This window comes from Scleropages formosus, chromosome 25 (assembly GCF_900964775.1).
Source record: "Scleropages formosus chromosome 25, fSclFor1.1, whole genome shotgun sequence".
Taxonomy (NCBI): Eukaryota; Metazoa; Chordata; class Actinopteri; order Osteoglossiformes; family Osteoglossidae; genus Scleropages; species Scleropages formosus.
This window is the reverse complement of record NC_041830.1, coordinates 11,109,399-11,397,756: the sequence shown is the minus strand read 5'-3', so window position 1 is coordinate 11,397,756 and position 288,358 is coordinate 11,109,399. Positions and strand designations below refer to the sequence as shown.

At 45.3% G+C, this 288,358-nt stretch overlaps 6 protein-coding genes and 3 long non-coding RNA genes across 16 annotated transcripts; 5 read left to right on the top strand and 4 right to left on the bottom strand.

The window, feature by feature from the left end:
• Positions 1-233: 233 nt before the first annotated feature.
• usp25 (ubiquitin specific peptidase 25) lies at positions 234-18,009 on the top strand. Of its 4 annotated transcripts, none has more exons than XM_029249307.1 (26): positions 234-481; positions 2,108-2,185; positions 2,809-2,953; positions 3,766-3,862; positions 3,969-4,131; positions 5,390-5,476; positions 6,536-6,673; positions 6,789-6,865; positions 7,604-7,677; positions 7,782-7,930; positions 8,043-8,170; positions 8,311-8,406; positions 8,799-8,963; positions 9,145-9,338; positions 9,437-9,507; positions 9,595-9,823; positions 9,934-10,140; positions 10,232-10,371; positions 11,132-11,314; positions 11,795-11,890; positions 12,719-12,897; positions 14,716-14,794; positions 14,973-15,052; positions 15,733-15,856; positions 16,327-16,522; positions 17,217-18,009. In XM_029249307.1, exons 1-26 carry the CDS (start codon positions 440-442, stop codon positions 17,387-17,389), a joined length of 3,390 nt encoding a protein of 1,129 aa, XP_029105140.1. In that variant the 5' UTR covers positions 234-439; the 3' UTR covers positions 17,390-18,009. The 4 variants fall into 4 exon arrangements, with proteins under 4 accessions (XP_029105140.1, XP_018586887.1, XP_029105139.1 ...); XM_029249306.1 differs by lacking the exon at positions 234-481 and adding an exon at positions 1,304-1,873; XM_018731371.2 differs by lacking the exons at positions 11,132-11,314; positions 11,795-11,890.
• Positions 18,010-82,635: 64,626 nt separating this feature from the next.
• Positions 82,636-94,850, top strand: LOC114909514 (uncharacterized). 2 transcript variants are annotated; one of them, XR_003797339.1, is made up of 3 exons: positions 82,636-84,958; positions 88,564-88,779; positions 94,774-94,850. It is a non-coding gene; the product is annotated as an uncharacterized LOC114909514 (long non-coding RNA). The 2 variants fall into 2 exon arrangements; XR_003797340.1 differs by having other exon boundaries at positions 88,480-88,779.
• LOC108921474 (WSC domain-containing protein 1-like) lies at positions 91,537-98,363 on the bottom strand. Its single transcript, XM_018730947.2, has 8 exons — positions 97,165-98,363; positions 96,909-97,023; positions 96,582-96,760; positions 96,310-96,431; positions 95,107-95,263; positions 94,763-94,927; positions 93,895-94,095; positions 91,537-93,756 (listed from the first exon to the last, which is right to left on the bottom strand). The coding sequence occupies exons 1-8, from the start codon at positions 97,571-97,573 to the stop codon at positions 93,395-93,397; spliced, it is 1,710 nt and encodes a 569-aa protein (XP_018586463.2). The 5' UTR covers positions 97,574-98,363; the 3' UTR covers positions 91,537-93,394.
• Positions 98,364-116,854: 18,491 nt separating this feature from the next.
• Positions 116,855-125,900, top strand: LOC108921711 (nuclear fragile X mental retardation-interacting protein 2-like). Of its 2 annotated transcripts, XM_018731345.2 has the most exons (4): positions 116,862-117,322; positions 120,045-121,526; positions 122,051-122,083; positions 122,188-125,900. In XM_018731345.2, the coding sequence occupies exons 1-4, from the start codon at positions 117,175-117,177 to the stop codon at positions 122,238-122,240; spliced, it is 1,716 nt and encodes a 571-aa protein (XP_018586861.1). In that variant the 5' UTR covers positions 116,862-117,174; the 3' UTR covers positions 122,241-125,900. The 2 variants fall into 2 exon arrangements, with proteins under 2 accessions (XP_018586860.1, XP_018586861.1); XM_018731344.2 differs by lacking the exons at positions 122,051-122,083; positions 122,188-125,900 and having other exon boundaries at positions 116,855-117,322; positions 120,045-122,036.
• Positions 123,736-128,322, bottom strand: LOC108921713 (uncharacterized). The gene is made up of 2 exons (XR_001965080.2): positions 127,961-128,322; positions 123,736-126,632 (listed from the first exon to the last, which is right to left on the bottom strand). It is a non-coding gene; the product is annotated as an uncharacterized LOC108921713 (long non-coding RNA).
• A 418-nt stretch (positions 128,323-128,740) lies between these two features.
• Positions 128,741-131,829, top strand: LOC108921557 (uncharacterized). 2 transcript variants are annotated; one of them, XR_001965056.1, is made up of 4 exons: positions 128,741-129,005; positions 129,099-129,172; positions 129,715-129,759; positions 130,848-131,829. It is a non-coding gene; the product is annotated as an uncharacterized LOC108921557 (long non-coding RNA). The 2 variants fall into 2 exon arrangements; XR_001965055.1 differs by having other exon boundaries at positions 128,741-129,172.
• Positions 131,830-131,885: 56 nt separating this feature from the next.
• Positions 131,886-135,057, top strand: LOC108921475 (serine/threonine-protein kinase pim-1-like). The gene is made up of 5 exons (XM_029248978.1): positions 131,886-132,352; positions 132,758-132,941; positions 133,131-133,612; positions 134,541-134,729; positions 134,822-135,057. Exons 1-5 carry the CDS (start codon positions 132,070-132,072, stop codon positions 134,926-134,928), a joined length of 1,245 nt encoding a protein of 414 aa, XP_029104811.1. The 5' UTR covers positions 131,886-132,069; the 3' UTR covers positions 134,929-135,057.
• Positions 135,058-163,135: 28,078 nt separating this feature from the next.
• Positions 163,136-269,351, bottom strand: LOC108921740 (RNA-binding protein Musashi homolog 2-like). 2 transcript variants are annotated; one of them, XM_029249363.1, is made up of 14 exons: positions 269,186-269,351; positions 268,963-269,003; positions 268,531-268,612; positions 268,217-268,301; positions 259,467-259,508; positions 230,155-230,247; positions 206,210-206,258; positions 189,047-189,129; positions 183,003-183,117; positions 177,696-177,770; positions 171,282-171,341; positions 166,681-166,832; positions 165,081-165,151; positions 163,137-163,481 (listed from the first exon to the last, which is right to left on the bottom strand). In XM_029249363.1, the coding sequence occupies exons 1-13, from the start codon at positions 269,245-269,247 to the stop codon at positions 165,110-165,112; spliced, it is 981 nt and encodes a 326-aa protein (XP_029105196.1). In that variant the 5' UTR covers positions 269,248-269,351; the 3' UTR covers positions 163,137-163,481; positions 165,081-165,109. The 2 variants fall into 2 exon arrangements, with proteins under 2 accessions (XP_029105197.1, XP_029105196.1); XM_029249364.1 differs by lacking the exon at positions 171,282-171,341 and having other exon boundaries at positions 163,136-163,481.
• Positions 269,352-278,047: 8,696 nt separating this feature from the next.
• On the bottom strand, positions 278,048-283,498 carry LOC108921578 (A-kinase anchor protein 1, mitochondrial-like). Its single transcript, XM_018731089.2, has 11 exons — positions 283,445-283,498; positions 281,360-282,134; positions 280,442-280,554; positions 280,120-280,240; positions 279,924-280,036; positions 279,655-279,832; positions 279,412-279,559; positions 279,256-279,323; positions 279,089-279,162; positions 278,944-279,006; positions 278,048-278,720 (listed from the first exon to the last, which is right to left on the bottom strand). Exons 2-11 carry the CDS (start codon positions 282,117-282,119, stop codon positions 278,658-278,660), a joined length of 1,701 nt encoding a protein of 566 aa, XP_018586605.1. The 5' UTR covers positions 282,120-282,134; positions 283,445-283,498; the 3' UTR covers positions 278,048-278,657.
• Positions 283,499-288,358: the final 4,860 nt, after the last annotated feature.

Genomic DNA, 288,358 nt, shown 5'->3' with positions numbered 1-288,358 from the left:
GTGAAAAGCATGCAAATACATTAGAATTAAGTTTGTGCGTATAATACTTTATATGCCATGTCGAGCGTATTATTATCAGCGCTCCATTTTCTGACCTATTTCTATCTATCCGCGCCCTGCACTCGGGCCACTGTCAACGATGAGGAAAACGCTCAGAGGGCAGAGCGGGTGCGTCATCGGGACGTCACGCACGCTGCTCGCTACGTCACGACGCCGTCTCCTGTCCGTCGAGACCCGACTAATAGATCGCGGAGGCGCCCTCCATTCGATGGCAGACATGTCTGTTCGCTTGGACGCTCGCCTTACTCATGGCGCTTGTTGTTCCGCCCATTAGGAGGGGGACCGCTTGACTCCGCCGTTTGTTTTGGTTTTAGCACGGTGTTCTGCTTTCGTTTGTTTCATTTCGTTTCCTTTGGTTTTGTTTCGCGCTCCGCCCGCCATGACCGTAGAGCAGAATGTCCTCCAGCAGCACTCTCAGAAGGTAAGGCCGCGCAGGGGTCCGAAATGACCCGGGGAAGGGGGGGCTCGTAGCCGGTTGTCGTGTCCACGCCAGTCCGAGGCTGAGGCCGAGGCCTGCTTGCTTGCAGACCCACCCGACCGACGTGCACCCGCCCGTCCGGGCACCGTGGGGCCTGCGAGCTGCGTGGCTGCACCGCGGGGTGTGCAGGAGGTTGGAGGATCATGCCTCGGCGAAGCGGGACGGAGAGAGAGCCCAGGGGCCCGCTGCCGGAGCGGGAGGGGGGGATGCGATGCGATGCGATGCGATGGGATGGGATGGGATGGGATGGGATGGGATGGGATGGGATGGGAGGTGACCGTGTTGGGCGTTGGTGTTGATCATTGATGGGTTAGACGTTAGTGACACTGACACACCGTGTGAAACAGTCTGTAAACGGCTTTGTCGGACTGGGGCTCTGCTCTGGTCTGGGCCACTGACTGGTTAATTAATGAATCATAGTTTGTGGTGGTTGGTTAGTAACTTTTTTTTACAGGCAACTTTATGGGTTAGTTAGTAAACTCTGTGGACTAACTAACTTGGCCTCTAAGGCTCTAGCGGGAAGAAGATAAATCCGTAGGAAGAAGAAGTGCGGTGTGGCTTTCATAACAGCATTATTTATTATTGTTATGATTATTATTATTATTATTAGGCTGCGGTAACCATCACAAAAAACAGCATGATTAACAGCGACATTAGTGACAATAAGCAGCTGCAACAAACTGTGTGTTTATATTCTGATTCATCTATTTGACACTTTTCTCCAAAGTGATTTACAGTGCTAGCTACTTAGTTATTTACCCATTTATACAGCTGGGTAATTTCACTGGAGCAATTAGGGTAAAGCACCTTGCTCCTTTACCTTTGGGGTAATAGCAATGATCAGGGATCGAACCTGCAACCTTCGGGTCCAAGGCAGCAGCTCTAACCGCCACACTACCGGCTGTCCCCCTTTTCTTATGTTATCATTTTCTTTTCACCTCTGCGGTTTCAGTTAAAATTGATTTAATTCTTCTCTGCGCGGTTGAAAGTGCTCGTTACATTTATGTATGGATGCAGCCCGACGTCCTGCCTCGTTTGAATCGTCCTCCTCACGTCTACAGTTACGCATTTCGTTGGCCGTCCGGCACCGCTCTTCGGCAGGGGGGCTGTAAGTGGCGTTCCGACGTAGTCCTCCGACCGGTGGGGGGCGTCCCGGCCGTCCCTCCGCCCCAGCGGGGTCTCCCTGACTTGCGCTCATTAAAGTGCCGCGGGTTTTGTTTTTCAGGAAAACTTCCCAAACTCCTGATGGAGCTCGAACTTTACAAGGACTTAAGTGCCCCACCCCTGTTCCCGTTTGCCCCGCCGGGCGGGGGAGGTGCCTGTAAACAAACGGATGTGAGTTTATAACGACGCTTAAAGTGAGCGCACCGTATGTAAAAAAACGATTAACGCCCCGCCTTTGAGAATGGTTGCCAGGGCAGGAGGGGTGACCTCGCAGGTGTGTGTCTGTTACATTGGTTTGCCGTATTGATGCGCGAATCACCGTAGGAAGTTTACCGTAGTGTATGTAACGCTGTAAATCGGACTGTGAACGCCATGTCTCCGCCTCCTCCGTCCTCTCTCCTACAGCACCAGCAGACCCTACTGAACCAGCTGAGGGAGGTCACTGGTACCACAGATGTACAGCTGCTACAGCACGCCCTGCAGGTACTGTGTTGCCCTTCCTCCCCGTTTCCTTTTGCGCAGCAGGACTTCCAGCCTCTATGCTCCCTGCACTCCTCCATGGTCCCCGAGCTGCTCCAGGGTGCCTGTACGCAGGTTCGTGAGTCATTTCGGTGGTGCACACCCAAGCCTGCAATTTTCTTTTACCACAGCCGTACTGCTGTGTCGCAGTAAAACCGTCAGTGTTTTCGGCACCTTGCGTTACGAACGGTTGAGCTGCGAACTTTGTGTCAGTGTGACCTCTGTTTACCCTCCCAGCTGGTAAAGGGCACACAAATTGAATTGAATCGTGGGGGGCCACCTTAATTCAACTCATTTCCACAGTGTTTACTGTTTCTCTGGTGTTCTCGGGGGTCGGCGATCGAAAACAGGACGAGGAGTTTTGCACAGCTTTATGAGATGACTCGCTCAGCAGTTTGCATTGAGTAGGAGTCTGTGGAAACAATGTATTTTTTAGTTTTATTGTAACTCTAATAAAATATTTTTGAAGTTTTTGCTGTATTAATTTTAGTCGTACCTGAGATTTTCACTCAGCCGGAACGTTGAATGCATGGCGTTGAGTGAGGTGTGTCTGTACTATTAAGCTTTTATTCATTGTGTTGCAACAGGTCAGCAATGGCGACCTGGCGGAGGCTGTGGCCTTCCTGACGGAGAAAAATGGGAAGGCGCCGCAGCAAGATGAGGCAGCGTACTACCAGACGGCGCAGACCGGGAATGACCGATACATGAGTGTGGGCAGCCAGGCAGACACCAGTAGGTGCACCTACCCCTGAGCTGGGGCCTTGAACGCAAGGGGGAGCGCAGCCCTGCGCTGGACTCGTCGTTACCGTGTCCCTCGGTGGGGCGCGCCGGTCCTCTTTGTAGAGAGGTGTGGAGGATGAGAAGGGTCCCGGAGTCTGTCTTGTGGCCAGCAAGTGTCGCTTGAATATACTGCTTGCAGAAGCAAAGTTAGAGTATGACAAGAAAAGTGAAAATGCGTGAATTCGTGCAAACAGTGAAAAAAGCATAGACATGTAAATATAAAATTAATAAATTAATGTTATTTGTACATTAGCATGTATTTCTACTTTTATTTCAGATTTGTTTTATCCATTGGTTTAAGGTTTACCGTATTGTTTGGTTGTCACATGGGTTATGTTTTGTGTTCCCAGTTTAGGTTTACATTTTCAATTTTTTTTTATAATAATTATGTAATAACAGATTGCATGTTTGCTTCTTTTGTGATATTGCTCATCTTCCATACATAAAATAAAAACTTCAGCCTCAAGCAGGAAAAAGAATAAGATGTAGTTTGACATTATTAGATCTCTGATCATTTGAAAGCAGATGGAACTCCATCATTTGGAATGGATTATAACTTGACATACGACTGATAAATTCACCGATTAATTCTAATCTGACCTATAAATAGTTTGATGGACAGTTGAATCCCTGCTAATGTCTGTCAGGTAAATGGGTCCCAGCTGCGCGCTGCTGAATCAGCGTGCGGCGCCTCCTGCTGGCCACCTGCTGCGTGCGTGAGAACGTGTGCCGGGATATTGTTTCAGATGTGCTCCATCTGACAGGAGATGACCTGCAGAGGGCCATTGCGCTCAGCTTGGAGGAGTCCAGCCGTGCCTTCCGGGAGACTGGCATCACAGATGAGGAACAAGCCATCAGCAGGTGGGCCGAGCTGCCAACTGGAATGGTGTGGGTCTTCCACATGTGTAGTGGTGTGAACATGTAGCAGTTCCCGCATGTTGAGTGTGCTCCCTCTGTGATGGTTCAGGGTTCTGGAAGCCAGCATAGCGGAGAACAAGGCCAGTCTGAAGCGCACACACACAGAGGTATGGAGTGACTCGCCCAACCCCCATGACAGGAAGAGGCAGGAGAACTGCCCCGTGGGCCTGAAGAATGTGGGAAACACATGCTGGTTCAGCGCCGTCATCCAGGTGAGCCTGGGGCTAGGTGCAAAGAGCAGGGCCGGGCACTGATGTTTTCAGTGCTGTGCAGGAACATCATGGAGGCTTGTTGAACACTACGTGAAGCCTGTTTGATCAACATTATCTAGTCTGTTAAAAAAAAGATCTTTAAATAGTACTACTCCAGTTCCTTAACTTGAGAACACAATTGAAACTGGGAACCTCTTAGAAACTATTTTGGTAGCTTTGTTACTTTTACCACCAAGTCATCCCAGGAAGAACGTTAATAATGCAGGCACCCTTCCAATTACTTGCTGAATCTGCCAAAATGTGAGATAGAGCTGCAGGTATACTAAATCAAATCTTTATTAACATTAAAACTGTTAAATTATTGTAAAAATGAATTCCCTGGGCAAACTCTTATTCAGTGTTGATTTACTGATTTATCCCGTAAATGTGTATCGTGTGTAATCGCTTTGGAAAAAAGATTCAGCTAAATGTACATGTAAACACTGTGGAAGTGAGTTAAATTAAGGCAAACTCAAAGTCCTGTTTGGCTGCTCTTTACAGCAGTCTATTGGATCGCCAATCGGTGCATAAACACGGGTCACACTCTTTCCTCTGCAAATAGAAATTTTAGAAAATAAACAAATCGAGAAAATAAGTATATACACGTCAAATCACCGCTGGACCATTGGCCGCTCAAGAAGCCAGTGGGTTTTTTTTTTTTTTTTTTTAAACATTTTATTTATTATTTTTTTCCCAGCTGTTAGAATGCAGTCAGCCTGTTAGCTCTGTTCCCAGCTGCACAGCATTGTGACTACATGCCACGTCTGACCTCGGTGTATTAATGGAACTTTAGTCACAGTTCATTTATGATGACTAATGTTTGTTCCTTCATCTTGGAGCAAGCACAAGATTGAAAAACGGTATCTGTGTTGGAACAGAATCGCTGCGAGTTGTTGACAAAGAAACCCTATCGTCAGGTCACATGGTGTCGGCCCGTCGACTGCAACTAGATTCCTGGCGCTGGGCCGTCACTCCACACAGCTTCCGTTTTGAACTTCAGTGGCTGGGGAGGAAGTGGCTGTGATTCCTGGCCTTGTCCATTCTGGTGTTGTCGGTGCAGCACATGCCTCCCAATACACATTGTTCATACCTGTCAAGGACACGCCATCATACGCTGTCGGAGCGATCGTCCTGTCACTCTGAGGATCTGCCGGTTAGGACATGCGAGACATGCCTCCTGCAGCTGTCGCTGACCCCATGCCCCCCTTTTGTGTTCCAGTCCCTGTTCAACCTCCTGGAGTTCCAGCGGCTCGTGTTGCATTATTCCCCGCCGGCACGCGTCCAGGACCTGCCCCGCAACCAGAAGGTGAGCTCCGCCCTGCAGAGTGTTGGGTTCATCTGTTCAGCCAGTTGAAGGAGTAGCAGGCAAGCTCCACGTGAACCCGCTTGGTCAGTGTGGAGTTTGCGTGTTCTTTCTGTGTTCATGTGGGTTTTCCCTGGGTGCTCTGGTTTCCTGCCTTACTCCAAAGACATTTTTCAGGTAAACTGGTGATTCTAAATTGCCTATTGTGTGTGTGTGTGTGTGTGTGTGTGTGTGTGTGTGTGTGTGTGTGTTACATTGTTTGGCTGTACAGTTTGATCTTTTTACTGCAGTGTATCTAGCACTCCAAGTCACCTTAGATAAAAGTTTCACTAAATACTAGTTAATCATAGCTCTAAAGTATACTAATTTAATAAATGTGCAAGAGCTGTTAGTCTTACTCCTAGCAAGGATACCTATGCAGTGACTCTTCACCCCCCCAATACACGCTGCTCTAATTGCTGTTAAGCCTTGCCCACATCCTGCACCCACTCGCTGGCCCGTTTGCTGACCCAGTGCTCCACATTTCAGCTTCACCAGGGTACTTTGGACTCATTCCCTCTGCACAGGAGCACGTGTACAAACACAAACTCCGTTTCCACTTCCAGTCTGGGGTTGAATGTTCTTCGTGTAACATTCGGAGGTGCTCTCTCTCTCCTGAGTTAGCAAGTCAGCACTTTGTCACTGTGGCTTATAACATGTGTCTACAAGAACCTGTTTCTCTGTTTTCCTCTGGGGTTTAATCCATATCTGTCGCAATGGGAGTTTCCTGTTTTGATTTTCACTGTCTTGCACCATAATGTGGTTTCTCAACTGCGGTAATATTTCAGAATGTTTTCACTCTGTAAATATTCCACATGCTTGTCTCTAAAGCCACTAATGTCGCTGTCAGCCCTGTTGAGACGGGTTTATGTGGTCCAGGTTAAGTCTTACTCAATTTACCAGCAGGTCCTTTCTACAATTTGAAAATGGAGTGTTTCTGGGAATGAGTCCCCCCTAGCTTTCAATGTATAAACATGTATAAGAAACACCCCTGTTGACCTCTTTGTATGTGCAATCCTGCAGGAGCATAGGTACCTGCCCTTCATGAGGGAACTGCGGCATCTCTTCTCACTCATGGTGGGCTCCAAGAGGAAGTACGTGGACCCGTCGCGGGCTGTGGAGATCCTCAAAGATGCCTTCAAGTCCAGTGATTCACAGCAGGTATACATCTCTGGAGTGCGATCGCCATCCGCTCCCAGCAGTCGGGTTGCGGAGGTGCAGTACGCAGTCCCGTTCTATGACTGACACGTTCCCGTTTCCTGTGTCATCCTCACAGCAGGACGTGAGCGAGTTCACGCACAAGCTGCTCGACTGGTTGGAGGATGCCTTCCAGCTGAAGGCTGAGGAGGAGAGGTGAGGCCAAGCGGAACTCTGCTTTGACACCTTCAGCAAAAGGGCCTTAGGTCGTTGTCATACAGTACAGTAAGGTCTACTCTTATATAGGACTTTGTTCTGAAGACATTTAGAGCACACTTGCAGAGTCACAGAAAAATGACAAACCATCATATAACACATATTTGCATAAGAAAAATTAAGTGCGACAGCTATGGTAACAAATACAAAAAACAGTTAAATCCTTTGTGTAACAACGTTTTTGCAATAGCCATTACTCTATAGATCCAGTAAACCTCAAAGAAACAATAATTAAAAAAACTTTAATTTCTGCATTATTTATAGTTTAGAACAAAAACTTGTTAAATATAATTGAAAATATGTACTGTTCTTACTCCAATTCCCAAGTTACTTATACAGACTAATTTAGACTCAGATTTAAAATGGTGACAAAACTTTTTAGATACAGGCTAATGTTTGCTACAAATGTGCACATAAAAGCTTTTAATTTTTTTTTTTTTTTTTAACAGCAGCAAACCACAAAAAATTTATATATACATTTATTACATGGGCAGCTTACAACAGAAGAGAGGAAAACAAAAAAAAAAAAAAAACCCTGCCCAAACCATCAAAGTGGATTAATGTGGTTAAGACTGTGAAAGAAGGTGTTTTCTAGTGTAACGCAGAGCTCTGGCACCTATTCTATGTCTATTCTTTAAGTGAAAATCAGTGAAATATTTCCATTGTTTTTCTTTGCAGGGAAGGAGAAAAGCCAAAGAATCCAATGGTGGAACTGTTCTATGGGCGCTTCCTGGCCGTGGGAGTTCTGGAAGGTGAGGGACAGGAGTTCTACCTGCTGCAGATGGCAGGTTCCTTTTTTGAAGGCAGGATGTGTTCTGGCGGTCACTGTTGCTGACGCTCGCTGTTCACTTCTCAGGGAAGAAGTTTGAGAACTCGGAGATGTTTGGACAGTATCCACTGCAGGTGAACGGCTTCAAAGACCTCCATGAGTGCCTAGAGGCAGCCATGATCGAGGGTGAGATAGAGTCACTCCACTCGGAGAACTGCGCAAAGTCCGGCCAGGAGGTCAGTGCACTGCGGGTGGATTGAGAGTCCACACCATGTCGGTGTCCAGGACGAGGACTGGACGGCTGCTCGGTGCCTTAAACAGAACCCACTGTCCTCTCTCCCCCCACAGCACTGGTTCACCGAACTTCCCCCGGTGTTGACGTTCGAGCTCTCGAGGTTTGAGTTCAACCAGGCTCTCGGGAGACCGGAGAAAATCCACAACAAGCTCGAGTTTCCCTCCCTGCTCTACATGGACCGGTGCGTCTTTAGAGCCGCTTGGCCCATGGAGTGTTTGTGCTTGGCCTTTGATGTCCACAAGGATACGGTTTGTTTTTTTTCCATCAATGATTTGCATCTGTCATCTCTCTCCGTTGCGTGCCTGTCCCTTCGTGTTCCAGCTACATGGACAGGAACAGAGACATCACCAGGATCAAGCGGGAGGAGATCCGCAGGTTGAAGGAACATTTGACACTGCTTCAGCAGCGGTTGGAGAGGTAGGACCCTCTTGCCATGTGTGACTTGGTTTACAGGATTCCGTTAGCAGTGTTGTCAGAGATTCTATACAGAATTTGTGCATAAATCTAAGGGTGTCTTTGTTAATAAGCTTTTATTTCATACTTATTGGTGAAAGTGACCTTGGAGTTAAACAAATTACGAGCAGAATTCCGGTTCCAGCTTTGCTCATAAGTGTAAGAGTCAGCGTACTCGTCAAAGATCATTCTTAAATGTATTTAACTTTAGCCCACAAACCAAGCCGTTTAGCCACTAAGAGCCTTGAATGGTGATTGTGTTCCCTTCAAGTAATCCGTATTTGTTGGCTGTAGTACTGCTTTGGGTTTTAAAAGGTGCACCAGGTCACAGACACCCCTGTTGGCCTCATCTCCAGGTATCTGAGCTACGGGTCCGGCCCAAAGAGGTTCCCTCTGGCTGACGTCCTCCAGTACGCCATGGAGTTTGCCACCAGCAAGCCTGTCTGCACGTCTCCTGTAGAGAACATCGATACCTCCGGACCACCAGGGGGCACCGCAGCACCACAGCAGCAGACACCAAGGCAAGGCTCTTGTCAAGTTGTCTGTTCTGTTTGGTGGGGCAGTCTGTTCTTATCACACGTCGTTTTGATTTTAATTTGCAAAGTTTTTTTTTTTTTTTTTTTTTTTTTTTTTTTTTTTTTTTTTTTTTTTTTTTTTAAATATATATATATAAAAAAATGTGCTTCCCCTCATCCCCCATAGTGCGGCCGATCAAGGCCCATCTAACGCCACGGAGCCCCAGCAGCGGGTGGCCGTCCACAAGCCCTTCACGCAGTCACGCCTCCCTCCAGACCTGCCCATGCACCCAGCTCCCAGGCACATCACTGAGGAGGAGTTGCGGGTGCTCGAGGGCTGTCTGCAGCGCTGGAGAACTGAGGTGGAGAACGACACGCGTGGTAAGGGGACGAGGGCGGGGCTGTCACATCTGCGGCACACGACCCTTTGCCTCGCTCACACACACGCCCTCCTGCTCACTGCATCCTCTTTGTTCCAGACCTGCAGGCAAGCATATCGAGGATCCACAGAACCATGGAGCTCATGTACTCGGACAAGAGCATGATGCAGGTGGGGTTCGGATGCGAGGCTCGGATCGCGACCCGCAGGCTGAGTGGTGCTGTGTCTAACGAGCTGTCCTTGACTATGCATGCTCAGGTGCCGTACCGGCTGCACGCCGTTCTGGTTCACGAGGGACAGGCTAATGCAGGCCACTACTGGGCCTACATACACGACCCGCATCACCGCTGCTGGATGAAGTACAACGATGTGTCGGTCACCAAGTCCAGCTGGGAGGAGCTGGTGCGTGACTCCTTTGGCGGGTACCGCAACGCCAGCGCCTACTGCCTCATGTACATCAACGGCAAGAAGCCCTTTCTCATAGAGGGTGAGCGCTGCCACCTGGCTTCTCCTGTTTGCAACAGCAACCGTCCAACACCCAACTGGCTAAAGGAGCCTGACGTATGACCTGGAGACTTCTTCCTTCCCTGTGTCCAGAGGAGTTCGACAAGGAGACGGGCCAGGCGCTGAGCGGCTTGGACAAGCTGCCTGCGGACCTGAAGGAGTACGTCATGGAGGACAACCAGCTGTTTGACAAGGAGCTTGAGGAGTGGGACGCCATGCAGGCCCGCAAAGCCCGGCAGGAGACGCCAGCCACGGTGACACCTCACACAGGCACGGAGGCCGGCAGCCTGGAGAGTCCAGGTGAGTCCTCATAGCATGGGTTCCAGCGCCTGAGCGTGGAGTCACACCACACATGAGTTCAGGGTTAACGCGGGTGTTTCCCTCCCCGCAGCCCCCCAGCAGGAGCCTGAGTATATGGAGCAGCCCTCCCCGACGGACGAATGCCGACACCTGCAGGAGGACACCCAGAGGGCCATTTGTAGGGCTGCCGCCGAGCAGGATGAGAGCACTCCAGAGGCCATCCTGAGCATGGTGAGAAGCCGCGTATCCCCAAGCAGTCCCCAGTGCGCTGCTTCCTTTATCTCTCCAAATGCTAGTGTGTTTCCCCCAGCCCCGGTTAGGTTTGTCAGGGCTGAGGCACTGAACAGGCTGCGTGCCGGAAGAAAGCTGGAAGTGCCCTGTGTGTGGCGCAGGATGGGGTCAGCGCCCTGGTGCGGAACATCGGCCGCATGGCGTCCAGTGGCTGGAACGAGACTGCTCGGGCATCAGAGGGTGTCGGCCCCTTGTTGGAGATATTAGCACTGTAGCTCTCATGGCTCGTTGTGGTTCACGTGTTCCAAATTTCACTCTTTCAGCAAGAGTTGCTTTTCAAAGCAGGACTCGAGCACATTGGCCCTTCTGAACTGAAACTCATTTATAACTGGTATTTAAAGAACTATTTGGTTCTTTTAAGTGTGGGTTTATTCAAGCCAAAAAGATTTTGGCTTTGTTGGCCTATTTAAAGTGCCCTGGAAAAGGAGGTCACAATATATTTATTGGGTTAAATGGTAACTTGTTTTCCCTTATGGGATTTGAAGCTTGTTGAAATGCGCATTCAAATGGAAACAGTGAATGTGTGGCTTAGGGAGGAGTTCAGCTGTGAAGTGGGAGAAGTTTAGCTGCAGAGTGGGAGCTCAAATACAAGATCTAGCTGAGTGGCAGTGCTGTCTGCATCTTTAGTGTGCCGCTTTTTCTTGCATCCTCTCCGGAACCCGCCTGGACCTTTTCCTCCTGTTTCTCTCTTCCCTTGCAGCCTAGCCATGAGGACACTCCCAGCACCCCTCCCCCTCTGCCCGCCCTCGCGGCCGACCGCGAGCACGCGGCAGAGGGCAGCCCCGCGTCGCCTCCCGCCCCCACTCACCGCGTGGTGGAGGTGGCCATCCCCCACGTGGGCACGTTCGTCATTGAGTCCGAGGAGGGAGGTTATGATGATGAGGTAGCGCCCCCACCCCCCAGGCCACCTTCAACTTCAGCCTCTGTCAGCATTCCGGGCCCAGTGGGCTCCACCCCTCTCAGTTTACTATTGTGGTGACGATGCAGTGTGTACTGGGGTATCCACCTGCACGTTGTTTTGGCCACCGGTAATAGCAGTTTTGATGCATCGGAACAGAAATAATATAGTACTAAGGATACAGTGTCCAACATGGGGTCATATGCATGCACACACATGCAGTGCATGCTTAATAACATTTGCTAAGGTGATTTATTAGTGCCAAGTAGCTCCAGGGTACCAGAAGTTACTGAAGGAAATATAGGCTTAATATGGACACTGTAAATACAATGTTGAGCTTGAAGCCCATGTTAAGTCAGCGTGGATGAGCTTAGGAAGCTGTGTTCCCCCAGCAGTGTTAGTTGTCTGAGGTCAGGGGTCAGGAGGTCACCCACTCTGTGGTAACACACTTCCCTCCTTGGCCAGGCAATGCTGACCCCAAACATGCAGGGTGTGATCATGGCCATTGGCAAAGCGGGCAGCGTGTACGACAAGTCCGGGCCCGAAGCGGCCTTCTTCAAGGTACCGCCTTCTCCTTGCTCCCCTTAACCACAGTGAGCACCCCCGTGCATGTGCAGGAGCTGCCCTCCCTCGCTCCGCTTCTGCATGACCTCTGACCTCACGCTCCACAGGGGGTCCTCTTTGGCCTCTGCGCTTGTTCTCTTCCTAACACCTTGGCGTCACGAACAAGACCAACTTTTTGGAACGGGACTGAGGCTGCTGGTCACGGGTTTGACCTCTGACACCTTTATCTGTGCGGTAGAAGCAACTTTCTCCGGAAGGAGCTGCCATGACATCAGAGGTGTCATGCAACTGCTCCTCTGACCTGCCGCCATTTCCGTGGAGGCATCTTGTGCCGGCTAGCAGCTCCATAACAGTAGAGCTACACATGAGGACTCGGAGCTGGTGCACCGGCTCATCCTGTCCACTAGGTGGACCCACGTCCTAGAATAGTGCTCAATGCCTTGGTGAACCGGGAGTGAACCTTCTCTGTCAGAATACCAGACTTCTCCTACTTGTGGGCTGATGGGCCTTTCTGTCAGTTGTTTTCGGGGTTTCTTAGGAGATGGCAGACCTGCTCTTCAAAGGAAGCTGCATGACTTGGATGTGTCACAAATGTAGATGATTGCAGGCACTAATTTTAAGTGTGTATGTCTGCATTGTGTGTTTTCACACCTGCATTTGGATCCTTTGCTGGACTCGTATCTTGCTGAGCGGTGGTGGATGGGCCACTAATGGTGCTTTTTCCACAATAAAGGCTCCATGAAATATTCTGTCTGCTTGTTACTGTCCCGCTGCTTCGCCTGCTGAGCATAGCACCTAACCCCTTTCTCTCTCTCTCTTGCTCAGGCTTTCAAGGTGGAGTACGCCCGCCTGCTACGGTTGGCCCAGGAGGACACGGCACCTGAGAACGACCGCCGACTGCAGCACGCTATCGTCTACTTCCTTCACAACCAGGCACCCAAGAGGATCCTGGAGCGGACTTTACTCATGCAGTTTGCTGACCGGAACCTGGGCTTTGATGAGCGGTAGGATCTCATGTCACAGTGGAGACTACTTGACACAGGCTTGCCTATATTTACAACATTGCACAGTAAAATAATGGCCATACTTACTGTACACTAGCTGCCCATCTTACAGTAAAACAGTTGGCACCAGAAGTTGATCTGTAACTCTGCAACCAGGTTGAGCACTTAGTCTCAATCAGTGAAGTTTTGTCTATATGTCTAAAAGGCTGCTAATATACCAAACATCAGTAGATCTATTAGCTGGTTAGGTCCTGTAAAAACCACAGATAAAGCTATGAGTACATACTTAACGTTTTAATGAACTATATTTATACTGAGCTACATTAAAGAAAATGGAAATGCGTTGTCCTAAAACTCCTGTCCAATAGAGATTGACCAATTCATTACATAGACATGTGCAGCCTTCCTAGTTATGGATTAGTGACACTCGGGAGCACACGCTGTAAACACTTTGGTAGTGAGTTGAATTAAGGCGGTTAGGATTTCACACTCCTATTTCAGTGCTCTTTACTGCCTTCTGTTGACTTGGTGGGTAAACACAAGTTGTATTCACTCAAATTTTAGAAAAGAGAAGTCTGTTGATGTCTTTGAAAATTGCCACCTTGACCATTTGTAACAGACGGATGCACTGTGTAAGTTCTGATGGTGGGTGGGTGGAATAGCTCCTGCCATCGTCGCAGCGAATAACAGTCAAGAGTGGGATGTTGAAGTTTGTGTGCCTGCTGGTTGACCATCGTGGCTGACGCTCCAGCACACAACACACGTTTGTCCCCTCCAGCTTTGTTTGTTTACAGGCGAAACAACACTGGCAGTCTGAGTGTAACACCCCCGTCCACCAGTCCCCTAACTGCGACTGGCACTTGCACCCTTGTACTTAGTGCTCAGATCATGCCTCCAAGACAGTAGCAGTGTTAGAATGAGTTGCATTACATTTATTCATTTAGCAGACTCTTTTCTCCAAAGCGACATATATCTCAGAGAAAATACAATTTGTGCATTACATTAGGAGAAAGAGACATAGTTGCACACGTCACTCTTAAGTAAACCTAGTTTGTTTCTTTCCACTTTATGCACCAATATTCATTGCAGGAGTAGGTGCACAAAACTCAACATAGACTAATTCTGATCACACTCCTACAGTTTTTAATTTTTTAAAATTATTTTTTTAAATTTTATTTAAAGGAAGTGGTGTCGTGGCATGTACGCATGTTACTTTCCCGTGTCCATTACCCACTTCCTAACCACCCCCAACGTCTGCTGCTTCACTTCCTGCCAGCTGCCTTCATGCACAGCGTTACTGTTAGATTTGTCCAGTTTTCTGCTGGAGGTGCAGTAATGCGGTCCTCAAGAGTGTCTTTGAAAATATCTCCATAATTGTAGGTAATGGGCAACAGGTGGTGGTGTGATTACAACCACTGACCACCTCCTGCTGTAGTAGCCTTAAGATACTTACCTTGAATTGCTACAGTAAAAATGATCCTGCTATATAAATTGGTAAGTCAGTGTAAGTACATGCACCCTAAGTCATTTGGGGAAAAGTGTCAGATATTTAACTAAATAAATGAGGCAGCTTGTAGTGTAGTGGTTAGAGTTGCAGCCTTTGGACCCAAAGGTTTGAATCCCACGTCTAGCTGTAGTACCCTTGAGCAAGGTACTTACCTATAAGTGTTCCAGTGAAATTACCCAGCTGTATGAATGGGTAAATAATTGTAATAGCTTAACATTGTAATTTGCTTTGCAGGAAAGTGTCAGCTAAATAGACAAATATAAATGTGCATGTAAAGTACACGTTAATAGTAATTTTTCTCTCCCCCCCAGATGTCGGAGTGTCATGAAAGTAGCACGAGCAAAACTAGACCTTATAAATCCTGATGAACTGAACATGGAAGAGTACGAAGTGAGTGTTTCCTGTTGGCAACGTTTCAGGTCATTTTAATGTCTCCTGGTGAATTGTTCCTGAAGTTTAGTGTAACTACAGGTACACCGTTATAGATTGGTGGTTAAAGACATGGACTTGTAACCACAAGGTTGCTGGTTTGAGTCCCCTGCCAAGCTACGGCCTCCTCTTTTTGCAGATGTGGCACCAAGATTACCGGAACTTTCGGGAAACGACCATCTTCCTGATGATCGGCTTGGAGCTGTTCCAGAAAAGAAGGTGGGACTCTTCTCAGGTCAAAAGCGCAACCCTGTTCCATTCTTTCATTCTCCACGTTGGTCTGCGGGGGGCAGCAGAGCTTCTGAAATCTCCCGATGGTTCTGATGATGTCACCCAGTGCCCTTATCATGTTAACTTTAGACACTTATTCTTTGAAAGATTAGTATACCTTTTTGCCTTGGGTAAAGCACCAGCTAAATAATGGACAATTAAAAATCAACTGGTCAATAACTAATCGGAGCAGAATGGACAAATGGAACCAGTGGTGTTCGCAATGCCACGTTGTCCATGTGACATTTGGGTCGTAACCTGTCGGGAAGAAGCTGTTTGCTGCTGCTCATCAGAAACATTACTCGTGACACCTGAGCTTTGAATAGATGTGTGTCTGTATGCACATCAGTATGTTCCTGCCTCAACTAACATTCCCCTAAACTCTGCCAAAAGGCTCTTCTTTCTACTCCATTTAAATGTAATTATTGCTAATTTTGATGCTTGGGGCATAATTTTATCTAAGGTGAGAAACAGCATTGGACTCATTTGTTCAGGATTTTCTTACTGTTTCAGTTGTGGGTAAGTAGTACCTGTGGCCTGCGGGAGGTTATGGTTTTTGCCCCTGCGGTTGCTGCGACATGACCGCTCCCCTCGGAGTTCCCCGCATGATTGCTGTGTGTTCTCCCCAGCTACGTGGAGGCCTTGAGGTACCTTGTCTACTGCTACCAGTACAACAAAGAGTTGCTGTCCAAAGGCCTGTACCGAGGACATGATGAGGAGCTCATTGCACACTACCGCCGCGAGTGTCTGCTTGTGAGTATAGCCACTGCGATTCTTTACCACTCTTATTGACCCAGAAGCTAAGAAGAACCCGTCCATGTCCAGCATTGAGCGTTTTTGAGTAGTTTCCCAGCGAGAGTCCTCAGTTCAGTGACAGCATGTGGAGCATGAATGCCTCGAACAACGGGGTGTTGAGTGTCTGTACGAGAGTGTTTATGCAAGCTGTGCACTCTGAAACCCGACACGGCCTCTGCGCTCACATGGTCTGCGCAGGGCCCGGGATGGGGAAATGGGCTGCAGTGCCAGTGTAAACACATTACTGCATGCTCTTAGTGTGTCCTCAGTTGCCCTTGGCCCTTGCAGCAGGGCTCGCTGGCTGTGTGTGTCACCAGTAATGTAGTGTCTCAGGAATCGATCTGAGAGCACACTACATCATGGCGAGAGGCCCCGTAGGTGGGGGAGGGGTCGAAGGTTTATGCTCTAAGTCAACGCTACTTTTCCAGAAACTGAATGAGCACGCGGCAAGCCTCTTCGAGTCAGGGGATGAGTCCGAGGTCAACACGGGCCTGGGCATCATGAACGAGCTGGTCGTTCCCTGCCTGCCGCTGCTGCTGGCCGATGAGGCGGAGGAAAGGGACATGGCCGCTGTGGAAGACATGCGCAACCGCTGGTGCTCCTACCTGGGCCAGGAGATGGAATGTGAGTACCGGGCCAACCGCTCGGCGCACAAAGAACGCAGGAAAACAAAAATGTTCTCATAGCAGCTTACATGTGCACTCATGAATACTCTTGGCATGTTCTTCACATGTTGGTACATTCATATGGAGTGGCTTCTTGGGTTAGTTAGGATTTTTTAAAGATAGTGTTTTTCTTCCTATATTTTCCAAAATTTCCAACTGTAGCAGAATGGTCTCAACCTGTCTTTACTCTTCGAGCTGGTTGGTGGCAGTAAAGAGCAGCCAGAGAGAAAAGGAGTGTGGGGCCACCTTAGTTTAACTCAGGGCCACAGTGTTTACACCTCATATCTGCTGTTCCTCAGTGACAGTGATCAATAACAATATGAAGAATGTTGCACATGTCAGTGGAATGAATCAACCAGCATGAAATGGGTCTTTGTGGAGAAATGTTTTTATTTTTAGTAATATTAAATATTAACATTATTTTTAATTTTTAAATTTGGTTCACTTCTGTCTGAGGTTTTTTGCAGTACCTAATCAGCAGGGCTGAAAATAGTCTTGTCGATGCGGACACATCGCTCATTATTCATGGCTCAAAGAATCGTAGACCCTCTTGGCTGCAGGACTGAAGATCAGCCGGGTGGTGACCTCTGCTCCAGCTGTGCCCTTGCTTTTTAACCCCCCCCCCTTGTTCTGCTCCTCCTCCACCCCCACAGCCCACCTCCAGGAGAAGCTCACAGACTTCCTTCCCAAGCTGCTGGACTGCTCAACGGAGGTCAGGAGTTTCCACGACCCTCCAAAGCTGCCCTCCTACTCCACCCTGGAGCTGTGCGAGCGCTTTGGCCGTGTCATGGCATCCCTGAGTCGGACACCGGCGGACGGGAGATGAGCCGCTTGCTCGCCCGCCCGCTCACTCGCTCACCCGCCCATGGACCTCTCGCGAACCTTGCCTTCCTTCAACCACGGGTTGCTCCATCTCTTACTCCTTTTTTTCTTTTACTTTGCTGCTGTAGGTTTTAATATCGTAATATTATTCCACTTTCAGTTATATCTACGGCAACTGCTACAGAGGGAGAAGTGCGGACATTCAAAAATGAAACACAAAATCTGAACTCGGTGCAAAAAAAATCCAGTTATGGCAACACTGCATTAATAGAAGCTCAGTGCATGCTGCTCCTGCTTAAATAGGTTGACCTTTTGTTTTATTTTCATGACAGTTTTTCCCCTGATTTGGTTGGCTTAACCCACCCCCATCCCATGCCCCCCAGGCCACACCCATTCAGGCCACACCCAACTCTCCCTTCTCCAGCCAATAAGAAAAAGCTGCTATTCTGCCACTTGTCTGTTACAGTATTATCATTTTTTTTCTAATGAGTGAGAAAAAAGATTTGGTGGCTTTAGGCATCCAGAGTGGGGTCTCCCTGATTCCGGGACTGCAACTGAATGAGTGCTGTGGTCAACAGCCATGGCCTGCTGTGGCTTGTTAATAAGAGAGAATAAAATTTTATTTATGGCCCTTTTAGGCCAAATAACTGTTGTTGTGTCATCTCTGTGTGTGCGTGTGTTCAGTGCTGCCCCCAGTGGTGTGGAGGTGTACATCAACTTGGCACTCTACAGGTTTCTGGTGCTTTCTACCTCTACTATGGTTACTGTACATGATTAATATGTATGTAGCAGCTGTGCATGTGATTCATACATATTTATATACTAGTTTGACCAGCTCTTCACTCTGTAGGACGCAAGAAATTGTAGAAATGAACTGCCCCTCTTTTTCCCCCACTTTGCTTGAGACGCTGTTTACTGAATGAGGGATAACAGTTCGAAAGTTTAGTGTGACAGCAATATGAGCTGCTCTCAGAAGACCTGATGTGATGTAGCGTGCGACTGGTTCATGTGATTTGGGTTTTGTTGATTTCTTTTCCCAATTTTGTCGAATCCGATCGATAAATTCTTCCATCATGTTTGAAAGCAGTAGCTCAGGATTGTCTAAATTCAGATTGTCTCCGTGACATCTCTTAAACACTATTAGCGAGTTATTAAAAGACAAATCAGAGAAGTTTCTGTAAAATATAGGAGCGAAAAAAAAAGTGAGAGGGGCGCGCGTTCATATGCTTCGCGTGTTTTACAGGAAAAAGGTGTGTTTTGTGGAATATAGTGTCGCGGGGGAAAGACGAGCCGCGCGGACTGAGGTCGAACTGTAACTTATGAAGAAGTTGAGGAAACGCGCCGCACGTTCACTGTAGAAGGGAGGGGGAAAAGGTCCCTTTGGCAAGTAAAATGCGTTTTTCAGACGAGTTCTTCGCGAGCAGGACGCAGCACAAAGGTGAGGTACTTTACTGAGCTCTTACACAGACATTTTTCTCCTGCGTTCGAGTGTGTGTGCAGTGCAGTGGCTGCGCGCGCTGCTTTTCTCCGCGGTGAGCGGCTCTTCGGTGACGAAACGACCGTTTTTAAAATATATGGAAGTCCCTGCGGATGAAATTAATGCAGGCGGATGAAATTTTACTTTTTTTTCCTTTTAGGATATTGTGTGTTGGTGAGAACGTATTACGTGGGAAATGAGAGTTTGACGAGCAGAAGGAATCACTGAGGCGATGTGAAGCGCTTCTCTCAGGTACATGATTATCGTGTTATCATCATGTGTCACCGTCTAACGTGCACTTAAGTTATATTCTGTTACACACGGTCTCATTCACTTTCTTACGTTGAATTTACTCTAGTGTGGAGTTTGACCGGTTTACCACGCATTATCATTATGTGTTCACTTAATGGTTTTTTTTTTTCTTCATTTTTAAATTTTTATTGACCGCTTGCTGCGCGCGACCGTGTGTGCGTTGAGATGACACGCATTTTCACGCCGTAAACGGCTCTGTCTTGGACGGTCAAACACAGTCAAAACATAGTAAAGGTGTCGTTAAAATTGGTAATACTAGTTACTAAGTCATGCAAAAGGAAGCGCTGGGATTCGTTCGGAACGGCACTCCGCTGCGCACGCTTAGCACTTCTCAGTATACTAGTTATTACAGATAAAAAATAAATATATATTTACCTCTTCGTTTGGAGGAGCTTAGTGTAAATTGAAAGCTGAAAGTGTTTACCGTTTTTGTTGTTTTGTACGTTAATTAACAACAACATGCAAAATTAGTTGGACGTCATATTTTTATTTAGGATTTTAAATCATCATGGTTTTTAATGTTAATTCAGCTTGTGTGTGTGTGTGTGTGTGTGTGTGTGTAGAAAGTGACCAAAAAGATAATGAATAAATCTGTCATCTACTTATGGCATTTTTTTTTTTTTTTTTTTTTTACTTAATTTTAATATTTGTTGAAGTTAATAAATAATGACAAAGCTCTTACAGGGATTTTTTAATATTTAATATATTTATGTCTGAGAACTTCACAGAATTTAGACAGTGAATAAATTATGGGGTGTATTATTACAGATATTTATTTAGTAGATGCTTTTCTCCAAAATGACTTCCAGTGAACTCTGTGTAGTGTTATCAGCCCACAGATCTTATTCACGGTGGTGACTTACACTGGGTCACTCATCTATACATCAGTGAAACACGCGCTCCTGTCACTCACACATTACGGGTGAACCTGAACAGCATGTCTTTGGACTGTGGGAGGAAACCAGAGCACCTGGAGGAAACCCATGTAGACACGGGGAGAACATGCAAACTCCATACAGACTGAGCGGGAATCGAACCCACGTCCTCTCACACCACCCAGGTACAGTGAGACAGGAGCGCTACTCACTGTGCTGCCGTGCTGCTTAGGAAGTCTTTGATTGAGTTAATGGTTAAATGGTTAAACTTACTTTGTATTTTAAGAGAAATGCAGTTATGAGCAGTCTTTTGATCCCAGTTGCATTCTTGAAAAGCCTGTGTATGGAAGGTTAAGAAATATTTATTTTTAAAACTAATTTTATTAAGATGAGGTTTGCTTCAGTTGAAATGAGCCAGGGCTTGTGAATAAATCCTTTATTCATCTAGTAAGGTAGAGTTAATGGAAGTAGAAAACAGTGCTCAGAATAGACAGTATTGGATTTGTAGTTTCAATCTGACACAAGTCTCACCTTGCCTGCAGGTTTCAGGAAGCAACAGTAAAAGACAAATTAACTTGACAGGAGTAAAAAGAGTTCCTTCTGTAAAATATTAATGCATAAAATATTAATATTGTGGTTAAAAGAATTTAAATTATAGTTATAAAAGTTTAAGTTGATATTTGTTTTCTATAATACATTCTGGGAATTAGTAAAATCAAGTTTACCATATTGTCAGGCTCAACTTCAACTTTTCTTTATTAATTTTTGAAAATTTGTGTTATTTATTTATCCTACATATATAATGTCAGTGATTAACTGCTTTATTTGCAGTCGGTGTTTTTACTGATCTTAGTAACATTCAACCATTTTTACACCATTACTTATGGAACATAGTGTATAGTATGCAGTGTATGAGAATTGATAGTAAAATACTTTTCTGCTGTAACAGAGACATGATTGAGATTTTACATTTACATTTACTGCAGTATGTTTCCCCAAACTCTGTAAGCTTAAACAAAGCTTTGTGTAGGACACAGACGACAGACCGGCTCTGCTGCTCTTTCTGACCCCCAGAAATTACATTCCCCTGACAATTAGATTAAGGCATCCTACTTGTCCGCTGCTGCCTCAAATCGCTGCCATATCTGAGCTTTTCTGACACCGGTCACCCTTTAAAGTGCACGCCGACTATATCGGTACAACACAGCTTCTCCTGCTCGGGCTGTCGCACTCCGCTGATAATGGCCAGACGTCTCCATGGTCATCGCTCATTGTTTGGGCCGTCTAGACGCCAGTGACATCTGACACCAGTCCCCCTGAGCCCCTATCCCTTCACCACCACCATGACCAGAACCTGCATGTTTGTCTGAAAATCAATGGTAAAGCTTCTGGCTGGTCTCACTGTCCATCACCCAAAGGCCCTGCTCTTGCTCTTCGTGGATCTGTGTCCTTAGACTGTTTCTTCTACCCAAAATCCACATTCAAATGACCACATGATAAGTCATTATTACGGTTAACATTTTGAAATTAACGGGCAACAGAAGATGTATGCTTCACTTAAATAGCTGGTTAGGATTTTGATTTGCAGCTTGAATAATTTTGATTTGCTGCTGGACATCAGCTGTTCTGTTCAGTACTGAACAGTAATTGTAACAAATATGAAATGTTTGCAATCATTTTATTGCAGCAATGTCTTTACTTTGGTATTTCATTCATTTTTAGGTGCAATTTTGTGGGTCTGCGAATCCAGAATTTTTTCACCATAACAAATAATAGTAATTTGATCCCTGTATAAGTCATCAACCTAATAGGGTCATTTCACAGAACTGTTGGACCTGTCTAGAAGAAATATGCATTTTATTTTTCAGATACCACCTCATGTTTTGATTGCACATTCATTGCTATTACAAACCTGCCTGATTGTTCCTTGTTTCAGAATGTGTTTATAATGTGCAGTGGCTTATTATCTACAGTATATTATTAGAAATTTGCTGTATATGTTTATAATTTAAATTCACAGGATGCTACACCATGCATTCCCAGTCAAGAAATTGGTACAGTGTCCAACGAGTGAGACCTGGACCTCAAGTTGTAATGATCATGCAGTTGAACTTTCTCCTTTGATTCCGGTAGAAAGACACTTCAGTCCAAAGCAGTTAATGTGGTTCAAAATTTTACCCCTTTTTACTGCCTTTTTTTTAAGTGCAGCAGATGTTCAGAGGTACTTGAATCTGTAGCCTTTCAGTCACTGTTGGATGCTGTGACCACATGCTATCAGAATCTAATGCACCCCCACTTCCCAACCCCTCCCTGTAGCCTTCAGCAGTTGGCAGGCCATAGGACTGCCCTGTGATTGGGCAGCAGCTGGTACTGAACCAAGTAGCGAGGAGGAAAAGTCTGGTTACATAGTAAGTTTTCATATGGTGCAACAGGTGGTGTAGTGGTTAGGGCTGTGGCCTTGCAATCTGAAGGTTCCCAGTTGGAATCCCACTTCTACTGTAGTACCTTTGCGCAAAATACTTACCCAGTATATCCTGCTGTATAAATGGGTAAATGACTGTGAAGTTGATTATCTAACATTGTAGCTAAACTTGAACATAAAAATAACAATGGTATGATGGCTGCATGTTTTCATAACAGGTCACTATAAAAGCCATTCGGTTATTATTCCTACCACATACAATGGTAACTGCAGTGCTATTTTTAAATCAAAACCATTCTTTAAAAAATGTACCCCACTTTATATTTTGGCTGCTCATCAGTGGACTGGTGGGTTCTTAATAGACTGGAGACTGATGGGAAGGAGAGTAGAACTGCTGCTACTCAGTTCACTTTACAGGGGTTCTTCTCAGCCCCTGCTCCACCTGGCTTTGGTTTCCCGGTCAAGGTGAAACTGTCCTGGCTGAGAAATGGTGTCTGGGTTACACAGAAGGGTTCAGGCAGTCGCCACATTGAACCGTACCATGCTGGAAATGGAGGAGGAGGGCTCTCCAAGGTACTACTTACATGCAGAAGCAGCTGGGACTGAACGTGATGTGCCTTAGCTCTATAAGCAAGCGGTGAGTCTCCATCTGACTCTACTGTCTCTCTAGCCACACTGTTACTGAGGTCCTCTGTCAGCCAATCCAGTCCCGGCATTCCCTTTCCCAGCCAATCAGTGACTTCATGGTCAGGTAATTTGTTTTGTGTGGTAAGTCCTTTTCCTTTTCTGCCTAGATTCACCTGTTGCATTGTTTAAATTGTAGGATCAAGATGAGGATTACTGCGTTCTTTACACTTAGGACTCCTAGCACCTTTCTCAGCTCAGAGCAAGAAACTATGTCTGTTCCATTTTTTTGCCCGTTTTTCCTAATTTCTGAACTTGGCCATTAAAATGTCCCTACCGCCTTCACTTAAGGCTTTCGGCTCGTAGGTCAACATGGACTGGGCCCAACACAGACACCTACACCCACTTCCATTTACACTGATGAATAGCGCTGAGGTCGTCACAGAACTGATCTGACCCCTCCTTCTGCCCCTTTTGTGGCCCCTGCCACCCCCCCTTCTGTCCATAAGTGCGGTTTCATCTACATCCATCTGCTGGGGTGGTGGGGGTTGCCTGCAAGAGACCACATGGCTGCTCTCCATCTTGGATGGTGTCACGCTGTACACAGACAAAACTAAAGACAGAGATTTCATCCCTTTTGGAGATGTTTGGAAGCCACCATGACACCGCTCAGGGTGTTTTTTGTACCTTGTTTTTGGGCAGTTTTTTTTTTTTTTTTTTTTTATGGACGACAGCAGCCCCCATTCTTGGTACCCAATGGGAAGTGTAAAGGATAATACAAAGGCTTTTTTCTCAGCTATTTTTAAAAAAATATGTATGACTGCAGAACAAAAGTGAGCTCAACCTTTGACAGATATCCCAGAGCTCAGCTGTCTTGAGGCTTTTCTGAATTAGTGTTGAAGTTTCTTGATGTGGACACTGCAGTCAAAATCATCACTAACAATATATATCCAGCTCTGGAGGGTGTTTAACTGTGCCATGCAGGGCCCGGTGCGCTCCTCTTGGAATGACACCTTGGCTCCATCAGCTTCTTTTAGGTATTGTTCACAGACAAAATCTGGCCTGAGTTCACATGGAGAAGAGCATCTGTACAGTGAGGTCTGTGCCAGAGATGTCAGTCTCTTGCTGAACTCATAAATTAAGATTTCTGAGAATGTGCTTGTCTTGAGCAAAGCACTTCAGTTAAACACCGCAGGCTGTTCCACAATACTGGGTACTTTCCCCCGAGGAGGCAGCCTTCTCAGAATGCACGCCAGTCAAGGCCTAATGACACATAAATCAACCTTTTCCTTTCAACTGTTTATATAGGAGGCAGTGTCACAAATGTTTTATGTGCTGCCTAAATATTGTTTGCTTTTCTTAGAGTATAAATAATGTTTGCCTTTCCCTGTGCACAAATAAATGTGGAACAGTTTTTTTTTAATAAGAAAACCTTATTTACGCCAATTTTTCAATGCATAAAGATGTTAAAGTTGCGTAGCAAGTGGCGTAGTGCCTAGTGCCGTAGCCTTGCACTGAAAGGATCCACGTTTGAATTCCACCAGCTGCTGTAGTACCTTTTAGAAAGGTACTTACCCTGAGTGACACAGTAAGAAGTACCCAGCTGTTTAAATGGCTAAATCAATGTACGTAGTAGTCGGCTTGCATAAAGACGTTAAAAGATTAGTTAAAATGTGTAAATGCTTTGAAGTGTATTACAATGTATAATGTTACATTTCACCTTTAAAGGATTACTTGATGTAGTTTTCATCACTTGGTTTTTTTATATGAATTGTGATGCAATGGTTATACTGGAGGGCCTAGTGCTGTTGCCGTGGTGCTTTTTCAGACCTTGGCCCTTGTGGCTCAGAACTGATCTCACAGGATTGTTTTGGTCTTGGAGCAATAATGTTGCTTATGTTATTTTTGAGGTAGACTAGAGCTGGGGAGAAAGTCATCCCTGGCCCTCAAGGCTGAGGATGTGACAGGGCCTTGATGTAGTCTGCATGGTACCGACTTGTTTTAAAAGACGCACAATGGGATTTGGTGCTTTGCCTTCCTGGCGGAAGCTGTGACAAAGTAGTACACCATGCAGCTTGAAGAGCGCAAGCCCATAAATTGTTATTTAAAGTTCTGGAACTTTATTCTGATTTTCCCTTCCCCCAACACATTAGAGTGAAGTTCACTGAGAGCCATTGTGTTCCTGCCAGCCTCGTTGGCGTATCCAGTTTTATGTACAACCCGTGAGCTGTTTGGCAGTACAGCGAGGTACTTGCGTTGAAGGTGTCCTCAAGAAACCCTTTTCTCCAAACAGCAAGTGATGTATAGGACATGGGTCTCAGTTCCCAGAGTGTTCCTGTAAAGTCGTCCCAAATAATAACCGCAGCAGTTCTGCAGCCAAACCACGACAAGAAGCATATTAATTATGGACATTTCAGACACACGCTTTCTATTACAGTCTGGCAGCACTTGGCAGCATCTTTCAACTCAGAAGACTGGATGTTGTGACGTAACACCAATACTGTGAATTCTCTTTTATTAAGTTCGTTTTAAACACACCCGACCTTCATCCGTAGGCCTCATCCAGCAGTAAATCCTACAGCTCCGCCCTTCAGACCACATCCATATTTCTCTCCGGTGTTATCCATCTCATGAATTTGATGTGTTACCAACATGGTGTTCACAAACAGTCTGTATTTGCACATGGTTCAGGAAATTTGTCTTCCATCACACTTTCACTCCAGCAGTTGCAGCTGCTCATGAAAAACGTCTAGTTTTGGTCAACATGGTCAGCATTTAGTCATTATTTGCGGTCGAAATGGCAGCAGGTCGACTTTTACTGCTAAAGACTTGGTATATCAACAATTTTATCCTGTGCTATTTTGTTGAAGAAACTGGAAACAACCAGGTGGAAGTTGTACATTTGATGGTTCAGTTGATTTCCTAACTGGTTCACATTGTTTAACTTTGGGACAGTTGCTGCAGTAATGTCTCTGGTTCCATGTCTGGGTTTTTGAATCAGATGGACCTCTGTTCAGAAGGTCTGTAACTGTGACGCAGTTCTTCTTCTTTTAAACTTTTCTGGAAAAGGGTATCTTTGTTGGGTGTGCAGTATTTTGTTGATATTAACTCAGTATTCTTATGAGTGTAGCTCTGTCTTGCTAGTCTTTTTTTTTTGGGTCCGTGGTATAAGCTTTGCACTCTTCGCTATGTCAGATTATTGGTAGGGAGAGGATGGAGGAATATAAAATGTTCTGTTGGATGTTGCTGAAGGTATTAAGATGAAGGAACATGATACCCCTGGTGCTGACTGCTGATGGTGACCTGTCCATCCAGAAAGGACCATGGCTGACATTTGGAGGAGCTTCCCTCTCAATGCAAGCGGAACTGCAGTCCATTTCACTCTTGTGTGAATAGTACCCCTGATTTGCTCAGGTAAAAATTACCCTGCTTCATAAATGCATGCAATTCTGTGCACTACAATACCGTAAGTCACTTTGGAGAAAAGATTCATATAAACAAAAAAATTGTAAATTTGGTTTTCTTATTGTTCCTGTCTTCTGCTCTGCAGTTTTCAGTTTCTTATATTTGGGATGAAGTGGCCAGTATCTTCTTTGTTCAATCTTGAGAGAAACTTGATAATATACACACACACACACATTTTCAGAACCGCTTGTCCCATACGGGGTCACGGGGGAACCAGAGCCTACCCGGCAACACAGGGCGTAAGGCCGAAGGGGGAGGGGACACACCCAGGACAGGACGCCAGTCTGTCGCAAGGCACCCCACGCGGGACTCGAACCCCAGACCCACCGGAGAGCAGGACTGTGGTCCAACCCACTGCGCCACCACGCCCCCCTAACTTGATAATATATTAGGGCTGATATTCAGGATAAAACAGCTTTCTCATGATTATGCTGTGCTTAGATCACTGTTAGTGCTGGTGTGTGGTTTCCCTGGTGTTTTGCTCAGCTTTAGACCTCTCGTGTGTGTGTGTGTGTGTGTGTGTGTGTGTGTGTGTGTGTGTGTGTGTGTGTGTGTGTGTGTGTGTGTGTGTGTGTGTGTGTGTGTGTGTGTGTGTGTGTGTGTTCAGCACACATGCTTCAGCCCATACATTCCAGTGTCTCTGTCACATGTGCGTGCTGAGCTCTCAGGTCCACAAACCTTGGAGGTCTGTGAGTTCCGAACTTTTCTGCACAGACATTCCAGGTGCCCATGTGTCCTGCACACTTGTCTCTTGGTTGACACTTCCTGATGATGCTTATTTTACAGTATGATTTTCCTCACCTGAACCTGGGTGTCCCCAAACCCTCCCAGGGTAAAAGGGGCCTCCTAAAGCTTCTATGTGAAGGCTTTCTGGATTCCCATACCCAGTGAAGTGGCAGCATTGCATGTGTGGGGGCAGAGAGATAGATAGAGAGAGAGAGAGAGAGAGAGTGTGAGTGAGAGAGGACAGAGGGAGGGGCAGACCGTCCATTTTGAGTGGGGGGGCCAGGGGGATTATGCACCGTTTCCTTGGCCGTGCACTCAGCCTTGGCCCCGCCCACTGCCAGAGTCGCGATTCCCCGAACCATAGCGCAAACACTGGGACACTGAACCTGCTGCTCCTCACGGCTCATGGTGTCCCAGCTGGGTTCCAGCTTTGCGCTTGTGTGCTTTGTTTATTTCTTTTGTTTGTTTACACCATATCGTGCAAGTGGACAACTTGTGCATCTGTTGGGCATGCAGTGAGGGGGGCCGGTGGGACCAGCACAGCTGCACAATGCAGGCATGGGCGAGTGGGGGGCATTGGGGGGGGGGTGCATCCAAGTTTCTGTTCCATCTGTGCAGAGATTGAGGGAAACTCAGGATGGGTCGGACCAGGCAGCCAAAACAGATGGACTTTTTTTTTTTTTTTAACCCTGTGGGCGCTCTGACTTACTCTGCTGGTGAGTGATCACGTCTCTCTGTTTCTCGCTTTGCCTCTGTCTCTCTCTCGATTTCTCTCGCTTTCACATACGTGATGGAATTAAGGGACAGATGCTGTGGGTTTTTGGTAATGCCAGTCGTACTCAGTTCCTAACATGTGCATGCGTGCGCGTGTGAATGTGTGTGTGGTTCCTCTTGGCTGGTTCACTCACTCTCCCTTGGAGAGTGGAGCCGCGGCTCTGCCGTTTTTGTTGGATGGTGGGTATACAGTGAAAGGAGAGCTTTGTGCTTTCTGAATTCCAGACAAGCTGCAGGGTCATAGCACATGGGGGGTGTTGTGGGTATGGGGGGTTCAATTCCAGCACATAAAAGCAGTGAGGCTGCTGTCTGGCCCACCAGGTTCTTCTTCCACATGTTGCCACTTTTAGGTGTGTCTGGTATTTCACGATTAGGCCATTTTAACTACACATGATGCATTTGATTCTGTCTGCCAGAAGGCTGCTTCTTGTTTTGAATCTCAGCTCCTGCTGAAGCAAATTACTTAACCTGTACTGATACACTAAAAATGATTATGATGTATGCATAGGAAAATCAGTGTAAGTAGCTTACAAATGCAATATTGTAAGTCACCGTGGACAAAAGTGATAAATCTATAAATGTGAGTGTAAAGCAATATAAAAATAAAGTAAATTGGGTCTAGCTGTGCAGTTTTCATTGTGTGTCCTATACTCAAAGTATTCATGTTGGAAAATCGGGGACAGAGTGGCATGCAATCCCTTTGTAGGCCAAAAAAAGATCACTATTAAAATTGCATTGTTTCTGTTTCTAGGACACTGAGAAAAGAGTAATCTTTGTGGCCAACAGCAGTCTTTTTAATAAAAAAAAAATCTGGTTCCATTTACGTTTTCTTCAAGAATAAACTGCATGAGTTCACTGTGCAAAGAACTTGCCCAGTGGACATACTGATGGTTCAGTTGATATATTGTATCATATATTAAGCTGTCATTTGTTACACATATTTTAAGCTTAGTGCCTAAAAAGAACCTAGGCTTACAGTTACCTAAACAGAAGATTGCTTCATTTTAAAGTGTATAGTTCCTATTTAGGTAATAATTTTCAAAGCAGTACAGCAATATTTTAAATCTGCTTTTATACAGTCTAGATCTGGTTATCACTTGTAAAAATGTGGGAAGAGACTCACAGTGGAATGGGTTTCATTCTTTGTCATGTTACTACACTATAAATGCATTTGCTAAATGGCCTCATCCAGAAGTTATATTCATCTGTACCACTGAAGTCCTGACTTGCTGATTAAAATTCTTGTCTAACTGTATACTGTCGCACACCTTATTGATGCTGCACATGAAGCTGTGTCATCATTAGGCTTAATGCACTGATGGGCCTGTCGAGTACCTGTGATTCCTTGATTCGTTGTTCGTTTGACCATGGGAACATGACCTGATCTGCCTTAATCTCTGTGTTTTATGTTTTTAGGGATAATCATTATCATATGTGTATATGTATTTTTGTCACTGAGGTATTTTCTAAAATGTGTCATTAGCTGGGAGAACTTTACCTGTGTTCACCTGCTAAACTGATACTAAAGAGGAGGGTTGAACTGCCTTAATTCAACTCTCTGCTATGGTTTTTACAGCTGGTGTCTGGTGTTGCTTTGTGATGGTGATCTATAACATGATGAGGAACATTATAAATGTTTGTAATGAAATCGATCTATAGAAGGAAATGGATAGGGGTTTATCAAGATGGTGGATTTTTATAATCATTTTAAATAAGTTGTAATTTATATGTAGCTCAAACGTAATCAGAATGTTAAATATATTTTTATATTTTAATTATACCTCTATCTGGGATTTCAGTCTATCAGTCATAAAATCAGTGGATTTTGGATGAATGGATGTTGATAATTGGTTGTGACGTAAGCCGTAAACGTTACTTTGGAGTTACAGACCAAATGAGTTATGAACAGAGTTCTTGTCCCAGTTGTGTCCATAAGCTGAGAAGCTAGAGTATTCTGCTGGAATAGAGTATCCTGGACTTTGTCAGCCAGTCTTATAGGAAGAGATGTGATCAGATTGAAGCTTGTCTGTTGTTTGGTAATGAACTTAAAGTTCACTTTTGGCAGAATAGCTGTCTTGTGTCATGGAGGCCACACTGGGCTCTTCTGCTTCTTGTTCTGAATTTGAAAACTTTCAACAAAATTAGTCATTTTACTCGCTGGTTCTTTTACAATATTTCGCATTATCCTCATCATTTTAAAGGTGCAATTTTCTGCATTATCTGCACAAAACTGGCACAGGAAGCAAAGGCCATTACATCCTGTATTTAGGATGTAAAGTTTCATGTGTAAAAGATAGAAATCTAACGGCTGCTGTGGGAAGGGAGAGGTGAACTAGCGCCTCCTGCTGATGGACAGCCATGGTTCAGTGGTTCTCATAGGCTCTGTGGCTGTAAATTAGCCTGGCTAGAATCGACAAGGGAGGGAGACGAGGAAAACCACAATTAGCTGTGATGTTTTATGGTCCAACGAGGTGGCACTGGAGAAGCAGGAACCCCGGTGCTTATTTTCTTTGTTAATACAGCTCTAACCTTGCCCAGGGGACACTTCTAGGCTGATCAATGTAATTGCAGTACATATTTTTAATATGGAAATGTATTTTTTAAACAAAATTAAAAAGCAGAGAAAAGAAAATGGTGAAATATGTTTTGATCTTATATTTTGCATGATGTTCAGCTGGATTAAATTCATGTAAATTGTTAAAAAAAAAAAAAAAAAAAAAAGGAAAAAGATTTTGCTAAATTTTTCCTTTGCATGGATATGAAATCATATAAATTGATTTGCTACATTTAGCTGATGCTTTTCTCCAAAGTGACTTACAATGTTAATGTTGCAATTCACCAATTTATACAGCTGGGTAGTTTTTACCGGAGCAATTTAGGGTAAGTACCTTGCTCAAGGGTATTGCAACTGGAGGTGGGGATCAAACCTGCAACCTTTGGATCCAAAGGCAGCAGCCCTAACTACTACACTACTGGCTGTTCCCAAGGCATTCATAAAATAAAAAATACACAAAATAATAAAAGCATGCGTGCTCTTTCAAAAACTACACTGGCTTAAATTGCTTCCTTATTCTCTTACAGGGACTGCATGGCTATTATCATAATTGTATTACATTTCCTAAATTGATGCTTAGGTAACACTTTTATCAAAACAGCATAAATTATATAATACTCACCTGCACAGATGAGCAATTTAATAGAAATGAAATCAATGAAATTTTTCTTGGTGGTACAACAGCAGAGCCCTTCCTTTTGTTAAGTGGTTCAGTAACTGAACCTCTGCACTGTGTTTAGGTGCCATTTTCAGCAGCATGGAAAGCAGGTGTAGGTGTTGCTGTGACTGTGTGATTTTTCCATATATGGTAATGATGTGTAATGCCCTACAGTGGGATGTCCATTTATTCTGTATATTGTTCTTCACAGTGTCACAGTCTGTTTTACTCAGAATTTTTTCATCAAATTTTGATTTTAAGAGTAAGGTTTTATTTAAAAAAAAAGTTTTTTTTTGGTAGGAATTTCAGACATAGGAACAGAACATACTTTGTCTTACTGAGGCATCATACCAATTTCAAAGGCACCAAATATACCTGACAAAAATACTTAACATGGTGAATAAAAGTAATGTTCCACAAGTATATTAGGTTTTTAAAATGTTTTGTTTGAACAGTGTCATTTAAACCACTTCACTTTTTGCTCTCATTTGTATCTTCTTTCAAAGCACAAAGTAAACATTTTATTATATTTGTCTTGTTTTGTGAAAGAATAAATATTTTGATAAGATCTTTTGAAAACTTTTAAAGCTTTCTCCAGAACACAGTCACGCAAAATTTCAAGTGTATTTGTCTTTGTGATGTTTTATATGCATACGAAGCATTGTTTTATGTGTTTTTTTGTGTTTATTTTTAAACTTTATTTTCATGTTTAGTTTTTTCCAGTTAGGAAATACTTAATGATGGGAAAGTGTCTTTTCCTATAAAAATTTTATCACCGTGTTTAAAAATCAGCGTAACTAATGTGAGAAACAGAATTAGAACAAAAACAGGTAAAAAATATATATATATAATCAAAGAAAATTCCCACATGATTATAAAAGTGTTTAAACCTCTTGACTTTATTCTCTTAACATTAATATTAATTTATTACATATTTCTACATGAAACTGAATATAGCCCATGATGAAACAACTTATGCGTTTGTTTTTAATGATTTTTAATGTGTCAGAATATTTAGAATCAGAGAAATGATGTGATGTTAAATTAATCACTGTACTGGCTCCCCTTGTTTAATGTACCCTTCTTTCACAAGACTCCGGACTACGAGCAAATGTAATTTTTGCATTTGCATAATGAGCTGTCAGCTCACACTTGTGAGAAAAGCCTTATGGGAACAAACATTCCTAATTTAAAATACAATTCTTGATCACATCAGTCACTACACAAGGTGAGCGCCTTCCCCCCAAGCAGGGTGCAGCTTCTCCTGTGCATTTCAGTTGTTTCCTGGCTATGTGGCCACTCACAAGTACCTGTCACAAATATCTTAACTTTTTATTAATCATAATGTAAAAGTATTATCTGTCATAATGAGTTTTAAACCAATATGGCGTGGAAAGATGCTGAAAAAGTGAAAAGTCAAAGGAAAGCCTTGCCTCTCAGTTTAAAATCTGAATTTATAAAGTGCTTACAATTCTTCTGAAATGCAAAAAAAAAAAAAAAAAAAAAAAAAGGTTATTGCAAGTGACTTTGTGACTTGACTTTATACTCATTTATTGCAAAAGATACTTCCTGATAGCTCAGCAGAGAGAATGTACAAACATTACAAGTGATTATAGCAACTGTTACAGGAATTACCTTGTAATTTCAATGTTTTTTTTATATATCACATTTAAAAACAGGTTATCAAATTGCTTTTATAATAGAAAGAAGAAAGATACATGGATTATGTCTCAAAACAAAGAATTTTACAATAATCAGAATTGTAAATTATAACAAGCACAGAATAAAACAATAAACACACACACACATTTTCAGAACCGCTTGTCCCATACGGGGTCACGGGGAACCGGAGCCTACCCGGGAACACAGGGGCGTAAGGCCAGAGGGGGAGGGAACACACCCAGGACGGGACGCCAGTCCGTCGCAAGGCACCCTAAGCGGGACTTGAACCCCAGACCCACCGGACAGCAGGACTGTGGTCCAACCCACTGCGCCACCGCACCCCCCAAAACAATAAACAATATAATAGAAATAACAGCCTTTAAAAAATTGTATCAGTAATAGAGCAACAGCATCCATCCATTATTTGTAACCACTTGTATCCCTGAAGCATGAAGGGTTCAGCATGAAGGATATATGGGTTTTAAGTTTCTATTTGCAAGTCTCCAGAGAAGTTTTGAAATTCTGGACTAGGATTTCAATTAGACTATTTCTGCTTTTAAAAGATAAGGACAAGGGCTTTGCATGTTTGTTTAATGGGTGGACTTTACGTTCAAGAATGCATTTTCTCCATTTAAATGGATGGTTTTTAATGAAGACAAAAAGTAAAAAGTTCTCACAATATTTATAGTTAAATTTCTTATTAATTAATTCTTAACAATGAATACATTAAAACTTTTGTATCATGGTGGACATTTCGTTGTTTTGACAAAAAACAAACTTGTGTATGCAGTATGTTAATTTTTATGTAATGATAATGAGCTGGTATTGTAGTGGTTGGAGCTTCTGTCTTTAGAGGGTTGTAGGTTCAAATCCCACCTCTAGCTGTAGTGTCCTTGAGCAAGGTACTTACCCTAAATTGCTCCATTAAAGGTACTCAGCTTTATAAATGGGTAAATAATTGTAAATAGCTTAACACTGTAAATTGCTTTGGAGAAAAGTGTCATCTAAATGAATAAATGTAAATTAAAGTTGAGCTGTATGAAGTATTTGATACTGCTACTCTGGTGTTGTGTGTGAATGGATTGCGTGATTTTTTTTTTTTTTTTTTTTTTAATTAAAAGATCAACAATCAAACCCAAAATGCTAAATATTTTGGAAGGTCTGCAGTGCTTGTGTCTGTACTTTTGAGTCCTGCTCAATACTGACATTTTCCAACACTTTCCTTCATTTCCTGACACTTACCAGCTATTTCAGCCAAACACCCTTTTCCTCTCTGACTCTGTTGGAGGCTCCAGAGTCATCCTGATGAATCAAGGAGTGCTGACATTGGTTTTGTTTCAGCGAAAAACTGCCCCACTCTCAGAAGTGTCAGAACCTTTTCTATTGTCTAAATGCTCCTGTGATTTATGGTGAAGCATATCCCGTGCTAGGTAATTGAACTTTAATTTATTACAAGTGCAGATTTATGCCTCATTGCAAGTGTGTCACGTTTACAGTTTAAATACTATTTGCTGTGACCCTGTCGCTGTCTGGATGGCATTTACTGCTGGTTGCATTCCGTACATTTTGTACCCGTTCATTTGTGCGGAATAGTTCATGTGTAATAAAAGCTGAAAGGCTCAAAATTTAGCAGCAGCATTTTTGCAGTGTTTGTAAGGTGTATTAGTGACTGAGAAGTTCGGAATTGAATTAAGGTTTCACTGAGATGATGCTAATAGTGTTGAGTTGTTGATTCATTGGCACAAGCCCTTCTGTAGCAAAAATTCTCTCTTTATTTACCAACATGAGCAGATGAGCTTCTATGATCAGATGGATTGAATTGCAACATCTTTTACAGGGGAAAAAAATTGTAGATATTTACAGCTGAGTATCATGCCAACGTCAGACCAAAGAGAGCAAATAAGAAGCTTAGTTCAGTGTGTCTATTAGTCAGCACTGTTTGTCCTATGAGCTCAGTTTTTCTTTAAATCCCACACACACACCAGGGTGGACTACTTTTGGAACCCGTGCCTATAGTGATTGACAGTTCCCCTGGTGTGACTGGCGCTGCAATGTGGTTTCCTTCCATACGTCCCTCTTTTCTTGGTGTGCTGTTCACTGTAAGACAGCTTCCTCTTACTCTGTGGGGACACTTGTAACCTTGTTTCTGAACAGCAGGGTATTTGTTCTACACCGGGGTCTTTTTAACCACCTGTCTGGTAGCAGTGCAGGGAGTAACCTACCAATGCGGGGGTCCTAATTCTTTTGTTGTTCTTTGGGCAATGAAGGAGTGTGTTAGTATTTAAATTTTGTCTAAAGGTTGGAGTGGGGGGTCTGTTGGAGACTCAGCAGGCTAAGTAAATATTTAATGTGAGACAATGACCCCCCTCCATGCTCATTTAGTCTGTTTTACTTTTCCTATTGTCTACAAAATAGGGGCTTAATTAGACCGGTCTTTAACCCAGAGCTGCATAGATATTCACTACCACTGATCCCCTGACCTGGCATGTCTTGGCCACTGTCCTGGCTTTGAGATCACAGTCTGCTTCATCCGTGCAAGTCTAAGTGGTACGAGGGCACAGCAAAAAACACCACTTCTAACCAATAAATTTGTGTACATATGTTTTAAAAAAAAAAAAAAAAAATGAAAGTGGACTTTTCGACTGTTAAGATTTTTCATTCAATAAAAGCCTCAGTTAACCTTCTCAACTCCACTGCAGTCATTTTTCTGTTGCCTTAGCCATGCTGATTTGAGTTTCTCTAGGTATACAGCTGGTTAATTCTTACTGTATCAGGTCGGCGTATGCACCTTGCACAGGAGCACTACAGCGGGAGGTTGGATTAAAAAAATGTGTCTTTTGAGTGCATGGTGGCGCTCTAACAACTGTGCTTTTGATGTGACGGTGCAGTTATTTTAACTTGAGGCCACTGTGTACCAGTTGTTGTTTTAATTAAATTAATGATTAAATAAGTGCTTAATCTAAATAATGTTCGGGTGACGCTCACTAAAATCTAGGGTTCAATACATAGAAAATGAACCAATTTTATCATTAAAAACAACGGAAAATGAAGGGGGATTGATGCGTTGCCCAAAAAATACTAAATGCAACCTCCTCCAAGATGCGGTGGAGAACACAGACAAGAGCAAGAGGGATGGTCGTCTTCTCTGGCAATGCAACTATAGCTGGAAGTGTAGCAGTCTGACAAAGCGGTGAAATTAATAGGGGTGGGTTGCGGGGGAGGGGGGCACTTGTTCAGAGATCAGCGCAGCTAATCCAGCATGCGGGGGGTTGAGGGGGTCCTTTCGACCAAGACAAAGACAAGGCGCCCCCTTTCCGCCCCACCCTCGTCTCCCCGGCTCCCCATGGAGTGTGCTGGGGGTTAAAGGGGTCATGTGAGACAGGTTGAGAAGCAATAAAGCAGGATCTGGGAAAAGGAAACCTAATATTGCCTGGCTACTGCCATTGTGCTCAGTCGGTCCTCAGCTGCTGGCCGCCGCAGCGTGTGAAGTAATTAGTTGTCTGGTTTCATATTGACCGGTCTGGTGCAGCGTCCGTGGGACCCATTAAACTGGCCACTGGGAGCGGAGGGATTACGCATCCGAAATAAATGAAGGAGGAAGTAATGAAAAGATGTGAGGAGGCAGTGGCCCACCTTGTACAATAATGTGGTTTTTACGTTGTGTTTGTATTGAAAAGACGACTTCTGATTTTTTTTGTTGTGTCTTGAAAATTACATGTCTGTATATATATTATATATATGCACTGGTGCCACAACTTCCACACAAAATTGGCAGAAGTCTGTTTGTCACTAATTTTGCTTGTAACTTCAAAGTCTCTTTTTCTATTAAGTCAGAGTCCCTTTATTTATTTATATGTTTACAAATTTGTTTACAAATCTTGGATACAGCTATAAAAAAATTCTTTGTAATACTTAATCAAAAAGAAAACTTCAACCTACAGTATATTTAAATTAAAACTAATTTAAAATGACATGTCTTCACAGACTTCCGTTCAATTCAGATTGCTGACTGAATCATCTTGAAAATATGCAGCACTCCTCATCTTGATGACGATTACTGACACTCAGGAGCACCAGACGCAAACTGTAAACATCATGGAAAAAAGTTGCTTTATTGTGGTTCCAGTTTTTTTGTGTGCTCTTTATTGTCTTCTCTCAGCTCAGCAGGGATACACAGCTCACAATTTGCATGCTAAAATCTTAGAAAGTAGGGAGTCAGGAAAATGTAATAAAAGTAAATCAATTTACTAAAATATTACATATTTTAAAAAAATGTAAGTCTGTAGTCCATAAATGAGAAGCACATGTGAAATACATTTATTCATTTTACTGACATTTTTCTCCAAAGCAACTTATAATGTTAAAGAAATTAGTTATTTACCCATCTATATAACAGGGTAATTTTACTGGAACAATTTTTTAGGGTTAATACCTTGATCAAGGGTACTACAGCCAGGGATGGGAATCAGACCTGCAACCTTGCATCCAAAGACAGTAGCTGTAACCACTGTGCTACCAGTGGTCCCACAATCTCCACAGAAAGGAGGAGGAAACTGTGGAAAGTCAACATGCATAAACAGGTTCAGAGTGCTAGTCCTTAAATTGACTCATTCTCAAAACTTCTACTTGGCTGAAAGAGAATATTCAGTATTCTAATACATTAATAAAACATGTTTTGCCTTTTGTTGAAGCTCAGCACACCACTGGCTTTACATAGACATAAAAGCTGTAAATACGGTTTGGGAAGTATCTGTCTGAACACAGTCAGATCATCCCATAGAATGGGAGCAGTGTACTTTCATTGGCTGCCCGCTACTGTCTTCTGTACTCTGATTGGCTCTGCCTGCTTCCTGCCAGCCACAGCAATAGGCCACCCCCTGCATTCTGGGGAGACCCTCTGCCGATACAGACAGGACCTCCAAAGACTTTGGAAAAATGGGCTGAGCTGCAGATGGATGTCACTCTCTTTTGCTCACTGGCTCTTTCTGTGTTTGTGCACTCTCTGACAGGGCTCAGGTGCGTCCTCTTAATTCCGTGCAGGTGAACACGATGCACGCTGTGTTGTGAGGAACCGTTCCGTGACATCACCATCATGTAGTACCTCAGCTTGCCTCCTGTATTGTTCTTATATTCCTATATGACAATTACACATCCAACATTTTTAGTTTCTTTTTGTTCTGGCTTTGTGGTTTCCGACCAGCTTTGACAGATCTCTGTTCTTCATACGTGCATTTTAAGAGTCAGGACTATAAATGTCACACTCTCTTGTACCTGGTCATTGAGCACAGTCATGAGGAATAACAACACTCTCTTTCAGGAATGGGAGAAAAAAATCTCAGAGCAGTGGCTGCTCTCTGTAATGTAACACAAACTGTCATTTAAACAATCTCTTCTTATTTAATTCTATAATCTGTGGAAATGAGAAAATGAAGAAAGGGACATTTTTAAGCAGGGTCACAAAGAGTCTTGTTGTGTTGCTGGTTCATATTGATAAATTCCTGTGCTGTGATTTTTTTTTGGTGTTTCTAGTGTGACACATGTATCTCTTAATGAACATCTTATGATTTGTATTAATATTAATTTACAAGTGAGGTGGTCTAGGTTAGCCAATAATGTACATTAATGAGTGTACTGGAGCACAGCATGTAGTTCACGTCCCAGGAAATGCTGGGCTTGTGTTGGCTAGCATACTTTACCTCAGCTGCTTAAGGGAAATTATTCCACTAGGAAAATGAGATAAAGTGTGACTTGTGTGATGAACATTGGTTCATATGGTGGAGAGAAACAAACTAACTGCACTTAAGAATCACACGTCTTCAACCATGTCTCTCTTTTTGGTAATGTAATGCACACATTGCATTTTCTGAGATGTAAGTCATCTTGGAGAAAAACATATGTTGAATGAATAAATGTAAATGTAAAGTGTCTATAAGGGAAATGAGACATGCGACATGGGTCCCTGTACACTGCAGCTAACAGTAAGGACTAGGTTCTGATTGGTTTCTACCTGAGAGACACACTGGGTTCACACTTCCTGTCTTTGTCCAATGTAATGTGGTCTTATTTTACCACAGATCATGGTATTACTCAGGATACTGTTCTAATTATCTAAAATGGGTTTAGCAGGTAGCTGCCTTGTAGTCAAAGCTCTCGGGTTTGAATACCACTATATTTCGCTTGATCAAGGTAATATAGCTCCTGAAGTACTTTTGATCAACACACTTAGCCTGAATTCATACAGGAAATCACTCATAGTAGTAGTGTTGCTTAGTGTACAAAAACTGAGTCACCATTAAGAAAAGTATCAGGTAAATGAGTAATAATAATAAAACAGTAGTGTCTATGAAAACAATAACAGGCAGTGATAACATTAATGTAATGTCAGGACCACTGTTGTTCATGCCTAGTGTGGGCAGTTGTTAGAGTACTGGTCAGTGCTACTTCCTTTGGACCGAAAGGTTGCAGTTTTGAATCTCACCTCTGGCTGTAGTAGCCTTGAGCAAGGTACTTACCAAAAATGGCTCCGGTAAAAATTATCCGGCTGTATAAATGGGTAAATAATAGTAAGTAACTAATGGGTGTGCTGGGCTTGGCTGGGTCCCGCTCTCTAGTGGGTCTGTGGTTCGAGTCCTGCTTGAGGTTTGTTGTGACAGGCTGGCGTCCTGTCCTGGGTGTGTCTCCTCCTCCCTGCTACCCCCCTCGGGACAAGCGGTTTCGGACAGTGTGTGTGTGTGTGTGTGTGTGTGTGTGTGTGTGTGTGTGTGTGTGTGTAGTAAGTAGCTTAACATTGTAAGTCGCTTTGGAGAAGAGTGTCAGCTAAATGAAATGCTTGAGGAGTTTTTTTTTAAAAAAAAAAAAAAAGCTGTGGTCTGTTTTTTTTTTTATACAGGGGTGTGTTTCAGTGTGTTGATCGTGTTACCTCACACACACTTTCAGAACCGCTTGTCCCACACAGGGTCACGGGGAACCAGAGCCTAACCTGGCAACTCAGGGCGTAAGGCTGGAGAGGGAGGGGACACACCCAAGACGGGACGCCAGTCCGTCGCAAGGCACCCCAAGCGGACTCGAACCCCAGACCTACTGGAGAGCAGGACCCGGTCCAACCCACTGCGCCCCCATCGTGTTACCTGTGTAATGTATATATGTTGGATGAGTGCACAGTGTGACTGGCCTGTGATTTTTTTTTTTTTTTTCCCCCGTTGATCCTTTCTAAGACTTCCCCCCACCCCTCACCTTGAACCTGAACCTGACTCATTTACAGTGGTCTGCAGTGCGAAACGGTTGCTGCGGGAGTCGACTGCTGGTCCTTGTAGGGGGTGAGGGGATGTCCCAGGTGTCACTTTGTGCTCCTTCAGTAGCAGTGCTCTTCCCCTTTGTTGCTTCCTAACCCACCCTAGGCCGAAGAGTGTCCCCGCCAGCAGCCCCCCTCCTGCACAGTGTGTGAAAAAGCTGAAATTGAGTTGCTCGGGTGCTGTGCGGAACCTCTGTAGAATTTATAATTGTGTGTGTGAAGCTGAAAAATAGTTGTGTTGAGCTGGGGGGTCAGCTGCTAAGTGTGTGTTGTCAGAGAGAGCACAAGCGATGAATCCATTCTGAAAGGGGAGAGTTTCTCAGCATGATGCCCCCCCCAAACACCCCTTAGGCATTGGGGAGGCTCTTCCAGTGACTTGAATGGAAAGAGAAGAGCACAGAGCAAACATTCAGGATTTTTAAACTCACCTAAAAGGAGAGCAACTTGTGTCCCATAAAAAAGTGGACAGCATTTTGGTGGGAAAAATTGATTTAATTGTGATTGATTTACCGCAGATATCACTTTATATCACTAACAGTATGAATAAATTTTAATTTCAGTACAGAAAATGGGGACTCAGTACTGATGACCTCACAGACCTTTACAATATAGGAACAGCAGGTGGTGTAGTAGTTAGCGCTGTCATCTGACAGGATCCTGGTTTGAATTCCTCCTTCTCCTGCAGTGCCTTGATAAACGTACTTTGATAAAGGTACATACCATGGACCGATAGAGTAAAACTTTCCCTGCTGTATCAATTGGTAGGCCATTGTCACTGTCTTAGTGTAGAAAAGTAACTCTGTAAGTCACGCTGGAGTGTGTGACAAATGAATAGTTGGTCATTTATAATCTGTATTTCGTTATTGAGATGACAGTTCAGGGAGGTCAGACCTTCTGAAAGCATCACAAAGGGTCCCCCCAGGAATGGTGGTTGCTTTGTGGCACTCCACCCTGCCGGGTGGGTTGCGGGTTCCAGTAAAGGAGATTTGTCTTGGCAGATATTGGACTCGTAGTAGTTCATTGGGATGACTGCTGAGGTGTCATAATCCGTACCTTTGTCAGATCTTCATTCCCTGTTATTATTATTATTATTATTAGAATAAATATTATTCCCAATATATGTTTCTGCACATATATGAGCTTGTGTTCCGTTATTTATTATAAACAGACATTGTTTCCATTTTCAATACAATATAGTTATAGATATGTATTGAAATGAAAAGCAGTATTATGTAATGTAATACAAAACTAATGTTTATAATATAAATATATTATCTTATTAATATTTTGTTAAACTAATAATAATAATCTATTTCAGACTTACTGTTTCTTACTAGATATAGCCATTTTGTGTTTTAGGAAAGTGCGAGGACAGAGTCATGTTATTTGTTTGGATTTACATTTACATTACATTTACATTTCTTCATTTAGCAGCCGCTTTTGTCCAAAGCGATGTACAACTCAGTAAAAGTACAACTTATGCATTACATTAAGAGAAAATTTAGTGCGGTAAACTTTTGTGTGAGAGGAATATTAATATCATGGACTCACATACATGCAGTTTAAATTATGGCCAAATTTAGCTACGTTATATCTGATATGTCTCAAAATGACCGCAGTCCTATATGTCTCAAAAATTTTTGTAAAATGCTTGTGCATTTGGATTATATTTAGGCAGATAGAGTACGCAAAATCTACGTTATTAATCTCCTCAGCGACCAGAGGGGCTCTTACAGAATACACACCTCTGGCTGCGCAGCGGAGGGAGCCGCAGGCCCCTTTTGAGCCCACAGTCGGCTGATTGTAATACGGTTGGGGGTGGGGGTGAGCAGGGGCAGACGGTTGTGGTCATGGTGTGACGCAGCGGTCTCAGAGGCAGCTGGTGTGTGTCGGTCCGTGCCTTGTATCTGAAGGACCCATGTCTCCAAACACTTGACGCTTGAAAGTGGCTTGTCGCGTGAATGGGGGCCATTTGCTTGTTTTCACGTAATTAAACGCGGCTTTGTGTCCCTCCCTGTCCAGAGGAAACCCGCCGTTGTTCTGCTTTGTTTGCACCACAAAAACAAGCTTGTTGAGAGACTTGACTGGAGCGGGTGGGGGGATTGGGTACCAACATGGTTTGCAGTCCAGTCTTGTTCTAAAACTCATCCTTTATTATGTTATATATGTCATGCTTTTATTTGAAATGTTGTCATCCCAAAGAAATGGGGGGACAGCTTTGACACAGTGTGTAAACATGTACATTAAGACAAGCACATGGAGTTTTTACTGCCTGGATAGTTGAGAATAGTGGTGTGGGCCAGATGATGGGTGGTAGGAGAAGGTCCTGCAGAAATACCAGTATAGGGGCCTTTAGGAGAAAGACCTCATTGCAGAGGATGGGGGATGATTGCCTACTGCAGTGTAATATACACCTTGCACCACACAATCAGCGAGGGACAGGATATCATAGTGGGGGGTTCACAGTGGCGGTCACAGATGGACAGGAGTGACCGCTGGTAAGGGGGTCCTTCCGCGTGGAGCTGTACTCTGTTCCAAGCTGCGAGGAAGCTGGATGCCTTTGTTCCCACTGGTGACTGGGGCTCTGCTGTCGGTCAAGGGACCTAACCCACATGGGGGTGGAAACAGAGCTCCGTGCAAATTCGGTTGCATATTCATCACACATAACCTCTGCACAGGTTCAAGAATACTCTTTGCAAATATCTCCTTTCCATACTTTGTATGTTGCATACCTTAATTGTCTTCGTAAATAGTTTTCTCAATATACATTGGATACAACTGATCAAATATGGTATTGGAAAAAGTTTCTTTGTCTGTCTGCCAGCTTCATCTGAAGTAATAATTGCTTGATTGCTTTATTTTACCTCAGTCATATGACCGTTTGACTGAATAATTGCAAGGACCGTATGATATTTTTCAAACAGGCTAACCTATTATTACTATTATTATTATTGTTATTATCATTATTGTTGTTTCTGCTGAATTAAGCGCTTACAAAATGCACTATTTCCAATAACCAAGAGGAAAATATTTTAATGTGTAAAATTTATAATAAAACTAAATGAAAACCTTAGGGTTAATGAAATAATTAGCATAACAGAAAGAGTTACTGTAGGTTTTGGTTCCCCCCCCCAGGCCCGCCCTTACTTTCTTGAAGGCCTTTCTTAGTCATCTGTGATCCCACCCAGACCCTTGTCCCGAGGAACACCATGAAGTTCACACCTTTACACCTTCCTTCCACTTAAGAACTTGTGTGAATTGCCTTGCACAAAAATTTGACCAGGTATCCTGACAGACATTGTAACGCACATACACACACCAGTGAGCAGTCGCTATTAAAATCTTGCTTCCATGCCTCCAAAAAACCCACCTGTTAGTGCCTCATTTACCAGTTTTCTGGAACAGCTGAACAGTCATAGCACTGTGAATTTCACGTAATATCGGAACAGTAAAATTCAACTTTCTCTGGCTTAAAATTGTTCTACATTGAAAGGCATACATCCAACATTTTTAATAAAAAATATGCCAACAATGTATTAGATTTTTTTTTAAGAATTTATTGCATTGTTTGTTGTATTAAGGAATCATTAAATGCATTTAAAATGTACTGTTATTATTTGGGAATAATTTCAAAAACAAAAGTGTAATTTAAATGATGGTTATTTTCAGAAATATTTCTGGATTGAAAAAAATTCTATATGCAAAACCAATTGTAAAATAGTTGTTAAATATATCTTACAGTATTTTTCATATTTTTAAAATCAACGAATATAATACGTTTTTATTTCATCCTCCTTTTTCATTCTTTTTTAGATTCAATGTGTTTATAAATAAGACAATTATAATAATAATATTTGTATATGTGTTTCTATGAAACATTTGTTTTACAACAATTTCACAACAAAGGAAACGTCAGGTACATTTAGTTCGAACAATGTTTTTTTCAAGAAAAAATGTAATGTCATGTAAAGACGTAATGTCTTTCAAAATATTTAAGAATTTGCTTGTTGGCAGTATGTGTGCTACTTTTTAACTGAGAGTTCACTGAAAAAATCCACAGCTTTGATTAGATGTAAAATAATAATAAATGTTTGCATTATATTATATGATGTGTTATGCTTTTACTATGTTTTTGTTTTAATATAAACCCTTTCTCTGTTTTGACATGCTAATAACCCTGGACAAAAGCATTTAAATCATGTAAAAATATGCAGTCCCCCAGTGAGATTGTCATTTTCTCCTGTGAATTATTCTCCACAAATAATCACCCCAAAGCTACCTGAAAAAATTGTATTTTTGAAGCTTTCTTCGCCATTTATGTGAATGTTCTTTTATTTGCAGTGCTGTTGTTTTTTCAATATTATTATTTAGTATCAATCTGTGCTGTTGCATCTGACTCTTTTCATATTCAGGTCTTTTTCTGTTCACCCCTTTTCGTGGGAACAATGAACTCATCTTTTCACTCGAGTGATTCCTTTACTTCCTCTGCCTGTGAATAGCCCTTCTTTTTAGGTTTGTCTCCCATTTTCCTCGACTGTCTGCTGTTTGTATATTTGTCTGCTGTTTGTCTCTTTATGTCTCTGTCTGCTTCTAGTCTGTTGGTCTGCTTTTTTCTCTGTCTCTGTATCTGTTGCTTTTCTCTCTTTCTGTCCCCTTTGTTTGCTGCTTGTGCCTTTCTGTTTCTACGTTTCTCTTTTGTTTGTTTGTCTGCTGTTCGTACCTTTTTGTCTCTCTGCCTCCTGTTGCAGTACAGGTGTGTTCACTGAGCTGTGTCTGTTCCGAGTCATTTGTGTGTGATGGAGTAGCACCCAGATGACAAAAATTCAAGTATTGCTGTCACAGATAATATTTACTACATAACAATATTTGCAGTTTCAATAATTTTAATTTCAAAGAAAACTATGTATTTAGTTCTAAATGTCGTTGAAGTGTTAAGCAATTATTTTAAATGTTTTCTTATAATTTTATGTAACCTGATCTTAATCAAATTACAGAAAATTTAACAAATTTGCATTTTGTTGTATACCATAACATTTTTAAAGATATTTAAAACATTAAGGGAAAAATTAAAATGATGAAGAATGTTAAAAATAACATTCTCATTTACTAAAGGATATTGCTTAACAAGTAAACATTTTAAATGCAAATAAATGCATTAATATTTCCAGAAAATACCAACTGTAGTTCTTTCTTGTTATAGATGCTAAAAAAAGTCCTTAAAATAGAGAAACTAAGATTTCCTGGAAAAACCGAAACTGAAAACAAGAAAACCTAAGAAAAATTAATAAAAACAAATTGTCAAAAATAATTGCAAATGATAATACAATATATATTATATATAATATATAATATTTTAGTACTACAGTTGAGTCATTCATATTTAATGTACATTCTAATGTGGATTATGATAAATGTCAGCTTTTTGTACTGATGTCCTGTGTGGCTCTCGGACTCAAGCTCAGACAATGAGAGTTCCACGGGCACACCGAGGCCCGCAAACATCCGCACGACAGGGTCAGGGCCCTTGATGCCATGAGAAGAGCTCGTTGGGCCATTTTTTGCGTGCCGTCAGGTTGCCCTCGGCTTGAAAAGGCCTTCCACTAATTGACTCAGTTGAGGCCGAGCCAGAGGGAGACGCCATCGGCCACGCCGTCAAACCACTTTCACTCGCTTTCTGCTGGAATTCCAGACAGCTGATGGGAAAAATCTACACTTTCTAATCTTGTAAAATTATTATGAAGAACCTTTTCATTTATTGAATAATTATGTGCATCTATGAAGCATTTTCATGAGAATTCAGAGGCATTGGCAGAGGTTATTAAAAACATAACCTAGTATTAATTTTCTGAATTGTGTATTTATGTGTCAGTTTTTTTCTGAAACATTACAAATCTTAATAAATACCTAATAGATACATAGTATGTAAAAATGGCAAAGAATGATATTCAGAGCTTCTGAAAACCTCATTTTATATTCCCAGTGATTCCAGGTAAAGACATTAAAAACATAGAAAGGTTTATTAAAGTATCAGATCTTCAATGGTAGAAAAAAATTAAATCTAAAATTGTTTAGCAAGAAATACGGAATTTAAATGTCATAGATCTGCAACTCTAATTCCTTTTGGGTTATTACAAATAAAATTGAAAAAATAGTGTTTTTTTTCTTAATACAATCTTTTAAACAGCCTTTATTGTTTTTTCCTTTATTTTATTTGTACTGAACCATTCATACTGAATTAGATTTGTGCATTAAACTTATCTCCTGCTTTAATGTTTTAATTTAAAATATCAACACTACAATTCTTGAAATACTGCAAAAAATATTGATATTTTGTTTCTTTCTCATTTTAAGGTTTTAGACTTAGTTATGCTTAAGAAATTACAGTTTTCTGACTGTAAATAATGCGAAGGTGACTCGCAATAACACTGTCCAAAAAGAGGAAACAGAAATGAAATGGGCGTGTAGGGAAAGCAGAAGGAGAGGTGAGGAATGTTTGCCCCCCGGGCCAGATTTTCACTCGCCTCGCTAACTGTTTCACACGTTCACCTGCAGTAGCGTTCGATATTCTTCCGATCGATGAGCGAAAAGGCACAAAGGCAGAACCAGACGGACCTCCGACGCGGCCCCTCCACACACTGGCTCACACGCACAGCCGCACACACTCCACCCAAACCCGCGACCCACCCCCTCCACCCCAGGTCCGCCGACGAGCACAGAGCAAGGGTTACCTCAAGGGTTAGCTCAAGGCTGCTCCCTGGACCGTGCAAAGTGGTCTGGACCGCTGACCTGCTGGACGACTTCCCGCGGATGGCCGGGTGAGCGCCGCTGTCGCGACGACGAGGAATCCAGGAGCAGCACCTCTTCTCGATGGGGGAGCGGTAAGGAGGGAGGGGGAGAGAAGGCGACCGCTTCCATGGTTACGGGCCAGGAACGGGGACCCCGCTATTGAGGACTCTCCGTTCTCATGCCCCTGGCTGGGGCAGCGTGACGTTGCGCAGGCCGTGGCGGCTCCGGATGGTTCTCCCCCCGCAAAGCGGAGCTGCTCTTTCAGAGCGAAAGCCAAGCCACGGCACACCGCCGTTTGCAGGAAGGAGAGAAGCAGGGGAGACGGAGGGGGGCGCCGAATGAAGAGTGCACATCACATGATCCTCGTGAAAGCAGCTTCTTATTTCACATGTGGAGTAAGACACTTTCTGTACTACGTAGAAGCCACCGTCGCATGACATGTTTATGCTGTTTTTTGTGCTTCGGGCCAAAGGAATGCGTGCGTACCGCGCTGCGCCGTGCCGTCAAAGAGCTGGGGTCAGGGTTTATGTGGCAAGTTCCAGAAAGTCCATTGTTAGCGTTCTCGCCAGCACACAAAATGCCTTTTTAATTGGGATTCCGGCTCGCCTTCCGCCCTCGGCTTGCGTTATGAGTTTGACGGCGCATGAAAGCGACACGTTTCCTGCTGTCCTAACGTCTCTCTTTCTCTGTTTGTTTCATTCAGATCAGTTACAGCTCTTCGATACCGACAGAAGGTTACATTTCAAAACAATTTTTCATTTGAAAAAGGCAAATGGCAGCGCGGTTTTTCTGCTTATTTTAAGTATTGCTTGTTGCAGTCAAACGTACCTGTTTTATTCTCACCTTTGTTCAGGCTACATCACATGAAAAAAATTGTTTGTTCTTTTTTATGTCTCTGTCAGAAGATTTCCTTTAATCTAACGTTATATTTTATCTTATTGAATTTATAATGCGGAATATTTAATATCTATGTTTTCTGTGCTTGAATCCAGTGTGGATCAGCAGTAGCAAGAAGTCAATTTGTATTCCTTCAAAAATGTGAAATGTCCAGTTTAATTCTTTCTTTACATCAAGCCAGTTCATACACATGTTAATTGTACAGGACAGAATAAAGTGAATTTTAAACGGGACTTTCAGCATTTAAGTCATGCGTGTGTAATATTTTTAAAGGCTTCAACATTGTTCTAGAGCTCCTTGATCCGGTCCAAGGCGTGCTGTTACAGAGCCGCCGTCTGTGTTCGCAGAAAGTGAGAAGTGACAAAGCGATGTGATCAAAGGTCAAGTGAGGTCACGGCTGCCCAGGTCACGGTTGGCCACATCAGGGTTGGGCTGGAGACGGCGGGGAGGGGACGGGCGTCTGTTGGACCTTTGATTCTCTTCCTGGGGCCAGTGTTTTGCCCTCCCAACAGTTAGAATAAAGCGGACAGATGGCCGTCTTGTCAGAAGGGACTCGGGGCGGCCAGCTCACCCCTCGGACCGTGAGAAAGTGCGCGGCTTTGCTCACCTGCTCTTGGGCTCAGACAGGATTAACCCAGAGAGGAAAAATTAACTATAACTTAATGCACAAAAGGAAGTGTGTGTGTGTGCGTGCGTGCGTGGTGAGGCGGACATTTCTCTACATTTCTCTCTTTTCTTTTTTATTTATCAGTTGGAGAGTTTGTAGTCCTTGCAGTACATTTAATAATTATTATAGCTCATGTTTTGTTGATGTTGTGATCGGTTTTAGTCTGTTTAGTCTCCACACGTTTTTGGTGGTTTGATCGCTATTGTTTATGCATAGTTTGATCCAAAGCCCTTCATAATCCACAAAAAAAAAAAAAACTTGTTTGAAAGGAGAACATTTCACTGTCTTTCTCTTATACCAGGAATAATGGGCATACAGTGAAAAATTGGAAGGCGAGGAGCTTAGAACATTGGCTGCAAACACGTTCATGAAGTTCTCACCCAACATGGTGATGCACGCTGAGCGGGGTGTAAGGTGTCAGAAGGAATGGGGGGTCCGAGGGGTTCTCTTCCTCATCATCACCATGGCAGGAGGCTCTACTGCTTGTGCCAAGAAGGGCTTAAGGTGAGGAGAGACGACTGGCTGAGGGGAGAGAGTACATAAGGCACTCTGCTAAATGACCTTGTCCGCAGGCAAGAGTCTGGATGAGAAGAGGGCCCTGCGCGAGTGCCTGGCAGCAGCACTGCCGCTCGCTCGTGTGTCAAAATGCGTGTTTAAAGCAGCTGCCATTTTAGTCTGTGTCCAGAGCCTTGTGTTTGTAGTCCAACATGCAGCTGCCATTTTAGTCTCAGTGTCCAGAACTATGTTTGTGGTCTGACTAGATCTATAACTGCCATTTGTTTTTCACTCAAACTGATAACTTGGCAGTATAATTTGAGGCTAGCTCAGAATTTGGGATGAACTGAAACAAGCTCCTTTCAAGTCTAACCTTGTTCCATGATTGGATCTTCTAGATGAACTTGTACAATGGGCTGGAGAGAGGCTCAGCAAACTAGATCATGTGCATATGCAAAGTTGTCTGTAGAAGCCAGTAGTCAGCAGGATATCATCAAGGACAGTGTTAAAAAATGTCAGGTGGTAAAGGAAGTTTTTAAATGAAAGCAGAACAAAAAGGATAATAAATTGGTTTGCGCATAATAGGCAAAGAGCTGGTACAAAGTCAGAGAGGGTTCAAGATGTTTGAATACAGAAGAAGTTTTCAGGAATTGTCTCGTTCTGATCGCCATACTTTACCTTTAATAAAATACACACTTTAAGCATTTTCCTCACACTTGATTTACTGAGAACCTCAGCTTTACTCACTGTGCATGGGACAGTGAAGTTTGTCGGAAATGCAGCCTAATGGACAACATATTCGTAAATGACAGGGTATGATTATAGTCCACTTGAGTGTGGTCTGATTTTTAAGCCCCTCTAATTACAGAATGGCTAGTGTTTACTGTAACTCATTTTCTTATAATCCATTTTTTTTCTGTGTGGTAAGGCTGTGGTCATGTAGTTCTGTTTAATTTTAATGGCAATAGTTTTGTTTTATTAGTGAAACTTGCCCGTTCTAATATGTCAGATGTTTTTCGTGATTTTACTGCACATTTCCATCCTTTGTAATTGAAATGAGTTTGAATCCTAAAGTGAATTACTTGCAAGTGAGCTGCTTGCATCATCTCAAGCTTGGTCCAATAATCCTTGGACAACTTGTCACGGAGAAGGTTGGTTGAGCCAGTTCGTTGCCTTTAAAGCTTATCTTGCAGCAAATCGAACTTTCTTCATGACATGGGATTTACAAGGAATGTTATTATTTCATCCTTTTGAAAATTTTCTGTGATGAGTCCTTATTATGCTCTTGCTGATGCTCCTGTTATTGTTTCTCTGGATGATGAGTTTTTGTTGTGTGTTCTCACTGTTGCTGTTGCTCAGCAGAACACACAGAGCAGGTGATATTCTTTGACCTCATCGCAGAACCCTCTTCTGCTGAGTGTGGCCTGTCAAAGTCCGGTCATGGGAATGGTCTTGAGCACTTTCGCTGGTAAGCCTGGGTGGCTGCAGAAGAAAGGATTCTCATGGTTCTCATCTTTGGGTGTTTTCTATCAGAAGCTGCCGTCATATATAAAGAGTGGAAAAAAAAAAATAAGCTGAGCACAAGCACAAGAATGATGAGAACTGTGTGGACATGATGCTTGAGCACAGAATCCTAGAGAATCAGGATTGGGAGGATCAAAGGCCAGAACATGACCGTGGTGTCTAACTCCTTTAGGAGCTCTGTCCTATACAAAAAGGAGTCCCTGCCCCCCCTCCAGAGAGGGGGACACACGTGTCATGTGGGAGGTAACGGGTTAACATGAGACAAAGGAGGCAAGGAGCAAACGGCTCTGTGGGGGGCCATTCTGGACACTCCGGGGGGCACTAATCTCAGCTGTCCCAGCCTCTGTTTGTTTTTCCTGACGTGTCCATCCGTGGTGCAGAGCTGAGAGGCCTCTTCACGTCGGTGTGCCAGGACTGCTCCTCCTCTACAAGGGGAGCCATTACATTGGATCAGCTCAGACGAGGACAGATGTTTGGATTTTTCCACATTTCATCCATGGAAGTTCACTTTATCCTTGCAGTTTATACAAACATTTTCATGAGACACATGAGCAAGACATTTGATCTCGCCTCCTTTATTATTCAGAGCTGAAATCACTTTTTCTTTGTTCAGGCTCCTTTTAAAACTCCTTTGGCATTAGCTTGTGGCAAGAAGCCCTTACATTGTTGAACCGAAAGCAGGAGAAATGCTCCATAAAGTCCTCTCACTTGGTTGAACTGAAGAATCAGCTGAGGACCGTCTTTTATACCCTTTTGAAGGAACTTATTTTTTGAATTCTTTTATTTCAATGATCGAAATGAAAGCATGATGTCTTTCAAGTGAAACAGCCTCTCTTTCCTCCACAGATCTCCTACAATGGTTTGAAAGTATTTAATATACTGTTTCCAGATGCTCTTTCACTTTGTTACCTCTAACCTTTGATTGAAGGCTGAGAGGTTGTTCTCAGATATGGTGTTGAAGCCGATGCAGGTGGGTGTAACTGTGATTATGATTTTTGGGCACGAGTCTTTATGAGCTCAAGGTTTGTGGAGCATGCTGGTCCTGCAGTTGTTCCCTATGTAGTGGATACCATGGAGGTGGTCTGATGGTGACGGTGGTGTATTTGGAGGTGCTGCTCACGTTGTTGTCAGCATCTCAGCTCTAGACACACCAACACACTACATAACAAGTGGAGAGCTGTCTAGTTAAAATACTAGGATTCTGATTTCTTAACTTTAGGATCAGTATTGCACCGTTCAAAAGCAATTTATCCGCCATAATGTGTGTTCTGCAAAACCAGCTGCTTACAGTCCCTTGGTGTGTGACATATCACAGGAACAGAATATTCATGGACTCAGTTCAACACCACAAGTGTTTGTGTTTGAACTGGACTAACATCTGTATCTGAGGGGTCTTTTTACATCACACAGGAGCCCTTTTCTGTTAAATACCAAAGAGATTTAGTGAAATCATGGAGAAGAATAGGCTGCCAAAAAGCATTTGGGCAAAAATGTGTATACCTTTTTGCAAAAATTACTTATGTATGTATCCATCTGCATTTCTGTATATTAATGAGTAATTTACTGCAAATTAATTCACCTTCACAGAAATAATGTTTAGTAAAATCAGGCTCTTCATTTTGATTGTTCCTTGTGAAGTCATTAAATTAACACAAACCTTTTATTTTTTTAGGTGAAAACTAGCCTTCAGATGACACCATTGCAAGAAAATTACAACTTGGTAAGTACTGGAACTATTGCCATTGTTTTTTTTTTACCAGATGTGAATCAATTTCACTAAACTGCAGTATTCTTCAATATATGAAATTAAACTTTTGTACAGTTGTGACCGTGTCCTGCTGCTGACTAGCCTTAGCAGTCTGATTCGGATTTATGTAAACAATAGTTATACATTTATATAATATGGATACATATCAGTGTATATCTTTTTTCAAGTGCTTTCCAGTTTTTGTGCTGTCCTCGCCTCTGTTTTATATAAGTTCTTCAGTATTTTCACCCGTAGTTGGTACCATTTTTACTGGGCTGCTCAAATCATTTTGGTGATGTCTTGTAACCCGTAGGGAATGACAGTGAAATTACACTGCTGTTGGCCTTTTAACTGCAAAGAATCTCTGGATCTCCTCCCTCAGCCCAGTTGAACAAATAGCTTCTCTACTTTGTTCTGGCCTTTGAAATTAACCTTTGTGTAATATATATTCTGTTCCCTGAGACTTAATCTGAGTTTTATTTGGAATTTTAAAAGCTACGGCTATAGACTGAGGGTACATAAAACATCCACCCAGTATACTTCTAGGTCCAGTACATCATGGATGGAGGTCATTCATAGAACTGCTTCATCATGGATCCAGTTTGTTGAATGGACTTGTTTTGCCATTAATTTAATGACATTAAACTTTGACTGCCAGGCCAGTTTTTATTATCAGTGTAGTTGGGCTGTACTGCACAACTTAGATCAGGATTGAAATAAAAATCATATACACCAGTTCCTGATATAAGGAGGTTCATATGTTTCATGAAATGACTGCATTAGGCAAATTCCCATTATGAGGAGGTTGAACTAAAATTATTTCTGATGGAAAAAAAATAATTATTTCCCACAAAAAATTCATCACATTAATTAAAATTAAAATCCAAAATGAAAGCTATTTTATGCCTGACAAAAATAAAAACATCTTATAATATTATTTCTGGCTTCTCTTTCAACATTATATTTTCATTTAGAAGTCCATAGTCTATCCAGGAAGCAGAGGGTGTGAGGCAGGAAACACCTTGGCCTGAGACAATGTGATAATGTGGCTCACAGATATTTATGCTACAAAGAAATAAAGTTCACAAGATTGCTGCCTGTACCTTTCACTTCGCAAAGCATGCAGGTACTCTGTTAGAGACACTCTGTAGCATTGCAAATTTTTGATCCCTGCTCTCGCTGTCTTATCCTTCTACATGGTACTTAGCCTGACTTCAGAAAAATTCACCCTGCTGTATTAGTGGGTAAATCAGCATAAGTAGCTTAACAATGTAAGATGCTTTGGGAAAAAATAAATTAATGAATAATAACAATATTATTGAATTTGCTATTTCAGTTATGATTTTACGTTTACATTAATTTAAGGTTGTCACTGGATTAAGTTAGTGCGTTAGGAAGCTTGTGGTATTTTTGAGAGAAGAAAAGTGTCCACTTGCTCAGAAAGTGAGAGATTTTGACAGTCAAAGAAACACCTGTTTTGAATGTAAATGACCGTGAATGGGAAAAATGCAATCATACTGAATACACACACACACACACATTTTCAGAACCGCTTGTCCCATACGGGGTCACGGGGGAACCGGAGCCTACCCGGCAACACAGGGCGGAAGGCCAGAGGGGGAGGGGACACACCCAGGACGGGACGCCAGTCCGTCGCAAGGCACCCCAAGCGGGACTCGAACCCCAGACTCACTGGAGAGTAGGACTGTGGTCCAACCCACCGCGCCCCTCATACTGAATATTAAGCCTGTATATTTTCGTAAGCGTTGCAGCAGGTTTTTGTTCTATGGGACCCCATTATATGAGGCTTTGATTGTATTTAGTGGACTAAAACTTTTGTAGTTTAGTTCCTACAGCTTTCTTTTGGCTTTGCTATTAAAAATACAGTCAGGCTAAAACAAGACTTGACCTTTACAGCAACGAGGAAATCATGCCTTGATATCTGAGTGTCTTCAAATGTATGTTTCCATTGGGTCCAGAAACTGATTCAAAGGGATCGTTTGTGTCCCCCGAGATGAGACTTATATGTCTCACACAAACCAATTCTTCTGTCACCAACTTTGAGGATGCTGTGCACCATTGTAAAGGAAATCACTAGTATTTTTTTAAAACAGAAATAAAGCAGCTGTGTTTGTTTTTTTCTTTTTGTCAGATTTGGCAATTATTTAAACTCAAAGAAATAAAAATGTCACACATGGCACTTTTTAAAATTAAAAAAAAAAATTTATAGCTTTCATTGGCAAATTGTTTCTCAGCAAGAAGACAAGATGAAGATGTTTTTAGTCTTTTTTGCAAGCAAATTCCATGCAGATTTTCCATTTAAAAAAAGTTACTCAGTGTTTTTGAGGAGTAGTAGAAATGAGTTCAAATTGTTAAAGCCATGATCACATGGTGTACAGGGGCCTGTCAATAGCAACAATGAAGGATGAGATACACTGAGCAGTTTATGAAGGATAGACTTGATATTTTATGAATTCCTGCAGGTTTCTGAGCATGAACAGCCGATTCCTTGTCCTGTCATTCATGAAGAAAGGAGATAACTGACTGAATGTGAAATCCACTGTGACCCATGACTTTAATATTATTAGCTGTTATTTATCTGATTGGAAAAAGTCTCCAATTTGTCTTACAGTGTTAGGTTTATACACTAAGCTTACAGTGATTTAGCCATTTTTTACAGCATGGTAATTTTTACAGTATCAATTCAGGCATGTGTGTTGATCAAAGTACTACAGCAGGAGCAGGAATTCAAACTTGGAATCTTTAATTATGAGGTAATGGCTTGAACCACTGTGCCACCTGCTGAAAGTTTACCTGTAGTGAGGCAGGGAGTATCACAGTTTCAGAAAAGTGGGAACCTCAGACTCCAGTATGAGAAAGGTGGGTCTAGCCTTCAGTGTCCTGTCACAGCACAACGCTTAAAAATGACACTTCGACATAGAAACACTATGATATTTGTAAGGGTAATTTAAAAGTATGGAGCTTGAGCTCAGTGAGGTAGAAATGATTTCATGGCTTTCTTTGTGGAATCTAATATGAAAATGAAACCATCTCTCTGCTTGGGTTTATGGATATGGCTTATTGAGTGTTACCATATAATTATAGTCCATAGCCTTCCAGGAATCCAATTAGGAATTAAATCTTGAATATTTATCCAGTGCCTTGGGCTAATTTCAGTGATTTCATAGTTCCCCTCCAATCCCTGGCAAGCTGATTGGTTTTTTTAAATTATTATTATTGTAGCTTCATTTAAGAGAAGGCATAGACATGGCAGGACAATGTCGCATTGTAAAACCATTTCTTTGGTCTGTCAGATTCACAGTTGTCAGTGACAGATGACATTAATTACTACATGTCATTTAGAGAAAGGGTGCTGCGGCACCACAGCTGTCTGTAGTGTGTGTTTTAAACTATCAAAGGAGGTACGATGGAATGGCACCGTACACAGGGACTGGGCATATGTAAGTCAATAATATTTTACAGTATATAATAGTAAACATCCATCCATTCATTGAACTGCTCATTCATCATAATGAGACAGATTTACTTCAAACATTTTTGAATATATTTTGGTACCATTTTTAAGAAGCTGTTTAAGACCCACCCCCCTAGACATGTGGCACTTTTTAAAAGCAAAAAATGTTCTCTGTAAGGAGCATTAGGAGGGGGTATTATTTTAGTTCGTTCAATTTGAGAAATACGCTTAAAAATATGTAAGCTCTGAAGAGGAAAAAGGTGTATGATTGGGTCTGAGGAGAATTTAGATTCTAAAAAAAAATATTGTTTCTTCTTCAGTTGATTAAAGCCCTAAGGTCAATTACTGAAAGTATGACTATAAGGACTTTAAATATGTATGAATGAGTAACTCACTGTAAGTAGTGCATCTAGTATTGTAAATTACCTTGGTGAAAAAGGTGTGTGGGCTGATAACACTACATAGAGTTCATTGGAAGTCGCTTCAGAGAAAAAAAAACATCTGCTAAATGAAGTAATGTAAACGTAAATACTATTTGTGTAAAAAGTTGGTTCATATATTGACAGTTCATTTGCTCTGTTTGTTACGTCAATTTTTGACGGTTAGTGGTTGGTGCCGGCATTATTATACACTCTGCAATGACAAAAGTTTACTATACAATAGGCATACTAGTTTTAGTAGATCTTGTTGTAGTAGCATATGAAGTGAGCTTGTGAGAGAAATAAGATGACACTTATTATTTTATGTAATTTTTTGGCGTAAAAAGTTAATGAAATGTGCAATCATAGGTGTGAAAAACGTATTGCCCCTTTACAGTCAATAACAGGTTTCACCATCTTTAACTGCAATGACTGCAGCTAAATGCTTCCTATAGCTGTTGTCCCAGGGTCTCACATTATTATGGAGGAATTTTTGTTAAAACAGAGTAAATGGGAATATTTTTAAGAAATATTTTTTCACACGGCTATATGTACCTGTTAGCATGTACACACTTCCCTCTTAGAGTTATGTTCACATAAGCATAAGCACGATGCCAGTACATGTTGTTGGTTTGCCTCGGACATTGCACAGCTCCGGTGTCATTGGCAGTTTCACTTCAACAGCATTTACATCAGACCGTGGAACTCACTCTTTGATACACTTATACCTGTAGACAAGCAGAGCCCTCATGTTTGTCCTGATTAAGAGTTGTAAATTCACCCACTTGTTGGTGAAACCGAAAACATTGTGTGATAGATGGTATTGTGGCAGTAAAAAAAAAAATCATATCAGGTTGTTGTATACTTCAAAAAAAGTGAATTATGCAACTTTTTTTTTCTCTTGCATAATCCTACAACTGAAAGGAATTAAGATACAAGGTTGTTTTATTGCTATAAATAAAAGCATCTACACAGCTAGAACTGGAGTGATGAAAATGGACATTAACATTTTTGCTGGTGTTATTTTTGCAAAGCTTTGGAAATTGAAATAAGTTCAGAGGGTTAAAGTATGTTTTAGCAAGCAATGTGTTTGTTTGTTAGAGACTCAGTCCCATTTTTGCATTAACTTTCAAGGTGCAAACACAGAGGCAAACATGTAAACTGTACACACCTTGACCTGGACTTGAACCCCACAGATTCCATGCAACTCAGGAACTGTGAGATACCAGAATTACCCGCTTCACCACTCTTATCGCCTCAGGTGTCTAAAGAATTTACATTAAAATAGGAAATACACAGATAATCATAACAGATGGTATTCGACTCATTTTATAGCTCTCTGGAGATTAGGAGAGTAATGGCTCTGCGTTTGTGTCTCTTCTTGAATACTGGGAAGGATTCAGCAGTCCTGAAGGACAGAGGAAGGGAGCTCATTCCCATATCTTGGCCTGAACTGATGGACTTTTAATTTTGGACTCCCTGTGAATGGGAACTCCAAGTGATTAGAGGTGGAGGAGCACAATGCTCCTGCTGGGATGTAAGGAGTGATTAGGTCTTGTAGGCATAAAGGTTTAGATCCTTTTACTGTCTTGTAGGCCGTAACCAGAGTATGGAACTTGATACCAGCACTTTATAGAAAGCCAATGGACAGAGACGAAGAGGGGAGATACAAGGAAACATTTTGGCAGAATGAACACATGTTCCGCAGCATTTCTGGATCAGTTGTCTCACAGCAGATAATATTGTCCAACTTGTTGTATTTTGATATAGCAGTAATATACAACTGTTTGAGTACAGTACCTCCCAGCCATTAAAAAATCTGTTAATTTTCAAACCAGTAATGCCATTAGGGCCTAACTGGAAACCTCTGAATTGCTTATTCACTGGACTTTATTGTAGATATCAAAGTACATGAAGCAAACTGAGCAGTAAAAGTACACGTTTTTTGCCTTACTTTGTCATTCTGTCACCATCCTTCTTTCCTGGTAGTCCAGCTGCCAATATTAATTCACAAACTGTGTTTCAGTGCTATGTGTTGTTTCGCTACTCCTTGTAAGTTTGTGTAGCTCTCTTTCATCACGGTTGGTGGTCTAATTAAAGCTGATTAGGATTTGCTCTTTTTCTGAAGATGCTGTGCAGGTGCTTACTGCAAAGAACCCCAATTTTGTTGTCTTAGATATTTATAGAGCTTCGATTAAAGTGTGGACAATTGAAGACCAGTGTCAGGTGAGTTAATTTTATTCTCTGGGGTCATATTGGACAAGACAGTCGTCTTTGTGAACCTCACACAGTTCAGCATGTTGATGCTTACTGTGTGTGAATCTCTTGTGCAGACAGGCTTACAGTGGTTTAATGAGTTTGCGGTGGATTTAGAATTAATCATCATTTGAAGGTCTTGTCTTAGTGTTTAATAGCTTCTTTTGAACCCTGGGTGTTAGATTTGCCACCATTTGCATATAATAATCATTAACAAGATGCTCTTAAACTTTTCGAACATCTATTCGTCTGTGTTGTCATAGTGAAAAGGTTAAAACTGAGGAATGGGACGAGACCTACTTTACCTGCCGATGACATGATATTAATAGTAACGGCTGCCAGTGTGTTTGGGTGTTCGGGAGACATTTCATCTCTTGCTGTGTGAATATATTTTTTCATTAATGTCCTATGGGCAGCGTGAAAATGTCCCCCACCCATCTATCACAGATTCCCTTGGCATGTGATCTGTCTTTTTGAAGGGAAGCTGTGAGACAGGATTCTGGGACAGGAGATTCTCACCTTGAAAATGCTGTTTAGACTTGGCACTGCAGACAATCAGGCTTGTCCGCGATGAAATCAGGAACCTGCCGGAAGCTTGTTTTTGTTGTCACTTCGGTGCTGTTTTGCAAGTGTCACCTGTTCAAACGCAGTGGTGGCTTGATTGGACTGGGCTCCTGATGGAAACACACTGTCAGTGAAACGTGTGATTATTCTGTCTTTCTTGACCTCGTGCTGCTGTGTAAGGTAATTTCCTTGCTCCAATAAGTTTTTGTGGCTTATAATTTTTTCCCACACTTGTGTTAAAGTAATCTATGGTAAATGTCTCAATGAAAGGTACGACAGCAGGAATGCTTTGCGCTCTATGAAGCATCAGTCCTTAAATGTTTTGTGTACAGGAGATTGATTTAGTTGTATGGTGTATAAACACACCTTTAAATTTACGCGTGCGCTTGTGTGTGTGTGCCTCAGTGTTTCTTCATTTTGACACCAAGTTTCAGCCCTGTCACCTTTTAGGGACTGTCTGCCTTATTGTTGGCCTCCCCAGGGATCTTCCTGCCTCCCTCTGGCCTGTGCCGACCTTTGACCCCAGTCTGCCGGCTGTTGCGGATATGAAAGCAGCCTCATCCTTGGGGGGCCAAAGCCAGTCAGGAACTGGCTGTTGTAATGAATTTGACCGGAGCAGGCGAAGGCCAGACAGTTTTCTGTCTAGGTTCTGCTTTTTGTCTCAACAGACCCAATAGCTCACCCTCTTTGGAATCTGCAGAAGAAACATGTTTCTTGCAGCAAATACTGTATCTTCTCTAGGAATTCATGTTATTTAATGTCTTTCCTCATGACTGACAGACTGATGACAAGTTTATTTGGTTTATTTATACAGAACTACTGATGGTAACATGTTTGTTTAACTGAGGGTACCATAGGGAATCGACAGTCATTTCATACCACAAACAAGTAAAATGCATTTTAATGTATAACACTTACAGTATGTTCAGTTGTATGCTGAGATGATCAGTGATGTTTACATATAGATATTATTTCTGGCATGTACAGGACAAAGGTCACACAATAACATCAGACATTTGAATTCATTTTCCACTTTTTGTATACATGATGAATTTCCATCACCTCCTCATCTTACAGATACAGCTTAGACCAAAGGTCTGTTGATAATTCTGTTCAGAAGCTTAAAGTCATGTTTATCCATTAAATCAGAAGCAATAAATATTAATAATACAGTTGTCTCTCCATTTAGTTACTGACAAGTTTCTGTGAAAAATCTTAATTGAGTAATAATAGAATACACGCACGCACGCACGCACGCACACACACACACATTTTCAGAACCGCTTGTCCCATACGGGGTCACGGGGAACTGGAGCCTACCCGGTAACACAGGGCGTAAGGCCGGAGGGGGAGGGGACACACCCAGGACGGGACGCCAGTCCGTCGCAAGGCACCCCAAGCGGGACTCGAGCCCCAGACCCACCGGAGAGCAGGACTACGGTCCAACCCACTGCGCCACAGCACCCCTTAATAATAGAATAACTAGATAATAATAAAATAGTAATATTATAAGTACCTAAGGCTTAATAGTTATACAGATTAAATTTAATCCATATTAATATTAGATCTAACTTAAAATGACTGAAAAAAGGATACATTAACTACACAAACTGCTATTCAGTAGTGATTGTTGACCAGTTCATCCCATAAACATTTGCAGTGTTACATTTTTCATCTTATTAATGATTATCAACACTTAGGAACACCAGACATGAGCTGTAAACCCTCTCTATGTGAGCTGTATTAAGGTGGTCCCACTTTCCTTTCTGGGTGCTTTTTACTGGCATCTGTTTGCTCAGAGGACCAAGATAAGTCACATTTACAACTCTACAGACAGAAATTTTAGAAAACGGGTCAGTGAAGAAAATTCAATTAAAAATAAAGGGGGAAATTGTTGTCTCTTCAGCAATTTATTAACTTGACTTTGTAATACAAGGGCTGTTGTATTTCAAATTTTTCCAAGATATACAGTCATCGAGAGGTTACTTTAGTAAATAGAAAAATATTTTCTTGAAAAACTGCATCAATGCCACAAGTACTACAACTAATCATAAAAATAGTGAATGGTGAATCACTTCCACACTTTTTGTAGAGACCTTTTTAAACACTCAGCGGCTTTTAAAGGAATTCTATGCAAAGAAAAGATTGGTCTGACTCCAAACTTCTAACTGGTATGATAATATGTTCTTTATCTCCTGTTCCACTTTGCGTTATGTGTTTAGAGTGTGCCCTTGGGAATCCTGTGGTTGACATGTGGACTAGAGTTTCAAGAACAGTTTCTGTGATCGACCTTGATATAACAGAAAGGACATGACTTGGCATCCTTTCAGTTGATGAGCAGTCACTTCGAAGCTGACATTTGTGAATTGGGTGTATTATTTATTTAGTGTTACAGAGAGACCACTGTAAGCTGATGGAGTCTGATGTTGTGAGATATCTGAAGCTGAGAAAAATCAGCCCTGAGTTCAATCTTTCCCCTGCTGTAGTACCCTTGATCACGGTTCTTTCCCTCAATTGAAGAAGAATTACTCTGCTTTATAATGGGAAAATCATAGGTAAATGTTTGATAGTTTTGTAACAATGTTACATCTAAGGCAAAAAAATAAAAATATCTCCAATCATGAAATAAAAGATCCTCACATTATTCATTGTTTGGTGTGCACGTTGCAGTTATGAGCACAGAACTCAGTTCTTGAGTGTTTTTAAGAAAATTCCAGTAAAAGGCACCAGACTGAGAACTTATTTGCAACATTCTTATTGTTTCAGGTCCGGTAGCTGAGAAAAGGCTTTCCAAGTGTAGTAAAAGAAAAGCCTGAGTCTGAATACAGAGGGAAGACGGGGATACGGCTGTTGTTTTTACCTAGTGAACGCTGTGCCCTCGGTGAGTCATGGCCCTTGTCACAGCTTTGACTCATTGCCATGAACCCACTGACTCCAGCTTACCCAGAATGGGGCCCCTTGGCATCGGCGTGGGGGGGGGGGGGGGGGTGTTTGCTGTGATGAGTCGCTTGAACAGGAATAGCAGCATGAAGAAGGACGAGTGTTTCACGGTCCTAATCCAGCTCAGTCAAATCCATTGTCCTGAAAACATGGCCTTCCTCTCACCAATTATCCCTCTCCTCTTTGATTTAAAGACTGTCCACAGTGGTTCATTAAAGTCTTGGTTGCACTGGACTTTGGAAAATACACACAGACATTGACTGAAATCGCTTCTCCCAAGTGGGGTCACGGTGAGCTGGAGCCTAACCCAGCAACACAGGGCATAAGGCTGGAGAGGGAGGGGACACACCTAGGACGGGACGCTAGTCCGCCACAGGATACCCCAAACGGGACTTGAACTCCAGATCTGCCAGAGAGCAGGACCTGGTCAAACCCGCTGCACCACTGCACCCTCTCTTTGGAAAACATGGAAATGTAATTGTGAAAAGCTGTTAGTTATGAATCCAACGTTTATATTTATTCATTTAGTTGATGCTTTTCTTCAAAACAACTTACAATTTTAGTCTACCTACAATTATTTACCCATTTATACAGCTGGGTAATGTTACTGGAGCAGTAATAGGGTAAGTACCTTGCTCAGGGGTACTACAGCCAGAGGGGGGGATCAAACCTGCGACCATTGGGTCTAAAGGCAACACCTCTAACAACTACACTACCAGCTGTCCCAACAGTATGATTTATGATTGATGTATCATATATTGACCCCTGTGGAGACCTTCAGCCAAGCCACTGACCACTGAGGAACTACTCACCATATGACATTGACAGCTCGGAGGTGGCAACTCCAAATAATCAAAGTGATTCAGCTGGTAGTAGAGGGTGGGGCTCAAACCAGCAACCTTTAAGTTACAAGTCTCTGTCCTTAACTGCTAAGACGATTTAACAGCAGACAAAAAAGTATTCAATAAACATGGTTTAGAGCAAGCTTAGGCCTTTATTTGACTCTGCTCCATTTGTGCCACAAGCCTATTTAGATTGAAATCTCAGTGGGTATCTGAGGACTTTGAGTGCTGGTGCATTGTGGGAAAGTCTGTACTCTAGTAGTCACAGTAAACAGCATACTTCCAGATGAAATATAGCTGCTCACCAGGTTTAAAGCAAACAGCCCAAGTCCCCAGACACTTGGAGCTTTAGATGTCAGGACTGGAAGGTCTATCTATGGCAAGAAAGGCCTGATAAAAAATTCTAAAAATGAAATGGAATGGTCACAGTGATGCTGGACATTCCAGAATACATATGTGAGGTCGAGCACACCAGCTGAGATATACTCTCAGCTGACATTTGTATTTATTTTTCCTTCTGAAGTCTCAGAAGCATTTATTACCTCTGCGATGCACTTAAACATATTGTTGTACAGCTTCTTGTACTGTAACGTTTTGCTGTAGGCATCTTTTCTCCGCTAATCACCCTGGTACACTGGCTTCTCGTGTTGTAAAGTTTTCACTTTTGAATGTTCAAACATACATTTTCAAGCTTATTTACTTTTAATTAATCGCATTTCCTTCACTTTTTCCTAAAATTTCTTTCTGCAGCAGAGCTACTGTGACCAGTTTTTCCCCTCCAAGCCAACAGTTGGCACTAAAGAGCTCTCAACGACACTAAGAGCGTGGGAGTACCTTAATTCAGCTCACGTCTGCAGTGTTTACAACTCGTGTCTGGTGTTTCTAACTGTGTCCACAAGATGAGGAATATTGCATATGGTTCATAGGATGAATTAGTGAACAGCTAGCAATGAGTAGAAATGTCTGGGCATTTTTATTCTGTCATTTTAAATTGTTGTTAATTTTGCTGTGGTTTGAAGCTAAGAAAAATATTAAGATAAAATGTCTTACAGACTGTAGCTTATTGTAGCTATATCTGACACTTTTAAAGGACTTAACACTAAAATTAATTGAAAGACACCTGTATTACTGCCCTTTTGTTGATTGTGACATCATGATAAAACCGACTTTGGAGTTACGATGAAAACTAGAAATGCTTCAGACAGACTTCCGGAACAAAATGTCTTCACAAGATGAGCAACTGATGTCCATAGAAGTGTTCAAGCTGATTTCTCTTTAGAAGCGACTTGATTCTCCTTGTCCTCACACTCAGGACATTGATGTGCATTTGTATACTCAGGTTGTGCTGTATATGTGCCAGTGAACATGGCTGTATATAAAAGAGACATGAGACATTAGGTGCACCGTTAAGTGTCCGATCACATAGGATTTCACATAAACTATACATCTTAGGCACAGTGGTACTGGTTTGTGTTTCTTGATACTGTATGTTCCAGTTAATGGTCACTTTGATCAAATGGCTGAATCCAACCTACCAGAACCTGTTGCATTTTCAGAGATTAGCAGCCAGTTGCAGTTCAACCCACGTTGCTGGGTTTGCCAACACCAGTTCCATATCCTGTGACTTGTCACATGTCCACCTCCTCTGCCTGCACTTGCAAGATTTACTTAAACGTGAGAACTGATGGAGGACCTACTGGGATTTCTAACTTTTTGATGATTTACTGTTCTTGAAGTCTTCATGATGAGGGAAAAGCAGGTATAATGGTGTCTGTTGACTATAAACACACACACACTGCCCTTAATACAGCTCCACCTGACACCTGTTACATGTCATAAATAATTTACAAGTCCTGCAGAATGCAATAGGATGCTGGTGCTGTAATTGGTGCTTTTGGGCTTTTTCACTGGGTCCTGGTGCTGCGATTGGTCCTGTCACATTTTCAGTGGGTTCCACTATCAGCAAGGATTTTAGTTGAGCCTGTATGCATTCATGCATCTGTGTGTGTTTTGCTTTTAGAGGAGGCAGGCCTGGACTGACTGAACTGCACGGGCCATGTTGAAAGCATCCATTGAGATTGCATTGTTTGTGTTCATAAATCCAGCTGTAAATGGTTTTGGGGTGCCGTGTGCTCACTTGAAGTGTAGCCATCTGTCTTAATTTTTCAGTGAGATGGAAAGACATGATAAGGAAATGGACTTTTGTCCAATTGTGCTTCTCGATCCAGTTGGCGGCTGTTGTTGCCATGGCTTTGACTTTGCAGAACGGACACGTTGAGCATCAGTAAGAGGCCAGACCTACCCCATAACCTCAGAGTTAGCCAAATTAGCCTTTCCTCTATACATGGGAGGAGTGGGAATTCTGCCAGGTAATTGTTTCCATGGTTGCGCATACCTCCTACCCTTAATAAACACACATTCATGCACACACACTCCTAGATGGATGCAAACACAGACACTAATACAGACAGACAGACACAAGACTGGTCCTCCTCCCATTTTTCCTAGTTGGCAGCCATGCGGATCTTTACTTTTGATTTAGACGTGAAGATTCCTGCACGACAGCAGCTGCCCGGTTTGTGGAAAGGCTCTGGGTTCTTGGCAGGAGCTCCTGTGACCTCATGCCTCACAGCAAGAGAAGGGGTGAAATGAGGACAGCGGTGCCTGAGAGGAGTTTGTTTTTCCTTTTTTATGTTGCTTTGGCAGAGAAAATGGCGCCTCCCATTTTACCCTTTCACCCGCTGCATGGACCCACAGGCTCAGAAAGCCTCCAGTTCCTGCCAATGCACCAGGCTCCCTTTATTCCTGCCATTTTATTTTCTGGGCTGACATCTCTTGACGTTCTTGTCATGCCCTGCCACTGGTCTGGGTGTAAGGCTGCGATCGATTGAAAAGAAAGCTGAGAACTTGGGCGTGAAGGCAGACTCGGGATCAGGCAGCGCTCTGGGGCAGTGCCGGATTCCACGTGTCTGTCTCCACGGAGGAGACGCCGCCAGCGCGGACACCTCGAACCCCAGCATTGCTGGCAGCGTGACCCAGGGTGCCAGGAGCAAACACGATGCTTTGCAGCGCACTGCGGCAGCCTGGCGTCCAGCTCCCCTCCCCCAAAACTTTGTTCTGTCAGCCCCGTGGCTCGCAGTGGTTTACAGAACCAGCTCCCCAGCACCCCCCCGCTAAGGTCCGCCATGTTCCCCCACCCACCCGTTTCGGCACGGACCCGCGCCACGCGCTCTCCACGTCGGCCGTGAGACTGTTGCTCTATTCTTACCTTAGCGTTTGTCGGCATAACCGGTTTTACCCGAAAATAGCAGTAAATACACCCTAAAAGTGAAAACCGAACATACTCCTCTAGTGTGTGAAAAGCGAGCCAGGACAGCTGGACAGAACCCAGAGTCAAAGGGCAAACTGAAATGGTAAAAGTGCTTTCTGTTTTTAAGAATCGTGCCGTGTTTGCTGTTATTCTTGTGACTATTTTTATTATTACGAGCAAAAATTTTTATAGCGTGCATAAGCTTGTAATCGTTTCGATGGAATTGTACCTGTTATTAATGTCCTGATGCTGTAGCATTGAACCACATGCCAAAATAAACCTGTTTGGATAATGAATCCTGCCAGATAGATGTTCTCCTGAGCTGCAGCAGGGACAGCTCTTTGTTTATAAGAAATTTGGCGAAAAGGTGGATTTGTCTGAAAAATATCGCCCGACTCCAAGGTTAGCCTTACTTTTACTGCAGACTCTTCCTGTCTTTTTATGACTCTTGTCTTAAAAATGCTTCATTACAATGTGGTGCTTATCATTTCAGTGCGACAGAATCCCTGTGACTCGTACGCAACCCTGTGATACGGACACTTGCTCCACGAGGTAAATCTCAGTTTCTTCATCTCTTGTACGGTTTAACACGTGCTGCTGCGATATCCCAGTGACAAAGCATGTCACCAATCTCTTTCCTCACCGTCTGATCCCATAACCCAAGGTGTGGGTAGCCCTAACAGTTCCATGCAGCTTTTCACACTGTATTTGTACTAATTACACAGCCATTAATTATGAGACAACAACAGATTCAGTGGTGCCAGCAACGGTAAATAATCTCCATCATCAAGGCATGTGTGTGTGAGCACGTGTACTTTGACAAATTTTTTATGATATTTTCAAAAGGTGTTTTATCTTAAGCATGTGCCACATCAAGCAATGTCCTACAAAGGAACTGACTGTATCACAGCATTGGAGACAGTATGTGCTTTTTAGACCATAGACTCATTGGTGGGTGCTTTTTGTAATTGCCATATCATGTTTAACATGGCAGTAATACAAGAAGCCATCAACAAACTTCATTCCATGACTGGTAATTCTGGTGTTGTCATAAGCTTACAGTGAACACTGTAAAAGTTTTTAAAGTGATCATTCATGAAGGTATTGCTAACAACTGCTTAACAAATCAACTGTGCTAAATACATAAGAAAGTTCATATTTTACCTTTATTTAATCCATTTAGATGGAATTAACTCATAGTTTTTGTGGATATTTAATGATGTATTGGACTCTTTCCTGTGTCATTTTTGTTCCAGTGGTAACTGTTGGACTGTAGGCCCAGTTCTTTTGCCCTTGTCAAATGTGCCACTAGAGATGGACCACCTGTCGCGAACCCGTAGATCCGATCTTGTGGTGATTGTGGGCGCACAAGTTGGGTTCTGTGGGTCTGCGTCTCCGTGGTGAAGGTGAACATCTGGCGACCTTTCCTAGGCTTCCTCCATCTTGCAGCACAAGCAGATGGACACCCTGGTTTCGTAATGCAATACAAGGAGGTAAAGTAGTGTTCAGTACAAACACCGCAGGGAAAAATCTAGAGCTACCTTTCCAAACATCTAATCAGTGTAGAAATTCAGAACAGCTTTTCTAATTGTCATTATGACTGCAAAAATCCTAGCTTACCAACACCGATTGTTTTTCTTACCAACACTAAGACACAAAAGTCCCCGAAAACCCGTGGCTGACTGACAATGACTCAAAACTGTGTAGTCATTTTCCTCTATGTTTGCCAACCCAAACAAATCCACAATGGTGAAAACAAAAGCAGCAACATAACCACAATTTGGGGAAAATGTGTTCAGTTGGGGGTGCCCATAAATGCTCGTTCATCTGTGAGAGACCTCTGGATCTACCAAGAGAGGTGAGATCTTTTGAGAATGCCTTCTTTCCTTTGGCCTTCAGTCCATGTACAGATACTTGACCTGCAAGCAGCCAACTACTCCCATACTGAGTTTCCTTTTGCTTTTATTTATTTCAAGAGGCCTGCTGTGCGAAGCTGAATGAACATCTTAAAACACTGAGAGAAGAGTTGCTCAAATTTAGAGCGTTTTCTTTGTTGTTTCAAGTCATTCTTCTGTATTTCTTTTGTCCCTTTGGAGTTGCTCCATGGTTGACTCCAAGGGTTGAGAATTCTCTGTCTGATGGAGCTGAAGCTATTTTAAAACAGGCTGAAATAGATGTTTAAATAGTGTGTCTGTCAATCTGAGTGTCGCCATGTACCTCTCAAAGTCACGATTGCTAAATATTGCTACACGTTTTTTTTTTTCTTTTTTTTAAAATCCATTCTATTTTACTCTAAATGTCCATGTCTCATTGTCAGCAGAGTTCATTATAGTACATTACAAAGATATTTGGTTGTAATAGCATGCATAGTTAAGGTCTTCTGTCAAAAAATTATTTTTGCGATCACAAGACATTTAATCAAAAGTTTGTTAGATACATCCTCTTTTTCTCTTTTATTCTTTTATTTATGTATCTTTCTTTTGGATACATTCTCTTTATTGTACAATGTATGTGGATGCGTCATCATTAATGCAGTAAAGCCTCACAGCAGCACAAGTTTGCTTATAACATGATGGTAATTTTTCATAAGTTGGCTTTTGAAGTGTAATTGTTACACTGAGAGAACATGCTTCCGTAATGACCAATTCTGAAGGTAATTTTGTGCCTGATTTTTATTGTCTTGTTAGCATTTTAATAGTTAAATTGCATTTTAGTACTGATTTAATTTTAAAGAACATAATTAGTAAAATTTTGGTTTAGACTATTATAATGGTGTACTGACGATTTTCTTTGCAAATACCCAGACAAACTGTCTGGAAATGGTGAATTTCCCAAACCCACTGTAATGGCACCCACATTTATTTTAGTCAGACTTCTTTGGACACCAATTATTAAGTTACAGCAGGAATCTAATGTACTCAGTAACATTTAGCATCCATGTTTTTCTCAGTTGCACTGCTGATACCATAATACAAGATGACAGTATCTGTCAGAGATAGTGTTGTCTTTTGGCAAATGTACACAAAAAAATTAAAATAGCCACACAGCAGAAGCCAAGAAGATGTTCCTTGAAGCTGTGTGCGTCCGGGTTGAGGTAGTAGGTTGTATGGTTTAGAATCACACCCAGGGAGTTAACTGTACAACCTACTAGCTTTCCCCGGGGTACGCCTGAGTCGTCAGAACAACACCAGATCTTAAAGAGTGACTGATACTCTCTTCTCCCTTGCAGAGAAAGGAAGCTGTAACTCTTTTCCCTCTATTAACAGAACCTGTGTGAATTTTTTAATGTTTTCTTCTGGTCTCTAGGGTCACAGGTTTTAATTTTCTGTAGGGATCTTCAAGAAGTCCTCGATACGCTCTCTTATGAGATTTGGAGATTGTTCTGTTGCTGTGAGGACCGTTCTCCTGAGTTGACCTGTACTTTGTCATCATATATGATGTATGTCAGTCATTTTATACCCTTGTAATATAGCTGTTTTAAAATTGCTAGACAGAATGATTTTTTTTGATGAAGAAGCATGCCCTCTTCACCAACAGGGTACTGCTCTTCTGGCAGAGCCACATGTTTTCCTTAAAGCTGGCTTATGTTTTGGCCTGGACACTCTTAATGTTGGCCTAAACACTGTTCTAAATTCTGCCCTTGGCATTAGCCTTAACGTTATTCTCTTATACTGGGCCAAGCATGGCCCCAAATACTGGTCTTAATGCTGACCTTAGTATTATCCATATCGGGCAGCATGGTGGCACAGCAAGTAGTACTGCTGTCTCACAGTGCCTGGGTGTTGCGAGAGGACATGGGTTCAATCCCCATTCGGCCTGTGTGGAGTCTGCATGTTCACTCCGTGTCTGCATTGGTTTCCTTCGGGTACTCTGGTTTCCTCCCACAGTCCAAAGACATACCGTTTAGGGTCACCCATACTGTGTAAGGGACAGAGAGAGTGTGTTCCACTGATGATGAGTGACCCAGTGTAAGTAGTGTATCTAGCAGTGTAAGTCACCTTGGTGAGTAAGGTGTATGTGGGCTGGTAACACTACATAGAGTTCATTGGAAGTTGCTTTGGAGAAAAGCATCTGCTAAATAAGTAAATGTATCCTTAACTTTGACTTTAACATGGTTAAAAAGATAGTTTTAATGGTCCTCATAGCTTGAGCCTTAACACTGGAAACACAGGTTAAACATTGACTTTAAACCTGGCTTTAATTCTTGCCGAACGGCGGTCTAATGGCCTGAACATTGGGGCTAAAGCACTAGACACTGACTTGCATGTTGCCCAAAGCATCAGCCTTCACATTAGCCTTAACACCAGCTTTGCTACTGGTCTAAATACTGCTCACTGAATTAGCTCATTCTCTTTGTAGCAGGTTCTTTAACAGATTCATGTTGTATCACATAGAGTGTACAAGCATTCTCTGACAAATATTAGTGTTCATTACAAAAAATGTATTATTGAGACCTTTATGAAAATTCAGGATGAGCGAGAAGTGTGTTCAACTCCATATTATTTCCTTTAAGAAAAATACAACAATCAACAGCATCACAATATTAAAATAAAAAATAAACTTTCTTCCTAAAGACAACATAAATACCTGACAAATCCAAACATTTTGGATTACCAACATTTCACATTTATATCTCAAGGACTCTTCCTCCTGTAAATTGAAAAGAAAAGAGTTATCATACACACTTAATCTACCTTAAAAGTAATTTAAATGTATTTACCCACAAAAATGCAAATGATACAAACATCTAATTCCCGAAATAATACGCAAAATCCGTATTTCATAAGCCAACAATATTAATAAACTAACATTGACTCCTTTTACTTTAAACAAAATACATACTATACTGTCAAACAAAAACACAATACATCCACAAACCGCATCTGTGTGTGCGCATGTTTGTGTAGCATTTGTGGCCTTTCCCGTTCCCCCCGGGGAATCCCTTGATCATTGTGTCTGATCGGAACAGGAGGTGACAGCGGAGTTGCTGCCGCAGGTGGTTGTGTTGTGTATGCTGCCCCATGCCGCCTCCTGCGAGCCACCATCTTGCACACTGCTGGACTCATCCATCTTTGTGTTTTCAGTTTCTTTTCGATGCACATCCTGCTAATGACCTTTTCCTGCCAGGAGAGCGTTCGGCTGTCGGCCGTGCTTTTGTGCCTCTGCTGAACATTTGTGTTATGTTGTCACTAAAGCAGTCTCATCCTTGACAGCCAGAGTGCCAAAAATCATGTAGCCGTGGTGTGGGTGGGAGCCTTCCCATCAGCCCTTGCCATGTACTGTGTTATTGTTTCATGGATATTTGATTATTTGTTTTAATATACTGGGTTGATTTTTGTGCTGTTAATGATTGTGTCACACGTGGGAGTTATTGGGCTCCTGTTTTGTATTGTTATGGTGAATGTTTTGTGCAAACCGTGAATGTCTGCATCCATGTAGTCCTCAAGTTTGCTATGTTACCTGGAGTTGAATAACTTATTGCTCTGTAGCCTTAAAGAAGCTGTTGCAAGTGCACGTTATAGGCTGCTATCAAGTCTTTCCAGCAGATCCAGAATGCCACAGCATAAATTTCTCATTGACCTGGGTGTCTGTGTAACCAGAAAGTCTGTAGCTTCTTGGTTTTGGCTGTGATGTGGTGAAATGAGCGCTTTCTGTCCCTCAGAACTGCAGAACCCCTTTCTACATTCAAGGAGGGTCTCAAAACACATCTATTTCAGCTTCACTTCTCTCCTAATCTGCTGACAGCTGTACAAACTTGCATCACACCATATGTCACGCTCACCTTTATATTTCCTGTCATTTCTATATGCACGTACTCGTGTTGTTGTTGTGTGCGCTGGCAAAAACGGTGGTATTGGACAACCAGACTGCGTTTCGAGAATCGTGCGCCTATAGCTTTTTGCCCGTTGTTAAAGCACTTTTGTTTATTCTCACTTGTACATCCTTTTAGAAAAAAGCATCTGCTAAATTCATAAGTTTAATGTAAAAAACCTTACCTTGTTCTTGACGGATAGTTATACCCCTGCTGCTTAAAAACAGCTGTCCGAGTTTCTGTCCAGGCCCACTATGTGGCTCTCCGTGCTTTCAAATCTCTTGAAGGCTTCTGAATGATCATTTTGTGTGTAGTTACTCGATGTGCTTCACATTTTACTCCTCTTTCCTCACTTACCAGCAAATCCCAGATGAACAAGAGTCTTTAATTTACTTGTTGTGAGAGTATTCTGTGTAAAGAAGTCCCATCATCTGTGAATTTCCCTGCTGGGATTAATAAAGTACCATCCTGGCCATTCTTATTCTGTCATCCATTTAAAAGGCTCAAACTAGGATTTTGTCATTACTAAGTTATTTTGCACATGCTCTTATTCTGTCATCATTTTTATTCTTGTTTTGGTTGCTAGGTTGCCTTCATTAAAAACAAATACTTAAAGTACTTTTTATATTTGGCCATTTATAGAGGTGGTTATTTTTAGAGAAGGAATTCTGAATAAGTACCTTGTTCAGGGGTACAAGATCAAGCCCTGTAAAATGGCACCAGAAAGTGTTTCACCATGAGTCTACGGTCTTCAGCATTATATCATTTGCTGCTTTATTTAATGAAGAATCCACAGGAAATGGATTATTCTTTCTGAAGATACTCGGAAGATTATTCCTGAAGCTTATGACTGGTACAGAGGAGACATTTCCAGAGACTTATAGAGGATATATTGCTCAGTGCAAATGTTGCTTTAGGCAGACCGGAAATAAATCCTTAAAATAACTTGATTTGAGCTTATTTTGTTCATTGTCTACCAGAGGGAAAATCTCTCTCTCTTCATTCCTATGTTACATTAATTACAATATCCTATATACTAAAAAATTAGATATTATTTGGAAATTTTCAGAATGCAACAGATACAGCAGAATAAACATACAGCATCAGTCAGGTCATAATTATGCTCTGGGTCCTGTTGTTACGAACATTCAAGTGAGCAGTTTTAGAAGATACATTTTCCAGTATATTTTTAAATATGTCTGTCTTTGACTAATCTATTGTTAAATTTCCACTCTGTACCAGAGCAAACAGGACCACTAATTACCTGCAGAGCTGATAGACAGCAATAAAGGACACCTAGACAGAGTGGGACCATGGAATTGCCTTAATCCCACTCACTTCCGCAGTGTTCACATTTTACGTTTGGTATTCCTCAGTGTCTGTGATCAGTTACAAGATGGGGAATGTTACACGTCTTTATGGGATGAACACAAATGTTTAGTCAGCACTGGAGAGGACTTTGAGGAGTTGTGAATTTTTTATTTTCAGTCAGTTGAAATGAGTTTTGAGATAGGTCAGTGATAATACATTTTTATGTATTAATTTATCTAATGGTTTTCTCCAGAGCAGTTTACAGTGTTAAGTTGCTTGCAATGATTTACCTACTTATACAGCAGGGTAATTTTTACTGTGCCATGTGTGTGAATGGGCACCAAACTCCTTGTATGTGCAGTCATATTTAGCCAGTCAAGTGTTAGCTGGTCTAGCCCCATGCTACCTGCTATCCCACAATAAAATATTTTAATGAAAAATGCCTGTTATTAACATGGGGGTGGCGCGGTAGCACAGCCGGTTTGGCCGGGGCCTGCTGTGTGGCGGTCCTGGGGTTGTAGTCCTGCTTGGGGTGCCTTACGGCAGACTGGCGTCCCGTCCGGGGTGTGTTCCCTCCCCCTCCAGCCTTGTGCCCTGTGTTACCGGGTTACGCTCTAGTTCGCCGCGACCCTGCTTGGGACAAATGGTTTCAGACGTGTGTGTGTGTGTCATTAACATCGACTGTGACTCACCATTACAGGTGATTCTGGGTTTACGAACCAAACGAGTTACAAACACCCTTCTAAACCAAAGCATGTTTGTAAATTGAGAAGCCAGCGTATTGCACATGCCGAAAATATCAGTGTCAACTGCTAGCAGTTACTCTGAATGTATAATGACTTCGACATGGAGTAAAAGTCTTTTTGAACACATTGCTGCTGGGCCCTGCAAACCAAACAGCTAAAGAGAATTAGCTCAGACTGGGAATTCACAAGATGGGTGGTGTCTTCAGAGCCATCTTCACTCTTCTATCACCTTCCCTGTTGTGCAAGCTCTAATGGAGCTTTATTTTAAGTTTCTGATTGGATAGTTACTGCCTTCAACGGGAAAATGTAGCGTCACTTTCACTTTCCATTGTGCCATATTTCCCAAATATGAATGTCGGGAGTGCGAGTGAAATCATAATGACAGACGTAAATTATAGGCTGCGCCACGATCATACCAGTGTAAAAACTGTTCCCCGTCTTGCATAGTATTAGGAGCTGTTTGTAAAGATGTGATGTCAAGAGTATGAAATGAACGTAGTAAAAATGTGATAGAAATCAAATGAGAAATGGACAAAAGCCAAAACATCTGGCGCAGGTGGCTGTATTTCAGAGTGAGTAGCTGAGGAAAAGCCTGAGAGTCTCATGCCCCTGGGGTTGGTTGGAGGTCTGCTTGTTGGGGTTTGTTGAGGGTTTTTTGCTTTGTTTGGGTTTGTTGGCATTTATTGGGGCTTGTAAGTAGTAATAGTTTGGATCTCTTGGGGTTTTTCAGTTTGCCAAGGTTTTTTTTTCTTTTTACCATGTATTGTGCTTAACGGGGGTTTTCTGAGATCTTTTGGGTCTGTTGGGGGTTGTGGGGGGTCTTCTAACACATTGATGGGGTCAGTTGGGCTCTGACCCTGCAATCGAGACAGGTGATTACTGTCACTTGTGTAGGACCCCTGCGGATTTTGTCTGTTTTGATGGCTGCAGTACCCATGCATCACCCTGTGGAGACTCAAACCCAGTGCCTGCTCAGCAGTCCTTTCTCTTCAGTTCCATAAGACAAAAGAGGGCTGCAGTCCTGAGGCATCCACATTCAGGATGATGTGCAGGAGACCACTCCGTATGTTTTTAAACCGCTGTGTAGTGGAACGAGGGCGCTGTGAGTGTGTGCGCACGCACTTAGATAGTGATTGCAGTGGCAGACACACTCTCCCTTTCCTCCTCTTTCCCATGGGTTGTGATCGCCATGGTTCTGGTGCATTGTGGGTACTAGATGAGAGGCAAATGAGGCACTGAAGATTCTCGTGGCAGACACCACAAGCCAGATGCCACACACCACCGAGATGTGCCTGTCTACTGGCCAATGTGATCAACGCTGCCCCTGTCCATCCCTCATGGTGGACGGTCTACCCAGTATGCTGTTGCCATGGTTATGGGGGTGCTCTCGCTAGTGGACAGTCCCATGACTTTGTACCTGTGCACTGTCACCAGGCCGACCGACCCTTCCTGCAGTGGCCAGAATGTAAAATGCTGTGAGCTCCGCATTACTGCACATGAACCCGACTGCTGCACACACTGTGTGTTTAAATCTGTGCAAATGTGTGCGTTAGAAAAAATAGTGTTTATTTGTAAACTGTCCTGACTGTGGAACCAGTTTTTGTAAAACACACTGTAGGTTGCGTCATGAATTAACTGTTCGGCAGTGTGTTTTCCTATTGGCTATTGTAGGATGTTTCCACACATACGCAAGGCTTAATCACGCTGCTTGCGCACTCTTATTTATTCATGCGGTCAATGTGTGTGTGACTCGTGCACGCGCCGCCGATGTGTGTTCGGGCATGTGTAGCAGACGCGTGTGGCTGATGTGTGTGCGGGTGGCGCCTGTGCAGAACAGCACGGACGACCAGTCCCCGCCGTCGCTGAGTCCACCGAGTAAGTCGGATGCGGGGCGGCCTGCGGGGTGGGGGATGGGCGGCACCTGCAGTGGTGTATCAGCGGCAAAGAGGAACATCGCCTCATTGCAGCCCTGCTTTGTGTGTAAATGTCCCCTAGAAATGACCCCCCCGAGCAACGAAAGGACTGATCAGGAACGCGGGGGGGGTGCCGGGAGGATGGAGGCGGAGCAGTGGGGGGGGATGCTGCGCAGCTCTATGACTGCACTCTGCTTTCGACTAGACAGGTGGAATTACGGTGGGAGAGAGACTGTAACCCCCTAGTATCTTGCCATCGCAGGTGGGGGGGTAGCTTGCCAATGGCTAGGGTCCTGACAGGCGTGCAAGGGTGATGGATGCTGTGATCTGGCTGTGGGGGAAGGGGGGGAGAGCCAGGCTCTGATTCAGCAGTCCAGGCGCTCGCTCTCTGTCGCCACCCCCTCCCTCTTCTCTTCCCCTACCCCTCCCTCGTCCATTTTGGCTCAAAGATGGACGGCGCAGTTGCAGTCGTCAGACAGGGCCAGCGGTGTGTCTGGAGCGGGGGCGGGTTTAAGCAGGGACAGGGGGTGAGAAGGGACACACGGAAGCACTCGCACTGAGCGCGGCTGTGGGTTTGCACCAGCACTGGGACGGCGGTCAGATAATCCCGAGCTCTCCGTTGCCCTGTGGCGAGCGGCATTCCGGCCTGGCGGCACCTCCGTGGATCTCTCCCTCCTCCCGGCTGCGAGGTGCCAGCTCCCACCGCCGCTGGGCTCAGAACTTATTTGCACACTGCGCTCTGTGGAGGGGAGTCTGCCGAAGACACCGCGGCTACCGCTGCCAGAACAGAGTGGAGGTGGGATGGGGGTGGGGGTTGGGGGGGGGGGATAGGGTGATCCGGATTGGTGGGAAGCAGCTACACGCTCAAGCACCGAGGTTGTGCTGGAGAGAGAGCTGCTCCTTTGTTATTTTTGCTGTGATGCCACCGCGCTGCCGACCGACGGGCCGCCGAGGCGTTGAACGCAGCCTGAGTCGGGAAAGGGGAAATCCCGACATGCCTTCGTACCCTCGCACCGTCGGTGCGGCACCAGGGACTCGCTCAGCTAGCAGTCGGTGGACTGGCGGCAGGGGGCGGGGGTGCTCACAGGACGACACGCGCAGACTGACGATGAACTGCAGTTTCTCTGAGGACAAAGAGGAGCGACTGGCCGTTCGTTTGGGGTTTCCCTTCGTCAGCGCAAGGGCTGTCCGTCGGCGAGCCGGTCACTCCGCGTTCGAAGGACCAGTTAACGTCCCGACATCCGTAACAAGCGCCGTCTTCCTTTCCTTTGTTCCTTCGCCGCTCTCACGCGTTCCTTTACTTATTTATTTATTTGCACCGCTTTCCGTGATGGTTTTCGCGTGAGCGTGTGCGTGCCTCTTTGCTCCTGTTCCCGTGTGTGACGCGACGCTCATACGGCACTGTCTGCACGGGGACATAACTTGTCTGTAGAGGACGGAGAAAGGAGTCACCCCCCCCAACCGCCGCACACCCCCACCCGCACCGCCGAGCTCCCATGTCTCCTGTCGCAGACGGGACCAGACAGCGCCCCGGCCTGCGGTGCCTGGTGGACGGCAGACTTTTCGGGGTGCGGACCCCAAGCGGACATCGGTGTGCTCCTCCTGATCCCTGAGACCCTAACTTGTGAGCTCTGAACATCACGGGTTGGGCTCTTGGGACCCGGGCGGAGGGCGCGAGCAGCTCTGGACGCTGGAGGGTGGGGTCCGGACGAGCATGGGGAAAGCCCGCCGTCGGAGGCAGCGCAGGATGAGGGGAAAGAGGATGACCACTGATGAGGATGATGTGCAGAGAATTCCAGCGGTTAGGGGCAGTTAGTGTCTTGTCCACAGCCCAAGGCTCAGACCAGACACCGCGGATCAGCCCCGAATGATTGAGTTGTAATGGAGGGAAATGCGTTGACCGCGGCTGGCGCTCGGCTCCATTGATCGAAAATTCCCTTTTTTCGAGGTCCACATCCACTCACCTGTCGGTCCGCTGCTCCATTTATGTGAATGCCAACAACTTGTTAGTTGCACTGCATTTTTTTAAAAATAAACGTTCTGTGCGTGATGCTGTGCAGCTGGAAAACCCCGTATTGCCCTTAACCCCTTGTGGGCTGTGAAGGAAGCTGTTCCACTGCAGTGACACCAGTTTCATTAATGGTCATGGCATCCTCTTCTCAGTTCCACGCAACAACGGTCGAGATCATTTGCTCATTTCCGCACATTAATGGTCAAGTTGTCCTGAGGTCATTTTCATACATTAATGGTCAACATCATCTGTTTTTTTCCACACATTTATGGTCAAGATCATGTGGCTGGTACCACTCATTAATGACCTAAGATTTCCTGATTATTTCTGCTTGTTAATGGTCAAGATTATGTGGTCATTTCTTCACAACATGCTTGTTACTGCTGCATAATTAAACTTGACATGTGTATTGTGCACTTTAGTTTTTTTTTTTTTTCTCATGAGTCCTTTTGTAACAAATGCAACACTGTGGTAATTGAAAGCAGATGGGTTTTCTTTAATTTACTGACTGTGATTTTTAAAGTTGGATTGTTTAAACTGCATCTCGCAGCAGGGCCATTGCATCTGTATGTAACATTTACACTTTTGTCAAACGCACAACATGCAGAAACAGCTAGCAGTCCCCTTTGGTCAATATGTTGCATGACACACAGGGGGCGCTGTCCTAGTGCACAGCAGGAATAACGTAACGTTTAAAATGTCTCCAATAGTTTACCCTCCACCATACCGAAGACACAGGCTGCTGACGTGGCAACTTTCTTTACTAACACCACAGGTGCGGAGAACCGGGCCGGGGGGTGTCGCTCAGCACGGCCACCAACAATTTCGTTTTTTTCCCCCAAAAAAATTTGCTTTATCACAACATCTTCCACAACGACTGTTGGCTTTTTTCTTTTTACAATATTTGCTGTATGACTTACTGAGGCTTTATTGATTCCGGTGCACAATACACTCATGAAGACATAAAGAACATGTACGAGGAATAGATAATGTGGATTTCATTGCGTTGTCTGCGAAAGAAGAGTCTTCTGTTGGATTTCCATGTACTGTAGTAATGACTCTGGATAAGGATCAGCAAACAGTAAAAACATTTTTAATCAGTCAAGTTGGTCCATTTTCTTCTACAAATTACATGAAGTATCAGTATTTGTGGAATATGATTTAGTGAACATAGCATGATACATATAGAGGTTTATCACTCTCAGCTCTGTGTGGAATGGAAGTCATTTTCCAGTTCACATGCATAATTCTTATTAAAGAGTTGCATATGACAGCTATCTTCTTGCCCCTAATCGGTCCTCATCTTTGGCTACATATGCATGTCATTTAAATGCTCCTTTTTAAAACTTGGATCTTAAACTGCATTACTATAAAATGTACATTTAGTTATCTAAGTGCAAACTTCATAATTTTCTTTTTTGACTTCTCGTAGTAATGTAGTCGTTAAGGGTATGTACTAGAAAGCGGTTGATTCAAGCTCAACTCCGTTACTGCTGTAGTACCCTTGAGACAAGTACTTAACACTGATTTACTCCGGTAAAATATCCCTGCTGTATAAATGGGTAAGTAAGCTCTTTTGCATGAAAGTGTGATATACTATTGTTGTTGTGCTATCCCACTGGTTATGTGATCTTTACTCTAAATCTGTCTTCATCTCTATACTGGTCAGAAAGAAAGTCTTATTCTGTTTCTTTTACTCTTTTTACTGCCAGCCTTTCTTGTAGTACCGTGATCATTATTCGAATAATGCAGTGTACTGGAAAGCAGCAAAATGCATGTAAAGCTGGCAGCACTGAGAGGAACCTTGTATGTTTTTTTGCATTTAAACCTTTTGTGCTTTGCTTCTCCAAACACACCTAGTGCTGAAGGAGGTGCAGCACAGCTGATCTCCTCTCATCGTGTCCCTCTGTTTCTCCTTGTTCTGGGTTTGGCAGCGGACAGTAGACGGCTTTGGCCAATCAAAAGCGGCCTTGAGGATCGGAGCTGCGCTGCACCACACCGTGCCACACCACACCGCAGTGCGCCGCCGACACCGGGCACCGCCACCGCCACACCCAGAAGCCCCTGGCGTTCGGAACCTGGCGACCATCACTATACAAACCCGACGATGCAATCTTCTCCATCTTCTCCCTGGCACTGCGGTGTGGACCGGCGCAGCGCGGTGTGGTGACAGTCACCATGAAAACAACTCTCACAGGAAGGAGAAACATATGTCATCACACAACTCCATGAAATTCAAAAGATGAACAGTTTATTCTCACAGAATAAAAAAAATAGCTTCTATTGATATTTCCATGGAGGAAAATATCAGTGACCAGAAGTTTTCTGTGGAATGTTATTAATATGTGTTAATCATCAGTGTCATTAAAGTGATGAAAATTGCACAGTTACTTTTCCTGTTCTCACCACAGTGTGATATACGTTGAATTTGGCCTTTCATTACTTTGTTTTCATGCTATATCCATAACATTTAAGAAAACACTTTAATAATTATTTCTATTAGTTAGAATTCAAATAATTAATATTAGCAATATTTCAGTGAATTATTTCTATATATATTATTTGTAGATCCTTAGAATGTCCCACTTGACACTCTGCTCACTGGCTTGTCTTGTTCACTGGGTTCACACAGTCTTTATTATTACAGTAACATACCTGTTTCCATCACGTGACACATTATTTACTGCGGTTCTTTTCCACTGGTTATACTAGGAAGATCAGAATTTTGCACCATTCATGGTCTGACAGGCAAACAGCCTTTTTCACCGTTTTCATTTCCTTGGTCCGCGTCGGCATGTGCAGGTGTGCAGGATCCCTTCCTGAAATGGTTTTCCATCATTCTGAAAATAATTGACGCAAAACAATCTGTAGAACACAGAGGCAACTGACTCCATGAAGGCCGTGTGTAACACGGTAGCAAGTTTTTAACTGCTGTGGGAGTGTTTACCGTGCTGAACATGTCATCGGTTGCATTTTTACAGCTGGGGATTTTACTGTATCGGTTCAGGGTAAGTACCTTGATCAAGGGTACCGAGCAGGATTGAAGTGTTACTTGTGTACCGTGGTGAGCTAGGTGTACATCACTCTGTCTGCATGTGCTGTGTGAAACCTGGGTCTCACCTGTCATGTGTGCAACTTGCACAACTCTATTCTCTCTGAAGACAAGTCAGATTGCTGTTAGACCTCATTATGGCCTGTTTGTTTGTTCTTGACCTTTATAAAATTATAAAATGAGAAGTGAACGCAAAACCACGTGTCTTGCAGTGAAAGACAAACCAGCTGCTATAATACAGTACAGTGGGGAATGAGAATAGCACGGGTCACAGGGATGTGTGATTAATTATGGAAATGATACCGACGCGTCGTATGACACTGTTGTCATTAGACAATGTCTTCCGCTCACGAAGCCAAACCCTGAAGCAGTTTGTCGTTTCTATGAACCACCACCCCCAGCAGAGCTTCCTTCACTAAGAAACCGTTTACTGTGTCCTGTTTAGCCGTTACTATTTGCTATTTCCTCGATATAGGTGACTTTGAGTTGAATTTGGTGCAAAGTGCTTTGTAGGTGCGTCAATCAAGAGCTCTACGCTCAAGCCGATCCTTAAACACTTGCAGATGCCAACAGACCGGATGAATTGAAACATCGTTTCGTTATCCTCACTTTTTGTTTGCTTTCGTTTAGTTTTTTCTCTTGCTGATTGTCAGCTGTTTTCGTCCACTGGCGGTTGATGGCTGAGCAGAAGTGTTATTAGACAGAATGAGGAAACTGGAAAGATTTCTCATAGCAGACAAATGGAGAGGTGTGTGTGTGTGTGTGAAAGACAGTAGGGCTGCAGGTAGGCGGGGGTGGGGTTGTATCTGCCAAGTTTCCAGACACTGCGGCAAGGGGCTAGACAGTCACCTGAACACAATCACCCAATTCACCTCCCAGCCTCCCCCCCACACACGCACGCACACACACACACACACACACGAGCGCGCCTACCTGGTGGTTCTAGACACAGCTCCGTCTCGGAGAAAAGAAACCACGGTGCACAGCTGCTGCAGCAGCCCGACGTTCACGGTGTCGTAGGGCATCGAGTTACCCTGTAGACCCCCCCAGCGCCTATGTGGGCTTTCGGTACCTTCTAGTGCCGGAATAGTGTCCTTCATTCTAGGGTGACCAGGAGCTACACGTTAATGTCCTCATGATATGGTGTGAAGTCATTGTGAAATCAGTGTGAAACCCTGCGTGGAGCTGTGGGCGGCTGTAGGTGATCCATCAAAGCCCAGATGAGCACACACACATAGAAGCACTGTGGTCTGACTCGGTCTCTGACTCTTTGCTTTCCTTTGTCCTTCATGATGATAATTTAAGATGGTGAGGATTTTGTTTTTGGTTCATCGGTGGTGCAGCGCTGGACTCTGGTCACGGTGTCTCTGTTGGGGCGTTTTGCACATCCCTCATGTGGTCCTATCTGGTATCAAACACCCCGGGGAGTCTGTAGTCACGTAGAGCAGGGCAACCCCACAGTCAAGTTCCTACTGCGGCCACAAGTTTGCTGTCCAGCTACAAACTGTATACATGAGCTTTCTTTTCTTTTTTTTTTAATATTTGGGTTTTACTCTGAACTATTATTTATTTGACACTAATTTTTCCTGTATCAATTCGGGGTACGGTGCTAGCTCAAGGATACTACAGCAGGAGGAGGGATTTGAACCTGGGACCTTCAAAAAGGTGAGGGCTCTAACCACTACTTTAGCTTTTATGTGGGTTTTATTGTTACTGATACAAATCATGGCCAGGGTGCCCCTCCCACCTGCTGTGGTTTCCATGTGAACAAGACTGAGGGGTCTGCCAGGTCCCATGCGGTCACGGGGATCACTGGAACGAGGGTTTGGGACCCGCACCACCACTGTGTGCAGTTTCTGACTGCGCTGGAACAGCGCACACCCCCTGTGCTCCCCACAGAGTTGTAGTGGAGGCGTTGCCACGGCAACCTGGTACCTAGTCCCCAGCTTGTGCAGAGTTATTGAACTGCAGCCAGACTTCTGCCTTGGTGGATAATTAGGCTCCATTCCGCAGACCAGCTCTCCAGCGGCTCGAACCCGGGGTGACCGGGGCATCGGGACCCCTTGTCTTCTTGCAGTAACATATATGAAACTGACACACATACTTTCTGAAATGTATTTCAGGTCTGGGTAGTTGGCCGTCTGTGGTCAGGTGTATTGTCCAAAGAGGTTGCAGGGTCAAGTCCCAGTAGGTGGCCTTTGCTTTGTACCTTTGGGTACAATGAGTACACTACTCGCTCCTCTACTAATAGGGTCAGCAGTCACCACAAACCACCCTCCTGGTCGAACCGCCTGGCTGGTTCAGGTTTTGCCTTCACAGGCAGTGGCAGTACTCTGTGTGTGTGCGTGTGTTTCGGGGGGTGTGTGAAAATGCAGTCCTATTGCTCTCCTCTGCATTTAAGCGAAACCTGCGCATACACTGCGTGTGTCTGCAATACAGTCCGATGTTAAACACATACTGACTGCTGTTTTTACAGCTCTTCACACACCGAGCGCTGGCCATCAGACTCCCCACAGCCCTCGGTACGTGGGGATCGATGACACGGTGCACTGACGGGCCCGTAAAACCGTCATCCTTGCAGCCCCCATAACAGACGGCCCATACAGGGCAATTAGGGCGGCCTCGTTTGGCGGGGCGGAGCCTTTCTGGTCATCAGTCATTGGCGAGGTCCCTGTGCACTTACTTAAACGTTGATGTATGTTTGCCCTCCCAACCCCAGAGTCCCCGGCGGTGCGAGGACATCCGGCATCAGTTGCAGACCCACGGTCATTAGCATGCGGCCCACGCTGTCACCCCAGCGTCCTCCTCTGGGGGGGGTAGCGGGATGGTATGGGTAATGAGCTGAGGTGGATTGTGTGTGTGCGCGCATATATGGGGGGCTCATAGTCACCCAGCAATCCTAAAAAGGCCCTCTGACCCGCACGAGACAGAGACAGAGCGCTGTCCACACACACACACACACACACACAAACACACACACTCTCTTCACACTACTGTTACATCTGAATGTTCTCAAACCCAGATACACAAACAACAAGATAAATATACTGTACTGTACCTCATCCGACACACACACACAAGGAGACACACTCAATAAATCCACTGTGTTTTCCCCAAGAAAACACACACAGAGGGAGATGCATTTGCTTTGTGGAAGACAGAGAGGTCGAAACACATAGACGGTGAGGGGCTTCAACGGGGACTCCAGGAGGTGGTCCTGGGGGGTTCACAAGGGGTGGGGAAGAACAGGTGAGGAGCTGTGACAAAACACACTGGTATGTTACCGCTTTAATGTTTAATATAAATTAATGTAAATTCTCGGGTTCGGTTTGCACCGTCCTGTTTTATAATAAGCACAGAAAAAGGTTAATCTTCATGTCATACTGCGGTTATTGTTTGTTTGTTCAACACAATACTTTTCTGTCGCTTGGTAATTGCCATAATTAAACAAACCTGATTCTCATTTCAGAAAGCAAGTTTCCTTCTCCCTCTTTTCATTAACGACATGGACTGTGTCCTGAAATCAGCTACGGCTGCATGAAATTAGTCTTAATTGGAATATAGATTAATGACATAATTTAGATACATTTTATGAAACACTAATTATGTATTACATAGGAGGTAATAAAATGACTGTCATCTCAAATATGTCACCACTGTAGGAATTCTATGAGGCTGAGCATGTTTTATGTTATGTACACATATTTGTATTTGCGTGTGTGCGTGTGTAAGTCTGCAGATACCATCCATCTCCCTATGAGGGCACCGTGTGGCTGTGAGCCAAGGACACAGCGACTCCCCCCCAAGATGGCCATGCGTGTTCCACCACAGCAAGGGGTCGAGTCCTCATTTCCTCTGGATCTGACAGCCATGGGAGGTGTGGAATATACACCACAGTGATGGGATAGACACATCCCCCATCTCATCATCATCATCACCATGCCCACAAGAAACATCATCCTCACGGTACTTAGAGTTCCCCCGTCGGCCAGACCTTAACCCGCTCTAATTTTTTCCTGAACTAAGAGGCAGATCTGAAATCATAGCTGAAAAAATGAACATGCTTAAAGTAAGATTCTGCATAAAAAACATGGTTGAAGGAAACCGTCATATTAATATTAATAGTGATACATATTGCTATTTATATTTATGTAATTTTTCATAGAGTTTCACAGTAACAGGGCAGTTCTTTCATAGAGCCCAATTCAACAAGATGTTTTTTACTGACGTGCCAAACCCAGTAGAGACAGAACAGACTGATGGTATAACAGAATGTTTCTAAGGATCTGAACCCAACCTCTGCTGTCATAAGTACAGTTCCAACACCATGATGTTGCTGCTCACGGTTTTCCACAGATTGACTACTTTCATCCCTCTGTGACAGAGTGTTGAGTGCAATGGTTCAGGACGACATGCGCACAATTCTTTGTCTTGTTATTTATCACTGACAGTCAGGATCACCGGACTGTAGAGAGAGTTGAAATAAGGCGGTCCCACCGTTCGCTGTTGTTTACATGCTCTTTACTGCCATCTACTGGCCTGGAGTGTAAAAGGCAGGTCATGTTCATTCTGCTAGAGACAGAATTTTTAGAAAGTAGGTAAGTGCAGATAGATAGATAGACTGATTCCTGGGGGGGAAATACACTTAAGTAAATAAAGTGGAAAATGTTCATATCTTCAGAAGTGTGTAACTTCACACATGTTCCTGACATAAGGAGCTACTGCACTTTATTCTGTGGGCTGTGTTGTGGTGCTGCTTTAGAGGAGAGCAAAAGATGCTGCAAGGGCTCAGGTGCAATGCAGTGGTGAGCCTGAAAGACCCACAGATCCTCCTCAGTTCTGGTCCAAACCCAGAGCCGTCTCAAACAAACATTCTGCTGTTACATCTTATCAGAATCTGCTGACATATATCCTGATGTTTGGGTCCAAAAAATTGCTCTCATCGAAAAAAGACAATGTTCCCATTTGGAAGAGACCCAGGCTCTCGTCGCTACTGGCTAAGAGGAGGACATGGCCAAAACAAACAGCCGCCAAGAGGAGATTTATATTCCGAGCAGGCTGTGTTTACCCAGCCGCACACAATGTGCCTTCAGTCTGCGTTGCTCTGCCACCCCTGCATCGAGCGCTCGGCCCGGACCGGCCATCCCCCAGCACCGCACAGCCATCCAACTGGCCCAAACACGAAGGCTCGTGGGTTTGAGAATTGCTGGTCCTTATCTATACTGTATCACCAATGTCAGAGACCGAAACGCAAGAGGCTGAGAGGAGTGAAGAATCCAAGCCAGGAGTGCACGTTCAGCACCGTGTCACCAGGTGTATGTTTGTTTCCATAAGGAGTCCCAAACCCCCTGCGTGTGGAAAACAAAGGAGGAGGGTCTGTCCCATAGACAGTGATCTGAAAAGTGCTCACTTTACCACGCGGGCAGGAAGTCGGAGCCAAACCTAAACATGTTTAGAAAGTCAGCTGGTATGTAAGCGGACAAACATCTAGACACTGATCAGAGCAGATCTCATACGAGTTTATTTATCTGACGCTTTTCCCCAAAGAGACTTATAGTGTTGAGCTACTTGCAATGATTTGTGCATTTATACAGCTGGGTAATTACTGTATCAGTTCAAAGTACTTTGATCAAAGTTACTACACCAAGATGTGGGATGTGAACTTTTATCCTTTGAGTGGAAGGTGACAGCTCTAACCACTGTGCCACCTATTGATGGAATTAATGTGAGGGGTAGAGAGCTGTACACCTGTCAGGCCTTCATACAGCAATTTCTACGATTACATGCCATTTGTTAAAGATAATTTTAAAACAGAAATGGAAATAGAAAATAGAAATAATAATAATAATAATAATACATTTATTTATTTATTACAATAATAATTCAAAAATAACAATAATACATAGATTTATTTGTCGTAATAACTTAAAAATATTAACATCTATATCTTAAAAGCATCTGGACCAATGTTGTGCAGAACAAAACCCAAGAACGATCCTGAGAAAATGGTTAAAGGGCCCGACCTTGTAGTGAGAAAGTTGACGAGCCAAACAAGGAGTTCGCGCAAGGTTTTTAATGGAAGGTTTCTGTAAGAAGTCACGGGGTGGATATCTGCTAAATTTCCATGGCTGTTTCTGTTTTTCTGAAAACCCTTCAGATTTCTGGGTCAGGCTAACTGACGAGAGCAGATCCTCCTGTTTATAGGCGCTGGAATAGTCACTTTGTAGTTCGTAGTCCTCAAACAGCTGTGTCACCATCTAGTGGCCACAATTTGAGCAGGAAAATACAATGACAGCTGTCAAGTGGGGCTCGACGACGTGTTTCATACGTGGGAGCGTTTGGTTTTCATCCACATCTTGGTCTCCTCGCTCTTGAGAGTCTGCTGAGCTGCAGGAGCAACATCTGTCTGGAGCTGTTAGAGTTATTGTCTGAAACGCTTACTGATTTTCCTGAAAAAAATGCAGTTCTCTTCTGCCTGTGATCCAGCGCACCACCCTTGGCTTCCAACGATGATCTGTGTTTTGTCTTGGAAAGATGAGGGGAGGTGCCAGGAGGACAGGAGAGACATTCCATTGTTCTATTTTTGACATAAAATTTGACATAAAATGTAAAATATTTTTTACATTTGTTCATTTAGCTGACACTTATATCCAAAGTGACTTATAATGTTAAATCTATTTAGGTGACACGGTGGCACAGCGCCTGGGTCGTACGTGGGTTCGATCCCTGCTCAGTCTGTGTGGAATTTGCATGTTCTCCCCATGTCTGTGTGGGTTAAATACACACACACACACACACACACACATTTTCAGAACCGCTTGTCCCATACGGGGTCACAGAGCCCACCCAGTAACACAGGGCTTAAGGCCAGAGGGGGAGGGGACACACCCAGGACGGGACGCCAGTCCGTCGCAAGGCACCCCAAGCGGGACTCGAACCCCAGACCCACCGGAGAGCAGGACTGTGGTCCAACCCACTGCACCACTGCACCACTGCACCCCCGTGGGTTAAATATGGATTTAAAAATTAAAAAAAACAGGAATGTGTAGTTAAATGTGCTTTTTTTCTTATGAAATAATATTATATTAGAAATAAAAGGAAAGCCAGATAGTCCCAGAGGGTTAGACTGGCTTCTGTCACGGAATTCCCCCGGGGCGGGAGCGTCGGACCCAAGCGCGGAGCACAGGAAGGGCTTTCAGGGGGGCGATCCAGGAAACATGGTCAAAAAACAGGCAAAGGGTCACCGATGTGCGAACGAAGGTCAGAGGGAGAATCCGAGAGACGTAATCCGAAGACAGGCAAGGAGTCATGATAAACCAGGAAGTCGTGGAGATACAGGAGAGGGTTCGGGGAAACGAGGATGAGGATGAGGATGAGGGAAGTCAGGAAAGCAAAGGCAAGGTACGCAGGTAAATAACAATGCTGAACAAGGTTCCACGTCTGTGTGTGCTCAGCGTCTCCCTTTTATGCGCCCATCCCTTGATCAGCCACAGGTGCTCCTCGTTGTGCCGAGGGGGGCGTGACAGCTACTATGTGCACGCGGGGCTGAGCGATTGTCATCGTGACCACAGGGCGTACCTTCGACTGGGACAGCCTCAAGATTCTGGCCATGGAGGGAATTCCTGGAAGCCTGGTTCTCCAGACTGAACTTGATCAACTGGCATGTGGACATGGACGCCACTTCCCATCCAGTCAGAGGAAAGGCACATAAGGGATCCCCACCAGGACCAGTTGGACATGAAGTTCCAGAAATCTCTGATGTTGAAAGCTGAAGGTCAAGCTCAGAGGTAAACCGACGTGCCAGTCAGACCGTCCACCTATGAAGGTCACCCATAACCTATTCAGATGCACCACTCACACCTCCTACGTTTTCCGTAACTTTGAATACGCTTATGAAGGCATCTCACAACATGCCAGAACATCCCCAACTAAGTTACTCAACCCTATGTGCACTTATTAATCAAAGTAATACTGTATTCTGAATTTCTAATGAAGTTTTTATGTATTTATGTATCTCTCTGCCAATCTATTTGATTTCCTTCCTCGATACTACACCAGCAAGTATCTTACAGGGATTTGAACTAACATCCTTTGGTCATAAGTTCCATGCCTTAACCATTTCAGCTTCTCTTGTCTTATTTGCAGTTAACTCTGTTCCAGTTGACCTGTTGTCTTTGCAGAGTTTGAGGGTACAGGAGGAGGCACCGTTTGCTCTCTCCCGGTACACGGTGCAGCATGGTGCGTGTTCTCCCTCCGAGTCACATGTGGAGAGGGCATGATACACCTTTCCTCACCATCCAAATTCCTCGTCTAGAGACCAGCACCCAAACCAGCATTCTTATGTATTTTAGTTGCGTAAAAAAAGTAACGAAACCATTTCAGTGCTGGTCGTAGTCCCTGCCGTCCACCCTGAAGGAACAGTGACATCTTGGCTCCACTTTTCCCACTTTTGTTTGACATTAATCCACTAGATGTCACCATTTCCCAGACTTGACTGGGCAGCATCTCCAAAGTGACCACACAGCTGGCTGACTGTTAGGACCCCCCCTAGCACGCTGGAGAGGCTCACTGACTACACCCAGGACACTTCTATGCAATCATTTTCGATATCTTTATTTCAAACACACACACACACACACACACACACACATTTTCAGAACCGCTTGTCCCATACGGGGTCACGGGGAACCGGAGCCTACCCGGGAACACAGGGGCGTAAGGCCGGAGGGGGAGGGGACACACCCAGAACGGGACGCCAGTCCGTCGCAAGGCACCCCAAGCGGGACTCGAACCCCAGACCCACGGGAGAGCAGGACTGCGGTCCAACCCACTGCGCCACCGCACCCCCTGCTTATTTCAAACATTTTCTTATTATTTCAGGAACAAATGACGGTGGAAAAAAGTGGTGAAAATTTCAGAAGGTTTATGAATATACTTCTTGGTGTCCTGCAATCCAGTGCAGGGTTTCTATAGTACATGCTAATAAGGATACCTCCTTTTCATGGTAATTTTGCTGGAACAGGGGTATCCAACCTTTTTTGCCCAGGGCCACGGTCATTATTGTGAACTGGTTTGAGGGATGCACATAAATATGTACATTATTGTAAATATCACAGTATGATATCCTTTCTAGAATTCACTTATAAAATGAATTGTTTCACTGCATCTCTCTCAAAGGCGTTTTATGCACATTAAAGTACTTACTTAAAGTAATTCCAACATATAATGATTTGACCGTATTAAAATGAGGTTCAGTGTTTTGACCTAAATAAACTAAATTTCACAGTCCTTTTGAAACACTTGGCTGTTTACATGTTGGTAAAACTCAAAATGCCATTTCTGTTACCACATTCCATATGCTTGACATGAGTCAATAAAATAGGATCAACTTTCATTTGATTTAAAAATATCTACTGATGCCACAAAGTCCTCTAAAAAGACTTTGTGGCATCAGTAGATATTCTCCAGAGATCTACTTTAGAATAAGTACTAGAGTAAATGTAACATGTTACTACCCAACTCTCCTGATGTGACATGAATGATCATTGTGCTCCATGTTAACAGGCCTCAGAATATTTTATTGTTTGATTAACGCAGTATTTCAGCTGTGCTTTTAAGGTCCAAATCCAAGGAGCTTGTTGCTACACGTGCAGCTCGTCGCAGTGGTTCATTCTGCTGTTCTCCTCCGCTTCTCTCTGGCTGAAGCCACATAACCTAACAGCTCAGATGATCTGGATCTCACCCCAAATCACAGTGTTTATTTCAACTTATTTATGAGGCTGAATAATTTGCGCCTTCATCGGCGAAGCAAATCCTCGCGGGAGCTCATCGCTCAGACGTGATTTTGCTCTCTGCCAGTGCTGGGAAACAGCTTTTCTGATGTGCCCTCATTACAGAGGAAGGTTCGCCGCAGGAAAAGACATCGCAGAGTCAATAATAAAGCTCTGTGAGCAAACCGCCTCTTAAACGCTTTAGTCACTTTTGTTTTCACAAGGCCTCCCTCTCTCCTCTTTTTAACTCGTGACTGAGAGTGAAACTTCACATGTAACTTCCCTTTGGATTTGGCGATGGGGAATGAAAATCCTGCAGTGATCCTTCCCTTTTTAAGAGCAGCAGTTTCCAGTTGGGATTTCATTTTTACAACCTAGTTCACTCCCTTCTTCAATACCTGTAGTATGTGCATTGGAGCTAATCCAAGTTTCGTGACTATAAGGTATAGAGTCCACAGTGGTTTCAACAGCTGCTCCGGTGTGCAGTGTCAGATTCTAGCCCGAATGTAGTAGGGTTAGGGTTAGAGTTAGGGTTAGGGTTGGCACTAAAAATGTTACAGGTACGGCTATAATTAGAATGCCTTGAGAAAAGTACAAGCCTACCTGTTCACATTTCGCATAAAAAATCATAGAAAAAATCTGATAAAACACAAAATAAAAACTCTAAACACTGCTTGTTATTGCCAGCATCTGAATAAATACAAGGGATATATATAATATATATGGTATTCTATGTTTATGTATTAAACATTTAACACAAAAACTGAAGACAGAGCAGTAAAGACAAAATAAATCATTGAAAACAATGGAAATAAATGCACACTCCGTGAACAAGCTGACATGGTTTGATGACTCCAGATGGGGCAAGATTACAAGATTGCAACAGGTACAACTAGCAAACAAGGGCTAATGGGGGCTGTGAACTTAATGCAGCAGGAGGTAAACTATAACTGAGAAGAAAACTGCTTGGAAGTTCTGTTCTTGCACCGCTCAGCTGCTGGGAAATGCGAAATACAAATACTGAATGTGAAGAAATGCCTTGTAAACGGAAGTAGGGGTATTGAGTGAAACCATTTGTAATATTACGTTCCCATAAACCGAATGCTCATATCTCAGGGAAAGAACGTCTTTCCAAAAAGAAACAAACCCAAGAAAAGTCAGAACTGCTAATATTGGGGAAACTGGCAATTACAATTACAAGGGCGTTTTCAAAAAAAATTCGTGGAGATGTGTCTAAAGGGTTCGTTTGAGGAGTGTGTGCAGAGAACAGTCTTCTCGGGTCCCTCGGTCACACGAGGTCATGGTCGGATGAGCACTGGCCACTGCGATCAGAACGCATCTTGAGATGATGACCTTCTTCATCCATCCTCACTTTCCTTGTACTCTGGAACCCTTTTGTCTTGTATTTGGTACAACAGCAAGGCTTTGCATCTTCATAATTTGTATGCGATAATCAGAACCCCCACAGGAGAACTTGGGGAAAGTTTTTTCTTTTAAATGAAGGTCTTCTGGGAGACAAAGGGATGGGCCATCCAGAGACAACGCACAGCCAGTGCTTCGGGTATTATTCAGCTTGCAGTTTCCCATCATCCCTTGTGTTTCCATTTTCCTGGCCTCACACATTATTTCACAGTTTAATTTTCTTTGTTAGCCATCACGCTTTTAATATACTTCATCGCGGGGGGAAAGAGCCCCCTCTACTTTGACAATCAGTGGGTGGCTGAGACATTCCGGTGCTTCTGTACGACATGACTGCCCGAGGTACATTGCAGAGTTCAGAGCTCTCCAGCTGTGCACTTAAAAGCAACACATCTGCATATCTCCATGCATATTGCTCGTTTTTGCTGTAGTCTCCATAGTGATGGAAATGATGAAAAACCTGCCTGATGATGAGCTGTTCTTTCATTTGACTGGCAATATGTTTCCTATTCCTGTAAGCAAATGCACACACACACACACACACACACACACACACACACACACACACACACACATTGCATGGTACTTGCTTTACTTCTGGTGCACAATCCTTCATTATATTTACTACCACTGTTATTATTAGCAGAGTTTTGACTTTGCTTTTGTGGACATTTTTCACCTGCTTTCATATTTCTTCAGCATTTTTAAGAAAATCTGTTAATTAATGTATCTTGCTTTCCATTTGCCCATGGTTCCAGTCCAGTATTTTGTAGTGTCATGTCTCACTTTGCTCTTATATGTTCATCTTAGCTGATAGTTCTCTATGTATGATCTTTTTCAAATGAATACCTTTAGTGAAGGTTTTCACTTTCAGAGGAAATAAATGTTTTAATGACCATTAATCTGAAATGTCCACTAGGGTTAGGGTTAGTCCAGGAGTAGAACTGGCTCCTTCTTCTTCTTCTTCTTTTTCCTTTTTTCTAGAAATGTGGATATCTATGGCACTGGTAGGTGGAACAGAAGCAGGACATGGAAATAGGAAAATAACAAAATAATAACTAAAATAGCAATCATGGTGCTTAAAGTGGGGGGTTGACACGAGACAGCATCGGAGCTCCTGTTCCTTTCTAAGATCCACCTCCAAGCCAGGCACTTGATGGCGTTTCACACCCTGTTGCAGTTCTGGAGCTGGGGAGCTGAAGGGTTTCCCTTATCACCTGGGAAGGTACTCCTCAGGCAGACCAGCATGGTGGTTGTCCCGCAATGCTTTGTCCACAGCCCGGATATGCTCATCAATCAGCAGCTTCATGTCAGGCGTGAAGGGGTCGAAGGCAGGCCCCCGGGGGCCCGGCCGCTTGAAGAGGCCGTCCTGATCGCTGTCAGTACACTGCAGCCGATCCTCGGACACACTTGCATTAAGGAAAGAAGTGATGCGACGTAGCTGAGGCACCAGCGAGAGCGGTGCCCCCTGCAGGTCCTCGTAGTGCACGACTAGTGTCCGCCGGCCAAAACGCAGCCAGTCCAGTGCATGGGATGCCCACCAGGGGGCGTAGCTGGCCACAAACTCTGTCCACTCTGAAGGAGTTTGGAAAGTTGGGGGGAGGATACATTGGGCTTAATATGGTTACGTATGTACTGTTATCATACAGCATGTTTATGAAAATTGAGGTAACACATGTCCATTCCCACCTAACTTCCCCAAAGCAATAGTACCTTCGCTCCCCCAACGTTCATCGGGGGCCCGGCCCAGGTGGCCGGCACTCCTGCGGTTGAACTCAGCCACCAGGCATCGGTAGGGGTTCCGGATAAGCAGGATGGCAGAGCCAAACTGCTCTACGATGCTCTGGCCGCTCTCATGGGTCTTTATACAGATGGTACGACCACTTTTCCAGTGCAGTTTCTCTCCTCTGAAACCTAGACAGGATGAGTGGGTGCCGGTCGTGGTCACATAGGACAGAACCACCCTTTGGGTCACTTACACAGTCCTTGCCCAGGTTTACCCAGGGCTTTACTGTTGGGTTTAACACAGCTTTACAGCAGCTTTTTAAAAACATTGTGAAGTGTATCTTGCCACATACTGTTCATCCGCGTGTAACCGGACCTGGGGTGACCTGATATTGGAGTGACAGGACAGCCCAGTGCATCACAATATTATTAATTACTTTTAAAATATGTGTTCCATAATTAAAAAATGGGAAATTTGGTAAAGTGGAACACAAATTCTTTTTACATTGAACTCTCAAAATCTTTTTTTTTTTTTTTGGCAGAATTGGTAGGAATCTTCATACTCTTTGCACCAGCCTCCTTCCTCTCATTAAGGGCATCAGTCATTTTTCTCCCTTGTGATAGCATACTTGGTGAAATGAAACACAGTTTGTTAAAAAAAAAAAAAGATCAAATTTTGATCATTTGCAGGCAGACAACTGTACATATACAAGAGAAAACCACATAAATAAATGTCTTCTAAAAAAACATATAAGAAATTCTTGCACTTCCAAACACCATAGCGAATGCTTTGCAAGAGGTACGAAAGCTGTAAAAGTTAACTAAAAGATGTACAGACTGACCATTGTATGATTACCTTTGTTGTAGAGTGTGGAATCAAAGTAGAAGCTGCCCGTGTAGTACCCCGTGGCCAGTTCGATCAGGTGACGTAACCAGGTGTTACCTGCTCCAGGGAAGCTGGACAGGGCCACGAGGAAAGTGGTCTTTTCTGGGAGGAACCTCTTCTCCCAGCACTTGGAGTCTAAGGTGCACAGGTAAGAGTCACTGCACACCTGTGACGATCACTAAAAGAGTCTACTACACCGTTATACTCTTAACAGTGATGCTTAACTTCACATTCTTAACTCCGAAACATTTCCATCATTTACCTTCTCAGCAGATGGTTTCATCCAAAATATTTCAGAGTGACTCCCCACCAACCTTGCAGTGGCATCTGGTACACCTGGAAATGGTCTGGATTGATGGAGTCATCGCTGGGGGCGCAGCGCTCTTCCTCCACAAGCCGAAGCAAAGGGAAGAGTGTTGAGGCATGGCCGCAGAAGCAGTCCGGCTTCCTGAGTGCGGCCACTGGAAGCGCCTGGCAAGTACCGCAACGCAGGATCAGGGGGAGGAACCGAAGACAACATGCTGCAGGTCAAGAGGAAGAGCCTGAAGCAGCTTGCTGCAGATCATGGGGAGAGGCCAAAGCAATCTGACTATAGGTTAAGGGGAAGCAGAAAATACAGTGAGTGAGGAGCAAAAGCCAACATGCCCCAGGCTGGGATAGTCTACTAGCTTTCATTGTGTTCTACCATTTTGATTAATGAAAGCCATCGTGGATCAAGAACAACATCATCTACAGACAGCATATTTAAAGTGATGATGTGAAACCCTGAAGAAAGAACAAGCGCTTTAAAAGGATTTTTCATTTTTTTTTTATTTGAGGACGGACAGAGAACGTCTTTCCACTGGCTTCCTTCCAGCTGTCTCTGACAAGTTCAGCAGTGTGGTTATGATCTACAAGACGACCAGTAGATCCACACCTCTGTCCCTCTAGGTCCTGAACAATCCCTGTATCCAGACAAGACTTCAGCGGATGGGGTTCGGATTCAAAAATATGTCCCATCTCAGATTTGATCCCGATGAACTCCCTTTGTCCCTTGCAACTACTGAAACCTTCCCAATATTCAAGAAGCATTTCGAACCCATCTCTTTCAGTGCAATTTCTGTTATGATCTGCTGAGAGGTACATAAGTGAATCCAACACCATCTGCTATGCATATCTATATATTTGCTATTTGAATGTCAGTTATATAGGCAGCTGCTTCAGTGGTGTGAACCAGCAGCATGGTGGTATCAGATGAACATGCTATTCTTTGATAATCCACTGTCTGTGTCTAAAGGTCTCCATCTGTTGTTGTTGCACTTTTTTCTTTACTCTGAGTGATATGTTGATATGGAGAAAGTAGAGTGTCTGCTAAGTGCTTCAATGTAAGCAGAAAAGGTAGCATATAACCAGTCCTTAATCTGTTCTATCTTCTATAATCTGCAGTTTACTGACCCTCACAGTGTGTTCTCTGTGAAGGGCACTGGACTCAAGAGTTCAAAACCTTTATATTTTGTTGAATTGGGGAGACATCTAACCTTGCCCGTGCAGGTCTTCACACAGGACTCCACAGTCAGATTGTACTGAATCACATGGGCCTGGAATGCGCTAATGACATTTGGTGCACTCTTGAAACATCCTCTGTGTTGTGTATTCGTGTCTGAAGGCAGAAGAGAGCAACAGAAAGAGTTAACTGTCAAGCTGAAAATCAAAATTTACTCCTAGTATCAACATGGAGAATACGTGAGTTGTTCTCAGTGTCCTGTCTGCATGCAGATAAGCCTGGGATGGTTGGGGCTCTGCTACTCACAGCCCTGCTCTGCTACTCTGTGAACTTTGTACACAGAGAGGTGGCCTACACCCTCACAGGAGGTGTCATTCCCCTTTTTGCAGTCCAGGCTGCAGGCCTTGTCCTGTACTTTCTGGCCGCTCACACGGTTTCCACAGTGGCACTCAGCCCCATATCGCAGGCCAGCAAACTGGTACCTGCTGCAGGCAAGGAGAAGAAGAGATCAGCTATGAGTCCTGGGGTCTGAGAAACCCACAGCATTGCTGATCAGTTATTAACTCTATTTTCTTTATTTTCTATTTGTCTGGTATGAATGCCAGTGTTACAAACAAGTTTTTCTCAATTTACCTTTCTGAGCAAGTTTCCAGACACAGTGAGCTGGACATTTTTCGAAAGTCATAGAATACAGTGCCATCTAAGGCCGGTACTCTGGGGTCATCCAAGAAGCATCCAATGCAGGTTCCTTAAGGGTTTGGAAGAAACACAAAAAAAGCAAAGAACTTTTTAGGCCTTAGAAAAGTAAGGGATTATAGAGGTTGGGGTAATTTACCACTGTGTGGCGACAAAATATCTCAGTGAGTACTATAATGCAGCTGATGATTACCTTTGTGTCTGACGTTCCTGCGTGGTTGACCTGGTGTTACCTTGATCTCCTGCTTGGCTATGAGGTTGTGGAACTGCCTCTGTCGGAAGTGTCGAATCTCCTGATTCCGGGACGCAAGCCAGCTAGGACCCGTCCTGGTGACTGACGGTTTCTTCTTATTCCCCTCCCAACCCACATCAGACTCCACCATCCTCTTGCTAGGTCCTTTACCAGAACGGTCTTGAGATCTGGCTTGCACATGCTGGGATGGCTGTATTGACAAAGTGATGGCTCCCTGGTTTGATGAAGACTGGCCAGAGCCATGTAGCAACATGAAGCTTCCTGCCATGATATAGGCTACAACCAAGAAAAGGAAGATCAGCCGTGTCCTCCAAAGGATACGCTGCAGTCCGTAGACGGGTTTGGCCATCCTCAGTTCCTACTGGATCATCCAATGAGAAGGTGGACAGGGTCTAGAGTTCCATGGAGCATTAACATTCTTCACTTCTGGTCTTTCTGTTTGAAAGGTTATGATGCTGAGATCTTAGACTTGAGCTAACCAATGGCAAAGAGTCCACATCCTTGGTGACCCTAATCACAATGGCAATGTGCAACAGGCTCTTGCACAAGGAGATCTGGTGAAGCTGAAGTACAAAGTGAAATATTACTGCATAAGTGCCATGTATTCAAATTACAATAAAAAGTATAGGCACAATTCTAGTGTTTATCATTCTGCTACATGCCATAAATATGCATTGTAATTTATTCATACTTTGAAATGCACCTGCAGTTTGGCTTCTTGCAGTTATGTGAGGCTAAGCATTTCTATGTCCGTGTGCAGACCAAACGGCATAACTTTAAACTTGAAATGCCCAAAGTTTCAGTTATTGATGAACGAGAATGAGTGTTTCATCTGGATCCACATAAATATCATATATCCGGTTATTTTGATTCAATAAGCACAGCAAGTATCATGCACATTCAGCATATTTTCTCTGTGCAACTCTGGCCAACAAAAATATATCCTGTGCGCCAAAAGAAATAAAACATTAAGTCAATTACTTTGCAGTCCACCCCACTACAGTGTTTTGGGACTGGGACATGACCCAAAGACAGATCTTAACTACGTTCCAAAACAAAACTGCATGTGTGTGTTTAAACTAGTGCCTAATATATGAAGATAAGATGGATCTCTTTGGCACTATGCAACAAAGTTAAAGTAGCTGAGAATAGGTAAAATTAAAAAAATTGCAACAGAAGAAGAATCAAAATAAAATAAAAAGTGAAAATAACAGTGAAAAATGAGTATGGGGCAAAGGGAATAGAAAATATGGAAGCATGAAAATTTATTATTTTTAAGTGATTTTGAAAATGTTGGTCTCTGATGTTGTGAACCTGGTTTTGAATTACATTTTCTCTGTGTTTAAAAGGCCGGGCAGAAATTTTTCATGTTTGACAAAATAATGAGTGAACCTTTTGTGGCTGAGGAGGAACTCATTATTTTTCCCATTTGACTTGTTTCAGCATCCATCTGTCTGTCTTCCTGGCACTCCATGGAATTCATATAGTGTTCTAGAAAATACTACTGGGGTGTATCGTTACAACCATAACAAGTATGACATGGTGAAACAGTAATATGTATAACATAATGAAAGGATATAACAAACAATGTGATGGATAAAGTTAAGGGGTCAGGTGTGTTAAACTAGGTTTCCTGGCTGCTGTAAGAGAAACTGTAAAAACCTCTCCTGAATTCTTAGACACTCTGTATTCAAACGCCGCACCCCAAACTACCATTAGCCATCTGTTGTTTCTTTCCATTTATCTTCTTTTCCTGAAAAATCTCAGCATTTCAGCAAACATTTGGATGTGAAGAATGGAGCACAGTTCTGAAGTATCTGGCGAAGCACCAAATAATGATGAGTTTATTCATGTCAGGGATATGGTCACCACAGAGGAAGCTCCTGAATGGATAGACTATTCAGCCAAACAGGCAATAAAACCTCTCCTGCTGTGAGGGAAAATGTTTCATTCAAGTGGGAGCTCAGAGGGAAATGTCAGCCTCTTTGTTTCACTTCTCTCACAAAGCTGGAGGTTTGAGCACAACGTCAATAGATCAGAGGGACAGCCCCACAAAGGATGATGCTTGATGAGACAGTTCTGAAAGCTCGTTTCATTTCACTGAACCAGTTAAAGCTTATTGCAGTACACATCTTGTCAGCTGCAAAATCCATCATAACATGTTATAATTTAGTAACGTTTTTCTTTCTTCGATGATGATGTTTCTATTAAATGTTTTCTTTCAGCATGAGACGGGGTTATGAATTATGCAGGATTTCAGGCTTTGAATCTCTTCCAAGTCATTCCTGCCTACTAGTGTGTTGTGCAGATCTGAATCCCCACATTTCTACCCATAAACCAGCTTCCTGATGAGAAGATCTGGGATTTGAGCACACGACCTCCCAGTTTCAGTTGGTGGTAAAAGAGACCAGCTGGGTTACAGCAACTAACAATGAAGAACTTCAAGTTTGGTGCCAAAAAACCAAGACTCCAGAGATGGAGATTAGGCAGATTAGGTGTACAAACACATGGGTGGTATCATGTGAAAGCGGGAGGAGCAGAACAAGAGCAGTAACATACAGCAGTGACCACAATGAAATGCAGTACTTAGTTTTAAAAGAAAAGTCAGGTTATGGGTTACAGGGGGTGGTGCGGTGGGTGGCACAGTGCCACAGTGGGTTGCATTGCTGCCTCCCGATGTCTGGGCTTCGTGGGCTTGAGTTCAAATCCAACTCGCTCTGTGTTCCAGCAATAGGTTTCCTTCCACAATCGATAGACATGATTTTTAGGTTAACTGGTGACTCTAAATTGTTAGTAGTGTGTGAACGTGCAAGTGGCTACCCTGCAATGAACTGGTGTCCCATCTAGAATGTTGCCTCCTTGGCTTTGCACCTGTGTCTCCAAGATAGCCCCCACACTGCTGCCACCCTCCCGTAGACAGGTGCTTACTGATAGTGAGCGATCGAGTACGTATTACAAAACAGGAACAACGAAGTACAAATAAATTCATAAAGTGTGCAGATTTCACAGTTCACGCGATGCCTCGAAGTGAGCTACTTTTTGTGAAGAGATATTTTTTATTCAGCACATTGTTTCTTCGTTGTTCAGTTCTTGTTCAAAGGCCCGTGCTCTTGATAATAGATTTATGATCATCTATCATTTACTGCCAATACGATCCCAGTCTGCACATAAAGCTTTATGATCTAGTCGCGTGTTCTGGTTCAAAGATAGCTGTTTCAATGTTGCCTTATCTTTAGAAACCCACAATTCTGATATTTTTCTCCCTTTTCTCTCATTGATTTTACAAAAATACAGCTGACACCATATCTTGCACCAATGACATCAAAGAATATCCAGTTTTTTCAACGACATGCTTTCAGAAAGTCAACTCAGGGCCATGAACACATTCAAAATATAGGGCTGCTGTTTGCATTTGTGCCAGTTCAAAATCGGTTGAAGAACTTGCACCATGGTGTGAAAGAAAAATCTGGTAGAATGAGTGTTATGAAAGAGATCTCTAAACAAGTAAATATTATGTTGAGCAAATGAGCACGATGGAAGCTCGGCTCACAAATGACATTACCAAACTAAAGAGTCTATTGTTTTTTGTTGTGGTTATGAAACAAAACTTATTGGCTGAACCCATCACACCAATAGCTTGGAGAATTACACTGTTGAGGCTGAATACACGATTCCTGCTATTGAGCACTGGTATAAATCGCTAGATGAATCAACAGCCACCCTGGAACAAGTTGAGCTGTACCAAGCCAAAATGCACAATCTGGAAAATGAGACTCGGTGCGATTATCCGAAAATCGTGAGTTTACCTGAGAATGCTGAAGGTAATATCCCACTTAGATGATTTCTGCAGAACAAATTGCCGTCTTGGGTGGGTCTGCCATCCGATTTTAGTGTAACCGAGATAGGCGTCACCTACAGATATCCCATCGGTGCACCTGATCCATCAAGATGCATGCTGGTTCGATTTCTGCACTTTTCTGATAAGGAAGGTGTCGCTAGAGCTGCAGTGAAGAAATCAGAGATCAGCTGATCAACTGAAGGTTGCCCTCTGTGATTCTACCCTGATTTGCCTCCTCGTGTCCTATGAAGACAGCACAGAGTTGACACCGTGTCCAGAGATTTAGCCAAAAGAAAGATTTACCAAAGTTGTATTTTTCCAGCCTGGTCACTTGTTTACACAACTCAAATGAGCCTGTTTGACGGCCTGGATTCAGCAACTGCTTTTCTAGAAATTTTGGACAACTGAGAGATATTCATATATGTATTTAAAAGACCCGAACTTCTCAACGTTCCTGTTTTTATGTTCAATGGACTTCACTTCGTTTCGTACCGCACATTTTGAATTTATTATAGGGTTCTACTCTTATTTTATTCATGGTGGTTTCAGGAAGACAGTGTGGCTGGAGATTGTAGGGAGTAGTAGGAGGCAGGAGTCTCCATCTGCTACTTCTAAATCATGGAGAGACTGACCAGTTTCTTGGGAGGGGGAGTGCTGTTGGCATTCTTGTTCATAGCTGTTTTCTTGGGATTTCATATTGCTATGTTGTCTTTGTTAGAATGAAAGAATGTCCTAATGGGGCTACACTGCATATTATTAGGGTTAGGGTTAAAATTCTTAAAGTTCTCCACTTAAACTTACCACCTGAGATGTCAACGTAAAGAAGGAGAATTGACTTTACTCCAGTACATGGTTGTAGGGGCTTCTGCTGGGAATTTAAATGTGACGTCATTCTAGGCAGTTTCATACAATTATTCACATTCTGAATATGACAGGATACAAGTTTACTGAAGCTACTTTCACTACAGTATTCAGAAGAGCTAAATTAAAATAAAAAAAAAAAAAAAGCTTAATTTGCCCCCCCTTTTAATAGCCACCATAAACTCCATTGACAAATATGTATTTGACTCAAAGAGTAATCCCAGATTAGGAATTAGGCTGTATGAAAATCCCTGCTAGTTACTATAACCCTTTTCCTTTCAGTTGTATTACGTTCTTGTTTATGTTTCTATTTCCTCAGTATTTTGGTTATGTCATGTCTTGCTGTGACCCAGTTCTGTTCTAAGCAAATTAAAAAGCTGCACAGTAAAGTACTGTATAAAAAGCTGTACGATCACATTCTGCATAAAAAGTGATATAATCACATCCTCTATGTAAAGCTGTACGGCCACATTTATGAGGCAGGATGATAAAAGCTGTATACAAAGTTACATGATCACATTCTGCAAAGTGATATAATAATCATATTCATATATTATATGAAGTTACTTACCATATCCTGGGTATTAACACTACAAGTCGCTAAATAAATAAGTACAGTATGAATGTGGCGTGATCATATTTATTTTAATATTAAGTGATGCAATATTTTCTCCAAAGTGGCGGGATCATTTTCTGTTCTAAAGTGATACGGTCACATTGTCTATATGAAAGAGACACATTATATCCTGTATTTCAGATCATACGCGTATCTGTACAGTTACAGTATGTGTCTGTTAAGCTGTATGGTGACAGTGTGTAAATACTGTAAAGTTACTGTATTTGATCACATTCTGCGTTTGAAGATGTTCATTCATATTCCGCAGGCCTGTGCGAAACTGCACGGTGGTATTTTGTGTAAAAAAAGGGAACGTCGTTTACTTACATTTCGTCCCTCGGGATCAAAAGGAGCGAACTGGAGATCACAGATTGATGCCGCACAAGATCGAAACCGCCGCGCGCTGCAGTATTTCTCTGATGTTCGGATCCACGCCGTCGTTCGTTCGGTCGGTCGTTCATTCATTCATTCATTCATTCATTCATTCATTCATTCGTTCATTCAATGATTGAGCCGTAACGAACCCGTCAGTTATGACGAGTTTGTGACTCTCTGTCGATCACCAGGAGGATGGAAACGAAAGGTAGGACAGAAGTGGAACCACACACACACTCACACTCACACTCACACACACACACACACACAGAAAGAGAGTCTGCGGTTCCGCGAATCCCGAATGAGAGACTCAGTGATCAATGGATCAGTGATCGATGACCATCATCTCCCGTGACGCACACGAGTCCATAACAGCAGCTGCTGTAGAAACACACACACACACACACACACACACACACACACACACACACACACACACAAGTTTTACTGACCGTCCACCGCCCCCTGTCCCGCCCACCGTCGTACTGTACTCTGCTGTACTGTGTTTTACTGTATTGCACCGTTTTTCACTGCACTACTACACTGCACATTACTGTGATTTACTGTACTGTACTACACTGCACTCTACTGTGTTTTACTGTACTGTGTCCTCAGGTGCCATCCCGTACCCAGGCCCACGCCCTGCCAGGTGCCGCCAGTGCGGTAGATGAGGACCGAAAAAGAGTGGAGAGTCAAGTGCTCATTTCCTTTAAGCAAGAGAGGCTGAGAGAGTAAGGCTTTCATGGCTAAAATGTTTAATTTTTGGATATTATTTTATAATTTTGGGATGTTATTACTTGTACTGTGTCATCAGCTGCTGGAAGACTTGTGTTCAAGTTTGCCTTGTGTTTGTCACCTTTGATTCAATCGTGAAAACCCTACTGGCCGTTGGGCATTCGTGGACGGCGCTGTGTCAGTTTTGTTTCTTCACCGTTATTAAGGAATGAAACAATGTAAATTTCACCAGCCGCTGCTCCGCAGTTGCCCCGCACACCTTGAACTTTACACACGTACCATACCGTGTTTTTCACTGTACTGTGCCGTGCAGGGGCGGCACAGTGGGGCGGCCAGCAGCGCTTCTGTCTCACAGCACCTGGGTAGTGCAAGAGAACGTGGGTTCACTCTCTGCTCAGTCTGTATGGAGTTTGCATGTTCTCCCTGTGTCTGTGTGGGTTTTCTCAAGGTGCTCAGGTTTCTTCCCACACCAAAGGCATCCAGTTCAGGAGAACTGGTAGCTGCAAACTGCCCTTAGCATGTGAATGGGTGAGTTTGTGTGTTTGTGTTTGACTACCGTGTGATGGACTGGCGTCCTGTCCGGGATGTATCCCCCTCTGCCTTGTGCCCAAAGCTGCCGGGATAGGCTCTGGTTCACTGCGACTCTGCTCAGGATGAGTGGTTATTGAAATTGTATGGATCTGCTGTGCAGTGTTTCACTGTGTTGTACTATATTTCACTGTATTGTCTGTCATCTTTCCTCAGCTGTACACCGTTCACTCACTCAAAGTTGTTTTTCTGTGCTTCTTGCCGGGTCTTTCTGTTCTGCCTCTGAAAGTCTGATCATAAAGCTATACTGGACAAGCGGGAAAAGCAGACTAAAACATCTGCCAAAAAATGAACGGTCATAAATCAATCGAATATCATTTTGGAAAATAGCCTAGAATGCCAAGCATCTAAAACTGTGGTGGAACTGTGAAAAGGCAGCGATCAGAAGAGGTGAAGGTGAATATCTCACAGCAATCCATCTCCTTCTGGATCAATCTCAATGAGCCATGAACGGATTCTTGTGGTCCAGGAGGGACTATCTTATGCAAATGCTCTCGCTTTCTTAAATTTCTGTGACAGTCGAACACCAGGGGACCTTTCCGTTCCCAGGTCTGCTTTGTTACACCATCGGTTTCACGTCTTGCTGATGGAGCGTGACCGTGAGCCGTCCTCTGGAAAAGCTGCAGGTTCACCATCCCATTCTCAAGGTCTTTGGTCATCTCGTCTCAAACCCGCCTGCCTCCCCAGGTCTCTCGCTGTACAGTGAACAGTGTTTTGCTAACAGGCGCTGACACCACATCTGCTACTAGAAGGGACTCTCTGACAGGCCGTGTTCAATGGTGACAGACGTGTTTGACTGCGCATACGAAGCGATGTGGATGAATGACATCCAGCACAAGCAAAGAGCCACTTCTCTGGTTACTTGGCAACTCATCACTTTCTGACATGAAGACATGTCAGATCTACATGGTACTTGTGTGTTCAAGTCAAAGTAACATCAACAAGTTTGCAGTTGATTCCTCCGTCTTAGTAAAAACAGGAAAATCAGTCCTGTCCTCTACTTGTGCCCTTAGTGCTGATGTGTCCATTGTCAGTGTGATTGAGTCCATCCACCTGGTTGCTGCTCACCATCTTCTTCTTCTCCAACTTTTTGATCCATCAGTTTGTTGTCCCGTCTATGGCGTCTTCAAAAGTTTCCTCAACCACCAACGTTCGAACGAGTCCATGTTTTTCCTTCCCTGCTTCGGCAGTGTCCACCTTCAGCATCCGTTTGGTGTTATTGAAAATATCACAGACTGAATGATTTTGCTCTTCTTTCTTGTGGATCCATCAGAAGATTTGAGGACCTTCTCCAGATCTATCTTTGCAGCTCTGCCATGTTCATATCTTCTGCCTAGTGGATCCCTTTTCGTTAATTCCACAAGTTATTCTTACTCCACCCTTAAATGGAAATGGAAAGATTTACATATGTAATTACAAAATCCAGGATTGTCGACAGACCTTAGATTTAAAACCTCGTCTGATGCCAGTAAATTAATTTTCCAGTTTTCACACTGATCTGAATTATGTTCAAATCTGAAAAAGATGTAAAAACACACCGAGACTTTAACCCCATGTGTGGGACATGGCTTTTTCCCTGTTATGAGAGTGTTTCTGCTTTTTGTCTTGGATTCTGACCATGTCTGGGAGGACAAAATGCTTGACGCACCCAGAAAGCATCTCATGAGAGTCAAATGCTCCCTTGAGTTCCTGAGTTGATGGACTTAGTAGAGAATATGAATGTATGACTCATAACAGTGATGTCACCACTTCAGAAACAGTGCATTGACTCCATTCCCTCAGTATGTCTGTTTGGATACTGATGTGCGGACATCGATGCCAAGGAGCACACCTGGAGATGAAGCCCACGTGTTTCCCCTCACAGGTCATATCCGCACGCAGATTGAACACCCGTGATGGGACTCCTAATCTCCTGAGAAAACCTGTACCTTTACTTCCATGCCCACTTTAGAGTGGACAGCTTAAAGCAGAAGTAGGAACACAGTGTATACCATCTAGTGGTAGGAGAACATCCTTCATCAGTGTTCATATGCACACACACACACACACACACACGTCTAGGGAGCCACTGGGAGTTGTAATAGTCAGAAATAACCCCGTTCAGCTGCGATCGGCTCAGAAACTTGAAACGCGGTAAATTATACATTTGAACAACTCACAGCTATTGGAGAGATGGTGCCAAGACCTGGTTTAGTTTTTCAAAGAAAAAAATGGGAGCGAGGCTCTCGGTGAGCACTGTCTGGATGGAGGTAAATAGCTGGAGAGGCAAAGCTATACAGTTGAGTGGTAGAAACAGATTTTCTTTGCACAGTCAGTTACTGTAAAACCTGTAAAAATAAGTTTTATTCCCAGAGAAGTAAGATGGTGTTTATTTAACTGAAAACTTTCTTCAAAGTAATGTGGGGTGCAGCACCATGGGTTTGAAGGAGGTAAAGAAGGACACAGAAGCAATGTTCATCTCAAACATTTCAGTCATACACTGGCACCAGTGAAATAATGCTCTTGGTCCAAGGACCCCCTTTCTTCCCAAACCTGCACCTCAAGCCAGCCTTCCCAGCCTGCTTAGTACCCCCAAGGTTCTCTCCAAAGACATTAGTAGACAGTCACCCCATCATTTTCCCCAGAAATGTCCCCAGTGGTTGCACACCCACATCTCGCATTTTTCCCCATAATGCAACTATTTACATTTAACAAGTTTCCCTCCCAAAACAGTAACGTGGGTCGTTACAGTAATTTAGTGGTTTACCTCTTTACGCAGTGGCTTCATTTTCGCTGCATCAGTTCAGTGTAAGGACCGTCTGCAAGGTACTACAGCTGGAGATTGGATTCCGACCCAGGTCCCTTGAGTGCAAGCAAGCAGCTGTAACCACTACGGCACCTGTGTAAGATGCTGTATTTTTTCTTTGAGTATCAGTTGTAGAGTTAAAGGAAACCAATTCTTATTCCTACTCAATTTATAGTCACCGGTGGTTCTGAGATGAACATTGTTCACGGTTGCTTGTGGAAGCAGTGTGTGGCCACCCTCGGGACTTCACAGTTTACCTTTACTTTACAGAATTACCTTGATTACAGCAGGTACAATCTGAAGGTCGTGTATTTCAAACCAGGCTCCTGCTGTTGTACCCTTGATAAAAGTACTTGACCTTAACTGGCAGAGTAAAAAATGTATACCCAGTTATATAAAAGGGTAGGTAAATCGGTGTAAAGTTAACTACCTAACATTCTAATTTACCTCTGATGGAGTCAGATAAATATCAACACTATACCTATTTTTCTTTTAGTTTTCAGTCCTCACTGATCGTGAAGCATTTAAGTGAACCTCCGCTTTTATTTCCCGCTTCACACAGATCACCCCTGTAACTGATTCATTTAAATAAAAAGCTGGAAGCAAGTGAGTGACGCCTTTACAAACACAGCTGCTCATAGTGACAAGTCTTTGGGTGGCATCATAATTAACATTTCACTGCTGTCATTGTGGCCTCGAAGAGAGAAGAGCTGGGCTGGGCCTCTGGAGGCTCATGGCGGGTTTAGAGAGCGGGGTGGGGTACCAGTCGCTCTGCTTCCATGAACTTAGCTCTGGTTTTGTGGATGCTGTAGTGTGCTGTTCACTGGTGTCTTAATTTGCAAACACAATTAGGACTGGTGTTTAATTTTAAAGTCACTCTATTACTAAGTTGTTATCAATAAAAACAGCAATACAGGCAGCCCTTGATTAAGTTCTGTAAAAGAACGTATTGGATATAATCAAAAATATCCTAGAAAACTTTTCATTATTTGTGATTTTTTACACCTACATTTACATTTTTCATTTTGCCATTGATTTTCCCTTAAATAATGTACAATTATTATTAGTATTTGGTTGTAGCTACATTAAAATCAAAGGTAATTTAAAATGACAAGAACGAGCAGTCTCCTCAAGTGCCTCTTCGGTGTGATTGTTGACCAATCCATCCTATAAACACGTGCAACGTTCCTCATCTTGTCACTATGTCAAGCTGTAAACATTGTGGAACTGAGTTGAATTAGGCGGTCTCACATTCCTGTTCTGTTTGGATGCTCTTTACTGCCATCTATCAGCCTGGAGGATAAACACAGGTCGCAACACACAGGATTTTTCGAAAATATGTTTGTGAAGAAAATGCGAATGAAAGTGAAAACGCATTTTCAAAAATGTGTGACTTGTCCATTGGTATCTCAAAGACCCCGTGTTTAGACTCATATCCAGCATCTCTGGCTGCGTGTGACTGAGCTCGTCATCTGTCCACCGCTTCCCTCTTGTGATTCACGACCAAGGCCATGTCGAGCCAGAGACTCTCCAGCATTGAGAGTGACATCAGGCCCTTAATTCAAAGCGATCCCGCAATCAACGCTCGCTGTGAGGAAAGGAATTGCCCAGAATCACATGAATATTTCACTCAATGCTGACGAAGACGTGAATGTCAGACGCTAGAAACCACGTCGCGGTTTGAACTCACGATTCCTGCCCACGGTTCGGGTGGATAAATGCTCCCGCCTGGCCGTGTCCCACTGGGTCTTGGTCAGTTTGCATTCTGAGGAACATGTGAAATGGTTGAATGTCGGTTTAAATGTCGTTCAGGAGTGTTTTTCCAATCAATATCCAGCACCGACGCTGCAGACTGAGGCCGATACGTGATCCGCTTGTCAACGAGAGCACTGCTACGTTCATAAGCTGTAATGACATCTTGCTTTATCTCTCGGGAGGACTAAGACTGTGAGAGCCACAAAGTGACGCAGGCATTGATTTATGGCTGCTGCAAAGACACAATTCTAAATTGATGTTTGGTTACCCGAAAACGCCGACGCGAGAGCTGTCAGACTTCACACGGAGGCAGGGTACAAGCTGCTCGGCTACGGTCAAGAGTAAGGTGACATTTCAAGGTGACAGTGTGTGGCAGCGTCCACAGAGGTGTGATGTGGGGGCTGAACTGTACCAAATCTGGGGACCTGAGACATTGGAGCTGCCAAGTGCCCGGGGTTCTTCAGCATTCTTTATGTATTTATTTATTTATCTGATGCCTCTGTGCAAGATGATTAGCTCTTGATAGTCCATGAGGAGATATTGCTGCTGAGGACTGAAGTTATCATACCTTGGACACATCATGATAAGACTTGATTCTGTCAAAATAAGTGATGCTTGTGAAAGCTGGTATGATAAATCTGGAATTTTGTAATTATGTAAGTCACCTTCAGTTTGCATATTTAAGGGTGGAGCAAAGGACTAATTTTTGCCTCTTGGGATCAATAATCAACCTTACGGGATCTAGCTGTCATGAGATATGCCGAAGACCAGTACTTGGCAGAGCCACAATACAACATCTGGAAAAGACCCTCAGATGTGCTGTTACATCAACAAGAACAAAGATTAGCAAAGTAAGCGATGCCAAGTCCCTATATGAATACCAGTCAGTGCTATTTATAACACCATACCAACGTGAGAGCTGGACGTTGAAGAAGAGGCACAAGAAACACTTTGAGTGCTTCAAATTGCCGTGCTTCAGATCACTTTTAAGGACACTGTGGGCAGCCAGGGACGCAAACAGGTGGATGCTGGATCAAACCAAACCAGAAATCACCGGGAGCACTAGTGATGAAGCTGAGGTTCTCATACTTTGGACATGTCATGAGAAGATTGCATTCTCTTGAAAAGACAGTGAAAATTTGTAGGAAGAAGAGGGTGAGCAGTGGTCAGGTAGATGGACTCAATCAAAGTGAAAATGGACACAGGCCTGTCTACACTAAGAACACAAGTAGAGGACAGAACTTTCTGGAAGGGCTCTATATATGTGGTCCACAAAAACAAACAGGGAGTGTGATTTACTCCAGAGGAGGTGAAAATATGTATTCGCTGGCTCAGTGGAGGAATTCTTTGAGTCCAGAGCACATGGGATGGGCCTCGCTGGAGAGTCAAGGCACAAACTGAGCAGTTGAGGGAGCTCTCTCTACGTAACACAGCTGGACGGTGTTTCCGAGGAAATTATTCCACTGCATTAGGAGTGAAGGTTTCTGTAACGTAACTGAAGACCCAACGGTTTCATATTTAGTCCATTAATACAGCTGAACAGTCAAAGGATCAGTGAGTGGATTCATTGTGATGTTGCAGGCACCTCTGCAAAAACCTCCCGGGTTGAAATGAATTATGCTGATGAATGACGTACCGTCGCCTCGTTTGAAGAGGCACTAGAACATGCCGCTACCGTGTTTTAATGAGGCAGGACCCACATCTCATCAGCATTTTCTCTGAGCTCTTTAAAAAAAGGAGCTCACACTGAGAATAAGCTTTTCTGCATCCTCAAGCAAAACCTGCTTTTCTGCTCACTAACAGCGTGATGCATTTTGCGGTTCGGCCAGACAGCGCAAGGTGCTGCTAAGGAATAAAGCTCTGAGAAGCTCCGGACCAGGAGAAGGTCGTTAGGAGTCATCAGGAAGGGCATCAGGGCTCAGTAGCAAGGTTGGCAGGTCATCAGCAGTGAATGGACTGGCAAGAAGCAGTTGCTTGGCTAAAAAGCTGTCAGATAATTTTATTTCGAAATCATCACAATTATCATTACCATCATTCTCACCACCATCATCATCATCGCTGCCATCGTTATTATAACCCTCGTCATCATTGTCATGAGCTTCCTTATCACCGCAACCTTTGTCATCCTCACATTATCATTACCATCACCCTCATCATCATCATCACTCTCCATCCCTGTCTGGTCCAATGAAGGTTAGACAGACTGTAGTTGGTTCCAAGGGTCTGTAGGCGCTCATTACTGCGGTGATTCTATTGGCTAGTTTTTTTCTTTCAATTTCTTCTCCTGGGACTTTTTTTTCTTTACCTCTGTCGCCAAATGGCTTATTTCAGTATTTTGGCAACTAGCGCGCCGCTTCAAAGTATCCGAATGCCTTGCGTCCTTTAGTTTTACCACAAAATGGGAATTCAACGAGAATGTGTTTCTCATGCGACACAATAGGTGTGTAATGATCAATCCCATATGTTACTTTAGAGGAAATTGCGTGTGTAGTAGAAACACACAAGTAGTGCAGGTGCAAAAATAAATGAAGCCCAAGTTGTATTGGTTAAACCAAGTAGGTATGAATCAAGTGTATGAATCATCATCATTTATTAATTTTATTAGTTAGTTTTACGATTTAACGTCTAGATTTTCTGTTTGTATTTTAATATTTTATACAAGAATGATGTCCATCCTTGTAGAGTTTGCACTTTCAAACAGCTCTGTACGGTACATTGTATGTTAATGTAGTCTTTTCGTTCTTCCTGTTCTCACTTCTGTGTCACTATATGCGTCAGTTGTTCAGCTCTCCGTCGCCTTCCTGGGAAGAGCCCTTTGTAAAATACAGTTTGAACTGAATTTTTATTCGCTCCCTGCAAGAACAAACCGGTCATGGAGAATTTTGGATCTGAAGAGATAATTGGTCACCTTCACGACTATGCTCCCTTTGCTGTGTTTTTCTGTGTTTATGTTTATAGATGACAGGGGACAGTTTTACATCACAACTCCTGCCCTGATCTTTATACCTCTTCATTCCCTTTCTTGTCCCGTTACATGAGAAAAGCTCCCTGTTGCCTGGATTCTCCATTCCGATGTTGTACTGAACTCTGTTTACTTGAGGAATATGCTAATGTGCAAATTATAATTCATTTGCATATTATAATTAACATTAATTATGATGCTCATTAAGAGACGGTCCGGAGGGGTTGGTAGAACGAGCGGCCTGCCAGCTGAAATGAGTGGAGAAATTACTCATCACATCTGGTGATGGAAGTTTTTCAGTACCAGATTAATACCACAAGACTGTGACAATGCTTCTGTCATATCGTGAATGTTTTTGGATACTGAATAAAATATTTTTGCAAATAGTTTTGACAAACTCTAATGCATGAGCTCCTCCTGCCCCCGCTGTCCTGGTCTCTACGGCCATTTTTCCGTTTGTTCTCCTGAAAAGGTTTGGCATTCAGTTGTCGAGTACTGGGCAGTGGCGTGTGATACATATGCACGAGGAGATCTGGTCCGTGGAGAAGCAAAAACAAGTGTGTTGCATGACCTGAACAAAGGACAACTCTTTATTAAACTGCGATCGTTTGGAAGACGCCGACAAGCTTTTGTAAGTTTGCTTTCCATTGGGTAATTACATGTTTGGAAAAATCGTGATCGTTAAACAGTGGCAGGGTGTACATCAGTAATGACGCCTTGTGCTTTCCCATTGGCTGATTGTGTCACATGATCTCCCCACACCGCGTCTAATTGGTGATCGATTGCCCTATGTGTGCATGGTTGCCGTAGGATAATATTCCCTTTCCCTCCTTTTTTTTTAAATTGCATTCAGAGTTTAATTAAGCCATTTTGCATTCAGACAAGCATGAAGAAGATGACCAAAAATGTTCCCAGAATAACAACAGGTTCATGTGATGAGCCATTGTAATTTGACACATTAAGCTTTCCATCCCTCCCTCTGAAGCAGTACTTGAGAAAAACAGGCCTGCTTCAAGAGGGGGCATTCATCTGGGTGAAGAACCTCTTATTCACCCTAAGGGCTGGTTTGGGTTATGCCCCCCCCCCCCCTTCGTTTGTTTGTATGATGACACAATTTCGTTTCGAGAGGACCGGAAGGGCTCAGGATAATAATTAGAAGCTCAACTGTGAACTACCCTGCCAATTACGCCATTTACTTAATGAGGTGTGTAACGATCCTTCGATATTCCAGAGAGGCTATATTCCCAGCAATTGCATTTAAATAATTCATTTTGCAAATGGGTTGATTTGCTTCTCGACAATTGAGCGTTTTAAGAGGCCAACTCATACTGAGCAGCTCTAGATTGACAAAGATGGACCTCGAGCTCTCCTGGTAATGAAAACATTTCTGCTGCATTCACACTCCAACGATCTGATAAATGCGTCTCGACTCGGGAGGGGAGAGCGGTTATAGGGAGGAGTGAGGAAGGAGAGGCAGGGCTGCAGAGCCAGGGGGGAGAAGTGGGAAGGACGGAAGCAAGAGGTGTTCATCCACCACCCTTTTAGCGTTGAGCTGCTTTACAATTAAAACTACTTTAAACTGCCCGAAAATAAATGTAGCTTGTCTTCACAAACTCCGATTAGATGTGGATTGTTGACCCATTCATCCTATAAAGATGTAAACATTCCTCATCTTGTTATTGATCCTCAGAAACACCAGACATGAGTTATAAACACTGTGGAAGCGAGTTGAATTAAGGCGGTCCCACACTCCTACGGGGTCATTTTCACTCCTCTGCAAACTGGGAAAGGGGGCGCAGTGGGTTGGACCGGGTCCTGTTCTCCAGTGGGTCTGGGGTTCAAGTCCCGCTTTTGGGGTGCCTTGCGATGGACTGGCATCCCGCCCTGGGTGTGTCCCCTCCACCTCAAGCCTTTTGCGCCGTGTTGCCGGGTTAGGCTCCGGCTCCCCGCGACCCCGTATGGGACAAGCGGTCCAGACAATGTGTGTGTGTACAAAGTGGGAATTTTAGAAAATAATTAAGTGAATAAAATTCACTTAAAGACACTGGGAAAAGTTAATATGTTTCAAAATTCACAACCTGACCGTTTGAAACATGAGGAGATGGTGCAGTGCTCCTTCTGCCTGCGCAGCTGCTCTGGGGTTTTCAGCTCTTTTTTGGTTTTCGGCATGTTTGTCGTAGCACCGACAGTTCCCCTCTGCCTTCTGCCGCAGTCCCTTCTTTGAACGTGGACCTTCTCCACGTCTCTTACCGACCTCGTGGTTTCTTCCGCCGCTCTGTCTCTGCCAGCCTATTTATCGTGAAAGGCTAGAGGCAGCCGAAGTGTGCAGCATCCCCTCCACTCAAGAGTGCTGCAGATCGGTGTCCAACTGAGCTTCGTGCCAGAGACCCATTGTGCTTACAAAGCAGATACACACACAGCGCGTCTGAGTGTGTGTGATGTGCAGCCTTCTTGTCTGTGTCTTTGTCAGTGTCGGCTTTGCGTTTAAGTGCATCGCCCTTGGAATGCTTGTGTGCGTGTGTGTGTGTGTGTGTGTGTGTGTGTGTGTGTGTGTGTGTGTGTGTGCTGATCGCCCCATTATGGCCTGGTATCCTACCCAAGGTGAACCCTATCTCACACCTTACACTTCCAGGATAGGCTCCTGCCCACCAGAACCCTACTCTGGACGAGTGGTTATCGAAAATGAATGCATAGATCAGTAGATAGCTTTGACTAAAGTTCTCTGAGAAACTTAAACGGCGAAGAAGTGGAGGGATGTTTACGCCAACCCTTTATTCATTGTGACTTACGAGTGGTTTTGAACTCCTGGCCCCAGCTGTGTTTGTAAGCTGAAGTGTCATCCGCTTGCAAACATGTCGTCCTCGGTTCAGCGTAAACATTTACACTTTGCCAGATGTGTATTTTACTATATAAACTCATTCCCCTGCATAAACATCGAACTGGCCCAGTCGAAGGCGAATTTCCTGCCGCTCAGCCAGTCCTGTTAGTGATGTCAGAAGGTACAGAACAGTGATGTCTTTGTGCTCCTTAAGTTCATCTTAATAAGTTCTGCGTACCCCTTAAGTTCAGGCACAAGACAAGACAGACACAGAGGAGCTGCAGGAGAGTCGTGGTCACGGATGTGTCAACAGGATCTTCGTGGCCCTTCCCAAACCAGGTAAAAACAGAGTTCCAGCACAACTGGGGGACGCTGCCCTCTTGTGGCCAAGTGGAGAACCTGCACTGGCGCTGAGTTTGTGCTTCGGATGAAATGTACAGACTAACCGGAGGACTGGAACAATTTCTGTGGGTACAGACCTGTGAAGGGTCTCAGACCCATCTCTTTCAGAGCCAATTCTCCCCTGATCCCCTGACAGCTAAATATAAGAGTCCACCACTATCTGCTATGATTATCGATATATTTTCTATTTGAATGTCACTTCTATAGGCAGCTACTTGAGGGATGTGAACCAGCAACATGGTGGTATCAGACAAACAAGCTGGACTTTGATAATCCCGTGTCTTTGTCTAATGCTCTTCATCTGTTGTTGGTGCACTTTCATTTACTTTGACTTCTACATCTGTTCCCAGGGGGTGCGGTGGTGTAGCGGGTTTGGCTGGCTCCTGCTCTTTGGTGGGTCTGGGGTTCAAGCCCTGCTTGGAGTGCCCTGTGATGGACTTGGCGACCTGGCCTGGGTGTGTCCCCTCTCCCTGTGTTGCCGGGTTAGGCTTCGGTTTTCCGCGACCCCCGCTTGAGACAAGCGGCTTCGGTCAGTGTGTCCCTTTGGAGAAAAACGCCTCCTAAAGGTACCAGTCGAATGATTCCCTTGATCTGCTTATCTTTCAAGGTGTAGCTGGTTCAGACTGAACATTTTTTTTTTTTTTTTTTGACTAAAACAGTCCAAGGACATGTAAATAGTTTTGACATTTATTCTTTGCAAATGCATGTAATGATATTTTTAAATCAACAGGTCAACCGCTCCTCAAGATCTGCTGTGTGTGTGTGTGTGTGTGTGTGTGTGTGTGCCCTCATCATACCAGAATCCACACCTCTCAGTATCCTCCACTTGTTGGACACCGAAAGTCAAGCCAAGGTCCTGGTCCCACTTTTCCCTCAGTGTATCACACGGCAATATTTAATACTTGGCCTAATGTTTGACGTTACCAAGCAACACAGAATGTTTGTCGTTACCTAGTAACACAGAAAGGTGGTACAGGCTTCGGCAGGATAACGTGTAATTTATTTGTCACTTTTTCGGGTAGAGGATTCTGGTGAAAAAAACAACTATGAAGTACTGTGGTTTTAAAGAGGGGAAAATAAGTTTATATATATATATGTGTGCATATCTCCGAGGCCCACGAGCCGTCGACAGTACAGTGATCCACACATATAATGGTCATTTAAAGTACATAAGTATTCATAATAAATCACTGCACTTTAGTATTACAGTTTAGTGATTAGCTCGAAAAACGCATTTTAACTTATTTTAAATCTCAGTGGAGAGACAAGCAACAAAAAACATTGTATATAAATTGATAGCATTTTCAATACACGTGGATCATGGCTCTGCAAAGTAGATATTAAAGTAACTTATGCCTCGCTTTCTCTGGAACTCTGCTTTCTTGCAGAATAGAGTTTATTTGAAAATGCAAACAATGTTTCTAGTAAAATCGACCTGTCGTTTGACAAATAAGTTCAAACTGGTCCAGTTTTTACTACCGGACGGTTTATGATGTCACACCAGTTGAACGTGGGGAGCATAGAAATCACATATAGCCTAGAATAAAAACAACTGAAATTTGCAGAGGCCAGCGTGTCGTTCAAAAATACATATTAATTGTATTGTAAATGTTGCACGGCCAGTGTGCTATATATAGAAAAAAAAAAACATTGCTTTCTCTTTCAGTATGCAATTATACTGTAATTTTTATGAAACTTTTAATTTTCCTACTTTGTTCTGCTGGTTGTGATCCCTCCCAAAAAATCATAACAAAAATGCCAAAAGCTGGATTCACTAAATTCATATTATTTTTTTCGTGGGATTAATTTAGTTTTCTTTTAATTAAAAACCTCGTGTAGTCCGTGTGGGTTAATAAGGTAAGGAATATGAGGCAGTATTTCAGAAGAATCTTTAAATACAGGAAAAGGTACACAATAGGAGGATGGAAAGGAATCTGCAGTAGGACACCGGGAAAATAAACTTTAATAAGACCGAAAAATACAATGTAAGAATCGCTATAAAGAACTTTGTATGCGTACGCCATCAAAATCTATTCGCATGTAATTTCTATGCTCTTCGGGGTTGCGGGACGTGCTAACGTGGGAACGTGCTGACGCAAGCGGTCGCTGTCGTGTCCGACCAGCGCTTCCTGTGATTGGACAGCAGACAGAGTCCATACTACGGTGAGCCACGGTGTGCGCTGGTTGAGGCCGGATCTTCTCTTCCAGCACTTCAATGGAGGACCGGCCCAGCGAGCGGGCGCACGACAAACGGCAGCACCGCGGAGAGGAGCGCAGCCCGTGCCGGCCCAAGCGAGCGCTGAGGAATGGCCAGAACCGCTGCGAACTCCAGCGCCAGCAGGAAGCGCCGTCGAAGAAAGCAGGTGGGACGACGAGCGGGAGCCGAGCGCCGTCGCGCTGCGGGGACGAGGCGAGGCGAGGGAGGCGGCCGGGTGGAGGCCGGGGCCGGCGGTGAACTCGCTGCTGGCCGCGCCCGGAACAGTGTCTGTGCGCCGACTGGGTGTATATTAGATTGATTGATAGATGATGTGGATGGATGGATGGAAGCGCAGTGAGTGAGTGACCTTGCTTGCTTGCGTCGCCTCGTTCATCATCACCGTGGTGCCCGCTGAGACTCAGAGAGTACGGGATTGGCAACGGACCGGCGTCCGCGCTGCGGGCTCCTGTCGTCGGGCCTGGAGACGCCGGGGAGGGGGGGAGGGGGGGAGGGGGGGAGAGAGAGAGAGAGAGGAGGCTGGAGTGCCGTTCGCTTCGGGCCGCCGAGCTCCGGCTTCTGCTGGAATGTTCCTCGCGCCCCGCTCCTACTTCCTGTCCGCCATGTTGGAGGCTCGTGGCTGCTCGGCACCGCGGGCTCGGCATCGTGTGTCCGCGCGGGACGGGGAGACGACGTGCGCGTCCCCGCGGTGCGGCCGGTCGCTCGAGTCGGCTCTCGCGCTCGAAGAGCAGCACAAGCTCTTGAGTCTGAGCAGTCGGAGCCAGTAGTCGAGTAGGTAGCTCGTCGTGTAGGTTACCGTAGCGTAGCGTAGACGTAGTAGCGAGCGGTTTGCTTGCGCTGACTGAGTGACGCCTTTTCTGTTCGGAGTTTGAGGCCAATGGCTGCCTGCGCCCCCCCCCACTCTATCCAGAGGCCTCAACTTTACAAAGATATTTACATTTACTCATTTATCCCACGCTTTTCTCCAAAACCACCGATAGTCACAGTGTTAATCTACTTAATTATTTAAGCATTTATACAGCTGGAAAATTTTACTGGAGCAATTTAGGGTAAGTATTGCTCAAGGGTACTACGGCTGAGGCGGGATTCGAATCTACGACCTCTGGGGTCCAAAAGCAGCAGCTCGAACAGTTCCATAATTAATAACGTATATTATATTATTATGTATTTGCGGTCAGTTCGACATACTTTCATCCTCAAGTTCTTTCCAAAATGACATGATCAGAATCAACGAGGAGGTTTGCGCAGCAGAGACAAGTTTGAAGTTACACGGATCGGTCAAGAGAATTCAGTGTAGCTGTTTTGTTTATTTTTTAGTTAATAATCCCCATTTTTGTGTTTTCTTGACACGTTATTGCCCATTTCTGCACGGTTCTTTAAAGGTTATTGGCCAGTTCACCAAGTTTGACAGATCGTTCCCCATTTCACCGCAGCTCTTCAGATATCATCGCCCATTTTTCCCCCTTAAGGTTTGGACAACATGGACGTCCGCTTTGTGCCGTAGCTTCCGGTCTGATACTTATTCGGTGTCGCATCTTCGCTTAATGTGTCCAACCCCTCTTTTTCTTCGTGTCTCCGGTGATCCGCTGTGCGGAACGCGGCTGCAGAAGCCCAGCGACAGCGGAAAAGCAGACCGTCGACTGTTTAAGAAACGCCACTATAAAAGGACCTCGAGGGATGTTTTCCCCGAAGTTAAAAAGGGGAACTAGTCAATGTTGTGTCACCAGAGTTGGCCGTTGGAGAACGCGGACGTCGCGGCGCACGCATCGCAGCGCTTTTACGATTCTCCGGGACCTCCCACCGAGATGGACCATAATGTGAACATCATTCGCTATTCAAATTTATGTACACCGGCAGTTGTTTCTGGAATGTTTTTAATGGGTGTCCTAGCAACGGAGTGAGCAGAAGGTTCATTTTCCCCCAGTCTTGATCCTCATCAGTGGTCACCTCCCCAGCTGTCTGTTGCGTGCTGATATTTTCCAGTTTTTTTTAATCTTTTTTTCTTGTTTTTTTATTAGTTTTAAGTTGCTGTGTATTTTTTTTTTTTTGTAAAATCCTGTTTGCAGCAGTGCAGTTACCCTCCGAGTTGAAAGAGCTCCCAAACACGATGGGTGTCGGAGCACATTAATTCCCATCTACAGCTCATGTCTGGTGTTCTGAGAGTCAATGATCAATAACCAGATGAGGAACAAAGCACTTGCTTCTGGGATGAATCTGTTAACAGTTTGCATCAGACAGGAGTTTGTAGAGATGTTATGTTCTTTTTTTTAACATTAAAGGATGCTTTTCATTATAGATGCAATGAATGTTTTTGCAGAGCTTAACCTGTGGACAAATGGAGGTTTATCTGTATTGTTCAGCTTTTACTGAATTGGATGGATGATAAAGTTGAAAGTGGCCTAGGAGCTGATGAATGTCAGCAGAATCTTAGGATGAATTGCACACAATCTCTATTCAACAAGAGGTGGAAAATGACTGAAAATTAAAATATTCTTTTTAAATTGACTGAACGTAGGGTTGTTGTCTTTAGTCAATATAACTGTGAAAGAAAATTGAACCGCTGCTTGTTCTTGGCTTATTAGTACTGAGCATATAACCATACCAGGTGAAACACCTTTTTCAAAGGTATGACAGTAGCCACAGGGAGTGGGACTCACACTGGCAACCTTCAGGCTATAGGTTTGTTCCATTAACCTGCTATGTTAGCTGCTGTGCTTTGCTCTCTGAGCAGTCTGAGGAGCATCTTCTCATCTACATCTGACAAAGTATTCCTCAATTTGCGAAGAAGCCTTGCAGAGCCAAGCTTTCAGGACCATTTCTACTGGAACATCTCCTGTCTTGGGTGACGTTACTTTACTCTTTCTCCGCAGGCACCAGGAAAGTGAATGGCAGTTCGGCAGAAGCAGAGCAAACACCTTGCGCTGGTGGCTCCATCCTTTGCAGCAATGGCAGCGGGCAACACCGAGAGAGCAGCTTCGGGGTCCGGCACCTGGGCAAGGCCACTAGCTGTGTGCTGAAGGCGGCCAGCAGAGGAACTCCTGCTAAGGCTGCTGGGGACAGCAAGAACAGCAGAGAGCCCATCTTGCTCCTCAACGGAATGGTGGGGCTCGACTCTGGCTGCGTTACCAACGGTTACCCTGCCAAGCGAGTGCCGGACACGGACAGCAGCAGCTCTGAGAGCGGCTACGCCACGCCAGAAGGTGGCACAACGGTGCTGAAGGGCAGCGTCTTGTCCTCGAGGCGGGACTCCGTGCCCTCCAGTCCAGAGATGGGCAAGAAACCCTCTGGCGTGCGTCCGGATGACACGAGGGCCCCCTCCGGCCCGGCAGCAGCAACTGGAGAACCGCAACGCAAAAACTCGGACGCAAAAGTGGCCAGCAGAAGGTTCGAGGAGCGGCCCGGCAGGAGCAAGACTGCCACGCCTGTGCCCTTGAAGGAGGACACGTGGACTTTGTTCAGGCCACCTCCCGTCTTTCCCGTGGACAACAGTAGCGCCAAGATTGTGCCCAAGATCAGTTATGCAAGCAAAGTGAAGGAGAACCTGAACAAAATGGCACCGGAAGAGGGCCTGATCAAATCCCCCCCTCCACCTGTCGTGAGCGCTGCCACCACGAGACTGTCACACGTCCCCATGTCTGCCGTGAAAACTATCCCTTCGGCCAGCTTCTCCAACGGCCCCCTTTGTACAGATGGCACCAGCTTCCCCCCCAGCCCATCCCTGCCCGCTGTCCCTGTGGCCACCTCCTTCACTGGGGCCGACAATGCAGCGGTTCCCCCCAGTAACAGTAGTGGCACAACTTTGCCCTTGGCTGCCACAGGCGAGCACAGGAAGGCCGCTCTCTTTGTTTGCCCTTTGACCCTTTCCAGTATGCAGCCGGTGCTTCCCAGCGCCCGTCTACCGGATGCCCCTGCTCCTGAGGCAGGCCGTAAAGCCCTGGTTGACATCTTCCACAACGAGTGGGGGCTGTCCTTCATCAACGAGCCCAATGCGGGTCGCCAAGGGGTGCCCGGTGGGCTGGCCACAGTGACCTTTCAGGCAGGGAACGAGCCCTCTGCCCCAGCTCTTGAACCTCCAGTTGTTTCTCCTGCATGCCAGCAGGACAGACGGACTAGCGGCCCACCCCCTAGTGGTGCACTGAGGGTGTGTGCGCCTACCGCACTTGTGAGCGACAGTGGGACCTGGACCCAACCGTTGGGCTCTGACTCCCACGAGGCTGAGGTTGGGGACACGACCCCCCTCGTGTCCCCTAGCACAGAATGCCGCTCGGTGAGCCCTGCGACGCCTCCGGAGCCAGAGGCCGACAGGAAAGGGGTGTTTGATCTAAAAGCTGCTGTTATCTATCATACTAAAGGTAGGAGTCTCTGTGTTGGAACTCTGAATCTGAAGGGTGGGTCCGGTTTTTCACAGCAGCTGCGTGCGGGGTTTGAAATTCGCAACAAGCAGATTTTTGGGGCATTTTCATGTTTTAGTTGACATATCGCAGGTTGTCTTGGTTACTAGACCCATTACTGTAGGTCCGGCAAAAAAGGTTTATGATGCATTATTCCGTTTTCTAGACAATTGTCCAAGTCCTGCTCCCAAAGATGTGCTATTGTTTTAAAGTATAGAATTTGCTTAGTAAGGTGCGTTGGGACTCTTGCAGGACAATGCATTTTGAACGTACTTTTAAAAAAAACATTTGTTCTCTTGAGTGGACAAATGCTTCGCTGTGTCTCTGCAGGATATACAGCTTAATGTTATGTTTTCCTGGCTGAAGTTCCTCGACTTTGAAGGGCTGTACATGTATAGGTGCTGCTAACATGGGTACGATGGCAGGGACTTGAGTGTTTGGGCTCTGTTTCATCAAAATGACTTTTACCTGTGTTTTAATTGCAGAGATTGAAAATATACTGAATCTGCAAAAACAAGGTAAGGTGGTTTTTAGTGTAACTTTACACCTCCAAAAGAGGCACTGCGTACAAGCCAGTGCAGTCCAAAGGTGTCCTATGACCTTCTTCTCTTCTTTCTGCCAGATCCAAAAAGAGTGGTGGTTTACAGTGAGACCGTGGACTGCGTCGGTCAGTGAGGAGCGACTGGGAATGCTGGCCTGCTTCTTCTTCACCTGGGTGCTGTGGCTCTCGCTGCCCTGGCAGTCACGTGTGCTCCTTTTCAAAGTAAACCGTTTCTACGCTGATGACAGCCATCACTTGGGGCTGTGGACCTTCGAGGGTTCGGGACACGGGTCATGTGTGTCTTGATCGGTGCCGCAGGAGGTTCAGATGGCACAGTAGGACACATTTTGGGGAACCAGGGACACGGAAAATTGGAACCTTTGAGAACCAGTTGCCAGGGTGAGCGCGGGAGTGGGGCAGAGACACTGAAAGACGACACGCAACGAATAGTCTGCTCCCGCTCGAGGACCTGACCTTGGATCGAATAGTGACTGCGATGACCTCAGGGTTGAGATGGAACTTTGGGCTCCGAGAGCATTTCCTGTGTGGAGGGAATAGAAAGGGCAGCCACCTGGTGCCCTAAACCATTGTCCAGGAACAACCGGTTCCTAATGGGACACCTTGGTCATGTTCCTTCATGGATTCAGTTCAGTTGGACGTGTGTGTCGAGACACACGTGTACAGTGACTTGGAATCAGTTTATATAGGATAGAATGATGCAACAGTTTGACCTTTTTTGTGAAAGGATGCCTTGACACAAATGGAAATACAAAGCAATGTCCTGAGGAGTACCTGGAACACATGGCTGCAGGTGGGGGGTGAACATGGGACATGAAATCTGCACAAAGAGGACCGAAGGTGTTAGTGTTGTCGCCCTTGAGCGGGAGAGCGTAGGGCCTGTTGGATGTTGGTAGCTCTCTGTACCGAAGTGGAACACCGAGGGCCGAAGAAACAGATTAGCGATCGATTATCCATTTTGTCAATGTTTTCATACACTTTTTCGCCAGTTTTACCCGCCCCCCGGTTTCCGTTAGCAAAGTGCCAGCAGTGCCGAGTGCTGACATGTCGTTCCCTGTTGAGATAGCTAACTGGAAAGCTGTTTCAGACATGCCGCACCTCATGCTCATGACTGTCCTTTCTGAGAGTGAGGTTCACGCTCAGAGACGTGGGGATGTGAGCTAAGTGCTGGTGGAACCAAAGCTGTATCGACCAGCGCAGGGAGCTGCTCTACTTTGTCCCCTGACACAGGCTGCCTGAGGTTTGTCTCGCCCAGCTCGCAACGTTCTTAAATGGGGAGCAGGTGGTGTGGAGCTATGGACCTGGGTTCTGATCCCACCTCCTGTCATAGTACTTTTGATCAGGGTACCTACCTGAATTGATGCCATAAAAATTCAGTTAAAGTAGAATAGAAATCTGTGTTAAATCACCTGGGAGGGAAGTGTCATCTAGTTAGTAATTGTAGCGAAGAAAAAAAAAAAAAATCAACATTTCGGCTTCCTGTGCAGCTTTGGTCCACCAGCCCAGTGTCCTACCCACCTCTCTGCCTTCATCCTCATTGGCCCAAAGTGTTTTTAAATAATCATTTTATTTTATCAGCTGTTCCTCATGTGTCATTTCTTTTTGCACACCAGTACTGTGGCTGGGTGGGGGTCAGCAGTCCCTCGGCCCCTCGACAACCCAACTCCCCAACGGTCCTCCTCTTGCTTGTCCCACAAGTCCTTCTCCGTGTTCTGTTTGACTTATTTGCACTTTAGACTTGTTTTGAACAGAGCTATTTGGAATAAGTGGTGGTTGTAGTATCCCCTGCGAATTGTGGCTCTGGGCTCTTTCCTTACGCATGAATAATCACTCAGGTAGAACTAGGGAAGCCATGCGGTGACAAAATGGGTTCGCACCTTTTCATTGCCAAATGTTGCTGAGGTCCTTGTTTATTCACCGTTCCCCTGCCACCTGTGCTGCGTGTTCAGGAGGTTTATTAACCGCGCCTGTTGGCTTTATGAGACTCTAGAGCTTGGAGGGATGGCAGTTAAGGATCTGCCGTGTGCTCCGCCCTTTCTTGTTTCGTTTCAGAACCCGCGGTGATGGGATGGGAGCGCACTGCCGTATCGCTGTGCTCTTCTTGCGGTCCACTTGCTGGCTGCTTCCGGATGTCCAGGAGAAAGCGGTGGGCACTCTGGGTGCGGCGATTGCGAATGTTTTGGATTAAAGTTTCTGAATGGGTGTTTCTGCTGCAGCTAGTGCTTCCTTCTCCTTTACTCCTCACTCTAAGATAATAATAGGGATGGTTTCAGGTGGGAAGATCCTGCAGGCCTGTACCTGGACAAAAGGGGATTTCGTACCTGTTTGCGGGGGGAGGGGGGGTCCTGCTTCTAGGTTTAGGAGGTCGGGGTTATTAGCTAAGGCTTTTTAGTGTCTTAAATTGCAGCAGACAACCAGCAGTGTTTGCACAGTGTGTGTTGTCCTGTGTGTCTTCACTACTGTCAGTAACGGACATGTCAGCTGTGCCGGTGCGCTCCGGGTTTGGCTTCTTCGCTAGATGTTGGCATCAGTTCTAGTCCCGCCTGGGGCCTGTGAAACTGCCCTGATGTGGCGAGGGATCCGATCCCTTCGCTGCAAACACTGGAGAGTGATCGAGACTGTAGGCAACACACAGGAGAGCATTTTATTTCTTGGTTTTATTGCTTTTTCTGCTAGTAAATGTAATAAAAATGGGGGGAAAGAGCACTTCATTTCATGTGGCGTTTTAAGGGTGTTTCACAGCCGCCTGTTTTTGGGATGAAACCGGAAACTGGTCAAGTCGACTGGAGCGGCATTGAAATGGAGAGCAGGGTGGGTGTGCAAAACTGGGTGAAGCTGCTGTGGTCGTCCTGTGAAATGACCGCGTTTATCCGCCCTGCAGACAGCAGCTCTCGTACGCTGACCTTTGGAAGTCGGCGCCGGGTTCGGCTCAGAGAGGCATCCAAGGTGTGAGCTGAATCCCAGTTGGATTAGACCCCCAGTTATGCTGGACCACTTGCCCCAGCCCATGTGGCTGTTGCCATGGTAACAATATGCAAACTGTCCAGTGTTGTTCAGCTCTATTGTAGCATGTTCAGGTTCTAAATTTCCTTTTTTTTTTTTTTTTTTTTTTGGTAAAACGTTTTGAACTGAAAATGTTTGTCGTACAGAAGATGGTTTTCTGGTAGAAATGGGCTGAGGATCATCTGCTTCCTATGCAAGGCAGCGCTCGGTGCTCTTTCAGTGTTCAGTCCGACTTTCGCAGAAAACTTCAGTTTCGCAGCAACTTGGTTTCATGCATTTCTGTTTTGTTTCGTCTGTTTAACATGCTGTCATGTTCTTGAATTGTCACTTTATTTTTAGATGCACAGTGTAGATTTAAGCCACGCCTCTTAAGATGGCCAAGAGTCAAGCAATGAGTGTTTGTATGTCACATTAGATCATGACTATTTATGTTTTGAAGGTAATTAACTCTGATTAGTCAGTGTTAATGTCAAATAATTACCACAGTGAACATTTCCTGGAGTTTTTCTCTGGATTTGGGAAGCCGGTGTCCTTTGACCACTGTCGCGGTCACCTCCCCCTCCCCCATTTGGGCTGTGGTTTGGTTCTAATACGATTGTTGGTATCGCACTAAAACGAGTGCTGATGAACAAAACTATTTTGTTAAAACACTTGAGGAACCTTCACGGTTGAGCTGACCCATCTGACTATCACACAGAGCGCCAAGGGAGGGGGTTTGGACCCCCAGAACAGACCGGTCTACGATGGGTGATGTCTGTGTACATGACTCTGAATACCAGAAGTGCTGCTTCTCTGTTTCTGATTGTCTGTAATGAGAAATTCTGGCCACTGTTTTATATCAGCTTTTATTTATCTGTGTTGTAAAGTTTATCAAACCCTTGAAGACTGGTGGGCCACACTGGTGACCATGTTCCCAAAAAGGTACATGGCCTCCATATTGATCACATGTTCAGATCCAGGCCAGTCAGATGACTGCTCTCACATGTTAGTTGTGGCAGGTGTATTGGCCAAATCGGAGACCCCTTTTTTATTATTATTGTTATTATTATTATTAAAAGTCTGACCATGAAAAATGTACCCCTTATGGTCTCAGTTTCACAAATGGCAGTGAACCTTTTATTTTAAAAGAAAGCATGAATTGAAAATATGACAAAATCCAAACCAGTGTACTAAATTCAAAGAGAAATTGAAAGTATTTTAATAATTTTGGTTTAGCGTTCATTAAATTGTTAAAGAAAACTATTTAAACTGGTTGTCTATTTGTATTTTGTGTATTCATGGAGTTGCAGCCAAGTCCAAAAACATTTGACACGGTAGCAAACCACAGTGCTTTCATTGCGAATCGGTGGTTCACTTCCCGAACACAGTGTTGTCTGCAGCGAAAGAGCACGTTGTCGCTTCGCTCATTTCCGTTCGTCTCACAGGTTATGGAACAGGCTTTTGCTCCATCCATCTTTGTGGGGGGGGGGTCAGACTGTCTCATCGGTGGGCTCTGTAGACGTTTCCTGCAGCAATGAACAGAATGTCGCTGCAGAAAATGAAAGAATTTCTGCATGCGAGTAATGCTACTACACTGGTTACTTTTCTTACGAAGTTTCAACAGTATGGACATTAAGTTTTTTAAATAGCATTTTCTTTACTAAGGTCTATTTTATAACATTTTGGCTGAGCAAATACAACCTGTGTTTACCTTCCAGGTTTATGGATGGCAGTAAAGAACATTCAGACAGAGTAGGAGGCAGGTGTTCAGGGATGGTCTGAATTCAACACATTTCCACAGTGTTTACAGCTCGCAGCTGGTGTTCCTGAGTGTTAGTGATCAATAACAGGATGAGGGACTTTGTTTATGGGATGAGTCCCTCAACAGTTGTCATTGAACAGATCTTTTAATTTTCAGTCATTTTAAATTTTAATGTAGGTCAAAGTTAAAATGTGAAACCTTAGAGTACTTACAGTTATGTTGGAGGTTTTCTCAGAATTGTACCTGTAGATAAGTTGAGCTGACAAACAAAAGACACGCTTGTAAGATGAATCGGCCAGCGACTGACATTTAACGGGAGGTTGGGACATTTTTCTTTTGAGGTTTTGCATTAAAATTGTTGTTGTTGTGAAAAACATTCTTGAGTTCTTGGTATATACCTTTAGCTTTTTACAGTTTTTATAGAACCTAACCTGTGAATAAAAGGAGTAATGCCTATATTGTTGAGCTTTTATTGATTGTGACTTAGTGGTAAAAATGTCTTTAGAGTAGGGAACAGAATTTTGCACCCAGCTGTGCTTGTAAGGTGAGGCTCAGCTGCTGTGTGGATAGACCCCCCCATAGTGAATTATGAGTGATTTCCATTGCAGTGGTTTTATTTGAAAATCCATGGTAAGGCATTGGCCTCATACACACTATGGGGAATTAACTAGTGAGATGCTGAACAGCGTCAGTAAAAATAAAAGTGAAACAAAAACAGAAACGCGGTTAAAAACGGTGAACGTGCTGCCAGCTCCTTGGCCGTCAACGCTCACATCCCGAGTGGGGTCTTGAGGATAATTTCGCTACGGTCCCTGCCGGCTCCTGCTCCACGGTGTTCACCAGAGACCTTGTCACTTTTTCTTAGTGTTAACTTGGAACAAAACTAGTCGTCTTGGTGTTTCTTAGTGTTGAAAAGTACAATAATTTGGCAAAAAAGTGGAAGAACTGGCAGAGCAGTAACTTCCTTCCAGAAACATTGAATTCTACAAAGCAGGGTGCAAGGTTTTGAAATCTTATTCAGATCATAAATCCTGGTGGTTTTTTGGCCTGTCTATGAAGAGACAGACCACAAAAGACTACCAGGTTTCTTACCGTTGAGTTTTCTCTGCTCTGTTCTAATCATTCTCTGCATTCTTGCACTCCTAGTCCTTGACTGCCAGTTAACGGTGACATACAGAAGCCCATCACTTTCTCTCTGCAACAAACGAATTTTAGAAATTATAAGTGACATAATTAAAATTAATATCTTTGAAAGTTGTAAAAAGTGTAACACAAGGACTGAGTATAATAACTGATAATTAACATAGATGTAGCCTATGGTGCTATAGCCCTGCTGCCTCACAGCACCTGCGAGGTGAGAGAGAACGTGGGTTCGATCCCTGATTAGTCTGTATGGCGTTTGTGCCTGCGTGGGTTTTCTCTGGGTGCTCTGGTTTCCTTCTACAGGCAAGAGGCATGCAGTTCAGATGGATTGGTGAAGCTAAATTGTATGTGGCTACCCTGTAATAGACTGGCATCCCATCCAGGGTCTGTCGACCCCCCCCCCCCCCCCCCCCCGCTTTGTGCCTGATGCTTTGGGATAGGCCCCAGTCCACTGGGACCCTAATCAGGACAAGCGGTTATTGAAGTCATAGTAGCTATAGGTTGGGATCCTTAAAGGACTTCACCAGTCCAGCTCTTTTTCCACATTTTACACTTGGTGTAAACCATCAGAGTCCTGAATGTCAATCTGCCAGAAAGCGGCTGGCAACCAGATAAGAGGCGTGAATAATGACTGGCAACAAAATGATCAATACATATAACAGAATACATATCACTGTAACCTGCCTGATGCATGAGACAGAAGAATAATGAATGAAAAATATCTGATTTTAAACTACAGTATGGCAATATCATCATACACAGGTATCATGTTCATTGTTCTCATGAGTTTAGAGCTCATTCAAACTGATACAAGGTGTTTCCCATAAACTGAATGTTTCAAAAACCAAGTAATCAATAGGAAAGATGAATTAAATAATCAAATTAATATCAAAATTAAACTTGTTTCATTTTCCAGTTTAAGAAAAAAAATACATATATACCAGTATAGCACCAAAATACCATGAATCCCGGAAGGATCAACAGACAAGACAAGGTGAGATGCAGACTAACTGAAGGAATGAGGATCTTGTTCCCTCTCATCAGACACCTGTTCACACTTGTTCGCATTTTAACCACTTTGCTCCAGTTCGCCCATTCCGATGCGTGAGGGGTTTGTGCCGCGGGCTGACGGTTCCTGGTTGAGAACTTTCTGGCCCTTTGGTAGGTACCTTTCTTGTCCAGCACTTTATCAGGGATTGTGAGGATGTTTCATATTACTGGATACATACTAAAGGATAGAACTAGTTAGAAATAACTCTGCGCTGTTCCGGGCAGTGCCGGGTGCCTTCTGGCTAGACCCCTCCTGCCCCTCAGCAGACCACGTGCTATCTGCATGCTGGAAAACGTGCGCCAATTGCAAGCATTTCACCGTAGTATGGTGTGTATTTAGTCCTTCCAGATATCGTGGTAACGCCCTTTAACATACAGGCAATGAAACTCATGTACGCTGGGGTAATACTAAGAGGTCCTGCCATCCGTTCCCAGCAAACGTGACTGCTGGTGTAGGTTGGAGGCGTCACTCTTCTCATATCATGGGTCAAATAGGATTTATGGTGCCTGCTGGGGGCCAGTCTTGTGCACCGTATTGGTCTGAGACTGACTAGCGGGGTGGTCTGGCACTGTCCCCAGCCATTGTACGGTAACTGTACTCCTATGTCATTTTTGTTGTGTACTTATGATCCCGCTTCGTTGACTCTGCTTAGGTTGGAACGGCTGTAACGACGTTGGGAGTAAGAACATGAGCAGGGGTGAGTTTGTGGCCAAATGATGTCACATTCATTCTTTACAAATGTACTGTAGTAAAATTATGATTGCTTTAAAAAAAAAAAAAAAAAGTGCATTTATTTTGACGCATGAGTAACAAGAGTAAATGTAACACGATGCTACCCTCCTCGGGTTATAACGCCACAGAGACAAGTTTCTACTTTTTCAAAAAACAAATTTGCAAGTAATTGAAAACCAACAAAAAAGGACTTAGTGGAACAAATGAATGTATGCTGTTTTAGCCACGTTTTTTTTTTCCCCTTAATCAATCAGTGCCCTCGTCTCAGCATTTAGCTGGGAACCTGAATTTCTGTCCTCAGGACAAGCACGCATACTATGGTAATACTAGACTTTGGTTAAGGAGCAGACAGTTTCCACATTTTTACAGATCTTTAAGGGGGCGCGGGAAAGTTGTACTCCCGTTAAGAGTGGTCTGTAAACAATGCTCTGACCCTAGCAACAGTCAGTCAGGCTTGCGTACCTAGCAACTGTCACTAAGGTCCGTTCGCAGATGAGGTCAAACATGATTAACTTGAGTTGTCCTGGTTGTTGGTGACTTGTTTTCCTATGAAAACACTGGCTCCTCCCTCGTTATGGCTGGTCAAGTTAGAAATTTTCAGATTCATTCTCTTTTAGTTGTATTTTCTCAACTGATTTTGCAGTTTTTGAAATATGTTTGTTACGAAGCAAAGGCAACCTGTGTTTAAGCAGTCAGCTGATGGGTACCTGTAAAGCAGAGTGTAGGACCGCTTGAATTCAACTCCTTTCCACAGTGTTTACACCTCGTGCCTGGTGTTCCTGAGTGTTGATCAATAACGACAAAATGCTGAATCGATAATTGGCGCTGAAAGGAGTTTTTGGAGACCATGATTTTTTTAAATATTCCGTCATTAGTTTTAATGTAGCCGGAAGCCAATAAAATACTGAAAAGGAAACATTTTACTAAGTATTTATTACAGCTTCATAGACAGTCGCTTCGGAGTTAAACGAAACAAAGTGCGAAGATTTCTAGTCTCAGATGTTTGTAAAATTTGAGCAGCGGGATCTGACGTTTTGACTATTTAAAAAGCAGGATGGCAGGATTTTTCGGGAAGTTGTGCGAGTCTCGGACGAGTATTGAGCCTTCGCAGAGGAGAGGAAGGGCGTCTGAAGCCTTCGGGCGGTTTTGGAGCCTGTTTTTCCGTTCAAGAAGAACCCCTCCGAATGTCCATGACGGTGAGCTCAGTTGCCGTATTGAGTGCGTTGTTGCAGGTAAGACTTTAACAAATACTCTAATTGATTTTCAGAAACTGCTTGTGCTATTCATGGTCACGGTGCTCCAGAACTTATCCTCTTAGCACAGGGTGAAAGGAAGGGTATATAGACCACGGGCAGAACGCCAGTCCATCACAGGGAAGTCACACACATGCTCATTCTCTCATATCCATTAAATCATATGATGGGCATGGATCAGAAACAACTGAAAAGTGGATATAAACTCAAGTCCCTTTGGGATGAAACGCTGAGCACGAACCACGGTGAAAAACCTCGAGATAAGGACATGTCATGTAGGTGAGTGAAACAAAGAGGGATGTGCATCCCCTCCAGCCTTGTGCCCTGTGTTGCCGGGTTAGGCTCCGGTTCGCCGCAACCCCACTTGGGACAAGCGCTTTCAGTGTGTGTAATTTATTTCGGTTCTAATGTTCCCTTTACAATCTTTATGACGTGCTTTGACAGCAAGCTACTTTATGGCCCCTGTTTCTGGTGGGGGTAGCACTTGTGCCTCAATATGCCTTGGATGTGGAGTTTGCATCCCTTTCCTCCTACACTCTAGACTTGTTTCAAGTATATGGGTATAAAAAGGAAGCGCCGGCACAGGTAAGGAACTTTTGTGAGAGGGGTTGCGATCGGGGTCGGTGTCGGGGTCGTGGACATCTTGGGGCACTCTGTCATCGGCGCCTCGGTCTCTCTCTCTCGCTCACTGGTGGGTCCGGGGAAAGAAATGGAGGTAGTGATCAGCTCCAGCTGCTGCTGGCCCGTCCCCGACATGCTACAATGGGTGACTCCCAAGTGCCTGTGTCTAGGTGTGGGTGTGTGTGAGAGAGAGAGAGAGAGAGAGAGAGAGAGAGAGAGAGAGTGTTTGCCCTGTGATGGACTGGTGTCCCCTCCAGAAAGTAACTTGCCTCGCATCCTATACCTCCATGATCCTGCAATGGACAAGCAGTTAAGGGATCTATCCGTATTTTTATTTTGTAGATAAGTCATTTCTTGTAAAAGCATGGATAATTGAAGGAAAAAGTAATGTTTTCTTCCTCATGGTACCAGTTGGCCCAAGAGACTGTGAAGAGGCTGTGGTTGTGGCCCCTGCCTCTGAAGCCATGTTGAGTGTGACCTCTCAGCCGAAAGAGGCCTCGGGTCGGGCCGAGGTTCATCCTGAGGGCAACCAAGGTGTGCTGGAACCTGCGGAGGCCACGTGTGCAGTGAAGGAGACAAAGAGCTCCCATGATTGTGAGAATCCCCACAAAGGGAGGAGGAGATGGATGCTGAAGTGGAAGTGTCGGAGATCCGTGGACCAAGGTACCCTTCTACCTAGCAAAGGTGAGGAGAACAGGTGTCACTTTGCTCAGGAATCAAAACAGTAGTTATTGGGAGGCTAATGAGTTTGCTTTTCACAACATTAGTGATCACCTCTTTAATAATAATAAGCTCACATATCATTTATGGAGTGGCACAGGGGGGCCCCGTTGCTGCTGGACTGTGGGTTGGAGTCCTTCCCATGTTTGGATGGGTTTCTTCATAGTCCAGAAGCATGCAGAATGAAGTAAAGCGCTTGTGTACCCTGCCCTGTAAAAAAAAAAAAAACACGCAAGTGGTTTGTGCCACCTACAATGTTACATTTTATACAAAAAATATATTTGACATTTTTCTTCATGAAGTTAACTGATTTGCCAATTAATACAGCAGTTTAAATTTTTGGTGTTTCAAGTGTGTCCTGTGTGGTAGGAAACTTGAAGAAGCTGTACACCAAGGGAAAGCTCCTGGGCAAAGGAGGCTACGCGTCCGTCTATGAAGGGATCCGAAAGAGCGATGGACTGCCGGTAAAGGGGCACATTGCCACTATAGCCCAGGCATTAATCCCACACTGCATTCCCAAATTAAATTTGGATTGCACTCATTTCAAGGTGTAGCCTGTGTTGGGCCAAAGTCTTTACTATTAATCTCTGTTGTTGTTCTCTCAAGGTGGCCATCAAATTTGTTTCAAAAAGAAAAGTGAAGTGGATGAAGTGTGTAAGTACTTCTAAGTACTGCTATCTGAGCTGGGAAACAGGAGTTGTTTAATAAGAGTCAATGCTGAGATGTACACAGAAAACTAAACTGGTGGTCTTGCCAGATTTAAACCAGAATTATCATCGATTTGTCATGAATGGTGGTATGTGAGTTTGATCCAATTTCCCTCCTGTACCATATCCTCCTCACAGCCTGTATGGAAGGAGCACCTTCCAGTGGAAGTTGCTATGATGAAGCTGGTTAATGCTGCACCTGCCAGCCCTTATGTCCTCAATCTCATTGAGTGGTTTGACATGACATTGAAATATGCCTTGGTGCTGGAAAGACCCCAGGCCTGCCAAAGCCTGACACACTTCTGCAAAGTCCAGGGGGGCAAGTTGATGGAAGAGCAGGCTCGGCCTGTGATGCAGCAGGTGATCAAGGCGCTGAGGCACTGCCAGGACAGGGGTGTTGTGCACCGAGACCTGAAGCCTCCGAACCTACTGATCCAGCCCGAGACACTGCAGGTTAAATTGATAGACTTTGGCAGCGCGATACTTCTGAAAGATGCTGAAGGCCAAAAAATTGTAGGTCAGTGAGACAGCTTGCTTGAGCATTCAACTCAAAGCAGATCCCTGGACCAAACGTCGCAGTAGATAGTGTGGTCTTGGAAGCCCTAGGGGCTGCTGTGTAGACTGCTTCCAGTACATGCTGTTAGTTTCTAAAGTTCCCTTCTGTAACTTGTTTTTACCACTGGGTCAGCCACCCGGGCCTGGACCGTGACTTCTGTTGCTATGAACTCAAGCCCTGTACTAGGGTTTTAGTTATGTCTCTACACAGGTCTCGTGGAGCCACATTAAAAGCACTGAAGGGGTGAGCAACCCCTGGTACTTGGACTCCGCGATTTATTTTTCCCTTTTTGTGACTGGGAGTTTTGGTTCTCCTGGCCTCAGCTGCCTTACTTGTCGAACTCGGCCAAATGTTATTACTGTTTCTCTAACCATATTGCTCAAATCTACAGCTCTGTGCTATACAGTAAAAAGTTCAAATGCATCCACTTTACTGGATTTGCCCAGGTTTTAAAAAAAAAAAAAAGCCAAATTAGAGGCCTGGAAGGTGGTCTAATGGATCAGTAATTCAAAATTTTGGTCCAATGCCCTAGTATTTGTAAAACAGAGTGTGAGCGCATGGGGAATGACTGACCAGTATGGTGGTGGTAGTATCATGTTGGGGGACTGCTTTGCAGGTCAGAGATGTGGTGATCCTTACCAATTGCATGGCAACCTCAAGTAGGGTGGCTGCTACCTCAGAGGCCTTCTCTTCAATCAGGATCACAGCTAGCTGGGCAGTCTTTTTCCAGCAAGACACCGACCTGAAATACACAACTTATGTAAGATCTATCTGGTGAAAAAAGATTGTGAAGGACAACACAAACTAATACATTGTTTTGAGGTAGTCTGCTAGGGATGGTGCTATTTTTTTTTTAATTTGCTTTGCTATGCTAGTCTGAATTGAACTGAATCTCTTACAGGGACAGAGTTCTACATGCCACCAGAGGTGTTCGTGCATCGTCAGTACCTGCCCAGCCCAGCCACAGTCTGGTCCATTGGGGTGACGCTGTACAAGCTGGTGGTCGGCTCCCTGCCCTTCATCAGCAGATGTGACATTATGTCTTGCAAAGTCTGCCTCCAACCTGGAATGTCAAATGGTCAGACAACGGGCGTGAATGTTTTCAGCAGTCTCAGCCTCTGCTTTTTCAGTTCACTTACTGAAGGAATTCCCTCTGCTGTTCCCCCACAGAATGCCAAGATCTGATCACATCCTGCTTGCAGCTCAAACCAGCAAACCGTCCCACACTAGATCAGATCCAGCTCCATCCCTGGTTCCAGTGGGACGAGCACAGTTAAAACCTTCGCCAGCCAAAGCTCAGTATTTACTGTTAGATCCTCAAGTAGTTTATAGAGGTAAATTAATAAAAGTATCAATGTAAGTGTGTGTGGCCTGTGCAGGTGAGGGAACTCACCAGCCCACTTGACCCCCAGAATTCATTTAATTGTATTCATCTGTCTCCAGTGAGAGAGGACACCAAGACATCCTGTTGTCACATGTCAGTTTTTTTTTTTTTATCCCTGTTTTACGAGTCTTTACCTTAGTGTTCTGCAAGGTCCGTGACAATAAAAGTATTTTTTCCTCATTTGACTCGCCCTATCGCTGAGTTTGCCGTCTTCCTGCACTCGAACCAGACATGGTTAAGGTGGTGCCAAAACTCAGAAGATGCTGGACTACTATCTGCATGATTCATCTCTGGTTCACTTCAGATAAAAGGTTTTGCTTCTGCTACAGTGGCAAAGATAACGCATGGAGGCCAGGACAGCAACACGGCTGCAGAATGAATGCTCCATGGGGGGGGGGGGATCTGCTAGCTGCAGCTACAATGAAACCATCATCCACCATCGCTGGTGGTGAGCAGACTCCCCAGAATATCTACCAGTAAACCCTGTAGCCGTTCCGCAGGCTTCAGAGCAATTCTTACATTAAGCAGAATTTCACGATGGACCCCATCAGGTTGTACAAGGATACCAGTTTGCTTTAGTGAGTGTCGGTTGTGCAACAAGGTAATATCTCCAACGATTATTACCTTCACCCAGGTCACCAGAACACTTCGGTCCAAAATGGTTGGGCTGCCATTAACGCTGTAAGAATACAAATGAGATGCATGTTCATTTTGGTTCTTTTGAGTTACATTAGCAGAATATGTACTCTTCCATTTTTTTCAACACCTGTAGGGCTTTTTTTTAAACTCTCTTTTTAATATTTCAGCAACAGCTCCTCAAAGTGCTCCTTCCACCTCCCAAAGGCATCCCCAGTGCCCCGATTCAACTCACCCCTTGTGCGGCCGTTCGTTCTTCGTCGCACCACTGAGGTTGCTCCGGCGTTACCCCTGCGTGGACTGCAGAGGACCTTCTCCAGCACCACGTGCACCATTTGTAGAAAAGCCTGATATTCTGCAAAACTTCAGTGCGTAAATCACAAACAAACAACCCTCCGAAGTTTTTCCCGTTGCGGCCTGCAGTCTGGAGCGAGGCCACCTGGAGCGTGACGTGGATCAGGGTCCCCAGGGTCTCCCCCACCTTTAAAATTCAATGATTTGCGAAGGAGATGTAGCGAAGAGTAATCGAACAAATGACAAGATGAGAAATGTTTTAGAAAACTATGAAGGCACCTGGACCGCCCGTACGCTGCCCCGTTAGATTTCCCTTTCTAGCAACCCATTCTGAAGGCATTAACGTTTCATTTTACTGCGGTACCACCCTTGACTTGTACCGACACTGTTTGTCCTGTATAAATAAATACAAAACTATTAATTTACTATAATTCAGTTTGTATACAAGCATTAGCCTGTTACATTTTACTGTTTGTTGGAATCAAATATGTGTTCTGTATTTTTTCATTATGTTTAATCTGCTCTTGTTTTAATGTATTAGTCTCAATTTGCATTGCAGTTCAAGAAGAGTGTAAAATATTTAATTTAGCATTTTAGTGCATGTGTCAGCATTTGTTTTCTCCTCTTCACAAACGGAAAAGTCTCTCGCGCAGAACATTTAAGGGACTCGGAATAAACTGAACTATTGAGCGAGGCTGAGTTAAATTTGCAGTTGCATTTATTCATTCAGCAGATGCTTTTCTCGAAAGCGACGCACGTCTCATAGAAAATACAGCGGAGGTACATCGTGAGGGCCATAAGAAGAGAGAAACGCATGAGGACATGAAGCATTTGGGGATTAATAGTTGTTTGCTGCTGTGTTGAATCCAGTTTTGGATTTTGTGGGCACTTCTACGGCGTACGGTACTTCCATTTTTTTTTAGTGATACTTGTAGGACTTTGGTTGTACCTGATTGATTGTTAGAGGCTATTTTGTAGATAATTTCTTTTTTTTTGGAGTATCAGAGATGGGTAGTACTCAATTACACGCACTCCATTACTTGTACTTAATTCCCGAACAATTAGGAACGTTTGTTTTTACCGGAGCAGTTCAGGGTAAAGTACCTTGCTTATGGGCACTACAGCAGGAGACGGGATTTGAACCTACAGTTTCTGAGTCCTTCAAACACCACAGTGGCTGCTGCCTCCTGAGAAAGTGATTTTAAACATATTGAGTAAGTTGAAGTCTTTTGTTCCATATTCTAAGTGTTGCGTTTTATCCAAGGTTTTTTTTTTTTTCCAGAACGGCTCCGTAAAATTTTATACCATGTAAGTACAAAGTATTATGAACCAATAACTGCTATGCGAGAGTTTTTAGTCAACGTCAGATGTATGTTAATTCATAAAAAGCTTCATGTGCAAATTGCATTTCTGCTTCTAAATGAGATGGTGATGATGGTTAGCAATAGGTGTACAAAGATACTGCATTTGGCGGTGGTTAAATTTGTGTAATTCTGATGGCTTAACTATTTCCCTTTACTAAAAAAAAAAAAAATGTTGCACCCAGGGTGTCATAAAAAAATGAAGATGTTACTTACAGTATGGAACACTGGGAAGGTGGTCATGGTTCTGCACTTAGCCGACACCTGTAGAGGTAAAAGATGACTTACGATGTCAAAGGGTACAGGATGCCAATTATTACGGTAAGAGTGCAACACGAAGCACCATCCCGCGGCTAAATTCTCAGTCAACGGACAATTTCGCATAACTGACAAGATCAGTGCAAGAATCAAACTACAACAACCGTCTTTTCTCACCCTTTGCGCCAAGACGGCGTTGGAGCGATAAGGCCGCATTGAGATCGACGCGGTAGAGCCGATGCCGAACGGTCCCAAGGCGTCGCAGGAGGAGGAGACGGTCGGGAGGAATGGGAACGAGACTGATGTTAAGCAGAAGCTCGTTGAACAGTTTGGGAGCTGGTGGAGATTAGGGATCTTGTCTGGAGGAGGAGGCGGCACAGAGAGCAGGGGAACTAGTGGAAGGAGTTGAGCCTGAAGCCACTGATAAGCACCCGGGGATTAGCAGCGGAGCTCGTTCAAAGTAAACAAATTGTTGGTAAGCCTTCAATAAAGTAAAGTAAAACACTTCATTCCAGCCTAACATTTTAAAGTAAACTTTACATTTTACATCCAAAGCTTATCAAAACGCGTTTCCCCGTCCGCGATTCCCGCACGCGGCCTTCGAGACCCGGCGAAGACCTTTCGGCCCAGAGGTGCTGCAACGTGACAGCGCCGGGGGGGTCTCTTTTTTTGACATTATTCACCGAATGTCCTCACAGCTTCGCGTTTCGTTTCTCTTCTTGTATCATTTTATTCGTTACACCGATGGACCGTGACCCTGCGGCCTGCCTTGTCCTTCCCGCGTGCACCGCTAGAACCCTTAAGCGGGTACGTGGGTGCACGGACGGACGGACAGCTGGATGGAAAGACATATTTACGATAACGAATAATCCTGTCATTTTGACAATGTCGCTATGATTTGTTGAGCCACGTGCGGTGCAGCGGAGTCTGATCTTGTTGGGCTTTTACATGTAGTAGTGCTGCGTTGCACTAGGTGGTGTCAGTAAGTCACGAAAAAGCTTAACTTTGTTACCTTGTTCCGTTCAACAGCAAGGCAGCAACGTTTTTGCAGATATCTCTCACACACACACACACACACACACACCTGCCTCTGCTGCACTTCATTATGTCATTTCACACTGCTTACAGTTTAAAACTATTTTACCGCAACTCTCTGTGTCATTTCTCGGCCGTAGACTGGTGCCTGACCCAGGGCGCGCCATCTCGTGACTGGTACTTCCAGGATAGGCTCCGGACCACCGAGAGCCTCCACTGGACAAGCACACGTTAGCAGCGACCTTGTCAAGTGCAGTCGATCTGGGATCTTAAACTGCCACATCATTCCCCCCAAAGTTTTATTATTATTTATTATTATTATTATTGGATCAGAAAGGAAAACCAAGACATTCAAACAGCCTGGAAACACAGACTGTCCAAGACGGCAGGTATAATCCCTGCAATCATCCCTTCCGCGTAGTTAAAATCTTGATCCCATAAATAGATAAATAACCGTGATGGTAAAACAAATTCACGCGGTAAATCAATTTAACGAAACAACCAAGATAAGTGATGCATGACAGGTGCCTACAAACAAATTAAAAGCGAACCCCAAGGCTCCATTCATTATAAAAAAATAAAAAAATAAAAAAAAAAATATAAAGGAAACTGACCTGGCAACTCCGTCACTCAAGGAGGAGGGTCCCCTCTGTTCCCAGCGCGTTGCCCCACGTTACCTGCCCCGGGTGTTTTCTTTCCCATCACATCTGCCCCATTAATGCACGTTTCACCGAAACAGTCACAATTAAACCGAACTACGCCATACAATAAAGGATTAATAATCACATGCATAAAACCTGAGAAAAAAATGTAAAAGGTTTTAAATTTTGTACAAAACACGTATGTACATTACTGCTCCAGCTGAACGTCTCCGCTCCCCATCCTCTCGGCTGGTCTGCTGATGCTGGAGGGTTAATCGCCATGGTTACGCCCCGGGTACCTGGAGGGAGGCGGCGGGTCTATTCCCGGTGACACAAACACTCAGTAGATCCTGTTACACACTTTACTAGATACTGGAGAAAGAACGGAATAGCTGAGAACGAAATATATATCTGTCCGGGACATACGCATAGAAAACGTTACTAAAGAGCGGGTTGCTTTTAAACATTTCTGAACTTGCTTTTCATGTCCTGCAACTTCTTCTGTTCCAAAGTTACTGAAAAAATATTGTAATTTCAAAGTTGAAGCAAGATTAAAATTGTAAGGTTTAGAAGTGTTTATTAATTACTGTTATATGTTAATTTATCTGGTAATTTTCTCCAAGGTGACAACATATTAGTTTTGCATGCAAATATACTGACGCCGATTTACCCATTTATAGAGCGGAGCAATATCTCCTGCATTAATTCAGGATAAGTACCTTGACCAAAGGTACTGAAGCAACAAGCGGGATTTGAACCCAGGTCCTGTAAGAGTAAGATGATGACTTTAACTGCAAAACCTCCCACTGACAGCAACAACAGCAGCAGTAGCTAATAAAGGGCGGCAGGGTGGTGCAGCGGGTTGCGCAGCTCTTTCACAGCTCCTGGACTGCGGGCTCGAGCGGGCCAGTGCCATGTTCTCCCTGTGAGTTTCCTCCTGCTGCTCTGGTTTCCTCCCACAGTCCAACAACTAAGTTAATCGGTGACTAAATTACACGTGTGATGAACTTACGTCCTGTCCACGGCGTACCCTGCCTCACACCCTAAGCTGCTGGTTTAGGCTCCAGACACCCGGGACCCTGCTCCGGACTAACGGTTACTGGTAACGGACGCCTTTTCGGGCTCATGCCGAGTATTGTGTTCACTGATATTTTTTAACTGCAGGTGGCGCTCTCAGTCCATACCCCACCTTGCACTGCGATGGAGAGCACAAGGCAGCTCCCAGCGAAGGGTGGCTCACATCAGCTGAACTTTCAGAACGTCATTGAGTTTATCAGTCATCTCCTTTAAACAGAAAAGGAAAAAAAAAAAAAAAAAAACACAAATGTGTGTACATCCACAGAGTAACGTGGTGCAGGGAAAGGGGCCCTTCTGTGAGTGCGCTGGCAGGGGGCCCCAGTGAGTCAGCTGGATTGGGGGGGCCACGGGGCAGTTAGGATGCGTTGTCTCGCCCGCCCCCCCCCCCCGCTCAAAGATTAAAGGGCGGATTTGCGTCCGATAGCGACGACACCGACCCAGAGATCACACACGGAGGCATGTCGTATTACGGCGTCACCTTGTCACCGCCTCTAAAACGGTAATTCGCCTCGACAGGCGCCTGACGCGGGCCCGTCGCGTCCATCCGGCTGATCTTCCTTCTGACGGCACGTGTGGCGCCGCGGTTTAAATGTGCCGCGTTCCTCGCTGGTAGAGAGCGCTTTCGGGCTGTCGGCGCGGTGGATATCGCCAGGGGCAACCGTCTCCGTGAACGTCGTGCAATCTGCAGAGAAAAGAGAGCGGCTCGAAAAAGAGAGCATAGTGATAGACACCCACGAAGCCAAAGGGGTTAACTAAAGAGACACACACACAGACACACACCGCCACTCCCCACTTTTCCACCTGTTACACTCAACACCGGGGATCAAACGAACTGTCATTTCAAACCAGTGACCTCGGCGCCACTTGTTTTACGCCGCAATCTCCGCTCCTTGTTCCGTTCGGAGCTCAAACGGAGGCCGCCGCCCCTCGCTCTCGGGGAGCCGCGTTCCCCCAGATAACGGCGCTGCCGATTGTTCGGGGCCGCGGTCGGGAGCAAAGCAATCGCTGCGATAAGAGGATCGGCCCCCGCGCCGCACCGTATCAGATGCTGGAAAGAAAGACGACAATGCACCTTGCGAGCGTCTGCCGCCCGGGGTCCCCGCGGCCCTTCGGGGTCAGCGGCGAATGAGCTCACGGCTCGGCGGCGCCCGTAAACAGGGACCTGCCGCTCTGCGCTTTTGCGGGCACGTTTTCCATCCCAAATCCATCGGCAACCTACCGCCTCTCCCTCCTGGATCGGCGTCTGCCCAACTCCGGGGGTTCGGGCCGGAGACGTCGCTTTAAACTCACAGGTCCCAGGCAACAAGTAGCTGATGTCGACCACCTACGAGCAGGTCTAATTTGACCCCGCTTCCTCCATGTGAAGGTGGTTCCAGTCTTCAGGCATCAGCCACGGCCCCCGGGGTGAGGAGATGGTACGAAACATGTAAAAACTCAAACTGGTACCAAGATGTGCGTTTGGGAGTCTGCAGGTAGCGATCCCGTCAATAAGCCCCGCCTCCCGCCATTGAGGGACCCTTGAATAGTCAGCCAGCTTATAATAAAGACGGTACTTCACTCAATATAGTAAAATCAGTGCTTTTTTTTTAGCACCAACGGCGTCGCTCGAACACTAAAAAAAACCCTGATTTTACTATAGCAAAGTGAACGTGTAGTGAACGTTGCATCGGTAAGACCTGCTGATCCCTGCTACTTCCATCCGTTGAGAGGGTGCTTTTCTTAATAGCCCCTCCCACTTCACCACATATGGTGTCATACACAAGAATTTTAAAGCGGAAGAAGTCATGAAACTGGGGGGGGGAAAAAAATCCCACTTCAGTGATTCATCACCAACTACAATCCGCTCTTCACACAGAAGGCAAGTATTTAAACGCAGTCCGTTTTCGTTTCGAGTCACTAAAGCTGTGCGGGTGGAGAGCCGTCAACAGGATAACACCGAGCGCTCCCGGGACCGGAACAGACATCCTTCTGCTCACGTGTGCGTTTTCGGAAGGTGCGCGGAAGCGCAAAGAACCAAGGGACGAGACGCGAGCGCTCGAACCGTGGCCGGCCGCCGAGCGTCACGGTGGGTTCCGCACGGTGAGAAGGGCTGGCAGAAAGCGCGCCGTATAGAAGGGACGCCGTCGACTGCCAGCGATGAGTTATTGATTCACGAGGAAATGTGTCACGCTCCGGCGACTCTCCCCGCGCAGAGCGGCAGGAGGTGCTTCTCCTTGACCGGCCACTGGGGGGCGGTGTCACCGTTTCGCTGTGTGACAGCAGTCCCTTGGCTGAGCGTCCTTCCCACCGAAAGGGCCTTTTCCTTCACTTCAGCCCCTGCGGAGTGAAGGATTTTCGACAAGCGGTCATTCGAAAGGACTGGAACACACAAACACGCACTTGAGCGTCCGACTTGCGCCCGGTAACTTAAAGATGCTTTGGGGCGGAACGTACGCTGCGACTCCGTGCGTGCGCGCGCGCGTTGAGAGAGAGAGAGAGAGAAGCACGGAGGGGCTGACGCCCAGAGGAGCCCAGGTGCGTGGAGAAAGGGAGAAAAAGAAGCGGCGAATGCGAGCGAGCGTGACGACGGCTCCGCCACACAAAGAGCGCCTTTTTAATATCCCGCTCCTGCGAACAAAAACCAAACAAAAACAAAATAGATGAATAAACAAACAACGGTTTCCACGGCAACGGGGGAGGACGACGGTCCCGCCGGGTGACCGGTGAGCGGCACTCGGAGCTCTCCGTCCTCCCCGGGTCCCGCTCCGGGAAACGAGCTGAGGCAAGGCCTCCTGCGGAGCCTCCCGCCGGTACCCCGCGCGGACGGGTGCTCCTCGGGCCCCGTGTCATCGCTCTTCAGCGTCTCCGAGTCACGACTTAGGATACGCACAAATGCGTAGACAGAACGCTCTCGGGGGTTTGTCGGGCTGGCGCCATAGGCGTAAAGCTGGGCCGCGTCTCTGCTGAAGCACATCTTTAGCGAAGGGCCTCATCAGCCGCGTTCGAGCGACTCAGCAGCGCCGGCGATGCTAATTCGCGCGGGAAGATTAAGCCGTCGGCAAAGCGATTAGATAACAGCACGAGCGAATTATGCTGAAGACTCCCCTGGCGGCCGGCCGCCGCTCGCTTGCAAGCGGAGGCGGCGATGATGGAAGACGGCGGCGAGGGGCCAAGGCGGAGCAGCGCAAGGAGTGGCGAGCGCGACGGTGCCCCGCCCACACGGCCCAGGTGCGTTTACCCGACGAAGGTGGACGAGCAGGCCGCGCCGCCCAGCGTGCCACTCGCATCCTTCCGGTTCCCCTCATATGGAAATGACTGAGACCAACGTGAGGAAGGGACTGGGGGAACACCCCCCCCCCCCACCGCAGACCTCCCCGACAGGTGTACAGGTGGAGGCAAGAGGCAAATTAATGGCTGCTTGGTGACTGATGAAGAGTCGCCCACATCCAGCCGTATCTCTCCGACACCATGAATGCGCAAAGAGGGGAATTTCACAGCGAACATTAATTTGTGTCAGGAGAATAAATAAAGTTGACACATTCCAATGATTATCATAACAAAAATGATGGTCTCCGAATTTGCGGAGAGGTTCCCGAAAATGAGCCGCGGAGACGGATCGCGGAGACTTTGTACTGATGCGCCTTTCTGCCGAACGGAAATATTCAAGGCATAATAAACTCAAATCACCAATTATGTTTATAGATATGCATCTCAGAATGTAATACGTACTGGAGAATCTGACGACAATTTCTGAAGAAATAGGCTCATTATAATTAAACTGACGTGGAGGGACAAAAAACAAAAAAAAGAAAGACAATGCAGGCTTCAGTTCTCCACACAAACACTGTACACAAAAGGCTGGGAAACGCAGCTCATTCGATCACCAAGCCGGGCGTTTTTTCGGCGCGAACACATCGACGGCCAAGGGTCAATCGCGAGCTGACGAACCAATCACATCCGTTGATTGGGGTCACTTAACCGCCTATATAAACCGTCTCAACCTTCGTTTTTGTTTCTGTGCACAACTACACCGTTACCTTGACTGGTAACGAAACGTTTGACACCAAAACGTTAAAACCGTTCGACACATATCTCAGCCACCTGTACACTCAGTCTTCTCTCTCGACGCAGTTCCTATCCACCTGTACAGTTTACTGCCAGCCTTAACAGCACGGGATCATCTAACCCCGAGATCAGTCGAGACTTTGGGAGGAATTTGCGGCGTCTTTGCCAGGGGTTTCCGCCGACCAGGGCGGCGCGACACCCGTGGCGCCGGCCACTCCGAACGGCATCGACGTCGCTTGCGTTCGGCTCCGCTCCGGCCGTCGACCGGCCCTCCCTCCGCCGCCGCTCACATTAATATGCACAAGCTCAAGACCGAGCGGCTCTGCCCCGAGCCCGCATCCTCTCTTCACCTACAGATAACCTTTTCCAGACACACTTGCAAATAACTGGCTGGATAATTAATCCATGCAAAATGGCCTCTTAATAGGTGTTAATTGCACGTAACGCTTGTTTTTTCCTCTTCCCAAACCTAATCAGGGCTCACAATTAGACCGGCAGAAGCGCTGCCCCCGGGTGTTCCCGGGCGTCTCAAGTGTTTACCGTCCGTCAGGCTGCGTTTCGCCGCGGTGATTTAACGGCTCTGGCAGACGGAGCACGCCGCAGCTGCAGGAGGTCTTCGCGGTTTCTTCGCTGGCCATCGCGTGGAGTCGGTTGCGCGTGGTTACAGGCCCGAGGACAGCAGCTGGCCTCCCAGGACTCAAAGGAGCTGGGTTCCCCTCCTCCTGAAACCCAACCTTTGATCAAGGTACTTGGTCTGAATTGATAGTTAAAATTAACTAGGCTTGTAACGGGGTAAATCACTGCGAAAGATTATTTAACCTTGTGAGTCACAACAGACAAAGGACAGAAATAAAGGCTCTAATAATACACATGTTCACTGACACAGAGGGACAACGAAGAGTAGTGTTTAGGGCTTTCACCTCACACACCAGCGTTCACACTCAAATCCTGCATCTTTCTGTACTACCTGTGATCAAGGTATTTACCCTGAACTTGCACAGTAAAAATTACCCACCTGCTTAAATCGATAAAGTACGTTTTTCAAACGTGTCAAATGTAAATGGTTGGCATCTGTTATACCTCTGAACTTAATTCACTCCGTCTGTATTGCTTCAGGACAAATCCTAATGTATAAAAAGGTGAAGTAGTGTAAAAAAAAGCTCTTGGCCTCCACACTTCAGAGGAGGGACGCCACATTCCCACTCCTGAGAGCTGGACCGGTTTACGTCCCTCCCCCGAGTCGTTAAAGGTGGAACTAAGAGCTGGGAAAAGTGCTGGACTGTAGCCCCACAAACAGGAACACGGAGAGCACCAGACAGCAGGTTTCACCGCACCTCCCGCACACATCAGCTTGCGTTTCTGGTCCGAGCTCCTAATTAGGATCAGTCATTGCTCAGCTGAGAGCGAGAAAAAAACAAACTTCTTTTTTCTCAAATAATTCCCATATGTGAAATGGACGTGCGTGGGGTTGCTGGGCCCCAGTTACAGGGGCTGCCCAGACCAGGTGTTTCCAGGCAAGCCTTCCTTCCACCACCCAGCTAATTAATAACATCATAATCCAGGTAGAATATGGTGTCACCCACCTTCTACAGATAAATCTACAGGTCAGTGAAAAGTGGCCCCAATGAGATGTTAGCTCACACCTGCAGCAGCCAGGTGACATTTTTCTCCAGCGTTGAGGGCTTCAATTAATAAAGTAGAGGCTTTTTTTTAAAAAAAAAAAAAAAAAACACCGCTTCTCCTAGGACATGGGCCTTGAGCTCCGATTTTGAATTTGTGAGTTTTGGGTTAGGGGACAAACCCCAGATCGACAACTCCACGCTTCATTAGAAGCTCACTGAGGAGTTTCTTGGGATGTATGAAGTTTTACTCTGAGGAGCTCCTTGACAGTTCACAACAGCCAGCCACATGAAGGACCTCCCCATCAAGGAGTGGCAATGTCCTCCCAGGATGGGTCATCACCATGGAGACACCACGGCTATATGCGGCAGGGCTCAGCTCAGCAGAGGGGAAGGGTTATGAGAATCTCCAGTCCCAGCAGACCCTGTCCAAGGAAGACAAACTACGAAGAACAGAACAATCTTATTCTCTCGGCAGATGCCTTTATCGAAAGCGACGTGCTGAGCAAACGAGGCCTTTTGAGCCACTGCCGCGATCGCTCAGCCGGATACTTCGCTGACAAGGTTTAGTTTCGGTACATAAGCACTTCACCCTTCTGGAGTTTTCGGCTGCCTCTCTTGGTCCGAAGCCCAGTTCCTTAAGCAGCGTGCCGTGTAATGTGCCAGCTCTCTGACTTTACACACCTCCGGTATGACTCTTCCTTGTTTCTCCGAGACCCAACCAGGACACAGGGTTCCGCATGGCAGATGCTCTGGAAAGAGAACATCCTTGTCACAGAAACACTGCTTCCTGCTCTGTTTCGTCGATACGAGAAAACTCGAGACACGGCGAGAGTGAAGTGCCCCTTCAGTCAGGCATCATCTCCTGTGTGGCGTGTGGACGTTCGGGGACTGAAAGAGATACCATCTCAGAAAATTTTTTTTTAGCACCGTCATCTGAGGTTATTGCAGATTTTCAAATTTTCCTTCCAGCCCAGGAAGAATATTAAAACCGAAATCATCAGAAGGGGAGAAAATGAAGAGTGCTGCCATCTTATTAATGTAATTAATTGCAGCCCTGAATAAATTTGGGCTCCTTTGGATGTCTCCTGTTTTCCCCCCACACCCTTCCCCTCCCCAGATGTTCCCAGCCTCCCAGGAAGACGGCAAGATGCGGGGAGGGGCTGAAGCAATGGACATTCCTGCACTGTTCTGTAGCCAAGATCAGTTTCTAGCTGCTTCATGTCTGAGATGAGAGGTTCTTGCTCCAGGTCCAAGACTTTACATTGTTCTTCTGTTTGAAAACTTTTGCATGGTTTCAAGAGAGCTCTGATGTCCTTATTCTCTTTGGAAGCTGTTCTGAGGTTGTGTCTGAGACTTTATGTTCTTCCCATGTTCCAAGTCCAAGACTTCTGGCCTTTGCTCCATTTGGAGGCTCCTAACATGGTTTAAAATATGATGTTCTTACTCTACTCTGCATCTAAGACAGAAGGTTCTCAGTGTGTTTGGAAGCTCTGCTACGGTTCTGAGTCTGAGATCTGTTGTTCTTCCCATGTTCCACGTCTGAAATTGGAGGCCTTTGCAAGGTGTGGGCCGATAACACTACATGGAGTTCATTGGAAGTTGCTTGGGAGAAAAGTGTCTGCTAAATAAACAAATGTATATGTAATGTTCAGAAGCTGTTGCGATTCCAAGTACAAGAGCTGGTGTTCTTGCCACGTTCATGTCTGAATTGGAGGCTACTGCTCCGTTCAGAAGCTGTCAGAGTTCTGTGGCCAAGATAAGAGGTTTTCATTACTGTCCCATATTCCGAGTTCGGTAGAATAACAGTCATTGCCTTTCTTTCCTGCCGTTTTGACCGATTCCAGATATCGACAGCCAGCTTTAATTCTCAGATTTACAGTGCGATAAGATTCCCAAGGCGTCCCACATGTCAGGGTCCTCTCGGTGACATGATAAACCAGGGTTTGAAAAGCAAATCTGTTTTCAAGCCTGAACCAAAAAAAAAAAAAAAAAAGTGTCGCTTTGACAAGTCCAGAAGAGGCATAGCTTAGAGATGGAATAAATAAAATAAAAGATGAAAACATAAAATAGGAGGAGCTGTGCCCCTTTTCTCCTTTCTTGGCCAGACAGACGCTGCTCAGCTGGAGCTGGGGCTGTCAGTGATAATCTTATCTGCCCGTGACGGCTCAGAGGACAGCACAAAAGAGGCCAAGGTGGTCGGCAGGCCTGATGGGCCACTGATTTCCCAGCTGTCCAACACCGAGACCGTCGCCATGGCGATGAAGGATGACGCACATCCTGCTCTGCAGCCCGGAGGCAGGAGAGGATGGAGAACAACGGGAACCTCTCAACAAGGGAGCACAACCTGAAGGGCACCACGGAGAGGGCGAGCTGGGGCAGAGCAGACACAGCGCCGAGCGGCCAGGCTCGCTTTCACGTTTACGCAGGTCTAGGACTTTCCCGCTGGCCTCCGCAGAGCCCCACGGCCGGAATTTAAAATGCAGATGCGAAACTAGACAGCAGGTAGTGCAGCGAGAAGAAGAAAAAAAAAAAAAAGTTATGATACACAGGTTCATGTCCCAGAGGGGGGGAATCTCTCGACCGGGGGTCTTCCGCAAGGGTCCAGAGAGAGACTGTGTCTGTACAGCTCCAGCAAGCATCGCGCCGGGTCAATAGCTGAAGCGTTCAACCGCCAGGCGACGCAAATGTTGGCGGATAAGGGACTAGGGCCGGGCCAATCAATAACCAATCCGAGTGCTAAACCTGGGGCCAGAGACCGCTGCGTGCATGCGCGCGGGGCAATTAGGCGAGCCCGAGTCCTGTTTATTGCTGCCGTAGACCCAGCAGGGCCTGCGGCTCCCGCTCCCGTCTGATGGTGATAAATGATGGCGTGGACGCGCACAGGCCTGCAGAAAAACTCCCAGCTGCAGATATTTTTAGCGCAGACACACCACTCCCGTCTTTGTTTCCTCTCCCTCAACTGCTTCGGAAAATCATAAATCACAGAGAGCTCCCAGTTCGCTCTTCTAAACGCCCACAAACAGCAAGTAAATGCGCTTTTCTGCAGGATGCACATTATTCCAGTCGAGAGGGACACGGAATTGCTCCTTAATTAGCGAGGGGCAGCAACAATATTCTCTTAGAAGGTACAAAATCCTTTATTAGGGAGGGTATGTACAGCATTACTTTTCATTATCAACTTTGAGGGCATATTACATTACTGCCGAACCCTTGAGGGAACTATCAAGCTCACCTTTCACCGACCCGTAAGGTTACCTACAAGCGGAGCCTGAGGTTCGAGATGCATTCTGCAGCATGACCTGCACCGACCGACCCCTTGCGCCCTGTGCCAGGTGAGTCGAAACAGGGTCTTGGTTTTTCAGGCTTTGAATTTCAGCCTTTGTAAAGCCAACGGGCTGCAGGTTCCCAAGAAGCGTGGACTCAGCTTTTCATTTTTGAGTTCTTCAGCAGCTTACTGTTAGTTTATGGTTAAGAGGGCTGGGAGGTTGGAGGATTGTTATGTATGAAGCGGAGCATGTGCGCGCACACACACACGGGCTTGCCAGGTTCAGGGAGCGACCAGGTGGGGGGGAACAGACTCGGGCAGCCATTTACTTGTACTTAAAACCACAGAACATTATTCGACACAACTCAAACTTTTAATTCTACGCCCTCATATTTGACTTATAAAACAAACCGTTCACAAGATCCCAAAATTCAGACCTTAGAAAGCCGTCTTCTACACCAACCTGCGTCTCCCAGCAGACCGCGCAACTCCAGGCTTTCCTTGAAGTCTAATTTCTTCCAAACTGGCCACACCTGGTGCTTGTTTCCCTCAAATAAGCCCACGGCAGGTGTGGCTGCAAATGCAGGTGGGGAGCGGGTGTAGGTGAACTCCTGCCCACTCTCTGGTGTTGTATGCTGTCCTTTCCCTCTGTTTTATACCCCCTGCAAAATCTCAACGTAACACCAAAAAGTGGGCGCAGTAAAACAAGTGTGTTCGGCGGTCAAAGGGATCTGAGCACTCAGGCCACTGATCTTGTCCCTGACGAGAAACACAGACAGACAGACAGAGCAGACAAACAGCCTCTAAGAAATCAGAGGCTTCTCCACCCACCATGAAATGGCAGAGCAATTAATAGCTTTGGCGAGGTCGTGGCACAGCAATAGGACGAGGGGGTAAAATGACTAACAGCAGCGCAGATCAAGACCTGATTCAAGCAACAGATGAATTACGCGGGGTACTTCAGCAGGTGAGAATGGCCTCGTGCTCCACCCTTAACAACGACCAGAAATAGAGGAGCCTTTTCATTCATCTAATTATTAACCCCACTCAGATCCTCCGAGACAGACTACGGACCTCGCTCTTCACTCTTTGCCCCACTGCCAGCAGGGTAATAACCAAGGGAATACATCATGTCCAGACACAGCAGCAGTGTTATCTCCAGAAGGAGCAGGGACACCTCTTAAAGCCTTCATTCTACTTGACCAGATTGAGTGAAACGTCAAAGTCTGTCTGCTGACTCGAGTATTCCTGGATAATCATCCACTTCACCTTTGAAGGTCATCTTCAAAATGAGCCCAGATTTTGTGGGATTACGATCCCGTCATATGTCACGCCTGACATTGAGATGGAGCTCCAGAGGCACGTGTGAGAGAACACGGCGATGTTACATGGAGCAGCAGCTCGTTGGGAACGCGACTGTGCACTCGGCGCTGGATGGAGCAGAAAGCCACTGTCAACGTGTTTCTTCTGCTGTTTGATGGGCTCCCAGCTTTAAAACGAGAGGGCGGCAGAAAGAGTGGGATTGACAGGGCCAGCTGGGTGCCTCCTCGAACCGCAGCGCTCAGCAGGGGGGCGTTTTAACAGCCGCGCAGCAGACTCGGCGATAACGGCAGCGTCACACGCTCCACGCTGGCGCAGAGAAACGCTCGTTTTGAACCTGCAATCAGAGGGACTCTGCGTCTCCGAGTCTTAATGACGGAGAAATTTTGAACGTGGCTCAGGAAGGTTGACGGGGACAGCAGCAGTTAGCGACGTGTGGCGCGAGGAGAGCAGAACCAACAGCTGTTCCCTTCAGGCCATTAGAAACCCTGACTCAGCAGCATCATCGTCATTACTCCTCTGCTCATCCACCTCATCCTGACCCAAGATCTGGGGAGGGAATTAGCACTTTGTTGGTGTCGATCACAGACCGAATGGCAAAACTGATGGCTGTGGGGCAGTTCACAGGCCCTGAGGAACCCAACGGAAGTGCACCTAGAGAAGGTAAAGATGGGATAATGGTAAGACAAAGTTCAGTTTATGTCTGGGGGGTTTGCCAAGTTGAGAACTGTCTTTTCCAAGCCATACATGTTTAGGGTGTCAGGACAATAGGAACTATCAGCAGGTATTCAAAATGGGCATCTTTCACACTCACCAGTTCACAAGACCTTCTAACCTTTGAGCTGGAGATCCCTGGCAGGTTGAAAGGCTAGAGGTCAAAAATCTGAGGTTACAAGACAGACTTTGCATCAGGATGCTGGCACTGGTAATTTCCTCAATCCCAGGTGGCTCATTTCTGTCTTCTCTGCTTTCCCCTGAGCTCCCATCTCAATACTCAATAAGACCATTATTGATTTATTGGACATCTCTTCATTACCTCTTTCTCAGGAACGATAATGATGAGTTACGACTGGGTATAACAAGCTCAGTGACCAACTGCAGACCAGAAACTAACAATTCTTTATACACATTACTAGAGACCATGAAGTAATTAAGAGGGAAAAGGAGGGAGGATCTATACTCATCCGTTTATATAGACGAAAGCTATAAGATGGTTATATTATTAAAGCCAAAAAAAAAAAAAAAAAGTTGAACTGCTTTTGACCCTGTCAGATTATCCACGGAACTGCCCCGTTCCAGCTGTGTCCTTTCCGAACACACGGGAGGACACTTTTAATTGCTTGCTCTTAATTAGCCCAGCTCCTGTAGAGCTTTACTAAAGCAGCCATGCATACTACTAACCCTTTCTCTGTTGTCCATCAGCATTCCTGTTGCTGACGCCACCTTCAGCTTGAAGCTCAGTTACCCAAGGGGGCGAAACTCAAACAAGCACCCCCAAAGGAGCCTTGCTTCTCCTTCGAAAGAGGGGGCGAGAACGCAACAGGTAGGCAGGGGGATAGCAGGTGGCGTACTGGTTAAAGGTGTTGCTTTCCTTCAGAAGATCCTGGATTCAAATAATCCTGCTGTAGTACTCTAAAATTGCTTGTGTTAGGTTTTTATGATTTGAACACTTACAGGTATCAGACAACTATATAAATAGCTATTATAATTGAGTGTTCAAAGGAAATGAAAAGTGAAATCCAGCTGCCAAACACCATGCAACCAACCCCGAGTAAGCAAGGGAAATGAGGAGACCAGCGAGGATACTGTCTCACACAAATTCAGCTTATTGACATCTTCACTAGTTGAAGAATTACTTTTGAATATCTAACGGATGTTGAGGGTGTGGTGGTGCAGCGAGTTTGGCCGGGTCCTGCTCTCTCGTGGGTCTGGGGCTTGAGTCCCACTTGGGGTGCCTTGTAATGCACTGGCATCCCGTCCTGGGTGCATTCCCTCCTCCTCCAGCCTTGCCCCCTCTGTTGCTGGGTTGGGCTCCGCTTCGCTTCGCTGCAACCCCACTTGGGACAAGTGGCTTCAGTGTGTGTATCTGCTGGACATACTAGTAGCTTCAGGGCTCATGGTAGAAATTGCTCTCCAAATTTCTATAGATGTCTTTAAAGCATGCTCTAACACTCTTCATCATAAAGCTGGGTCATGACTGTCCAAGGTCTATCTTGGAAGCATGGCATGCAAGGCCAAGTGGGGTAGATCCTGGATGAGATGCCAGTCCATTGTAGAGTGCTTAAACATTTGAAACCCATATTCAGCATTTTTAAAAAAAAAAAAAAAAACCCCCCCCCAACTCCTAAACCACATCTGAAACCATACCACATCCAGTGATCTAAGAAAATCTGAAAACCATACCTAGTGCCCCAAAAACATTTGAAAGCCACCTTCAGTGCTCTACAAACATCTAAATCCCCACTGTACTTAAAGAACATTTTTTTAAAAAACTGCTGGTGTCCTAAGAACATACAAAAAAATACACAGCCCTCTAAGAACATCTCAGAATAACATTTAACTCTCAAAGTCTGAAAGCCACACCCAGTGCTACCAGAACATTTGATAATTCCCAGCTCAAAAAAGAAAAAACCCCCCCCATGTGAAAACCAATCTGATCTGAAACACACATCCAGGGCTCTAAGAACACCTGAGAACTATGCTCAGTGCTCCAAGATCATCCGAGAGCTACTGGGGGTGTAGACAGACCGGACCCTTCTGCAGTTCTGCTGAAGGAAACAAGGACCTTCACGGTTCCATTTTGCTGCCTCCTCCCTGAAGGTTACTGCAGATCCTTTGGTCAAGCCTGATGATGTTAGCACCTCTATTTACTGTTCATATATTGTGGTTGTGTACAATCTAAGAACAGGAACACAATAAAGATAAAGGACTCTTTGAATCCCATGAATGGCAAAGAGGTAACTGGCAAAACAGACATTACAGAAACAAATAATAATCACCCAAGGAGTGGAGGGCAATCACTTCCATCCTATTTTACTCTTATCTACATTTCCTCCACAACAGCCACGCTCAAGTGCCACGCTCCAGAACCCCATCTTCACAGATGACTCTGCAGTCAATTTCCGTCCCCGGCAGCGTGTTTTTAGCGCTCCAGAAGGTCGTTTGGCTAATGCACATTTCGGTCTTCGCTCGGCTGTTAACTCGTTTTTAATCAGTCATTATTAGGGAGCGAGAAGGAGCTGTGCAAATGTCCATCAGCATGTCACTGCAATTACGGCGGGGTAATTTGGGCTGATGGTAGCGCAAGGATGGCTGGGAATGGGCACAACAGGGTGGAGATGGGGGGGAGTTGCCCAGATGTCTCCAGTGGAGTGTGTCGCACGATGCGGCAACCATTGGAACGACACCACTTCCAGCTGCAGTCCTTCTTCGAGGCCTTTTGCAAATGCTGCATCCTACGTTGCCAGGATGAGCGAAACGGAGAGCGTACCATAGTAAACACCGCTGCTCATCAGGCACGCTAGTTGCTTCTCTTTGCATATTAATGGAACCAGGTCTTGTGCCCTAGTTTCAAACTTCCAGCTTTGAGTTGGATTGGCGTGGAGGGAATCTGCAGATGGCGAAAGAGACACGTTCGTTCCTTTCTGTTTTCTTGTGCATTTGCAAAACCTTAAAATACTATGAACTCAGCCCCAGGCCTTTCACCCAAACCTCGCCTCAGTGTGATTGGTAATTAAGCTTGTTGCCGCCTCCATGGGACTTTTTAATTGCCGCTAATAAATGCAAAGGTCTGTGCGGTGTCATGCGCATTTACTGTGGGAGAGCATCGCCAGGAGACCCACTGCTCCATGAATATTCATGCCGGCTCTCCCGGCGATGCCCCCCACCAGCGTGGCCTGCTACAGCTCCAGGATTGAGATGATACCGGTGTGATTACACTCCTCGAAGCCTAATTTATCATGTAAATCGACTGCTCCCCGCACCAGCATCCTCTGCGGATGACCATGGAATTGCACAGGTTTGTGGGAAATTTCCATGTTGTGTGAAACTTGATGCCGAGTTCCATTTCCTCTGGAAGTCCCCAGGAAAGCTGGCTCTTGGTAGGTGCTGCGATGACTGGATGTGCAAATGAGCAAACCTGGTCCTTCTGGGTCAAGGAGATGGATTACCCTTCTTTGATGTAACGGGTTCGCTGGGTCCAAATACATTGTTGTCATCGAAACTGGTTCTAAAGCCGGTATTGCCAATCTGAGTAACGCTATGTAATGTCATATACTTATAATATCACATCTGCATATTTACCATATATTGACAGCATGGAGCCATATTCACTCTTCTGTAAATTCATATTCAGTGGGTTGAATAGTTTTTCCACAAGGCCTCTATACTGTAGATATAAATGATGAAAGACTATTACCAGCATTTCTTCTATAACCTACTGGAAACTACTTCTGTGGAAACTCAACATAAGACGTCTAATGAGCTGTGAAATCTCTAAAAGTACCTTACGTGACCTTGCCATTGACTGCAGTGTATTTGTAGCCTGCCAGATATTTCGAGAAAGAAAAACCAAATAAAAAAAGCACGAGAAAAAGAGTTTCCCCATCACCAGTTTACCACTGTTTTTGGGACAGTGTACTAGAGATACACCCATTTCTCCCAGGATTCAGCAGCGACACCCGAAAACAGCGAGCGCTCCTGCCCACCCAGGCACACGGCGTGAGCAGCGGATTAAGTTGTCTCAAACATTGTAATCCTCTCTTGCTTGGCATCTCAAGATGATAGCGCTCTACTAATCTCACTGCAGCTTGGCCACACAAGAGGTACCTTTTTAAATAGATGACAGGGGGCACAAAATATGTATTTCGCAACATGTTGGTTATTCCAACGTATCAGATGACAGACTGCTTAGACATCACCCTTCCAAATGAATCACTTTGGAGAAAAGCATCCGCTACATGAATACACGTAAATCAGACAAGTGCGAATAGTAGATGCAAAGTAGAGCAGTGCATTGTGAAACTCCATGGACTGGTGTAAAATGTTCCCTTAAAAGGTCTACCTCATTTTTTTTCTACCAATGTGTACAATTACAGATGGGGAACTGAGATATATTCTGTAAAATTCCACAAGCCGTGCGAGAAGTCGGAGGAGAATGAAAAACCAAGAAGCAATATGAGCAGTCTGGAGATGTTATCGTGAAACCCACACGATGCAACAAAAGCCTTACAAAAGATTGAGGGATGAAGCTGAAGGAAAAGCATTTCTAATCTCCAGGGGTTGGGGGGGGGGGGGGGGGGGGGGGTTAGCTTCTTTGATTCCGCTTTCGCACCAAAATCGTGACGGGGATACGGCAAAAAGGAATATCCCGTGTCTCGTCACGCCACAACTTTCCGTTGAGACGTAACGCACGCCCTTCTGCATTTGCACACGACTGCTGAAGTTTCAGGCTGTGCGCACGGCGAATAACGGATCTGCGCCTTCCGCGTTGTTTCGGCCACGGAAACGAAACCATTTCAGGAGCCAAAAGATGTTCCCAGCTGGTTTCCAGACGGCTTTGGCTTCTCTCTATGAAAATGCTTTTAAAGGTATCAAACACTGGATTGCGGCATGTCCAACAAAAGTGCCTGCTGCCTCCATGGTTGAGATGATGCTAAAGCGCATTTCTGTTACAGAACAAGGTGTAAAAAATTGTGATCTGTCCAATTTTTTTTTCTTTGCATAAATGCCAACAAGAACTGCGTTAGAAAACACCGCATAAATGCATTAGAAAAGTTCACTCATCCCCACAGATCGCAGAAAGAAAATTCAATATAGCGTATGAAAAAGGATCCCTTTGGCTCGCATAAAAGCCCTTTTGCAACTTGTAGTTGGATTCCGGCCTGTTATTTGAGCCATTTTTACCCATATACTGACGTGTTGGAGACATTAACCAGCAGCTGAACTCAACCTACTTTTATAAACTGGACTCAAACCTCCGCGTGCGGAATATCAGCTATACTATTTTAATATAAAAATAAGTAGGTACTATGCAATTATTGTCGCACATGACAAACTATGATGAGGTGACAGTTTTATTGCTCGCAGTGTCTTATTTCGGCGTTTTAGTGTTTTTTTTTTTTTTTTTTTATTTGGTGCGACTTTGTGTGTCTGAGTGCAGTACTTTTTTCCCCGATGGGGGAAAAATGGTAATTTGACCCCCATAAATAGCCTCCAACCTAACTGCGCGATTTCATAGAACCAGTTATGGTTGTTAACTGGGGGAAATGTGCATTACATTATATTCATTGCTTTGTTTTACAGACATAGAGAAATAAAGAATAAAACAGATAATTTCACCAGACCTGGTGATTGAAAATCCCACTGTGTTCGTGTGAATGTGAATCTCAATCAAGTCCTGAATATTCAGGCAACACAGGGGTCCTTTGTTTTCCTGGATGAAGGGATGGGAACGAGGGAGACTCCTGTACCTCTGAATTCGGGTTCTTCAACTGGGGGAAAAGATGAGCTCATTAACTCTGAAATCAAACGTCACGACAACTTTCAATTGCGCAGCGTCCCCTTCGGCATCGCACTCCTGAAAGCAAAAGAGAAAATCAATAAGAGAAGGGCCAAGTAAGGCGTTTTCTTTCTACTTACTTAAAAGGTTAAATCCTGACAGGCTCTGTCCTGTTTGTATGTTTTACTGAATTTCAGGCCAGTCTCTATTGTGTCTTACAAACTCTGGAACATGGAGCTTACGTCCAGTTATCTGTATTCCTGGCCCAGAATGATCGTCTTGATTCTTACCGGTCTGGATTCAAAGTTGGCCACTGGAACTTCTCTCCTTGTCACATGTTCTCCAGCTCTGAAATGGTTTGACTCCTATCTATGGGTGGATCGGAGCAGGTGGTGTGGCATGGCTCCTGGTCATTCCCTCAGCCTCTCAACTGGTGTTCCACAGGGCTCAGTACTGGGTCCATTACTCTTCTCCATCTACACCTCTTCCCTCGGTTTCGTTACTGCCTCTTATGGATTCTCCTACCACTGCTACGCTGATTCTCTTCCCCTCCTTCCCCCTGGAGTTGCAGATGTTTCCACAGTTATCAGTGGTTCGCTCTTGGACATTTCTAGCTGGATATTTGATCACAACCTACACCTCAACCTCTCAGCTGGTCCATCCTCCTGTTAGGAAGTCTCTGTCAAAGTAGACAACTTGCTTACTCCACCTGCTTCTCTAAACATCGATTCCATAACCTGGTCCTGCAGATATGTCCTGCATAACATCCGCAGGATCCGACCTTATTTCACAACAAACTCTACAATGCTCCTGACTCAGGTCTTGGCGATATCCTACCTGGACGACTGCAACTCTCTCCTGTATGGCATTCCAGCCTTCTCGATCAAACATCTCCTGCTTATACAGAATGCCACTGGATGAGCTGTGTTTCACCCGCAAAAGTGCATTCCCTCCTTGTCTTGCCTTTGGCTGCCTGTAGCTGGTTATGGCCCACAAGACCATCCACAGATCTGCTCCCTGATACCTACAAGACCTGATCACGAGGTATGCCACAGCCAGACTGCTATGTTCTTCCTCCTCTGGTTGGTAGTGATCCCACATACAAGGGGTCCAAAGGTTCTTGGGTCTCATTCCAATGTGGCACAATGATCTGCCTCACTGTCAGAACTACTAAACCCTTGTCAACTTTCAAGCAGTTTCTCAAACCACATCTCTCCAGAGCTGGTATCTACTCCAAAATTATCTATCATAAATACCTTTCTATAACGTATGCTGGTTTAAATAGTGACACACAAACCGGCTGTACTTCAAGAATTAAACATCTACGTCTATGTCTGTCGGCTGGTGAAATGCACTTTCGTTTTCTCGGTGTTGTACATCACTTTGGAGAAAAGCATCTGCTAATTGAATAAATGTAAATGTACATTTATTCATTAATCTGACACTTTTCTCCAGAGCAACTTAAGTTAACCTACTTACACTGATTTGCTCATTTATACAGCAGGATAATTTTTACTACAATCAATTCAGTGTAAGTACCTTGCTCAAGGGTACTACAGCAAGAGGTGGGATTCAAACCTGGCCCCTTTGAGTCTAAAGGCAGTGGCTCCAACCATTATGCTACCTGCTAGCTTGTTGTGTTTAATTGGTGGAGTCAATCTTCTAATGAACTGAACTAATTAAAATGTCCTGAAGAATCAGTCTGTTATACAAACATATTTTCAAAACATGTTTACATAAAAGCTGCATTCTAACTCCCCATTAGTTTAACAATCAAAAAAAGAATAAAACAGCTTTTCTTGTTTTATTTTTCCCCATACACACACACACACACATCAATTTCTGGACCACAGCAGAGGATGGAAACCTTTCACAAACATTTTTATATATATATATAAGTTATTAGAATTTGCAAATACAAATATAAAGTAACTTTTCCCCATGGGAGGCATGATAGACCCCAGTCCATTTGTTGTATGTTACAATGGGCCTTGAGCAAAGCCACGCAAGAAGACCTGAAAGAAACACTCTTTTCCGGCTGTCAGTCACTTCTGGGTGTCAGGAGTCCATTAAGCATCAGGAATGGCAAAGGCAATCTGAAAGGACAGTCCGGTGGTCTTTGCGTTGTACCGCGGTAACTCTGGGAGCACACCAGGCCCCGAGGGTCCTCTTCTGCAACAGGAGTGAGGAGGGAGAGGCCCCATAGTAACAAAGATCACTTCCAACATCAGAACCAGTGCACAACTCCAGAACGTGAAGAGTGCCCATGTGACATGGAGCAGGAACTCATCAATATGATTAACAGTCATCAGTGATGTATTACATTTACAGTTCCATTAGGCCAGTTATTACTTTTCTGTACATCATCATTATTATTTCTTTTTCAACCAGAGTTACTCATACCCACCCATCTTATGTCAAGTGTTTAAAACTGCTCACATTGGCTCCAAAGCTTGTCAGGAACAGGGGTCGAAGGGGTCCTGCTTTCTTCAGTCTGGTATACAGGGACCTTCATTGCTCTTACACTGAAATGGTGTAACGTTCTCACTAACAGTGCAGAAACTTGCGTGCGAACGGCTGGGTAAATGCAAAGTAGCAGGCGACCGATGAACGATGCCAAGCGCTTCCCTCGAGATTCAAGTCTTACATGTTATTCCTAACAGAAATAGTCCAATGGATACTGTCGTACATATTTTTTTTTCCTCTATCAGCCAGTGAAATACATAATCCAGCAAGTGTGTAATCATCACACCTTCCAGTGTAAACTGCAGTAAAACTCAAGGACTATGAAGAGCAACAGAGCCATACTACCTTAAAGCTCATGGTAGAGGACCAGTGGAGAAATGATCATGACACCCAACAATCAGTCTTTACTTTAATCAGAATCCTGTCCATTACGCACGGTCATATATGGAAGCGGGGTGACATATTTTACCTCCAATCATAGTTCATAATATTTTACTTATTTGTATTTTCATCAATTAAGCAAATGTCCCTGACAAACTGTGGATTTCTACTGGGCTTGTGCTTCCGAAATGCACTCCTCACAAAGCTCATGTTTACACTTATACATGAAACATATAAAAGTGATGCTGAACTGCAACAGATAATGGACCTTTTTGTTTTTTCCTCTCTTTTTAAGTCCCACTGATTTACTGACAGATTTCTGAACTTGCACCCGGAGGACCTGTCAATCATCACATCCAGTCGCCATAGTTCGGTCTCTGAACTCCTGAGATAAGTCACCCTGCGGTACCTCTACCACATGGCTTTTTCCTACACATTTTAAGAAAAAGCATCTCAGAATGTGACACAAAACAAGTGTGCAAAACATTTTTTCACACAGCTGCACATCTTGTTTTTTGAATAAGATAAAGAGCTGGTTCTGTGGTTCCGGAGCATAAAAATAACTCAGATAGTTGTCAAACAATATCTTTTGATGTGTGAATGACGACAGTCGATGTGAAAAATCTAGGCAGACATTTAAAAAACAAATCAGCAGCTAAATATAACGCCCCCCCATGGGCAGCTAGGATATCACAATAAAGACCAAAATATACACACAATGCACCTGTATTGTTGTACTTATTACTAATTACTACTACTTATCTCATAGAATAACTTATGTTACTCTATCATATAAAAAAAATAAGTAAAATATATACACATATAGATAATATATGCAATATTACATATTATATGAATTAATCGTTTAATAGCTGGAGTCCCACGTGAAAAGGAAATATTTTATTTTCCTATCTAGCATTAGCATTTAAGGTAGTATGGCGTAGCTCTTTTCCAGACATTCAAGAGTGTAGATCCAATTAACGCTGTTTACAGCTCTGTCCAACAGCACTTTGCCTCTCGGTGTCTCATCTGCGAGAACTTTGGTTCAGAGAGCCATGTAAAACCAGGAGAGAAAAGAACATAAATACACAAACAAACAAAACACCATGTAAACAGAAGGATGATTTTGTTTTGTTTGTTTGTTGTCAGACTTAACGTGAGACAGTTCGGCCCTTATTATTCGCAAATCTGCTACGACGGCAGTGTATTTGTCTTCGTTGTGGAGCTACGGCCAGTCACCGAGAGACAGACCGGTACAGGGGTACAGAGCATTCGGGGACAACACGGCACTCGGGTTCAAAGCCTTTTGCAACAAGTCTTTTTCACACACACATCACTAGTACCATAGCAGCCAACAGATGGCTGTGTGAGGCAATGGGGTGAACAGGAGGAGAAAAGTGATGGATGTACAAGTACAGTACATTAGAAATATTATTGTTCTCACAAGCATCGGCATTATCAAAATCCATGAAAATACTGATTCAAAATCCCCTGATTGAAAACTGAAATCACTACAGGACAGGCTTCTTGCGTCTTTTTTTTTATATTTTATATTTGAACAGTTTACATCATGATTCCTCTGTGGTCTGTGTCCGTTATTACTTTAAGTGTTTCGATACATTTAAAAAGCATCCAGCATTTTGCTTCAAAACCCGGTATTCCCACACATATAAAAACGTACAGTACAAACAGTTTTCAATCAAATACAAATGTAAAATAACCTTGCAGCAGGGAAAGAAATGACACATACACTTTTCAATCAATCAACCAATCAATCGATCAATAAATCACTACAGCGGTTCCTTCGCTTTTTCTCACTGTGCATCTGCGAGCCCCTTCCACCGTCTACACAGCTGCAGAGGAATTAAACACAATAATTAAGTGGTGTGGATGAGCCCCGTTTTGAGACCTCTGCAGACACGTTAAGCGCCGACACGAAATGCCAGAATTTCAGCACGACACGAGAGACAGCGGTTCATCGCTAAGCAGTTTCGTCTGGGTCTTTTGGTTTCAGGCCCGTTCAGGAAGCGCTAGCCGGAGACATGTGCAAATGGTAAATGGTCAGATCTTTCTCGCAACTCACAGCGCAAGCACTGTATTAGTTTCTTGTGTGATTTCTGCTGAGCCCCTACAATAGACATGGCCGCCAGCACGTCCAGGCTGCATCTCGGAGGACCGAGGTACAAAAGTAGCTGCCGCCCCAACAAAGTCAAAAGAGAGCCTCCAATCGACGGAGATAAATAACATTTCCCATCGTAATTTATTTTGAGTCAATCCCAAACCGGTAAGAATAAATAGCTGCACCTTCCTAAATAATATGGGAGAGCGGCTCGGACCGATAAGAAATAAATCGTGTTCACCTCCGCAGTGCTCAATAGGGGCCTTCGCCTCGAGCTGAAAGGGCCAAACTGGACGTGAGCTATGAGGCTTGATCCCATTCGCAGATACAGAGGTGTCACTCGCCATTGGCCTGCTTTCCTTTCAAAACGTGCATTTCATTTTCCTTTATCCAGCTGTGACTTTGCCGGCGCCCATGCGGGTCGCTGTCCCAGGACATTCGGTTGCGGAAGCCGCTACACCTCCGTAGACGACACTTGCGTGTCGGAGTGGCACTGCGTAGAAACGCTGGTACGACACCGGTGTGTCGCTCGCCGAGCGGGATATGCGTGTCCTCGTGCCGCGGTGCTCAGTGGAACATCACAGCACTTGTGCTACACATGTAAAGAGTCAGCAGTAGGAGCTCTTCCTGCACCGTGTTTGTTCTCATATCCTACAGCTTTTTGACACGCCATCAAAAAATATGGTATCTTTTTTCTGAACTGGTTATATGCAGTGATCTGAACAATATTTACAGTTGTCTTTTTGTAAATTTTTACGTCATAATTTATTAAAATGGAAAAAAAATTCTAAACCAAAACAATAGTTATAAAAAAGGACAGTGAAAATACCGTAGTCCTCTTCTTATTGCCCAAAATAGGTCGTTATGGTTAACGATAAACATCACAGAAAAATTTAAATAAAAAACAGCTACTACTGTCTATTTGTTGATTACCCTCTCAGTTTTTCCAATCTGCGTTCACCTCCCCATCGCAGTTTTTTCCCTCATTTCCTCTTGCCTGTACAGCAGTGAAACCTGAAGGTCTGGTACCAAAGTCAAAACGAAGGTAACGCAAAAAACCAGAAGAGAAGTTACAGAGAAGGAAACCACTTACGCTAAAACAAGGTTTTTTTTTTTTTTTTTTTTAAAAAAAAACAACAAACACAGATACTCAAAAAGAAAATACCGCAACTCCAATTCAAAGACTTCAAGCAAAAGAATAACAGAAAATTAAATTAAAAAGAAAACAAAAAATACTTTAATAGTCAATTCAGATTATAGTACAGCAGATTTTCTTTGTTTTTCCTTGATTTGTTTCCTAACGGCCCCACTTCCGAGCCTGCTCGCTCCACCGGGGGGCGCTGTAGTGCTCGAAGCTTGACAACTTCACCTGTACACAGAACCAATGAGAAACTTCAGCCCATCTTCCCTGGGCGTCCCCGACAGACTCTGGAGAGCCAGAAGAGACAGTGGAGATGTATTACTCCTCCCCAACTCGACCGGGCCCATCGCACCTGGGCTGTCGGAGCCTCAACCCTGACATGTGTTGCCAGTGATGTGGAGTCTACGCATCAGAGGGGCTCCAACAGACCCAGTGGGCTGAAGAGGCTCAGTGACACAGTATAGTGCCCCCAGCTGGAGGCATTGGTTACTGTTTACGGCAGTCCAGATGAGTTCTGTCAGCTCACGTGTCTCCATGTCGTCTTTGTCAATTGGGTCCAAAAGAAGAGTAAGCCTAAACGACTCATGACCAAACAGTTATGAGATCACTGCCCAGGAGGGCTGTACCTGAATCCTAGGTATACTGGCTCCTCACATCACAAAAGTCGAGTTATGAAATATGAACATTTTGTACTTAATTTATTTTTAATTGCATTTTATCATGCTTTATGATAACGTAATGCACAAATTGTATTTTCTCTGAGATGTACGTCGCTTTGGAGAAAAGCGTCTGCTAAATGACTAAATGTAAACATTTCTGAGGGTAGCTTAGCAAATGTGACCTGTGTTTACCTTCTGAACCATTAGATGGCAGTAAAGAGCACAAAAATCGAACACGAGTGTGAGATTGCTTTGATGCCAATTGCGTTCAGTGTTCACAGCTTGTGTCTGGAGTTCCTGACTCTTGGTGATCAATAACAAGATAAAGGACCTTGCACAAGTACTGAACAGATTTTGGAATCATATTTTCCTTTTCAGACACTTTAAATTAGCCGATTTTAATGTAAATCAAAGTTAACAGAAAAATTTTTACAGGATTTTTAGGTATTGTTAATTTATGTTACCTATATCAGAAGTACACACACACACACACATTTTCCGAACCGCTTGTCCCATACGGGGTTGCGGGGATAACAAGCAAACTGAGGGATGCTGTAGTGTTATTAACTTCTTATTGACCGATTTTTTGGTAAAAGTGAAATTTAGAGTTACAAACAAAATGAGTTTTTAAGAGGAGTGTGGTCCTGTGCTGTTAATAAATTGAAGAGCCAGTAGCAGGCTGTATAAATGGACTTTTTGAAGGTGTAAAAATTTAAGCTGTGCAAGTCCCTTCAGAGGAAAAGTGAGATATTGAAATGGAACCATAACATAAACATTGGCATTTTGATTTCACCTCTGACTACCCGCTTCCATTTGTAAAGCCAGCGGTTTAGCTATGACCTCCTTGATGACAGACACGGTGACACTGGTGAGTGACAAGGGTCAAAGGGGGGAGCGCTGCAGAGAAAGAAGCTGCGCTGTTCTGGCAAATGACATGAAAGACTCATTGTGGCACTCTGTGGCATGCAGATGAGGCACAAACAAAAAGCGAACAAAACAAAGAAAACAAAAGGTGAAAGGCGAAAGAAAGGAAAGAAAATGTGGCAATTTGACATTCTGTCCTTCTCTGCATGTCTTTGAGATGAAAAGAGACAATACTGGTGTGAGGGATAGCATGAACAAGCAAGAGATGTAAGCAAGATGGAAATATCACCAAATAAGAAGATTCTTTTAGCACCAGGATGGCGATGGATGTTAGGGCAAGAACAGCTAACAGTTAATACCTACAGAAAGGTAGCTGCCGACCGCTGCCAGTTTCAGTGGTATCCATTTGTGAAAGCTGTCGCGATCAAGGGGCCCTGCAACGCATAGTCAGTGTGTGTTAGTCATCAGTGTGCAGCTCAGGGACAGATGAGGTTAACAGAGTTTGTCTGCAACCACCAAGTTTCATCTACACATTGTTCATCAATTTCGTTCACCATGTCAAGAGAAGCATGGAAGACTCCTGGCTTCACACTGACCTCACTGTTTCGATGGAACCTGAGGGGTCAAGGTTGAGACTCAACACTTGGTTCTTTTCACGTTGCTGTAAAATTCTGGAACCTGATCACTCTCTATCTTCCAGCAAGAGTGCTCTACCTCTGACCACTTGGTTGTCTCACACACAAGGGCCCCAAAATCAAAGATCTCTCAGTTCTCAGTTTTTGTCCCCAACATGGTTGAATGAGCACCCTCTGTCCCTCAGACCTGCTGAATCCCTCTCAGTATTCAAGGGAATCAAACCCATCTCTTCCAGGCCCACGTCTTCTATCGAATACTCTGGAATGTGTGTTATTTGTATGACCAGACCCCCCTTCCCACCATTAGGCTGGTCACGCAATGATGAGGTATTTCTGTTCAAACCAGGAGCTCCTCTGAGTTGAGGTTTGAGGGGTTGATGGGGTTTGTAACACCTGTCTATCACCTGCTGTCCCGTATCAGTCTTCCTGCTCCCCTCTGCCTCAAGTTAAGGGTTAAGACACAAGTAAAGCGATGAAAAGGAGTGCTTCTGAAGGGCAAGCCAGCTCTATTTTTTTTTTCTCTCTGAGGTTTACTTTTTAAAGTATCTATTATTAGCACTCAAGGGTTTAATGTATTCCGCAATTAATGTTTGCAAAGGCGGCCGGGACGCTCTCTGCTCTGCTGATTGTGGCTTCTTTGTTGTCCTCTTGTCCCGCCGGTGATTACCGTCTCTAATTGTTTAGGGGACGCACTCCAGTGAATGGCGTCTCGAGAGGGGCCTGGAGACGGGGGGCTGAGGGGCGACGGGGCGCGTCCTTCGCGGGGACATGCGGCACAACAAGCAAAGGAGCACTGAGGTGCAGGACTGGTCACGGGCTGTGTGGCTTCACGGTTGGAGATGCCGCCGGGGACAATAAGGGAGAAGAATGGAGACACGCTGCCATGCGCTCTTTTATCACACCCATGCGCACAAATACACTCTTTAATGAAGTAAACAAGTCCTTTGATCACTCCAACAGACCTAAAAAGCATATTAAGGCCAGCTGAAGAAATTTTCGGTTACCGTGTAATTAATGTTGGTTTTTCCATTGTGAAATAATATCTCCGCAAGGGATACAGGTTGACAGGTGGAGGTGTATGGATACAGAGGGACAGATAGAGAGGTACAGATGGACAGGTGGAGTAAGAGAGGTGCAGAGAGACAGGTGGAAGGAGACGAGTACAGATGGACAGGTGGAGTGAGACACATAGATGAACAGGTAGAGAGAGCAGGTAAAGAGTGACAGCTGGAGGGAGAGGCTGTATTAAGAGGGCACTGAGAAACAGCTGGAGGTAGACAAGTACAAATGGACAGGTGGAGTGGGGTACGAGGGAGGACGATACCCACAGCGATTCCATGGCCGAAGCCGGACCCAGGCTGGGGGCTGGCAGCACTGATGTAGTTGCCCACACCGGAGTCCTGACTGCCCGGTCCATACAGGTCCACCGGTCCAGGGCTCCCGCCGCTATGGAAACCAGCTGGTCGGCCTGGGCTAGTACCTGGATGGGAACGAGTGGACCGAGAGAGGACGGCAACTGAGAGCAGCCAAAGGACAAGACGCACAAGTCACAGGAACACTGTAAACGGATCATCATTTCTAGGACTAGGCAATCGGTGAAGAGAACTCCACCCTGAGGATGACAAGAAAAGCAGTACCAAGGACAGCGCCTCTCTCTGCACCACCACTAGGCAAGTTGAGTGACCTCCCACCCCCTCAACCAAAGGCAAATGACAGCAAATGAAAATAAACGCAGAAATTAAATGAACAAAAAAAAAGATGATCATAAGACCCCAGGAGTCCTGACCGCGACACATTCATTACTCTTTTTGAAGGAGGGGAATGAAACGGCACCAGCGCTAATGAAGGCGCTTCCACACTGGGGCTTTTCATTCATTTGGACCCCCAGCAAAGAGGACCTGCTCCACAGGGGGTATTACAACAGAACCAGAGCAGTACAGTGGGGTTTGCATGGACCCCCAGATACCCACCCACAAAAACACACACAGCACACACGTGGGTGCAATGAAACACCCAGTAACACCCAGAATCCACCAGGAGATTGTTGTGTAGTCGGAGAGCCACAGAGAGTCCCAGCACTCATCATAGGGTCAAAGAACCCTAGAATCATCCCAGGGTCATGGCACCCTAGAACCATCACAGGCATCCGGAACCACTCCAGACTCACCGGAATCGAGAAAAGACACATCGCTGCAACACTCTAGATCCATTTTCTGGATGTAGAAAGCTCTAGAACGTACATTGAATCACAGAGGTTTAGAACTTCGAGTCACTGCATCCTAGAACCACTATAGAGTGAAGACAGTACAGAAGTAAACTGACAGCACAGCAGGACTATCACAGAGAGTGACAGCACTCCAGATCTTCCCTACAGAATCAGAGGGATCTAGAACTGTCTCCGACAGGCGAGTTTGTTTTGAGCGACGGTGTGAAACGACACCTGCCAGTGAAAGAGATCTAACACACAGTGAAATTCAGTGGAAATATTAGACAGCTTTGACTTGGGGAGAAAAACACGTTTCATTTATAGCATAGAATCAAATTTAATCTGGTGGATCAATGAAATGAGACCAGTGACAGAGATCAAGAAAGAATCCCAGCATGCTGTGCTGCACGGTGGGTGGCGGCAACACGCGTGGAATAAACACACCCTTCACCTGCTGTGTTAGTTCTGTATGGAGAGACACGACAGCACGGCCCCAAGGAACTATGCTTTGCATCCCTGAGAGGGAACTACTACTGAGCCCTTTAGTGAGTAACTTAACCAGTGCAAATATCAAGCGATATACACCGAGTGGCCACTTTATTAAGTACACCTGTTCGCCTACGCAGACATCCTGCTGCTGTTCCAAACAACAGATCATGTGGCTGTAGCTCAGTACATGAAAACCATGCAGACGGTTGACATGTTCAGCTACTGGACATAGCGTATTGCATGGAACTGCTGCCTGGAGATCTGAAGGTTGCAGGTTTGAACGTCGCGTACTGCTGCCGAGTAGCCTTGAGCGAGGTACTTATCTTGAATTGTTCCAGTAAAATTACCCAGCTGTATAAATGAGTGAATAATTGTGTGTAACTTAACATTTTAACTCAAGCGTCAGATAAATGCATTACGTACTGTTCCGCTAAGCATTACAAGAAGTGCAGTTTTAGTGATTTTGAATATGGCATGATTGCCGGCGCCAGATGTTCTGGTTCCAGCATCTCAGAAACAGCCATGCATCCGGGATTGTCCTCACATGACAGTGTCCAGAGTCTAGAGAGAACGGTGAGGTAAACAAAAAACATCCACCCAGCGGTCCCCCCCAGTGAGACAAAACACCTTTTTAATGAGAGAGGTCAGAAGAGAGTGGCCAAAACAGTTAACGTCAACAGTATAGCCACAAGCACCAGACACTGTGCTCACTGTGACAATGGACACAGCGCTCTCTGCAGCGAGGACACAAGTGGACAGAACATTCTGGAGGGACTCCATATGTGTGCCCGACCAGAGGCGATCCTGAATCCACAGCAGAAATTACATCACAGGTCATCGTGAGTCACAGATCTCATCAAAACAGATTAATTACTGATTACAAGAGACATGAATCCAATTTGAAATTCTAACTGGTCCCACTGAAAGGTGGTAGAGAATCAAACAGAACCGTTTGACCGCTGCACTGGCCCTTCAAGGAGGATGCCGGCTGTCGTATGCAGACGCACGAGAAGGTGCGTCCACAGCGATCCTGCACCCACACTAAGAAGTGAGGCTCCGCCTACACCATACTGAGACAGCTGGGGCGGATCTACCACCTTTTCCTTTGAGTGAGAGGAGACCAAAGGAGAACCAAAGGCAAACAAAATGAAGCTCCACTGAACCCGACTCCCCTGCTGCCCCTTGAGGAGGCGCCTTTAATCGTGACAGAATAAAGAGGCACTTAGGTTTAATCGGTTTCGGACGTGGGTACTGACAGTCGGGTGTCCTTGAGGGTCAGACGGGGCAACGTGTGAGTCTCTAATTAGACGAGCAAGCGGCCGCCCTGCCTCCTTTCCTCTGCTCTCCTCTTGTTAGACAGCTAAGCACAAACAGGCCGTGACTTTCCCAGTTCTTGCCTCCCGCTGATTAGTTAAAGAGCCACGCGGGAGGTCTGAGGTTGCAAGGGCTCCTCATTAGCGCCCCCCTTAGTACCACCTGGGATCACAGAGGCAATACGGACGGCCGTCACGACAAAGTCCTGCTGCTATAACCTGGAAGTGAAGGAATGCTGCAGGAGGCGCAATGGTTAAAGCTGCCGCATTACACATTAAGGATCTGGGTTCGAATCCCACCTCCTGCTGTAGTACTTACCTGACCTGATACAGTAAAAATGACCCTGCTGCACAGACGTATCATTCATTGATCAATCACTGCAAACTGCAAAACACTGCAAGTCCTTTTGGTGAAAACACACAGCGAAACAAATAAATGCAGATGTTGAGAGTGTAGGTGTATGGCTCCTGAAGGAGAGCGCACCAGGAACTCTGATGGCAGTTCAGCAGCAGGGGGTCCATGTCCAACAGAGTCTCTTACAACAGAGAGGACATGGACTAGTTGCCTGCTTCAGGTCTGTGAGGGAAACAGGGAAGACAAAGGGCAGGAGTTGCTCTTCAGTTGCTGCTACCTCTCAACGTCAAACAGCTGTAACAATAGGGGCCCCCGTTTCTCGAACCACCGATGCTGCTGGCTGTCTAATTAGGCATAGTTACGTGTCCACATGGACGAACAAGGACACGCCCTGTCTCCATGTGGACAAGCTCTGCCAGAAATGGGATCCCGCCCGGCAGGGCCCCGTCCTCTCTTGGCCGGGCATGTGAATGAGCCTATCAAGCGCTCTTGCCGGCTGGCTGCGGGCGGCTCGACGCCTGTAATGAGCACATTCATTTCCACCCGTGTCGTTCCCCTGCTGGAAGAGCGCACGCTCCGCGCTGCCGAGAGAACTTTTTATTTTCCATTTTAAAGCGGCTTTTTTAAAATGCATATGTGACCAATTAACAGCACTAGACCTTTTTCTAAGCGCGCTGATGTTTAATGTCTCTTTTTATTTCATCTCCTCGCAGCTCAGCTAATTCATTTAAACAGATGATGTATTCACACAAACACACCCCTGCCAGACCCCCCTACCCGCCCCAATAGGCCTCACAGCGGGTGCAGTACCCGTCCTGCCTGTCACCACCTCATCACCACTTCCCTCTCATCTTGCAATCAAAGGACCCAGGTTCAAATCCCGCCTCCTGGTGTAGAACCCTGCTGTACTATCAATGTACTTACCCTGAACTGATACAGTAAAATTACCATGCTATATGAAACAGTCAATCATTGTAAGTTGCTTAGTTTAGAAACCTCATTGCAAGCTGCTCTGAAGAAAAGCTTCACCTACTTATTATTATTATTATTATTACGGCAAAGAAGATTGAACAGACTTCCAGTCCTAATTATGTTTGCTATGAGAAGCCAGTTTGTCAAAAGCTACGCCCTACCCCTTCCGGTTCCACCTTGCTAATGAACCAGTGGCTACATGTCATGCTTGACCCACCTCCTTTTTGCACCCTGGTCGTGTAAATGAGGAGATGTCAAGGGTGGGCACTCAAGCACTCTGTGAGGCAACACGTTTGGTTATTTGGCAGAACATGCAAGAAGATGCTCATCCAGACGCAGACGTCAAGCAACCCCAACAAGCGCTTCACAAGTGTTTCACACGAACGATCTCAAAATCCTCCTAACAAGGAGAAGCGTGCATGGCCGCATCGTGTGCTCTGCTCCACACAGCCTGGCTGCTGAGATCAACTAGGTTGACTTTTACCGCTTTTCACTGGAGGAGGCGCATGGTCCAAGGTCCAGGAGGCAGGTGGCTGCGCAGGTGGGACCGTATGGGGCAGTCATTACTGCACACACAAACACGCACATACTCACCTGAGCCACGCGCTGCAGCCACCGCTGCCGTCACCGGGCCATAGGGCGTCGCTGGGAACCCTGGGAGAGCAGAGAGATATGGGTGTAATACTCAAGGTATGAACTATAGGAGAGCAGCAAATGGGACCGGAAGGTTTCGGGTTCACTCCGCAACAGAAGGGAACTTATTTGAACGAAAGTGAAGAGGGCAGTAAAAGGCAGTAACTGGAGGATCGCTGTATGACGACCTCATCTTCTAGTATAAACTTCTCATAGCAGAAGATCCAAGTGAGGATCACCCCACCACCACCCTGATGGTTCTGCAAACATTCAGCTCATAGAAACCAAACAGAGCTGTAATCCGGATCTGTCTGCTGGGCCAACGCTGTGCTGATAGCGAAGAGGTATGCGAAGGAGAGGAAAGCACAAGGTTCCACCAGACCACCATGCACTGAAGACCCCTTTTCTTGCAAGAGCCGCTGCACCCTCATTCATCAAAGACTGAAGGAGACAAAGGCCTGTAACTCAGTACGCCAGGGATGGACCTTCTGCAAGGGAAATCCTTTCCCATTCTCATGCCTTGTCTTTTTCGCAGCAAGGAAATGACATTCGGACAGAGCTGGAGACAATCACATCCAGGCCACCATCTTCAGTAGCCAGACAGTGTTCCTGTGTGATCAAGTACACTCATTTTTCATTAGACAAGTGTTCCTCATTCTTCAGTGGTCAACTGTTACTCATTCTTTGGAGGTCAAGTATATTAATTTTCCATTAGCCAAGTGTTCCTCATTCTTCAGTGGTCAATTGTTACTCATTCTTTGGAGGTCAAGTGCTACTCATTCCGTGGAGGTCAAGTACACTTATTCTTCCATGGTGAAGTGCTTTCATTATTTGTAGGTCAGAGGTCAAGTGCACTCACTTTTCAATGGTCACACTGCAACTCATTCTTCAGTGGTTAAGTGCTGCCCATTCTTTGATGGTCAAGTGGTGCTCATTTCTCAGTTTCTCTACTCATTTCTCAAGGTGTTGCTCCTTGGTGGTCACATGATACAAACTGCTCAGTGGTCAGGTGCTGCTCATTCCTCGATGGTCAAGGCTAAGAAATCTCGAGCCACTCCAGCATCCTCCCTCCCCCTTCATTATAGAAGAATTTCTTTCATCCTTCCTGCAATGGAATGGAATAATCAGAATGAAGGCCTTGGGGGAGGGTCTGTCCAGCATTGTGCTACCAGTTTCAGCACCCCTCCTGTGAAATGCCAGTCACCAAAGTCCATATTGCACAAGGGGAAAAGCAGGCATATCTAACCAGACAAAGTCAATAATATGCAAATGGAAGTCAGGGGTCCCTTATCCCCCTTTGACCATCTCATGGCCCTTGCCCTATTTGATTGACAAGTGCGACTCCCCAGCTGCCTGCAGTGGACCTCTGCTCTGAACATGACTCCTGACAGCAGCGAGGTTGTGGAGAGGGGTAGGCCGATGTGCTCGCTGCAGCTGTGAAACAAACACACTCGCGGGTCCTAATTACACCGAGCAATTAAAGAAATGCATGTGAACAGTGCACACGAGTCATTATTGTAATATAAACATAATTAGTGGCTGGCTTTTCTGATTAAAACGCACATCTCCGGCCGGGGAGGCCTGTTTACCAGGCGAGGAGCCCATCTGACAATAAAAGCTTGACACTTGAGATGGTTTTATTCAGATGGAGGAACGCCGGGTAATTAGGCTTGTCTCATTCCGCTGCCCCCCCCCCCGGCACCATGAACACCTCCTCCACAAAAACCCATTTTGTTCGTGTCCCCAATACCCTTTCATGTAATGAAAAAGTGCTAATTATGTTGAAACGAAAGCCTTTTTAATGAAGGAATCCACTTGCTAAATTCCTGGCGTTATCTCTCGTTAAGGCGATGTGACGGGGCACTAAATGGGCATTCTTCCGCTGGACTTCCTGCCAAGTGCTGCACCTCCTGACGGAAGGTGGCTAGCAGACTGATTACCGTGCCACACCATGGGGCACGATACCCTGAGACCCACGGTCACACTACTAAAGCAGAAATAAGAATCAAATTATTAATATTTTAACAATATGAGAAATAATTATTCATCCATTTGCATTCATTTTGATTCTGTTTTTGATGGTTTTTTGCTTCATCAGAGGAAATGATGGCAGATTAAGAGTGGCCACTCTCCATCACACTGGGATTGACACCCAGAAGGCTAAAAAGAACACCTCCACAACGTTAATAGGCGACTTCATGGCCCATACCCATAGGAAATAGAAAAATTTTGAAGGGTCCGAGGACCTCCTCCAGAGGAACACCTACACAGAAGATTTTGTGTTTCAGTTTATCCTGCTAATCCCATCTAAAGAGAAGCGCCAACTAGAGCACCAGGCTAAAGGCAAGCGTACGTATTTAATGCTCTTTGCTAAGACGTTGCCCGAAGTTGCTGTGCAGGAATGCCCTCCTCCAGCCAAACCGCCTGCATTCCCCCTGCTGCGGAGCCCCCTGTCGCTCTAAAGTTACTGACGAGCAAAGTTGTTGAGAGAGATTAACTCTGGCGGATTAGGCGGGTTAATTAATAGATCTGGGAGGCTCATTGTTTTGTGTTCGCAGGGTAAGAAGCGGCCCCCGGAGGGGAAGCCGCCGCGTTAAATCAATTTCACGGCCCTTTATTACCGAAGAGATAAAGCCAATATTTAGCTTTCAATTTTTCCCAATTATTCACCTCTCGCCCGTTCCCACCTCGTGCCGTGCCACTTGATTGGCTCCACTCTGTGAGCCCGGGGGAGGTCTGTCAATGGCATAAGGGCGGTGGGAGAGATGGAGGCAAACATGGTTGTGGTCACGTTGAGTTTGTACACCAGAGTCCACTGGTTACCCTAAATGAAAAACGAGTCTGCTCTGACCACACCAGTTTGACCATGGCTATTTTGCAATGCCCCTTTGTTCACCCTCTTTTGTCACCTTCATTCAGTTCATTTCACTTCTACATGGCTGCATAGACCATGGTACCTGCAACAAGACCACTAGTGGCTGCAAGTCTCAAAGCAGCCTTACAGTGGAGGAAAGGGGAGAAAAGAAAAGAGAAGCTCAACCTCAGGCTACTGTATTTTCATTAATGTCACAATTAAATAAACAAAAAAAAAAAAAAAAAAAAAAAGAATGAATCACATGGAAATTTGCCCCAACTGCCATCCCATTGGTGCTTTTGGCCTTTTGAGCATGGTTGTCATATCTCATGGGCACATTTAGTCTCCAACAGGAGCACAGGGGAGCTCAATGTACAGGTACAGTTGTGTAAATACAACAGTCTGTGTCTCTCCAAAAGAGCCAACTTCTGGATCAGTCTATGTGACCCGAGATGGGAACAGTTCTAACCTTTATTTACAGTAGTAAACTGGGATGTCTGGCCTCATTACGGGGAAAAGATAAATTAATAATGGCATAAATCAAAATGGGAAACGTGCTGATACTAAAGTACGCACCGTGTGTGGGAGGTGGGAGGTGTGAGCCATGCGTAGACACACACAAAAAGGGATGTGACAGAGCACAGGGCACTGTGAGCAGAGGACACAGACAATATCAAAGCCAACTTAAACCCACAGTGAATCCCTCGACTTTGTTTCCATTCAGCCCCCCATCCCCATACCCCCAGCGGATTAGAGCCCGCTGCTAAAAAAAAAATAAATAAATAAAAATATTAAAAAAAACCAGAATTAACTCAGGTCTTTGCACTAAAGTCAATTTGCAAGCTGCCGAGCTGCCGAGATTAGGGTAGATCCCCTGAAGGCTGAGGGATGGGGCACACGCCTTATTCACCTTGCGTGTCATACACCAAGGTCGCCGATGGCAACGGCATCGTGCAGTGGAGCGCACCACAGGCATCGCTCTAGAGGAGAGCCACCAGGATCGGGGCGAGTGCACCAAGACATCTTTCGACCCACTTTTTCAATGTTGGGGAGGGGCGCTGCCATGAGCTTTAAGATGCAATGAAATCCTCAATGCCCCCCAAGCCCACCAGAAGAGGACAAAAAAAAGAAAAGGACACCTTCTGACTCCTTGTTGAGAATTGCACGATATTCTTTCCTTTATATGTGACATCAGGCGTAGTGGTTAGAGCCATCGGTATGTAACTGAAGGACTTGGATCGCACCTCCTACTGTAATACCTTTGATCAAGGTAGTAAGGCTGAACTGATACAGCAAAAATTACCCTTGGATAAACAGGTAATTCAGTGTATGTGATTTAACACTGCAAGTTGGTCTGAAAAAAGCATCAAACAAATTAATTAAGGGTTAATTTCTATTATTTTGTGTATTTGCTTCTCATGTTAACAACAGAGATACAATTTTTCAACAACACAAACATTTTCCAGATAATAATTTTTAATTACATTTTTCTTCTCTTCCTTCACATTTATCTCCTAAACTTTCAGTCCGTACAGGAGCAAACACAACTTCTGTTTACCCTCCGAACTGATGGCAGTAAAGAGCGCCCAAACAGAACAGGAGTGGGGCACCACCTTAATTCAACTAATTTTCACAGTGTTTACAGCTTTTTTCTGATGTTCCAGTGTGTTGTTGATAAATAAGGTGGACGAGAAGACTGGCGGCTTGGGAGGATTTGTTTGCTTATCGGGTGGACGCTGGGCAACGTGTCATTTCACGATGACAACGCTGCACGTTCATGAGAAAACAACCGGCACTCAACAGCAGTTTGTGGAGGAATCACAATTTTTTTTAAATCACCGTTAATCGCATAGAAGCTAACAGTGAACGAACAGAGGGATGTCTGTATCATTGAGCATTTATTAATTTTGGCTTAGCAGGAAAAATGACTTTGGAGTTACAAACAAAAACAAGTTAAAACAACTTTCGGCTGCCACTGTGTTTGTAAGCCCAGGAGCTGATGTACTTTTCTGTCTTTAGTGCAAAGCAAATAAAGTGTGCCGTTCGCAGGCTTGGACCTGATCGCACATGCAACGCACACACACCTCGTTGCGTGAGCAGGATACACCTCACTGTCACACTCAGGGTCACGAGGGAGCAGAACCCAGGTCTTTGACATGTCACGACATCCCGTCTGACTCCCTCTTTATTAATTAGACGCTTCTTTAGGCTCCTGGCATGTTTCGCTAGGGTGCCACTTGATACATAATTCAGAAGCAATAAAAAAAAAGCAGCAGCAGGAAGAAAAAACAAGCATCATGTGCGAATCCTTCAGAAAGCAATTAGCCAAATGTGAGCCTCAGCCGTATGTAAAGAACGGCTCCGCCGTATCGGCGATGCTGCATGTCTGGCACGGCAAACACAGACTCGCTATAAAGTGCTTAGATAAAGCGTAAAATGTACACTGTGCCCAGAGTGCCCTGCTTCTGCACAAACAACGTCTCGTCCGTGACTGGAGCCCTAGGCACAACGGCGGGCCGCGCTGGAGCCCCTGGCACGAAGACGCTTTTCAAAGACGGAAATAATCCAAATCCGTCTGGCTAACTGTACTCTGGACTTTGATTTCCCACCTTAAAAGGATTTGCGCGTTTCGTTTAAGCGCGGACTGTCACGGCGCTCGCGGTCGCACCCAGCCCCCGCGTCATGCGCTTGGTCACGCTGCAGCTCTTCTAAGGGCATTAGGAACACGCTCCACGTAACTGAGCACTTGTGTGTGTGTGTGTGTGTGTGTGTGTGTGTGTGTGTGTGTGTGTGTTGGGGAGGAGTGCGATAACAGTTCTCCAGGACCTCAGGGACTGCGTTTTTTTTCCCAAGTCACAGCTGTAAAATGTTTGAATGAGGTCTTAATGATGATAATAATAAAAATAATAATAATTATGCCACTCGCTCATTTGGAACTTTTGTCCAAAGCAACGTACAATGTGAGGTTTGTACACTAGGCAGTGATTTACCCATTTATACAAAGGGGCAATTTTTACTGTACCAATCCAGGGTAAGTACCTTGTTCAAGGCTACTATTGCAGCAGGAGGTGGGGTTCGAATCTGGCTCCTTCAAATTGAAAGGTGATGCTCTAACCAATGCGCCACCTAGTGCCACTTTTAGGATTACTGTAGATGAATAGTTTATTATTATTATTGCTGTTGCTGGTATTATTATTCATTTAGCTGAAGCTTTTCTCCAAAATGACTTACAATATTAAGCCACCAGTGATTTACCACTTTAAAAAGCTGGGTAATTTTAACTGTATCAGTTCAAGATCAAAGGTACTAGAGTGAGATTCAAACTTTAGCTGCCCTAACCACTGAGCTACCTGCTGCTGCATATTTCCATTTTAGGTTACTTTAATTCTCAGGGACAAGCACCTGCTTCTTTCTGTGCTAATGCCATCCCTTGAATGCTTGCCTGCCCATTACCTCATGACCTGACAGCCAATACCAGGTGGTCTTGGTACCAGGAGGCGCTACGTCACGCAAGAACTTACCAGGGAACTGGTAGCTGTAGCTGGGGGCGAATCCGGTGTATCCTCGACCGTAGGTGGCGACAATGTTCGGGTAGCCTTGGGAGGCAGAAGGGAAAAGAAGTGACATGAACACATGGTGGTGGATGCCACCGCCCCTAGCTGCAGCGGCCTCAGGAGACAGCGAGCACGTGGAGCAGCATTACCGCAATTTCACAGACATCGCCATAGGAAAGGGCTTCGCGGGACTGCTCACAGGAGCGGTCAGAAGCTGCATGTTTCGTGGAAATGTATCGCGATCTGCTCTGCCATCATTGCCGAGGTACAAATTTTCATTGACAGCACCTTGGAAGGAGTCCACGGCTCCTGTCTTCTCGCCGCCGTCACGCCAAATCAGTGGCATGGGACACGCGAGCAGGACAGAGCCCGGCACGCAGGCCAAACGTGCCTGCCGGCAACATGTAAAACCAAGAGCGGCTGATGCGTGGCTCCTTGTTATACCCGTGGGCCACGACAGTAACCAACCGGGCGGGAGCGGGGCAGCTCACACCACCACGCCGGACGTCCCGGCCCCACATTCGCACCTGGCTCTCACTCAGTGTACGTGCTGTCTGGCCCTTGTGGAAAAAACATTCGCTGTCGTTCTGTTCAGTTCTCCTCTCGTAACAGCGACCGCTCATCCCAACAAGCAGGAAATTATAATATTTGGGTATTACACAGAGCAGCCTATTATAAATGTATGTGTCATAACCCCACTTGGTCAGTAAATGTTATATATATATATGCATATATTTTAGGGCTGCTAAACCATCACAAATATGGACGAAAGCGGACATGATGAAGAAGGTAAGATACTTTCATCACTAAGGTGTGACTGCAACGCTATGCAATAGGGGCCTGAAGGATATTTCATTGAAATGATGTCATGCAAACGTTACATTATGAGGTGGTACTCTAAGGGAGTTATTACTACAGTTCATCTGCACATGACTGGACCGTGGGTGACCAAATACTGGAATGAGCACGCAGTCCAATGCATTACTATATTGTTTTTAAATGTACTTGCTAGAATTTCCAAAACACTGAAAGAGATAGTTTATATATACACATATATATATATATATATATATATGTATATTTGAAGAGATGTTCATGTAACATCTCAGTACATAAATATGTTTTGGGAATGCAGAATTGAAAGGAATCATATTCTTTGAACCAGCTGCCTCCCTCTCATAAAGATTTTTTAAAATCTGGTGGTAGGATAAAGAAAACAATTTAAACAGCATTTTTCACAAAAAACTTCAATATTTCAAGCGATATTCAAATATACAACTCTATACAATAGATAATATACAAAACATGAAAAAAACTTTATTAAAATTATTTTATTAAAATTTGCTAAAATCTGTTAATACATTTATTTAGTTTGCGGATGCTTTTCTCCAAAGTGACGTACATCTCATTACAAGATTACTGTCACATTAAAATGATATTTATAAGAAATACAATCACACATGTGCTATTCACATGGGGGACTTTCGTGGGTTCGAGTCCCGCTTGGGGTGCCTTGCAACGGACTGGCATCCCGTCCTGGGTGTGTCCCCTCCCCCCTCCAGCCTTGCGCCGTGTTGCCGGGTTAGGCTCCGGCTTGCTGTGACCCCGCTTTGGACCAGCGGCTTCAGACAATGTGCGTGCGTGCGTGCGATATTCACATATGACCGTTCAACTGCATGAGTGGAAACCCCTCCCCCTCACTAATCTTTAATGCCCCCAACCATCCCCAAAGTGATTCCTAGTAAAGGGCTGGAATACATCTTCTGAGGGTCACTTTCAGACTCCCGGGGACCTGACAGCAGCTTGCTGGACCATGTGCACAACCGTCTGTACCCGAAATGCATTCAGGTGTCTGACTGATGCTTTGGACCAAGAAAAAAAATACGAAGGCTGACGAAATTCTCAACGACTGACCGGTGCCCAGCAAATCGTAGGTATCGGCATCACCTGTCAAAGACAAGATCCAGTCCATCTGATACGTGTCCCGACGGCTTGCGCTGCACATGAGCTCGCTGTCTCTCGCAGATCGATCATCAGAACGACACATCTGACAGAGGCTGCAGTCGGGGGGGAGCAGATGGACCGCCGATAACCTTGAAGGCGGAGGACGGCCAGAGGAAAAGGGCCGCTCTCTCCCGATTAGAGCCGGACCCTGCAAAGTCACCCGTGTGATAAATATAAAATCGGTTTTCTACACACGAGGAGCTCCGGTTTAATCCGCGAAAACCGCCAAAGACGGTCTTTCCAACTGAGGCGTCTCGAGAGGCTCAGTGATCCAGCACGCGAGCTACCGGGCAAAATTTATCAATTAATCACGTCATAAATAAGCCAACAACGCGCACGGACCCTCTCCGCTACGCAACGCTCTAACCACAGATTCTCGTGAGCCCGACACCGCCGATGATGCCTCCGATACATCCAGGATGAAGGATGAGGGAAAGCAGACGGATGGGTGACGTGGCACGATAAATCACAAAGGGCAGATGCACTGTGAACGTAATGCGAACACACTGCTAACGCACGCCTACAACACCGTTAACAAACAGCCAGTCTAGTGTTGACACATCACCGACACAGCCCTAATGGACTGCTAACACATCCCTAAAACACAGCGATGACACAACTACCGCAGCTAAAACACCGCTAGTAATAACACTGCTGCCGCTAACTGGACTGTACTCGGTCTTTTACAATTTTATTATTTACTTATTACTATATATTATGATGCACTTAATTATTCTTTGATTATTATTTCTTGTATTAATCACTATACGGTGCTGATATTCCTACCTCACTGCCTATGGATTACTTGAATGCTTTTTCTCATATGCCTGTGATGTGGCCTGCTGAAGAAGTTTCCGGAAGGTAGTACTTGTTCTACTGCTAAAATCCACTTAGTTTGGATTGAGTAAAAGACACTGTGGAATGTCTCTGTTTGGTACAAGGCGATGAGAGTTTTCCGGAGTATAAAGAGACACAGGAGAAACACGCAAGGGTGTGAATCTGTGACAGATAAACATCTGGTGAAAACTGCAATAAACCAACTTTTTAAGCTTTAAGTCCAACACACGTCGTACACCAACGTGTCACAGTATCGGAGAGCCAGGTGGGCTGGAGCACTTGCTCACACACTCACAAACATATTTAATCTGAATTAATTACATTTACTCCTTTAGCTGATGCTTTTCTCCAAAGTGACTTACAATGTTAAAGTATATATTTAATTATAATTTACCCATTTGTACAGCTGGGTAATCTAGAGTAAGTACCTTGACCATGGTTACCACAACCAGAGGTGAGATTCAAACCTGTGACCTTCGAGCCCAAAGGCAGCAGCTCTAACCACTATGCTACCAGCTGTCCCTATTAATTAAGGCCGGGCTGTACTACCACTGGAAACACCCATCAGTTCTGCAGGACCTTTACCAGGCACCGGGTCCGAGGGTACAACCGTAGGTATGCCTTCCGGAACCTTACAGCCTGGCACAGTCGCCATTCGAGCCGAAGCACCTCGTTAAGAATCAACACGTTCAAATTCACTTTTGCAGGAATCAATTACTCGCGTGCGCAGCTCGATCCCGCGGCAGACTTCGGCGAGCCCTAATTCTAGCACACACATGAGAGTGGTGCGGCGCAATAAAGATAAACGGCTCGATTAGGCGTGCCAAACAATGGGCTGGAGAGCAGCTCTTTAATGAGATTCGGCACGAAGGAAAATAATAGCTCCTTAAACAATGAGCGTTGATTTCCCCCCCCATATGCAAATTATAAACGGGAATGTTACGCTTTTCTACTTTTCCAATTTCATTTAGATAAGGGGCTCACTAAATAACCCCGCCACTTACTGTCGCCCCTGTTGCCATCCTCCACTTGCACCTCCCACCTCTTCAGGTTGACTGCTTGCTCCAGACCCCCAGTGGAGGCATCCATGAGTCTTGTTTGAGCTTTACACATGAACGTATGACCCTGATCACGTGTCAGTGCGCTTGAGGTTTATGCCCTAGCAGGACAACAAGACACTGGACTTCTGAGCAAGGTGCTTGTTGGAAAAACACATTTACGCGGTTCAGGCTATCAAAAAACAATATGCAATACAAATAAAATCTCGGAAGGTCTTCCAGTTGTGCAACTGATACATTCCACTGCATCATACATGTGATTTTCAAAATTGTTTTGACACAGTGGAAATCTTATGTGCAAATAAAATGTTTTAACACATTAAAATAAAACATTGCTGTGTATTTAGTGTTTTGTGCTTTCACATCACCTGAAATACTACTTTTTTTTCAACACAAAGCATGCTGCTTTGCTTCACTAAGGAGGAAAACCGCAGATCTTAAAGCGAGGGAGGAGGCTGGTGTGAACAATGCGATACCAGTACATTTCCAAAAAAACAGTGGAGATGATTGAGGACTCTTGGAGGGGGGGGTAAAATGGTCACTGATCCCACACACACAGGCCACAAACTCTTTAGACTTCTCCCCTCTGGCAGGTGTTACAGAGCACTGTCCATCAGAACGACCAGAGATACAAGAACACTTTTATCTCTAAGGCCGTCGCTCTCCTGTCAGTGCAACGATATCCCATCACTTCTGTCATTTACTTCTTATTTATTTACATTTTTTGTATTTATACTGGGTGGGGCGGGGCGGGGCGGGGCGGGGCGGGGCAGTGGGTTGGACCAGGTCCTGCTCTCCAGTGGGTCTGGGGTTCGAGTCCCACTTGGGGTGCCTTGCGATGGACTGGCGTCCCTTCCTGGGTGTGTCCCCTCCCCTTCCAGCCTTGCACCCTGTGTTGCTGGGTTAGGCTCCGGTTCGCCACAACCCCCACTTGGGACAAGCGGCTTCAGATGATGTGTGCGCGTGTGTGTATTTATACTATTATTTATACTTTCGTGTTTGTATACTCTGTAAATATGTGATTTATTTATTCTGTAATTCTGTGTCAGTTATTTGTTTTCTGTAAATACTGGACGCATCAAGAACCACAGCAAATTCCTGGCTTGTGTGCATCAGCACACTGGCCAATAAAATTCATTCTCAAAATATGCATAACAAAAAAAAACCCCCAATTTTAACAACGTATTCCACTTTGTTGATTCCTTTGGAAAACTCTGGAAGATAGTAATAATAATGTGATACTGTCTGGTCTGCTCATTCCACTTTCTGGTCACCCGAGATCTAGCCATAAGCACATGCACTGTATGATTATAGAAATAAGGCAGAACTGCTTCCCGTTTGAGTTGTGATGTAAGATGGGGGCGGGGCTACTTACTAAGCATGCCCATGCCGAGCATGAAGGCGTCCATGGTGTAGGCCAGACCCCTCCCTCGACTCCTTGTCCCTGCAGGAAACATCACCTCCTTGGGCTGGGCCTTCTTACATTCTACCTGCAGGAAGCAACGAAGAAGAGCACATCACCCTCCGGGGCAGCAGGTGGCGATGTAGCTATGGAACCGCTCCGCTGGAGGGGCCTTTGTTTTGTACCGGTGGTTGAGAAGCTTCACCTGGATTGCACCACCTCCATAAACAGGTAGAACTCAACATGTCTGTTGAGAAATTGAACAATGTAATCACTCAGGTAATGTAACCAAGATTACAGAGCAGGAAGTAATGAATGTTGCTGTCAGTATGTGTGTCAATTTACCTCCATACTTAAGCAGCTAAAACTAAAAGTGCAATTATTTTTAAATTGATACAAATGCATAACCACAGATCAATGTTTCTTCCATAATCTGTCCCAAATTTAACCAGTTGTCCATGTGAAGGGCGAACACAGCGCCACCAGGTGGTGACGCACTGTCACTGCCTCGGAATGTGCAGCAGCGACCCACTCCTTTCCGTGAACCGGAGAATGCCGGCGAGCTCTGCCAGATGGACCTGCGCCAGGCCTCAGCCACCTCTCTTTAAAGCGGAGCCGTTCACTTTCAGCCGAGGATCTGCACACGTCTCGACAGGTACTTTTTAATCCCTGGGTAATTTGTTTAATCCCGCCTTCTCACCTCAAGCTCCGCCCCTGCTCCCATCCCAATTGAAAAGCAGCAACGACAGCAGCAAGGCAATACGTCAGGCTATTGCTGCCGCCCCCGTGCACAATTCCTGCTGCCACAAATATTACTACTACTGCTACTAAATAAATAAATACAGATATATATATATATATATAAATAAATAAAGAGGAGCATCGTTGCCTGGAGGCACCAGAAAGCCCATCTTAACGGCACAGTATAATTCATAGCAACTTGAATTAAATTACATAGGAGACTTGGGGCGCTGGGACCGAGTGTATTATTGATACACTCACAGCTATTTCACAGTGACACAGAAATCTATATTCGCCCACAAAAACGCTGTCAGGGGCTGTTTACGTCTGCGAAACAGAGCGTCTCTTTCACACGGCGGCAGCACGCTCCACAAGTCAAATGCGGAGCGACTTGGGGAAGCGTGACCGAGATCCACCTCGAACCGACCCGACCCGCTTTCTAGTCTAAACGGGACTCCTTGGGCGACCAAGAGGGCCAGCTGTTTAACCCCGTCAGGCCTGGTGCGTTTCCACAGTCGAATAGGTTTTCGGCTGGGCTGCGCGTGTCACATCAACCCAGCTGTCTCACAACGTAATGTGTGTTTCAGCTGCGTCGAGCTGTGCTGCGTGTCCCAATATGACAAAACGACAGAAGTTCAGGACAGATGTTGCGGCGCCATATCAATGGGTTGGGGGGGTCATTGTGTTCTCAGCCAATTACAAAGTATTAGAGCCAAGAAGCTGAGAGCAGAGAGGGCAGGACCTAAAATAATGAGTTCAGAAAGGGGGACTGAACTGACTCGTGAGTACAGACAGTGGGTGGAGCCTGGGTTACAGACCACAGTGGGACAAGCCTGGTCAACATATACAAAAGGGGCGGAGTCTTTACACAGAGAGGGGGCGGGACCGAAATTATTGCGTACAGAGAGAAAAGGGAAGGTATCTGAGTTTGAGAGAACCGAGAGAGAGAGGGTTGGGCCTACATTACTTACAGCAGAGGGGGTGAAGCCTGAGCTACTGAGAGAATGGGTTAGGGGGCGGGGCATGAGTTACTGAGTGTGAATAATAGGTGGGGCATAAATTACTGAGAGCAGATAGAGGGCGGGGCCTGAAATTAGAGTAGGAAGAAGGGGCAGGGCCTTAGTTACTGAGGTGAGAGAAACACGAAAGCGTCCTCTGACACCTCTTGCTCTGTCCAAAGACCTCATTCTCCCTGCCAGAGAGCAGTTTGCCCCCAGAGCCAATGGCGTGAAATGCAGCGCTGTGTGAGTCAATGCGTAAGCGAAGCAGTCGTGTTCTCATTAATAACTGTCATCAATACAATAATCAGATTAAAATGACTCAGATGCTGGGCACAAACAAACATTATTTCATGCAACTGTTCCTGGCAGGCCCACAAATCAGAGTTTGGTGGTGAGTGGCGGACGGCTGGAGCGTGTTGGTGCAGCGCCGGTACATGCACACTCGCATTAAAGGACCAGCTGACAGGCTGCGGAGAGCACCTCGGGGATTCTCTGTTTGGAAAAGCAACCGACGGGACGCGCGACAGATGTTCGCTTCCATTAATTACGAGTGGGCTTCCACTGAAATTTCAGACGAGTGTGAGGAGAGTGCCGGAAATGCGCGGCGGCCACGGGTAGCTGCGAGATGTCAAGATCACAGGTGTACTTGGAGATGTGGGAGAGACGCAGGTCCACAGGGTTGGGCTTTGACCACTGCAGGAGCCACAAACTATGAAAGAGACGCAGGGAGGGATCCCACATGAGCGATACAGCTGGCTCTGTAAGAAGGTGGAGCAGGACAAGGGAGCCGCCTGCTGTCGTGTAGGGCACATGAGGACTCAGGGGGACTGGTGCGCTCCTTCTGTAGAGAGCACCTTTCCTCAAATGTTAACGCCAACCAAACCCTAACGTCCCCCCTCAGACTCCCAGCCCAACTGCCCTCCTCACCCTACCAGATGCCAGTGCTGCGGTCCAACTTCCGTAGCTGGGGGACAAAGCATCCAAGCCGAACCTGCCTCTGGCCCGTTTCCCGCCCGGTTCCAGCCTTCTCCCCGACACGCTTCAAAAGGCAGCCGTGGGCTAGTGGAGAGCAGGTCATTTGAGTGGCAAGGGGCTGCTAACAATATGATAAAACTAAACGTGTAAATAATCTCCAGTTCAACTGCACTGTTGCTATCACTGCTGATTTTTCCCATTTTCTCTATTTTTGCACGCTTCTGACATTAAATTTGATCAGATCTTTGTCATTTCCAGTACTATTACAGTATATTCCTAGTAGTATGGTATATTCCAGTACTATTTACATAGGCACTACTCCCGTATTGTACGTAAATGTTTGTGTACCTTAAAAAAAAATGTAGGAAGGTGATCAGGAATTGTCTGTTCTGAGTTTTATGCACCTACTCATGTGATGAACATTGGTGCATAAAGTGGAAAAAAAACTAAGTTTACTTAAGAATCACGTGTGCAACTATGTCTCTTTCTCCTAATGTACAAATTGTATTTTCTCTGAGATGCACGTCGCTTTGGAGAAAAGCGTCTGCTAAATGAATAAACGTAATGTAAACGTACTATATGAACGGAGCCTGAGAAGGAATAATTACACCTGTATTATTTTTATGTCACTTATCTGGGGTGGGTGATAATGAAATGTGGAGCTACAAGTATGAAAAAGTTACTGCCCCTTTATAGTCAATAACTCGTTTCACCTTTAGCTGCGATGACTGCAACTGACTCTCAAATCGCGGTAGAGGAATTTTTGCCCATCTCCTCCATGCAGGACTGATTTAGCTCAGTAACATTTGCAGGATTTTCGAACATGAACAATTCTTTTCGGGTCTTGCCACAACATCTGTCAGATTCAGGTCAGGACTTTGAATAAAACTTTTGTTTTTTCAGCCTTTGTTGTTATTTGCTTGTATGTTTTGGATCAATGACTCGCTGCACGACCCAGCTGCGCTTCAGCTTCAACTCAGACTGATGGCTTGGCGTTTCCCTTCAGAATTTTCTGATCCAAACGGAAATTCGCGGTTCCTGCAACGACAGTGAGGCACCCAGGTCCCGTCACAGTGAAAACCGTGGACCCCTCACACTGCCACCACCATGGTTGGCTGCTAGTAGAAGGTTCTTACTCCGAAATGACGTATTCGGTTTCCACTAGACAAAGGGCCCACGTTCTCCGAAAAGTTTTATTTTAGATTCATTAGTCCACAGAAACATTCTTCCAAAAGTCTCAAGAGACATCAAGGTGCTTTCTGGCAAACTGTAGACATGCTTTCATGTTCTTTTCAGTGAGCAAAGGTTTCCTGCATGCCACTGTCCTGTCTACCCTATTTTGGTGCATTTTTGTCTTTCTAAATGTGGAATCATGAATGCTGACTTGAGCTGAGGAATGAGAAGGCCTGAAGTTTCCAATATGTTTTTCTGGGTTCTTTCTGAGCTCATTAATGACTTTACACCTTGCTCATAGAGAGATTTTCGCAGGACATCTGCTCCCAGGCATATTCACCGCTGTTGTCGTTCAGGTTCAGAGCCTTAGAAGTGGCTGTGTAACCCTGTCCAGAACGACAGGCTTCTGCAACTTCTCGCTGGAGGTCTTCAGAAATCTCCTGTGAGTGTTGCATGATGAGCCTCCGCCAAGCGACGATGGATGGATGATGAGCCTCCACGAATCTCTAATCTTCCATCACCAATTATAATTGCTTGACAAAGATTACACCCAAAACAGGCTGATTAAACTTAGGGGGGGCAATTACTTTTTCCACACCTCTGACTGCACGTTTCCTCATCTTCCACTTGAAGAAAATGACATAAAAACAAAACCAGTGTCATTTTTTCCATCTCAGGCTCCATTCATGTACTACTAGAACTGACAAAAAAAGATCTGATGGAACTTAATGTCAAAAAGCTTCAAAAACACAGGAAACTGGAGAGGGGGCAGTACTTCTTCACAGCACCGTAAATGTGCACTGAAAAAGAAGCAGGAGGAACAGCTGGGAGGGGGACAAACTCCTCCAAATGGGTATTTCTTCGCATTCTTCATCTTTCCTCACTTGGAAGGGTTTCATCTGAAGCTCCGTTAAATGCCGCTTCTCGACAGGAAGCCGAAGTGCCGCAGCGTAGAAGAAACGGACAGCCCCCACTGTCGAGCCCAGCCGCGTTCCCGCACCCACCCCCTCCTTCAGTTCCTTCAACAGCAAACCCCTCGCGGCTGATGGCAACCGTGTGAAGGATTCCCAACGGGAGCGGAGCACAGAAACGAAGTCGATGCCCCGTGCTGCTCCCGGGGAGCTGGGGTCATCCGGAGGCACGACACTGTACAAAAAACCAGGTGTGTCAGAGTCACAGCCCAGGACCTGCAGGCAGCGTGTGTCTTCGGGTAAGGGAGGGTGAGAGGTCTATTCTCGTCACCCTGATCTCGGGGTTGAGCAGTATACACTTCCTACTTCCCATCACACTGACAGTCCCAGCCAATCGCAAGGTCGATCATGACAAATAAAAAACGCAACTGAAACGGCACCTTCAACATTACCACTAATTCATTTTGTTGATGCTTTCTCCAAAGCAGCTTGTAATGTTAAGCAATTTACACTGATTTGCCCACACACCTGTAGCAGCACAGTGTTCACGTGCTTTTGCGCAATGAAAGATACTGTACAGGCAGTGATCTTGTCACTTTTTTCTTTATGCTAAACATTCGTGAGCCAAATTATCAGAATGTCTCCATGCAGGGTGTACCCTGCCTCACTACCTGTGCTGTGGAGATGGACTCTGGACCTCCAGGACCCTGCACTGGACAAGACGTTATTGACAATGGATGAATTAATGAAAATCTAATATTAAAAAAGCTATAAATAATAATTAAGCGTACAAATATTACAATATACAATTTTTTTATCATTGTCATGCTTTTCTTTTTGATATTTTAATTAATTTTAGATGACTACTTTTTTCTCCCGGAACCGATCACGTTTCCCCATAAGAAATAATGGTAATTCCCTCCCCACTATGGGAATTTGCCTAATGGTGTGATTTCATGGAACTAATTAACTCTTATGTGAGGAATGGGTGCATTTTTTTTTTTTACTCCATTACTCCCCTGAGCCACCTCTACTCACAAGACACACGGCGACCCACAGACAGCAGAAAGCACAGCAGCCCCTCCACTAAAAATGGAGATGACACAAGACCCCTGGATACCCAAAGGGTGCAGAGATCACTGCCCACCTCAGCGAGAAGGGAAAACAAATCATCACCCAAAGACCTGAGCGACACGGAGACAGCAAGGGCACTTACCATTTTGTTATTGATCTCATGGAAATGAATTTCACAGACTTTTTCTACCACATCTTCGCTCTCGAACGTCACAAAGCCGAATCCTGTCCAGGAAGACAAAGACAAGGGGGTCATCTCAGTGTGTTTAGGAGCAAAAAGGAGCAACAGCCTGAGGAAACCTTCAGCACATCATGAGAACCAAGACCCTGGGAGCCACATCTTTCTTTTCAACAGCTGCCCACACATTTCAACAGTACATTCAGAAAGAGTAAGACAAATGTGGGATCAAATCTAACAAGAACTTTCAATGGAAAAGCAAATGATTCGAGTGAGGTTATCATATTTTGGACATGTCATGAGAAGACTGGATGGAGAGCTCTTCAAAAGATGGTGATGATGGGAAAAGCTAGAAAAATAAGAAGAGGAGGAAGAGCAGCAACCAGAAAGATGGACGCAACAGCAGTGACAATGGACACAGCCCTTCCAAGGACATAAGTGGAGGACAGAACTTTTTGGAAGGACTCTATATATGTGGAAAACAAGCGATGACATCATCAAATGGCACTAGATAGATAGATAGATAGATGTAGAAGAACAAACTGTTTTCCATCTGCTTTGATTGCTGGGCCAGTGTCACTAGTTACAGTTGGAGCTCTTTCTTACAGCAATGAGGACGAAGCTCAGATGGGTGACAAGGTCAAGGCCGCTGACAGACACCTTTGACTTGTGTGGATCTGAGCTCTGGCGGTTGGAGGCATCCAATGAGGCGTCACTAGAAGAGCTCTCTTTTAAACTCCTGATGTTGCATCACTAATTAAGACACAAACACTAATTATGCGCATTATGTGAAATGACATAACGGATCTATACGGCGCAGGGGAAGGAACTCAAAATAGATAAGCCCCTTTTTTTGGCTATGTCACTAAAAGCAGGGATAAGCAAAGTGTTACAAGTCAGGCTAGAGACAATGGCAGCTTGGCTGTGCCTGGGTGTGAACACGGCTTCCTGTGGGTGACATCGGCGCAGGGCCGCTCTGTGTGTGTGTGTGTGCGTGCGTGCGTGTGTGTGTGTGGCCAGTGAGGCGCGCTCCGTGGACCGCCACGGAGCCCTCATCAGCCACGGCGGGACCGCTTCTGACAGCCAGCAAATCAGCTGTCAGGATCCATTTGTCACAGCGAGGCGGGTGGGGATGGGGCTCGAGCGTGCGTGCACACACACGCACACACAGGCAGACACAGACACACACACACAAGGACAACCCTCTCCTTCCATGCAGGATCCACTGCTCTTATGATCACCACCACTGTTTTTCTGCTGATACTTTTGTCCGAAGCAATTCTCACAGGTCTGGGACGTCACTCCAGGGTTCAACAGCAGGACATGATCTGAGGCGTCACACTCCACTTGAGACCTGCGTTCTTGGTGTTGTCTCTATGGAGCCACCCAGCTGGAGGATGGTCCACCACTGACCCACCAGCCACCAGCTCAAAGAAAACTCACTTAGAGCCCCAACATGCAACACCAGGATTACTCTTATTACAATCATTAATAACTATTAGTTAGCTGATGCTTTTGTCTACATAAGATCCTCATATTATGAACAGTTGAGATCCAACGTTTTCAAGGTATGAACATTTTCCCATTTAGCTGACACTTCCCCAAAAAAACTTGCAGCATTAAGGAACCTAGAATTATTTACCCATTTATACAGCTAGGTAATTCTACTGGAACAATTTAAGCTAAGCACTTTGCTCAAGGCTACTCTGCAGCAATAGGCGAGGTTCAAACCTTCGACCTTCAGATCTGCAAGTAGCAGTTCCATGCACTACACTATATCCAGTAGCTAAACATCTCATCCCTGTCTGCATGGTTTTCATGTACTGAGCTACAGCGACATGATCTGTTGTTTGGAACAGGAGCAGGATGTCTGCGTAAGCAAACAGGTGTACTTAATAAAGTGGCCACTCAGTGTATATTGCTGGACATTTGCACTGGTTAAGTTACTCACTAAAGGGCTTAACAATAGTTCTCTCTGTGGGATGTAAAGCAATGATTCACCCATTCTGCTGGACAAGTTTACTGGAGCAATTTTGCGTAAGCGCCTCGTTCAAGGCCATGACAGCAGTTGGTGGGATTCAAACTGGCGACCTTCGGATCCGAAAGCAATAGCTCTAACCTTCATATTGCTTTCACTTCCTTATTGTGTTTTCCTTCACTTTTCTATTTTCCAAAATTTGTCTGCAGCAAAATGTTCCTTTCCAACCACAGGTGCTTCACATGAGACTGAAGTGAACTGCAAGTTCAATCAGCACAGTCGTGGTCTGTGAGTGTCCAAAAAATCCCGCTTTCGGGTTGCGTTTGTGTGCGTGTGCTCTTGTCCTTGCAGACGGAAAGCGAGAGGAAATCCAAGCTGGCGCCCCTTCATTTGTTGGCAATGTGACAAATACATTTGTTTTCCAAACTACTGATCAAGAGACACGGACGCTTGAGTAGGAATGCTCCGCGGGGGGGGTCTTTCAGTCTTCGCTCCACGTTGTGGCAATGGGCGTGTCTGCACTGTGACAAGAACGGCTCGCTTCCTGTCCTCGGGGGGAAGACCACCAAGGGGAGGCTGATCCTTCCGCTGTTGGACCACGGAGAGACACCCTGCTCCGACAATACGGCTATTGCTGACGACACACACCGTCTCTAAGTTCTGTGCACCCACGAGTCTGGGTCAGTAAGAATACACACACTCAAAAACCCCAATCAGTAGGCAAACAGAAGACAAATATGACTAAAATATTCATGTGTAGAAAGATGGTGTAACAAACCAGTGTGCACTAATACAAGTGGGCCACGTATGATTATTATGAGTATTAATCGGATGAGCCGGGGGGGGGGACTCCGAAGTACGTATTTACAGAAGGAAGCAGCTTCCATGGTAAAGCAAATCACTCCCCACAAACGACTAATGATGTCTGCTCCACTTTCCAATACTAACTGCAACACACGTGCTTAATGATGTCGTGTTATGAGGCTGAGCAGTACACAACCAAGCAGTAGAGGCTCAGGTGACTGCTTTATAGCGCTAAGTGCAACAGGACCAGGTGAACAGGGCCCCTTGAAGGCCCGAGGCCCTGGAGAAAAAAACCCCATCAGTATTTGGGCATTCCTACCCCATCCGTCCACTGAGGGACCCTTAAGCAACTGAAGCCCTTGGATTAGGCTCCGCCCTCGACCCGTTCCACAATCCCACCGCTGCCTCCAGTATAGATCCATCTCCGAAAAATAATGGGAGCGCGGTTATGCCAAGATCTTTCGATGGGGCTATGCTCTTTTGTTTTTTCAACTGTATATACAGGGCTTAGTTCTAAAGTCAAAGCAAAGGGGAAAAAAATGACAAAATATCAGTTTTTCCCCACAGTTGTGTGAATTAATCTTGCTAAATGGAAAACCTGTAATTTGCTTTAAACAAAATTTGCCTTTCACTCGCTAATCAACCAAGCATTTAAAAAAAAAAAAAAAACAAAAAAAAAAAAAAAAAAACAAGCGAAACGCAGGTTTATTCATCTCTATGGATGACTCCCGGATTTACATTCATTACATTCAATTTGAGTTTTAAAACATTTTCTATCAAAAGATATGTACATTATACGCTCCGACTTCGGCCGATTAATACGTTAGATGTTTTTAATAATTACTTACCACTTAATCCAAACACATTTGTCTGAATCAAACTGAACTGTAGTGCAAACAAAAAGCACACACGGTGACTCGAACCTTGCGATAACGCCTCCGGATAAAACCTTTCATTTGCTCTGATAATTTTCTAATTACAGCTAGCTATTTCACGCTCCATCGCCCACAATCCAACTTTTCGTTTTTTTGTGACAATCTCTTTTCCCTTTCAGTAGAGAAGTGAAACTTGACGTACGCGCAGCAATATTTTCTGACGGAGCAGCTAATGGTTAACGCAGCGCTGGAGTAGACGGCTCAGTGTCGGAGCAAGCCTCAGTCGATAACTCGTCTTTCCACATGTCTGCAAATTAAATTCAAAAACAGAAACCGTGAGCGCTCCATTTTTCAACACTATCTGTTAGCACTAAACCATTATCCATACAGTTCAACCGTGCATGACCAGACTAATGGAGGGAAAGAGGGTCCAGTTACGTGACTGAGTACTCTGTCCAACGTATCATATACGTGATTTTTAAAAATTGTTTTGCCATCACAGTAAAATATTAACAGAACAAAATGTGTCATTTATAACAATGTGTTGCACTTTGCTCTTTATATAAAAAAACCTTCCTTGGAAATTATGGAAAATATATTTAAAAATAATACTGGAATATTCAGTCACCCAACTGGGTTCTTGGTAAAGCAAACCACAAGAGGACCCTTAATTGTTCCAGCTAGTTTATCTTTGTATGTTCTACTTTAATTGTTCATAATAAAACACCCACAAACACCTCCTACTTCCACCGTCACACACAAATCGCTCTCTTGGACACAGGACCAAGGTGGCACTCCTGCCGATAGAGAGGTGACACCTTCGGTGACGATGCTGATTAACCGCTCCGTCGAGTGCTCGGCACAGAGTCACAGATTGGGACGGTGGGGGGGCAAAGCAGGGATCCTGCACCTGGTTGCCGCGGCAGACACTGTGGGGGGAGCTTGTGGGACATGCTGAGGGCATCGTGGCAGATGACTTCATATTTCTCAGTGCATGTGTACGTGTGTATGTGCAAAGGGCCGACTTCAACCACACTTTTTATGTAGGTCAGCCAGCAGCACCAGGCCATCAATTCTGCTGTCCTACTTAGAGAGACACGGCACATTGTGGGACCGCGGCGACTGGGACCATTAATCCACGCCGGCCACGTCTCCCCTCCTGTCCCCTGCCGCCGCCTGCTGTACCCAGACGGCCCCTGCTGTGATGAGGAACACTGACCCCAATACGCCTACACAGGAGGCCGTGAGACCCGCGAGAATCACCTGCTTGGATTTGGCCACTCCTTCTTCTTCTGTGTGGACCAATCACTGCCCACCAGGGCACAGCATGCAGATGAGGCCCAGCCTTGAACAAACCAATCGCCTTCCGTATCGGTGAAACAAAACCTTAAAAACAACTCGAGGAGCAAAGGCTGACACCAAACTTGAACCGCGAGGCAGAATTTTGCAGGACTGTTTCTCTTTCATGAAGGTGAGAATCGTTATTAATAATTTGTTCCTTGGCAACAAAGGGACTCAAGGTATTTGACCCATTTATACAGCAGGGTAATTTTTACTGTATCAGTTCAAGGTTAAGTTCCTTGCTTAAGGGTAATAAAGTAGGAGTGGGGAGTAACATTCACCATCAACCTTCAGGTGAAAAATCTATGCTCTTAACCGTTACGCCACCCGGTGGACCTAAATTGATATCAACCTTCTCCGTGTTGTGACTCTGCTACAGGCAACAGCGCCTAGGCTGGTGAAGACTCCCCACTGGCAAGGGCTGGAGAGTCAGAGGAAGACTGATTATCCAAAGCTTTTTTCCAAAGTGACTTACAACATTAAGCTACTGACACTGATTTATACAATAAAATTTTTTCTCATTAAATTTCTAAATTTAAACAACACAGTAATTTTTACTAATCGTTTAGCTGATGCTTTTCTCCAAAGTGACTGACAATGTTAGTCTACCTACAATTATTTACCCCGTACACAGCTGGCTAGTGTTACTGGAGCAATTTAAGGGTAAGTATCTCGCTCAAGGATACTACAGCCGGAGGTGGGGATCGAACCTGCGACCACCTTTGGATCCAAAGGCAGCAACTATAACCACGACAGTACCAGATGTCCAATTTTAAAGTTTTTTTTTTTTTTTTTAAAACCATTTTCAAGGTATCAATTCTGGGTAAGCACCCTAATCAAGGGTACCAGCAGGAGGTGGAATTCAAACCCAGGTCCTTCAAGTGCAAGCGGGCCCCTCTAACCACCACGGCCCCTGCTGTCCCGGTTTGCACAGGTTCAGGTGTGTCTGATGCACAGGCAAATGTGAACGTGTGAAGGTGTGCGGGAAAGGAGCGAGGGGGCCGCCGCAGTGGAAGGGCTTGAAAAGCAGCTGATTGGGAGAGAGAGCAACGAGAGCGCAAAGAGCGGCAGCGGGCGCCCCTCCCCCAGGGCCCTCTCGGCGCCCGCCGTAATTGCATTAGAATTTCAATCGTCCTTTTCAATCCGCAGGGAGAAAAGAAAAGTGCGGCAGCTTAAGATGGCAGCACGTGTTGGGAGAAAGGAGTGCGGAGCGGCAGCACGGAGAAAGCGCCGCTGATTACCCCTAATTAGAGTATTCGGGGGGAAACGGCGCGTGAATGTGTGTGAATGTGTGTGAAACGTCTCAGTCAGGGGCAGAGGATCGATCAGGGCTTTAATGGTGGGCATTCATGTTTTTTCATGCTTGAAAAGACAGCAGGAAGAACAACTTTCGATATTTAACACAGCAAAACAACTGTTTTACATTTACATATTTACCTGATACTTTCCTCCAAGGTGACTTACAGTGAGAGGTTTGTATACTAAGCAACATACACTGATTTACCCATTTGTACAGCAGGGTAATTTTTATTGTATCATCTCAGGATAAGTACCTCGATCAAGGTTACTATAGCAGGAGGTGGGATTCGAACCCAGGTCTTTCAACACTCTAAGCTGACAGCGCTAGCCTAGACAATACACCACCTGCTGCCACTTGTAGGGTTCAGGTGGATGAGCTGTAATAATAATAACCTTCTTCTCCTTCTTTTTATTTTATTTATTTATTTTTTTTGAACCGCTAGTCCCATACAGGGTCGCGGGGAACCGGAGCCTCCCCGGCAACACTTTTTATCATCATTATTATTATTCATTGATCTGACACTTTGTGTGATTACAGTGATTTAGCCATGTATACAGCAGGGTTATTTTTACTGTATGAATTCAGGGTCAGGACCAAGGCTACGACAGCAACGGCTAAAATTCAAACCCATGACTTTCAGAATGGAATGTGACACCTGTGACACCTGTGACGCCTGTGGCTCTGCTGCAGAACTTGTGAAAACAAAAAATACAAGAATCACAGAATCCCTGAGCACACATCACACACACCTGTAGGAGGGGCTCTTCTCCTGAAACTGTGTCGGAAAGCCAGATAAAGCGACGCTTGAGTTTGAACCCATACCCGCGCATCCCGATTCCTCTCTGGGGTGGAGGCAAGGCTTGTATGGATCCGCCGATCAGTAGCACATTGAGGGATCACAGAGCAGACCCTCGTTACACCGCACCAAACTCTGGTTCAGTTTGAGGTTCTGTCAACTGACACGATGTCTGTCTGTGTGTGTGTGCACGCGTAATGGACGCACACACCACATTACACTGAGAGCATCGGCAGATCCCCTCCAGGTGAGGGGTCAGGTTACTCAAACCCCTCGCACCGTTCGTATGCAGTGATGACACAACTGACACGAGTAAACTTTCATATTCGTTAATAATTTCCAACTGAAGTCCTAAAACATTAATCACAATTTTCTTTCCTGTATGCTCTGCGTCAAATGACATAATGGACAAGGATAAGAAAATTTAAAAATTACTGTAATTGTACTGTTAATATACTGTATATTTTATCATTTCAATTTATTATTTTAAAATTATATTAATAATAATAATTCATTTTAGTGATAAATAATTTTATGCTAAAATAACTACACATTGACAGAGGGGCAGGTGGTAGCGTAGTGTTTAGAGCAGCTGCCTTTGGACCCAACGCTCGCAGGTTCGAATCTCACCTCTGGCTGCAGTACCCTTCAGCAAGGTACTTACGCTGAACTGCTCCACTAAAATTACCCAGCTGTATAAATGGGTAAATAATTATAAAGTAGCTTAACACTGTAAGGTGCTACAGGAGGAAAGCACCATATTTATACGATAATCGCCAACTGTTTAACGGAAACAGCACCAGTGACCACACAGGACAGGCCGTGTCCCCCAGGCACGCAGTTACCAGCAGGGTTTTTGATCGATAACCCTGCCGTTAACCCAACAATGACTGTACGTCTCGGAGACAGAGTGCATGACACATGTGAACCGACACGCGTAACGGCATCCATCCAAGCCACCCCACACTGACAGAATAATATGTTTCATAAATGCGGCGTGCATATAAACACGCCACATCTCCTTTCTGCAGCCTTTCACTGAGGGCTTAAGCACATCACATTCTCCAAGTACCAGAAAAAATCCTCCGAGAGTGACATTTAAACATTCTGCCATAAAAACCTTGTAAAATTCCACATATTTCACTCGTGCCATTATTAAAGGGTAATATCGTAGTTTGCTGGTCGGGAATCCAATTTGAACGAGAAAATACTTTTGTTTACATGCAGCGGTGGCTGTTCATTAATCCTCCCCCCGTCGGGACTATACCAAATGCCGCTGCATGGAAATCGCGGTTTGAAGCGCGTCCGTGCGTGCGGGGGGAGGCTCCGTCCTGCGTTCGAAGCCGCTGGAGGGAGCGGATACGAAACGGCCTCGCCTCAGATCCGCTGTGAACTTTCTACTTCGCATTTACCACTGTGTACATTCCTCACATTCTGCTGGACACTTTACTCCATTCTGACTGTGAAATCCGAAATTTGTTCATCATCTCGCATTCCAACCTCATCAAAAACATCATTCCTTTCCATCCACACTCATTACCGGTACTAAACCAGCTCCTCAACTTACAAATACAGCTGGGACACTAAGTCTGCTCATAATTAGTTTTATCAATAACAGACATTGCTTGATTTATTTACAGGTTAGGTTCTGCAAAAAATCTCAGAGTTATAATAAATACAAAAAACCTAGTGTTGACTTTAAGCAACATTAAATTTAAAACAAATTCAAAATTACTAAAAATGAAAATACAGTGACTCAATAAACTCCTAGTGAGTGCTGATTGCTGGCTGACTGATTCATCCCATAAACATGTGCAATGTTACTCATTCAGAAACACCAGATACAAGCTGTAAACAAAGTGAATATGAGTCAAAATACGGTGGTCCCACAATTCTGTTCTGGGTGCTCTTTACTGCCATCTATTGGCTTGGAGGTTAAATACAGGTCACATTTGCTTTTACTACAGACAGAAATTTTCGAAAACAGATAACTGAGTAAAATGCCATAAAAATGAACTAATAATATGGAAAACGGTGAGGTTTTATAAATTGACCGCTCGTAACACGGGAATATGATTAAGCGAAATCCACTGACAAAGCAGACACTCCTAGATGGTTTAGTGATTCAGCGAACACATCACCCGTGGGCTACTCTCACACTGTCAGGAGACCTTGCCATCATGCATAAAACTTGTAGCAGGGTGGCGCAGACATCGTGGGACAGTGCAGGGGCTGGATTCGGGCAACAGTCGAGCCACAGGGAAAGAAGGGCTCTGTTGTGGACCGGGGTGCTGGATTCATCACATATACATTTATTCATTTAACGACTTACGAGTTAGGCAACCTACAACTATTTACCCCCTTACACAGCTGGGCAATTTTACAAAAGCAGGTTAGAGGAAACAAATGGCTCGAGGGTACTACAGCAGTAGGTGAGATTCAAACCGGCAACCTTCAGATCCAAAGGCAGCAGCTGTAACCTCTACAGTATCAGCTGTCCCCGAAACGCAAAGCCCAAAACTTCGCACCCGGTACTCCGGCCTACTGCCTTCCACATACACACTTCCCTCCAGTGTGCACACACACTTAGAGCAGTTATAAATATATGTGTGACAGGTTTGGAGGCGATGAGCGGCGCGGGTCGCCGGAGGGCCCTGGCTGTCTGCGGCGCCCGCCGATAACACTGTCCCACGGCATTGTCCTCCACAGAGAGAGCAACTCAAATGAAATCTGAAGGCTGAAAGATCCCCCAGGGCTTATCTGTCAAAGTGACAGCGAGGTGGAGGGATGGCGGAGAAAAGCCCAGGTGCTCCTTTCCTGACGGCGCCCCCGTGAGGGCACCTGCCTCAATGGCTGAAACCCAACTGCTAACTGTTTGACCTTCAGCGAGGACCTCCTTCCAGCGCAAAGGTCAATAAAAACCTAAAAATGTAAACATGTGAAACCCAACCCAGCGGCCTCTTGTTTCATTAGCTGCAGTCGCTCTCGCTTCGTGGCACCCCTCCCCTATGCCTCATCACCCCATTAACCTTGTGCACCTGCGCTTGGCGGAGCCCGCATAGGAATTAACACCGTGTCAAATCGATTCCTCGGTCGGCTTCTGTTGCTCACTGCCGATTCCTGGGCCCTGCTGGGTGTTTCCCGCTCTGTCTTTCGCAGTCTCCCGCTCATGCAAAGAAAACGCCCCCCAGGGGCCAGCCGTGTCAGCACAGCTACTCCACTATTCTCCTAACACCTTCAGAAAGCCTGTTAGTTCTTAGTTTATGTCACAGTGTGGTGAAGCGATCTCCCTCTGTCCCTCAGAGTTGCTGAATCCCTCAAGAAGAGTCTCAAACTCACCTCTTTCAGACTTGCTTCTCTCCTGATCTCCTTACAGGTACACAAATGAGTCCAACACCATCCGCTATGATTATCTATGTATTTGCTATTTGAATGTCACTTCTGTAAGCAGCAACTCAAGGGATGTGAACCAGCAACATGGTGGTATCAGACAAACAAGTTGGACTTTGATAATGCTGTGGCTTTTTCTTTGTCTGTTATTGATGCCCTTTTGTTTACTCAGAGTTATAATTCACTTTCGAGAGAAGTGTGTGAGAAATGAATAAATGTAAATGAGAGAACCAGACACTCGACCGGTGTATGACGCTGCCCCCACCCACCCACCCCACTGGGACCAAAGGGCAGCTCATATTATTCTCCTTGCCTCGCTTTGTGAAGTCCTCAACCTGTCGTGATCTTCAGCACTGCCGTTTCATCTCTCGCTCTCTCCCTGTCTCCCAGAACCCCCGCACGCCGCCCCCTCACACCACATCAGAAGGCAGCGCAGACAGGGGGGTCAAGGGGTCAACATGTGTCGGCCAGAAGTAAAAGGCTCTCCCTCTCTGATCCGGAACAGCCGGCATGAAAGGCAACAAACACCCGGCACGTTCAGAGATGTGGAAGGACAGGCAGAGCGAGGCGGAGGAGCACCCGCAGCAGGGCAGCATGATGATCCCACCATCTTCAAGCCATTTGTCACCTTTCATTAGCAGGAGCGTAATTAAATGGGATGGAAGAGGGGAGGGGCGTGCTGCCCGTATCGGCGGCTCCGACTTTCCATTATCGTCAATTAGCGCTACAGTAATACAATAATAAGGGACTTGTGTCGCATCCCTTCCCTCCCTGGTGGCAGCGAGGAGGAGATGGAACTGGATGGTTCCATCTGTCCCAGCCACTGTGGACAAAGAAGCTGCACTCAAGGCTACGACACCTTACTACAGGGTACCACATCCCGCCTCGGGCAGCTGCCTCGACCCGAAAATCTCCACCAGGGCTGCGCTCATGAGTACTGGGGCTGCCGACGGTACCGCGGGGGAGTGTAGGGCTGCACGGCGAAAGAAGACTGTACACACATAGTCAGAGCACACACGCACACACAAGCGCACACAAAGTCTTTCCCCCGCCTTACAAAGATAATTGGTGGTTTGTTCCCGAGAAACCCTTCAAAAGGTGAATTCTCGTATCAAGAACATGGAAATGCCATTTATTTCAATGGTAAATTCAAAACTGACACCCTTTTATGTTACAATACCCCATTAAAATGGACACAATTAGTTCAATAGTGATATTAGTTATCACAACACCATGTTGAGGCTGGCTCACGGAGTCTGAGAACTTAATGGAGCCATATAAGAGAAAAGAAGAGCACATGGTGGCTCTGGTCTCGCACCACTCAACTATTAGGAGGTGCACAAAAATAAAGAAAATCCTTGTAGGTCCAAGCGGGGAATGAAATGAACCTCTTCCTAAAAATCACATTCTTGTAACACCAAACGAGTGTGTCTAAAAGTATGACTATGCATACCAATATACTGTATATAAATAATTCTTTGCTCTAGCCTTTAAGTTGCTTTGGAGAAAAGCGTCTACAAAAGGCATAAATGCAAACAGCGATAAATAAAAATAGTGACCCTGTGTGACCACTGCATCGTTTAAAGGAATTTTTTGTTTTGGTGGTTTTTGGGTTTAATTTTGCAGGTCTGTGAGAAATAACGGTTATCTGAAGGCGGCGAAGGCCTGTAAAGTAGGGGAAAAAAACAACATTTATTAATTTGTCACACACTTTCCTCCAGAGTGACTTACAACTCAGAATAAAAAACAACAGACAAAGAGCTTTAGACACAGACAGATATCGAAGTCTTTACAACAACAGCGTAGTGGTTAGCGCTTCTGCCTTTGCACCCAAAGGTTGCAAGTTTGAGTCCTACCTCCAGCTGTAGTACCCTTGATCAGGGTTCTTACCCTGAAACGGTTCCAGCAAAATTAGCCAGCTGTACAAATGGGTAAATAACTGTACTTAGCTTGACACTGTAAGTCACTTTGGAGAAAAGTGTCAGATAAATGAAGTAATGAGAAGGATCAGAAGAATGGTTCTGATCCAAACCAGCCCATGGAAACGAGTTTTAAAAGTGCATGATGCAGAGAGGCAGAATTCAGCATTCTGTAAGTCCACCATACGAGGGAAAAGGATGCAGGAGCGGTCGACTGTAGGCCGACACGAGGCCCACGCTGCACTGGGGCAGGAAAAAAGGTCAAGCGGATCACCAGGGTTCACAGCGTAGGTATAAAAAGCAGCAGTTTGTCCCCAACCGAGCCCCTTTGTTCGGTGTGGTCACCGCACTTTGTAAAAGATCACAGCGGCGCACGGAAAGGTCGGGAGAAGGCCACAGCCATCGATCCCGGGTTTGAACTCGAAGAGTTGTGTTGGTGTAGCCTTAGCAACACGAAATCCCCAGGAGGATCAGTAACACACATCGTGGAAAGAACACCATGGTGAGATGGAGCAAATCAGGAATCAGAAGGCACAGCTGGAAATAAAATATAAGCAGATGTTATTCCGGTGGCTGGAGAAGAAACACGCATTCCTCTGTCACCTATAAACACGCTTTATGGGTGCGGCTTGAGAGCTGCTTCACGTGCACTCTGGCGACTGCGCGAGATGCTCTCCACACTCCTTCCCTGTTACATGCCATCCTGTGACCAGCCACAAGCTACCTGCAGGATGTGCCATTCATCCAGAAGGTTGCAGGTTTCAATCCCAGAATGATACCCCTTTTAAAATCTTGTTCAGAACCCACAGTGCAAATGTGGTCAGATTGTGGCCCACTCCTGGTGCCTCTGTAAGCTCCAAACGGTGTGTGTGTGTTGGGTGGACATTAACCATAATGTGAAGCTCCTGTTTTACCTCAGCTGACAGAAACCACGGTCATGAACCAGAGTGCTGTGAACGCAGCTAATGGGCTCAGAGCTACATGGAGAAGAAACAAAGACAATTTCTGTGCTGCAGCAACCAGCACAGTCTTAAATAGCAGAATTTGAACCTTGAAGGTTGTTGGCTTGAGCCCTGCTTCCCATCATTGCCTTGGTCCTTTTGAGCAGAGTAAAAAGTGCCAAATCTTAACAGCTCCATGAAAAATCTGTGCTGCAGTAACAATGCTTTTGAAAAGTGGCGTTTCATCTAAAAGCATGCATGTGTGCACGCATGCACTCGCACTCACACACACACACACACACACTCACACTCACCGCTATCCTCCCTGGAAACTGTTCTCCTGGCCTGGGAATCTGGCAGCCCACCGGCGATTGGCCGCTCTCTTGCATGATGTCACAGACACACGTGTGCCGCCATGCGCCTGTGCCGGCCTGCTGGAGCGCTTGGCGAACGGGGCTCGTGGAAAAGAACACATTTTACTGCCGGTAATCAAAACGGAAGAAAGAGAGCCCGACAGGCTGCTACAAGGGATTCGGCGGATTAGTTTTTTTCCAACATCCCCTCCAAATAGTGCTTCTCTCAGCTGTAAACAGCACCGTGAGCCACGGAAACTGAGCTATAATTAATGTCGGGGAGGCGCGCGGTGCCGGAGAGTCCCCGATGCGGTGCGGTGTATGCAGGCTGGAGTCGTGTTTCGAGTGCCTTGCTCTACAGCCGAGCTCCTGTTCTGGACACCGCCATCGAGGACTAAGAGCCGTGGCGTATTAAACAGGATGTTAAGAATTCTTAACGTGTTTGCGTCGCTCGTTTGCTAATAACAGTGGCTCCAGTGTGGGTCCAGCCAGAGTAAAGTCAAGGTGGGGTCCAGGTGACGACCGTGTTGGATCCAGCTGCGATCTGAGTGTAGACCGGGTGCGGACCAGGTGTGATCAAGGTGTGGTTACAGTGCAGGCCAGGCAGGCTCCCGATACGGTACAGGTGTGTTCTGGGTGTGGTATCGCTGGGGTTCAGGGTCTACCTCTGGTGTGGTCACTCCACACACATAAATAGTGTTCCTCCGCCTTAAGCAATCCACCTCAATGGAGCAGTCATCGTGAGCGGTTAACATCCCCTCTTCCAAGCCTCTGAGGGCAGATGTCATCCTGACAGAAAACGTGGGAACTTTGTATCACTTAACATTTTTAAACTGAAGGTCATCGACAGGTTGATACAAATCGGAGCAAAATCACAATCATCTACATCGTGCCTTTTAAATGAGGCCAGGAGGGGTGAGGACGATCCAAACTGTATTTGCTCGTCGTTGGATGTTACCACAGGACTGCTCCCCTGAATTCCGCTGGGAAAGCGTCAAGGTTTTGTCCCACGGTAAATATGGGGTGCAGTCAACCGCAGAAGGAACCCCCCTCTGCGCGTCTGGAGATTTGTCGGCCTACAGACAACGTGAACCGGAACCCGATATTTCACGTGAGGCTCTGGATGTTCTGATGGACACAAGATGACCTTTTCCGAGAAGGGAGAACGGACGTCACCGGCTGGACGGAAGGCTGTGTAGTAGTCAAGATCAGGACACATAAGTCCACGGGCTGCTATGTCAAGTGCTACTGGGGACCCTACAGTTATACGGAATTTACCGCATCAGAGAATACGCAGATGTAAAACTGCTCTTCATTGGTCACTTTGCCTTTGTGATGTCATAGCGAAATGCGAGAACCCACTGTCTCCTCGAAAAAGGAAAATTTACACTTCCTGTACACTTCCTTCCGATCTCTTGACACGTTTAGGTAAGAAGGTCTCCCCTGCTCACACCTGGCAAAAAGTAGGCTAGCTAGACAGGCGTGACAGTATGACAGCAACGATAGTCACTTCTGCGTTTTGACTTGCGTGCTCTTTAAACTTGCACCCGCACCCCCCCGTTGAGAGGTGTAAACAATCAACAAACGGACCAGCTCTGATTTATTCACATTTGACAGCTACGCGCCCATCACAGAAGGGCTGGCGTGAGGGAAATGCCGAACCGGGGGATTTTTACCTGGCTTCAACCCCAGCTGCTATGCCACCCCCTGCCATTCACACACCCCAGTGACAGTTTCTGTTGTTTGACATGCTGCGTATGACACATCATCCACTCATCTCATCGATTCCACGTGCAGGAACACGCGCACAACTGTAGTTCGGCTCCCAGACAACACCCGTGGTGCTCCGACCCACCTTACCGCGCGCCCCACCCTGTTCGAACCCATCCCCAGTAAGATCGGCCAGACACAACTTGCTGACCCCCCCCCACCAGGCGGAATCTGAAAAAACTGCTTACAAAAAAACCCCCAATAAACACAAGTTATTCATGTGACATTACAGGACTCAAATTACAGCAAACAAAAATTTGGCCCAAAATTACTGGGACTTGCATCATTCTGAAGAGAACAGTAATTTAGGCAAGTGATCAGTCACAACGCTTCTGTAGAGTAGTCACCTCCCCTCACGAACAATCTTGATTTTGTTTTTGGGTGTCGTGTCTACTTCTTAAAGGGCACGGTGTTTCATGTGATTTCATCATCGGCCCTTTCAACAGCATTGTTATCAACGGGGGGAAAAAAACTGAATGGTTCAAGGAACGCCCTTCGCCGGGAATCCGTGTGGAATTAGCGGCGAAGAAGCAGTGCCTGGCGCTTCATTCGACAAGCAGCGGCTCATCAGCGGGCAAACCGCGTGGAATCCGCGCATTAGCGTTTCCGAGACCTCCTTGCATTAGCGTTAGCCCAAATAACGTCGAGCGTCTTTTCGGTCCAGCGATACCCACTCTATCACCGTGGTAACCCTGTTTGGAGGCATGGAGTGCGATGTGCGGGAGCGACGCCATCGAGCGCAGGCTGAAAGATTACGATGCAGGGTTTCCCGGCAGACGGAGTGAACTTCTGCCGAAGAGCTGGCTAACTTCGTGAAAGGTTTGTTTGGTCGCTGAAGGAGGCCCTCAGCTGAACTGGGCTGCACTGTGGGAGTAAACAGAAGTGTGGAGGCAGCAGGGGAGGGGCAGAAATAAGAGCTCGCACCCTTACTGCTTCCAATCTGGAATCCAGCCCCTCCCATGCCTTTAGCCCTACCCACCCATCTCCAAGTTCTCCCATGTGTTTAGGTCTACCTGCAGCTCCCAACTGTAACTCCCATCACTCTCAACTGTCACTCCTCCCACGTCTTTAGTCCTGCACACCACTTGAACGCTCACTCCTCCCATAGTTTTAGTCCCACCCATCACTCAACTTTAACCCCACCCATGGTTTTATGCCCCACCCTTCCACCATCCTGTTCCTTAACGACTAGTAAGTCGTACTGGGAGACCAGTGCCTGTGGCAGTCCCATGCTGCTATCATTCACTCCACAGCTACTCTGCTGTTATACTTCAGTAGACCCGTGAGTTAGACGGGAGAGCAAACACAATGCGACACCCTATCCCCTGAGGAGGAGCCTGGACCCCCAGTGTACATGTGACTTCCAGAACACTCCAGCTCAATAACCCTACCTGCCCCAGAGACGCCCTGCAGAACAAAAGTGCTGAGCATGCAAAGAGCGTGTGAGGAAGAGCACGTGAAGAAGAAGATGTAAGCAGCACCTTGGCATCAAGGCAGTAGTTTTGTTTGTTTCGTTACTGTGTGTAAAAATGCTGGGGCAGCAAATCTTTAAGATCACTGAGCTGAATGCAGAAAACACACACACACACACACACACACACACACACACACACACACACACACACACACACACACACACACACACAAAGGATGGCCTTACCTCTATGCCTGTTTGTGGTTTTATCAAACATAAGCATGGCGTCTTCTACCTGAAAGAGAGGACAAGCAGAGCTGAGCAACCAGCTAATGGGAAAAAGACCTCTCACACACAAATGAACAAAATCTTAAAGACAACCTGGGATCTAATTAATCGCGGCACTAAACACTCCGATAATCAGGTATCAACGGACTCAGGTTTGAATCCGACCTTCTAATGGACTACTCATCGTGAATTGATTACTCAGCTCTATAAATGGCTAAATCAGTGTAAATATCTTTGAGTACAAATCTAACAGTCCAAGTCACTTAGGAAAAAAGTGCCAGAAAAATAACTGTAAATGTGCTGTAAAAAGGCTGCATGCGCAGTGACTCTTGCTCCTCAGACAGGTGAGGCAAAGACAGCTCTACTGATGAAATTTGTTATGGGCCACAGAGATAGCAGCCCCAATCTTGACCATCCAGGTGATCTCTGACATGGTCCTCTGCAGTGCTCCTGAAAGAGATGAGCTCCTGGTGACATTTCTGGGGCTCTAATTCTGGTGTTTAATTTGTTCTTAACTAAAACAGGGAAGAAAATGTGTCTATACTGACAGAGAAAGTGAGAAGAAACAAGACGTGGGGTGTAAATGTCACTGTCCTGTGTGCGTGTGTGTGTGTGTGTGTGTGTGCGTGCTGGCGTGTGTGACAGTATGCCTCCACCCCCTGGCAGCAGTTGCTAGGTAACAGGTTGAGCCTGCTGGGTGCTGAGAAGCACTGGTGCGGTTGGGGATGTGGGTGCAGTGGGTGTGGGGATCTTACTGGACCCCTGGTAAGAGGACAGGAGGGAACTCTTCTTCGCACCCTGCTCTACACTGCCATCCATCGCCTCAAACAGGGGTGGGAAAGACGGACCATGGTCCAAACCCAAACAAGCCCCACATGACCCGCTTGTAAAGACATACATAAGCTCACCCATGAGGTTTAAGCAGCGATCACACCACATGGGCACGACCCATGACCCCGTAGCAGTCGGCAGCAGTTTGCTACAGCGGTCACATGACATGTAGCAGGTTCTCTCTGGAGGAGCAGCATGTCGCCTGCTATAAATGATGGTAATTTTGCCCAATAGAAAATCTCGATCCCTTACTGCTGCGAAGACCCCGTGCCAGATGCGTGTAGACACCTTCACACCAATGAATAATGCTGTGTCAATGAGGAACTCACAACATCAGCCAGGTGCGTGTAAGATGTGGCCTCGGCAGGTGTGTGTTCGCTGACGCCCTCGTTTAGGAGCACCAGATTGATCGAAGGTAGGCCAGCAGGGGGCACCGGAGGCCCCCCAAAGTAACAGACACCGGGGAGCGAACAACAGAGTTAAAAATCAATGAAGAAGCATCGGTGTGATGCACCTGTTTCAACCTACGTGGACCACAAGGCCTACGCCGTAGCCGTTTCATTTCGCGATGCTAAATGTCATCTTCTGCCGAAACTTTTACAGAGCCCCGCATGTGAGCGAAGCCAAAAACACACACTCAGGAATTTATATCATGTGCCATTTGAATTATTTATTGGGAGACAAAAAGCATCAATAAGCGGAGTCGTCACCGTCGATTCGCTGCGTTTTGTAGAGTGTGCCGGCGACCGGGAGATTTAAGGGTTGGGGTAATGCGTTATGACAGCAGTTTAGAGGAGCCACACTTTTTCACTATTTACATTTGCCGCACAAGCGAGTGGGTGGGACTTGGGAGCGCGATCCGGCACTGCCGGGGAAAGGAGGAGGAGGAGGAGGGTAGAGGCACAGGGAGTGTGAATGAGACTGTAATGGGGGGCGGCAGGGTGAGCAGGGCCAACTGGCCTCATTGCTACAGAAATAAAAATGTCTGCAAGACAAGCACAGTGTCAACTTGTCTTCTGTTGTTGCCTGCAGCCTCATGTGCTCTGGGAGGACAACTTGATCTGGGTTTGGAAGGTGGGGTCAGGGGTACAGAAAAACAGGGTGACGGGGGGCTGGGGGAAGAATGACAGGAAGATGAAGGACAGGGAGACACAATATGGACAGGGGATGGGAGGATGTAGGGTATGGTAATGAGACACCAGCACATGGAGGACAGGGTGACTGCGGCATCATGGAGGACATGCTAGGAGGAAGGGAAGATAGGGGACTGGAGGATGAAGGATGGAATGACAGCAGACAGGAAGACTTTTGGTAGAACACAGGGATAAGAGATGGACAGCTGGAGGACAGGAGGACAAACTTTCCAGAGAGATTAAACTAATGATGTTTTACAGCTGACTCATTGGGAACCTTTGCCAGCCGATACCCTGATTAGCGGTAAGGTGTGTCAGTGAAAGTCAGTTTGAAAGAGGCCACTAAATAAAAAGCAGCGTGCTGATGAAAGTGTGTCAACGGGGTCCAGTCCCGAGGACAGTGACTAAGAACAAACACATTTGCATAAATGAATCAGCAGGATCGCACTGCTGACCTTTTACATTTACTGATTATTTTTATATTTCCTCAGAGAACATTCGTACCCACTCCGCGGACCCAGGACACACAGGGTTTCTCATAGGGCATAAGCACGGAGGGGGGCGCTCTGGCCTACTGGAGGTGACTCATAGGAAATCAGATCACACCCCACAAGAGTCTCACAAAGGGACTACTGCCACACACACTCTATCTTGGCATAACACTTTGGTTCAACACAGATATGAATACAAAATAAATAGTATGACAACAAAACTCCTACTGACTGCACAGACCAATGAAGACAAGTGCAATACGTTTATTTAAATCAATTTGTGAGAAAGAACAATTAAGCCTGTAAATCATTTAGCATGTTGGACCAGCTGGCGCTACATTAAGAAATGGTTTCTCAAAAACAAAAGTTACAAGAAACAATTCACAGGCACCAGCAGCCGTCTCTCTAATATCCCTGTAAAATATGAAAGTTCAGAGTTAAAACAACCAGAGCTCAGCCAGTTGGGAGAAGAGCGCTCAAAGATAAGCCAACGAGAGCCAACAGATTGGTTGAACATTGATTTTGTTAGCTCTCATTGGCTTAGCTTTGACAGAGCTGAGTCAGTCAGGGCTAAAATAATCCTAAAACAGCCTATCAGGGCGCGCGCACACGCACGCACACACACACACACACACACACACACACACGCACGCACACACACACACACACACACACACACACACACACACACACACGTTGTCTGAAACTGCTTGTCCCGAGTGGGGTCGCGGCAAACCGGAGCCTAACCCAGCAACACAGGGTGTAAGGCTGAAGGGAGAGGGGACACACCCACGACGGGATGCCAGTCCTTCGCAAGGCACCCCAAGCGAGACTCGAACCCCAGACCCACCAGAGAGCAAGACCCGGCCAAACCCACTGCACCCCCTTAGGGCAGATACATTTAGAGCAAAAAAGCCAATCGGGATGGTGCCAAGCCGAGCTTAAAAAAAATCTCAGTAAGCCAATTGTGTTGGAGCTAAACTGGGTGGAGTCAAATAGTGGTGTCAGGAGTAGTTAAAACAATGAAAGTGAGCCAAAAGACCGAATCAGGGAGGATAAATCAGGGCTGAGCCAACCATAGCTTAAATAGTCAGGGATGAGCCAATCAGAAAAGAGCTAAATTAAGCACTGCTGAGCCAATCACGTGATTATCATGGGTGAGTGTATCAAAGGCGAACCAATAAGAGTTGAGCCGACCAGAGGTAAATCCATCAGGGCTGAGCCAATCGGAAATAGCCAAACGTAAGCCTGAGTCTACATGAGCGATGATGTCAAGCAAAAGATGACAATTTATATGACAATTTGCACCCTTAGACGTGGCTTTACCAGCTTCCTCGCATCCAAAGAATAATGGCACCTTTGAGCCCAGAGGAGGAAGAGAACAGCATCTAACAGAGCTCATGATATATTCGGTTCACATAAATATCCTTAATAAGAAACAACAGCCACTTCCTATTAGCATGAAATGTGTCGATATGATACATCCGTGCAGCCTTCGAATTGTGACTGAGAGACTCCGGAGCTATCAAACTAATATGTTTTTTCTTTTCGCTTTGACAGTAACAGAGTGGAGTCGAGTACCATGGGGGGGGCCAGGCCATTTCTCAACCCGCTCCTTCCCTCTGTTCATCAGTCTCCCGTCCAACACCCAAGGACGAGGAAACTGGCATCTGTGCAGCCTCTGCTGGGGACTTATGTGTCACAAAAGACGAAACTGCAGCTGACGCAGGGGCTCCATCCAAACCGAACGGAATGCCTTCCGACACAAACGTGCCGCATAGTTCCAAGGTTGAGACAGGTTCTGTTGCAAAGGAAGTTGATGGGGAGACAGGATGGCTTCTCAAGCATCGCTGCTTTTCAATCAAGGCTTCACTGACATCACTGTTTTTCAATTATCCCTTTTTCAAACAACACAGGTACTTGAGTGTCATGGTACTTCAAACAGCGAGGCTTTTCCACAAAACACCACAATATTTCAAACGATGTGGTTCTTCCAGTGGAGGCGGCATCTGTGGAAAGTATGATCTCACCCTGCATCTTCCGCCTGGCAGTTTAACCCCAGAAGTCAGCCTACACCTGTTGAATGCGTCTCCCGTTCCACACTCCCCTAAACCTTTTTTCCCCTCACTTTTCATACTGCTCTACTTCTTACAATGAAGGTCTCACCACCTCTTGTACAAGTCTCCATCTCCCAAGCCTCCATACCTCCATCTATCATGCTCTATCTTAACCAGTCAACTCTCTTCCACCTCCCAGTGTCCATCCCTTCATCTGCTCAGCTCTATCTCCAGTAAAGGAAACATTTATTTCCACCAGTGTCCATTCCTTCAGTTCTGCTGTATGCCTACCAATCCAGTCCACTCTTGTTCTCTGTCTCCATCTTCTCACACACTCCACGCCACCACCTCCACCCTTATCCACTCCACACGCTGCTCCTTTACTTGTCATTATCCCTTAGCCTCCATCCCTTCATCTACCTGCTTGTACCACCTGCTCCCTCCTCCCCAGACGAATATAAACTTGCCGGTATGCTAACATATACAGTGATTATATTAATCAGTACGAAAAGCACATATTAAATCTGCTAACAGGTATGTAAATAAGGTCCTTTAGACATGGGGAGACCCACAATCATTTCAATGTGGAATATAAATCTGTCAGTTTTCATTCACTTGAAAGCAGAGGGCAAACCTTGGTGCCTTCAATACATTTTCCATGGATTTAAAAAAAAAACAAGGGGGGGGGGGGAGGCAACTAATGAAACTGGTTCTACAATTTCAAGACAACAGATGGACACTGGACCAGGAGGTTGCTGGTTCAACCTTCAGAAGGACAACAAAGACACTGAACCCTGGATCCTGTAATTTTCTTTTAGTTGTTCATGGCCAAATACTGTGCAAGGTGCAAGTCGCTGTAGCTAAAAGCATTTACTACGCCCATGAATAACTAAATGCGGGAATGTTTCAAGCATCTCAAAGTGGATCACAACACCCATGCAGGTATGGCAAGAACTCACAGCAAGAGAAGAGACGGTTAAAAAAAAAAGGACCACAGTTGCAGTCTTCAGCAACAAGCAAAAAAATGTCGAGATTCACCCCAACATGATCGCAGTCCAAAACTCAAGCGAAATCCCAAAACGCCCGACCCTCACAGCTTGATCGCTTTTACAAGACGCTCACCCGTCTGCAGCCCCGAGAACGAGAAGGAGCGGGACGTTATTCTGATTAATCACTTCAACGGCAGATTCATACGTCTAAGGAAAAATAGCCAGAATTAAATAACTCGTCCCCATTTTCCACACCGTGGTGCCTCGATGCATATCCTATTAGTTATTGATACGCCGTGAAGATGGTGCATCGCAGGCTAAAATGAAAGGATGCTCATTTCAATTAGAGCAGCTGGCGACGGCACCACCTGTAGTGCTCTGTTTAGCTTGGGAATGAAGCTCTTTAAAAACAGTCTCCACGATGCCACTTTTTCTTGCCTCAATGGGGAGACAAAATGCACCGATGCGACGCGCCACTTTCCAGTCAAACCGTGTCACCTGCTCCGTCTTTTGCTCTTCTGCAGGTAAGTAACTGGGGCCTCTGCTTTGGTGCTGTGCTGCGCCATGCCTATTTATTAAAGGGCGGATTAACGAGACAAGGTACCGCGTCTGGGGACCGTTCAACGCGTCTTCAGGAGCCTTGCTCCTTAGCGACGAAATCCGGGTGGGGTGTGCTTCAGAAATATGAACACAGGAAACAAAGAGCAAAGACTGCAAAGTCTCGCAAAATGTCATGGGGTTATATTCCAGGGGCACAGTAATAGGACAGCAGGTGGCGTAGTGGTTAGGGCCACCAGTTTGCAGTGGAATCTCCCCTCCTGCTGCTGTACCCTTGAGCAAGGCGCCTACCCTGAACTGATGCAGTAAAAATTTCTCTTCTGTATAAATGGGCAAATCAGTGTAATTAGCTTGGTATACGCACCAAACACTGTAAGTCACCTTGGAGAACAGTGTTAGACACATGAATAAATAACAAATAACAAAATAACAATAAATCATGTCTGTTCTTGCTGTTCTGCCGTGTATTTGACAGATGTGCACACGGTCGGAGACGGAGAGGGAGGACAAAGTCACCGCAGTGAGACGTCCCCCACACGTCCCTGCAGACACAAACATACACACTCACGCACACACACAAACGATACAGCTTCATTCACTCCCAGGGGTTGTGATACAGTGTAACATGCTTCACTCAGGATAAGCACACTTAAATATACTAGGAAAAATCATAAAAAATGCCAACGCCACCTCTCTCGCTCACACACAGACACACATATACGAGGTACACCTGCGATGTGCAGGCCAGCTCCTCTACCCCCAGGTGCCACACACACCCCTGCCCTCGCCTGCTTTCATCATGTTACATCATCTGCGCAGCTGAGCAGATACAGCTTGCGGTTCCACACAACTGGATCCTCAGCTGTTCCTGTTCCGTCACAAAGGTGGCTCCGCCCCGTCCCAACTTCCTGCCCTGAATGATGACATCGTGCCCATGAATGACACCAGACGAGATGTTTTGTCCGGGTTGCGACCCAAATGCGACCTTATGTGAGCACTTTTTAACTAAAAGCAGAAAACCAGGCAAGATGCCTTAGGTGACCCCAGTTTTTCTTGACCATGGGGGGGTGGAGTCAACTTTACAGAAAACCAACATGTAGCTCCAGCCTGGCGTACCTGCAAGCAAAAGAAAAAAGAAACACGAAGAGAATCGAAGTGAGTGTGTTTTTCTGTCAAATGGCATAGGTGACATTGTGCGGTTCAGTCATTAGCCCTTGGGGGATTGAAAGGCACCGGCGTTCACCGCGTTTCCGCCAGCAAAGAATGGCACTGCTGTCAGAAATAAATTGGAAACCGCGACGACAACAGGCAGGGCCACGATAATCAGAAAACCTTTGACAGAGCTTAAAAAACAAACACACAGCAAGCAGGTGTCCTTCTGTTATTTCTGCATCTCTCCGTCCAAACGGGAAACGGAAATCCTGCTCGCGAATCGGAAAGCGGATTGCTTGACCCCCCCCTCCCCCCCGGGTGCCCTTTGCGTTTAGAGCCGGAGCACGGAATTGAGAACAGAACCAGAGAGCGGCACGAAAAGCGGGAAAAATGAAATTGGGAGAAAGCAGCTGGAGGCAAACTTGGGGGAGGCACTCGGGGTGAGAATGAGGGCAAATAGGTCAGAGCGCCTGAAGACAACGTTCCACACAGTCAGTCTCAACAGTGGGTGGCACCATCACACACACACACAGACACAGACACACAGAGAGTGACTTTCATCTCCACAGGTGTATGCGGGCTATGTTTGGCTAGGCCGTTTGACCTTGGCCCTTGACCTTCACTGTGTAAAGTCAGCGGTTTTCTAGATAGAAGAACATGTCCAATGGTCGGGTGCATCTCGGACAGCAGGGGCCAACACAGGAACCAAACTAGGTGAAGAACGTGCCAGAGGGTCATTGTGTGAGAGATGTCAAACGCAGCTGAATGGACTCTATACATCAAGAACATTTACGGAGAATCTCTTTGGAAAAGTCTTACTTGCCTTTAATTAAATCCCGCTCAATCAATTAAGCTCACCTGAGAGGCCTGGGACCCTGATGTGATGCCATTCAAGAATTCACGTGCTACATTACATTGAAACGAGCGCTATGGCAACAGTACTGCTACTGTCACCAGCATCAACACATCAGCTCGTGCTTTTCTTTACTTGCTGCCCTTGATTTTGCTCCATAACAACTGTGCGAAACAGCTGTTTCTGACTCTCCTTCAGGTGAGTGCAGGTGAAGGGGTCGATACATGAGTTTGACAGGGATCTCTATCTCACCTTTGTTTTACCAGCATGCACCACGGCAGATAAGTCCTGGGATGGCCCAAGTAAGGCTGGTCTAAATAGGAAACAGCCCAAACAGGACAGTCTCAAGTCAGGATTGTCTCCTATCAGGACTTCTCCCAAGCATGACTGCCTCCATTCAGGACTGTCTGCTTGGGACAGCCTCCAGTTAGGATTCGCTCCAATCAGGATGTCCCCCAGCAAAAGTCCTGCCAATCAGGACGGTGTCCAATGATGAGTGACGTAATCAAAAGCTTCCCCCATGAGAAGCCTCCACCGAGGACGGTCTCCAGCGAGGACTGCCCCAGTGTCGGTGTCAATCAGTGGAGGTCCGACAACAGCAACACACAAATGAATGAACGCGGGAGACAAAAGACAAAAGAGGGCATCCTGGGTCGCCGTCTGCTGATTCACGCCTCCCCCTCCCACCCGGTCTGCACACCAGCTGGCAGGACGCCCAGCCCAACGGCATCGTGGGAAGGCTGCTGCTTCGGAGGGCAGACGCGGGCGCCGCAGTGGAACGGCTGTGGCGCAGAGGGGCAGCTCACGGTCACACCGTTATCGACCACATCCGGGCCGTGTACGCGAGCCCGTCACCGCGGGGGGTCCGGGACCTGTGCCAGACCCCCCGGCTCTTCCGATCTGCAACGAGAAAGGGTGCAGCGAGCGGCCAAAGGGCTTCCGCTGGGAACAGAGCGTGCATCTTACTGCAGAAAGACAAAGCGTGCTGTATGAAAAACATGCTTGTTCTATTTCCTTTACTAACTCAAATAATTAAAAGAGAACACAGCAAACACAGAACAGGCCCACCTCCACTTCGACTAAACATCACAACCAGCCCACCAGCAATATCCATGACACAATCAACAATCATAATACACTGGTACTCAATTTAGAAGACCATACATTTGTATAGAAATGACAGACTGCTCGTTAACCTGCGAACTTTTACCACTATCAATTAACGACGAATTTACACACAAAAAGTAAACACCACTGAAATCTTAAAACCCGAACCTCCAAACATAACTGAGTATAAACCCCTGAGACTTCACTCATATTAACCCCAAAAAGAGACTAAAAAGGAAAAGAACTAAAATGTGCAAAAAAACCCCTTACAAAAATAAAGAAAAATACCCTAAGGTTCATTTCTGCCAGGTTCTAGTACAAACGTCAAAACTCAGTCATGTAATTTTTTCTCTTTATTTAAAAACTGGCAAACCTGCTTGTCACTTATTTTCCAGGCACACAGACCAGAGATCCACCCATTTATCACTCTATCAGTAACTGCTTGTCTGGTGCAGGGTGGCGGTGGTCCAGAGCCTATCCCAGAGACATAGGGTGTGAGGTAGGGTACACCATGGAGGAGATGCCCATCTGTCACAGTCCACCTATTTATTACTTTGGAAACTATTTATTCAAATAACTCACAACAAAGGAAGATCCAGAAGGTAAAGAAGCACCCATTGCTTTCATTGTGTTTGAACCTCAAACTTTTACACCTTGAACATTATCAGAGCAACACCAGTGATTTTCATCTGGTCCTGTGGGAGGGGGGTTTCTCCATTGGAGCCATACTGCCCTCAGCTCCTGATCATTTATCACTTTAGACACTGACTGGAGGCTCAAGCTGGAACACTTTGGCTACCCTTGTCGCATCCCTCCAACAAGCCCCAATGGACCCCTCTTAGGACCTCCGCTGTACCTCACCATGAACCCCTTCGTGAACCCGTTGGACCCCGTCGAGGACCCCTGCTGGACCCTGTCGAGGATCCCTCCGAGGACCCCCGCTGGACCCACTGGATCCCATCAAGGACCCCTGCTGAACATCTCGGAGGATCCCTGCTGGACCACACCATAGATCCACACTGGACCCCTATAAAAAAAAACCCCACTGTACCCCACCGCAGAGTCCTGCTAGACCCTGTTGAGGACCCCTGCTGGACCCCACTGTGGACCCCCAGTGGACCATGGCGCTCCCTGGGTTCTTCTTTAATGAGACGCAATAAACGGATAGGCTCCGGAGCTCAAGCTCCTCACAGAAGCGCGAGTTCCCCCATTAAAGAAACGTGTCCCCGAGGACGAGCTAATGGACTGAGAGACTCCTTCCTGTGTGAATCGCAGGTCGCCGCGGCCGCTGCTTAAGATATAAAGAGGAGGTGCAGGAAAGCGACACTCCACCTTCGCGATTGCGGACGAGGGAGAGGGTAAGGGCGGCAATGGTGGCTCCCGCATGACTCCCGTCCTCAGCTAATTTGCCTGTTAATGAGGCCGGGCACGCGCCGAAAATGTCCACTCTCACATTTATTAAAAGCAAAAATAATGATCGAGGAGGTCGGGCGAACTCTCGTGTCGAAGGAGCTGTCCGCCCTCCTTGGCACTTTTCTTATTAACAAATGCACTAACGAATGCATTCATTAGCACGCGAACAAACATTTTAACAGGCGCTTCAAGGATGCCTCCTAGTGCCTCGCTCTCTGCGACAGAAATGAAAATCATCACGTGGAATTTTCACAATTATGGGCAATAAAGAAGAGCACAATCAGTCACCTGTCTGACCCATTAATGATATTCAAACTGCAGCCACGCCGTTATTACACACAAAATATATATATGATTATGATAAGTTGCCTCTATCCTGAGCTTCAAGTGAGTCGCAGAGACCTGCAAGCAGAGAATAAAGACGGTATTTTATTTCTCGTCTTTGGACTAATCCTCTAAATTTGTGGGCTTCACCACTCCGCCGAGGGGGAATTCTTCCCAACCACCCGAAGAAGCAAAAACAAACAAACAGGAATAAACAGAGAGGTGAACGCCAGGGTGGGTGGGGCTGTGCCCCCTCGCGCAGCCGCCCGCCAACACGACGCAACTGTTTATTTCGACACGACGGCCACGCCGCCACGGCTGTTTTAATCTCCATTACCCGCGCCGCCAGAGTGGGCCACGTAATTGACTGTTTCTGCGAGTTAAGAGCATTAGGTGTAAATTCAGGGCTTACGCTGGAGCCCATCTCCGAAGCCACGCCGCACCGACATATCCCGGCGATTAGGCCTCCTAATGCGATGAGCAATCCGGCGATAAAAATCAATTAGCCTGCTGTTAAAGACACATAATACACATGTCAGCGAGTACGGGGTTTAGCCGGGGATGAGGCGCACGGAAACGGGAGCACGCGGCCGCCGGAAACTGTCCCCACGGTCCCGGAATGCAGCCGTCGGCCTCGCGTCTCAGCGCCGACTCTGGAAGATCGCACGACGTCCCGCCCGCTGCCGATCTGTAACCAAACGATTTTTCTTTTATGCTCTTCTCTTTCTGCTGACAAACGCAGCGCTTGCTTCGTTTCGACAGAAACGAGGCTGTTAATTAAAGCAAACGGGAATAAGGGACCGAAAAGCAAATGAGCGCGTGGGAAATCGATCTCCGTTTGACGCTCGCTCGGCTACCCGTAGGGCTCTGTTTCCACTGGTGATCGTACATAATCGCACAGGTGTACAGTCAGGTACACTTTCCTTCTGCTCAGTGCTTCCTGAACGGGGGGAGGGTGGAGGGGCCTCGGGGCATGAACGTGTTTTGAACCAGGGTGCGATCTTCCGGACTAAACACCCCTCTGTGTGTGTGTGTGTTTTTTTGATCTTGTGGACCCTCCGCTGAATCACTGCAGGTTTAACACCTTCCTTAGTGCACTCTGAGATGGAAATCGGTCACTATCACTCCACTTTGTTACCCATATGTAACCGGAGGCAACAATTATTATGGTCCACATCAGCGTTACGCAACGACAGAGGAAAATAAAAACACACAACGGAAGTTTAATACATTAATATCGCAATTACACTTTTCCACGTGCGTCAGCCTCTGTAATAACTTGTCTCCAGCAGTTTAATTACAGGTCTGCGATGACTGCTTAATGCGATTAGGTGTTATACCTCGCGGCTGGCGCGAGGACACCGCCGCAATTACACAGCGAACCGTCTCCTATTGGGGAGCGCGCGATGTGCAATTGAGAAACCTGTACGAGCGCCGTCTCTTCTAATGCTTCAGCTCACCAAAAAAAAAAAAAAGAAAAATTATTACAGAAGCCACGCACTATTATACCACGAGGCCTCGAGTACTGCGGTTATTTTGCATAATTACGATAATGGTACATGACGGAATTTCATGGAGGCAAGCAGCTGCGGAAGGGAGCGCTCTCCGAGCAACGCCGGTGACGGGCGGCTCCGCTTCCGCCGCGTGCGTCGGGCCTCGAACCAGCAAAGACGGAGCTCAAGTATGGCCTCAGTGCTACAGCGCATTACTTGGGTGTTACGGTACACTCCCTCTTTCAAAAGAGACAGAAATATTAATATTAATAATAATAATAATAATGGAAAAAGAAACGTTCTGAAAAGAGAACAGATTAACTGCCCCAATGAAATGCGACCGGAAGAGTTTCATTGCAGCCATTGCAGCTAAAGGTGGTTTAACCAGTTATTGACCAACAACTGCTTTCTGGCATTTACGGTTGCACATTTCACCGCCTTCCAGACCGAGGAAATGACACCGCAACTCTGGTGTCACTTTTTTCGCTCTCATGCTCCATCCATGTGCTAGCAAATGCCAAAATTACCTGATTAAATGTAATGTTAAAAAACTGCAAAAATAGAGAAAACTGAAGGGGCAACTTCTTTCTCACAGCACCATGAAGCTCGTCCTGGCCTGACCAGATCTACAGGGAGGGAAGCCTGGTCATACGACTGACCAATTCCCCCAATTCAGTTTACACTGGGGTTTTTTTTTGACATGATAGTACAGTAAGTGATTTTTTACAACATGTGGGTTTCGTTCTACCCATTACCCAACTATTGAAGAGAAAAATTAGAAATGGTTATGATGCGCGACACCAAATCTGCATTTATAATAAAACACTTATGATACTATTACAGATATCATGCAGGTAAATCACTTCTGTTAATGAAACAAAGATTTTTGTGTCAGTCTTTGCTAGTGTTTCCCCAATTTTTTCTGGAAAGTCGTGGAAAATACACACACACACACACACACACACACACACACACACACACACACACACACACACACACACACTCTAAAACTGCTTGCCCCAAGCAGGGTCGCGGCGAGCCGGAGCCTAACCTGGCAACACAAGGCACAAGGGTTGAGGAGGAGGGGAGACATCCAGGACGGGGTGCCAGTCTGCCGCAGGGCACCCCAAGCAGAATTCGAACCCCAGACCCACCGAAGAGCAGGACCCTGCCAAACCTGTTGCGCCACCGCACCCGTCATGGAAAATAGATCTTAAAAATAACTCCATGTTGCAATGGACTGTCTAATAATTCCAATATCTGGCCTCCAACGTGCAGTTGTGCGCAAAAGAATTAGTATCTTTTGGGCTGCAATGGAGATGACAGCGGCTGACTGACAGAGAGGCCAGCTGGACGGCTGCTCCGCATTCGCTGGATGTCCGGGACTTTGAAGGTGGTCGCCTGCTTTTCAGTTCCGCCAGAGAGAAACAGGAAAGGCGAGGACAGACTCTCTGCTGGGGAGGGGGGAGGGTCAAACCTACAAACACAGGTTAAGGTGACAAAACCACTGCAGAATGTTGATATGTCCTCACGTGACCTTCCGTGATGCCAGCCACACGCTCAGCAAAGTGGAGGGCACCTGAGAAAAGCGCACAACAGCGTTCCTCCACCACCCTTAATAACGGCACCCTCTGCTGGAGCATGGTGAAAGGGGGTCACGGGTTGAGACGCCAGTCAAGGACAACCCAGGGACTGGAGCGTCAGGGGAAACAAAGGGAACGAGGCAGAATTTTAACTGGCCGCGCACGGAAAAAACAGTCGATGTTCCCAGCTCTTCCGCGGTTTTTACAAAAGGCGACGAGAAAAGCAGCGAGAGCAGCTGCACCAGGCAGGATGCCAAAGCACACACCCTCTGTGCCCATTTTACTGTGTCTCTGTGCCATTACTCTCCACTACTGTTCGGTCGGGGTGCTGCTCCGTCTCGCCTCGTGCTCTTACATGTAATTACGACTCTCATTGTTTATCTTAACTATTTCTCTTTCATTATATCATTATTATTTCTTAATTTATCGGACACTCATCTCTACAGTGAGTTACAATTATACACTGACGTACCCATTTACTGGAGCAATTCAGGATAAGTACCTTGATCAAGGATACTACAGTAGGAGGTGAGATTTGAAGCCAGGTCTTTGATTGCAAGATGACAGCTCTAACCGCTATGCCACCTACGGTCGTATTTTCTCTCTCTCTCTCTCCATATTTCCTCAAAGAGAACCTCCTCTCTCTGCCTCTACGCCTTTCTGTGAAACATTTTTAGGGTTTACGTTTTGTGTGCGGTCAGAAAGCCGGGCCTGTGAACAGACAGCAGACCGGTGCACGGCTCCATGGAGGAGGGACGGTCGAGTGCCGCGTTGCCAGGAGGAGCTGTTAACACTGAAGGTGCGACTCCCAGCAGCGCTGACACTTTGGACCTGCGTGTGGAAACAACACGTCCTGCTCTCAGCATCCACCTGCACACTCAGGTCAGCACCGTGCTGAGCTCCTGCTCGCGTCCACAAAGACTCTCACCTCCGAAGACAGTTCCACCGGGGTCACGCAGCAGGGCCGAGACGGGAAAGGAAGCAAGGTGCTCTCAGGGTCGCCACGGTGACAACAGCAAAAATGTAACAAAGGGAACGACAAGTAGGCAACACATGCTTCCATTACTATTATTTTTTATTATGCTGGCTCGTCAACTTACAAATACACCTGGGACTAAATATCTTTCTAACTTATTTTCTTTGTACCTCCAAAGTCACTTTTACCACTGAGTCGGAATCAATAGGAGGTTAATAACAAATGTCCCTCACTACTTAGGTTCTGCAAAAATTTCAGATACAGATAAAATAAATGAAAAATATGCCTGTATAGTGAGGAAAAAACACAGAGAAAAAGGGTAATACGTAACACATATACAGTGGGTCTTCAACTTCCTAACCCAGTTGGGACCAGAAGTCTAACTGATCATAAATCCAACCACTACACCACAATCAAGAAAAGCTGAATATAGGCGTCTCAGTTTATTTGCTGCTTCATTCAGTTCTGTAAAAGTCTCAGATACAGCTATAAAAACATGCTGTAAAACTTTAACATCTGATTTAGTTTTAAACTACAGTATATTAAAATAAGCCTTTAAAACGACTGAAGATCATCTCTACAAACTCCTGTTGAGTGCTAGTTGTTGACTGGTTCAACCCAAACACGCATGTAATGCTTCTCATCTTGTTATTGATCACTAACCCTCAGGAACTCCAGACATGAGTTGTAAACAATGTGGAATTGAGCAGAATTAAGGTGCTCCTCCATTCCTAGTCTGTTGGGCTGCTCTTCACTGCTATCCATCTGCTCAAAGAGTAAACCTCAGAATGACTGACATTTGCGGAGCAGGATACAGTACTGGAGGGGCTCATGTTATACATTTGCCTCCTGAGGCATATCCTCCAGGTACCATGAGGAGAAATGAGGTTCTTCACCCCGACCTGTCAAAAGGGAGCAGGTGTGAACACAAGAAAACTTGAAAAGTGGCCTCCAGAAACAGAGCAGACCCACTTCATCCAGCAGCGACTTCCTCAGCCAAGACCCCGAACACACGTGATTTCCTCCAGCCATACTGTAGCTCAAAGGCACCTATTTTCACGTGAAAAATTAATGGAAGAGCCTTATTCTGGAGGATGGCCTACTGCAGTTGTCTCGTCAAATGCAATCCTTCACATTTAACTGTATGTCCGCCTGGAAGGGCTTTCCTGGCTGTGTACACACACACACACACACACACACACACACACACACACACACACACACACACCAGATGTAACACATTTGTACCTCACTCTGGCAGCAGTGTGTGCATGTGTGGCGGGGGGGGGGGCACAAGCAGCAGAACATACAAATATGTACTTGCAAAAGTACAAATATGAAAACATGGTAACCCCACATAAATTAAATAAATAAACAAATAAGTTATTTATTTAGAGAGAGAAAGAGTGCTGCGAGGAGGAAGCGGTTTCTGTCTGGGGTGGGGGCTGCGCTGAGTAGGTGGAGAACAGCACAGTTAAAAAGTGTTCCATCACTTGGTTCCGGAGAATCTCCCACATCCTGAGAGGGTTAACGTCTCAACCCTGTGAAACCGCTTCCAATACAACATCTGAGGTGGACAGAGGAGGGGGGCAGGGGGATAAACAAAAACAAAAACAGTGTGACGGCCCCTCGACATCCATAAGAGCATTTTCTGGAGCTGGAGCCAAGAAATCCAGGACATGGCACTGGATTATGGAGGAGGGTCAAGGGGGCTTTATCGCCACACCCTGTGGAGTTCCCTCAGTCCCTTCCATATCCCACATGGCCTTCTTTCAGGGTGTACTTTATAATCTTCTATTTGAGACACTTGAAAATTCTTACTGCAGTAAATCAGGGAAAATACCTTGATCAAGCTGCAGGAGGGCTAGGGCTTGAAACAGTGACAGCTCCGTAATCGTTATATGCATCCTGGACCACAGGCCAAAAAAGCTGGGTGTGACATAATCACAAAGCGTGGGGGCACAACCATCAATGGTGGGCTTAACCAACACAGATGGGGTATAAAATCAAGGACAGAACATGATCCTCATGGGTAAGGTGTAAAAGTCAGGGGCAGGGCATGGCGAGCAAGAGTGGAGTATAACCATCACAAGTGGGGCATAACCCTCAACGGTGTGACAATACCATCAAGGGTGGAGCATAATAACCAAAGGTGGAACATAACCACAAACATGGTTAAGACTGGTGGATGAGCTAAGGGGGTCAGAGCTGTGCCGACACGACCGAAGGAATGGAGCAAACGGAAGGCGAACATGTGTCTCAGCATCACACAGCGATTGACAGCAAACATCCGAACCTACTCATGAGGTGTATATAGTGTCCGTTTCCCCAACAGTCTTTAATACTCAACAAGTAAAAGGGTTCACAGAGGTGAAAGAGAGCAGGAGGCGCTCTACTCAGGCAGTACTGCTGTTGACCATAAACACACACTGCTGTCTCAGCTTCTTCAAAAGAATTTTATAAGAACATCTGTGCAACAAAAATGCTCATTTTGGACCCTGTTCTCTCTAACTCTCTCTCTCTCACACACACACACACACACACACACACCCTGACATGTGGAGGCACCTTACTCTATAATGCTGACAACTACTAAGACATTTACAGGTGAGGTGTTGGCAGGTAAACACACACATCCTAAGACACATGTACCCAAAGACTACATAGAAGAGCCTCGCACAGAGGCAAAGAAGCTGAGTCCCATCTTTACCCCTATCTACCCCCTTCTTGACTGGGATGGTATTTATGGATTCAGTGACCTAGGTGAACCTGGGAAATGGGCCATTTTATAATAACAACAACGCCTCTGTCGGAATTTACTGAGGTACCCTGGAGCTGCGCTGCGCCTTTCAGACCGGACCGCAGGGCCGCAGACATACCAGAGAGAAGGCCCCCAGCCCGGAGATATGATGCAGTAGATGGCACCATGCTTCGAAGGCAAAGCACTTCTGCAGTACCACAGTAATGTTAAAAGCTAAACAAGTGCCGCGGCTACGCTCACCCACACGTCACCTCATCCCCGACTCTGGCTCCCGGACAAAAATATCTCACAGCTGCCTATCATCCTGACAAAATCTGGCATGGCAAGCAGGTGTCAGAAATCCCATCCAATCACAGTTGACCTTCTCCAGGCAAAATCACTCCTTGATCAGCTGTGGCCCCCAGGGGTTAAACCAGTGACCCAATGACACAGTTAATGCTGTAACCCTGAGAGAACCTGCCCTGATGGACATAACAGCGTGCACTGTGCCGCCACCACCATGACCGAAGACTGGCGCCCCCTGTGGGCCTGAGTACTAAAGCACCACATTGCAGAGCACCAGATAAGAAAAAACCCAAGACATACTGTATAGCTAGTATGTAGTATCTATGCAAAGTACAAATGCAACTCGAACCAACAGTCTGTTCAGAGCTCGATTTGTCTGTTAAATTCAACCACTACGTCACAATCAATATAAATGTAGTAATATATACATCTATCAATTTATTCAAAGGTTAGGTTCTGTAAAATCCTTACATATATCTATAATGACTTGAAAAATTTCCTGTAAGGCTTTTATTTACTTATTCAGTTTTCATCAATCACTCACCTTATGCGGGGTTGTTCTGTTCAGGCATTCATCTTGGAAATACAAGGCATGAGGTAAGGAACGCTATGAATGGGTTGCCAGCTTGTTGCTGGACTTTTATCATGTTTTATTCACTTGAAACAGCATGTGCAACACTAATCAGCATCTGGTCACTTTCAGATTGCTTTACTACCTTTACAATATCTATATCAATGAAAGAGTAAGCGTAGATATAATAAAAGAGTAAGTACAGACATACTATTATTTATTTTTGGGTTAGTTACTTATTTCTTGTAATTTACTTTCCTGTAGAAGTCTCAGATATAGCTGTAATCAGCAAAAAAAAAATATAAAAATGTTTTTATTAAAATCAAGAAGCATTTAAATTCAATGACAGAAAATAAAAATGCATTTTCTCCACATACTCCTATTCGCTGCTGATTATTGACTCATTGACCCCATGAACATAAACAACAATCCTCACGTTGTCACTGATAACCAGCACTGCGGAACGCCCGAGCTCTAAGTTCGTTCCGAAGTCCATTTGGCAGCATTTTACTGCCAACTAACGGCTGAAAGCGGAAATGCAGGTGGCATTTGCGAGTTAGAATTTTTTTTTTTTTGCGGAAGAGTGAAAAGAAATACAATTAAAAATGAATAAACTAACAAATATTCATGTCTTTGGAAATTCGTAACTCAAATGTTAAAAATTTCCAACGATATATGTCAAAAAAAAATTTACAACGATAGACCATCCTACTAAAGGATGGTCAAGGAGCAGTTAAAGCTGTGGAAAAACCACCCCATTGCAAAGTAAACAGACAGGTGTTGTATCCTCCTATCCCTCCCCACCTCTTGGATGACGATGGCGCAGGGCAGGGCAAACAGCTGCGCAGCCTCGGGCCCCTTGCGCATACTGTTGTGCGCTGCCAACGCCGGATGAGTGCAGCTTTCACTCAAAAATGCAGCATAACAGTGCAAACGCCTCTGGGAAGCTGGTGCGCTTTTTTCCCCTCTGCCCTTTCACACTCAGCCCTTTCCGTTACAGCAAGGGGGTAATTACCGAAATTACCCGGCAGACTCAAAAGAAAGAAAAGATTCCACACCCCCACCCATGCGTAGCTATGGTAACACCAAACTGACACTTCGCTGTCTGCTGATCACTTTACGACTTTCAGTTTGCTTCAGTTTTAGCAGATGTCAGTTACACATGCATGAGCGTGCGCGCGCACACACACACACACACACACACACCACCAGCTGCAAGTGTGCTCAGAGTCTTGGTGGAAGATATCTTTCAAATTTTATAAAAGAAAGTATAGTCTTCCCTCACCTTACAAAGGCACTGCATTCCTGAAAACCCCTTTGTAATGTGAATTCTCATAACTTGGAGATGTAATTACCATCGGTTTCGAAGGTAAAAGTTTTCATGATTGCCCGAGCCCCAAAACTGACACCAATTCCTTCTGAAATATCAGCAAATCCCATTAAAATGGACAGTTACTTCAAAAGTCAATGAGTTATAATCCAAAATAGCACGGCTGTTTCCCTTCAATAATTATGAAGAAACCTCTGTACTACGGTACAATCGTCTGCCTGCACTCGTTCAGCTCTTTCGTAGCTATTATGTACCACACGCTTAACAAACGCAAACAAACCATACGTCGAAACTCTGTGTTCATGTATTAATTCCACTCTTAAGGGGGGGATCAATGACAACAATGGAAATTAATAATGAATATAATTTTATATTATAATTAACAATTAAGGGAAGAAGAGACATGGTTCGGACGGTCCAAACAGGGCCATGATCACTGAGACTGCAGCAGGTGAAATTAGCTAATGGCTAACGCTAATGGCTAACAGCTAATGGCTAACAGAGGGCAAGAACCTCACGCAGCACGAGCCAAACTATAACTGAGAAGACGGCCACGTGGCGGCGCTAGTGTTGCTCAGCTCTCGGGGGCATCGTGAAATCCAAATTCGGTCCTCAGAAAACGAGAAGGATGCCCCATAAGCCGAACTAAAGGTTTCAAAAGAAACCCCTTGAGAAGTCAAGATCTCGTCGTTCGAATGGGCGCTATCTGAGGGAATGACTGCAAAACCAGCATGGGAAAGGGCCAAGAGGGATCGAACGGCAGTGGAAAGAGTTCAGCTCACAGACCTACACCTATCAGCTGCTCAAAATATGAAGAACATCCGACTGCTGGGGAAACAAATGAAAGACTTACATTTAAACAAATGCACCGGGTCCTTCGCGTAACAGATTTCTCAAGATTTTTCCAGTTTACATATTATTTTTAGTAGTACTTTCTTCGTTTATCCGTTTCCTCGATTGTCTGCTTGTTATGCTTCAAATGCGATACGTGTTTACGTGCCATCGGTCAACAGACAGCAGCAAAGAGCAACAGAACAGGTGTGGGATCATCTTAATTCAACTCCTTGCCACAGTGTTTACAGCTTGTGCCCGGTGTTCCTGAATGGCGGTGAGCAATAACAAGACGAGGAACACTGCACATTTTTATCAGATTAATTGTTCAATAATCAGCACCGACTAAGAGTTTGTACATTATGTACTTTTATGTTCAGCCATTTTAAATTTTAGTGACAATCACAAAAAAACAAAAGTCCTGCAAAGTGTTGTTATTTATTATAGCAATATCAGATTTTTACACAGCCTGAACAGCTAAGCTATCGAGAGACATTTATATTATTAAGAAATTCTTGATCGTGACTTAGTGGTGAAAGTGACTTTGGTGCCATGAACAAAATGAGTTTCTATAAGTCTTACTTTTGTTGGTAACATGAGGAGTTGGTGTACAGCGGTATTTAAAGCTCCCCATGTATCCAAAGGGCTTCACATTTGGAAAACAAGAGACAAACAAACAATTAATGGAAGACTGCTTCCATACAGTACCTTGTACTTACTGATTCAAATGAGCCATTCAAATTAGATATGCAAATGAGATATGCAAATGAGGTGTGTTGCTGGCACAGGAAAGGCTGGGCACAGGGCTAATGGGCCGCGGCGGCACCGTTGCTGGCTTTTATTGGGCGTCCATCATGCGTCAGATATGTGAAGCCCTGAAAGCGCAATTACACCACTCTGCTGCTTCCTTTCCCCCCTTTTACACACTCCCCACAAGCAGAGTAAAATAACACACAAGGTATATTAAATTATATGCAAAGCAGAGCTAATTTCCTGTCGCAGAGGAAAGAATGCTAACCCTGGGGTTCCGAACCCAAACCCGAACGTCACGGGAGAGAGTGGTAACGCCAACCAGCTGTGAGTCCTGACACACACCAGCTGGAGGCCACAGCGGGTGCTCTGAAAACGGCCGACACTCAATGAAACCAATGCAGGAGTTTGCACAGAAGGGGCAGGCTGGAGCCGGGTGTAACTGTCCACCGCCATGGAAACATTAGTGCCTTGTGCTGAGCCCAGTAAGAGTGCCGTATCATTACACACACACGCACGCACACACACACGTGCACGTGCTCAAAGCCGATTACAGTAAACCGGTGACTAAGTATAAGCCGCCCCAGCTAATTAGGCTGTTGACCAAGTTTCCCTGGGATGACAGGAGCCCCGTTTCGCTTCCGTCTGCTTTCCCTCCCCTTTTCGTCTGCACACACATTAAATGTGGCGACACACTGCTGAGTGACACACTCCTTTTCCTCCTGGTGTAATTCCTCTTGATCACAATTCAGTTCCCAGCAGCATACACACACACACACACACACACACACACACACACACACACACACACACACACACACAGAGTAATTCACAGATTCTACCTAGCTACAAACTATCTTTAAAAAAAAAAAAAAAAAAAAAATCAATAATACAAAGGTAAAGGGTCTTTTTTGCAAAATACACTGTTTTACACTGTTCATAAATCCAAATGCTCTAGAAAAACATGTGTAGATTCATCAGTGATCAGGTGTATAATAATTTTTTGATGAGAGAAAACATACCATTCCATTAATCTTATCTTACCAGTGAAACTTCACAATCAGAAGAGTATATTTGCAATTACACGCTCTTATTTCGAGCTTTTTTGTGTGATTTACCCACTCATAATTCTCTTTATGTTGCAAAAAAAAAATTAAAATGAATAAACCAAGGACAGATAGGGTCACCTGAGGGACAATTCCAGGGGACAGAGACCCCCGCTGGTGTGACGATGCCCCCACATGCGAGGCACTGCCTCCCAAAATGAACCCCAGCATGATGCTCCCTGTCGCCATCCCGCTGCAAGAGCGAGCACCACCCACTGCCTCAGTGTGTGCAGTGTGCGTGAAGCTATGTGACAGCTTCCCGGGGTGTGTTCACACTGACCAGGTCAAGGAGCGGATGAGACTGTTGTACACAAACTACATATCTATATCATATTCACTTACAGCTCATTCTCACCAGTCATTCCAGCATATCATATACAGGATTTTACAAAAAGCATTTTAACATGAAAAGACAATAAAATAAATATTTGAAAAGTGACAGCAGCCAGCCTATGCACCATGAGCAGGAAAGAAATTTGGGTTGTGATTTTACCAAACAATAGATGGAGACAAATTAAATTAAATTTGTGTCAAACGTGTGTCAAACGGTTGCATGAACCACAGTCCAGCAGACATGTATGTCACCACATTCTCAGAATAAAAGTGCCTGGGGATGTCCCCAGGAACATCCTGTGAAGATGCAATGGAAAATACATTTTATGTCATTATTAAAATTTTTCTACACTTTTCTCACTTCTTCCACATTGTTTTCACTTCCAACTGTGAAGCATGAGACAATTTTAACAATTTGACGATTTAAAAAAAAAAAACAAAACATTGTAGCGCACTGACCTCTGTTGTTATTCCAATAAGTGGTCACTTGAGGTGCCACCATGTAATCTCTGAGCATCAACACCAAACAAGCAGCAAAAATTTGCCACGTGTGTCAAGCTGTGACAAACAGAAGCAGCCGTGCCACCGACCGCCAATACGGCGATCGAAACTTGTCACATTAGCCAGGACATCAACACACGGCACGGTTCGCGGACATGGCCGGGTGACGAACTCTTTGTTCGCAGGCTGCCGACAGCCACCTGTTCGCAACATGGAAAGAGGGACAAGGCAACAAAACAAGGACAAACACTGAGATGGACACAGGAGGAAACAGAGGAGTCTGGGTGCATCGAACAATCCGGGAGGATCCAGCAGTGCAGCACAGGAGTTCCACCCTCCCCTACGTACTGCCGTCGCCTCATCATGACAGCATCGCACGGGACACACAGACAGAAAGAGCGAGCGAGAGAGAAAGTGAGAAAGAGAGAGTAAGAAAGAGAGAGAGAAAGAGAGAGAGCTCGCCAGGTGACCTTACCTTCCCAAACTGTTCAAAGTACTGCTTCACATCCTCCACAACCGTGTTCGCTGACAGGCCGCCCACAAATATCTTCTTCGTTCTCGTCACCATCTAGAAGAAGAGGAAACAGAGGGAGGAGGGATAGCTCAGTTCGACCCCACGTCTCCCAGCCAAAACACGAGACCCACAAGTCAAAGTTTAAACGGTGTACCCAAAATGTCCCAAGTACCCCAACAGCACTGTGCCCCTTCACCTCTGGCCGCTTGGTGGTCATACTTGCAAGGGCTTCAAAATCAAAAGCCTGCTGGTTCTCAGTTTTGGCCCCACTGTGGTAAAATGAGCTCCCTCTGGTCCTCAGAGCTGCTGAATCCCTCCCAGCATTCAAGAAGGGTCTCCAACCCATCTCTTGCATACTCACGTCTCTCTTCATCTCCTGACAGCTACATCAATGAGTCCAACACCATCTGCTATGATTATCAGTGTATTTGCTATTTGAATGTCACTTGTATACTTGAGGGATATGAACCAGCAACATGGTGGAATCAGACAAACAAGGTGGGCTTTGATAATCCTGAATCTGTGTCTAAAGTTCTTTGTGTGTTGTTAATGCACTTTTGTTCACTCTGAGCTGTATATCACCTTGAAGATAAGTGTCTGATAAATTAATAAATGAATAAATGCCAATACAATTAGGGTTTGACACGTTTCCAGGGCTCCCGGGTGAAAACGGTCCAGTTGGAGGCAGATAAAGGGGGGAAAGGCAGTATGACAAATGCCACCACTTCAGGCTGCGGTCACATTAATTCTTTCTGTTCTGGTCCTCGGCACATTCAGGTGTTTCTCATCCGCTCTGAAAATATCAACACTTTGGGTAATAATAAAAAGAGCTTATTAATTTTTCAAAACACAATTAACTTGCCCAGCAGGCAGAAATCGAGACGCATTAACGCGGGTGACGACTGTGGAGCTGAGCAAACACGGGCCGCTAAATAACCTCGGCAGCGGCACGGCCGCTCAAAATTAGCATTGCCCGTGTGCGGCGTCGGGTCACGCTGCTGCCAATTTCAGGTGACATGTCATCTCAGCACCGCTGCGTCGCCCCTCTGGGGTTCGAACGGGTCGATCCATCGTGTCAGTGACACTGAGACCCCCTCGCTGACAAGGGGAGCTCTGACCTTGTTTGACCTTGACCAAGAAATGGGGCAACGGAATTGAGGGGGGGTGAACATTCACTCATTTCTGATGCAAAACAGAGATGACCCTATGAGACCCCGCCAGTGTCAGTAGCATCCTGCCTTCTTCAGGTGGAGCTATTAAAAGACAACATACAGACTGTAAAGGGACAGAGGCACAATGAGAGGGGGGGCAACAAGGGCCATAGTGGTTAGACCTGTAAACTTGCCATCTGAAAGACATAAGTTCTAACCACCCTTTCCATAGTTGCCTTCATAAAGATACTTACCCTCAACTAATAGAGTACAAACCCTGATGTACAAATGGGAAAATCAGTGTAAATAGCTCAATGAGCAACTTTAACACTGAGTCACCTTGGAGAAAACTGTGAGGTCATTGAATATTACCAATGGAATGCAGCCTCTCGGCAGGCATCCGCACACCCCAGCGAACAGGAAGCGGCAATGCGCGGCCTCGCCCAGCCACGCCCACACAGCGCATCACCCCAGGTTTGGAGTTAATTTTGCATTCTGCCCGCTCCTCTTGGTCACCCCAAAGGTGAGACGACCTTCCCGGAGAATGACCCATGATCGCAGACCCCGATCCGACCCGGCAGCGTGCTGACAAACCGTGGACCTCATCGCCGCTGACGGCTGGGGCACAAAACACAAAAACAAGTTTGGGCTCCGGGCTCCCTTGCGCCTCACAGACAAACAGCAGGACACGGTGGCTAGCAGCAGCCTTGTGACAGGAAATGCTAATGAAGCCATTACTCCCAAACTGCTGCTCTGAGAGAGTGTGTGTGTGTGTGTGTGTGTGTGTGTGTGTGTGTGTGTGTGTGTGTGTGTGGATATGCATCACTACGACCCCCAGGAAACTGACCCACTCCCAGCTCTGGCAGACACTAATACACACCTAATTGACAGCATGGCCACAGTGTGGTCAGGCTGCGGGGATGGGCAGAGGAGGGGCACCGAGAGGTCGTTGCAGAGTGGCGCCCCCTTCAGCACAGCTTCTCATGGCTCTGCCCACCCTGGCCAATTCCACCCAGCCCATCTCAGCTCCTCCCATGTGTTTTAGCTCCGCCCAGTGTCCTAACTCCACTCAAAATCACTGTCCATGCCAGTGCCACCCAGCCTGCCCGTTCTCCGCCTACCCACATCCCAGCTCCACCCAATCTGTCTCAGGAAGAACAGCTGAAACTTCCCAACACCCCACACTACCAACCCTGTATTTTGTCCCCTCGCGCCCTGAGCCACATCCCGCCAAGATCTCACGGGCACAATTTGCTCGACTAAAAAAAGGTCCTGAAATATATATATATTTCTCGGTGTGTGTCCCTCAAACTTTCAAATGTCATGCAGCTGAGGTGGAGAGAGGTTGCAGCCCATCTGCCAGCCAGCCGCCCGGAAAGGAGAGCAGGACGCGTGACGGGGAGGGTGGTGGCGGCAGTAGTGGCACTGGCGTGCGCCAAACATCGTAGTTCTGCGCCTGCAGCACGCAACATCACAAGCGATGCCTCAACCACAGCAGTGCTCCTGATGGGTTCACACACCACACTCGCTCCCACATATTTACCTCTGAAGCTCAATGAAGGATGCAAATAAGTAAACAGACGGTAAACACACAAATGGATGCGTGCCTATCCACTTCTTTTCATATATCACTGTAAACCAAATGCATTAAAAAAACACACATTAGGAACACGTGTCAAGAGTCATAGCCAACCATTGAATGAAATACATAATATAATAATGTACATTAAGAAGTTGTGTTTTCCCAGTATTGAGTAATGTACCCTTGCATCCCCTCATTCGATAGCGCACTGACAAGTTCAGTCCTTAACCGCAGTATGTCAGCTCACTGCAGCCCAAATGTACACTGTCTGAAATCCTGTAAATTTCAGGGTGCTGTGTTTTGCTGAAAGCACAAAATCGCATGTTTACAAAGGTCTCACATCAGTGTCTCATTTGAATAAGCAACTTAATAAATGCCTTTGAACTTCACATACTTAAGTATATGGAGAAGGGTTTGATTATCATCTTCTCCCCTCCTGACATCACTTTTTTCGCAGGGCTTGCCCATTTAAAACTGGTTAATGTAACTGGCTAATGCAGAAACAGCCTGGAGCAGCGGAAGGGAACAATCCCACTCTAAGCCAGCAGGTGGCATAGTGGTTGGAGGAGGAGATGAACCTCGGCTTTGACTCCCACTTCCTTCATCAAGGTTGTTTATCTTACAATGTTTGTGCACTGAGCTACTTTCTCTCATTTACCCATTGATACAGCAGGGTCATTTTTACTTCTTAACTGAAGAAAAGTACACTGTACGGCCGATATAAGGTGGACGGGGATCCACCGACTTCTCTGCTTTAGAAAGAATTACTGTCAGTAAAAGTAACGTACTGCGACACGTGTGTGAGAGAATATAAGTGATAACGTCGCAGCATAAATACTTCCTAATAAAACTGAATAAAGTGCAATTCGACAATCCTTTTCAATGACGAACCACAGTGTAACGAAGCAGAATTTCCACATGATCAGATCTGTAACATATCATACGCACTTCCTCACAAATTACTCAATTACAGAGACTGTTTGATAATATCGTCGTGGAAATAGCTAAATACTAGGATTTAAAACTGTTGTATACGAATATGGACTGAAATTACTGATTACGTTGTAGTTTTAGTTGTAAAAATAAATAAAATTTTAAAACAAGTGTCTACGGTGTGTCGGGGAGAACAAAGGGGTTTTCGCTACATGCAATGTAACTTTGTTGCAGTGACGCTCTTCGCGAACGAGTCTCCCGAGCCGTTCAAAGTCGCGTCGCTCACAGTCACACGAAAAGATCGGGGAAGCAAAGGCTTTACAGCAAGAGTGGCACAAACAACACGGGTCTACGAGGCACCGTTCAAAAGGTTTTTTAACAAAATGTCAACTTTTTTTTTTTTTTAATTTTATTTTCCACCGTAGGTCGCTATAATATATTGCACGGCTTCACCTGGGTGCTTCTGAAACACGTGGAAGGAACTGAGGAGGAAAAAAAAAAAAAAAAGTGGGCTCCAAACTCTCACCCCTTATTATATACGATCCCGCGTTGTACCGGGTCTACATCGTACCCTGAGCAAGGGCACGACAGCAGCAGGAGGTGGGATCTGAACCTGCAGCTCTTATCCCAGAGCAGAGGCAGAAGCTCTATAGCCCACTATGCTACCCGCCGCACCCCACATTTACTCCAGTAAAAAATCATCCTGCGGTAGAAATGAGTAAATTCAGCGTAAGACTCAGTGTACCCGCACAGACAGTGAAAGAAGACCCTGGGCAAAAGCACAAGATAAACAACCATTAATGGTAACAGCAGCAGCAGGTGAGAACACGTGGATCCGCGCCCCGTGCCGGACACGGCATCCGCCCCCTTGACCGCTGCGCCCTCTTCTGGCCAGTAACTGCAAGCGTTTCACTCGGAGCCTCAGCACCGCAGACCCACCCAGCAGTCTGGGGAAAAGGCTCTCGAGATCCGGCGAGGGGAGGGGAGGGGAGGGGTGTGGTAGAGCCAGGAATCGAGAAGAGCAACTCCTCAAAGCATTTTTTGAAAAATTAATATTATGCTAATTAAGCGCTCGCTTCAGGCTATGTCTCGGAAAAGCTAAGCAAGGGAGTTAGGAGCGGTTAACAAATTAGCCCGACCATTAAGCTCAAAGTGTACATTTCGGCATGGGTCGCTGGTGTTCGCATCCCCCAACCCGCGGACACCCTCCACCTGAGTCACCCACCACACATCACAGCCCACGTTCCCCCAACCCCCCTTAGAAGAGGACACAGTAAAGAGGACAGGAGTGTAGGGCCACCCTTCGTTCAACTCACTTCCACAGCATCTGCTGGTGATGCGCGGTGCTTTTCCAGAAAAATAAGAGGAATACTTACTTTACATGTGCACGGGATGAATCAGTCAGCAAGCACAACTGAACAGGAGAGTTTGCAGCGGTAACTTTTATTTCCAACCGATTTAAATTTGTTTAAATATTCATGGAGCACAATAATGAAAATATTAAGAGTAAAATTAGTATGGAATTTGTTTATTTATTATATCTGAAATTTTTAAAAACCTAAACAGTGAATAAATAAAGCGACATATTAAGCCGAATATTGTAGAGCATCATGAAGAAAAGTATCAGATATTATTATTGCTGTTATTATTATTATTACTATTATTAGACAAGGCTGGATAAAGAGTGAAATACAAACAGGGTAAAAAAAAAAAAAAAAAAAAAAAAAAAAACAAACTATGCCCCCATCAGCTGTCCCTCTTCCCCCCAAAGATCAAACTGCATTTTCCCTTCCATCCACCTATCCTCCTGGAGCGAACATGTCATGTTCAATTTAAATTAAAAGGACGGCACACAACAGATCCACACCTTTTCTCTGTGTTCTGCACAAGAGAGAATGAAACCACCTTGATTTGCCTGCAGACATTAACCCCGAAACCTCTGTACAGTAACAAAATAAATATATAAACACGCAGTACAAAGTAACAGAAGCCCAACTGTTCTGATGACAAAAATTACAACTGCTGTGTGTCCTACTGAGGTAATACAGCTGTTTGACACAAGTTATTATTTTACATTTATTTATTTATTTTTATATATATATATATATATATATATATATATATATATATATAGTGGGGGGCGCGGTGGCGCAGTGGCGCAGTGGGTTGGACCGGGTCCTGCTCTCCAGTGGGTCTTGGGTTCGAATCCCGCTTGGGGTGCCTTGCGATGGACTGGCGTCCCGTCCTGGGTGTGTCCCCTCCCCCTCCAGCCTTACACCCTGTGTTGCCGGGTTAGGCTCCGGCTCCCCACGACCCCGTATGGGACAAGCGGGTCAAAAAATGTGTGTGTACATATATATATATATATATATAAATACACACACACATATATAGTTGCTTATTGAGTGCTATATTAGGCAGCTACATTCTCCATGTATTAAACTTACATCATCCTAAAACATCAAATTTAATACAATTTAAGTTGTGAACATAAAGTGCCTCATTGTTGTGGGAGGTGTGGGAATTTCACGCCATGGAAACACTTCCAAACACCCAAGTGCTTGCTAACCGAGCGACTTCTGATGGGCCGAGTCTAATTCATAAAAACAGATATTACAATGTATCTTTAATATTCGCAGAAGGTGCTGACACAAAAGCATTTTGAAAATATATTATTATTATTCATTTATCAGACTACTTCCTCTAAGGAGACTTACAATGTGAGGTTTGAACAAAGTTCTTTAAGGATACGGTAGTAATATAATAAGAATTATCATTCATTATTAAGTTATTTGATTAACATTTTTCTCTGAAGCAACTTACAATGTTATGCTGCTTACACCGATTTACCCATTTATACAGGGTAATTTTTACTGCATCAATTCAAAGTAAGTACCTTGATCAAGGGCACCACAGTAGGAGATCTGATTCAAACCTGGGTCCTTAGAGTAAAGTCAGAAGCTCTAACCACTAAGCCGCCTTATGCTCAACATAAAAAAAGTTAAAAGGACCAGGTGTGAAGATCAACAGATGAGTTTGATCTTAGGTACCAGAGTTTGACCCTGACCACCAAATCGTACCCTCTGCCCCGAAGACCCCCCCCCACAAACCACATCTCTCGGCGCTGCCTCCCACAGGCAGCGGTAGGAAGAGAAGACACTCCACTGCAGCACATCCACCCACTCGGGGTGTCACAGTCCTCCCAACGCACGTGAAGAGTCTGGAACGCGGACATGGTGGCACATTTGCAGTGGATAAAAAGTGCACAAAGCAGCAGAACTTGGAGCAGGCCTATGAAAACTGTCAATAAAGCCCGAAACCGCAAAACCTCATTCCCGCAGAATTCAACTTTATTAAATACTTTTTCCTCTTTAAACCTGGCGCCTGTGAGATTGGAGGCTTTTCCTTCTGTGGAAACGTGCCATCAGATGGAGGCGCGGAGAATGGGCGGTGCAGGCGACGCGCAGCTACACGGGGGACCGAACACGGACATGTTCCCCTCCCGCTCCCAGGAAATCCCTGACAAGCCGTGTAGCTTTGCGGGGATTAGCGACAGCGCAGATTTGGCTCACGGGGGGTAATTGGAATTGAACCTGAAAAAACTGACACCCCTGGAACGGTGCACCGTGGGTGGGAGGTGGGGTTTCCACCCAGCAACGACGCTGCTATAAAATGCATTCTGGTTGCCGAGGACTAATGAACAATCTGGACCTTCAGCTCCGCAGCTCAATGGGATCCTTCTCTGGACCTTCAGTGAGATGAGCAGCCCGAGAAACCACTCCTCAGGCAGGATGTGCGTGTGTGTGTGTGTGTGTGTGTGTGTGTGTGTGTGTGTGTGTTTGCATTACAGCCCTTCGTGTCACTTTGCTTTACCCAGAAAGATACACACTGCCAGAGACCCCCCACTGTGCAACCAGCCTGCAACCAAACTCCCAGTAAAACCGAGGAGTCGCAATTTCACCCTGAGCTCAGAACTCAACCTAATTATGCGCTCAGAGATGCTGCGGAAGACTTAGACCCCCGGTGTCTCCTCAGACGCAGGTCAGACATCTTGCTCGTCCTGGTGAGATGACCTGGGGGGGGGGGTCACGGTGCTCTGTCGCACGTGATGCGGTCAGGCCCACTGTGGCGCGACCCGGAGTTAGAGAGAGGGCAGGACAGCATGCTCATTGGCACCTTAACCACCCTGCTGCGTACACCCTTGATCAAGGGTACTATGGCAGAAGGTGGGGTTCGAACCTTGGTTCCTCAAACTAAAAGGTGACTGTTCTAACCACTACATCACCTTTTAGGTTAGAGTGCATGAATAGTGATTTTTTATTAATTCAACTGAAGCTTTTCCACAAAGTGACTTACAGTGTGAAGTTTGCACACTTACGCTGTTGGGCAAATTTTACTCTATTCGTTCAGGGTAATGATCTTGATCAAGGGCATTACAGCAGGAGGCGGGGTTCAAACTCAGGTCTATCTGATTGTAAAAGAGCAGTTTTAACCACTATGCCGCCAGCTTCATGAGGCTTTAAGACCAGAAGGAGCGCAGTCTCACCCGGGGACAGCGGCTCTCTCTCACATGTTTAAGAGACGACACCAAACCACCAATGACATTACATGCGAATCTCCACGTGACTGAGTTTGTTCGTCTTGGACACGATGGGTCGGTTATGAAATGGGTCAGTGCAGAGCCATAGCTCGAACCCGTGCACCTAACCCGAAATCATCAGGCAAACGCAGATCGCCACTGAGGCTGGGTCCGAGACGAGTCGAAGGCCGTGAAAACACCATATCTTTAACCAGGAGAAAGACAATCTCATTCTCTCTGGTATGCAAACGAGGTCAACTAAAGGAACACCTGATTGGTCATGCCATGCTGAACTGCAGCCCCGCCCCAGCGACGCCCTTCATCCGCTTTCTCAGGTGAAGTCTCGAACCCCGCTCCTGACATTTTAACTTCTCTAAACTTCATCTTACAGCCAGCACAACCCTGCCACGATAATAACAATAATCACTCGCCCTCCAAACCCTTTTCTGACAGAGCAATTTCCCTGCCGCCGCATATTTAATACCCGGCTAAAATAATCGCTTATGGTGCTTCTCTACTGCTCCGCTGTTAAAATTAAACTCGTTCCAATGTCCTTCCATGTTCCCGAGCAAACAGGAAGCAAGCGGATGTGCTTCCGCTGAAACGGCCAGGCACCACCCTATCCTGGACTTGTAATGCACTTTAGAGCACCACGCAGGATTTCCACACCCCACTACCATCCACCGAGAGCATCGGATGGGATCGGAACCTAATACCTTCTGTTCACCTGTGTCAGTTCACCTCCTATTTCTTAACCTTCCCTTGAGCCTCCGGCTGGCGAGGAGCGCAAATCAATGCTGCTGCACAAGTGGAGCATAGGACCCCCCCCACAAGAGACAACCCGTATGAAAGAGCGGAAAGTGCCCCCCACTGAGGCTGCACAAAGCAAGAGACCACTTACCAGTTCCTGTTTATCTAAGGTCAGGAGCGCTTAGCATAATCAAACTACGCCGGCCATTAGCACATGTAACATGTAAATGCTCTGGCGCGGCACGCTACGGACGGTTCAGTTATGAATTTTCAAAGACACACTTTCATGCCAGTTAAATTTCTATTTATTATAAAATTTCTGTGTATACCAGAGCGAATGTGACTTGTGTTCACCCTCCGATTTTAACAACGACAGAAAAGAACACCCAAAAAATGTGCGGGACCGCCGCAATTCAACTCAGCTCCACAGTGTTCACAACTTGTGTGTGGTGTGATCGATTAAATGAGGAGCGTTACACGTTTATGGGAACAATCGCTTCACGGTCATCACTGAAAACGAGTTTGTGGAGATGGCCTTTTAATGTTCTTTCATTTTAAATTAATTTTAGCAAAGCTGGAAGTTAATACAAAAAAGGTATTTCTCTTTATTACAGCTATATGCAAGATTTTTACAGAATGCAAGCAGCAAATAACCTCAGAAATCTCCGTGTTATTACCCATTTACTGACTGAATTAGTGGTAAAAGTGACATTGACAATGCAGTTAGAAACAAACGGAGTTAAAAACAAACTTCCGGCCCCATCTGGCGTTTCTAGACTGACACACCCGTGTATTGGAAAGGCTGAATACTGAAGCTGTCTGTCCCAGAATGCCTCGCGGCAGATGCCTCTGCTCTCATGCATGCTGTCCCCCCCCCCACACCTTGATAGCAGGATGTCTTTTCTTTCTTTCTCTGCCTTTCCAGTTGCTCTTCCTCAAAGCTGTTGTCCAAAACAGACAGTTTGTCCCCAAGGAGACGGTGTGTGCGCCCGTCTCTGTACCGCGCTGACAGGTCCGACACAGGGCGGTCAGCACGCATCTCGCAGGTCTCCGTCTGTCCGAGCGGGAGCTCGCAGACAGCTCGCCTTCCGCGCTGTCCAGCACCCTGCTCCCGCTGACCTCAACTCGGCACCTACAAGTGTTCTCTGCCGGGTCCCGACACAACCCTGGTCCACACACTGCACTGCAGCTTCAGCTTCAGCCACGTTGATCGTGACCATTTACATTAAAAAGAACCAAAGATTCAAAGACTCACCTGACTGACAATTTTAAGACATTTCAGTCATAACTGTGGGCTGTTCAGGGTTCCTATATTCCTATACTTAGAGATATCGTTTATTCCACCGAATGCAGCCACTTGTTGGCAAATCTGTAAGTCTCTATTAGTACTGATCGCAATAAAATTGAAACTGATCAAAGCATCAGATAATTTAATTATTCACATTGTATGTTCTCATTGCGACTGCTAATGGACTGATCCAGAACCCTGTTACATTTCACAAGGCAAATGAGTGTATTTTCTGAAATTGTAAACATTCCATGTGTTCTTCGACTAGCACTGTAAAAACTGCAGCATGAGCATAAACGGTTCCACTTTAGTGTAGTTTAAACCATCTCGTTCATTCAATCGACCACTCGACCGAGGTTAATTTGGCCAATGAGACATTCAATTCAAACAAAAATTAGCATAATGTGCACAGTAAGAGGAGAGACCGGCATTCAAACGCTGCTCTCACACAAACACATTTACATTTATTGATCGGACACTTTTCTCCAAGGCGACTCACCATGTGACCCTTACACGCTAAGCGACTTACAGTGATTTACTCATTTATACAGCAGGGTAATTTTCACTATATCAGTTCACGTAAGAAACTTGATCAAGGGCATTACAACTCAGGCAGGGATTCAAACCAGGGTTATTTGGGGCACGGCGACAGCTCAACCACTAAGCCATCTTCATACTCTGGATAAAAGACAGAAATGGTTAAAATCGGGGTCACCGTACTCCACCATATGATCCAAAAACAACACGTCGCAGTGTGTTTCATCGAGATAATTTGAGGGAATTAGCTGCAGTTACAGCAAACGCTGCCACCTCCAAAAATTTTCCAAGACATTTTTGTGTCCTCGTTTCAGTCGGACTGAAGTGCTGAATTTGTCTTTTTGCCTATGAAACATTTCTCTCAATTCTCCTCAATTTCCTTGTGCATTTTCTTCCCTTATGCATTTTCTTCGCGCATTTCATTTTCCGTCATTTTCCTCATTAATTTTCTTTATTTTCCTCATGCATTTTCTTCATCTTAAGTGCCATCAAAATGTGCCACCACCAGGTGTCTTTGTGATCATTTTTTTATCAAAAAAAGCAGTGCTCGCACACAGACACCCTCCCATCTTCACATCGCTGCTCTGACTGAGATGTTCCTCCAGAAATTCCCCCGAGGGCAGGTGAACTGTGAGCCGAGAGCCTCCGTCACCCGGCCACGAGGTATCAGTCAGCGGAGCAGTCGACAACCCGACTAACCATCATCCCTCAGTGGGACATCAGGGCACACATGACATCTTCTGCCAGTTGACAACAATTTGCAGAGCTCTGATCTTTTTCATTGTGTCAGCCTGTTCAGTACCAGGAAGAAGGACCCAACCACGAGACTGAACCATGTAAACTTCTGATCTCAACTGCAGCTCCAGAGCCGCCAGCTTGAAAAAAAGTGCAAATAAAGTCCAAGGAACACGGCTAAAGACTGCATTATCTTCGCGGATTTCCGGTTAAGCAAGAGAAACCTAAATGATGATTTTTTTCCTTCATCCGTGAATTTCTTGAAAAGTCAGAACTGGCCAACTATGAAAACGTGCCAGCGAAGAAAAAAAAAATCCAGCTGAAAAGGTGCAACAAACACAAATGGCCTTTAAATAAGAGCAGCAGCTTAACGTGTAAAACCTTGCGCCATTTCCTGCTGCTCGAGTTGTCCTGCAACGCGAGAGACGTGTGGTTCCAGCGCACCAGTTTATCTCCATCTCTCAGCAGAGAGCAACCAAACCACGACTAAATTTAGCTGCTCTACTTGAGACGGGGGACCACGTGACGTAATGTGCAAAGGGAACGCCTGGCCCATTAGGCGTTTGGCATCAAGTAAAAAGACATGGACAAGGGCAGTAGGTGGCGCAGTGGTCAGGGCAGCTGCCTTTGGACTCAGAGTCACGGGTTCGAATCCTTCCTTCTCATACAGTACCCTCGACCCTCAAGCTTGCCATGAAATGTCACAATTAAAAAAAACAAACATACAACCTATATTATGTATCAAAAAGTAAATCACTGCATGCAGAGCTAATCATCTGGCTAAATTAATAAATATACATGTAAGGCACTTTCAATGAGAACTGTACCACTTCAAGGTAAGTAACGTCATCAAGGGTACTGTATCGGGTGGGACATCTGACTGCAACATGATGGCTCTAACCACTATGCCACCTGCTGGCCCCAAGGTGTTTATCTACTTCGGTGCACACAGAAACCCTGCAAGCCTAAAAGATTATGCGGTTTGGTATTCTTTGCTTTCGGCAGAGAGGGTCAGAGCCCATCACAGCACTCCTTATAAAGATTCATGAGCTCGCAGGAGCAACAAGACACTGCGGAAACAGGGACGGCTGTAATGGTCTGAAAGCTGCGGGTCAGACACGGAAATAACGGCTTTACAAAGAAATCAAGTGTACGTGCCAGAACGGATTCCAGGATTTATTTCTGCCGTTTCCTCCAAAGGCATTCAGAGAAAAGGAGGGTGAGAAAAATGACTGGAGTGGGCTGGAAGCAAAATGAGCATCTTTCAGCACGGGTCATTCATACAGCCATCATTAGAAATGATCTGAAAGAGAGCAATCACAGTAAGGATGCCGAATGGGTCCCGATGGAGACCTCGGGCTCAGAATGTTACCGTGCTCGGTGCTCCACTTGAGGGCCCACGTGCACCGGCGACAAGCCGCCTAATGGCCACTGCCGTGGCCCCACAGCCGCCAGTCAAAAACAACAAAGAGCAGCATACTGGAAAGGGCTGCTCCATCTTAAGGAATGATCATCTGCACAAGTTTCAGGAAAAAGCCAGCATGCCCACACATGAATTATTACAGCCCTCTAAGCGTAGCGCTTAGAGCATCCGTTTGCATGCGTGGCTTTCCAAGAAGGATGCTACGCAGACCACGTACCGAAGCCAACTCATTCCTGAAGAGGACCACAAGGCTTTAATTAACTTGCCGCGAGGTGTTGCAAGAGAACGGGGTCTAAGCGTCCCTCGCATCGCAAACAAGGCGGCACAGAACCTGCAATCTCCAGTGGAATAATGACAGGAACAATGCGTCTTGTTTCTGATGGAGATACGAGGTGTGGGTGTAGTTTGCTCACTGAGTCACTTCTGCAACCCCTACGGAAGATATGAACCCTTCTGCAACACCATTTTCGAAGTTATCTACATTTCCCAGTTATTTTTCATTTTAAGGGCTTTTTCTTCAGTTGACTATTTTGTAAATTTCTGTACATACAGTAGTTGTGTGAATGCCTCCTGTGTTTACCCTCCAAACCAAGAGAGGGCAGTAAGGAGCACACAATCAGAATAGGCTGGCGTCTGGTGTTCTGAGTGTCGGTGATAAATAACAAAATGAGGAACGTTGCACATGTTTATGGGATATATTGGTCAAGAATGATGTTTTTGGAGTCAACTCATCACTTCAGAATCATATTCACTGCAGAAATTTGGGTGCAACAAAAACAGGGCCTGTCCTGCATTTGAACTCAAAAAGTTTCAAAGTACACTTTAACTGCTGAAACATGGGACGGTATAAAAGAAGCTTCAAGACAAAACACACAAAAACTCACAAGATGACTCAAAATAATGAGATATTTGAGAGGAAGACCGCTTCTCTGCCTTCTAGCTAAGATTAAGTAAAGTTCCACCAATTTTAGCTGGGGCCAGATTGAAACCTAATACAGGACTATGGGTGGCTTGCCCCACTGCTTTTCTCAAGGGGAAGCTCTGCCTCCTAGTAGGTTTTTAATTTTATTTTGGGTAGCCTGTTAAGCCAAATGTCCAGGGTTTTGAGTGGCATGTCCAACATCCCCTCAGAGTGATGCAGAGATTTTATTTCTAGTGCTTTTTATTCCAGATAGCCCACTGTAGGGTCCCTCATGAAGACTTCAACAGCTCCCTAGGAAGACAAGAGGACAAATGCTGTGGGGATGCAGACTTTGAAGAACACCATCTGCTTTTGCTGGAAGAAGCAGGAGGAGGTCAGTGAATTTCCTGAGCAGGTCACCTTTTCTCAGGACACCATCCTTGGACTCTAGGGACTTAAAGTAGAGGACATTGTCTGCAGCCAGTGGAACAGTTCGTTGTATTTATTCTAATGTTACTCTAACAACAGAAGAGAGCTACTGGAGGGTGCTGGAGTCATGTAGTGAGTGTGCTACATCCAAAGCTGTTCCCCCTACTCCACTGAGCCTTTGTGGAAGAGTGATACAGTTATGACTCTCCATGTCTTTGACCCCTTAATGGCAGCAGATGTCCTGGGAGCCTTCCTGGGGACTTTTCTGACAACAAGAGCGATGTTTTTTGTACCTGGTTTGGGTGCAGACTCTGGGGGGCAGGACATGTTTGCCACATATTTTATTAGGGCAAGGCTAAAGGCTACCTCTTTAAATAGGGTCAGCTTTCCTCTTGCTATTTGTGTTTGAGCCAAAGACACCCAAGTAGAGACTGCAGAAACATGAAGTGCCAGTTTTGTTTGGAGACCATCCGCCTAGCCATGGACTGCGTAGACCACTGACACTGTACCTGATGTAGGAGAGAGGATCATCTGTCTTGCAGTTATCCCCAGAACAAACCATCCTGCACCAACATGGTGCTGGCTAGTGGGGCATCAACATGGGATGGCAGAAGGACCCTGCCATCATCAATTGGCACTGCAGAACAGAAAGGACCAGTGGACGAGGTTGAGGTGAAGGATAGGTCGCCCTTCACCAAATATGGCAGGTGATCTTCACCTGGCACTTTTACGAATGTACTGGTCAAAGAGGACTCAGATCTTCTTCACATGAACAACAGATAGGACTCTTCCAAAGTGATCAGAAAGAAGAGGCAGGGGGAAGCTGGTTCAATCACCGGTATTGCACTGGAGGACCGAGGAGACTCTCCCTAGTGGAACCTGATCACTGACACGCACGCGCTGACTGAAACCACTTGTCCCAAACAGGGTCGCGGCGAACTGGAGCCTAACCCGGCAACACAGGGCGCAAGGCTGGAAGGTGAGGGGACACACCGAGGACAGGCCTCATCATTCAGAATTACCGATTTGTCCAAGGTAGGATCTCCTCCCATTTTCAGTTTGTCAAGAACTAGTGAGAAGTCCCACCTGGTAGCTGGAGAAGAGGGGAAACTTTAGAGAAATTGTTGGATTGTTGATTTTAATGTGACATTCATGGTTGCTGATATTCAGTATTTTAAAATGTTGTGTAATTTATGGTTGGGATGAATGTTGTAATGTGTAACTGATGACAGAATGGTATTACGAGTGGTAAACTGCACATTCAGATAAGGCTCCGGGTGCCTGGAGTTTGGTTGGCACAGTTTAATAATTGTTCTTGTAAACAACAAATTTGAAAGGTTTTAGAGTTTAAAGTTCCAGTGTTTTATTCGTTACATAATGTCTTATTAGAACGTTCTGTTTTTAACTTCTCATAGTTAGCTTTTCTGTGTAATGGTACTTTGCCTTTAATAGGAAGAGAAGAAAATGTGTTTATATTACAGACAAACAATTTCATGTATTATGGTGTGAAGTTTTTTTTTTTTTTTTTTAAATGGCATGATGATGGTGATGTGGTTGTGTACTGTCCTTTTTATGGTGTATTTGCCATTTCTTAATACTTTATTATACAAAATTGTCAAGTGCCAGGACATAAAAATAACCTGATGTTCCTGTTGGCATCTTTACTACTAAAAGCACAGCAGCAGTGAAGCTTTTCCTGTTCTGTGGGGGCGCGCGCACACACACACACACACACACACACACACACACACACACACACACACACACACACACACACACACACACAAGCTCTTGTTCAAGGCAGACCAGTAAGAAGTTGAGAAAGGTACCTGTGAAGACACAATTAATATCAATGAAATATCACAACCAGGGAGTACTGCGATTCCAAGCAATGGGATGTCCCAACCATAGAGCGGTCATAGCCAATGGACAGCGTCAGCCGAAAAGTCATCCCAAAAAATGGGTACTCAACCATCAGGCAGTCTCAACTGAAAAGAAATTTCAATCAACAGGGAACCTCAGAAAACAAGGAGCTTGCCACTTGCTGGACGCCGACGATGGTTAAAGCACCACAAGACTTTGAGGACAGCACCCGAAATGTAGAGCTCAAAATGTCGGAATAAGAGGCTTTAGACTCTTTAGATACGGACAAGTTGTTTCAAGCTCGTGAGACAATTCCACGGGCTCACCGTAACAAGCCCAGGTGAGACACAACAGCACACCTGTCAGCTGAGTTCTGACACTGCCTGACAAGACTCGCTGTCCCAGAGCGGGGCGTCCCAGTGGCCCATCACCTCTTATCCTGCACCTATCCAGCACTCCGCGGCACACAGAGGTCGTTCCGAAGCTCACCGTCACGGCGTATCGCCAAGAACAGCTGGCGCTTCAGGCCAGACTAATCAAACCTGATTAGCGTGGAGTGGCTTTAATCTTCCCGCCGCGGTGCGATTGAGGGGGAGGCGCTGCACACTACTGCCTTTGAAGTGGGGGCTTCCATTAGTCTTTATTGTACCGATCGAAGCCACAGAGAGGCCAGCCCCCCCGGAAGAAAAGTGATTTCAACAAAAAAAATATAACTTTGCAGAATGAATGAATGAAGGAATGATAAATTTTCTTTAAAAGATTAATTTTACAAAATTAAGACAGACGGGGAGTTTTCGCTCTCACCTAGAGCCCTCGGTTTTTACACAACTTCAAGAGACTGTTTTCCCTTTGATCCAGGTGAACACCAGACAGGCAGAGCGGGCATATGCGTGCATGCCCACCCAAACAAGGTGCCTAAGTAAAAGTTTCCCATGCTCCCCATGTAGGATTCTGTCTGGGGGCCATCTGGGGTTCAGCTGGGGCTTATTTGAGGGCCCATACAAATGTTCCAATGTCCTCGTTCGACTTAACAGCTAACTCTCCAAACCCATTATTACAGTCTACACAGCCGGGCACGTATACAGTGCCTACTCCCTCGCGAAAACACTTGAGCTTCGTCAACACTTTTCGGGAAAAAACTTCTCTAGACAAAACAAAAAAAAAAATCCCCCCCCGAGAGTTGGGTGTCACCAGGCCCCAGAAGCAGGCAGTGCAGAGCAGAAGCTGTAACACCATTGACTTCAGCATTTTCTACAGCGTTTTATAAATAATGTAGCGGTGAACGATGCGCGACCGGAGACGCTCTATCTGGTTTCTATCGAGCCGACAAACAGCACTGTGGATCTCCAGCATTCTTCCCGGCACCGATGTCGTTTCATCCTCGTGTCAGAGCAGGATATCAGATGGGACTGGCGGAATCGTCCCATTTCAGGCCGAGACCACGTCAGCATCCCTTCTGCATAACCTCAGAGACACTCGACAGTGGTAACAGCTGATAGATCATGACACCAATCATCAGCCTTCCTCTCTGAGGATTTAAAGATCAATCCAATGGCCTCATAACTCTAGAATGATTACAACAGCTCAGTCTCCGCTTTGTCCCTCCTGCCCCACCAAACTCCCGAATCCTATCTTTACAGATTTGCTGGACAGAAACATCTATATAAAAAAATCTCAGCGAACTACACCCATGGATACAAAAAAGATACTCTGACTTTCTCAAATGATCTCATTCTCTTCGGTAAAGTCAAGCCAGCACTCTCACTGGAGGCACAAGTGATGAGAGATTTTCATGTTTTGGACACATCATGGGAAGACTAAATTACCCTGAAATTACAATAAAAGTTGGAAGAAGAGGTCAAGCAGGAACATGGACTCAATCACAAAGACAGTAGATACACCTATTTTACCACTAGGAATATAAGTGAAGAACAGAACTTTCTGGAGACACTCTATATATGTGGTCAACAAGTCAACATCAACCCCCAGGTACTTAACAGTATTTTACTTATGATAGCCATTTAAAGAAGTGCTGCCCATAAACACTTGCTTTACATATAGACTTAACCAGAATTTTAACCATAACATACTATTCCAGCAAACAAAAATTGCAGCCAAGCCACTCATTGGCCACTGGTCTTTGAAGGAGTGAAGAAGTGATAATTAACAATACTACTCAAAGTTCACACGTGACCACAGATTGTGCACATTCACACCAAGCTCAATGTTCTTCTGTGGACATTAAACCTCCCCGATGGGAAAACTCAACCTGCATTCAGTGACCTCATCACGACACGAATAGAACTACTTGCTTAAAGTGATTTTGCGATGGACAGTTTCTGTGCCATTACTGGCACTCTGTTTGTGCTTCATGGTCCCACACACAAGGGACCCAAAAAGAAATTCCACAGGTTCTTGGTTTTGGCTCCAATGCGGTACAATGACCTCCCTCTGGTTCCTCAGAACTGCTGAACCCTTCACAGAATTCAAAAAGGATTTCAAATCCCATCTCTTCCAGCGCACTGTGAATTTGCACCACATCTGTCACAAGTGCCTTCGTATTCCTAACAGTTCTATACTCAGCTACTCGTAAAATGAGCAAGGATGGGGGGAATTGGACAAAATGACAGTGGTGCAACAATCACGAGTGTATCTAAAACTCATCATCTGTTGTTAATTGATTTTTGTTTACTCCGAGCTGTAAGCAGCTTTGGAAAAGAGTGTCTGCAAATTAAATAAATATGAATGCAATTTAAATGTTTGTCTTTACTGCCAGTGAAAGTGAAAGTGTTTCAGTGAATTCTTCAACAAAGACACCAGGAGTGTAAATTTACCTTTGTGAGAGAGAGAGAGAGAGAGAGAGAGAGAGAGAGAGAGAGACACACACAAACACATGCACGGTGCAAAAAAGGAAGGGGAAATAAAAGAGCTTGTTTGCATATCAAAAGGGCCATAAACTGGACTGCTTGCAAGGCAATGAGCTGGAGAGCATGTGGTCAATGAAACCTGCTCTTGGCTTGTTGGGGAGCGTCTCCTTCACTTCCAAAGGTGGTCCTCTCTGCCGGGTTCTATTCTCACCGTGGGGTTTAGCAGCCACGCTGATCCAAACACTCTCACTCTCTCACACACACACACACACACACACACACACACACAAAGTGGGTGTTTTACCCAGGGGTCGAGGGGGTTTTACCCAGTGGTATATTCAGACGACTACCTGTGCAGTCAGTCCCAGAGCTCAGCCGCATCTCTTCATAACATCTGCTATTTCTCCCTCTCCATTTTCCTTCTTTATGCACCTCGACCTGCAGGGTGAGTGTGTTTAAGCGCTCTTGCATCAGACGTGTTTACTGATGCTGCCGGTAACGTCCGCTTCCCTCTCCTGCCGTCTCGCACAGCTCACCACCTCTCCGCTCAAGAGGACTGGGGCGGGGGGAGTATGTGGGGGGGACTAGGGGAGCAGGGCAGACGGAGCGTGGCTGGCATCAGGGTGCAGGTACGAGGAGGGTCACAGTCCATTCCGCAACAACAGAGGCCACGACCATAAAGGAGGAAAACGGGGCGAGTGCGTTGACTTCACACCTCCAGCAGCGTGCAGTTATCACCTTGAATACATTGTGCAATAAGTTCATTAGCCTTGAAAGACGCCAAGGCAAAGAGAAAATTTACGAACCTGACCTGAGCAGCCCATCGCTGATTACCTAATAAGTAAGTCTACCTAGGCCTCTTATTAGCTTTTGTTTTAAAAAAATAATTTAAACATTTATTTATCAGACGTTTTTTCTCCAAAGTGACGTATAACTCAGAGTAACCGAATGTATATTTGACAAGGGACGAAGAGCTTTAAACACAGACACAGGATTATTGATGCATAACTTGTTGCTGGTTCATATCCCTCAAGTAGATGCCCATAGAAGTGACATTCCAAAGGCAAAAACATATTTATGTAGCTGTCAGGAGATCAGGAGTGATGTGGGTCTGAAAAAGATGGGTTTGAGACCCTTCTTGAATGTTAGGAGGGATTCAGCAGCTCTGAGGGACAGACAGAGTTCGTTCCATCACCTCAAGGACAAAACTGAGAACATACAGACTTTCGATTTTAGAGACTTGGGAGTGGGACCACCAAGCAGCCAGATGTGGAGGAGCACAGCTCTCTCACTGGGGTGTTGATACTGATCAGGTCCTATAGGAAGACACTGAAATTATCTGATGCACTGTTAAGTTACTGAGCATCACTAGGGTGTTCAGCTGTGCTGAGTATGATAACTTACCCCACAGCAACACTGATCAAGACCTCCTGATCTTATCATCATGTTTAAGTTTTGCTCCTTTCATAACCAAACATGAATGAATGTGTTTTGCACACTGTACGTGACACAGAGACCTCTCAGCCACCTTACACTGCCCAGCAGAGTCCCTCTGATGGCTCCCAACCATAACAGACATGGTGGGGGCAGAGTCAAAATGTTTTAATTCAATGAGGCACAAAGGGCTACACATGAACACAAGCCATAAATCAACCTCATTTCATCATCTTCTCTGCAATTCATCTCTGTCACCTTCATGTGGGGCCTCGGAGCCCCAAGACCGCAGGACAGACACACGTCATCGGTCAGCTGATTGCTGAGGATGTTCACAGACTGTTTCACCGACTCATTAAGGTACACCTATTCCCTCCAAAATACATACACACAAACGAAAAAAAAAAAATTTTTTAAGCGTGGGAGGAACATTATTAAGTACCACATTTTGCATTAAAAGTAGGACTGGGCAGCTGTGAGTGCAAAGCAGGACTTAGAGACACTGGTCCAGACTGGTCCTTCGCAACCTTGGGGGGTCCCTGGCAGTACAGCACACATTTCTCCTCACTTCAAAGCTCAGTGAGCCCTTCACCATCCTTGATCAGGTACACCTTTATAAGGATGGGCAGCAAGTGGACCAGTGCTTGGAGCCACTGCCTTTGCAGGCAAAGGACCCAGTTTTGAATCCCACCCCATAAGCTGTTAAACTAAAAATTTCCCAGCTGTATAAATGGGTAAATCACTGTAAGCAGCCTAAGACTTTAAGTTGCTTTGCAGAAAATCAGATAAAGTAATAAAATACACTATTTCCCCGTTAACTCGTCCTAATTTGTTCCTGAAAACGACAGAATATGGAGAAACCAGATAATAAAATCGCTTTTGCATTGTTTCATGGGGGAAAATGCCAGTTTGTTCCAACCCCATCTCATGCTCACCCCAAAATCACCCTAAATAATGCTTAATATTAGAAGGAAAAGGAGAATAACACAATTATTTTATTTAAAATTAAAACTTTTGGTTTTTTTCCTGGAAAATAGTGAACATTTAAATTTTTTTTATTCCATCACATTACCCTGACTTACCCTCCTGACTACCTCACCATACTTACCCTGCATCCTGATACACGACACATGGCCAAAGAGGTAGAAAGCCAGCAGACTCCTCAAGTTCAGCGGAAGGTCAGTCCAAGGTCACAGCACTCACTGTTCCCACAACAGTGGTTAAGTGTTCTCCCTCAACTATCAACAGGAAGGGCAGGAGATCTGGATGGACCACAGCCCACAGATGGCGACTGCTTAGGTAAACTCTCATCCATTTGCACAGGCGGATATGTAATACAGTGACTCATCTGGACAAAAGCCTCCTAGGATTTTAACTGCCAACCTCTCGGGAAGAACTCAGGGTGCTCGAGTTCCTCAACCGCAGAACCAGCAGGCATCCAGACGGTGCGGTGGAGACAGGAAGATGAGGAATACAGAGGAAGCATTGACTCTTAACGATGTGGCCAATCAGACGCAATGTATTAATTCATATCAAATGTACCTACAGGTGATGGAAGACAGGGAATGGGGAGGAGAGACCAGTGCCAGGAGAGAACCACAGTCAAAAACAGAGTGAGGTCACAGATGGTGATGCCCCAGTGTGGGACTTCATCACAAAACAGACCTGACTGCTCATTTCTTCTACTGCGCAAAAAGTCAAAGACGTTAAAAAAATATGCGTGGGGGGCCGGGCAAACAGTACCCAGCGAGAGATGTGCAGAGTGTTGTGAAGCCAGGACGCACTAATCAGTGAAGCAGTTGAGACTGAGCGCTCATCTCCTCTACAACCAACCCTCACTCCAAAGGCCACGTTCAAGGAACAGAGGTTTTGGGACACTACAAGACCATACCGACATTAAAGCCCGTTTCTGGTCCTCTGTCTCTCCAATGAAACTTCCTCCAGGCCCTTGACTTGCAATCCAGTTATCTGGATTCGAACCCCTCCTGCTGTAGTACTCTTGAGCAAGGTACTTGTGCTGATTTGATACAATGAAAATTATATACGTACTGCATAAATAGCAAGGTCAGTGTCAAAGCAGCTTAACACAGTAAGTTTCTACACTGCGGTAAAACCCAGCTAACAAGCCTGACGTCCCACAAATGACGCATTGCAACATCTGTCAACCGCCTCTCGAGAGAATTCCCGAAAGCCCGGAGGGAGTAAGATGAAAAGACGCAGGTTTACTCGAGGACCCATGCCAGAAAGTAGCCTGTATGGATAAACACTCAATACTTCAGCATAAAAAAAAAAAAAAAAAAAAAAACCGCTGAAATTGTGAAGGTTGAAAACCAAGAGGGAGGACAATCTACCAAGTCTGAACATGACACCAAACAGGAATCAAAAGACCCGAGCTCAGAGTTTCATAACGGACACTAATTTCCACCAATTATTTTGTTCTGGAGACAATCCCCCAGCCTAGTCACTACTGTGCCCCCTCCGTCACCCGAGACTCACCTTGTACCAGACGTCAGGGCCCTAAAGGCTTAAGGAGCCTGTGACAGAAAACACACATCCAACTATATTCAGCACACAAGATCAAGGGTTTGGCTTAATAGTTTAACAAATGTAAGTTACCCTGGAGCGTCAAGCAAATTCACAAATAACACATTTCCAACATCCACTGCTCTTGTGTTGACTATTAGCAGTGATTATTTGTAGCAATAACGTTTACTTTCATTTTCAACTGATGATTCGCTAACTGCTCTAAACAGTCCGAGGTGAACCCCCTCTGGGATTCCCAAACCAGGGCGAGAATTTCACGATGCTACTAATAGAGCACCGAAAGTCCCCCTGCTGCTCCCCTCCCCCACCCTAACTATAACCTCCGACCTAACCCTAACCACGGCCCCTCCCCAAAGCATGCTTAAAAACCATTTCTGACATACAAGCCCCCGTTGGGCAGGTGCTCCTGCAGGCCAAGATTGCTCTGGGTCCTTGAGAGGCTGGAGAGCCACTCTACTGAACATTGAACTGGGAGGAGCAAAGATCAGGGGTCAAAGGCCAAAGTGCTACTCCATATCCTCAAACTCCCAACACGCCAGCATGTCATCAAGTGCTGGTACCATGAGTAGTGGTAAGCTCCAGTATTTGGTCCATACTTATCCCTGCTGAAGACCACACCAAGGACCTTACAGTGTGGAATCAAGCTCTTTACCTGTTACAGCACACAACGGCCTCCGCGGAGTAATAAAGGGTTGGAAGCCCAGCCTCTGCACAAACCTTGGTGATGAGACACGCCTGAGATCCTGTTTTCCTCGCAGCGGCAGCAGAGGTTAGCTCAACCGAGACGCAAACTCCCGAGCATCGTATCCAACACGAAAGGCTGTTTATGCAAATATGATAAAGGGTGGAGGGGCGACTTAATTAAACCCAAGCATGAAGCTGACGGTCGGTGAGTAAACGGTAAGAGTGTGTTTAAAAATCTAGAAAATCCAGCAGGAGCTCCCGTGCCTCGGATGGATCGCTGAAAACACACAAAACTACATCTGGCGGAACGAGTCCCATGACGCAATGCCCAACGTCAGTCGTCTCTGCATTTCACTTCCCAGGAAAGTTACAGGACCGTGAGCACATCTACTGAGTACCGTGTTGGAAAGCAGGTACGGGACAAGGAAAAGAGAGAAGAATTCACCCGACGGGCTTATGGCTACATACTATCATCACCATCATTACTGTTATTCTTATTTATTCATTCACCTGATGGCTCTTCAATAAAGTGAAACAGTGAGAGGTTTGTACACTAAGCTACTTACAGTACAAGACTCTGTGTGTGTGTGTGTGTGTGTGTGTGTGTGTGTGTGTGTGTGTGTGTGTGTGTGAGAGAGAAAGCACACAAGCATAGAAAATGTCTCTTCCCGTTGGTGTGTGCGCACCAGTGTGTCAGTGTGTCTGAGTGAGTGTACGTGTGTGTGCCAGTAATCTCTATCTGCCTGAGAAAGGCAGCCGCTATATTTAGCCCCAGATTTATGGAGCTGTGGAAGGAGAGGGAGGAGCGGCAGTGATGGAGGGCGGGGGTGGGGGGCCAGCAGGCGGCTGTCCGTCATGAGTCACGTTTCGAGCAGAACAAAAATCTTTCTCCCAAGCCCCGGAATAGTCCTTGCCATGCTGCCCTGGCACACACAGCTGCCCTGCAGAACAGCAGACAAGGGAGAGTAGTGTGGAGGACGGCCAATGCACCGAGTCGGGGCCAAAGAATCGCTTCCACCAAATAACCAAATATACAAGATCTTCCGATCACCTGAGCGGGTGAACAGCAATGTTTCTCAGCTGACCCTCCAGGTTGAAGCAGAGCGGAGAGCTACTCTGATCTCTCAAAGGTCCTCCTCAATGTGGTCTCCAGATCTATCAGTTGGACGTTCATGGACGTACGTTCTTCACAGTGAAGGACGCTGACAGGCATGAAAGTGACTTTGATGTTTTTCTTTCCCCATTTCTTGCCATCCTCCTGTCAGTGACCTTCAGTAAGACTTTTAAAGGTCATTCGGGATCTGCTACTACTCTCCTTCCTCTTCCTATTGGGTTTGTTCCTCTAAATATTCATGGTTTCCATGGAAAATTTGAGTGCTCTTACAGTGAGTTAGTGTTTGTCCACAACAACGGTATTTCTCACGCTCATAGCTCAGCTACTCAAACTCCACATGACCTCCAAACTTTTATTTTATTGCCTTCCAGAATCCTCCTTCCATGACCTCTCAACTCACTCTCAGTGACCCCGAAACACCTCTTCCATGACCTTTAGATCTCATCTTCCGGGACCCTTTATCTTCATCTTGGCCTTCTCTTACCCTCCACTGTGGAGATTTTGGTGGCCATGTAAGATGTGACCACATGTTTTCCATGTGCGGTGGGAGAGTGTGCTGTGAAGAAGGTTCCTCGAGAGAACAAGGTCAACCATGCAGTGAAATATCCCTATAGAGACGTGGGCCGTCTGTGCGCAACACACCCACAGTGAAGAGTCATGGAGGGCGCTCATGGAGATGTGTTTTCTGCTAAATATACAGGTTCTGGAGTAAAGGAAGGCACGCAGTGCTGTGTCCTCAGGTAGACTCGAGCTGACGCAAACTCTCCCAGGAGCCTCCATCAGTTCTCCAGACAAGTGTACCAGAAAATGGGTAATGACTCCGAGCACAGCTGTGCCTAGTCATCAGGTGTGACACATAACACACGAGCAGCCATCGTGTGAGCAGGGAAACGAGGACATGCACAGACAGATCTGCTTCTCAGCGATGGTGCCTGTGAAACACTGCTTTTGTCAAAAAAAAAAAAAAAAGGAAAAGAAAACTGATTTTAGTTTTATGAATTTTTCTCAGGCATTACTCCTGCTATCAGGTCTTGCCCAGGGCTGAACTCAGAGTTTAGCCTACAAAGTTAAGCCCAAAGGTTGAATCCCAATGGCAGATGCTTCAAAGGTTGAGATGCAATGATTGAGGCCCAAAGGTTGAGATGCAATGATTGAGGCCCAAAGGTTGAGATGCAATGATTGAGGCCCAAAGGTTAAGAGCAAATGTTAAGGTCATCAGGTTGAGACCCTAAAGTCAGAAGCTCTGCATGCAGGAGGAAAAGTTGGGCACCTCCAAATACTCTCACCTGCACACAGGATCTTCCCAACCTCAAAACAATACCTCTGAACATCCATCTCGCTGTGGCTTACCCTGACCCTGAAACCAATCTCTGTTCTGTTCCCTTTCCGACAGCTCAACACATGCGTCTGAATCTTCGCCGCAAAGGTAAAACCGTTGCCCCAATGAGGTAACCAGGAAGACATGTGACTAAATGAGAGTATCCCACAGGCCAGCATATCTTCTTATTAATCCTGAATAATGAGTGAGGAGTCTGGAGCTTCCTGCATGACCCAGCTGCGCTGACGAGCTTCATGAGATGCTATGTAAAGGCTCTACATCCCTCTCGTGTGTATGTTTTCCTCATTAATGTCAGTCAACATCGGATTTGCCTCTAACCTCAGACCCCACACACTGCCCACGTACTGCTGGCAATCACGGATAAGATGCTTTCCGGAACTGATCTGGAGAAACCTGGTCTGGCCAATGAAGAACAGGCCGCGTGACGCAAGACGCAAGACTGGGAGGTTCAGACAAAGTCTGTTAAGACAGTGTTACCCACACACACACAGAGCAAAGGAGTGCGAGAAACACACAGCGGAAGCAGCAAAAACAGAATGAGTCACAGTTCCGACTGGTCTCACGCAAGGCGCTGCGTCAAGCGACTCAACATCAGAGCAGCATAAGGCTGTTTCCATGCGCATTTCTGGAGGTTCAAACATCACACATACGGCAGTTTGCTTTGCTAATCTCTTCCGTTTTTAATACTCTGGTGCGAGTGCAGCGTATCTCAAAAGCTCAAGCTTAGCATCAAGGAGCAAATGTGGGTAGAAGGTGGCGCACTGGTTAGTGCTGTCACATTGCAACTAAAGAACCTGGGGTAGAATCCCAACGTCCTGCTCAAAATACCCTTGATCAAGGTACTTACCCTGAACTGATACAGTAAAAATTACCCAGCTGCATAAATGGATAAGTCAGTGTAAGTGGCTCAGTTTATAAACCTGACATTGTAAGTCACCTTGGAGGAAAGTGTGAGATGAATAATGGTTAATAATACCGATGATAATCGGGAGACAGAAGCCCAGCCAAAGGAGCCAGAAAGAGCAGCAGTCGGGCATGAAAAGAGGAGAGAACACAAAGAAGGGCGCGTGCAATGGGAACACGGAACAGGGAACTCGCAACGCTTAGCGGGGTCCTTAACTGGAACACCAAGGCTGCCAAACCACCAGCTGGCTGGACAGCTTTTCCCCTCCAGTACAACAGGTGCACAATCATTGCGGGAGCCAGGAGACACGGGTTCGAAAGCCCATCCAGGACTCGCTCCGCTCCACGCTCAGAAGCCTGTCTAATTTCCTCTCTAAGTACTAGAAAGCCGTGCGATGTGTGGAAGCTTCAATTCGACTCTACAGATAAACGATGCCCTGCTCCTCAAAAGCATCTAAAAAATAGAATTTGAGAAATAAAAATAAATCATAAAAATATTCAGCAGAAAAAAATTGGGCAATTCATTTATGCAGTCATAAATGTTGGGGAAAAAAGCTAAAACACACAAACATTAATGTACCATCGATTACAACAGCAATATGCCAGTCTTGGTGCATCATCATGTTCCCATTAGACATCTATAACACACCAGCTGGAACTTATGAATATTGCAGGATGCCGGTTCCTGGGGGCACTCAGGGGTGCCGTGACTGAAAAGCCTTGCTGGACGCCGATTTCTCAACAGCAACCGCGGCGTGCCAGTTCCACAAAACTCGGCACTCGGCGGAACCCATACGGCGGCCGTTCTGCTTCGAATCCCAGCAAGTGTCCCCCGAGATGCCTGGACGCCGACCCCAGGGGGCGAATCGCCAGGACTACGCTATGGCACGCGAGCAGTACAGAAATGAGAGCGTAGCGGCGAGCATGGCTCCACAAGCCACACAAAGGCCCATTCCAGAAGCATTTGCTGGCACTCCAAATTAATTTTACATAAGGGGGGGGGGGGGGGAGCACAAGCAATGCTAATCTATCTGCGTTAATCCTATTGTTTGAAAATCCTTTGAAATCCACATTCTCTGTTTAATACTTACGCAAATGAACCCCCCTTTCTTCCTTAATGAGCTTGCCCTTAAGCTTGCGATTCCACATCAACTTGACGCACAAATGCCGCAAACGCGTCACAGCTCTTTCTAACATGGTGTAATTGAGGTGTACAAACGTTTTCTCTTGTCTGAGAGAAACACAAAAAAGGAAGAGTGAGCATTTAAAACTTTTATCAAGCATCGGCCAGCAGCATCCTCTCCACCTGGGAGGAGAATTAAGCGCAAATTAAAGGAACACAATCCGCTTCCAGCTCCTCAAAGACAGCGGATGCACTCAGTACAGTTGAGAGGAAGAGCAGCTAATGTTCTTCAGCTCTGTGAGCGATGAGCCGTTAGAAGAGGTCAATGCAAAACATGAGCAAAAAGGATAAAATGGAGGGGAAAATTGGAGGCAAATAGGAAAAGCTTGGGGGAAACCGAAGAGGAAAACGAAGGGGGGAGGCGGAGATGAAGAGAAAGGCGAGGACAGAAAGGAGGGAACGCTGAGGAGAAAACTGAAGGAAAAGGGCGGGAAAATTGGGAAAGACAAGGGAAAGCTATGGGGAAAGTGGAGGGAAAAATGTCAGGAAAAATGGGGGGAAAAGCAGAGAGCAACGACAAAAGACTGGATACTGGTATGGCTCTTCGGCCATATGCTTAAACCCTCCAGACACCATGTGCTTGCTGCCAGCTCCCTGCTCGATCCCAAACGAGTCCGCAAGGCACCTCCGCAAGGCGTGGGCAGGGAAGGCAGGTCCATTACAGATCCATGACTGCAAATAAAAGCTCAGCAAAAAGTAGCTTCGCTGTACAGGCTAGAAAAAGGTCCTGGACATCAGCAAAGTAGGACGACACAGGACAGGTGCTATATTCAGGCCCGACCATCATCACATCTACTGTATCTATCCAGATCAGAGGTAAACTATCACCCTTTACTGTCCAACCCGTCTTCTTCCGCTCACAAATGACCAATTTCCTGTGGCAAACAAGCTTCTTCCAGCTACACAAACGTGAAGATAAATCATCTCGACGGAGTTAAGAAAGACGCCTCAGAAGACACCAATTCTACAAACCATGGTAACACATCCCACTTTACCAGAACCGCACCACACCTTATCCGTCACTCTCTACATACCTTGGGCTGAGTACGTCTGGGGAAGGCAACTTTGGGATCGATCTGTTGGAAAAAGGAGGCAAGAACAGAGAAAAGGATTAAAATCAGAACTGCAAAACATTTCATAAAGCCAAGAGCAGGAGAACACAACGTTTAAGGACTAGAGTTACAATATTCGCTTTCTTCAAGGCTATCTAGAAGGACAAAAGACTATTTTACAAGAAGAGAAAATGTTAAACACCTCCAAAAATTTGAGCCTGAAGCTCTTGAGTTTAATTTTGTAACCACAACACCACCTGACACGTACAGTATAACATGGAGGAGAACTTCACTTTCTGGAGAAGCATGGAACAATCGAAGAGGACCCACCAAAGAAGACTGGTAGAACTGATGCACCTTAAATGTTGCACCAAAGAGGACTAACAAAAAAAGACCCAATGAAGAGGACCAACCAATGATGACCAACTGAAGAGGACCAACCAAAGACAATCCCCGAACATGACCCACAAAAGAGGATGCCACGTGCAACGGCAGCTTTTGGAGACCTACAAGTTAGCGAAATCCCAGGCGGCTCACCTCAGCGGGCCGCTTCCTTTCTTGGAGCGCAGTCTCACTAATGCCGCCTTTCACTCTGCTTAACGTGTCTCCAGGCGAGCTCTGGGAGACTTATCGACGTGACACTCAGAACGAGGAGAAGCTATTTCATGCACTATTGTCACGCGGCTCTTCCCTCAATTTAAAACAACTCATCAGAGCAAACTTATTCAGCCAAGAGGGAGACGAAAGAAGTGATCTAAATAGTCCTCCTGGGGAAATACATTAGCTTGCGTTCCCTTCCAATGCTGCAAGGCTCCTGCGGAAACCCGTGTTCATGTCAGAGGTGGAGGCTCCACCTCGGCTTCACCGAGAGATCCCTCCCTGTCCGGTGGAGACCCTCACTACTGTACTAGGGGTGTTTTACCATTTTGGCATTGATTTGCTCCGGCTGCTTCAAACATGCAGCCAAAACCTGATAAAGACCCCCGGCAAACTGATCACAGGTTTACCCACGAATCAAGCCTAACTGGTTCTGTGAAACTGTGAAATTTCCCTGCTACGGATGTTACACAAAGGTCAAATTACCACAATTTCTTGCAGTGGGGGTTTGCCAATGCAGTCACTAATTAAAAAAAAAAAAAAAAAAAAAATCCCTAAAATATCATGATAAAGACAATGCTGCAACAAAACGATCAAACTCGCATACTTTATCAGATTTATTCAGATTTATTAAGAGTTATTCCACGGTACCGAAGAGAGCAGCTGGTTTCCGGCACACGGAGGTCCGAGTCGACGTTAATTACGTGTTAGAGTGCAAGGTGCTAGTTAATGTCTCCAACACGTGAGCATATCAGTAAAAATACATAAATAAAGGCAAAAATTCCATTACAAGAGGCCAAAGGTGGATTATGTTACTCAAGGTCACCATTTTCACACACCAATATGTGGAAACTTCTTTATGTGGGATGCCATTCTGCGGGGAGGGCGATGCGTGTGCTTTCTGAACCTACCGCACAGGGCACCGTGGAGCACTGATCCCACACCCTGATGTCTCACCTTGGACAGGGGCATGTAGGACTGGGTCAGCAGTACAATTATGCTCAAAGAGCACCTGATCCGAGGACAGTAAGACCTTATAATGATGTGTCAGCGACCCAGACTGGAAGCAGAAAGCCACCTCATCTCGCTAATCTCCGAGACAAGGGGACGGGGTGCCCCGCGATCCACGTCGCATTTCAATCCTGCCACATTTACATCTTCTCGAGCCACGATTATCAGCTCTCCAAATCTGGTGAATGTGAAAAATAAATTCAATAACACCTGCGCACCGTAACCTGCCACGTAACGCGCTCCATGAGACGGTTCGCTTTCGCAATTAGCCTCCGGCGTCGCCGATTCAAGCTCAATTACTTAGCAGAACACGGGCGATGCGTGCAGAGAGAACACGGCACGGTGTGAATATCAAAGGCAGCGGTGGTGCGCGCCTGTCCCGCCGGCTCCCACACCTCCTCTCCCACCTGTCCCGGCGCTCGCCTGTTTGTTCTGTGTAGCGACCGCAAACCTCAACTGTACTTTCCATCATCGCCGGCTGTTTGGTGCGCTCCACAAAGGGTTCGAGGCGGCGGGAAGCGCGTGCGCATTTATTTACTTACGCAGTGGAGACAACGCTCGGGGTTCCACCCCGCTACGACGTCTCAAACAAACGCCTCCGTCTTCCCCCCATCAGCAATTTGCGACAAAAACACACTTCTTCTTTTCTTTCTAACTGCTATTTACACAACACTTAAAATTATCCATCCAAACGTGCGAGAAAAAAAATATAAATAAATAAAATAAAAACTGGGCCAGGTTTGCTGCAGTGATGGCAAAAGGATGTAAAAGAAGTGGGTGTGAAGTGTGTGAATGTTCCGCTCCTCAAAGCTGCGAGCAGGATGGGACAGTTTGGTTGAGACCACCGGCAACATGCCGCATCTTCTGCAACTGTGTTTGCGAAGAGCAGTTGGTCGGGGGCAGCAGGTGGTATAGTGCTTAGAGCTGCTGCCTTTGGGCCCAAAAGGTCACAGGTTCCAATCTCAGTTCTGGGTTTAGTACTCTTGAGCAAGGTACTTACCCAAAAAATTGCTCCGGTAAAATTACCCGGCTGTATAAATGGGTAAATAATTGTATGTAGCTGAACGCTATAAGTCGCTTTGGAGAAGAGCGCTGCTAGATGAATAAAAGTAAACGTAGTGGTTCGAGCCCTCACCTTTCAAGGGGAAGGTCACAGGTTCGAATCCCCACTCCTGCTGATGAATGTACTTACCTAGAACTGATACAGTAAAAACCTATCATGCTGCATAAATGGGTAAACCAGTGTACTACGTTAACATTTTAATTAGCTTTGGAGAAAAGTGTCCGATGAATGAATAAATCAAGTGAACAGCCAGTATAAAGGTATAAACATGTTAAGCGATTCAATTTTTTCAAATCATCGCTCAACTATTTGCCTTCTGAGGACATTCCATGTGTTATTAGCTTTACGATACCCTTCGACAGGACCGACAGATGGATTAGACGGCACAATCGATCGAGAAGGCGCCCCCACCAACATGTCAAGGCCGTTTAAAAAGTCAATATGAACAAACCAGTGCTGTTTTTTGACCGCCCTTCAGATTCATAGCTTCAGGCTAATGATGTCAAAGACAAACACAGTTCCTAGTATCTATTACATCTTCATTTCTCTCACCCTAGAGGGATCTATCAAGCCAAAACGAAGTGAAAAGCCGTGATGAGCATAAATCAATCAATGGGAGCCCACCCACATCCACAGCGATCATTAGGTCCAAGGGTCATGGGGGTCCGCGCATTGCAGTGGTTTCCAAAAGGCCACATGTGAAGGGCAGCTGTCGACGGTGGGCATCTTTGTCGTTTCACTTCATCGAATCCAATTTCATACAGCACCGCTGTTTACAGGTGAAATCTCTCTCGCATTTGTCTTCCAATCCTTTCAGAAATAAAAAGCTGTTTCTCTTCTGCGTTCCGCTGTTTAAGAAAACACATTGATTATTTATTGATAGATTACCCTCGAGTGTTCGGTCAAGGCCACCGCATGGTGGGGGGGAGTGTTTCCCCGCATCTTTCTTCATACTCGAGCGCTTAACCACTTAGGCGTTAAAGTGAGCCTGCAGATTCACGCGGAGACTCTGAGGAGAGGGGCCACAGCCACCTGAGTCCGCCTGCCCATTTTCTCCATGTTGACTCAGGGATGTGCGGTGTTTGTCCGCCGAGGCCCCATTTACTCGCCGCACTTCAAATTGCACTTGTGTTGCCTTTCATCTCTCCATAAGCGCTTCTTAGCACACAACGGCCACACCGCACAGCAACTTCCTGAGATACATAAAGTCTAAAAATAAATCATGAACCAAAATATACCTAAATTCAAAAAGAGAAAAACCTGCAATCTTTCCTATCTTTCCCATAACACAGCACACTGATACAACACACCACCTCACTTACTGTGAAAACACCCTCTCCGTAACTCAGTACACCGCCAAACATCCTCTCTGTAACACAGCACACTGCCGTAACACACCACCTCACTCACTGTGAAAACATCCACACTGTAACACAACACACCACCAAATATCCTCTCTAACACAGTACACTAATACAACACACCACCTTAATTACCGTGAAAACACCCTCTCCGTAACACAACACACTGCCAAATATCCTCTCCGTAACACAACACACTGCCGTAACACACCATCTCATTTACTGTGAAAACATCCACGCCGTAACACAGCACACTGCCGTAACACACCACCTCACTCACTGTGAAAACATCCACACTGTAACACAACACACCACCAAATATCCTCTCTAACACAGTACACTAATACAACACACCATCTTAATTACCGTGAAAACACCCTCTCCGTAACACAACACACTGCCAAATATCCTCTCCGTAACACAACACACTGCCGTAACACACCATCTCATTTACTGTGAAAACATCCACGCCGTAACACAGCACACTGCCGTAACACACCACCTCACTCACTGTGAAAACATCCACACTGTAACACAACACACCACCAAATATCCTCTCTAACACAGTACACTAATACAACACACCAACTAGCTTACTGTGAAAACATCCACGCCGTAACACAGCACACCGCCAAATATCCTCTCCGTAACACAGCACACTGCTGCAAAACCCAATATTTGTTCCACGTGCAAGGAACTGGTATCTAAAAGCAATAAACATTCACCCTTTAGTAAAGGCAATTTATAAATATGGTGTTTGTAATGTCTGAGATAAAAAAAAAAAAAAAAAGCAGGAAAATAAAAAAAAAACGCATGAGAGAATTTTTATTTAACAATTTCCACTCAGTGTTAGAATGGATCCGAAATGAAGAAAGGCAGGTCTGTGGAAAAGCGCCTCGCGACATAGACGTGAAGAACGCTTCACATAATGGCCCCCATTCACAGGCAACAATACCCCGAAATGTGTTTTTCATTTCTCAGTTTGTGCACACAAGATGGAAACTAAATTGCATTGTTCTTTATTACCGTTTGCTTAATTTACCTCCCCTTATTATTTCATATATCTTTCATTCTGCCCGGTTTTGCACACAATATTTTACAATATGCACCCAAATTGGCAAATTACAGCAAAACCAATTGGAATAAAAATATTGCCAATATAAACAGAAATGTGACAACGTGGCAGTAATTCATGAGTGATACAAACAATGGAAAAATTATACTAAAGGAAAACCATGGCTCTCATATTAAATGTTGTACCTTATGCTGAGATACGATTAAAAAAAAACTGCAAAGATGCAAAAACAGCGATGAGATGCGAGAGCACCACAGTGATATTTTCAGACGGTCACTTTCAGAATGGCTCTCGCTCTCCGCACAGGTGTCCCGCGGTCGGTCTCGGGTTCGAATCTGACCGAAATCCGCCCACGGATGCGGAGCACACAGATGGCAGCACGTTCCACGCACCCTCCCCCAACCCAGCAACCCCACAAAAGGAAGCACTTGGTTAACATGAACAGTTGACAGTTCTGCCACCTGCAGCCGCACGTTACTGCAGACCTCCCCCCCCCCCCCCCCCCCCCCCCCCCCCCCCCCCCCGACGAGGACATGACCCTCGGCTGTGGGGGTTTTTGGGGGGGGGGGGGGGGGCGTCCATGGAAATGAACAAAAGGCCTTCTGAGAAGACACATTTGGAGCTGATGCACCTCTCTCCTGGCGACAAGGTGCCCCGCTCAAGTAGAATAACAATTTACAACTGAAATACTCATACAACGTGAGGCATTCATATAAAATCACGCGGTCACCTTTCAATACCACACATCCGAGGGTACCGGGGTACAGAACACCACTCAAGCTTGCTGCCACTTTGTCTATGAACGTGGTTCGTTAATGACAACGCCACCTAGCCACCATCGCAAAGTATGGGAAAATATGCGTAATTACACCGGAGGCCCACCTCACACCCAAGTAAATGAACACAAGCTCCACCCACAGACTGAAGCGCACCTCTGCAACCCGTCGGCAGCGCTCAAGGATGTAACCGTACAGTATGAAAGGGTGCAAGACATCCTAAAGAATAACGTGTGCGCAGGGCTGCTGCTGCACATCTGACAGCCCTGAAACGTAAACCGCAGGCGTTCGCCGCGCAGCGTACCTCGGTTAAAGTGCATCTGCTTGCAGCTTCGCAGGACATCCAGCGCGCGCTTTTTCCTTTCGGTTGAAAGCGCAACGAAAACGCTCAGCAAGCCCGGACCCGCGCGCAGAGCAGTTCCGCAGGCTGACGAGGAGTATTCCTCCCACTTACAATTTCGCTCATTCACACAAGCGGGAATTTTACAAGGTAGCTCAGCCTGAGGACCCCGGCTCCTCCAGCGACGAACACCACAGGGGCCACAAGTCTGTTCATAACTGAATTTGTTCGTAACCCCAGATGAGTTAGAGAAAAGATTAGCAATAGGGACGCCCCTTGATGTCCTCGCAGGCTAAAATCTTCAAAAATCTTTAAAAATTGCAATAATAAATAATTTTCTGATAATTTTATTAACACTGAGCAACATTAAATTTAAGAACTACACTAAAACAACTGAAAAAAATGTTTCCGCAAACTCTGATTCAATGCTGACAGCCAGCCGATTCATCGCATAAGCACGTACTCTGTTCCCCGTCGTTTTATTGATCGTCAGCACTCAGGAACACGAGACACGAGGTGTAAACACTGTGGAAGTGAGTTGAGTGGAGGCAGACCCACACTCCTGTGGTTTGGGTGCTATGTACCGCCACCTTCCAGTTCTCATGGGGAACGGGACTCACATTCTCCCTGCTAGAAACAGAAATTTGAATGCAAAAGTTTAAAACAAAATTTAAAAAAAAAAAAAAAAAAGGGACAGAACCCGTTCCTGTCCACCGAGCGACCACAACACTTTAACCACAATGCCATAGGAGGGGTTACCTTATGCACGCTCCCTTAACAAAGTACACAAACAAGCAAAAAATAAACATGCCCGTGAGAGGGGGGTAAAGGAGCACTTGGTCAAGATGAGTTATTTCGGGTGAGAAACAAGGGAACGTGACGGAGGGGCACGTTAAAGAATTTAAAGGGCCGGTGTCTCCGAGCGCTTGCAGGAAGAGGGAAATTAAGCAAAATCGCAGGCAGGAAAATTAAATCTTAACAAGACAGCAATATTTCACTCAGCTTTTAACAAAATGAGGATTTTTTTCCCCACCAAATGTGAGTCACATCAGTATGAGGGAGAAGCCGCTTCCCAAGAGCTAAATTAGGCAGCTTTGTTCTCCATGTATTAAACTTACACAGATTAAAACACAAATGTCAAATTTAATACAATTTAAGTTATGAACATAAAGTGCCTCATTGTTGTGGGAGGTGTGGGAATTTCACGCCATGGAAACACTTCCAAACACCCAAGTGCTCGCTAACTGAGCGACTTCTGATGGGCCGAGTCTAATTCATAAAAACAGATATTACAATGTATCTTTAATATTTGCAGATCTGCTGACAAAAAAGCATTTTGAAAATATATTATTATTCATTCATCAAACTACTTCCTCCAAGGTGACTTACAATGTGAGGCTTGAACATTAAGCTACTTAGAATTAGTGTGGAAGTTATTATTAATAATAATAATAATAATAATAATAATATTATTACTACAACAACAACAACGTGTTCCTGAGTGCTAACAATGCAGCCTTAACCACTACGCCACCTGCTGGACCATAACAGCAAAGGATGGAGGTGTATCGATAGATGTGCCTCTCCAAACACATCTTCACCTGAGATAACCTGCAAACTGCGCAAAGACCGGCGAACGTCTCGTCCATCTGGGGGGAGATGATTTATTGCATTTTCAGTTTTTATGAAATATCTCACACACACACGCCACAGTGCTGTAAACACGGTGAGATCCATCTCGGTCACAGCTCCACGTTCACACCTCGTGCATCGCGTGTTCCAAGTGGGAAATCCAGTTCTTGGCTGTTCGCACTTAAAGATACGGTGCATGTTCTCTCTCTTACACACACTCACACATACACACACACCCTGGCTGGACTGGCAAGCTCTGAATGAGGCAGTGCGTGAGGACACACGTGTAAGGAACCCTGCACTGGTCCATCAGCGAGACAATGATCATCAACACGCACATGCAAGCATCTGAGTATCAATAAAAGATCAATATCAACACATTCAAACAATAATCGATTGGCCAGTAGGTGGCGCAGTAGTTAGAGCTGATAAGTTGCACTTGAAGGACTCAAGTTCTGCTGCAGTAACCTTGATCAAAGCACTTACCCTGAACCGGTACTCTAAAAATTACCCAGTCGCATATATGGGTGAATAAGAGTATCTGAACACTAAGGTACTTTGGATAAAAGTGTCAGATAAATAAAAGTAATATAAATACTGATGTGCGCACGCAAAAAATATAGTATGAATGGCAGCGTGCACATGCAAGTCTGACTGTTCGTTACATCTGTGCCATATGAATATTCATGAGCAAACGGTGCTATTTTATTGCTGCAATGATGCAAACATCAGAGTATGAATGAAATATGAGCGTGCACATGTGTAACAGTGTATCAGTGCGGTATGAGCATGCACATGGGAAAGCCACTGCGTTTACACACACACACACACACACACACACACACACACACACACAGAGAGCACGAAGCGGACGCACCGTCTTGGAGTCGAGCTCGTGGTGCGGCTGTGCCAACACTTTGTCCACGCTGGCGGCATCAATGAAAGTGACGAAGCCGAACCCTCTGCAAGAGAGAGAACACGATGGAACACACACACACGCACGCACGTTTTCAGAGGGACACAACTGGATGTCCAGCCTAAGGACTTGCCACTGTCCCACAAAGTTACTATGTAACTATAAATGGTGGGGAGGGTCACACCTGTCCAGAGGTGTGTGACACACACTACAGATAGCTGATGTGTGTGTGTCACATCTGTTTGGGTGTGCCGAGAACACACAGACGCATTTACCTGGAGCGCTTGGTCGTTGGGTCCCTCATCACCATACACTCCCGGACCTCGCCGAACTTCCCAAAGTACTCCTTAAGGCCGTCTGGGGGGGTGGGGGGCAGGTGAGCACGGTGAAGGGACAGAGATAGTCAATGGGCAGACCAAGAGCACAGGGAGTGAGTGAGTGTGAGTGTGTGTGTGTGAGTGTGTGAGAGAGAGAGAGAGAGAGAGAGAGTGTGTGTGTGTGTGTGTGTGTGAATGACGGGCAGGGGTCAAATAGAGGACTCCGGAGCATCACATACATAGCTAAAAATCCCCCACGTACACACGCGCAGGGAGGCAGAGGCACGCGACCGCACAGCGCGCGCGCACACAACGAAACACACGCGCACACACTCAACACATCCCAATGCAAGTACCCCCGAGCAGTGTGTGTGTGAAGACAGAACTCACCTGGGGAGGTTTGCCAGCTGAGTCCACCGATGAACATCTTACTGTAACACACACACACACACACACACGGTGAGTGCGCGGGTCACAGTCAGCAGGCGTTTTGCCCAAACTCATGAGAAACCCCCCCCTCCTTTACTGTTATTAAACAAACACACACACCCCGCCCCCGCAACCCCACTGACCCCCCGCGGCCACTAACAAACCGTCGCCCGCGCTTTCGTACCCCGGGTCATGATGTGCGTCCGCGGGACCCCCAGCCGTCCCCTGACCGCCGTCCGCCTCCATCTCCTCTCCGCCCCGCCAAGCACGAGCCGTGCAACGCCGCGCACACCGAGCGCGAGCCCTCCGAAGCGCCGTCCGAGAGCCGGGAATGCGGCCGTCACACGTGGGGTCCGCCGAGCCCGCGCGGAGGGGGCGGGGCGACGATGCGGGGCGGGGCGCACGGTGACGTCGACCGGCGCGGAGCCCGAGGGGCGACGAAACCACGCCCCCTAGTGGCCGCCGGCGCGCCGTGCGCTGTGACGCAAAGGAGCTCGCGCGCGGCTCGAGTATGGCGGAGAGGAAAGGAGAAAAAGCGCGGGAAAAAACTAAACAAAATAAAACTAAATAACTGTGACAAATGTGTGGACCGCGCTGTGGGAAGCCTTTCCCTTCCACAGCTAAATGCACATTTATCTATTTGTGGGACGCTTTTTTTATTTTTAAAAATCATTTCAAATATTTAAGAAAATTCAGTCCTTACACTCTATTGTTATCAAAAGACAGTTGTGGACATATTTTCCTGGAGTCATTCATGTTAATAAAGAACTTCCTGTGACTTAAACCAAAGACCTACAGGTCACGACGCTGTGCCCTTCACCAGTACGCCACCTTCTGTCCGTACCTCTGTCTTACACGTCCATAGTCCTTTGTCTCCATTGCTGCTGCTCTCCTCTTGTTCAACCCACATCAGGTTTAATTTCAGTTAAACTGTTAATTTGTCCTCTTCCTGACTGAACGGTTCACACACGGTAGTGGAATCTGAACAGAAACCCTTCTGGTTCCGGCCCACAGCCTCCTGTCAGGCGAGCAACAGTCTCACACTCAGGCCGTGTTGAAAAACCGTTTCCATAAGCCGCTGTACAGCAACCAGTTACAAATATGACGGCTCAGTGTCTGTGAGTTGTCACTTCGCCAGCCTGTGTTTGTGAAACCACACGCTGGTGATATGTTAATGCATGTTAGGCTCCTCCCCTGTTTATCCCCCATTTCCATTTCCTGCTCAGCGTCTACCATTTCAATCACGTCGCTTCTTCCTTCTCGGTAAGGGACGCAGGCGCCTCTGCAGGGCACTCGTCCTAGCCCTGATTTAATCATGTGTCCTCTGCGACGCTGCGGTCCTCACGCCGCCCGCTGGCCGTGCCCTTCAGAGGCGGTCACACGCCATGGAGACGTTCCTCCGGCTCAGGCGGCCTTTGAACCCAGCGTGAAGAGGCCGTGTGTTTGGGATTAAAAGAAAGCGTAAACAAAATGGAAAGAGAAGCAGCGTCACTGACATGGTTTCTCTCATTAATTCCACCTTTCGTTCTCCTGCATAAGTTTTTCATGCTGGTGCTATTATCACCCGTCCAGCAGAGCAAACAACTCATGCCCATCCGCTACCAAGAAGGTCTAGTTTCTAAAGGGGGCCGAGGCCACTGTTGCCAAACGTGGTACAGCACAGTAAAGGCATACATCAGAGGACACAAATTAAATTTGGGCCACAACAGTAATTTTCATCAGACAAGTTTCATTACAGAAATTTCAGCAACAGCCTGATCTGGGCTATGACTTTAAATCAAACCAAGAAGTCAACTCAAGCAAAATGGTTAATACTGTAATTATTTCAGAACAGAGGGCAACAGATAGAGCGCAAATACACATATAATCTTTTAAAAACACATACCTGACTCAGGTGGTTAACATCTGTGCTGGGATCTTTCAGAGTTATTAGACTGAATTACTGAAGTTATATCAAGGTGGGATGGCATGGTGGTAACGCTGGTGGCCAACAGCTCCTGGCTATAGGTTTGGATACGGGTTTGAATCCAACTCAGTCTGTGTGTTTGCATGGGTTTCCACAAGTGTAGAGTGTGTGTGTGTGTGTGTGTGTGTATGACAGATTGCTTTGTGATGGACTGGCATCCTGTCCATGGTGTACCCTGACTCAGCCCTATACCTCCCGGATAGGCTCTAGATCACTGTGACCCTGAGTTGTACAAATGGTTATTGGTAATGGATGGATGAAATGAATCATAAAGGCAGGTGATTTTCAGCCTTGAAGTTGGTCTATTGTTAAAATAACTGAGCAAAAACCCTGCATTGTGTGTTCTTCCCCACTGGAAACAGTCGAGTCACCATGACCTGCACAGAAAGTGTGTGTTCCTAGATAAAAAGGCACCCTGTTCCTGCTGGTGAACAGGTAGTTGATATCTGAGTGTAAGGGTCTTGTATCTGGCTGCCCGTTCCAAACTGGATCCACTTCTTCTCTTTTGCAAAGCAAGCAGCAGCAAGAGCCTTACAAATAAAGCATGACACAAATCCACACTTTGTAACATCTTAAATTTCCCCGAGCAGCAACCGCGTGATGTACATTCAGGTCACGGCCCACGTGGCGTCACACCACTTCAGAGGCACAGGCCTCACACACTTGGTCTGTTGGTGTAAATAGCTACGTTCAGGGAAACATTTTATTGCGTTTCCTCCTGCGATTTTGTATAATCCAAGCAGTCAAAATTATTGCCCAATGAAAGAGAGCTCGACCTTTGACACGTGAGCCCGCTCTCAATGAGAAGCCTCAAAGCAAATGTCGCTGTATGGTGTTCATAAAACCCCCAAGAAGCTCCTGGAGAGGATGAGCGTGGCTGGCGTGTGATAAAGCATAAAGTTGGAATTAGGTTAGGGTGGCAGTGGGAAACACCCAGGACTGAGTGGCCCGGTCGGCAGCAGTCCCGGCGAGTCCTCACACGCCCCCCCATGGGTATGGCAGCCTCTCATCTCATCAACCTGCCGAGAAGAAACAGTCAAGTGTTTCCAGGGGGATTTTCTTCTTGTGACGCTATAACATATGATGCCTTAACATGTTCTAAATATGTCCAACAGGTACACACTAGAGTCTATGAAAATAAATTAGGTAAATAAATCAGAGTTTAATTCCTTTTATTTAGTAGAACATTTAACACAAAAACAATCAACAGGAAAGCATTGTGGCAGGAAATATGATTTCCTGGATTTTTCCAGCACTTTCATGGCAAAAGATGATTCAAGTGCAGAACAAATAGTGTTTGCATACATGTAATAATTCAGACTCTAATAGCTGAATGTGTAGTGAGGCCAAGTAATGTGTTCAGGGATGACGTGGGAGTGTGGCGTGAGGTGGGCGTGAATAGGCCCAACGGTGCTGTAGGAGTAAACGGAAAGGCAGAGCAAGGACACACCTAGACACTTATACTTCATCACCTGTTTTTTTTTTTTTTATTTATAATTTTATTAATTACACTATCAATTTTGTATGTAGCTTCCTATGCAATACATGCTGATTTAAACTCTGGCATTTGACACATTCGCTGTACTTTAAGAATCACCTCTGTATGTCTGTGAAATGCATTTTTGTTTAGTCTCAGTTGTACATCCCTTCAGAGAAACAGATCTGCTAAATGAATAAATGTATATGGGGAGAAAAAGATGGGTTATGAGGGTGTTCTTGAAAGCGCCGAAGGATTCAGCAGCTCGGAGGGACAGCAGACATCTGCGTATGGAGTCATCATGTGAGCTGACCAAACCCCAGGACAAGAAAGTGTACAGCAACATCACCGCAGACTCTTCCAACCCAGGCCATCACATGTTCAAATCCCTTCTTCCTGGGAAGTGGTACAGGGCAACATAGATTCAACCAATAAGGCACAACAAGCAAAAAGTGTCACCAACTAACACCTATTTGTTTAATTTTTACTGCTGTTTCTGCCTCTATTCCCATATTACCTAGATATCCTATTACACATGCCCATAAACAGTATTTATAAAGTAGAGTATTAGTAGTATTTATTCGTATGGTTTGTACTGTAGTTTACCACTACTAACCGAAAGTAATTATCCATTTGGATAGTTTTATGCTTATTTGTAGCATTTCTTTCCAGACTTTGCTAATACAGTCTTCCCCACCTTAGGAAGGCAATGCTGTCCCAAGAAACCATTCATAACATGAGCTCAAAAGATATAATTTCCTTTAGTTTCAATGGCACATTTTTGTATATGTTCCTGAGCCCCAAAATTGGCACCCATGTATGATAAATATCACCAGACCCTATTAAAATTGACAGTTACTTCTATAACAGTTAGCATTAGTTATAATATGACATAACATAGCAGTTTTCCATCCCTCACTACTGCATAATACCTTATGGCTTTTTTATTATTATTAGCAGTATACTGCCTGTCTTCCCTGCACTCATTCAGCTTTTTCCAAGTTACTACCCGAGTTAAATGTGCACAAGCACAACATAAGGTACATATACATGTGATATTCAGTGTTTATGTAATACTTCAGCCTTTAATGCAAAAAAAAAAAAAAAAAAAAAAAAAAAAAAAAAAAAACAGCAGTACAAGAAATAACAGAAAACAAAAAGATTTCCAGACTGAGGCAAGAGCAAAAACACCATTGATGGCCTGTGAGCAAGTGGAAGTACGGAACCTGTATCAGTTTGACCAGTCTTCACTCGAGACCGATGAAGTGTAGACCTGTAGGATGTGTCCTACGAGCACCTGCACGTAGCTAGTGATGTGACAAGTTGGGTTTGTCTGCAAGTCAACAGCATGAAGGCAAATGTAGATGAAGTTACAGCTCCTATAAGAAGTATTCAGACCCCCTGCACTTGTTCATGTTTTACAGCACTGGATCACAAAGGATTTAATTGGGCATATTTAATGCTGATGAACAGAAAAATACTCTAACATTCATGTGAACACTTTACTAGAAATGGATTATGAATTACTGGCAAATATAAAACCCATAATAGCTGAGTGAAAAGTATTCACCCCATCCAGTCAATATTGAGAAGAGAAACCTTTAGCAGCAATTTCAGTCCATCAGCTTTGCACATTTTGACAGTGAAATTTCTGCCCTTCCCTTTCTCCAAAAAAGCGCAAGTTCTGTCAGATTGGATGAGAACCTGGAGTGAACTGTAATTTTCAGATCCCACCGCAAATTCTCTACTGGACTGAGCTCTAGGTTCTGTCTCGGCCACTCCAGGACATTGACATTTTTGTTTGTAAACCACTCCCGTGCAGCTTTGGCTTTGTGCTTGGGGGTTGTTATCCTGTTGCAAAATAAACACCTTCTACAGCTACCCTAATTGTAAACATTTGAGATCTGTTAGGAAGCTCATTTGGATGGTGAACCACTGTAAACGGCTGCAGGGTACCAGTCCAGCAAAGCTTTTTCGGGGGTTCGGGACTGGGAGAATGTTACCAGCTGGTTTTAGGCGAATACAAGCGAGGTTGGCCGTCATCCACCGCCTGTTCATGTGCCAGATGTTGGTCCTGCGTTTGGTCTTGTACAGATGGGGATGAATAGGAGCAGGTCCAGTACACAACATCACCCTGCATATCCTACAAAGCATTACATTTGCACTGACTCAGCAAATGTCAAATACCAAAAAACAGTCAAATGGCTGTGATGCTTCGTCAAGGGAAAAATACAGCGGCTCCTTGTCTTACGACCCGTGTCGCAAATTTCCAAAGATACAATAATTTTACATACATTCAGTTTCAAAAATCACTTGTGCTGAGCAGGGCTCCAGTGATATGAAATCTATTCTGGAAGAACTGGGTGCAAGGCTGAAGGGGTACGCCCTGAATAGAATGACAGTCCATCGCAGGGTTGCCTGAAGCAGGTACCAATTCACACACTACGGGCAAGTGAGTGCTGCTAATCTATCTGAACTGCATTTTCTTGGACTGAGGGAGGAAACCCAAGCAGACACGGAGAGAAAAAGCAAACTGCACACAGACTAAGTGGGGATCGAACCCATGTTCTCTGGCACCACAGTGTTGCCCTCCACCACTTTGCAGTTTAAGTTATTTTATACTTCTATTTCTTCAGTAATCTGTTTTCTATCTGCAGGTCAGTGACTGTGACCTCCGTTTACCCTCGGAGCCAACAGATGGCAATAAGAGCCCCACAACAGAACAGGAGCATAGACGAACCTTCATTCAGCATTTGCGGGTTTGTGCCCGGTGTTCCTGAGGGTTGGCGACCAGCAACAAAATGATGAATGCTGCAAATTTCTATGGAATAAATCAGTCAAAAATCAGCATTAAACTGGAGTTTCTGTAAGTGTTTTCAGTCATTTAAGAAGTCAATTTTAATACATCTTGATCAAAAATATTAAAACAAGTCAAACTAAAGTTTCCTACCCAGTCAGTGAATCCAGAACCTTCTAAGCAAAGATCCATTTCCTAATCCACACACTGATTACATTTTCCCAATACCTGATGGTGATTATGAAGGTGAAAGAAGGGCCCGGTGGGTGTCCTTCACTAGTCGTTTTTTTCTGCTTGTCATAGCTCTGGGTTTGTTATCATCAGATGAAAGATAGCAGGAAGGACAGTGTGACTTAATTAATCAATGAGGCTCTTGGGAAGGTGAATCAGGCTGGTCTTTTTCAGCCCATGGTTTGCCTTCTGGTGTGGTCATTACAAACACCAGGGATGATGAATAAACACTCCCTTGTGAGGCCATTTCTCTTTTGACCACACAAAGATGTGTGAGGCAGCCTTTCCCATACGAGACCCCCATGCTGTCCATTTCAGATAAAGGCGCATTGATGCCATCAAAGCAAGTCCGTTGTTCCGGGTGTTGGTGTAAACTTTTCGTTGCAGATGTCCAAGCACAGTATTTCTCCAATGACCAAATGCAAATTGTGGCATGCTAGGGGCTCTATCCAAAGTGTTACAGCTTCAGTTATGCACAGTGTAGGACTGCAGAAGTAAAAATGGGCTGTGTTCATTATTTAAAATTTGTTACATTAATTTATTAGATGCTTTTTTGCAAACTGACCTACATTTTAGAGTAAACAAAAGTGCATCAACAACACAAGATTACCTTTACACACAAGATTATATGAACACAGATTCCCCTATATTGCTGGTTCACATGCTAACAGCTACCTATAGGAATGACATTTAAAAAGAAAATATATATATAATCATAGCATATGGTGTTGGACTCATTTACATAGCCCTCAGCAGATCAGGAGAGAAACGGCTCTAAAAGACATGGGTCTGAGACCCTTCTTGAATGCTGGAAGGGATTCAACAGCTCTGACAGACAAAGAGTTATACCTACCACATTGGGGACAAAACTGAAACGCTACATACTTGAGATTTTGAATCCCTTGTGAGCAGGAGTACCAAGGGGCCAGAGCTGAAGGAACGCAGCACTCTTGCAAGGGAGTGATCCAGTCCTCTGACCATCATGTAGACTGTTTTACTGTATAATACAGCTGGCATAATGAGATTTCCAGGGAAATAGGCTACTCATTAATACTTAGGAAAACCTTTTTATGTGCTTTAAAACATAACCTGCTGCAGCTCTAGAACCTGGAGTCAGAAATGCTGGGACTGAGCATCAGAAGACCAGAAGGGACAAGGCGGTCCAGGACCCCTGGTTCAAGAAGTGTGTTGACTGGGCCATGACAATAACCAGTGACTTATTCAGGATTGTAGCGCTGCTGCAGCAGTGGGCGTTCAGTAAAAAGTGGCTTTTAATACTGTATAAATCTGATTACACAGGAAGGCTTTATCTTTGTACACCACACAATATCTTACATGAGGCAATCACTCTTAAAAGTCTGTAAACAAACATGTTTAATGTGTTGGGGAGGGGAGAAAACGAAACAAAATTACGCAAAATGCTGCAATACACGGCTAGTTGCCTGGTATTCATTGTTCACCTCGGATGTGCACTAGCACCTCCAAATATAAGCACCTTTCTTGTCATAAACAAACACACACACTAAGCCCAAGAAGCATCATTAACATGAGCCAAGCATGCAGTGCAGAAAGGCTCGGGGAGGGGTTCAAACAGTAACTGATTACACCAACTCTTTTACAAGATGTGGAATCCTGTGTCAAGCTATACGTCATTAAATTGCAGGAATTAACATGAATGACTTTATAGGTTGTCACTTTCCTGTGGTTGGGGGGGGAACTAAAAATATACAGTATGTTATAACCCTAGAGTGGGCCTATTCACTTAGGGACTTGAACATAGATCTCTCCAGTGTCGTGTCCCAGATCCCCTGAAGTTTATTACTGCAACCGTCTTACAGTTGACTAGACAGGGAAAGAGTATGTGTACACACGAGTGGAGGCTGCCAGCTAAACCCCAAGCAGCCCACGGAAGAAAAATTCTAATCCTGCAGCACAACCTACTGGGGATATTGTGTACTACAGGAGGTCTTTTCCACTCTAAACTGGTTGTTGGAGGTGTGTATGATCATATCCCTTCCATCTGGAAATGTGACTTCAGGGGCCTTCGATAAGAGGCAAATATCCATTATTTTTGATACAGCCCAATATGCAGTGTGGCACAGCAGCTAACTTTTAGTCTGTTTTTGGGCTTGTATTAAGCTGTTGTAATATGTGCAGAAGATTAAAGCGAACATGTTGACAGGAGTTGTGCAACATGTAGACCTACTACAGGAATAATAACCAATGATTAAGATCACTTTCAAGAGGAACAACCAAAGGTGTTTCTACTACAGAAATGCCATTAGACCAAATGCACCAGCGATACAAAGACAGATCACAGTAGCAATATAACTCCCTATGTGGTAAAAGCTAAGGCTTAGTTGTGACATTAAGGACTCAGTAAGTCAACCCTTTCCATTCACATAGTGAACAGGATGGAGGATGATCAAGAGATGACAGCTTATAGTGCAGGACTGCTTCTTGGATATTTGACTGGCAGAAAATCTGAGTAGATCAAGCTGAAGGGTAATTTGTCATAGTATGCTATTCAGAGGTAGCAAAAAAATAATCCTAAAGAAAAGCAGTTGACGTTTAATTCCTTTATTTGCAAGAGACGCATGAGCACACAACATAGATGTGCATTAAAAAGACGACATTTCGATCTGCCTGGTAGACAGGATAAAACAGCTCTTTGACAGAGGGTGGCATACTGCACAAACACAAAGAGGAACCCCCCTCCCTGAAGATGTCAATAAGAACAAGGAAACAGCCACATTGGGGCCGGAAAGAGGATAAATACACATGATCATTAATGACATAGAAAGTATGTTTAATGCATTAGTGCCACTGGACTGAGTAGTCTGGTGTGACCTTGACGCTATAACTGGGACTGCCTGCAAGGGTCAGCACCCCCAGTTGAACCCTGAACTTGTCCCTGCATGGTGAATCACACAAGTAAAACCCCAAAACACACCATATACCTTTGAAGTGACAATGAAGAGGACAAGGAGGTACAACAGAACTTGGACAATCGGTGCTGAAGCTGGCAGAACAGTTTGCACCCTGAAGGAGCTCCAGCAGGGGGCAGCAGAGTTCACCAAGACTGCTCATTTGTAGCCAGCCTGGCATTCAGAGAAAGCTCTTGGGAGCCAGAGGCTACAGGTCACCATGGGGTCTGTACTCTTTCCAGGGCACCCTGAGCATCATCAGCATGTCTCCACCCAAATGGCAAAGCCCCGCTGCACCAGCAGATGGTTCAAGGACACCAGCTATGGACAGGAGGAGGCCAGAATTTTAGACTGCTAAGGTGAGATGCTGAGCGCAAGGCTGATCCTCAGACTCGTAAGTGATGCGAACTGTCAGAAGACCAAGGTCTCCTCAGCTGTCCAGCAGACTCACCATGAAGGACTAATCATGACCAATGAATTCCTACCTTCCCACCTGGTTCTCTTTGATTAGCAAAAAAAACAGGACAGAAGATGCCTGACATACCTCATCTCCCACCATCTTCCATATGTGGACCATGGGCATGCCACTTTTGTGATACCTCACACACTGGAACAAGACAGGAAGAATTCACTCACACCATCAAGGTGTATGCTGTAGGAGCATCTCCATCTGGCCACATCCTTCATACCTTAGCAAGCAGAGCCACTCCTTTTGTCATCTCTTCCAGCTCTAAGGCTGCCTCTGCTGAAAACTGACTCTCCCCTGTGGTTGGAGATGGGACAACCACATCAGCATATGTTGAACACCAACATTGAGCAATGTCAATTCCTTTAAGTGTGTAAACCTGTTCAATACCTAGTGGGAGCCCAAGGCTGTCCAGCATGACCTCAATGCCTTGAAAAGGCAGAGACAGGAAGTCTGGCCTGTAAGAGACAAGAAATGAGAACTCAAACCTTGGTTTACCAACTTCCAGTAAACTGGAGATTCACAACCAAGAAGAATTTGACTGACCTTAAAATCCGTAGTGTGCTGATGCCAACCTTCTCATAGCCGCCGTGGTCCAAGTAGAGGATCTCCACAGTGTTGGGTCCACAGAAGCTCCTGAGTTGTGCTCTTCTCCAACCACCTGTTGGCCCTGGAGCAGCACAGAGCTCTCCAACTGGTATAAGTTGGGTGTTTGAGGTCAAATTATATGGGTCTCACCATTTTCTGCAACATGCAGCACCTCCAACACACAGCAAAGCAATCACTCACGCCTGACACAGGTGGGTAGAGGGGAGGCCTCATGCTGCGAATAGCACCACATCATTTGCTCCTCAAGAGAATGCAATGCATACTGGGAGGTGCTCTCATTCCACTGGACAAACACATGGGTCAGTGACACCGCTTTTGCCACAATTACCCCAATCATCTCTCCTTCAGGAAGTTTCATCTGGTAGAGGGGCAAAGACAAACAGACCCTTGCTAGCAGCTCTACCTGGAAGACCTTCCCATTCCAGCTCAGGTAAGGAAGTCAGTCTCACCCAGGCCTCAGGGGGCAGCTGGTGACCAAGGATCAATCGCCGATCAGTCAGGTCCAGGTCACCAAATCTCCCCCCAATAAGGGACAGTGCTTTGTCCACCTGTGCCTTGGAACCTGAAGGAGACACATTCATACACCCAATGGCAATGGGGTGCTCTGCACCCCTTATAGGCTATATGCCCCCCTACCCAGCTCACCTTCAATGTGGCACATCTGCAGCTCCCGTGTTGCATTGAACACATAGATCTTTGCACCAGAGCTCCGCTTCAGGAAGTTCACTGAACGACCTTTCTTGCCAATCAGACGTCCAACAAGGTGCTGAATCAATAAAAGGATGGAAGTGACACCCTGGTTCAGGTTCTGACCCTCTTGGGTCAATGTTCATGCTTCACATTTGCATCCAGCACAAACCATGTGAAGCAGATGAACAACCCCTTTAAGAGATGTTCACTGAATTTCAGAAGAGGAATCCCTGAACCTTGTAGTGGTAGCTGCACCCTAAGGATTATGGGTACTCACATTTGGCACCTCAATCTCCCACTCCACCAGGTTTGCAAGTGGATGGTTCGGGGGGTACGCAGACAGGGTGCTACTGTTGAAACTGCCTTCCCAGTCAGTCCTGTCCTCAGAGCCTGAGCATGGTACAGGTCATTCCCAAAATGGTGTCCAAAAGGCACATGTGTACAAGTCAAATTAACACTTTCACTTCCAGGTCTTCCAGCAGCAGGTGCCATAATGGACTCAAAGGGCCCAAGTTCAGCTCTCCACATCTGGTTGCAGTACCCATGAAGAGGATGCCCTCAAGTGCTACAGTAAGTTATCCAGCTGTATAACTTGTTAAAATGGTTAATTTAACAGCAAAGTGCTTTGGAGAAAATGAGCTAAATTTACATGTGTACACACACATGAATTTTCCCCACAAAGCAACTTACAATTTACCCCATTTATACAGCTGGGTGATTTTACCAGAGCAATTTAGAAGGCAAGTACCTTGCTCAAGGGTACTACAGCTGGAGGTTTCTGTCAAACCAGTGACCTTCAGATCCAAAGGCAGAAGCTCTAACCATTATTCTAGCAGCTGCCTCTAAACAAATAGCTATTCAGTCTGCCATATTATCTTTACATTCATGGTGATTTGAGACTGCCAGTATAACTGAAGTCTATAGGCACCATGAAGTTTGACTACATCATTTGACATTAAATCTTTGTTAGTGGAAGGGGGTTCATGTTATAAAAGCTGTTTATGATTTAAAAAACCAAGTTGTTAAACACTTCTAGATTTACACAACCCCTTTCTAGAAGGTATTGAATCAGTTTGATAGTTGATTCCATGACCAGTTGAGACTTCATCTGACAGCAAGTATAGCTTGTGCATTAGAGTAAAACACCCTTCTGTTTTCTTGTATTAGAGATTCTGGTCAAAGCAGGTAGTCTTACCTGCAGAGTCATTTTCCTCTACCAGCCCACCACTGGGATCCAGTCCCTCACACCACCTGCTGTTTGCGTCACCAACAGCCCCCCTTATCTCCTCGGTCAGGCCCTGCTCGTCTGCTAAGAGGCAAATTGGGCTGCAGGGGAGGGTCTCTTCTGTGTCCGCTGTGCATGGTGTCAGGGACTTGTTCCTCTCCAGCTTGCTGGGGGACCTCGCCAAGCTGTCCGATTTCTCTGTAGCACAGAGGTCCACGTTGGCAGGGCTACATGAGGGTCCTTCTCCCAGCTCCTCAGGGCTGCATGGCTTAAACTCAGTACCCTGCTGGGAGGCGCTTCCATTCGTTTCAGGCCACGGCCCCTCCGCCACCTTTCCTTCTGGATCAGGCCTCTGGGTGGACAAATCGCTGGTCCCTAGGAGATCAAGCTCAGCTGCAGCAACTTCAGCATCAAGGACCACCTTGGAATCTTGGTAATCTGGATTCATATCCCCTCTTTCAAGTTCTTCCCTGTACAGCGATCCACCGGGAACTGGCGTTGCATAATTCGTTCCATAGCTTTGAAGGAAGACCTCCTGTATGTCCAATCCCTCTGCCTTCTGGAAAGAGCACTTTTGGACATCTGTGGCCACACCTACTCTGATTACCTCCTCAGCCTGCTGGTTGAGCCACCGTCTCCTTTTTGAGATGTATGACCAGTAGCCTATCAGAGCCAGAACCCCTGGTAGGCCATACAGAACTATGGAACGGAACCTGTACATCGTGATCATCTGAGAGATCAAGACCTGTGAACATAAGAGAATATCAATAACCAGAGGAACACTGGCTCTACAATCCCCTACTTCAGTGATTATTCAAGTCCAGCCTTCCTTCCAAACATCCAAGTGTCTCAAACCAATCTCCTCACAGCTACGTAAGATGAGCTTGAATGCTACAAAATGCTATATGATAGTAACAGTACTTTGATGAAGCACTTCAAAGACAAAGATCATCTCTTCATACAGTTTCATTTACACTGGTACAGTCAAACAGCTAACCCAGCATGACTCCATACACTATATACCCACAGTTCACAGCCCATGTCCACTGTATTTATTTACTGTCTTGCACCATGTCTCTGGAGAAACCACCTTTTTTTCCACTGTACACAAACTATATAGAGGAATGACAAAACTTGAACTAAGTTGCACATCCTCTTAGAGAGAAGGGCCAGCTGGTCAACCACATAAGTTGAAATATAACACATTACTTTCCATTCCTTATAAAGCTCAGGAAGTCTAAATGGAATTACTGACCTTGGTGGCCAGAAGTTCATTTTATAGTTGAAAGACACTGTAAAAAGTGTGAACTTTCCATAGTGCTGTTAGAATATTATATGAATGTCTTTTAAGACCCCTGCCAGTAGTATACCTGGCTTGAACACACACTAAATCAGACTAGTATTTCACAATGAAAACAAGGAACACTCAGTTCATTCCCTTTGCTTGCCAGGTAACCCAACATGTTCGGGAACTTTGTTCCATCAGGTATGTTGATAATAACCTAGTTTTCAACTTTCCCCATAGACAACATGCTCATCGTATACCCAACACAGCAACCAAGCTAAATAAAAACATCTGAAGTTAGTTTATAAAACCAAGACAGAGACTATAGGTTCATCAAAGCTCCCTGAAAGAACACCACCCTGTACCACCACGCACATCTGTTGGGGAGACTGACAGTGTTTGAAAGGAGGAGAGTTAATATGTTCTTTTTAATTAATAGAGCAAAATACACTCTGACATCATCATCATCATCATCATCATCATCACCAAAACACTGAAAGAAGCCAACACTCCACGGCCCACCAACACTTAGCCAACAATGCAAGTTCTACGATGTTCCTCACACTTCTGCTACAAACAAAACTTCCCTCCACAAGCCCAGGTTAGTGAAACACTACTTACGGTAATTTACCCCACTTTTTACTCCATCAACACTGCCAAATAGGAGCCACATTTAGAGTACACCGAGGCCTCCCACCCAACACCTTCTTGACCGCCACACTCCGTTCACATCTTTGGCGCCACTTTTTCCCGCTCTCGTGCGCGCTCACCTGCCTACGCCGGCACCCACTGCTCGCATGCGGAGGGGCACGCGCCCGCTGCGCGTTTTTAATCGCGGCTAATTGGTGAGAGACGCGTTAGGCGAGGGGGCGAGACGTATCAATAAAATAAAAATAAACAAGAAGTGAGAAAAGGAGAGACGTGTAATAACGCAGCAATTTTCAGAAAAGCGGAACGAAAATAATAATAATTAAAAAAAACGTGTATCCCACGTTCAGGGTACAGTCCGCAAAGGTCCTGCGCTGCAACGTCGTCCGCCATGTTGGAAAAATGAATCGCGCGTTTAAAGAAAAGCGTAAGCTCTCTCCTAAAAAGTCTTCTGTCTTGAGCAATTCTCAACCGATTTCCATGAAATATATCTTATTGTGAAGCCAAATATATTTTATATCAGTTGGTAAAACCAGACATGTGGTATCAATTAGACAAAACCCTGAATGATGCCAGGAAGTTTACTCACTGGGCTATCTATAGGCTACTCTTGTCAGTGTTAAAATAAAAATTTTGGAAGGCTGAGCTCTCTCTGTGTCTCTTTAAACATGATAAAGTTTAAGCTATATTTTGAATTAACTGATGTGCTTGAGTCTATGGAAAGATTCACCATGATGCCGTCCAACCTACAAAAAATTGCTACGCACAGAGTAATCATGTCATCATCTCACATTCATAGTGTGTGTTAATATATAACAGTGATTTTGCTAGGATTTGGACTTGTATAATTTACACAAAATACTATCCTTCTTGCCACCAAAGAGATTTAAAAGTTTGCTACTCAGTGTATATAATTCTGTAATTTTTTGGTCAATACATTTTGAATCGAATTGAACTGAATGGAGGATATTTCCAGGCCTATAAAGAAATGGACAGTATCTAGTATAAAATGTAAACTTTATTATGTTACTAGTAATATCAGTTCAAGTTCAAGTTTATTGTCATAGATACAAGCACCATGTACAAGTGTCATGAAATTCTTCCTGAATGCTTCTCCACAAACTATGGACAAAGACAGAGACAACAGAAATACTGCACAAACAAAACAATAACAATGACAGTGAGTATTGCAACAGCAATAGCAATAAATAATGGTAACAGTGATAACAATAATACAAGGTGACAGCCAGAGAACTCAGAACGAGAGAATGAGAATAAAAATGCTTAAAGTCATAGTGTAATTTACCAATGTGCTTGGGAGGAGCAGTCCAACTCTAGTTACTAAAGAAGGCACGTTAGTTAGTGTTCTATAGTCTTACAGCAGTGGGGTAAAAGCTGTTCCTGTACCTAGCGGTGCGGGTTCGAATAGACCTGAGCCGCTTTGCAGATGGCAGAGAAGAGAGAAGTGCCCATGCGGGGTGACTATGATCTTTCATGATACGCATCATCTTTCTGAGGCAGCGTATGGTGTAGGTGTCCTGGACTGCTGGTAGCTGTGTCCCTATGATTCCCTGAGCTGTTTTGACCATCCTCTGTAGGGCTTTCTTGTTCTGTATGGAGCAGCTGCCGCCCCAGGATGTAATACGCCCTGTGAGGACGGACTCCACAGCACACCTGTAGAAAGTGGTGAGGACTGTAGTGGACATCCGGGCTTTCTTCAGACACCCGAGGAAGTGGAGGCGTTGATGGGCCTTTTTGATGGTTGATGCTGTGTGCTCAGCCCATGTGAGTTTGGCAGTGAGGGTGACCCCTAGGAATCTGAAGCTGTTGACCGTCTCTACAATGTCCCCTCCTATGTAGATGGGTGCATGGACCGTGTCCTGTTTCCTGAAGTCAATCACCAGCTTCTTAGTTTTACTGACATTGAGAGACAGGTTGTTGTCCTGGCACCACTCTCCCAGGAGCCTCACCTCCTCTCTGTAGGCCGTCTCATCGTTGTTGGTGATCAGACCCACAGACATTACTAAAGTGCCTGTTGATGAAGTATAAGCTTCAGAATTCTGTGGTTAAATCCATCACACTTCTTGAGGATATAAAAACAAACTTTAAACCCTACAATGAAACTGCAGAAAGATCTTAACTTTCTCGGAATTTATATAAATGAGCAAAGGACGAAGCATATTGATATTTAGGCAAAACAGATTTCAAAAGTTGCTTTGAATAAAAATAAAAACAACCTGTCACACTAGTCATGATTCTATAACTGAATGTTACAATGTTATACAGACTATTAGCATTCCATAATACAGCTATAGACAGTACCTGTAAATGCTCACGAAGGGTGAATAAATTGAGCACAATTCCTTCCTTAAGTGAACCATCAGTCCTTTCCGATCAAACCGATCACCTTAGAAGTGCTTTCTGCAGACCGCACCATCCTTAACTGGCGGACAATCACATCTAGTTTCTTATCCATATTTTATATCATTCCTCATCCTTTTCTTTCTTCAGGAATCAATAAATTATTCAAGATAAATCCACAAAATAACGAAGCACTCATCACTCAAAGTCAAAGTAGTAGTATTTACTTTCTTGTATTGTGAATCGGGGGGGGGTGCGGTGGCGCAGTGGGTTGGACCACAGTCCTGCTGTCCGGTGGGTCTGGGGTTCGAGTCCCGCTTGGGGTACCTTGCGACGGACTGGCGTCCCGTCCTGGGTGTGTCCCCTCCCCCTCCAGCCTTACGCTCTGTGTTGCCGGGTAGGCTCCGGTTCCCTGTGACCCCATATGGGACAAGCGGCTCTGAAGATGTGTGTATTGTGAATCAAGGCCAGTGGCCAGATAAAAGTTCTGCTGCAATTTGGGTATGTTGGCAAGGCAGTTAAACTAAGCTATGAAGCTGCACCACACAATTTTCCTTCCTGAACATCAGCTTACTTCAATCTTTTCATATTTGCTGGTCCACACATAAAGAGCGGTAAATACTGCACAACTTTGTGACATAAACAATATCTGGACTTGGCTTGTTGTTCTGTATACTCACTTCCTAGGAGCATAAATTCCCCCCCGGGACTTTTTTTTAACATCAGAAGAAACTGAAGTACTCGCTTTGGTGAGAAAGATGCTGAATTTCACAAATGAGCCAAGTAGAGGAGATGCTGATATTTTAGGGACGTTTTAGGGACAGGGAAATATTCTGGTTCTTCCTTTCTTGATGCAATTTATATAAAAAAGTGCCATCAAGCATGATAACACTTACATTTGCAAACAGCAGCGCAAAGCTGCACAGTGCGCAATTTTATTTAGCCATCTGCGGTCGGCCACAGAACCGTTTTAATCACTGAAGTCACTGTTTAAGGAAATGAAGACCCAACACGGCAAGTAACGATTTCCTTCACTGAAGCAAAGGCCAGGTCCCTTAGGTACGTCATGTCCACACACGCAAACACACACAATTCACACGCATGGTTGTTTAGAGGTATGTTTTTTTTAAACATCAATATATTTGCATATTTTCCTTGCCTATGTATTGATGATGGTTTTACAGGGAAATTATTTGTCATTCCGAGTGTGCAGCACATCAATAAAAATTGTTCAAATTAAATCAGAACAATATTTTTACAAAAGCATTAATTACTACTGTAATGCATATTAACAATGCATTTTAATTTAGTAATTGCAGTGTGAATGGGCCAGTCATGGTAGTGTGATGAGGAGTTCAAAGAGGTCAGAATTTTTCTCATAAAGTCAAAAGAAAAACTGGGAAGTGTATAAGTGCTACCTGGTAGAATCATTGAATTAACTGAAAACATTGGCCCTAAGCACAGTGTGTGTAACCTGGTGAATGCTGAGAGGAGGCCAGTGAGGTCAACAAGTGATGGAGAACACGGTGGGAACCCTGTGTGTCATTGAGAGTATGTCAAATCAATCAGTCAAATAACATTTTTCATAGCCTGTTGCATCAAACAATGAACCAACATCATCTTCAGCACACTGAGTCAATCAAACATCTTCCTCAAGAGGTTAGTCAGTCAGTGAGTCAATTATTAAATCAACAGCTTCCTCAGTGAGGGAATTCAACCAACCAACCAACCAAATTAACCATCCTCCTCGACATGTTAAGTCAATCAATCAACTGTTATCTTCCAAAACATATCAAATCAATCAATAAGTCAATGCTCTAACAGCAAGGTGAGTCACTTAATGAATCATTTCCAGAAAACAAAAAGCATTTCAATTCCAGCTCACGTTATCATTTGCTTCCCCAAGCCCAGCACTAAGTGAAAGCTGACTTTGACCAGCCAGTTTGACTGCGTGTTCTCCATGTACGTGTGAGCAGTACAGACAGGAAGTCCACCCTGGTGCACTGCACGGTCCACTTCACTAACTCTGGGGCTTTTTTTGCCACTTCAAGTTTTTATTCTGATGGTTTGGAAATGCATGCCTGCCTAAGGCTCCACATGGCGTCCTTTTTAGGCCACAAAGTCACATAGCTATCTGCCAGCTGGGGGAACAGCCCCCCCCAACAACCGGGCAGCTAAGTGCACCTGTGGCATGAGTGTTCTAGGTTAAATGTTGCCAGACACCCGACTGGGCAGAGATCGTACCTAGAACCTTCCTGGTGTTGGCCTCTGAAGGCTGCCCTAGGTCTAGGCTCATGGACTTGTGTGTGAAGATGGTGTGTGAAAAAGTTTTAGAAATGTGACAGACGCATGGGTTAAAGGAGCCAGGAAAGATCCCCCACCACATGTGCTTGCACAGCTCCATGGGAATGTTCTCCACAGCTGTGAACCTCCTGTGAGACACAGATATGCAGCAGAAACAAGCTGGTGACATCATCACCACAGCGGAGCTCGAACACCAAACACTGGAGGCAGTCACTGTTTTTGTGCTTGTTATACAAATGGCATGTCCTCAGAAATGTGATGAATCCCGGGGTCGAAAGGGCAGCTGGCACAGAGTAGCATCACGCGGCAGACTTCCCATCCACCTGCTCTGTAGGCGACGCTGTGTGATTTCCCGGCAGACCCAGCAGCAT

Coding starts and splice junctions, on each gene's coding strand:
- LOC108921578 (XM_018731089.2), bottom strand. CDS start 282,119: ATGATCACGATGTACAGGTTCCGTTCCATAGTTCTGTATGGCCTACCA. Junction 279,560..279,654: donor TCTACCCACCTGTGTCAGGC/GTGAGTGATTGC, acceptor AACTTATACCAG/TTGGAGAGCTCTGTGCTGCT. Junction 279,324..279,411: donor AGCACACTACGGATTTTAAG/GTCAGTCAAATT, acceptor TGTCTCTTACAG/GCCAGACTTCCTGTCTCTGC.
- LOC108921740 (XM_029249363.1), bottom strand. CDS start 269,247: ATGGAGGCGGACGGCGGTCAGGGGACGGCTGGGGGTCCCGCGGACGCA. Junction 269,004..269,185: donor GACGCACATCATGACCCGGG/GTACGAAAGCGC, acceptor TGTGTGTTACAG/TAAGATGTTCATCGGTGGAC. Junction 183,118..189,046: donor ATGAGATCAATAACAAAATG/GTAAGTGCCCTT, acceptor TGCTTCCTGCAG/GTAGAATGTAAGAAGGCCCA.
- LOC108921474 (XM_018730947.2), bottom strand. CDS start 97,573: ATGGCCAAACCCGTCTACGGACTGCAGCGTATCCTTTGGAGGACACGG. Junction 96,761..96,908: donor CTGGAAACTTGCTCAGAAAG/GTAAATTGAGAA, acceptor CCTTGCCTGCAG/CAGGTACCAGTTTGCTGGCC. Junction 96,432..96,581: donor CAGAGTAGCAGAGCAGGGCT/GTGAGTAGCAGA, acceptor TTCTGCCTTCAG/ACACGAATACACAACACAGA.
- LOC108921475 (XM_029248978.1), top strand. CDS start 132,070: ATGGTACCAGTTGGCCCAAGAGACTGTGAAGAGGCTGTGGTTGTGGCC. Junction 132,942..133,130: donor TGCACTCATTTCAAGGTGTA/GCCTGTGTTGGG, acceptor AGAAAACTAAAC/TGGTGGTCTTGCCAGATTTA. Junction 133,613..134,540: donor TGAAGGCCAAAAAATTGTAG/GTCAGTGAGACA, acceptor TGAATTGAACTG/AATCTCTTACAGGGACAGAG.
- LOC108921711 (XM_018731344.2), top strand. CDS start 117,175: ATGGAGGACCGGCCCAGCGAGCGGGCGCACGACAAACGGCAGCACCGC. Junction 117,323..120,044: donor AGCGCCGTCGAAGAAAGCAG/GTGGGACGACGA, acceptor CTTTCTCCGCAG/GCACCAGGAAAGTGAATGGC.
- usp25 (XM_029249306.1), top strand. CDS start 1,550: ATGCAGCCCGACGTCCTGCCTCGTTTGAATCGTCCTCCTCACGTCTAC. Junction 1,874..2,107: donor GTGCCTGTAAACAAACGGAT/GTGAGTTTATAA, acceptor TCTCTCCTACAG/CACCAGCAGACCCTACTGAA. Junction 9,508..9,594: donor CGGACAAGAGCATGATGCAG/GTGGGGTTCGGA, acceptor ATGCATGCTCAG/GTGCCGTACCGGCTGCACGC.